Below are 221,822 nucleotides of genomic sequence, written 5' to 3' on the forward strand. Positions count from 1 at the left end.
TGTGTGTGTGTTGTGTGTGTGTGTGTGTGTGTAAATGTGATGTTCTGTTCAGGTACACTTTAACTAATGAAATTCCTGCCGTTGAGTTGATCGTGTTTTTGGAGGATTATGAGCTTGCAGCAGAGTGTTTAATCACTGTTGACAACTGGTGTTCCCTTTAGGTGTGTGTGTGTGTGTGTGTGTGTGTGTGTGTGTGTGTGTGTGTGTGTGTGTGTGTGTGTGTGTGTTTTAGCACAACAGAATGAGAGAGAGAGAGAGAAAGAGGGAGAGAAAAGAAAAGATGTGCTTTGAACCTTCATGTTTTCTGTGAGTTTGCTGTCCAGTGTTGATGCTGTGTTAGGAGGATGCCAGAGAGAAACCAAAAATTCACGTATTAAAGGGGGTCATTTGTGTCCACTATGAGCCTTTTTTAGAATTGTTTTAATTTTCCAGTTTGTATGTGGTATGTTTGGGTCTGTGTTACTGAGTCTGGGGTCCTCCCCAGTTTAGAGAGCTGTAAACTCTTAACAGTGGAGCCTCAGTGCTTTTATGGGAAGACATCTGACCTCAGTTAACTTAACAGAAATACAGGAGAATGTTTTTGTTTAGCAAACAAGCACAAATAGATGTGACTTGGTGTGTACTGATTTGCAGTTGGTCAAGTAGTCAAAGACAGGAACAAGGCTGACTTTTATGGTAGAACACGGAGGATATTTGCCTGGTTCACAGTATGATGGTTCATTTGGTATTACGGCATTCTGACAACCTTGATTTGAGAGAGAAAGAGACAGAGAGAAAGAGCTGAAAGGGTGCAAAGCGAGAGAGAGAGAGAGATAGAGGGGGAGGGAGGGTGCATGGGAAACTTGGATGGGGTGAATAAGCCGTTTGTTTGTCCCTTTGCTGTCCTCCCTGGCCTTGCCTGGTGCTTGGTGCCTGGCATCCAGGGTCATTTTCTTTCATAACAACCGCTGCCATCCTTGCATTAGCATTTTCACTGCTGCGGGGGCAACACTCGGGTGTGTGAGTGTGTGTGCGCCAGCCCCGTTGCTTGTTCCTTACGGATCTGATTATGCAGGGACTTGGGAAGACTGAGAGAGGCGAGCAGGGCCGAGACATCGACCTGACATCGCTGAGATCCACCATGCCGGCCGGCGGCCCCCTCCAGGTCAGTGAACCCGAAAAGACAGAGAAAACTGTGAGGAACGGAGGGAGAGAGACAGAGAGGACAGAAAGAGAAAGAAAGACAACAAAAAAAGAAACAAAAGGAAAGAAAAATGTGAATGGTGACCTGAAAGTATAAATGCATCTTCCTGTCTGCTATTCACTGGCCATTCCTACTACCACCACCTCCCTCTGCCTATCTGCTCCCCTCCTTTCGCCCCCTCCCCTCCTTCCCTTACTCTTTCATGTCCCTTTCCTCTTAGTCCTGGTCTATCTGTGACTCTGAATCGCTGCTCCTGTCTTAGCTTTGCCGCAGAGCTGTGGTATGTCCTGTCTATGTGAGAGCTGAGGATCAGAGGGTTGCTGTGTGGCTCTCCGGGTTCGGGCTGAGTGTCCGAGACCAAGTTACGATCGCAACATCCATCAAATATCAATTAGGGCCAGGGTGCAAAGGATAATAAAGTCCTGTAATGCAGCAGCGGGTCAACAGAGCAGGTCCTCACTAATGCCAAGAATAAAGGCTGAAGGTAGGGTCGGGGACTTGGTGTATTGTTTTTGAGAAAATGCTTCCATAAACAGCATTTCTCCTTTCTCTTGTGTATTTATTCTAAGGAATCGTTTAAGAGTCAAAGTTTTCAGGTTTTTGAGTTGAGTTTTGTTTAGTGTTGTTCAAACCAGTATTGCACCTCTTTCTCTGAATAATCCTCAGGCACACACACACACACACACACACACACACACAAAGGTCCGTTGCGATTCTTCGTCTGTATCTGTGTCAGGGCCAACGGTCCTGCCCCTCAACCAGCAGGGCTATCAGTTACCGGTATATTTAGCTACACAGTCTCCAGTGAACAAAGTGCTGTTACTTAAGGCAAGCGTGTGTGTGTGTGTGTGTGTGTGTGTGTGTGAGTGAGTGAGACAGTGCCAGATGTGGGAGAAAAGGTTCACAGTAACTGAGTAGGCAAGTGTACATAAATGTTAAAACTCCATTCACTTCAGGAACGTTCATACTACGTCATTCCCTTTGTTCAGCTGCTGTTGGTCAAGAAACACACATAGTTAGCAAAATTAGGTCATGTTTTTTTCAGAAACTAACAAATCTAGTTTTGAATCTTTTGAATCTATTGTGTATTTGTCTGCTATGTCAACCTACTTTTTGTCTGTGTTCATCTAAGAAATGCCAAATGACCTTAAATGTGGCTGTAAATCGACTACGAAAAGAAAAGATCACAAAAAAACTTACAGAGACTGGCATAAACTTCACTGAGACAAAAATAAAAGCAACTCACGATCAATAGCAGTGCTTCTCAGTGGGAATCTTGTACAACATTTTTAAGTTCACTTCCTGTCAGCAGGATGACAGCTGCAGCAGTTTTACCTTATGAATTTATGTGGCAGCAAAAATAAGGCTGTTTACCTGCTTAGTAACCACCTCTAAATTTGCCAGTCATGAATGCTGGTTCTGTTCATTCGTTTAACTGAATGTAGTTTACACAGAGAGAGAGATATTTATTCATTACTTTAATGAGTCATACTTGTATATTAGATGGATAGACATTAAACAAAATTAGAATTTATGTATACATAGATATCATATTACATAAATATTGTGCACTAAACAGTACCTCTGTAATGTTGGGGAAAATTTGTCACAAAAATTGATCTGTTGACAGCCTTTAAAGTTGTTAAAGTACTCAGTGATTACTGTAACCACAGAGAGGTGTTACAGAAGCTGCAGCAGAGGCCTGGTGTGTATTTTAGCAGGAATTAACAGGAATTAAAGCTATTAACGAGGACTGCAAATGACGATAAGGACCACCATGACTGCTGGCAGAGCAAGAGGCCCCGCTCCTTTAATCACAGATAGTATAGCACCATTTGGCCACCATCAGCCACTAACTACAGCTGTATACTGATATCGTGTGGCTCAGAATGTAAATGTTTACATTGAGGGATGCCAAGTCCTTGCCACAACTATTCATTTCAGCCGTGGCGTCTTAATCCCACATTGACAGATGTGCAGAGAGAAATGTGTGATTCCACAGAAAACAGGAAATGTGTATGCATCTGCACGTGTGGGGGGTGTTTAAGCAATCATGTGTGTTTATGAACTTCACTCTCAGCATCACACACATCCTGTGTGTCAATGCCAGCTCACTTTAGCGGTTTGTGACTGATGCTATCATCACTATGGTATACCTGTCATGTCTGTGCCATGTTGTTTTAACATACAAGGCTGGTAGCTGCAGTACTCACGGGTTAAACTGCAGCAGGCATCCTGGCGCATAGAGACAGTGGCAGAGTGAACAGAATTATGAAATGGATATCCTCCTTCAGAAAACCAGCTATATAATTAGAAGAGTTTTTCTTGGAATTTATAGCCACTGTTGCTCATTCATACACTTGGTATGATACGACACACTGGCAAATACTGCAGCCGGTCTTTAAGCTTGCTGGCATGCAGTTTCTTCCTGTTGTTGGCAATGGCATCCGTGTTGGCTGGCAAAAAACCCACAAGGCCCACTCAGTACCTGCTCTGGAACTTTCAGTTGTGTATCTTCAGGAGTTGCCCATCTGTCTTGCTGTTTCCAAGGTCAAGAATGAAGTTTTAAAACTCGACTTTTACTCTAGAGTGGAGTTTTTACCTGCTGAGAAAAATCAAGTGAAAAATTCCACAACTTGCACTGGTATTGTTTTCACCCACTGCTGTTTCCAAGATAGATAATAGAATAAATTTTCAACAGCAGCCATGCACTTTTCCCCTTGATTTTTAGACTGAATGATTTATTAAGCTTTATAAAGACATTTGTAATTGAGAACTCATGATGAACAATAGTATGGCTTTGGTATCATCCAACAAACCAGTTAAAACCTTGATATCATGTGGTTAATACTGAGTCAAGACTTAGTATTCATGATGCATCATGATTATCTTTAAATGCTTTGTAAATCACATGTTTTGTCTAAAAGTGATAAAACAAACTTGACATAAATTATCTGCAAAAATTATCCTTTCACGTAATTTTGGAAGATGAGCTGGCTTTTCTTCAATCTGCTGTGGACTTTAAATATAGTTTAATGCTCCTGGATTTATACTGGCTATGCTTGATGCTGACATCTTCTCAACATGCAGACGTAACGCACTCAGCAGAGCTTCAAATCAAGTCCAAATGAAAGCGTGTCATTTGCTGAAATTAGATTTGTGAGGTTTTCAAGCAGTCTGTGTGAAACTGCTATGGTGAATCTATTTCTATGGTGTGAAGACTTTACACCCCTAAGTCAATGTCTATGTATAGAGCAGCAGCAGGGCGTGGAGGCCTGACACAGAGCTCATAGGAATCACACAGCCTTTCTAAGCATGGCATTCATGCTTCAAATACGCTAGTGGTCCAGTTGTGCTTTAAAAGACAAGGACTTCTTATCTGTCTTATTATGTCATATACAACAATGTTGATGGTTCTTCTAACAATGAGTAAAGTAAAATATCCTGGAAAGGGAAGTATAAAAACCATCACCCGGTCATTATTTATTTTGCTTTGCATGTAATATGAAGCACTTCAGCCTATATTGTTCTCCAGCACCGTTGTATTGCCACAAAGGTGACCAGTGTTGACTCAATGGGAAAAAAGGCCTACACACATACACATGTTCAGCTTTTTAAAGGTTACCCGCATCCGGGCAAATAATCATGCTTGACTGCCAACTAGTGGTGGCCACAGGCTAATTCTGCTCCTATGCTGCAGCACTCAGGAGACAAATGATGTACTTGATTATATTATGATAGTTTATTATAGATTATGATCAAACCTGGCCCATATCTGAGAAATGGTGGCGATTGGCCCATCACAATCCAGGAGAGAGGGAGGTCTGTCTGAATGGGAGTGTGCATGATCAGACGTATCTACAAGAGTAAATGAAACATGAGCTCATCTGAGAGTTATATGTTTGACAGGCTAGGCGAAATCAGGTGCAAAAACTTCAGTCCTCCCATTCATTTTTGAGTGAGGGTAGTGTGTTTAGGCTGCCGCAGAAAAGGCTGAAACTGAATCAACTAAACCAGCAGGTTGACTGCATTGTTGTTCAAGCCTTATTAAATTTATCAAATGACACTAGAAATATAGCCTACTATACTTCTTCTACTGGAAGCTTCTCATGTTTTATTACATGCTCTTGTTGACACGTTCGATGTCGAGGAAGGGAGGTGAAATACCCTGCAAACTTGTTGAGGATACTGTCAACCAGGCACTGCAGGCAAAGTTCAGAGACAATGATCAACAGTGATCTCCTAGATGTGTCCTCAGACAAAGACACACAACCCGGTGCAACAGCTGATTTGGTCTGAATGAAGCCTTACTCTTGGTGGTTTCCCAAATATAAAGAAATCCAGCTTTCTGTAGCATTTTAAATCCAGGACTTGTTTGTTTTTGTACACTGTGGTTTTACTACTTTGAGTACTTCTTCCACAACAGTAAAAGACCAAAATGTACAATGTTTTGGTCCATCTCTCAATGTCTTCTGACTTCCCCAGCTATCTATTCCTCCTGCAGATGTGAACAGGCCAGACAGTTTGCTAAAATTTGTTATTTTAAGCAAACATTGCTCAAATGGGAGTAAAGGGTATATTTAATGGGGACTATTTTCATCTGCAGAGTTGTTGTGCAATAGTCCATATTTACCTCAGCAGCACAGTTGTAGGATCATCTCAAAATAGTCTTCCAGCGTCCATGTTCATGGAAATGAAGGGACATGTCATCTGGTGAAAAGATGTGGCTTGCTGGTTTTTTGTTTTTGGACAAGAACGGAGCTCCAAGTTACCAGACACCAGACTTATTCTTTGGCAGATACATGTGCAGATGACTTGATGCAACTTTTCTCTGTATTTTCTGTGTGCAGCCTTTAAATCTGGCTTGGATGCTGGAGTAAAAACTGTTATTGTTGAGTCATTGATGAGGGAGCTCAACAATATGACCCTTCACCCAGAATCAGCTCCACCCACATCCAGGTTTTATGTTGAGCAAATCTGTGTTACAGCTGAATTCCAAATGTTAAAACATTCAAACTGAATGCAAAGTAAAATTGTTATTGCGGATGCATGAAAAGTCAGTGGAATGTTTTGACCTGGACTTATCTTCTCTCTTCTCTTTTTGTGAATGCAGATTTTTAACAGTCTCCTCTTTTGCATCTGTGAGAAGTACTTATAAAGTATTGTTAACCCTTTCAGAGGAGTCTGAGTGACACTTGACTTTGGCAGCTCCGTAATGCACCCAGCGGTGCTGTAAAGAAACATGTTCATGTCTTTGTGGAGGGACGTGAAGCATGGATTGAAAACATGGCAGGTGTGTTTTGGAGACTTCATTTCTTACATGTGAACAAGCCCGAACTGGCCACCAAGTGACTTTGGCAGATGCCAGAAGGGCAGGGTAACTTCAAGGTGGGTCTGACACGTCACTCATATGAACAATAACAATAATCATGCGAATAGGTTAAAGATAGAGATCAAAGTCTCATGCTTCATAATAAGGACAGCAACTGTATTTAACTGAATTAAAGGGTGTTGTTCTTCCTTGTTTACTTTTTAGTGGAACAGCTTCCCTTTTATCCATCTGCCTTAAGGTCTGGTGCTGAATGTCCCTCCGTGACCACCGTCCCTCTCATCCTCCTCACCTCCTTCCCACTTCTCTCACCTCCCAGAATACATTGCTGCCTCTCTTTGACATTACGTGTGTGTGTGTGTGTGTGTATGTGTGTGTATGTAACCCCTTCTTGGCCTCTGCATGGCAAATGGCAAATTCTGAGTGTGGGTGTGAAGTACGAGAGTGTGTGTGTGTGTGTGTGTGTGTGTGTGTGTGTGTGAGATTCCAGGAACCCTGATCCAAGACCCAACCGATCTTCTGCTTTAAATGACTGTTGTGTAATAGGAAATATTTGTTATGCAATATAGAAGTTGCTTTGTGTGTACAAACGATAGTACGTGTGTTTCAAATCGTTCTTTGTATCTGATATCTTGATAACCACATTTGCAATTCGCTCCTGGCATCAGAATGTGTCTCAAGTCTGTCCCAGCTGTCTGGATATCAGATTTAATTTCACCTGTCTTAATGAGCAGGTGCAGTTTCCTCTGTTGTCATGGCGATCAATCTGTTGACAAGAAAAGCTTTGCAGGTATTTTGATGTCATAGCACTTGAGGGACTTCTTGTTTCTACTGGCTTAAAAGCAAGCCTGAGAGATTAGTTTGTACAAACTATCATAACATAACATATCATAACAAACAAAACACAAAGTACACTCACTATCTTGTTCTGAGCTTTTCAACCGTGTGATACGGTTGAAAGCTCAAGAAAAAGCCGGTTAAGTGGACCTTGAGTTGAAAATATTTGTCAAAACTGCAGTAAGAAATGCGCTTCAAGACCTGACATCAAAGGTTGTTATCATTATGCTTTTTCACAAAAATACATTTCATCCAGTACAGTTCATCCAACTCATCCATACAGCAACTGCTCATGTCACAGTTTATGGGATCGTCTTGACTCAACAAAATGCAGCCAGCATTAGTCTACATCACTTATCAAGCAAAAGTCATTAGTTGTAATAACTTGTTTTAAAGACTTAAACATTTTTAGGTAACTGCCACAACAAAAATTCAAATTAACTGAACTCATCTGATCTATCATCCAGTCTTATAGCTTTAGAATAAGTGTGTTCATCTGGCCTGTGCACAGACCTCAATATGTTGTCAGAGTTGTTATACACAGGTGGGGGTGCAGTCAAATGTCAAGGCGTCCACAAAGCATTTTACAAAGTTAAATTCACACCAGAGTTCAGAGCTGTTCACTCACACACACACTGAACACGCTTTCACACCTGGAAGGGCCCTTGCTAATCTCAGTGGTCGATTTCCCAGCTCAGATTTATCCTGCTGGTCCAGGAATCTAATCCTTGACATTTTTTCCTGTTGTGCCAAGTGTGAACAGCACCTGTGTGAGGCAACATCTGCATTCATGCAGATAAATATTAAAACCTGGCCCAAGAAGAAGCATTACAGCCGTGTTTCTGAGAACTGACAACCAGCCATCTGTGTTTTTAAAATGCTCTGCAGTTACAATCTACTTTCAGATTTGAGATAAGATTTTACATTCTACTTTTGAAATTAAAGTTTGTAAAATGTGCATATGGTCCTTTCTGTCTTTCTTTCTTTCTTTCTTTCTCTCCGTCCTCACTCCCTGCTTTGTCATTTCATTTTTCATCTACGTCTCACTCTCGTCCTCACATATTCCTCTTCATCCTCCTCTCTTTTTCTTTCTTACCCCATTCCTCTTTCCGTTTTTATCCTTCCTCTTTGTCCCCCCGTCTAGAGGGGGGTGAGCGTGTGTTTTCTTTTCATTTTGGGGGGGAAATGACAACTGACTCGGTTTGAATCCAAAACAGCTTTACGGGAAAAGTTCTCAATTCACCGCAGTTTGTGAGCGTGTGTGCAGAAATGTGAGGATTTTTGGAAGATTTAAAGAGTGGGTGTGTGCGAAAAGAGCCGAGATCAGTGGCACCAGCGGAAACTATAGATCCCATGATACTGAAGCAATTACATTGTCACACTGCCTCATCTGCTTAAAAATGATTTTTCAGTCAGTAAAAGACTCGTTCTGGACTGGGCAAAATAAATTTCATAAAGACATTATTTGTCAAACAAAATAATGATCATATCTAAAACCTTGTGCTGAATGTTACGCATTAAATAAATCACTAAGCTGCAGCTTTAGGCCAAGAGTGTCGTGTCACACTTTTGTTCCTCATCCACTTGTTCCAAGCATATTTGCCAAGAAAGAACAGGAAACCCCCTCTCTGGGGCTGAGGCTCCCCTGCTGGGAAGCTATAACTCACAACACCATAACTCACACACACACACACACACACAAATCACAAAGCCACACCAGAATTATAAATCCAAGTTCATCTTTTCACAGACTTTCCATTTGTTAGCATTTGTATACACGCCCTCCTCATAAAAACACATGCAACCATTTAATGTTTTTTTTCAGGATTCATAAAAATGTATTTATTTTCAGTGTTGCTTATCAACTGCACATATAAAGCAGCTAACTGCAGTGGTCTGAGGTGCCATACACCTCATTTAAATCTGTATTAAATAGAGGGCTTGTGTTGATCCAGTGCTGTGCTTGGATCAAGGCCAAACACACATCGAGACACAGCCACACACATGTGGCCACACATCTGCACAAAGGCATACACATAAAAAATAGACATGGACATGTACAATGTCAGAAATACACTGATATACAGTGTTTTAGAAACTTTGGCTGGATGGGAAAGTCTGCAGAAAGTCTGTGTAAGTAGGAGTTGAAAGTGATGTCAAGCATCTCATTTAATTCCTAAAGAGAGAGCATATAAGCGTGTTTGCCAAAATGTTGAACTATTCCTTTAAGAGAAGAAATAAATAAAAAGAGAAGGAGAAGAGAGAGGTGACTTGGCATGTAGAAATGAATTAAAAGGTTAATTTGACTACAAACTGACACGCATACACACAGAATCTGACCTCTTGTGTTTGTTGATAAAAAGTGTACCTGTGCAACTGGCTGCTCGCCAATGTGGTGTGTGTGTGTGGAGTATGAGTGTGTGTGTGTGTGTGTGGAGTATGTGTGTGTTTATGCCTATTGATGGGTCGACAGACCTCCTTCTATCTATGTTTTCCTTCCCTCCAGCACGAGTGTTGGGTCATTGGATAAGGCAAAGTGTGGGTGTGGGAAGGATCCTGGATGTTTGTGTTTCTGGTCACCCCTGTATGTGGGTTATTAGTGGGTGTGTGTGCGTGTAAAATGTCAAGGCGTACAGCATGTGTTTGTAAACATGTGAACATGTAAATATGTGACTTGTAAGGCAGCCCGGGTGTTGAGTGTGCAGGGGTCAACACAAGAGTCTCGGTGAGGTAAAAGCCTTTGTGTGCGGTTGTCATCAGTCTGCTTAGGTCATTCATTGACTTCAGTAAACCAAAGTAACTGGGAAATATACAACTGGTTTATATGTGAAAGAAGCATCTTAAAAAATCACCAAAAGCCATCAAGGTATTTACTGTACTCCAAAAGGTATCTTTGGTATGTGATGAGTATTATTTAGGCAAAACATTGTATTAAATAAATATGAAATAAATCAACTGTATGCATGACAGTTTTTTTTCACATTATTTCGTATCATTACATAAATAAAAAGATTCACAAATATGGTCACCTTTTGAAACTTGTATGTGCCTTTAAAAAAAATTAAGATCTTTGGATGTTTGAATTTACAGAAATGTCGTGAGGTCAAGGACATAACAGCATCTCTCCAACCAGTAAGCGCACTGAAATGCTGTAGTTGTGTGAGGTCATTTGTGATTTTAAATGTGCTTCAGGTCAGAAGCGATGGAGGTCAGGAGCGAGTGTGGGAGGTGGGTGAGGTTCTGTCTTACCTCATCCAGGCTCCGACGCTGATGTCCCCGGGTGCCTGCAGTTGCTCATGTGACTATTGTTTATTTCAATGCAATGAGATCACGCTTAAAGCGAAACAAAGGCACTCTGTTATTAATTGTCCTCTGAGTGAAACCATGAAGGCATCGTCCAAGTCTTAAGGGAACAGACGGTCTGTTTTCAGCTAGTGTGAAAATCATAGAGAAGTTACAGGCAAATTGTGCAGAAATTCTGCCGTTACTTGGGAAAATGTATTACTACTTAGCTCACCAAAGTGCCAGACAGGTTTTTGTTTTTAAAGGCGATGAGATAGGAAAAAATAATCAGCATTTGATGCAGTATCTTTGGAAAGAAAATTAGATGACATTAAAATAAATGTTTTTTATGAAGTTGCTAGTTAGTATTCACGCACACCAACTGCAGTGCAGGCAGCTGCTTTGGCTGCATGCTGCTTTCACAAGTTCTAATTTCACATGTTGTACTAAAGTTCACCATGACCGGACACATAAAATCTGTCCCAGCATTTGTCCTGCAAACATAAACATCATGTTTAGGAGCCTCTGAGGACCAATGCTCCATCTGAGTGTTAGTCACCTTTATTGATCCATTGTCTTTATGTTTATGTCTTTTATGGGTGTGAGAGAGTGTGTGGGTGTGTGTGTGAGTGTGTGTGTAGGAGAAAGTGTGTGTTGCTTGTTCAGAAGTATCTCTCCACCTTTTGACCTCCTGAGTGAAAATAAACAGCAATAACTTCGCTTAGACAAACGGTGATTCTCGCAAAGTCACTGACTCACCATTTAAATCAATCATACAATAGAAAATTCAATTTTCAATTTTCATCTATTTTTTCATCAGTGGTGGAAGAGGTTCTTAGACCTTGTACCACAGTGCAGAAATACTCAAGTAAAGTAAAACACATATTATATTTTGTAATATTAGACTAAATTATTGCTGTGAAATTTACTACAGACATTCATGGTCACCAGAGGATGAACTGTCTGATCCCCTGATTTGTCAGGTAAAGTTATGGTTTAGCCCAATACTAATGACTGCAAACTAATTAAACCGACAAGAGTCCCACCAACTTCAGCTGTACTTTGCATCAACCTAAGATGGAGAACGCGATAAACATGCTTGCCAAACATCAACACGAGATACTGATGTGACTCATTAAGCGAAGATCGAGTGCTTTGACTTGTGGTTTCCACTGGATTTCATCTCCAGTTGTCTGCATGTAAGGTGCTAACTGCCTGAGAGTTAAAGGAACTTGGAATTGAACGTCAACAGATTTAAGCTCATTCATTTAAACTGATAGCGAGTGATGTGCATCCACTTTGCGAAGGCAGAAATCAGACGTGGCACTGAACATTCAGAGGCTTGTCTCAGTGGAAAGTTTCCATCATGACGATTAAACACCTTCATGGTGGTGGCACATCACAGTCTTGTGGTTAAATGAAATTACACAAGCGGCTGTTGAAACAGCTTTGATCAGAGAGGTCTCGGAGCCCTGATGATCGTTACCACATTGCCACAGCAACACAAACTCGTGTTGTAACCAGGGAGCTGGACTGTGATGTTTCCTGTTTTCTCCTGTTTCTTTGGGGATGCATGTGAGAAAGACAGAGGAAGTTCTTCACTGTGATTACAGCATACAGGAGCTATAAATTGTACTTTTGGTTATCACCACAGTGGCAGTAGTTTTGTACAGCAAAGAAGATCATCATGGCTTTTATCACTATAGTAAATTAACTTAACCTGTATGTGTGCAAAAGCTGCTGAGCTGCACTACTCAGGCATCAGTGTTGTATTTTGTGACAGTAATATGAGGTAAAAAATGAGCATAAGACATCTTAGTGTTCATGACACTCATAGTACCACACTTAACCTCCTCAGAGTGTGTTCCTGTGTGTGCATTTGACATAGTGCATACATCTTGTCATACATGATGTACTCTTGTCTGTTCACTCACTGATAAAATGACACACAACATGAATTTCCTACATGTCCTGACTGGTCCACATGATTGAGGAAATTACCACTTGTTTTCTTTTCCTCACACACACACACACACCACATTGGCGAGCAGCCAGTTGCACAGGTACACTTTTTATCAACAAACACAACACACAGGAACCTATTACCTATTATCGGTAAAAATACAAAAAGTTGACTTATTAGTGCATCTCCTTAAAGTTAGGGTTGTGTGGTACTCCCATTACTAAATTTAAAATTGACAAACTTGAACCAGAAAATCCCCAAAATCCCCCCTCACAGCTGATGTTTTGTAACCTCTTAAAGAGTTCCTCTGCTTCTCTAGAGTTGATTTTCTTCCCTTTCTATTTTAAGTGTTTTTAGTGCACTTTTCTTTCCCTCTTTTCAATCCCAGGCAGTGTCTCTATCTGTCTGTCTGTCCCTTTAAACGTCCCACGTTTGGGGGACGCATTCGTGGAAGTCAGGAAATGGGAATGCCCGAATACACCCAAACACAGAGGAAGGAAGTGCGTGTTGTGGATGGTGATGAAGGCCTGAGCCATGAAAGCCAGGAAGCGACTGCGAGGAATGTCCTGCGATGTCACACATGGCCGAGGCCTGAAAGCCTGTAGGCTTTGGTTCATGAGAGCTTTGGTTCATCTGTGAAAAAAAAAAAAAAAAAAACTGAAAAAAATACGCTGAAAAGAGAGAGTGGCAATACATGTGTCACTCTTCCATCACAGAAGCTTCGCAGTCCTTTTCGTTACACCTGTTCACATTGGGAAACACAGACACATGCACAGTATTTAGTGTACAGGATACACTCACTCACATCCTGCAGTGCTGTGCCCCTCCCACACTCTTCTTCTCCTGTTTGTTTTGGATACAGGCACTCCAACGTGACTGTAAGTGAAGATCGTATTGTGGCAAACTGACTTTTTGGGTCAATGAATCATCAAGGCACCAAACAGCAAACACAGTAAACACACACTGTGTGATGAAGTTGCTGATCTTGCACAACTCAGCTATATTTAAGTTCATTTATGTTGTCACAGGCCTAACTATCGCTCGCCAATGCATGCACGCACACACACACGCACACACACGTATGCACAGGCATACGCAAAGACATGGAGGATTTTGGATGAAACGTGTTGCTTTCTTGTGAGTGTCAGGAGGATAAACCTGAGATTTCTTCTCCATGCATGTGAGTCATGGGAACTTCACTTTCCAGCTGTTTGCTGGTGCTTTCACACGAACGCCACATTCATGTTTTTTTCATCTTGAGATGAAAATAGACAAGAGAAAGATTATACGAATACGTCCTGCATCAACAGTTGCTGCAACTTTGATGATTCTTCAACGAAATGTTTTCTTTGAGTGTTGCAGACTGTATGGGAAAATGAAATGAAAGAGTCAACATATCTGTCATTACATATTGACAGTTAAGCTGCTTTGCTTAAAAAGCTGGAAGCTGGACTGCATTGCTTCATGTGTAGCTTGGAGCTATTGCTATTGCAGCATTGCTGGCTTTACATGACTTTACATGAAGGAGCAGCTCAGTGACTCCCAGGAGACTGAGCTCAGAGGCACCACTCAAACACAAACCAATTATTACTCAAAGAGGGCAACTCCTTGAACTCACTTTGGTGTCATAAATGTGTCAACTATGCAAAGTTAAAAATAGTCTCTGTTTTGCTCCTGAAATTTCAGTTCTCAGTTAACAGTGGGGGGTCAATAGGGCAGTTGGATGGCGCTCCTCCTACCACTTGAAGGTTCATAACACAAAATGTGTTTGCTTAGAAAGGGATGTTCTCTGGAAGAGGACATCCCTTTCTCTGTTAAATCAAGGCGATAAGGTGAGAATCACGGGATTAAGAGGAAGTTGAAGTTAATAGTAAGTGTTAGTGTTGGTTTCAGTGTTTATCCTCCACCTACTGTCACACTCTTTCCTCTTCCTTCACTTTCCCTTCTCCTCCTTTTTGTCAGCCTCTGCTCTGTCTAACTCCTCTTCTTCTTTTTTCTCCTATAAGCAAGTGACACAGTGAGCCTTTCCAAACGCCTCCATATGTGTGTAATGAGTAAGAGGCATGTTAAGGCAATAAAAACCAGCTGTTTACATATTTCATTTATAAATATAGAAAACGTGCTTATGTGACAATAATATGAGTGGTGTGTCAGTACGCCTATCAGTCATTATAACAGTCACACTGGTCTCCATGGAGCCATGCATGTTTATTATAAAATAAGAGCATAAAACTGGCAAGTAATATATTACAAGATGATCATGACATAATAGTGAGGCATGGTGTGCAAGGTTAAGTTACAATATTAACATCTCACTGGAGAAGATTCTGCTGCACTTTTAATCTTGCTGAGGTGCAGCTGCAGGTTCGTCATGGCAGAATGCAGGGCTGCAGCATTGCCGTGAAGGTCACCGGAGAACTTCAGCTCACAAGAACTGAAGGCTGTGAACTGAGACTATTCAGAGCATTTTGCTTTTCTGTGAACCGTTCAGTTATCCCACAGTGCAAACGTTGTTTCATGGAGAACTGCAACTTCCTTCAAAGGGAAGGTCTGCAAGCAGCTTCCACAGGAGCAAACACCTGCCTGAGCTTGTTGTTGACCTCTGATCTCCCGAAAGATGGTAGAAAGCAAAAAAAGCAATGTAAGAGCTTCACAACAATAATATGAATATCATTAGGTCTGATTAACTTTGCAAAATGACTGACGTGATGTTTTTCAGTAGCAGGTTATTTCCAGTGTTTGTGATGCATACCTACATGCACCTTTTATTGACAGGTTAAATGCCACAGAAAAACACAAGGAATTCCAGCTATTGCTGCTGTCTTGATCCTCACAAAGACTCTTTGACATCAGTCCATCCACTTACCAAACATACCCTCCCTGTCATAAAAACCTCAAGCAAACATTTAACAATGACTAGTATGTTTTTACAACTCTATAAATCATCCCAGAGGTGACCGAGCTCTCTTCACATGCCATTGTGTCGAGTATATGCCTATTTCCTCCACTGATTGCAGGATGTATGATTTGATGCCTTTGTGTGCCTACAGTTGGTGGGTCATGTATCTGACAACATGATGGAAGGAGGCAGAGAGAGAGACAGACTTCTCTGTTAAAGAGTAAAACCCTTTTAGTATAGTCAGAGGTTGTTATATCGCTCAATCGCTGCCTCGATTGGTCAGCTTGTTGGTGTTATTGTGTGACTTTATTATCACATTGTAATTATCTACCTGTACCTTTAAGTCATATAGTCCTCAAAATATGTAAAATTTCAGACCAGGTTTAAAAATGCAATAATTACCCTTTAACTCTGAGTGACTTCATGTGCAGAACAGTTTTTTTCTTTGCAGAATTACTGCACAGTTTTGTTTTTCTTGGACAAATATTACATGGCACACAGCCACAATGTCCAAACACGAAGAAAGGCTTAGAGCACAAGGTCATACATTGAAGATCATCGTGTAAATCTTCTGTCATTATAATTAGACCCACAGGAGGTCTCCGTGACTTTAGTGTGACTGAGCTTTACATGCAGGAGATTTAAATTAGTCATAAAGCAGCGAGGTAACTTTAGTCTTCTCGTACTTGTCATTCCTGCCTGTCAACACACCATCAAAGAAAGCAGCCTCTAAAGCAAGGCTACCTGAAGCCAGGCTACAGATGGCCCACAGTAAAGTTCAGTTTTATCCCCAGGGTGTTTCTCGGGGAAAAAACACTACTAATTAATTTAAAATATATCATAATGTTTATGTTGTTTTATTTGTTGTGAGAATAAAATGCTCTTTAATTTCAATCAATCAAATCCTCATTTCTGTTTATGTTTGTTTTTGCACTATCACCATGACAACAGTGTGGTGTATTTAAGAGCACAGCGTTTGTGCACATATTACTGGCATGTGATACACACCCATACCCACCTGGTACACACATTTCTGACAGACAGACAGACACGCACACACTAGTGGATTTCTGTCTACATCTGGCACACATTTCTTAGCATTCCAAGTTATGCTATAACAGTACGCAACACACGTCAATGCCTTATGCAATAGACTAGAGTGGATGATGTCAGAGGAGAACCAGGTGTTTATGGGCACACACACACGCACACATACACGCACAGCTACTGACCTGCACCACCTGTAGGCACTGTTAGCATCATGTTATGGACAGCTGTTTCCTCAACACAGTTGGACAAATTGCTAGATCTTAATATGAAGCCCAAGTATATACTTTAATCAACTTTCTCTGTGAAAGGAACAACTCGGTTATTGTTTTCATAGCTTTCACCAGGACTTCTGTTGGCTATTATAACATCAAAGTGCAACAGAAAGAAAACACAATCAATCAGACAGACAGCAAGCAAACCAACATCTTTGTCAGATTATCTAAATCAAGTCAAGTCAAATCAGTTTGACTCAGTCAAGTCAGGAAAAACTACCCAAAGAAACTCTTTTAATGTGGAAGAAAATGGAAGAAGTCTCAGCATCAAGATTTCCCTTCACTGGAATTAAGAAGCCGAGCCCAACTCCAGAAAAATAACCCCATACCACATGTGAATTCAATAATAAAGTGCCCCAATACTTTTGTCTATGTGGTGTATCATATATGTAAAGAAAGCCAAAAGCAAGCACATTTAGTTTTTTCTTCCAGTTGCTGTAAGTTTGGTGTAGTTGTGGGTTTGTTTAAAGCGAGTAAACGTCTGACTGGTGAAAACAAATATTACTGCCACAACCACAAAGATAAAACACATGTTCATCAGTTTGCCACGCCATCATTCGTAAAATCTGTCAGCTGTAAGTGCGACTCTGGAGGCTGGAGGGGCTGGAGGGGCCAGCTGGACTCACTGATATGGGAAACGCTGTTCCACCATGTGGCTATGGTCAGGAATGCAGAGTCAACTGATATCAGATCAGATGGTGATGGCAGTCAAAATGCAGACACACACACACTCACATAAACACATAAACACATATGTGCACACAGTCTTGGTCCAAAGCAGCGGTTACTCTGCATCTGTATGTGTCCTGTCAAATCTTAGTTATTTTCTGTGCTTGTGGGTGAAATTGTGAGTCTGTGTGTGGGCTGGTGTCCCCTACCACTGGGGGGGATGAAGGTCTAAGGTCAAAGGTCACTGAGGTTGTATAGGTTGTCAGTTTTCCCACTGCTGCTATTTCTGACGCACACATCATTTTACATATTTATAAATAAACAAAGATTTTGAAAACTCAAGGTTTAAAGGCCATAAAGTGATATCAAGCCCCACAACAAGTGAGGAGAAATACTTCTGCCAGATTACAGTAAAAGTACAAACTTAATGAAGTAATACATGTAAAAAGTAGTCATTATGCTGCAGATTGGCCCCATGTGGATTGCTATCACTCAAGCATAAATGTGTAAAATGTATTTTTTTTATTACTATTATCCAGACATAAATTTGATTCATGCTTCAAAACACAAAAGATGAATTTGAACTGACCCTAATCCATCACAGCTACATGCCTGTCCCTGATCCTCACAACTTAAACCTCATCCTCCAAAACACTAAGGAGACTCTCAGGCAGATGTTTGAAGTCGCAAGGACCAAACAAAACATCCGCACTGTTCAAGGATGTCTTCACTCCTAAGGTGTAATACATAAACACACACACACACACACACACACAGGAATGGATTCTGTCTACATCCTGCCCAGTAATTACTGAGGCGTCCGTTCCTGCTGTGTAACAGCTCGCCCCCCAAAGGATAAAAGGAGGATGACACTTTGATTGTCACAGAGAGGCAGGAAGACAGATGTTTAAAGATAGGGATAATTGCTTCTTTATTCTGATCTGATTGTAATTATGTTCATTTTCACTTTGTATTTGTAGTATTATGTTCACTGTGGTTTTGATATATTTTTTTCAGTGAGCTTTAGAGATAGTGGGGATACAATTGTAGTTTGCAGTAGAGTAGGGAACATAATTATGATTAGGTCTATTTCCTTTGGTTGAAGGAAAGTACTAAAATTTGGGTTTTGGGTAATACACATGAATTCCTGTTTGTTATGTTCCCAACCAATCACTTTCTTCTGTTTAGAATATTTTTTGCAACCCTCTTGAAGCCTTTCTATCCATTTATCAAAGCAGAGTGCTCTAAGTGGAGTCAGAGAAGAAAGCGATGGTTTACGTGATAATAAACAACAGAGGAGAAAGGATCAAAAAGGATGAAGACGTGTGTTAAAGTAGCATATGGGTTCATTCAGCTGTGACTTAAACCACACAGCGGGAAACATGTTTGTTAGAGAGAATCTGAATGATTTTTGTGCATTTGCTCAGTGGTCCAGGAAGTGAGAACACATTTCCAACCAAAACCAACCAAAGATAGCATCATCCTTAGATTATACAGAAATACACAAGCACACACGCACACACACACACACACACACACACACACACACACACACACGCCAGCTTTGCTAATTACCAGCCAGTCAACAGGACGATATTTGCCCATGGGGCAGAGATCAAGGGTCAGCTGTGAACCCACTGCATGTGTGTGAGGGAGACAGAAATGGTGTGTGTGTGCGTGTGTGTGTGTAACAGCCAGCTACTTGTTCCTCTCCATGTCAAAGTTCACCCACTAAGTGTCTTGACTCTAACTCAGTTTGCGTGCAGCTGTGTGCACATGTTGAGTTTTGCTCACTGTTTGTTTGTTTCGGAGCATAATGAGTCTATTCACTGACATGCCCACTGCCTGCCACCTATCATCAGCACGCACACATGCAGACAAACAAATAACCTGAAATGCAGCGTTTCACGTGCAGACCCGTGTCAGCCGAAACCAACAAACACAGTTAATACTAGGAGCTGATGTTTGGCTGATCACATGCATCCTTGCTGATGTTTCTGGCTTTTGATTAGAGTCTCAAAGGCTTTTTAATTGTTAAATTTTAAGTTTTCATTTTAATTTTAAGTCACTCAGAAGAAACAACACTGACATATTATGACCTTATAAAGTTGATGTGGAGAACTTGTCATCATACAGTTGCAGATTTTCACATCCAGCGCACACAGTTGTGTTTCTGGCCATCCAATGGTTGTAAGTCCAATATTAATTTTTCCTTTTAGTTGTGCTTTAACCTCAGCCAACTCCACAGTGTCCACCAGCTGGTTGCTTTTACTTTGTTTCTCTGCAGCTCGGTGCTGGGCAGGATTTTATTGGTTGAAAACACTTGGCTGATGCAATTGGAGGATACTGGTGAGATTTGGCAAAAACAGTTAAACTGTAGGTATAAAACCAAACCACTGAGCTGAAAGAAGCTAAAACTCACCATAAGGACTTGTGTGATAACTTTGGACTTGTCAATGGTCTTGATCAGTTGATTAGTGCAGCAACACAGTCAGCAATGCTGTCCTGCATTGCTCATAACATGACATGCACATGGACACAGCTTTTGTCTTCATCATTACATCTAGCATATATGTCCATTGTTTCCTCTCAATCCCTTAGAGGTGTCTTGTAATTTCACAGAAAGGCGGCAAAAACAGATATGGTGGTGGTATAGCAAATACATGTAAAATGGTGTCTGACATCAGGAAATCTTAAGGGTTAGAACTTAGGTGGTTGATCCATCCTCCCACCGACCAACCACCCTGTTGTTTGTCCCTTAAAAATCCTTTAAAAACAAACATTGTGGATTTGCATGAAATCGTGTGTCGTAGTTACTGAAATGAGAAGCTCCGTGGGAAATTTCTTCTCTCAGGCCTTTTCAGCAAAAACTGAGGCATGAGCTCAAATCATTTGAGCAGTAAGTAGTAACTCAGAGACCATTCTGCTGCCAATGACCCAGCAAGAAAAAACAACTCATCTCTTTGTCACTGTCTCTCTTCCTCCAGTCATGCTGACTCTTCTTCCTTGAGTCGCTATCTGTTTCTCTTCATCTGCTTTTCTGCTCTCGTCCTACTCCCTCACCCTAAATGGCGGTTACATAAAAACCAAACAGAAAGATGATGCCTTTAGGCACAGAAAGCCTTGGAAAAAATGCAGAAGGGGGAAAAAACAGTCAAGCACTAAGACAGACAGGCAGAGCGATGGAGAGACAGACAAACAGTAAAAATAAAATACTTAAAGGAAACCAGAGCTCCCCTCCTAGTTGGGCTTCCCTTCCTATTGGCTACTATGACAACCAATTGGAGTCCAGGGGAGGAGCACTTCCTGTGAGGTCGAGGGGGGCCTCCTATGTGGTCTGGTGTATGTGTGTGTGTGCATGTGTGTTTATGTGCAGTTATCAGTGTAAAAACATGCAGTTTTGTAAGCATGTTTTTGTGTATATTAGTGTCACATGCTCATACCTGTGCATGTGGAACAACATATTCTTGTATGTGCCCCACGCAGGTATGGAGTATGTGTTTTATGTATGCGTGCAGGGCTGCTGTGTTTGCGTGTGGGTTTGTGTACATTTTGTGATATGACCCTGCACCCTGCTCTGTGGATCACTGAATTTCAGGAATGGGAGTTTTACAAGGGCTTTGGATTTCTAGGAACAGTTTGCTCTATAAATACTATAAAAACCAACGGGGAAAAAAAGAGAACTTCTGTGTACAAAAATACCTTTTACTTATTCAGCTAAATACGATGTAGGGAGTTGTGTATAATTAGGAGAAGGATTTGCTCCTGTGGTAATAGCAGAACATTGTTACTGTGTTTGATGGTCGTGTTAGGCAATATCAGTCAGTCCACCATTTTGGATAATCTAAACAACTATTGGGTGGATTGTCGTCAAATTTTGGACTTTCATGGTCGCTGAAGGATGTACCCTCAAGATTTTGGTGGTCCCGTGATGTTGTTGTTTCACATTGAAACGTCTTAGCAACTCTTGGATGCATTGCCATAAAATTGTGGACATTCAGTGATCCCCTGACTTTTCCTCTAGTATCTCTTATCCTCACTAATCCAATGAAATATGTTGGTAACTACGGGATGAATTGGCATCAAATTCTGTACAGAAATTCAGTATTCCCAGACCATTAAACCTACAGACTTATGATCACCAGAGGTTGACATTTTTGGCTTTTAGAGAAATATCTCAGCTAGCGTTAGATGGATTTCCATGACATTTACATCCATACATTAACATCTCCCCCTGGATGAATCTGGTGATCCCATGTGTTTGCGTCTCATTAGTGAGCCAAATTCCAACCATGAGGCTGAGGTAAATTAAGAAAAGGTGGCAGTAATTTACATCTTCAACACTAACCTCACAATGCATACACATTCGTCTTCTTGCAAGTTCTGGATTCTTGTTCGCAAATCATATTTTATCGTATATGAACATGACCGACCTTACGTGGGAACCATACTTTTAACCTTTCAGAAATAAAGAGTGAAAATAACTTTTTATACGCAGTCTTAAAGACCGCAGTAAACTATCAGTCCCCAGAGAGAAACCTTCAAATCAGCAGGAGAATATATGACTGGATAATATCCAGTAAATCCAGAAAATTAAGCCATTAACCCTTAATAACAAAGGCAGCTGTTCAATGAATTGGGAGAAAAAAAATGATGGCTCCTCGTGGACAAGCTAAGGAAAAAAAAAACCAAGAACCATTTTCTCAATCATTAAAAGCAAAAACTGATCCAGGTAGTCAACCACGGACTTTCATGACAGGGCAGCCCTGAGGCCAGCTGGTTGTGATTCACAGCTTCTGAGGGTAAATATGTGTAACCCTGCTGACCTCCTGCAACCACGTCTCCAGGCTGCTGCAGTAAATAAGAAACGATTCCTCCCCTACCTGCCCGTTGAAACAAAGGGTCAGGTAATAATTTATGCACACATTTTGATAAATCAAGATAAGTGCCGATAAAGAGTGATAAAAGTATTTAGTGAGACATCACTCTAAGTGAACACACATGGCCTCCAAAACAGTATTCAAGCCATTCCAATGTTTTGATTGTGGTGTGTGTGTATATGTGTATGTGTGTGTTTTGGCAGCCTGCCCAAAACTGATGTTGATAAAGTGTGACCACATGAGTCTCCAGTGGAGAAAACATGGAAATAGGCCAGTGTGTGTGTATATGTTTTCTCTCACTCTCTCCCAGTCTCTCCGTCTTTTCTACTTCACTTCTTCAAGTCCCTCGCAGTATTTCTCCCTTTTTTCAACCTTTTTTTTTTCATCCAACCCACTTCACACACACACACACACTCACACAGAAAACATACAAAAGGCTATGGCACATGTGTTCATAGTGTTATGACAGCCTTTACAGTTCTAGGAATTGCACCATACTTTCTTGGAGATGAACCCAGACTGGATCAAAATGCACCTTAACACAGGCTTTATGGTGGATCGGATCAAAGATTTCCAGGACAAAAAATCGATCACGTGCACAGTTTTCACGGGGATCACAGCATCAGGATGAAGTAGGTTTAAAATGAAACGCTGGGGTCGGTAAACATTTGGATAAACTGCAAGGTCCAGGTTATCCGAAAATACCGAAAAAACATAGTTTCGCTCTTACGCAGAGGGCCGGTTTGTTTTGGTTTTGGCTTGTGGTAGTCGAAGAGATCCAAAACCTACATCTAAAAATGTCAGCATCAGCATCTGGTTACAGAAATCGTGGCAGCGGTGTGATAAGACATTGACCTCATGTGAACGCCGTCAGTGAAAACTATTTGTTACCAAAGTGCACCTGCCAAATCACGGCCTTCCCCCTCCCACAAAAATGTCATGGTTGAGAGAAGAGGAAGTGGATGTAAACGCACTGGCTGAGCTGCACTGTAGTTTTGTGGTATTGGTTGGTTGTTGCTGTGGGTTGGCTACGTCCAATACTGCAAGAGTTAGCATTGTCAGAGTTAAAAGGAGGAAACCAGGGCACATGATCTCTGGGACACTTGTGTTTCCCTGTGTGCACATACAGCAGCCGACAACATAGTAAAGTGTTGACTGTTAACGGCACAGTACGCTTCAAAAGATCAAGTGTTGACAGGCAAAGAGCAAACCCTTCAAATAAAGATGGCGGCGCTCACGCCTGTACAATGTTTGATGTACACACAGACCTAGAACTGGTCTTAACGCTGTGTGAAGTAGGCATGATTGTGACATGGTTAGTTTTGGAAAGTGATTATGAAAAAAAAACAAAACTGTTGGATCAAGCCCACTAATACTGATCAGTGTGGGCGGGGGGAGTTTCAAATGCTGCTCAATGATTCGACAGCCACCTAATAGGAAGCATACAGACGCCTTTGCACTGCTTTGGCAAGTCACATTTTTAGGTACTGGTGAAATACAGTGTTCATATATAGTCTAAAGCAGCTGGCAGACAGCTGCGAAGGAGAATGAAATCTTGTAAAGAGCAAATGAGACAATCCCAGTGGGAAATAGCCCACTTTAGATATGTTGGAGCCAAAGCCACAAAATTCAATAATACATTTAAGGAAGTGAACAAGGTCCACCAAAGTGTTTCTCCCACAGTAAATGGGGCGTGACACAGTGTTTGCACCAGTACAATGGTATGGTATACAATGGTAACCACACTAAAACTAAAAATACCATTCAAATGCCATCACATTCACAATAACTGCACTCACTTTGTGTGTTTTTTTGCTGCTCTGTCACAGAAGAGTGTTTTGTTTCGCTGTACAGGACACTAATCCTGAAAATCCTCTGAAAATCTTCTTTGATTGTCCCTCCATACAGCATACATACACTCACAGACTCTTTCAGGATGATGCTTTTTTGCAGAGCACCCCAAACCAGAAAGTGTTGAAGTTTGTTTCATTTTTAGACTATTTGCTGTGGTTTCAGAGCAGAAGCAGAACTGCAGTGAGACATCAGGGTATGCGAACCAACACAGCACCAGGCAGCACATGCAGAGAAGCAGCAGAGTGGAGCAGTTACTGTACATGTACAGTGTCAGCGCTCTGTTTACTTTGCTGCAGTAAATCACATTACAGCAGAGTGAGGTCATAAAGCACAATGCGTCCCTCGTGTGTGTGTGTGTGTATGCACACATGATTGACTTCATATATGTGATCTATGTGTTCCTCAAACATGTCTCTGTTGGTGTGCAGCCTAACAAAACACAGGCTGCACTTAGTCACACTGCACTGACGCAGGCTTGCATAGAATGAGCCGTTTGTATCCTGAATACTTTAATCTGTTGTGCAGTTTGCAGTAATCCAGTATGCACGTCTGCAGTTCATGCACTATGGCACAGAAGTAATTAGATCAAGAAATCGGCATGTGTTGTGAGTCGGACATGAAGGCCTTATGTCTCATGCTAAAGGAGATGCATACACACAGTTCATTTAGGACATCTCTGAACTCTTAATCATCTTTAAAAGGTCCATCAGCTGGAAAATGAGCTGCGGTTGAAGCTCTCATTCATCTCATAAATGAACCATGAGAAAAATTCTGGATTTCTTGCTTTTCAAGCGGCCAAAATAAAAGAAAGTCTTATCTCATCCCTCCTGAAATACATTGGAGATGATAAGAGTTAGATTTATCTTTTGATAAATTGTGGAAAACAGTGCCAAATGAAATCAGTATTTTTGTTGACTTGAATTCTCACATTAATCACTCATCTGGGTTGGATTTGGCTGTAAGAATTAACACATAAAACACTGAACACACTTCGTAGTATAAGACAGACTTCTTTGTGTGCCTTGTGGTGGTATTCTTGGTCACTGCTGCCCTCTCCTGGTTCATCTGTCAGCAGAGGAACTTGGAGATGTGCATATTACTGTTTTGAACCTTGAAACATTTTACCATAAGTCCTTTATTTTCTGTCTGTCTGTCCCTCATCTCCGTTTGTCTTTCTCTCTGTTTCTTACATTTTACTCTTTTGCCGCTTTTGTCTTCAGTCTTTCAGAGTGTGGTCTGGGTTCACTATGCAGCTGCAGTGACGGGAAGGTGAAGGGGCATAAATTTTCCCTACGCATTCAGTAAATTAGCACTGAGGATAAAAGCGAAGGCGCAAAGGGCGAGAAAGATCACTTGAAATCTGAGCCGTGGCCTAGAGGTGGGAGAAGCGGCTTGTGATCGGAAGGTCGCCAGTTTGATTCCCCCACCGGACAGGCAGGAAAAATTTAGCTGTGGTGGAGTGATTAATGAGAAAATGTCCCTCCCATTAGCTGGCTGATGTGCCCTTGAGCAAGGCACTTAACCCCCACTTTGCTCCCCAGGTGCCTGACAGTGGCAGCCCACTGCTCCTGTGTGTTTCACTGCATGTAATTTGGGTGGGTGTTGCATGTTTGTTCAACCAAGGATGGGTTAAATGCAGAGGAAAAATTCAATATGTGTATGTAAAATATCTCTGTTCTTCAGGGAGGCTCAACCTCTAACCTGAACATGAATCTGTATGCCACTAAGAAGACGGTAGCTGAGGGCATGCTGGACTTCGCTCTGTTCCTGGCTAACATCACGCACATGAAGACTGTCATCGAACAGGGAGCCGGATACAGGTACATCGTGAGAGTGTGTGTGTGTGGCGAAACATCTTTAACATGTAGCGTAAAAAGATTTACAAAGACTGTTTTAAGACTTCCACTGTTAAAAGTATTAAGTAATCTTAAAATGATTGGAGAGTTTTATCAGGGTTCAATCTCCTGAGTTAAACTTTTTTTCTGTCTCCTCCTCAGGTACTACATTGCTGTCCTGACCCTCATCTCCTTCTCTCTGGCTCTCCAGATAGTGGCTGGAGTCCTGATCATCATCATTGGTGAGCCAACCGCGTCACAGCATCAGCTGACCTCCTGCGGGAGTCCATCCTCCATGTTTTTAACCAGTCATATTAACATATTAATACGCTGACAGACTGATTGGTCATGCAGACAGCACGGGTCGAAGTCTGGTCATTTTCATGTTTATTTTGGCAGAAAATAGTTAAATTGTTTGGGGGTAAAATACCTCAAAGCAGCCAAATATATTCCCTGTGCAACATGAAGGAAAGCTGTAGTTTGTTATTTTTGTTTTGTCGCAATTGTTGGTGTGTGTGTGTGTGTGTGTGCATGCCTGTTGCAGCTCGGCGAAACGTCAACGAAGAGGCCAACCAGAAGCGCCTGGATAGCCTAAACAACACCACAACCATCATCATCTTCCTCATCTTCGTCACCAATATCTTCATCTCCGTCTTCGGGATGGAGCGCACCGGCCTCTTTGCCAGGATGCATTTCTGACTTTCTGATGTAGGGAATTACTCAGATATGTAGATATTTTTGGAAATATTGTCGGAAAGCAGGAAAAGATTTTGACTCTTTCAATATGAAGACACTGTATACACACACACACACACACACACAGAACTTATTCTGACTTATTGTTCTACTTAAACTACTAATCAGTTGTTACTGTACTCTGATTCTTTTATTTGATTTTATACAGTATGAATGGACCAACGAAATGTGTGTGTGTGTGTGTGTGTTTCTCTGTGTGCTTGTACTCTTGTTGTCTGTTTGTGTAATGTATGTGTGTGCGTGCGTGTGTGTGTGTGTGTGTGTGTGTGCAGCTCGAGTTGAGCTGACCCTCCTCTCCTCTTGTCAGCGTGTGTTAAACTTCCTGAACAACGTGACCACTGGAATCTTCTTCCTCACCCTCATCATCAACATCATCAAAGCTGCGTTTGGCACACAGCGCAGCTGCTTACTGCGATGGCTGTTTCAGCGTTTCATTCTGTGAAACACTCTCACACCCTGTATGTGCATTCATACACAAAGCCTGAACATACATGTATGTTTAAAGCTGCTCTGAGTAGAATTTGTATGTGAAACTGGTGAAAACCTGCACATACTCCCACACTGTTGTTCTTGATATGACCACCAGAGGGAGCTAAGGCGCAGGCCCACAAATATGCTCAAATGAATAGCCATGGATTTGGACTGTGTGTCTGTGCTACAGCCTTGCGGGTATCTCAGCACATCAGTCATCCCGCTTGCTTGTCCAGCTTCAGCTTAACAGGCTCAAAATTATTTTGTTTTTATGGCAAAGATGGAAGTGAGCAGTAAAAGCCAACATATCATGAGAGAAATGAACGCAACAAACACTAAGTCCAAATAACATGTTCTCAGGGTCCACCACTGAGCACTTTAACCGGATCAGCTGGGGGTCGTTGCTTGAAGGCGGCATTAAATTACATTTGTTGAGTGAGCTGATTAAATCTCTCATATGGAATTTATTTAATACAAATAAAACAGAAACTCTGTTACCATAAGTCTGGTCAAAACGTCACATAAACCAGACAGAGACTGGAGGGCGAGTGACTGAGCCGTAATGCTGCTTGTGTGGGTGCATTGCTGTGTGTCTGTCGGTTTGTGGCCATTGTGAGTGTGTGTGCATCAGCTGCATGTGTGCATATGGGTGGATGTGTTTGAAATGTTTGAAATTGTGTGTTTGTGTGTCTGTCCCTGTGTGTGTGTATGTTTGTGTGTGTGTGTTGTAGCCCGCAGGGACCTGAACGTGGTGTCCAATCAGAAACGGCTCGATTACCTGAACAACGTCACCACAGGCGTCATCTTCGTCACCACGGTGGTCAACTTCTTCGTCAGCTTCTTCGGATCCAAGAGGACTGGTTTCTTCCGCTGGCTGCTGGCTCGACTCCACTACTGACACACGCTCACATATCAAACACATTCATACAATTCAGCACGCACACACACGCACACTTAAACAGGTTGATTTAAAGTTAAGTTAAAAAATGAGTGTGCAAGTGTACACAAACAAACGATTCGCCTGCAGCTCCTCTGTGCTCAAACGTCACAGCTTATTTATTTATTAAAGGCATGAAAAGTGACTCACACCATAACACAACTAAAATATTCTTTCTTTTCATCAACTGAACGTCTGTAATGCAAATGTGCATTATTTTATTTGTTGAAGTAATGTGTTTGTGTGTTTCAAACTATTTTGTATGTTACATGTGCTTCCCCAGATTTTTATTTTTATTTTTCTTTATTTATTTTAAAAACTTCTTTGGGATAAAAAAAATGATTCTTTGGTTCAACATCAGATTACAGGGCAACATAAATAAGAGACATCCCTTTAATATGTATATTCTCCTCCAGAAAGCTGAATAAATGTAATGATTTAACAGAAAACTGTACTTTGTTTATCGTGTTTTCTGCTGAGGAGTGAATGCATAGTAACAGCATGAACATGAAGTGGGTGAAAGAGTGCGTGTGTGTGTGTGTGTGTGTGTGTGTGTGTGTGTGTCATTGTTATGTGTGTTGTCAGTAAAGTGACACTTGCCCTTTATTTTGTCCATTAACTTTAAGAGGAGTCAAAATGTAGTGGATCCTGGCCAATCTTTCTCAGTGTGTCCAGAACCCGGTGTGGTTTGAACCCTCTTTCTCTCTCCACTGTGTGTGTGCGTGCGTGTGTGTGTGTGTGTGTGTGTGTGTGTGTGCGTGTGTGTGTGACAGGTCGTCGGGACCTGAATAACAGCGCCCTGCAGAGACGTCTGGATTATCTGAACAACGTAACAACCATCATAGTCTTCATCACCACAATCCTCAACTTCTTCATCAGCACCTTTGGCATGCAGAGCACAGGATACTTCCCGTGGCTTATGATGCGCATTCACTGACATGCACACACACACACACACAGTTTTGCCTTATATTACTGGCTCATATCACATATGCATAAAGTGGAGTCTTAACCTTGTCAACCATCTGTTTTAAACTGAGCTGTTGAGCATGTCTTTCGTGTTAAAACTGGTTTATTTTATGAGTGGTTAACTACTAACTACATATCTTTACCGTCATTTACCGTCAAAACAAGTAAAATGGTAAAATACATTGTGAACTGCATGGTCTTTACTTTAGCTCCCCTCATCTTTCACACTTTCGTCAGGTAATGGTGACATCTGGTATAAAAACATCCATCTTTTAACATTAACCTCATCTAACAGCTGCTCATCGAGCAAACAAAACACCAGAGCAACCTGCTCGTCTACTCTGTTGCTTTTTTATTTTTTTTTTAGATTAGTTGTAAAAGTGTGCAGTTGACTCCATGTTGACACGGTGAATAAAGAAAACAAATCTGATAACACAACGCTGTATTATTTCTGTTACTACATTACATGCCTTTGAGCTGCACTTCTCTCCTCCGCCCTTTTGGTTGGGTTCATTTTCCACACTGGAGTGACCACGGGCAGACCCCACCAATCACAAAGTCAGGACTGGGTGGCTCAGTGCTGAAGAAGCAGTCCGGTGGCTTTTACTCCAAAATCAAGTTAAAGCATCAGCAGAGGCCATGAGGTTATCTTTTGTCTGTTTAGTGCAATCAGACATGGAAGCAGAGTGGGGGGGCCCGAGCATGCAGGGCCTTCATGTGACACCAGGAAGGGCTGTGGATTTGGGGAGGGCTCATAGAGAATGTACAGGGTCCATAGTTTGTTTTGCTACGGCCCTGCTTGTTAGTAACTGTTTGATGAGGGAAACCTTATACTGGTGAATACAGTGCTGAGGATTTCCTGCCAGCCTGAACTGTAAAACTGACGATTTGGGCTTTGGACTTTTTTATCGAAAAAGAAGGGGGGATAAAGTGTGAGAGAAATGCACCATGCTGCTAAAGGCAGATTTTTTCCAGTGAAAGGAGGGGAAGAGGGAGGGATCGTGAATCATTTACCGAGAAATGAAACCACACGCCCAGGAGGAAACTTCTCCCGACCCTGACTTTGACTGGACACACAGACATCTCGGCAGGTAAAGTTAAAGTGCTTCAAGTCCTGTTCTTACCTCACTGAAAGAGACGTATTCTGCCTCCCTGTAATTGGAGAAGGGCGGACCACTGAATTCAAATATAAAAGAGTTTTTAAACAGCGAGTATCCAGATGAGAAAAGTGTCACAGCGCTGAACCAGATGGGCCGCTCACAGATTTCATCATCTGTCGCTTAACTTATTCGCTTCCAGCGTGTTTGCTGTTGAGTTCAAATGTTGTTTTTTTCTTTCGGGAAAATAATCGTTGACGAGTACCGATCATAAGTCTGTTTATACACGTTGAACATCTTCATTTTCGGCCAATGTGAAAGCGAAAGTCCTACATTCAAAACCTCATGAGAAAAAGTATAAAATTAAGAACTAATTTGGTCACGTCCAAAGCAAATATTTTCTGAAGTGCCACGCCTTTGCACAACCTTAATGCTGCCTGCATATTCTGTAGGAAACCAAATCCTATACTGGGAAGTGGCAGTCAAAAATGTAAAGAACCAACTTGATTTACACATTTCTATGGTTTGAACTGTAAAATCCTCTCCTCTTGTCTAGACATGGCCTCAGCCAGCAGCCTCCCATGTGAAGAGCAGCTCCAGTGCTCAATCTGTCTGCATATGTTCTCCGAGCCTGTGTCCACTCCATGTGGACACAACTACTGCAAGACTTGCATCACAGAGTACTGGGACAGCAGGGACGTGGCACAGTGTCCACTCTGTAAGAAGAAGTTTCCAAAGAGACCGCAGCTTCAGGTCAACACAGGATTCAGAGATATGGTGGAGCATTTCAGCAGCATGTGGGTGAGGACTGAAGATGACCTCCCCGCCAAACCAGGGGACGTGTCCTGTGATGTCTGTCTTGTGCCAAAGCTCAGGGCACAGAAGACGTGCCTGGGCTGCTTGGTCTCGTACTGCCAGTCTCACCTGGAGCAGCACCAGAGAGTCCCAACTTTCAAGAAGCACCAGCTGATCGACCCTGTGTCAAACTTGGAGGACAGGGTGTGTAAAAAGCATGACAAGATGTTTGAGTACTTCTGTCACATGGATCAGACATGCGTGTGTTTCATGTGCCTGAAAGACGACCATGCAGTGCATGAAACCGTCCCGTTAGAGCATGCGTTCAGAGAGAGGAAGGCCTGGCTGCTCCACGTGATGTCAGAGATAAAAATGACGGAAAACAGTAAGTCCAGGAGTATTAAGGAAATCAAAGATTCAACTGAACAGAGCAAGAAAGACTTCGAGAGAGCGATAGCAGACATAGCTGAAATTTTCACCGCTCTGGTGGTTTTTCTGCAAAGAAGCCAGGCTGAGCTGATTGAGCTGATCCAGGAGAAGCAGAAGGCAGCAGAGAAGCAGGCCGACGAATATGTGACGCAACTGCAGAAAGAAGTCGCTGAGCTGAAGAGGAGAAGTTCTGAAATGAAGCAGCTTTTACAAACAGAGGACCACCTGCGCCTCCTGCAGAGCCCTCCGTCTGTCTACACGGCGGACCTGTTCGACCCTCTGTCCGACTCCGCCCCTGCTTTTGCACGAGATCCCTCTGACATCGGTCGACAGGCTTATGTGGGGATGGTGAAAAAAGCAGTGGCTCAGATGGAAAACACGCTCCGTAATGAGATGGAGATGCTGATGCACGAGGTCAGGTTGTCTGATGGCTGTAAGGCCGCTGCTGATAGACTGATGACAGATGAGTTTATTAAAGAAGTGTGGAACGCTCCTCAGGACAGGCTGATGATGATCCAGCAGTGCGACGCCGTGGATGTGACTATGGACCCCTACACGGCCAATTCCAGGCTCATGGTGTCTGAAGATGGCAAACAACTGAGATATTACAATGGCCGATTGTCGTTAACAGCTTTATTTGGGAGGAGATTTTTATATCACCAGTTTGTCCTTGGGAATGAGGGTTTTTCCTCAGGCAGATTCTACTATGAGGTTCAAATCAGTGGGTGCAAACACTGTGTATTGGGTGTGGTCAAAGAGTCCCTTGACAGGGAGATGCTTGGCGTCCCCACCTCTGAGGATGGAGCCTGGACATTTTTTACAATGAATGACCAATATTTTGGCAGTTTTGTAGACCATCCCCTGAACCTGAGGCAAAGGCCCCAGACAGTTGGTGTATTTGTCGATTATGAGAAGGGGGAGGTCTCCTTCTACGACGTGGATGCCAGGACTCTGATCTACTCCTACAGAGGATGTACCTTTAGCGAAACCACACCTACACTAAAAGCTTTTCTTTTGTCTATGGCTGGCACTCCGTTAAGCAGCAGACCAAAGCTCTACCCTGTTTTTGGTCTCTATGAATCTGACTCTAACGATGTGCTTGTAATCACTCCTGTGGCCACTTAAGGGAATCTTGGCATGTAACTTCTGCCGAAAAGTTTTTTCATTTCAGAATTCAGTTTTGTTTTTAGTATTTGAGCACATGCATTATTGGAACGGATAGCAGCGAACAAGATAAAAGACATTAAAATCATACATGTAATTCTTTGCTTTCTATTTTTCCAGCCAACAAAAAATACAAGTCAGATTTGAACTGAGCAAAGCAGATCACTTACCTGACAGTGACGAGGTTTGTTTCAAATCATGCTGCAATACCAGTATCTCACCAGGAGATGGCACCATTGTTTAACGTCTGGTCTGTTTGTCTGTCAGAGAGCGGACAGAAGCGTCACAGGACTCCAGTTTTATCTAGTTTCAGTTTTATTTTGATAACGTGTCATTTTTAATGCAAAAATTCTCTGCTCCTGGCTTTGCAAATGTGAATGTTGTTTTTTTGTTATGTTTTTTTCTTATGCACACTAAATATCTTTAGATTTTGAAGTGTTGGTTGAACCAAACAAGCAGCTTAAGTTGGTTGATTTGGACATTTTTTTGATGTTTACTGTCATTTTATAGACCAAATAATTAAATGTAAATAATAATAATAATAAATAAAAAACAGATTCATCGATCATGAAACACTGGGCTCCAGATTTGCAGTTGAAAACATCTGTTTTTTTTTTATGCTGAGTATCAATAACCTTCTTCATCAATTTTACTTTCACTTATTTAGCATAAGTTGTGAGCATTTTATGTTATGATCACTTTGTGTGAAGCCCATCAACTCCAGGGTCCACACACTCTTTCTGAGGCAGGCCTTTGTCAGTCTATTTGACATACTTGGGCAAAATCATCCTGACAAATGAGCTTCATAAGCAGGTCTTTGTTCTGCACTTAATTATGCAAATGATATGTCTAAAACTGCTTAATAAAAGTGCATTTATTAAAAAACGGCTTTTCAGATCCTTGTTTTTTCCTGTTTCCTCAGAATACATCGATGCCTTCCACATGGGTGGTGTGTTTAGACTTTCTTCCAATGATAAAATGCATAAAAACCATTAAAGGTTTTCACATTTCATAAGGCAGCACTGGTCTACCAGTCCAGGAGAGTTTCTCTCAAGGGAAACTTTAGCCAACAGACTATTTATATCTCAGCTGTCTGACCGACTGGCGCCCTGGGAACTGGGACACTGTGAGTGTGTGTGTGTGTGTGTCTTTGGACGCTGTCAAGTTGAAGATTTCTTTAGGATGATGTGTAATTGGTTCTGAGAGAGACAGAAAAAGAGACATGGAAGGCCAGGGTGACTCACTATAAAATATGCCACATACTACTCAGACACTGTATGTGGGCCCTTCACTCATCAAACAGACTGACTACAAGCCGCAGCTTCAGCACTTGGCTGCAGAGACAACTTAAGAGCATCACACCGAAAGGGTGGGAGGCCTCTTCTGTAAATGATGTCGAAATGATGACTACAAATCAAATTTACTGTGTGTGTTACACATTTGTGGTTTAAAATGACTCGAGACTATGACATGTCTGTGCTTCAAGAAATATTTTATTGAGCCATATGAATCCATAGAGCTACAATTAATGCACAGAGCTGCGCCCCTTGTTTTAATCTATCTATTAGCTAGCTCTTTTTAATACAGCATTATTGTGGATCAGGAGTACTGGATGACAAAAGATTGACAGTGTGAGGGAAAATAAGATCCTATGGAAAAAAAGAAATCTGTTTCAGATAATACACACATTTTGTGTTAATATTTGTGTCTAGTTCTGGTGGTGGAGATTTATGCCACTTTCAGAGGCAATTATAATACTTTTTCTTGACAATATTTATTTGAGCCACAACAGTAAAGTAAAGCTTATACATTAATCCATTAAAAATAATAATGATAATGGTAATAATAATAATAATGATCTATCAATATAATAGGCCAATACTGCACAACAGTGTATCAGTCACAGGGGCCATTTTTATGCACTGAGTACTTAAGAACATCTTTCCAATATAATATAACTTGACTTAAATAACATTTCAAAATCGATAGGCCTAAGTTAAGTACCTGAATACTTCATCTACCACTGAAAGCCAATAAACAATTTAATCTGCGCTCCCGAATTGCTCATTATCAGTTAGGCCTATTCATGTTTGGCTAACATAGACCTGTACAGGATGTGAAAATAAAATCTGATTTTAATGGTAATTAGATCAGAAAACGAGAAATACTTCAGTCAGTAGCTTTACTTTAATAGTTATGGCTCGTCATCTGGGAGAGACGAGAGGGCGGATGGGGGGGGGGGGGGGGGGGGGGGGGGGGGGGGGTGTACGTCTCGGGGGCACGCGCTCCACCGCTCCAGCGTCTTGACGTCACGGGAGCGCCCGAGCAGTTGGGGAAGCCACCAGTAGTGGAGCTGGCAAAGACGGGAAGGAGGGAAAGATAGACAGAGCAGATAGACAGGAGGCAGATACAAGACGGGGAGGCAGCCTCCGAAAGAGAGCGTTTCACCTCGGCTGACCGTCTGCCACGCCACGAAACCCCGCGCTGAGGTCTGACAGCAGCGGGGTATTGGGAAGAGCATATGTGACCGGCCTCTTATTGAGCTTATTTCACGAGCGAGGGCAGCAACGTAAACACAGCCGCAGTGAGTGTTGGAACTTAGCTGGCAGTCTTGAGTGTGTGTGCGTGTACACATGCATGTTTTATTACACAGGCCTTAGTGTGTGTGTGTGTGTGTGTGTGTATGTTGTAGACGCGTTGACCACTTCACGGCCAACCTGTGTTTGCGGGATAAAAGGAACACCAGCGATAACATAATGAAAATTTGATGGCCGCTTTGACGCGCAGCACTCTCAGGTCAGCAGCTGTGAGACCTACACAGTGGCTCCGTTAAATTTCCGCCTCAGGGGAGCAGTATGGCTAAACGTGTTGAGGCCAGGCTGTCATTAGGATATTTTTTTGTATTGTTTTGCGGGCGACAGACGACAATGCGAGCCCATTCAACAAGGCGCCCTCCCGTCCTCCTCCTCCTCCTCCTCCGTTTTGTTCAGTAAACCAATTGTAGCTGTACAGCCAGAGGCTTTCCCCTGGAATAACAGGCTAATAACACAGTGTCTCGTCTCTGTACTTCTAAATGCGATTATCAATCTGTTCACTGTGTTGAAAACGGGCAGACGTGCTGCTGACAGCCTCGCAGTTTCTCAAAGCCACACAATTGCCATTTCATTCATGTAATATTCTTTTACAGCGTCAATTAAGTGATCTTATTTTGATTTATAGTACTTTATCGCCTGTTGTATCATTCCCCGAAGGACTTAAAGTGTGCCAGTGGTAGTCAATATTAACTTTAATGTCTTGCAGTACTACTCCCATGGGGACTTTTAGTTGTGTTTTGATATTTCTGTCAGTCTCCCTCCGTTTCCTCTGGCCGGTTGTTTGTGTTCTGAGCTCTATCAAGTCAACTTCTCTAAATGATGATGTTGTTAATGCTGCCATAGTTGCACATGACTGTCAACAGCCGTCTTGCCAGCTGACAGACCGCATGCAAAGACACGGAGTCGGCGGTGGGACAAGATAAAGCAACATAAAGCCAAAGATCGGATAACAACTTTGTCTTTGCAAACCAAATCGATGCGAGGAAATCGTACACCCGATAAAGGAGGGGAGGTCAAATCTTCTGCGTGCGTTTTGCAATGCACGGGGGGGGGGGCAAGGGGTGGGTGGACAAAAAGGGACGCCGTAACTTCCTCAGGGTTCCGCCCACAGCTCCATTTCAGTGCACCGCCCCTCCTCCGGGAACGCCAGTCAGGGAACCGAGCCGCTTCCTTCCACTGAGGGTATTGTAAACACGACATTTTTAAATGTCCAGGCTGTGCGCACTTCAGGGCTATTTGGGTCAGCGCTGTTTTAATACTATTGGGCTTGCTTTTAGTGTTCAAATTCTTCTTCTTTTCTTTTTTAATATTGATTTTCCAAATCATAGTTTTAGATCTCTGAACTGTTGGTTCCTGATGAACCTTTTGTGCTCGGCCTGAGAGTCTTCTGACTCCTCTGTCTCCAGGCTCAGCATCAAACGTAAGAACTTTCACCTCAAGGGCTCAGCAATTTTCCAACAACATGAGCCTGACAAAGACAGAAGCTCTTTTAAATCACATCCCAGAACTCACTTTTTTCATAAGACTGTAATCTTTGATGCCTTGTTTGTTATTTATCTACTCAAGTTTTTAGGCTATCACTTATCCAGGGGTAGCATTTATTTCTGTCACCATGGATAGATAGATAGATACACTTCCAGGGTGTGTTTGAGTCACCTTCTCAACTCCCTTCAACTTTATTTAACGTGGCAGTTTGACAGTATGAACACATTCCTCTTTACAGGACGAGCCTCAGGGAGTTCCACTCTCTCTTTCTCTCACATTAACTATCACGCACTCCCGAATTAATTTTGTGCTTCTTTGCCTTTGTGTTAATTGTCAAGTCTCAACAGCACATTTTCCATATTTGCTATGTAGGCAGCAGCAGCCAAGATTAGATAAGCGTGCGGTGTGCGTTTCTGTGTGCACGACAACGGTGTACTTTCAGTGCATCAGTGTGTGTGTGCGCACAAGGATGTGTGCGAGTCACTGTGTGCGTAAGTCTGATTGTATGCACGTTTTTGTTTGCCCAGTCTGCATCTCGGATTAATTTCCTGTGGCACACAATAGACTGGAGCTGATGCTATCGGTACCTTATCAGCGTTGTGCTTTCCAGTTCCATATTATATGTCTTATCGCTGATAGGACTGTTGGCACAGAGTTCAGTTACAAGTAGCACAAGTCACTGTGGTGAGCCAAAATCTGTATCTTCCTCAGACATCTTCTGCCTAATATTCTCTCCCAAGTGTAATTGGGCTGCTCAGTTAATTGAAAAACTCACCAGTTTTTGCTATTCTAACATCCAGTGTGCAGCATTAATTAATTTTTCTCGTTGTGGGAAAAGTGTTCAACACACCATCTGACGAAAGCCAAACTCTCCAAACCTGCAGTCGAAATTGTTCAGTCAGCGCAAAACCATCACTGCAATTTGTCATCAGTATCATGCACTAACGTGATACACATCTTGTGTTTGGGGAACTAAGCCAAACCACTAATGATCAGTTGTTACTCAAAACCAAACTGCATGAGCTGTGCATTGCACAGCAGTGCCAAATGAGCCCTAATATGCCCAAATGCAACATGAAGTTCTTAAGACTTGAAAACCCTCTTAAATTTAAATTCTCTTAACCAGGTTGAGAGCAGGTCCTGGATGACTGCAGTACAGAAACAGGTGAGCGCACACCTTCTGTACAACATCATTGATATGATGAAAATGATGTTAGCCGAAGCAGCCTGTTTAATTCAGTGTGTTACTTGTATTTGAATTGACCAATCCATCGGATGCTACACCACTTTTTGCATTCATCAGGGGTGCAAACAACCAAATTATTAATTCTCCCTATGATTTTTCTAATGTACCTCATGTACTAGCAGAAATTCTGTCTTGCTACATATTGAATCTTATATATGAATATTTCTTTTGGTTCACACTCACAGAAGAACCTTTTTCAACCCCCAACATGAATTTTTCTTCGTAGAAGAGTGTTTACTATGAAGTAATAGAATTACCACACAACACTCTTCCTCTCTTTAAACATATAGTAATCTGATTTTCAGAGAGATAACGTTAGTATCATCATGAAAAAGCACCCGTGAGGGTTAAATAAGCTGAATCTGGTGAACAGCAGGTCATCCTATTAAATCTCCAGACAGATTGGTTGCCATCCCCTTCAGCGGGGTTGTCGAGTTGACTATCAGTGAGAGGTGTAACCCCGGATAGCGCCAGTGAGTCCTTTCCAGCCACATCATTTCACAACGAGCCTGACAGGAACAGAGCGTAATGGAGGATAATAATATTCAGGATGAGTTTAAAGTGTTTTTATGAGCGCGGATCCCAAGGCGAGAGACGAACTTTGTCAAATTCGGCTCCCACACTGAAACACCAGCCGGCTAAGTATAGGTTGAGTGGTGCGCGTGTGTTGCATTGTGCAGTGTGACAGATGGATGTGGGGTTGTCACATAAATAGAACATGCTGAACACCTTCAGGAATGCTGATGGAGAAAGAGGGAGGCAGTGAGAGGAGGTGAAAGCATCAGGGAGACAAGTGAGAGTCAGAGAGGGAAAGGAAGGATTCGAGGACAGGGAAAGAGTGATGAGAAAATAAGGAATAAACAACTTTTAGCATTAGACTCAAACATCATACTCTCGTATAAGGTAACTGAAAACCTTCCCATCACGTCCGCTTGGTTCTGACATGAACTCTTTAGTGACTTTAATTTAAAACCACTATAAACACTGTTTTTATTGATGATGCTGTCTGCTGGATGAGTAACTATCCATCTGTTTGCAAAAGCCTTCATCGTATGTTTCGAGTTGCTTCTTTATTTGCAGCCATGTTGGGAAAATGTATACAAAAATTCAAAGTATGTCCTCTGCTGTGCCTGCACACACTGGTTATCTGCACAAGTACAACTTGGCAGTCAACCATGGAGACTTTTCTTGGTAGCCGAGTGTGATATTCTAGGATTTTATGAGGCCTAAGACAACACTGAGTGTGTTGAGGGAAGTTGATACATGCAGACTGGCTGTGAGTAACAGTACAGGGGTGCAGAGGACGAAACACCGGGCACTGTGTACTGGTGTGTCCTGTGGAGTGTTTTGTGGACGTAACGGGGATGAGGTTATTTTGGTTCTCAGGCTTTTTTTTGTCAATAAATCACTGGGTCCAGATTCTGAAATGGGAATGTTTTGTGGTTTCCATAGTCTTTTACGATGTTAACTGTGTGTGCTTGGATTTCGTCCGGAAATAAAACAACACATTTGAGCCTCGTGAAGATTGATGTGGTCTTTTTTTTTCGATCAAGAAAATAATTTGTATATTAATTGACAGTGAAAGTAAATAATAAGGTCACAACCACCATAACATACTTTACCAGAACATCATGTACACAGTGTCACATCAGATAGCATTGCAAAGCTAGCTTGAACCTGAATTTGACTGAATGAAGAAAGAAAATCTTTACTCAATGTCTGCTTACTAGCTTTATTCAGAGCCTTCAACTGCAGCAGACTCCATCTACTGTTCCCAAAAATGAACTTTAATGAACTCTCGGCGTAGCTGTGTTTAACAGATGTGTCTTAAGGCAGCACCACATTGCTCTGTCACATTGGTGTGAAGGGGCAAGAGGGATTGCTGAGCGCTGTCTCGATCTCAAGATGCCAGCTGCGTCATAGGTGTTATTGCTGTTGGTATATTTGTTTTTCTTGTTTCTTCTTTTCAGAGGTTTTCCTGGAAATTTATTAAAGTGTTTGCCACAGTGGTAGGCTCATGCAGAGCTTGAGGTTATTATTATTTTTATCTATCTGACTCTCAGTGTGCTGTTTGCTGTCCCTCACCTTTAGCCTTCCCAGAGTCTAAAACCACCACAAACAAATTTGTCAGCCTGTGGGACACACGGGTGCTTTATACATGTGACCCTTAGACTTGAACTGTGGCAAACCCAACATGGTGTGTTGTGGTTTCCATGAAGTCCTCAAGCCAGTAAAAATGAAAAGGAAGTGTGTGTTTAACTGTGTGATAGTCTGGTGAGCTGTCCAGGGTTTACAGCACCCTGCCTCTTGACTCACTGCATGCTGGGATAGGATCCAGCTTCCTTTTACCCTAAAAAAGAACAGTGGTTCAGGGCATGTCGAAGGATATCTGTCTTTACTGGTCCTGTGCCTTTTTTCAGACTAAAACAACTACCAGGGGAAAATAACATTACTGCTAAATTGTGATACTTTGATGGCTGCTGCTTTACAGTTGGCAGTGACAGCCTTGTGGTCACAGAGGAGAGCTTGAACATATGAGATGAGAGCAAGGCTCTTAACCCTCCAACCACTCAGTGCTTGACACATATGAGCAGAGGCAGGTCAGGGCTGAAAAACAAAACTCAGGTATGTGTTAAATAAATGCTGAAAAAAAGAGGTTCAGAAAGAAGCTAGACATACCGAACATGTTTTTGCATAAGGAGAACTGGGACATGAGCATATACATTATCTACAGGTCAGCAGGTCCGGAGGGGTGGAAGAGGAAAGCCCTGAGCACACACACACACACACACACTCTATCTCTCTGCCTCTGCAGTCTCATATTGGCCTCAAACGAAGCATTGGGTGTGTGCGTGTTGCTAGTGACATGATTAGTCATGGCCTCTAAACTGATGTGTTTGTTTGTGGATTGACATGCCTCTGTGTCCTCTGTGTGCCTGCATGTACGCAAGTGTGTGTGGGTGTGTGTCTGTGCTAGAGGCAGGGTCCTGGCCTGTTTCTGTCCAGGTGTGTGTTTCTAGCCTGAAGGGAGACAGCAGATGTTTGTGTTTGAGTGTGTGGCTGGAACTGACTGGCTGCCAGTTAACATCTCCCTGTCCAGAGATCTGTGCTCTCTCGCAGAGCATCATTTGGAAAGATATACGTAGTACTGCAGGGCTGTTAAAGACCTGGGACGGGAAGAAAAGTTGGGGTTTGACGGAAATGCCTCACAATTAATCAGACTTGAAATGAAATGTCAAATTGAGTGGTGAGAAATTTGTAGGGGGTAAGATAATTGTAGATGTGTAACAGACTACTTGTTCCGAATCTTCTTTCTCTTTTAAACTAATTCTATGAGTGTATATTTGACTTGTGTTAGAAACATTTGTCTGTTGCTCTCTGTTATCTGAGAACTTATGTCATATTGTGCAATACTCGAAATCAGCACAGATATTTTGTTAGCTGAAGGAGTGTAGGTAAGTAACGAAACAGGTCAGAGCGTAGTATGCAAGTACTACTTTAAGAATTATCATGTGTTGAGAAACACTACAGCAGCTTTCATTCTTGTGTGTGCTGACTGTTTATGAAGTGGTTCAGTTATAGTAAAGTGAAGAATGTGGATCAGTTGGCCAGTGAGTGTGTCTCGTGGTTTATGTATCTGCTGTATCTGCTGACCTGAGGATAACATCGCTGTCTCCAGCAGAACCCCGATGGCCGAGTGATGACCGTTGACCAGCTGGCCATCGATTTTAAATAGCTGCACATGTACCGACATTATCAGACTCAGTAAATGACGAATTACTCAATATACTGACAGCAAAGTTTCAGAATCTGAAACAAAGCTTGTGCTTGTAGTTCGGGGGGGCTGTTGAATTAGAGCAGCCTTTGAAGGATTTCACGTCATCATCCAGTACACGTATATTATGTTCATTTTTTTTGGTAAAAGACAGTAAAATGTTTTGCAGCTTTAATTTGAGTTCACAGAAGAAAATTGCATTTTTTTTTTATTTTTTACACCGTTAATTACACAGTGTATTTGACCTGATTGACTTAATCAGTTTTAATATTCAAGGGATTTATTTTATCCAACACACAAACACAGACAGGCAGTTACCAGCCTTACCAGCATGACAGAATGTTTATTTGAAACGTAGCAGTGCACATGTTTGGCATATCCATATCCATATATTGCTGTAGACCATAAAATGTCTTTCTAGCTTTTATAGGACACACTGACACACTCACAAACACTCGTGCTGTTATTGCACAACAGAATGGATTAATAACAAGATTTAATTGACTGAATAACAAGAACAGATTATTTTTATTTTAGCTCATGTAATTCATCCAGCAGGAAAACAAATTATTCGCCTGTGAATATTAAATCAGCTGATCTAGTGTTTCCCAGTTGCCAGTTTATTATGACTGCAGGACAGTAGCTTTGATACTGTGATCTGGAATAGTGCGTTCTTAAGAAGAAGAAGGTCTGATGGTGGGGGTGGAGAGACAAAGCAACCTGTGTGATCATGTGAACTGACACATTGGATGACGCTTTGGGCCTGTGGTAGAATCTGTGGCTTAAGCCGAAGTCTTTTGACTGTGGACTGACCATATCAGACTCACATGTCTCTCTCACTTACTGTTTATAAATTTACACATCAGTGAGGTGGAGGAAAAATGAGTTTTGATTGGTGGTTATTGGCAAAGAAGTCACATACAGCACAACACCCATGATTTCGATGGGGAGAGAGAGTTGAGAGGGATGGGAGGCCAGTATATCCAATCACGACTGCAACCAGCACGCATTTCTGTTTATAATGTGTGTTTTTGATTGTGTTGGAGTGGTAAATAGTCCTCTCATGAAGGATGGCACTGCTGGTCTGAAAACCCAAAATAAAAAACTGCTCACAAACCAGTCTGTTGTTCAAAAATAGGATAATCAAAACCATAAAGTGGTAAAAAATCCAGAGCGTTATTTCTTTGATCACTAAAACCTTGTCTTTTTTCTCTCTTTTTTCTTAGGTTATCCCATCATCGCTGGCCTTGTGGATTAACTGGCTGCCTTTGTCTAAAGGGAACCCCTGTTTGATTACCGCTTTCTCACAAAGCTCATTGATTACATTGAGCATGTTGGAAAGGCCCTGATCACAGTTATGTCGACACCGTGTCAGGGACTCACACAGGACTACTGTAGAAGAGTGACAGGAATTTAAGTTTTCAGCTGTTGCACTTAGCGTTTCAGATTTTTTTTGTTTCAGCTTACATTATTTGATTTTACTGATCTGAGTTTTTGTGCAATTTTGAGCATGTATTTTTGATTCACTTGATTTATTCATTTGAACTAGACAATCATTCGTCACTGCAGCGTACACACCATATTCTCTTACCATGTACGGTAGCTCCCGTTCCATCTCAAAGCTGGATGTTGTTGGATCCAATGGTAATGGGTCGGTGTCTGGGAGCCCTGGCCGCTCTCCACGCCTCCCTCGCTCCCCACGCCTTGCCCACAGGCGAAACAGCAGCAGCAGTTCCGCTGGTGGACTCACTGGCTCTGGTAAAACCCTGTCCATGGAGAACATTCAGTCTCTAAATGCTGCCTATGCTACTGGCGGTCCCATGTACTTCAGTGACACAGTTGAAGACCCTGTCGGCATCGGTAGCCTGGGGAGTGGGTTGAACCCCTCACTGCCCAAGAGCACCATGACCCTGGGCAGGGCTGGGGCCAGGGTCCCCTATGGTGTCCGGGCGGCCATCATTGGGAGCAGTCCTAATATAAACACTGGAGGAGGCGGTGGAACGGCTGTGCCCAGTGATGCAATCGCATTTGGAGGAGAGATGCAAAACCAGCCTTCACAGGCGGCCACTGTGCCCCACTCCATGAGACAGGTGAGAGTTTACCTTTTGTAAAGGAAGTGAAACCGCATCTTCATCAAATGTCCAGATTCTTGGTTCAAAGACAGATAAGTATGTTCAGTTTTGTTTTTGGTGCATAAAAACACAAAGCCTCAGCGATATTGCATCATCTTTAAGAAAACAGTTCAAATGAAGTTTAGAATAAAGATAAGGAGTGTGTTAATGAAACTGATTTAGGGTGTTGATAAACTCTATCTCACCTTAGAGCAAACACGAAAAGGGGAAAGATGAAATCAGTTGCAATTAGCAAATAAAATGCTGTCATATGAATCCTCCTGTACAGTGTAGGAGGGAGAGGTCGTGGTTCTGTGTAGTCAAGCTAAATTGGTTGTTTAAAGGTTAATATTTCTTGTACTCCTTAAGTCACGCTTAAAATAATAAAATAAGAGCTGTGTGGGTATTGCAGTAAATGTACTAAGATCTGCCCTCCCACTCCCTCTGCACTATTAGTCATAACCCTAAAGCTCATATCTCCATGATGTATGTCTCCTTTCTCTCTCAAACCTCCTTCCTCTGCTACTATCTAATTATCTGTTTAACAAAAAAATCCTTTCTTCATTTTAACTGTCTGAAGCTTTATTCTGTCATATGTCACGTTCTTGTTCTGTTCCCCAAGCTTTACTGACGACACTTGCCAGGCTGTGTAATGTGAAAAATGAAAAATGTCTCAGATTTCGTGTCTCTGTGAACTCTGATGGATGAAGAATACTGGACTTCTAGGTTGGCTCTGCTCAAACTGCAGATTGCAAGTTTATTGATAAACACTGTGGGTTATTATGCCTTTTATGCCAACCCGAAGCTTATTTTTTTAATTGTTTTTATTGGTACGATGACGCTATAACAGTACAGCAACCACACATGATGTGGATTCAGGTGACACTCTGAGTTGACCTAGTTCAGTCTTGTTTGCATCACGTTGGGCGGGGGGCAGAGAAAGCTAAAACTGCAACGCCCAACGTGGGGCTCGAACCCACGACCCTGAGATTAAGAGTCTCATGCTCTACCGACTGAGCTAGCCGGGCTTCTTGGGGGACTAAGGTCACACAAAGGGGCCAATCTTCAGGGCAGCATTGAGTCATGGCGACTGGGTTGGGTTTCTGGGTCAGCTTCCCAGATGCTAAATTTATTGATTATTGTAGGTCACCAATCTGCAGGGATGAAATTTGCAGGTGAAGTTGCTGTGAGGAGAAAGAGTCAGTACTGGCCACTCTGACATCAAAAACCAGGTTTCAGTTAAAGGGACACAACAACCACCACAGCTGTCTTGGTTTCAGGTCACATGGACAGAGCTGACATATTGTAGTCTGTCAGTCTCCATTCATCTAGAGTTCAAGACATGTGAAGGAAAGTGATTTGATGAGTGGTAAGAAGTACCCAAAACTTGTATCGCCCAACGTGGGGCTCGAACCCACGACCCTGAGATTAAGAGTCTCATGCTCTACCGACTGAGCTAGCCGGGCTCTGGATGAGTGCCTTATTCAGTTCAATTTCCAGTTTTTCTCCGACGACTAAGAACATTGTTCACTCCACACCCCACATCAAAAGCTTTCACATACAAACACACAACTTATCTTAAAAAGTGGCTTGTGTAAGATATTTCCTCGGTATAAATCATGTGCTTGCAACTTTGTAGTCTTTATTTCCGTATTTGCACATTTTTATTTTTTTTTTTTATTTTTGTACATTTTATTTTGTCCTTGGCAGTGATCTCTGTAAATAGACAAAATATTTCTGAAATAACATGAACAAAAATGATCAAACTGCTTTCGGCCAAAAAATTTTTACCCTCACACTGTGTTTGTTTGCTTGTGACCAGGTGAGAGACGGTGCAATGTCAGACCTACAGACACAGCTAAGAGAAGTGCTGAGAGAGAACGAACTACTGCGAAGAGAAGTAAGTGATTCACATGTTTTACAGTTTATGGAATCATATTTTTATCCTTATGTTCTTGTTTTTTTTGTCTGTGAATTCTACCGTCCTGAATTTAAACAAATATTATAGCTATAAGGACATGCTGTTCATTGATCAAGGACTTCTAAGGTCCCAGTCAATACAAATAAACCTTTATTATAACAGAGTCACAATGTTTGACTTCTTTTAGCTGGAGGCAAAAGAGTCCAAACTGAGCTCCTCCATGAATTCGATTAAGACGTTTTGGAGTCCAGAGCTGAAGAAAGAGAGAGCGCTGAGGAAGGATGAAGCCACAAAGCTGGCCGTGTGGAAGGAACAGTACCGAGTTGTACAGGAGGAAGCACAGGTAAGGAAATGGTGTCCGTGTGTGTGTGTGTGTGTGTGTGTGACCATGTGTGTCTTTGGATTGTCTTTGCTTGTTGCTCAGGGTCGAGGGATCAGTGCATCAACAACAATATCCTGCTCCAAGACTGAGTCACTTTCATTGTCATCACTGCTAATCCAAGACTTGGAAAGTTAGACAATCCAAGTTAGAAAATTTCCTTTAGCCCAAACCCTGTTTTATTTTTTGCTTTGGATAAGATTTATCCTTTACTAGCTGTGATATGATTGTTCTATTCGGCTTTGTCTAGTGTAAAAATTTGTGGACCGGCACAAAAGGGAGTATGATCTGCTAAATTTGTGAGCTGTTCTGGTGGATTTGTCTCGCTGCTGTAAAAAGAAAGAAGGCCTTGAAGACGGGTAAACAGATGAAGCACGCTGCCTGGCTGGGGGACTCCCAGCTGTCTTTTGGTTCAGAAGCCATCTGGATGAGACGGAGACGCAGCTAGTCTGGCGGGAGGCCGGAGTATTATACAAGAGATGACTTGCACACACACATGCACACACTTGCTGTCACTTGCTGCCGCACGGTGACTCATTTCACACACTGTCATCTTGAAACCGGTGCAGTAGGGGCTCAGCCCTTGCCACATTTATTCTCTGTTTAAATCATATTTACACTTTGGTCATTAGTCAGTGGTTTTATCTCTGCACATGTGTGTGTGTTTTGGAGATCTTCAGGTTGTGAAGTTACATGACCAGATATTAAAGAGTTTACAGCCGGTTTATTTTATGTTTTTTGTGAATATGTGCAGTGTGTGTACAGGTGCTCATGCATCCACAAATCTAAATGTGTGTGTTTGTGTGTACACACTTATTCAAAGCCGTGCCGTGTGAGTCACAAAGGAGCACATGATAAGATGACAAATCTATCATGTGCGTGACCTCCTCACCATGAGAAAAATTCTCAGTTGCCTTCACACTTGTACACACACACTCCCTTTTGGGTATGTGTGTATGCTGTTATAGTGAGTGGATATACATGTAGAGACATGCAAGAATATTTCCTGATCTTTAATGTTAGGAAATATGTGATACACCGTCTCTCGTTCTGTTTCATTCCTTTTCTTTCCTCCAGGCAAATCACACCCTTTTAACCAAAGGCATCCTTTCCACTTCCTGCTCTCATTATCCCGTCACTTTCCTTCACTTCTCCTGCATCCCTTCGCTCCTTTTTTTCCTCCCTCTTCTTACTTATTCAACCTCTCTTCTTCTATTTCTGTCACCACATGGTGAGTCAGCTCTTGCTTTCCTCCCTCCTACCCTCCCTCCCTCCTACCTTCCCTCCTTACTCTCTCTCTCTCTCTCTGTCTTTGCCATCATCTCTGTGTTAGAAATTGAATTAAGTTACCTCCCACTGCCGACTCACACACATGCACACTGTGTCACGCCCCTGCTGAGGAATGCACATCTCATCTCCACCCTCTGTCCTTCATTCCTCCAAACTCTTACTTACACTTACTCACCTCCTCCCTCACGATCGGTCCTCTATCTTCACCTCTCTTCCGCCAGCCTCTGTCTTTATCTATTCCAGTATAACGGACATTCCTAATCTCATGTTTGTGCTTGTCAGACACAGATCTTTGTAACCAAGAGCCAATAAGTGGTGGTATGAGAAACAGTGTCATACTTATAAATATCTTATTGTCTATAGCATATTTTGGTAAATATATGAATATTTTGTTAGGTGCGTTTATTTGATTATTTAAAAATTGATTAGTGATTACAGCCGTTGATTGTTCCTTGATTTTTTCAGTTACTAACTGGCATTAAATATCTGAAGATTTGTTGCTTTAGTGATGTCAAATATCTTTCAGTTCTTGACTCATTGGGCAAAATAGACATAAATAGAAATAGATATTTGAGAATGTCACCTCAGGCTTGGGTAACTTAAGGTTTGTTTGTTTTTTTTAAGTTTTTATCATTGTCTTACATAAATCGGCCAAACAATTAATAGATCCTTCTAAAACCTAATCTAGATATTAGTTGATAATAAGAGTAGACTGTGAGTGTTTCTTACTTTGTTTTGGGAGGTGTTAGCAAAACTATTGCTAACACTTCTTTTGGCACCATATTTTAACAAAACATCATGCAGCTTAGCTGATAAATATGTCCATAATGTTCAGCAGCTGGTTTCTAGCTTTGTTTTTCTGTCATTTGGGGCTGAATAGGTAGTGTACCGTGGATTTATCAGAGCATATTTGTTGAAAATGATGCTAGGAGAGCAATAAGACTGAAAACAGGAACAATGTGCTACAAGATGCTAAAAGGCTCTGTCACCATGAGCAACAGAAGTTAGATCCCTAGCTAATATAAATGTGTTATTCCAGCTTGAAACAGTGTGGTTTTGAAGGCAGTAAAGGCAGTGACAGCGCTGGAGACAAAAACTCTGTGTTTTGTGACAAGAAAGCAAATTCTGCATGTTCATGTCAGCCAGCCTAGTGGGTGTGTGATTCTTGTGACTAGAATATAGCTTCTGCCTTGTTTAAGAGACAAGACGGAACAAGCTTCAGCCTTTCCCACAGCTGTGCTTATTCTTCTTTGCTTTACATTATTGCTTTCAGTCTGCAGAAAAGTGAATTCAAAGCATTTTAATTTCTCACTCAGATCAGATGGGAGCCTCTTTTTGTTGCTTCCCCACTGAGCATTGAATTATTATCCTTCTCCGCCTCTGTATTGCCATTTGCTTTCACTTGTTTTGCTTCCCACGTGCAGCAATTTCCTCTTACCACACGTACCATTCATTGTCACCACACTCTCCATCTCTTTCTCACTGATCTCTTGTTTTCTGTGTCTCACCACTTCACTCCCACTTTCATGCATCCTCTTGTTCGCGGGCCCCCGTCATTCCCCTCCCTCGCCTCGCTCTCCATCTGGGCCTGTGGAGCAGTTTTGCCACAGAACTTGATTCAATAGAACCGACACACCCCGGTCTAATAAATCTATTGATCTGAGCACGGGTGCATGCTGCTGCATTTAGCCTCATATTGTAGTCAGTGTTGTATGTCTCCTTTGTCACTTTCAGTGCACCGCTTTGCTTTGGTTTCTACTGTTTGTGTGAGTAGAGATCATACAGTTTGTTCCACCTCTTTGATCACAGCAGGTAAGTTCAGTGTCACGCAGAAAGAAAGTGAGGCACAGGGAAGAAGGAAAAAGACAAAGGAATGTCTGGAATGCTTAAGGAGTACTTTACTCTTACCTTCCTTCTTTTCTTGGTAATTAATTTCTTTCTTTCTCTCTTAAGCAAAAACTCACCCTCCTTTTAGTCTATTTCTCATCATATCGTTTTTCTCTCCTACCACTGCACTCTTAACGGAGGTCAGTTTCCATTTGATGAATATGCACGGCCAAGCAGAAGGCAAGCAGCAGTTAACGTTCATGACTTCAGCCGTGACATCGGTTTAACTCAGCGTCACTCTTTCCACTCTGGTACCAAACCCATGTACTGTTTTATGTCTGGAACCTTAACAAAAAGATCATAATAAGGTGTAATATGACATGCACAGGAAGGCACGCGCTTCCGTTAATGCGCTTTCATCAAATGAAGTGAAGAATAACCATGAAGTTTTTGCACACAGGCTCTGTTCTAAGTGGTTTATTCATACCAGCCGAACAATAACCACTCTGTCTGTCCGTTTCTGGGGCTGCTAGATCCAATCTATCATCTACTGTACTCCAGGCGAGCTATGTGACGTCAGCAATGGCGTGTGTGTGTGTGTGTGTGTGTGTGTGTGTGTGTGCCTGAGACAGTGTACATGTTAAAAAAAAGTGGGCTGTATATTGGCCAGGTTTTGTCTCACATGTTTCAGGTGGATTTGAGACTGAACACAAGCTGTGTTGGTGTATGTACATAAACACATAGAGTATTTCTTTCTCTGCGTGTGACTGTTTCCTCAGTGCATTTGAAAATCTGGATTTTTTTTTCTTTTTTTTTTTTTTTTTTTTAAGGGAAAGCAGTTGCCAGCTGTGTTTGTGTGTGATAGGGAGAATAGACACAGAGAGAGTACTGTACCAAGAGGGAGTCTGTGTCCTTTGTTGGCAGCCTGTGTCAGAACAATTGAGCTTTTTGTTTGTTTATGCATGTGTGTGTGTGTGGTTACAAATTGCACAGTGATCTGCATGATTGTTATTGTGTGTTTGTGCGTATGTAAAATATTTGCACAGGGTGACAGACATGCATGTGTGCTGCATGTACCATTTCTGTTTTCATTTATCATGTTTGTTTTAGTTTGTGGGCAGGTTTTATGAGACTGCATGGTACTTGGCATTGGCATGATGTCAGAAGTCGAATTTGTGTGTCTGTGTGTGTGTGTGTATCGCAAAAAGTGCAGCAGTCGGTGGTTGTTGTACTTTCTCTGCTGCACTGTTTTCGTTCTCCTCAATTATTTAACTTAATACTCAAGGTGCTGGTTGAGAATAGAAGTGTGTGTTTGTGTCTGCTAGAGGGAGAGAGAGAGCGAGAGGGAAAATGTTTCTCCTCGGTGATAATACACAAATGTCAATGTGAGAAGTTTTCGTTTTGTTAGCAGGATTTATAGACTTGTCTCCTAGAAATTACATTTCAAATCACATTACATTACACAGTAATTATGTGGTGGAGTATTTTTCTTTTTTGAGTGAACTCCTGTCTGTGGTTCAGTTTAGTCAACAAAAGCACTTTGGTAAAGGTTGGGGAAAGATTGTGATTTTGGTTATATGTTAATAAAAAAACCTTATGTCTGCTGAGTTTTTCTGTATAAAAACACACCCTGATAAGTGCCAACACGTAACCATAAAAAAAATCAATAATGATCTTCTAATTGTGAGTGGATAGAGAATAGCCAGACTGCCCTCTTTGTTGAAATGTAAGGATAGTGAGCATTTAACTGATATGTTCAGTATTAATATTCTTTTACTGGCAAGTAATTTGATTGACATGTTTGGTCGACATATTTGCTTTTGTAAAATAGTGGCATTTAAATGGAATTTCTAGGCCTCTACAGACTCATGCCAGTTCAGTAAGATGATATCGTTGTTGGACAATAGATTTTTTTGAAAGCCCCAAAAAACATACATATATATTGGACTATAGAGGTTTTGTTTTTGGTTGAATTAAAGTGTCAAAACCAGCAGCTATTGAGGCCAGAGTGCAGATCTGTGGGTTTGTCAGCTTCTGAGGAGGTTAATCCAAACAGGCAGGTGAACACAGCGCCCGTTACACCTGGGTGCCACTTTGCCTTCAGGTCGACGGCGGGACGACAGATACAGAGAGATGAGACACCGGAGGAGAGGCCGTCTTTTCTCCCTTCTCCCTCCTCCTCTGCTTGTCATCCTTCTGCCTTTTTGTTCTTTCGCTCAGAGCGACAGAGTTGGAGAGAACAGAGAGAAGGAGACACGGTCTGACACATGAGTGTGTTTTCCACTCTGTGGACATGGCAGTAAATCAGGCCTTTGGGTTAATGTGTAAATGGACGGGGCCACCAGGCGTCTGATCTTTTCCATGGAAATGCTTCAGCCATCTGAAACAAGTTAAATAATCACTACCAAAGAGATGTATTCACTTGTTTTATGAGAGCATGCTAAATAAGACCTTAACTATAGTTCTAACTCAAAGAGAAAAGGTAGTGCTAAAACACATCTTGAATCAGTTTTTGTGCTGATTTTATCTGTTCGGCACTTAATGCTCTTACACCTGGATTTGAACTGATCATCTTGCATTTCTAATTTCATTACCACAAGCTGGCACTGAGCTTGTCCTCATGGGCTCAGATTAGTTCGAATCCAATAGAAACGGATGGTGCCAAGTTCTTTTTCCCCCGTGTGAGATTTCCATTTACTGTACAGAAAAAAATGTTGCCAGTGAGAGTTTCTGTGCCAGCTGGATGCAAAAAAAATGCTTTGCCCGACAATTTGTACACCAGCCTAGACCTGAAAGAAAGAGAGAGAGAGTGGAGGTGGACGAAGAGGAATGGATCTCCAAGATGGATTGAGATGTAAAGATGTGTAAAACGTGGACAGGAAGAAGGAGGAAATTAGGGAAGTGGATAAGAAGGATAGATCAAATTAGAACGCTGGGGCCTAGTGCCAGGAGGAGGGAGGAATGGAGGAGAGATGAATAGATGGCACGGACGAATTGAGCAGAAATCAGCAGATTCAGCGTGGAGGAATGGAAAGAGTGGGGGATGTTGATGTGACGGGAGAGAAGCTGGTGAAGAAAAAGAGGTTGGATGGAAAGATAGAAGTGATAGAGTGACTTGAAGAGATGAGTCAGGGATGCAGAGAGGAGAGCGAGGAAATGGAGCAATGCTTATATCCCTTTCTAAAGGCAATTCATCTGAGTCTTAACCACAGCCAGTGTGCAGGTAGTGCAGAATCACAGAGAAATTCACATTTAATCTGAGCTGAACTGTTTTATAGGTGAGTTGACTGCTGGGTTTTCTTGTTAAAAAGAGAAGCTTGGATGTGAATCTCTTGAAAGAGAGTTACAGATGGGGCAGACGAAGGGGAGGGGAAGGATTTATGGAAAGAGAGTCAAAGAGAAAAAGCTTAACACACACACACACACACACGCACACACACTCAGGATTTTGGATTCTGCAAACAGTTTGTGCATTCCTCCGGAGTCACGCTTCTCAACTGCAGATCCACAGTGCTGCGCTCTCTGCTGTCTCTTTGCTGTTCTCTGTTGAAATCAGTCAGATTACCTGGTCAGTAGACAAATAAGCGTGAGTGGGAATCGTTTCCAAAATCACTCTGGTTTCTCCGTGTGTCCACATCGTTGCTTTAGATGTCGGGTAAGGTGACCAGACAGTCAAAGTGCCATACCCTGCTCGCAGTGACTCTGCCCGAGGTTCACCTTCTTCAAAATCTCAAGTGAGGATGCGTTTCTGTCCACCAGACAGAGACACAATGGTTGTTCGGCAAGAGACAGCAAAGCCTGAACCTGAACATGCCTCTGTGAATTTTTCTTTAAATGCTGGCTGTTCTACAGTCAGCAGTGGAGGGGCTGAAGCTGGACTGAGTAGATCCGAGCGTGAATGTGTTTGACTGTGTGAATATGGTGCAGAACAGTCCTGGAGAAGAATGCAGGCTCAGCAGAATATCTTCTTTGCCTTTGATACGTGATTGTACGTTCTTTCAAATAAACCAACCGTCATCTCTGTTTCTGCCTACCTTGTCTTCCCCCTTCTGTTGCCTGCAGACTGCACCTCTCTCCATCCTCTGCTCATCAACCCATGACTCATTATGCCGCTCTTGTGTGTCTGTGCGTGTCCTCATATCAGCATACCGTATGTCATGTGCATGTACACGTGTGTGACATTTACTGGCTTCTCCTTTTAGGGGGTCTAATATACAAACTAAAAGATAAAAATCGATAATTTTCATTGCAATATTATCTCTGAATTGTGTGTTTGAGTGTGTTTTGCACGTGTGTTTTTCACACATGAATGCTCATCGGTAACAGATGGTCCTCAAACCTGTGTGTTTGTTTAGTCAGGATGAAGAGATAGGTGAGAAAGGGAAAAAGAGAGGGATGGGGAGAAAGAGGGAGTTAGGTAAATACAAGGAATGATGGCAGGGGAGGAAAAAGGCAGATGGACAGAGGGAGGGAGGCAGGGGATAGAGAGGAATACACCAAAGAAGAAGGAGAGAATAGAGGAGGAGTCCTCCACAGTCAGGAGTCTTATAAAACTTTTAAGTTAAATGCAGAGAGCAGGAGAATGGCACTCCTTTCTTTTACAAAGACACGCTGTTCGTTTTACAGTGGAAAGAAATGGAGAGATTTGAAACTGAAAGGAGAGAGAGGGCCAGTTATCCCCTCCTTTCCAACGAGGCTGTGATTTTTGTGAGCTTTCTCTCTCACTTTCCCTCTGTGTGTGTGTGTGTGTGTGTGTGTGTGTGTGTGTGTGTGTGTGTGTGTGTGTGTGTGTGTGTGTGTGTGTGGAGGCCTGTGGTCGCCATGTCTTTCCTTATAAGGAGTGGGTTTGAGAAGAGTTATTGAGGAATGAACAGAATTACGGCGCAGTCACTCCCCCTTTTTCTTCTGCTGCTTTTTCCTCCTCTTCCTCACTAAAATCTATATATCAGTCTGTCTGTTTGTCTGACTATCCGCACTGCGTTTATGTTAAATGAATGTGGCAGCTGCAGCGTTTCTTCTCGTCTCTCCTCGCTCTTTAAAGCCACTACTGACCCTGATGTTGCATCACAAAGTGACTGATTAGGGTCAACATTTCTCTCTCTCGCTTTCTCTCTCCCCTCTTGGCTATTTTCTTTCTTTGTTTTCTTTGCTTATTCTTTCCTTCATTTCATCTCTTCCCTTCTCTTTATCCACACTTATCCCTGCCTTCCTCTTTTGTTTTCACGCATACATATTCGATCTGATAGTGTGTTACTAACTCCATCCGCTCACTCCCCTTCCTTTGGAAAATGAGGGATTTTCTTGTTTCCTCTGCTCATTCCTCCTCTGCGTTATGTTCTTCATCCTCCACCTTTATCCTCGCAGGAAGATTGAGAGTGTGTTAATCTGCCTGTTGTCTGATGCCTGAGTGGGCGATGCTTTCAAACTGCTCACGGTCATTACACACACACACACACGCACGCAAACAGCATGACCACTGCCTGTAACATTATGTCTGCATGTGGGCATTATCGTGCACTTGATGTGTTTGTGTTTGTTTGTCCATCCAAGTGTGTGCTTGTCACAGTGTGTGCCTGTTTGCGATGAGAGGGGGAAGCGTGACTCACCCGGCGAGCACGGTATAAGCGAGGGATGAGACGGAGGAGTAATAACGGAGAGATGGTTAATATTGAACGACAGATGAGCAGTGGCCTGAGGGGGGGATGAGGAGCAGATGGAAAAAAATTGTCACCGTGTTCGCAAACGGATTTTCTCTTCTTTTCTCTCGCTTGTGGCCATTCAATTTGAATTTGGAGCTCATTTAAATCCTCCTAGAGATGTGAATTCGTGGCTCAACTCAGTGGACAAAAGTCCCGATGAGCTCATCTTCAGTCCCACTTCTTGCTGCTGAAACTGGTCCTGAACTCAATCATGACACTCTGCTTAATGCAGTGCTGTAATGCAGTGATTCCCAACCAGATAAGCAACCTGCGAGAAGTGTCGTGCACTCAGGTTGCTTGTCGGTAAGGTGTCACTGACAAATGATTGTGAAGCACTGCGGTAATGGACAGCAGGTGGCAGGCCTGTGTGGTTGCAGCTTGTTTGTGAGATTCCGTCAGTTTTGTTGTAATGAAGCAAATCAGAGTTGCGTTGCTTGAAACGTCAGCCGGTTGAAAAAGAATGCAGTAAAGCTAATATTTCATTTTGACCGTGTGGATCATTTCATCTGGTCAGCAGCTGGTTGGAGGAACTCATCACGTCTTCTGTTTGCATCGGCCCTTATTATGTTGTAAATTGCATACAAAAGATCCCTGAGGAAAACAAAAAGGTTGAAGTCTGTTCAACAAACTTAAAATTGACTTCTTCCTGTGGGTTCATTTGTTGCGCTTGTCCTTTTTCCAGGGGAAAACTCTGGTTTTTGGAGTATCCTGGTTGCTGAAGTGCACATAAATACCATCGTTGTGGCTTCTACAGACAGCATTTGTTGACGGACTGTCTCAAGCTCGCACAGCGTGTGTGTGTGTGTGTGTGTGCCTTGTCTGAAATGTAGCAATAGGATTTCCAAATTTTCCTGCAAAGAAAATAAAAGCACCGTTGAATCAAGCTCACAAGTTTTGGATTGTTGAACCTCACTGGCGTCAAGATGATGTCCCATCTTGCACTTGTTTACATCATCTTGATTAATGTATCTGTCCCTCCCTCCCTCAGACATCTGCAGGAAAGATTTGTCATCTTGATTTGTCTTCTCGTTTGTGTATTTGTCACATTTTACACAGTTTGTCTCTCTCACTTGTTAGTTTGTCATTTCAGTGTGAAAATAAACTGAAACCCGCCGTGTAAACATAGTGATGAGTAGTTTGGGAATACATCGGGTAATAATAATGACCTTATTGTTTATATAAGATTTGAATTTCTTTCCAGTTGTTGTTTTATTTGTTGTTGACTTGTTTGCGCGTGCAGGCTGACTCACACTGTGTTTGTGTGTGCGTTTCTGGATGCACGTGCATTCGCGTTTCTGTCTCTGTTTTGAGTTGGCGGCCGACCCTCTCGGTCCCCTGCCGTCAGGAAGTGCTTGACGGGGTCAAAGGTGGAGGAGCCAAAGACGACTCAGCAGAAACTGAGAAGACAAACCACAACTTGTGGTCTGACCTCCTCTTCTCCTCTTTTCATCCCGACTCCTGTTTCTGCTGGACACAATTAACACACTGTTTTCTCTAACTTCTCTCGCCGCCTTCTCCTTATCTCCTTCTCTGTTTTTCTTTCCTTCAGCTTGCTTCCTTTTTATACTTCACTCCCTTTTATTCTTCTGTCTCTCGTGGTCTGGCATTTCTCTGCTCTACATTCCAGCTGTGTGTATGTTGGGGGGGAGTTACTGGCACAAGCACCAGTGTGTGTGTGTGTGTGTGTGTGTGTGTGTGTTTGTGTGTGTGTGTATGCATACTTTATTTGCTTGGCTTCATGCAGATACACCCTGATTTGCGTTTCTGTGAGCAACTCTGTTGAGGCTTTCTGTCAGGGTGTGTGTGTGTGTGTGTGTGCATTCATTTATGCAACTCTGACATACTTCTACATGCTTGATATGAGTGGGTGAGACTGTGTATGTGTGTGTGCATCTTCCTGGTTTACAGTATATAATGATGGCTGCAGGCATGTGCATTCTTTAATACCTAAATAGCACATGAAATACATTATCTCCTATTCATTTAACTGTAATGATGTGTGTGTGTGCGTGTGTGTTTGTCTCTCTGACCATCCACACGTGACATCCATACAGCTGTGTTCTTCTGTGTACGTACTGTTGATATTCATATCTGTGACTGCAGCCAAAAAGTCTCTCTGTTATTGATTAATCCTGTGATTATTGTCACTATAAATCAATTCATTGCTTTTAGGCAAAAGACAATGGCAAACAGGATTTGGAAACAAACTAAATAAGGTGTGAACTTCAGCCTTAAATTTAGAGGCAATCCTGACACATAAAATGAAACTAAAGACATAAAAACAAAATTGAAGCCATAAACATCAGAAGGCAGCAAAATTGGCTTTGAGTTGATTTGTGTTGTGAAATTTTACATTTTTTATTTTTATTTTTTTCTTTACCTTGTTTTTTTAAGAGAAAATGCATCACAAAATGGGGACAAAAGCACATTGCAAGTTTCTAGAGGCCAAGTCGGTGTCTTTGAATTGCTTATTTACTCTCTACAACAGTGAAAAACCCCAAAAGTTTACAATGAGGTGAGAGGAAGAAAAGCTGGAGGAGAAAACTGATAAATATTTTTCATTTGTGTCTTTGAAACATAAAAATAAAATTAAAACAGTTTTCATTTGAAAGGCTGACGAACAAACAGCTTTTGGTCGTTTGGTTTTGGTCAGCGTTTGCATGTCTGACTTGAGGAGCCACACTTGGCAGGGGGACTGAGGGATTAGACCGGAGAGGGAATATGCAAGAGAGCAACGGGATGCTGCTTCTTCAGGGAAGTCCTGTAAATGTCAGCGTTATGTGTGAGTCAGCACACCAACCCACTCGCCCACATGAACACGCACGGTCATACAATAAGGAGAGCGGAGGATAACGTATAAAAATGCGTGTTTTATTGTAATATACTGTACATTTGTCTCAACAGAAATAGAAAAATGTTCAGCTCTGCCCCTGGACTTTCTCTTCTCCTTTCTCTTCCTTGATATCTTAGAAGTTGTTTTTCTTTGCCTGCCCGCTCATCCGTCTCTTTACTTTTCCATTTGGTCTTGTCCTTTCGCTCGTCAGTGCTGATTAATGATCAGCTGCAACTGAGCGATAACATCTCGACCTTTCTTTCTAACCTCATCACTTCTTTTCTCTTTTTCTTTTTTAATCTCACGGTAACTTCTGTTCTCGTTCATGCACTTTCTCCCTCAGCACTTTGCCGCTTGTATTATTATTATTATTGTTCATATTTTTGTCTCTCCATCTGTTTTTTTATACCTGATGACTCATGTTGCAATGACCCGGCTGTTGTTCAGTTATGTGCGACGCATTTTAAAGATGCCAGGGGACATCATAACGACAAGACACACACACGCGTGCGCACACACAAATGGTTAAACTCCTCTGTTGTCTGACTCAGGGCCAGTCATGTCACGTTGTCCTCAGCCGTGACCGTAGTGATACTAACCTGCCAACACACTTTTACAACACGCTGCCTCGCTCAAGATGACACACACACATCGCTCACACTTGCTCGCGCTGCCCCAACATCTGCCTTGATGTATTCTGTGTATCGATCCGAGCACAAATAAATCGAATTCATTGATTTTAAATGAACCACTGTAGTCTAGTGTCATTAATTTGTACAGCTCAGTGTCATGCATTCCCTCTTCGAAGTCCATGTTAGTATCCTCTATGGGTGCATCCACGTTTTCTTTCGCAGTATCGGAACTCAAAGTGTGTGTGAGTCTTGCTGCATGGATCGAAGAAGAATAATTTTACATAAGGAAACACAACAACATGGTTTACTGAACACTGAATAGTGATGCTGCGTTTCAGCCATTAGACGTAAAGCTTTGGGTGCTACAGAGATGCTCTGGCTTTCACATCGCATCATCATACATCAATTTAACACAAACCGGTTTACACACATCGAACTTGAGAGCCTCGAGGGGCCTGGCGTCTGGATTGTTGGGCACTGCCTTCATATGTGCCACAAGTTTGGAAAACCCAAAATCTCAGCTTCCGGTACAACAAAGTCTGTACTGATTAACAACTGCTGGGAATGTTTTATAGTCCTGTTTTGCAATGGAACAGTAAAAATCTTACTTTGTACGTTTTAATCTCCTGAGCAGCTTCATCACAACATCCAGCTCCTGTTAATCTCTCACTAATATAACTCGTTCTCTCTCTCTCTCTCTCTCTCTCTCTTTTTCCAGCATTTTCAGTGCACCATCCAGGCTTTACAAGATGAGGTCAGAATCCAGCGAGATCTCAACCAGCTCTTTCAGTCCGACTACTCAGAGACCGGTCTCTTCGGAAACCAGCCCATCACTCCGCAGGAAATGACGGAGGAGAACTTCCTGCGTCTCCATGGCGAGTACGAGCGACAAGTCAAAGAGCTCTTCCTCCTGAGGAAGACTGTGGAAGAAATGGAGCTGAGGATAGACACACAGAAGCACACGCTAACTGCCAGGTAAAGATAAACAGCTATGTGACATTACGCGATTTCGAGGACGTCTCACTGAGGGTTTTTTTACGATGGCCAACCTATTCTTTTCCAACAGGGATGAATCCATAAAGAAGTTACTGGAAATGTTGCAGAGTAAAGGTCTGTCATCTCGGGCAAACGAGGAAGACCATGAACGAACGAGGCGACTGGCCGATGCTGAAATGACCATCCACCAACTGGAGGGCCTACTGGAACAAAAAGACAAAGAGATGCTCCAGCTCAGAGAGGTCCGTGTGCTTGTGCAAGTGGTGCATGAGAGACAAAGTGCATTCAAGCATTCCCATGTGTGCGGGTGTGTCTTTGTGTGCAGCCAGATGTGAGCGCGTGCAAATCATATCCAAGGACTGTTTCCACTCTCCGCTTGCAATTCACTTTTAATGCGACACAGATACGTCAACACACACACAGAAAAATACACAGGAAGCCGCATTTTATCCTATTATGTCTGCTCTCTGCTGCTTGCTTTGTCTCTTTTCTAAGGTCTCACTCAGTTGTTTTAACTTCATCCAAGTGTTGTTTCATACAACAGCTCCCTCTAGTGGTTAGATGTTAACAGCAACGCATCAAAGATGGATATTTGACTTTTCACTAACAGACTATACAAAATGCCTGCAATGTACTTCAAAATATCTTTTCTGGACACATTTTCATTAGTAACACAAATTATTGATGATGACATGACAGAGGGAATGTATGAAAAAGAAATGCTTATTGATCTGTGATAGATAAAACATACAAATATGCGGCCAATATGAATACACAAATGTGTATTTTAAAGGAGAGATACATATTCTATTTCTGATAATAATATTCATCTTAAACCATTAATTTGTCTTGTCAAGAGCCACCAGGCTGAAAACTGTATCAGTTACACTGAAAACTATACAAATAACTGATCTCAGGTCAGACTTTTATGACCAGCTCCAAAACCACCAGGAGCCACAGCTGTGAGGGAGAAGTAAACACATAAACACACACACACACACACACACAAGAGCAAGTGGTGCATCATTAAATGTATCAGAGGCAGCAAAGGACCGAGTCAGGAAGCAAAATTTTTTATTTTTTTTTTCCTCAGAAAGGATTTAATGGTTCCTGTTACTTCACATTGCATCAGTTTGCTGTACAGACTTTCTGTTTTTTTTTTTTTTTTTTACTGTATTTTGCAACATACTTTGTTAATTGCAAAAAAAAAAAAAACTCAGATTCAGATTCTTCAATATCTGGAAGATAATTTCGATATAGGTTAAAGAAAAAATTACAGTATTAAATAATTTACAAGGGTCTGTTGCACCTTTGTTTCGCAGACTTCCTGTTGCACTGCTGACGCTTATTTTTTGGACATTCTTCATTTCACGAATTAACAGACCAGTGTTTTCAACTCCCTGCACCTAAAAAGAAGGTCTTCACAAATCCCCATATAAAAGTGAGACTGAAAGCAAAGAGAGACTGTAAATATCCAAATCTAAGCTATTAAATTCCTAATTATAAAATGGAATAAATCCCTTGACTTTGAGCCCAGTGAAATTTAAATACCATCAAATCTGTAGCACTGAAATACTTTGTTTTACTGAGACAGTACAGCAACAAGGAAGCTGGTTTCAGTTCTGCTTCATGCAAAGAAGAAGCAGTTTGTCAGTTACAGCAGTTGTTACATGAGCAACACATCAGCTTCAGATGACTAGTTTGGTATGAGAGCTGCAGTATAGTGACTGTCCACCAGAGGGCGATAAAGATGTTTTAGCTTCACTTTTAAGGAGCTCTCATGTTGTTTATTTTTATATACAGTTACTGGTCAAGTCTAGTTAATGTCTGTCATTCGTGTGAATCATCTTATGTAACAATAATTGAATTTTAAAATTATGTATCCTTTTTTTGTAAAATTTAATAATCGTGGCCCTTTCTTTGCTTCCATACTGCAAAATGCTGCATTAGTTCTGATTTTACCAGTAACACTCTTCAGGAAGTGATTGCCAAACAAAAAATAAGGAATATCTGTGTATGTATGTGTGTCTGTGTGTGTGTGTGTGTGTGTGTGTGAGAGAGAGAGAGAGAGAGAGAGAGAGAGAAAGCGTTCATATTAGCGCCTTAAGCTATGGCACCCTGCTCTCCCTTTCATGTACGTGTGTTTTTGTGCTTCCTGTCTCATGCATTAGTTTTCTTTGTTAGCCCCTAAGTGTGTTTCCTCCAAAGGAAAGCAGCGATGCGTACACCGCTAAGTCCTGCCCTCTGCTTTTATTGCCTCCCTCTCTCTCACTCTGTCGTCTCACTGTCCTTTCTGTCTCTTTTTGTGCCTTTACATCAACACTCAGCTTTCTATCTCTCCCCCCCTTTGCTCTTACTTCATTTGACTAGTGACCTGTGACGCGGTAACAGCAGTTGGACAGATAAGATTTTGTTGCGTTGTAGCCCGGTAAATTAGGATTGTTAAAGATTTTTTTTTTTTTTTTGAGAATTTAAGGGAATTCAGAAAAAGAAATCTAGTTTCAATCTGCCAGGTTCTTTCAGAAATTATTTTTTAGTTATTATTTTGTGATTGGATGCTGCTGTTGTAGGAAATGTAAACTGGTTTTGTGTGGTCAAAATTTCAGGAGGACTCAGTTTCTCTGTTTGAACTGAATTATTTGATTTAATTCCATTTTTTTTTTTATATTCTAGTCCACTTCAGATTTTATTTGAACCTAAAGGCATCAGAGCTGGGATCTAATTAATTGAATTAGCATCATTTCAGGCTGCCAGATTTGATCATTCTTTCACATTTGAGACTGAAACGGTGTCAGCTCAGTCGGTGACGTTCCTCACAGTTTGAACGATGTGGGATGGACGGATCGACCCGAGGAGGCTGAAAGCCAGCGCTTCCGCGGGAGGGAAACATCTCCTTACCGCCTCCCCCTCCATCCCCATCTCTCCCTCTTTTCCTGTTTCTCCCTCAATCCCAATTCCACCTCCTTTCCACGTGTCTCCACCCTTCCAACCCTCTCCTCATTTCTCCCCCTCTCGCCATCACCCGCTCTGTTCCTCTCCCTCCTTCCCCGCACCTTCCCCTCCTTCACATCGCCACTCCATGCGTCCTGTCGTCCTCCCCTCCTCCTGTCCCCCCCACTATCCCTCTTTCATCGTCTCCTCCTCAGTCCATCCCACCCTTCAGCGCTCGCCATCCTTCCCTGCTCCCGCTCCACGGCCTACACCTGCCGTCCAGCCATCCCTCCATCCCTTTCCATCAGTTTCTGTCCCCTCCCACCCTTGTGCACGAGCCTCTCCTCCTCATCCGTCGCTCCATCCCTCTGTGTCTCTCTCTCTGTCGTCTGCTGACCATCGTGGTGTCTGTGTCCCTCAGGAGCTGCACAGGAGATACGAAGCAGCTCCAGAATCAACAAAGACCAAGGCCTTGCAGACAGTCATTGAAATGAAGGTAAACACCTGTTGTCAATTATTTCATATCAATATGTGTGTGTGTTTTATATCAAAATCATGACTTTATACCAAGCATGACTTCATTGTATGGAATATGGAATGTATAGAAAGAAAAGCCTTAAAAAGATTTATGTCAACATTGTTTGTTCATGTTAAAAGATTTTTTTAAACTTCTGGATGTTGATATACGAGCCTCAAATATCCAGTATCGATGGGACTTATTTATTTACATGCAGTTTATTTACTATCTGTAAGTGTAATGACAATGACAGTAAAACTGTTGAAGTGTTGTTTTTCAGTATGAAGAGTCATGAAACATAACCTGAAGTTAACACTATGAAGCAGAGACTGAAGCAGAATATTTGCTTTCAAAAACCTCTTCCTGAAAATTATTCTCTTTAGTTTCCAACATAGGCTATTCAATACAGTAGACATATTTGTTTATGTTTAATGTAATGTACAGATTTTATCAGTTAAAGGTCTGATATCATGCACACTGACGAGCTTTGATGTGGAGCTTCAGAAGTTTGTCCACAATCTGTTGCAAACGGTTTCTGTTCATACAACAGTATTTTCTATATCCTGAACAGTTAATATGCACTTCCACCAGTAAAAGTTCATATTAACAGTACTCCTTTTACAGTACTCCTAAATGTTGTTGAAGGGTGGGTAATGTTTACACTACATCTCCAAACCAGCTCATTGGGATGTTGCTTATATGGAAGATCAAGGCTGCAAAGTCTGTCAGTAATTCAGGATTTGCTCAGCCTGCCTACAACATGTCGAGTATGAGCCGTTCCTCAGGCTTTCTTTGAATGAGTTTCCAACTCTGTTTATCTGTCAGGAACACCAAAGGAATATATTTCATTTTTTTGATCATATTAATGGCCCAGGTACAGTAAATCACGCCTGGCCTTTCCTCTTAACATGAGCATGTTGGTCTCCTGCCAGGATGCAAAGATCAGCTCGCTGGAGCGCGGCATGAGAGAGCTGGAGGAGGAGGTCAACATGCTCAAGTCCAATGGGGCTTTGAGCAGCGAGGAGAGAGAGGAGGAGATCAAGCAGATGGAGGTCTACAGATCCCACTCCAAGTTCATGAAGAACAAGGTGACGGATTCACACACACCCACACCCACACACACACCTTATCTGTCCCACCAGTTTTTCCTTTTTGGCGTTTTGAATGCAGGATTACAACACAATGGCTCAAGTAAGCCTTCCCCAGTGGACATGCCTATGGAAAACAATGTTCAGTCTGTTTAATTAGTGCATAAAGAAGCAGATGAGAGGAGTGTATTCCAATTAAAACTGTTTTATGTCATTATTTACCAGAAAATGATGTTATTGTAGCAAAAACATTTTCCACTGTAATGATTTGACACTGATTACATCAAAGCTGCTATTCCTTGACAAACACCCATGCTTGTACATGATGATGGTACTGATGCGGGGGAGGGACGTACAGTAGGTGGCTTTAATTTATTATTTCAGCACGTGAGGTGTTAAAGTAGGCCCGCATGTGGTCAGCGACTGTGACAGCTGATTGGTGGTCATGGTGACGCCCTCCTCTCCTGTCAGGTTGAGCAGCTGAAGGAAGAGCTAACGCACACCCAATCAGAGAAGGAGGAGCTAAGGCAACGAGCCAATGAGCTTCAGCGGGAGGTGTCTGCAGTAAGAGACCCACCTCTGTGCTCCTTCTTTCTTTTCCTGGTTTCTTACTTGAATTTTCTGCCTCCCAGGATGAGTGACGGCTAATGGCTGCTGCTTGAGTAGATTCCCAGTAGAATCCCAGTAATGTGACTGTGTGTTCAGACAGTACTGAGCAACTATAACTCTCAAATGGTGCTCACTTGAACTAACTGACACCTGCTACTGTTTTATGGGAGCAACGTGGTAAATTCATACACTTTATTGAAGTGCATTTTGTCATTCCATCGCTAGTTATTGTCACATTATTTTCTTGCAATTTTACGTGTGTTATTTTGTTTATATTAGCAGGTTAGAAGGTCTTTACTACCTATTCTGTCAGTGATCAGTGGCTGTTGACAGTAATAGTTGTTTCTAGCCATCTGAACTGCACAGTTAGAGACTTCAAACTGAGAATCCAGCTCTGCCGTGCTGCCGTTTGCATATCTCTAACCTGCTTCTCTTTCTTCTTGCATGAGGTTTCTTTCATCTAGTGGCTTGGATCACTGTTTTTTGTGTGTGTATGTGTCAGGTTAAATTCAGTCCCAAAGTTCACTCTTGCTTATACTGCAATGGAGTGCTCTGAAGCAAAGTGGTGGGGAGGGGGGGGCACTACAACAGCCAATAAGATTTCAGCTGGTGCCAGTGCCCTGTGGCCCTGCCCCTGGGTTGGCCTGTGTACAAAATGAAACTCACCTTTTCTTTCTTTCAGTCTTTTTTGGGATAACTGAAAGAATCGAACCTGACACTCTTGTACGGTACAAATAAGTAGTTGGGAAGGACAGTAAATGCTTTAAAAGGTGTGTGATGCTGCACTTACTTAACTGAGGTGTGTGTCTTAAATCCTGTTGACTTTCCATAAGAGAAATTAGAACCGAGAATAAACAGACACAGTACAAGTATAACTCCTCTGAAACCAAGGGCAAATGCTCAGTTAGTAACGCTCACATGCTCACTTGTAGTGGATCTTTAATACATTTTAATACATGTAACCATGTAGTCTTGTTCGGTACACACTCTAACTCTTTCTTCTCTATCGCCCCTCTCTCTCCTCCTTCCACTCGTGTGTGGTACTCAGATGGAACAGGCAAAGCAGGACCTGAGTCGTAAAGACAGTGAGCTGTTGGCTTTCAGGACCAAACTGGAAACTCTGACCAATCAGTTTTCAGATAGTAAACAACATGTGGACGTGCTCAAGGAGTCACTCACTGCCAAGGAACAGAGAGCTGCCATACTACAGACCGAGGTAAGGTTACTTTTCGGAAAGCACTTATTGCTCTATGTAAGGGTAATGGTCCTTATCGTTTTAGAAGTGATCTCTGGTTCATAAATATTCACTTTTACTTCCTTTTAATCGTTTGCGCATGTCTGTGCAGGTGGATGCTCTTCGTCTGCGTCTGGAGGAAAAGGAATCTCTCCTCTCTAAAAAGAGTCAACAGATATCAGAGCTGACAGAGGAGAAAAGTACTCAACACGGAGAGATCACCGACCTCAAAGACATGCTGGACGTCAAGGAGCGCAAAGTTAATGTGCTGCAGAAGAAGGCAAGAAAACGCTGAAAGAAAAAGTGTTGAATGAAAGCACGCACTAATGTGGAACACATGCACATAAGGAGAATTTAAAATCATTGTGATCATTGCTGTTGTGCTGCACTTCCTAAACAGTCACATTAACTGGATCTGTGAATCCTTTTCAGTAGATTAATTTCTCCTTTGAGAATAGCTTCAATAAGTTCAATAAGAAGGAAGAAAAATTACAAAAAGCTAAAAGAGCTTTTATTTAGATGACTTTGTCTGTGGTTGACGCACAGACATGCAACTCACTCTCTCACTGACAACGGCATGATGTTGTCATGTCACATGACAACCACTAGATGGGGCTGTAAGACAGCGTGTAGTTTGGGAGCTGAATTAGACAGACAGAGATGAGCAGGCAGACAGAAGGACGCACAAACAGGAAGGTGCACTGAACAGGCACCCAGAGTTGCAGGTGCTTTCTACATATTTTTGGCTGCTTTTCACTCATGTCTTTGCTGTCTGGCGCACACACACACACACACACCGGGTTTAGATGGATGAAGGGTAAGGAACCTAACAAATTAAAAACCCAGTTTGCTGTCAAACTCTCCCATTAGCAGTCTTTTGTGGATCTCCTGCCATAAAAATCCCATAAAATCTCCTCCCCTTTTTCTCACTCTGTCCTACTGATTGTCACTTGTAGAAGGAAAATTTGGGAGTGTGAACAGATAATTGATGGAGACAATCAAGCAGACAGACATAAAGCAGGACAGGGAGGGGGAGGAGAGAGAGACAGAATGCGTTTGAAATCAGATGCATACTAATGAGCTCTTCCTGTTCAATAAATGATGACCTCTGCCATCTTCTTCAAATAGAATACAGTCCAGTGTCTGAGTGGGAGACAGAGATGCTGCTGACTCTTCATTTATCTAATCTGCACTTATGATGTCCTGGTTTCTTTTTTTTTGTTTCTTCTTTTTTTTAGCATTCGGAAAAACTAAAAACACCTCCTTTTTGTTTCTACTTTGTCCTCATCCTCCTCCTCCTCCTCCTCCTCCTCTGTGTTCTGTCTTTCCCTCCTCATGAGAGTGGCAAAATTTATATTATTACCTGATAATGGAATGATAGCAGACAAATAGAGCCAGAGTAAAATGAAGCCAAACTGCTTTAATTGACATATTCCAATACATGTTGCTGCCATTGTGGATGTTTTGGGGTTTTGTTTTTTTTTCAGTGTCAGAGAAACTACATCTGAACCTTTCTTATCCTCAGGTGTGCATAAACTTATAAACTTCTGTAAAAATACAAATTAAATTATCAGTTAACCTTAATGGTATCAGCCATCAGAAGCTGGTAATTGATTATTGGTTAATGACTGAAAAAAATTCATAGCATGCATATGTTATGTAGGAAGTTACTATGAGTGCCTAGAATTAATTTTAAAGTTATTCTTCTGATCTCCCATCATCCTCATCTCTTTGTTGTTAAATGGATTCTCATGTTATATGTAAGCGACAGTATGACATCGACGACGTGACAGGAGCATCAGTCTTCCTGTTCATTATTATAGTCGATTTTGTGACTAAAACAGGCACGAGTGTGTGTGTGTGTCTGTGAGTGTGTGTGTGTGTGTGTGTGTGTGTACCCAGCATCATGCAGTTGTTCCTGAAAGTGCAGACGGCATCAAAGAGTCTCCCTGCCATTCAGTGTCAAGTGTGTTTGTTCGTGTGTGTGTGTGTGTGTGTGTGTGTGTGTGTGTGTGAGAGGAGGAGGTGTCAGTCAAACTGTCAGGTGAACAGTTGATTAATGAGACGCTGAAAATGTTTTACTTTATGAACACACGCACACACACACTCGATCTCTGTGAGACTGTAAATGTGTCTCACCTGCAGTGGAGTCGGAGGTTACATACCAATCTGAACCCCAACCCCCCCCACCTCCTCTTTTTTTGTGACGGGTTGTCAGTTGCTTGATTTCCTTTCTCTTTGGCAAAGCGAAGGAAGGAGAGACAGAAGGAGAGGTTCACTCTTAACACCACGTTACATAAGCTTTCCGTTTCTCTTGTTTCACCCTTCATTCATTATTTCTGTTCAACCTTTTGTTCCATCCATGTTTTAATGAATACCACAAAGTTGACATAACTCCCTATCTTTGTCTATGATCTCTCTCTCTCTCTCTGTCTCTGTCTCATACACACACATACAGTATATGCATACACACACAGATACGCACACTCATTGTGGGCTCAGGGAACGAGCGAGTCTTTCAGTTATTTCTGCTGATGTTGTGTTTTAACAGAAAATTAATCTGCTACCAAATCACTGTGCGAGGAACCAGGAGGAGGAGGCAGGGAGAAGGGGAGAAAGAGGAAGAGAGTGTGTATTTGGAGGACGTTTTTGAAGGAAGGGAAGTTGAGGGTGAACGTTTGCATTTGACACAGCGGCTCTCAGCCTTTTTCACAGGTTGAAAATCCCCTGATAGAATCCCATTCGGCCGCTGGTGTGAGAAATTGTGTGCTGTATTTGAGACAGTGTCAGCAGAGACGATTCAACTGCTTTGAAATCAGTCTGAGAGGAAACACCACAGTGTAAATAGGGTGTTAAATAAGATTTTATCCTCAATAATCTCAATGCATGACTTGCTGTTTGGTCTGTCTGGTTATTTGCTTACATTAACCGGTTGGAAAATGGCAGTTTCATCCATTAAGGTGTGAGGAAACCTTCATAGCTTATATGTAATAAGCACCAATATCCAATCCAAACAAATAATCAGAAGTTACTGCTTTTAGAATTACACAGAGTCATTTGAATATATGCAGTGTAATTCATTTTATTATGTTGTCAGAAAGTAGAACACTAAATAAATTGCAAAAATTAAATTACCTTCAATTAATGACTTGCCATATCATACACACCACACAATTTGGTATTTAATGTATATCAGTCTGGTTTATAAATGTCTAATTTTTATTCTTTTAATTTGACAGGCTGCTCGATTATATTTGTGACTCTTATTCACATGTATTTTGTTATATTTGTTATAGCTGTGGTTAAATTAAGTGCGATATTATGCTGCTGTTTTATTTGCTGCTTGTAACAGCAGCATCATCCGAGTGTTTGAGAGCTGTTATACTTGCCGACATAACATTGTTCCTCGGTAACTAAGTAAGTTATGCGTCATAATCTGCCTTGTTTATGAGTTTTCTCTGCTTTTCTTTCTGTAGATTGAGAACCTGCAGGATCAGCTGAGGGACAAAGAGAAACAGCTGAGTGGTCTGAAAGACAGAGTCAAGTCTTTACAGACAGACACATCCAACACTGACACAGCACTGGGAACACTGGAGGAGGCTCTGGCTGAAAAGGTACACACACACACACACACACACACACACACACATGATCAACCTCAGGTCACCACCTCCTGAGCAAGGTTAGATTAATAAAACTACTATGAGCAAAACTGCCGACCACCCACATGATGACCAAATGACTCTAGATGAATGGAAATGAACCAATAATCACACTGGCTGTTTGATTATTTAATCATTCACAGCCTGCGCTCATAAAAGGTTAGGAACCATCCAACATGGAGTCGCAGGGCTCATGCTGATGGGAATAGAACCAACAACCACACTGTCACTGCCTGGGTCTAAGCATTCAGGTACTGGAGCCATAAAACAGTCCTGAGCCTGGGGATCGAACCCCCAACCACCTGTTTGCTGATCTGTTATTACTCGACCCTGATTCTGGGAAACAAACCAGCGAACCACTTGAAAGTGTAGGTGAAAATATATTTATGTACCGTGAAGTGCGATTATGTTACCGACCTGATCTCCTCGCGCGCTCACACACACAAACACACGCGGAGGAAACAGGGCCATTAATTGTCCAGTGACTAATATTCAGGGTGTCAGCTAGATGTGTGAGTATTGGCAGGCGGAGGTGGTCCACGTCACTAACTTCACTTAAATGACTTTCACAAGCCTTTTTTCCTCCACTTTCACTGTTTTGGTGACTTTCCTTCTTCTTCTTCTTCTTCTTCTCTGTTTTTCCACGTCTTGCTGTCTATATTTTATTACTCCAGATTGCCAGATTGCTTAGATTTTATGCATAACATCTTGTATGTTTCATGTAGTTTTGTCTTTGCAGAGACTATAAATAACCCTACCTCTGAATGTCTGAATGCAGCCTGTTTCTAATTGAATGCACTTAGTGGCTCCTAACTAATTTTTACCGTCAAAACTTAAATCTGAAGAGTTCCTCTAATGTTAATCTTAATAAACTTAACTCTAAATAGAACTGAAGTAATTTGTTCTTAATTATTTCGTGTTAAAATTAATCATCAATTATTTAGATAAGCCAATATAACAAACATTTAGTGGTTCGGCCTCTCAAATGTAATGTAATGTTGCTACTCCTTTTTGTTAATTGGATAATTTTGGATAGATGGACAGATGTTTGGATGAAACGAGCAAGTTGAAGGTCCCATGGATAATTTTCACTATTTCTGATGTTTCATAGACCGAATTATTAATGAATTAAGGAAATGATCTGTATATTAAGCAATAATCATTAGTTTTCCTTTTCTTTTCCATGAAACAGGTTTTAATGAATAAGAACTGGCCAAAATATCCTTGCGTTCAAGAAAATTTCGTCACCTGAAAACTGAAAACAAATTGTACCTAACAAAGATTGAACTACAGTACAAAAACACACACAGCACAGCCGGTATACACTCCTCAGAGATTCTGTGCTGCTTTTGTGTGTGTGTGTGTGTGTGTGAACTTTTGCCTGAGCTGGTGGCTGTGTTGTTCTATAGCTGGAGAGCATCTACAGTGTTTTAGTGGTTGTGAATATTAAATCTTATGCCAGAACATATTACGTGTCTAAAATCACTGCTGGCTGTTAGATCCTGTCAAAGCTGCCACGTACATAAAGTTTAATGTGTCATTAGTATAGAAACTTGATATTGAGTGACTGTGAATAACTGTTGGACTCTTTCCCTCACTGCTCTTCTAACTTCCATCACTCATTCCTCTCCTCCTCCTTGATTCCCAGGAGCGAATCATCGATCGGCTGAAGGAGCAGCGGGAGAGAGAGGAGAGAGAAAAGGGGGAGGAGATGGAGTCCAGCAAGAAGGAGCTGAAGGAGTTGAGGGAGAAAGTCTCCCAGCTGCAGGCTGACCTGGCTGACCGTGAGGTGGATGATGCACACATGCAAACATGCTCATCCGTATCTATGTTGTAAGGCAGAAAAACACTGTCTCCGTCAAGGAACCGTGATTGATCTATCACAGTGGAACAGATCCTCCCACAGTCCTCGTGCTGAAGGACAACAACGATAAACAGTCACATTTCCTTGACAACAATACGCTTCACAACCAGTGAAAACAGTGATTCAAGCTGGATTCTTTTTGCTTCGTGAGGGAGAGACAGAGGATGACAAAGCATTTTTTAGTGCTGTCTTTGCTTGGACAGCACATTGGGAAAGCTATAATTAACCACTTCAGGAAAACCAAAATCAGCAGGTGTAAGCCTAGTGTTTAGATGTCATTCTTTTTTTCACAATCATAGTCAAAGAAAAGATGATAAATCTGATTCCAGTCAGGTGTGAAGCAAATTTAGCTTCGCAAGTTTAGCTGTTACTAACCCCTAACCCAGACCTGGGCACAAAGGGCCGGTGTGGCTGCGGGTTTCTGCTCCAACCAACCAAGAGCACACAGTTTGACCAATCAACTGTCTGAAGACTGAGATCAGTTGATTAAATGAGTCAAGTCTGGTGTGCTGCTGCTTGGTTGGAAAGAAAACCTGCAGCCACACCGGCCCTTTGTGGAACAGTTTGCCCAGGTCTGCTTAACCCGAAGTCCAGCTGACCGATTGTGTTTAAAACGGCAATGCAGAGCTTTTGTCTCCCCCTTCTGGCAATGGGAGTGATTAAACAAGTGCAGTCCCGTTATATTATTTGAGAAATACCCGGGAAAACGCACAGAGAAAACAAGCATTCCTTTCGACGCAGTTAAACATAGATGTGGGGTTTTGTCTGACGACAGCAATATATGTATTTATATATATGTACCAAAATATAACCAGAGAATGCGGCAAGGTTTCTCTGACCAAAGCCCAGTCAAACATGATGATCCGTAGTCTGGAGTTGGTATTGTCAGCCAAGGGTAAAATTACATGTCTGAGTGTCTATCCTTCTGCTCCTTGGTTTGTGTTTCAATGGCCCTACCGAAAGAAGGAAAGACCAGAAAAGACCGGGAGAGAGAGAGAGACTTCAGGGATGGAGGGACTGAGCTGGAGGAGTGAGAAAGGAGACAGGTCATGGGAAAAGGATTTGAAGAAAGATGGATGGAGTCAGTCTCATAACTGCACAGGAAGGCCTTAAAGATGCATGAAGTTTCCTAGAACTTTATTTATTGTAATATTAGCCATCATCCCAACTGGTAATAATAACGTTGCGCTCACTTAATTTCTGAGATCTGGGAATTGCTGTTGCTAAAAAACATAGTCATAACTTGTAGAAAATTACAAAAACAAGTTCCAAGTTATAATTACACTTAATGCAGGTTAGAAGCACAAGGTACTTAATCCCCAACTACTTGAGTAGAGCTGCTCAGTGTGTAGCAACAGGAAGTTGACTGCCTTCCTTATCACTCTGTCTCCGTTTCAGACCTCAGTGTTGGATCTGAAGGAGAAGGCTTCCTCTCTGGCCTCCTCCACTCTGAAGAAGGACAACAGGCTGAAGAGTCTGGAGATCAGCCTGGAGCAGAAGAGAGAGGAATGTGTCAAACTAGAGAACCAGCTCAAGAAGGTCAGAAGGGATGACTTTTAGTAGAAAATTAGACTTCTAGGCTATGTTTAGTTTGGGCTGAAAACGTGTGAAATGAGGGATTACAGAAGCATGGAAATTAGATGAGGTGCAGGTTATATAAATTGTCCAAGTTTGGCACCCGTCTTGGTATACATTTGCACTAAAAGATTTGGACTAAAAAGATTCTGACAACTATATGTAAGCTTAGTGACTGTCATGAGAGCTGGAAAACATTAACCAGTTATAAACATCAATTATTTGAATCTCAGTCAAAATGAAGGATTTTAAAGATCCTCTTGTCTCTTTCACCCCCTTCCTTGTGTTCCCTCAGCTGTGTTCCAAGAGAAATGATTGGCTGTGTTAGTGCGAGTGTGCGTGTTTGCATATCACATATGCTTTCACACACGGCAGCCCGTAAAATGGTGTGTGTGTGACGGCTCGCTGACAGCCTTACAGCCACAGAGTGGAGAAGAGAGCACCACCACACCCTGAATGTACTGTATATGGTGTGTGTGTGTGTGTGTGTGTGTGCGTGTGCGTGTGTGTGTTTGTTTGAAGGTGTCAGTGGATCTCTGGTGTTTCTCTCATAAGATGTTATTTCTTAGTTTCTGACTGAAAACTTGTCTTTTTGTGTGAACTGATTGACATTGTGTGTGATGTTTTCCTTTCTTATTTCTCTTTCTCTCTCTCTCTCTCTCACACACACACACACGCACACACACACACACACACCTCCCAGATCTTCTTATAATATTGTCAGACACCCAAACATTTCTTCTCCACATAAAGACCTGTAAAAACTGTTGTTCAGTTCCAAAACTAATAGGGTTTATGTATTGTGTGACCAAGGCGTGCACACACACACACTGACACACACACACACACACAAAGTCAGTCTGTCCCAAGAGCAACATTTGCTTCTGGGAAACACACACAGCTGTTCTAACCTCTAAGCTGGTTATATCTTTTTGTTTTTTCTCTTGTTTTCTCTCTTGGAGCATCAGAAAAGAGGAGGACATTGCAACTCTGTTCAATTTGCTTTTTTTCATTTACTCACCTTTTCATGCTTTTCCGTGCTGGTTTTTACATAAATCAGCATAAAAGTGCCCTTTGGATACCAACTCAAACCACACACTTCATCAGTGAGGCAAAGTGAGGCAAGGGAAGGCGCTTTTATTTATAAAGGACCTTTCTTATTCAGAGGAAGATTCAAGGTGCTGCACAGACAATCTAAAACAACAGAATGACTCAATTGAAGGTTTAAACTGCGGTTAAATGAGTAGGACAAAAGAGATAAGACCATATAGACAAGAAATTTAAATATGAGATAAGAAAGAGAGACAGAATAACATGCACAGACTTACTAATAACATCAGTACTGTAACTGAATAACACATTTATAGTGCAGCAAGATTTGAAAGATGTTCAGTGTTTGGTTCATACTCAAATACCTGCAGCACTAATGGCTTTATTTTGTGTTTAGTGCTAATGACCAAATGTTAGCATCTTAACACGTTCTACTATGGTGAACATGGTAAACCCACTAAGTGTTGTTTTTTTTGAAAGCTTAATGATGCACTCTAAACAGAAACAAAGAAGCACTGAATGCTCTGCATGTTTGCGAGAGCTCTTTGTTTGTATTAGCCGTGCTTGGTATTACCAAACTTAATTACATTAAATTTTATCATAACTGATGAGACCACATTATGTTAAAGCATCTCTATTTTAAACAAGTTTCACACCCTACCCTGATGATATCTCTAAAGCAAAGGTCTGGTAAAGAAAAATATACAAATCTTGGATCTGCTCCTAAAAAGACTGGTTAATAAATGTCATTTTATCAACCAAAAGACCAATTAAACTCTTGAACACTTTGTCACAGTCCATCCAACCCGTCCTCAACACACATGTTGTTATTGGCTTCTCTGTCTTAATTTTACCGCTTCCATCAAATGGTGGTCACCTAATTTTGAAAGCTAACGTTAGGTTTATTTATAATAATTAATTTCTGTTCCAGGCTCAGAGCGCGGCGGCAGATTCCCAGGCCAGCGCTGAACTCTCTGAGCGCATCTCCTGCCTGGAGCAGGAAGTGGCCGAGCACAAAGAGGAAGCTCGGAAGGCCCAAACCGAAGTGGAACGACTTCTGGAGATCCTGAGAGAGACGGAGAACGAAAAGAACGACAAGGAGAAGAAGATCATTGAGCTGGAGAGGTGAGAGACGAGGATGAAAAAGAGGCACGGTGATGCAGAGCGATGACGAAATGATGGTGAATTTGAAAAGAAAAATTTAGGATACTGAAATTCTAAAACATTACTGCATCTGCCTTTTTCTACCCCTAACCTAAATGAGAAAAAGAACCAAGACCATCTTTAGGTGTTAGAGAGTGGACTTTACTCTGTTGTCCTTCAGCACTAATCCATAAGCTTTGCCTTTTTTCTCAACCCTTTCCTCTTCCTTCTTTCCTTCCATTTTATTTCTTCTGTCATCTTTACCTCATTCACGTGTGTGTGCATATGCATTCATTTGATTCTTCATCTGTGTGAGTGCGTTCATGATTGTTTGTATGTGTGTGTGCGCGCCCATCACACCCCAGAAACCCCTCATCTGCTTCTCATCTGTGGCGTTCTCAGCAGTCGCAAAAACAGGCCCCTCCCCCCGCTGCCTCTCAGCAGCCAATGGGGGGGCTGGTGTGGGACTACCTGGGCACGTGAGTGGCTGATGGCCCTGTCAGTCAGACAGACAGATGCACGACGAAACTCACTTTGCTTGTCGGTGGACAGGCTATGAGAGCACTACAAGTAACCGGTACCATGTGGAAAAGTGGTGTTAAATGTTTCCTCATAGCTCTGAAAATGAATTTGATGGACGATTTCACCCAAAGTGTCTCAGTTTTTCCCCCGTTTTGAACTGACCCTCAAACCACAGCAGGACCACAAGTTGAGATCCTTGATGAAATACATGTAGCAGATCCATACACTCCTGCTAAATAGGGTAGAGGTTCTTCTATTGAGATTAAAATGGTCCCTGACAGCATCTCACACATGCAGTTATGGAAGACCGAACAATCATTTCAGGCATTTTTGAGTGTGTCCAGCCTCTCAAAAGAAAATATACACAATAAAAGAGATTTCTCATGTTTGCAAGTCTTTTCCACATGGGAAAGAGCTGATTATTTTCACTAATAATCACCATAAAAGAGTTGCAGCATTTGTTTTATATTCACATACTTCTCTAATACGACTTATTTGAAAAAAAAACAAAAACCTAAAGTGCAGGTATCAGCAACACCTGTACTCTTAAACATGTGCACATCCGCAGAAGTTTTTGTCATTTGTTATACTGCAGTCTGACAAGCCAAACCGCTTCCAAAAGTTTGTAAAATGAGGGCACCGTTTGGCACCAGAGTCTCTGCTGTGCAGCCTGAAACTCTTTGAGCCTCTGTTCCTGTCAATGATGCAACTCTTTCATTTAGTGGCTCTGTTTCCACGCTTCACTTTTTGTTTTACTTTCAGCTGAGGATGCCTGACTTTCAGACTTTAACACACTCTTTTTCTTTCATTAGGAGTCTGGACAGTTCACTCTGGGTTGTTGTTTTTTTTCCTTTTTTTGATGCTAATAGGAAATGTTTGTCAGTTTCTAACAACCTTTCTATGTTGTGGCTTGATCTGTCAGTCTCCTGCTTATGTGTTGCAATGTACACTTCATTTACCACATTAAATTAATTTGTCTTTTCTTTCAGTCTATATGTGATGTGTCTGCCAGCATGTCTGTCTGCCTGCCTCCGTGTTTACCTGTCTCTCTGAATATGTGTTTCATTCTTGTCGGTTGTCTGTTGTTCTGCTTGTGTGTCTGTTCATGAGTGTCTACGACGCCTCAGGAGCAAGTTAAATAATAAGGTTAAAAAAAAAAAAAACAGAGGTAGGGCTGGGTTTATATTTTAGTAAGAGTAGTGACAGTAAAGTTAGACAAATCAGAACTGTCTGGGGTTATGAAAACCCGTCTGCCTGTATGCCTTTCAGTGCCCTTTGATTTCTGAACTAATATGCTTTCTGTCTGCGCCTTCTCTCTTTAATCTTTTCCTCCAGTTTATTCCTTGGACATGATCTCTACCCACAACAACTATAAACTCCTCTCTCCCTCTCTCTCTGTTTAGTTGTTTGACTGTAAGACTAATGGTTGCTAATGATTTTAGGGAGATTCAGTGTTTCCTTGCTGTGTCTCCGTCTGGCCAGTAGAAATCCTAGACTATTAATAATTCAGCACCTGCTGACTTCAAACTGATGGGTTTTAACTGCGTGTGTGTGTGTTATTTAGTCATCCAGTAGCCACAGATGCAGATTTACTGCAGTACTAGTTTTGTGGATAACATTGTACTGTAAGTTTATAGCCATTTAAAAATGCAGATGGTTGCGCTCTTAAGCTCTTACATCATATGTATTTAAGAGATGTTTCATTCTCCCTGTGGATTACAATAAAATAAAGGCTTTACTGCAACTGATATTTTAATAACTGAACCTTACAGGCTGCTCTTAGGAAACCAGAGAGGTTTTAAATCTGGGCTTAGTACCGTATGTTTGAGAACAGTATCTTGTTATAGTATAATTAAGATTACAGTAAGTAGGTTTTTATGAGGAAATCTAACACACAGTCATTACTGTGAAGTGAGTGGTTAGTTGAGCTTATATTAGAGAGTGTAAGGACATATAATACTTTTTACATCCCCACATTCAGCGGTTTCATTTAGCTGTTAGATGTATGATGTGGAAATCAATCACTGGCTAACTAAAGGCTGTGGTTAAGTGTTGACATGGTGAAACAGTCATAAAAAGGGCAGAACCGACTGAGAACTCTTAGCTTTGCCACACCCCCTTTATTGTTGCAGCACTTTTTCAAGCTAAAACATAATGCAGCTGACAAGCAGAGCAGGGGCAGACTTACCCAACAAAAAGTCAGATTTATTAAAAGCCTTATTTATGAAGTACTAGGCCTTTGATCTCATAGACATCAGCAGGCTTCTCCTTTTTAGCAGTTGAAATGACAGCTGTCATGGTCAGATTTTGTCAGCTATAATTAGCCATACTTAGCCAGCTAATTAAGCTAAAGCTCCTTAAGATGGCTGAAAACACTTTGTCCAGCTGACTTTTTAATTTTGCTCTAACTTAAAATATGCAGTTCATGGGGGAAAATACTGCTGTAGTACTGTGTAGTACAGTGCTGTAGTACTGTGCTGGCACTACTGTAGTTAACTGGATAATAGCAGCTTATGTTTAATACTTTACATACACATTGGCTCTTGTGTGTTATGGTTCTGAAAAACCTAAAAAGATATGCACCCCAAACCTTTTTCTTTTCTTTTTTTGTCATAAGTTTATGTAAGCACCCTGAACCTTTCAAGTGCATACTCTTTTCTAGTTTGTACAGTTACTAAGGTGTGATTTGACAATCTCTGTTTCGGGAGAGGGTTGAGGAACAAACAGGAACCTGGTATAATCTTTATTTTTCCCCTTTTCCTTTTCACCCGAAAGCGCTGACCCTGAAACACAAAGTGTACTAATACTGACTTCAGGGCTAGCAAACCCTGCTGTGAATTTTAAGACTTAGCCTCGAGCGAACAGGTACGTCAGAGGAGGATACAGTTGCCTGTGGCCAACCCTTAGCTTGGAACCAGGGCTAACCCAGGGCAACGAGTGAGCAGCGGGAACATTACTAATGAAAAGATCAGATGTGGGTTAAACAAGGGTAAAAAATCAACCCTGCCTCTTTCCCCTCTGCTTTAACTCCAGCTGTAATGGGACCAGGTTATTTATTTCAGTAACTAGGATAGTAATTGGAGCAGACTGAGTGACTTCACACTGAGGGGAAATGAAGCTGAAAATCTGCCCTGATGGCCAAAATAAAGGATTTGGACAGAAGAGTGGAAAACAGAGAGAGAAAGAGAGAGAGAGAGAGCGAGAGCGAAGGGGAAAGACAGAGGAAAAAGGAAAGGAAGGTGTGGCGATGGAGGGAGAAAAACAGCAAGACATAAATGAAATAACGGGTGGAGACAGAAAAAGAAAGAAAGAAAAGAACAACATGGTGGGCAGAGGCAAGCAGAAAAGGAAACTGACAGAAAAGAGTGGAAGGGGGGAAATAGAGAGAAAGAGGTTTAGAGAGATGTAGAGTATAAACCTGAGTAATGGGAAATTAGAGAAGTTTATTGCGTGTTATATTGTTCTGTAATGGACAATTTGTCTCTGGCACACCATCATTAGCATGCGTTCCCAGGCATAAGCTCACCCTGGAGTTTAGCGCTCTGCCAGTTCAACCAAACATATGAGGAGTGATTGTACGGAATACTTTTGGGGTGAACCAATTTAGGAAGTGAATTTTCCTCAAATTTCATATCTTAATGGTTCCGTGCCATGTGTCTTTTGGTGGAGGCGTCTCCTCTACAAATCCACGGGCTGCGTGCTTCTCACGTGGCCCTAGTGGGAAGTGAAAGAAGTCATCTACAGTATCAAATCCAAAAGAGAAGAAATGCCATAATTCATAGTGAGCACGCTCCCAGCTCATGCTTTGATTGGCTAATTGCTCACTTTCTATGATTTGTGATTGCAATTTTGTCTGCGTATGCGTGTCCTTATATTGAGGTGAACAGGCGTCTCATCACCTTATTTTACCTGTCTGTCTGACTGTCTGTCTGCCTGCCTACTTGCTTGCATGGTCATGCCTGTCTCCCTGTTAATGCGTCTGCCTGCAGCATCTCGATGGATAATTATGTCTCTTTAGCTGTCTCTCTTCTGTCAGTTCCTCCGTCTCTCATCTCTCACCTCTTTGAATAGTGATCAAACTGGCTAACCTGGCACTCAACTCCTGTCTTCCCTCTCACCTTTCCCTCTCCTTCCCTGTCTCTTTGTCCCTTTCTTTTATCTTTACAATGCAACGCTGTCTCCTGCTCTACCCAGTCTTGCCTCAAGGTTAGTACTGCATGCCTGTTTTTCTTCTCCTTCCATCACTGTCTCTCTCTCTCTCTCTCACATCATGGTCTCCTTCGTTGTCATACCTCTTGTCCTTGCATCAAGACACTCTCTCATCTCCCTCACTCTGTCATAAACTCTGTTTTTAATCATTCTCATCGTGTCTCTCTGTCTTTGAAGGAGACACCTTGACTTTCACTCTGCTCTCCCCCTCTGCCACATCACTGTCTCTTTCAAGCAGAAACATTATTGTTTCTTTCTTACAAGCTCCATTATAGCGTCCTGCCAGTCTTATCAGGATGCTAGCACCAAGTTCACAAACAAGAAAAAAGCAACAAGCAGTGTGTCGCCACCATTAGCTTCAACAGCTGTGAACTTTTGCTCAGAGTTCTTCTAATATTCTGTTGGGTTTCATTGTGGCCTATGGAGAAATCACTGCTGCAGTTCAGACGCTGTTTTAAAAATTCAACCCGAGGGTTTCACAACCTTTTATGGGTCTCTAGACTGTAGAATTAGGTCCTTAAATTCAAATAAACTTTAGCTGACAAGCAGTTTTAAAGGAATAGCTTGACCCTTTGGTAAACATGTTTATTTATAGATTACAGATGACCTTACTGTTGTCGAGAAAGTCTCATCCAAATCCAAAACATTAATAAGTCCCCTCTTCTTCTTCTTCTTCTTCTTTCTGTCAGACTTTAAATATGCCTATCTGCACTCAGGAGGTGACTCTGTAATGAGATTTCAGCATGCAAAACCCAAAGTCTGAATTTGGTCTTTTCTAACAGACATATCAAAGTCGTATTGAAATTTCTCTGACCGACGCATTGTGATCGACCACATAATAACCACTTCTCCCTTCTGTTTCCTGCATAAATCTGGAGCTCTGAGTGTTTTCTGCGCTCTGCTCTGTTGTAAAGGTCTCCCCTGGTGCCAGCTCCTTCTTTGCTCTTTCTTTCTTTTTCAACTTCCAGAGCCATTCTTCCCCCTGCCGTCTTGTCAGCTTTTTCATCGCTGTTGTTCTGGTGTTTTGTGATTCAACTCTAGAGGGGGAAAAAAACAAAAGAAAAAGTTAGCATTGCCTCGCCGTCTGGTAGACGACAGAAGACTTCTTTTTCTTCTTCTGTCCTTTTTTGTGTTTTTTTTTTTTCCTTGTCTTTTTTTTTTTCTGGATGTTTTGATCTTGGGCTGAGGAACTCCTCATCCACTGTCAAATGTCTGACAGCAAGGTTTCTGTAGCTTAAAAAGGAATCGCAGTGCTTCTTGTGTGTTTATGTGTGTGTACGTGTGTGATCCCTTTGAGGTCCCGTATGACTCTCCGCATTGAGGTGGTGCAGGGATTTGTCAGCTAATGGGTAACAACAAGCAGGCGCACACATACACTAAAGCTGTCGTGGACTCGTGCACATTGTTTTTTTGGGTTTTTTTTGTGCCTTCCACACTCAAACACACATGCAAAAAGGACTTTCTCAGCTAATAGGTGACAACACTACAGTAAGGATGACTGCTGAGAGTTATCTAATTAAAATACTTGCGTGCACACACTCAGATGGTGTTTTCAGTGCTGAGGTAAAATGAAAAACATGCTTTTGTTTACGGTTATGTTTTCTGAAAATATACTGATCTACAGAACAGCTTCAAGGCTGCTAACTTGAAATGATTTCTTCTTATCCTATTATAGTTTGCTTTGTAGGATTATTGTATTAAAACATTTTCTTCCTCACAGACACAGATCATTTCTTTCTGCTTTCCATACTGTGCCAAGTATGTTTTTTGGAGCTGTCAAATTACCGAACTTTAGGGTTGAATGACTGCAGCTACATGTGAGCATGTATGTATTTCATGCATACATCAACAGCACACTCTAAGTATTGAGACATAATAATCTTCTTGTGCTGTTGACTCATCCACAATATAATCTAGAGTTCAGATCAAAAGATGGATGTGAGACTAAAGAACAGCGTGTCAGTGTTTAATTCAGGGACTTTGTTGTTCTCCATGTTAAACACAGACACGGCCAAGATCAACTCCAGCTCTCTGTCACATGCTTACACTGTTCGTATTATCCAAACACTTTGCCTTTAGCTGTATGGTTAGTTCTGAAATATGGATATATGCTGGAAATGTGATTTATTTTCATAAGGAGACGTTTCATTCTGTCTGCTGTTGTATCACAGTTTCTTTTTTTTTTTTTTGGACTGCTAGTTTCCAGTAAGCCACACGGTGGAAGTTTGCACAGATACACGTGGGCTGCCTTTCCTCCTTATTTACCACACAAATTTGCTTTTAAGTTCAGGGATTTTCTGCAGTCATTCCACAAATAACAACACAAGTATTTCTTTCCTTATTCCCTCAAAATGTCCCCCTTGTACTCCAAGTCCTCTCTGCACCAACAGTTTGCAAGACTAAGCTGTTATGTTTTTGATCTTTTTTTTTTTGTTTTGTTTTATAGTTTTTATGGGCTTAGTAAACCAAACCAATATTTCCTGTATTTTCAAAGGAAATGCTGAATTCCAAGTGGTTAAAAGGAAATCCTTGATGTTAATGTTGGGTGAACTACGTGCAGTAAACATACATGAGGCCCCCGAGCATTTCTGATCAAATATTTATACAGGACTCCAAATGTAATATTAATATTACCTTAATGTGGCTCCCTGAATATCAGCAGCATGCTAATTAGGGAGGTTAAAAAATGTTTAATTTGAGGTTTACTGAAGTTTATGAGATTGCGTGTTTATGTGTGTGTTGTTGCCAACAGTATTTGCTGCTTTTTCACAACTTTAATGTGTTATGAAAGCTATTCTGTGTTTGTGCATTTGCGTGCCTGTGTGTGTGTTTATATATAGCATGTATGAATGTGTGTGTATGGTCTGTAAATGAGGGTATTTTTGAGGTTTTGCAAAATTTTGTAAGTTCAAAGTGCTGTCAATAGTTATGTCAGCGGGTGTTTACTTAGCATATATTTGCTATATGTGCCACCATGTTTGCATGTGTGTATTTCTGTGCAAATGTCAGAAAATGGACACTTGTTGTTATGTTGCATGCACAACTGTGTGTGTGTGTGTGTGTGTGTGTGCTTCAAATATGTGTGTGTGGTCTGACTGAGAGACTTTAACACAAAGCAGGTTGTGTTTGGAACAGTTGAAAGCACCGACTGTGTTTGTGCGTGCAAGTGTCCCCCGACTATCAGCACAGTTTTGGTAAATTTGTGCCTTCATGTGGATTTAGACCATGTGTAAATGAGTGTAAGATTGTGTGTGTGCAGACGTGGTTTCACTGCACATTTGTATGTGGTGTTTACAGCACTGTGGGTAAAGTGAACTCTTGTGATTCTGCCTCTTCCAGCGGTTTTTGCAAGCAGTTGTTGAAAGGGATTTCAAAGGAGCAGTGAAGGAAGTATTTTACAGATTAAAACAGCTTCAAATGGCACTTTGCCTCCACTGAGCCGAGCCATCAAGTTCATAGAGCAACTTCTCTGCTCCTCAAAGCAACGACTGTAATCAGAGTTTTTAATTAAACATGTTTAGATTCACAGATGCAACTCTTTGAAAACGTGAACTGACGTAAAATATCAGTTGTTGGTCAGCATAGGGTGGAAATGTAAAAATGTACATGCAGAAGTGTAAAGAAAGGACTGGGCTCATCTCATCTCATCTCACAACATCATAGTTTGGTTATAATGTAGTAAAAATATTAATGCGATACCTCAGGTCAGAGGTCAGGATCAGCTTTTGTTTTAATTTATACTCAGCGCTAGAGTAAGAGTACTTACATTGTCTTACATAGTAAAATTGAGCAGGATCTGCATATACATACAGAATACACTCATTTGATGTACTTATGCAGCAAGCATGCCATCTTTTAATTGGAATTTTTTTCTTTTTTACTGTAACTAACCATTGAGATTTTGAAGTCATCACTGTGGGTTTTTTCCACAGTCTTTTGACATTTTATTGACTGAATGATTCATCAGTTAATTGTGAAAATAATCAGCAGATTAACTGATAATGAAAATAATCAAGAGTGGCAGCCCTGCTGTTTAGGATTACACATATTGCACTGGTTGTTTTGAGGAGTCAGAGGAGAAGTAAAGCGGTAAAAGGTGGAAGCGAGAAAAGTGGGAGGGCAAGGAATCAGGGAGAGGAAAGGAGAGGAGAAATGGTCCATGGTCTGGTGAGAATATTTCATCCAAAGGAAAGAGTAACGTTGCATTTGGAGAGGGAGTGAGTATGGAGAAGACGGAGGGGGACTGACATGAAGTACATTTGTCGTTGTGCCTGCAAATAAAATGATTGCTTTTTATGCAAATAATTCTAATGTGACATGCAACAAGGGGGCGTCGGGGGGTGTTGGGGTGGGGGCAGTGGAGGGAAAGAGCTGTGTTGGTTTTGGTGTGCAAGAAAATTCCAACGAGAGGAGGAGGAGGAAGTCGCTGTGGTCTGATGCAACTGCAAGATAGTTACCCATCCAAATCATCTGCTTCCAAAAACTGATACATGAAAACAAGTGAGGTTTGAGCAAAACAAGTGTCGAGCATTATGAAGAGAGGAAAGAGAGGGAGTGCAAGCGGAAGCTGAGTGTTGAGTCAGTAGGAAACATAGCAAACTAAAAGTCTTTTCCACATACACTCACATACGTACAGCAAATGTAGCATGAAGGGGGGAAACCTCAGAGAGCTAACCAGATGGTTAGAGCTTCCTGGATATCCTCCAATAGGAACATTCCTGCCTGTTTATGACCTGTTACACACTCACACAGGGTGTAGAGTGCAAAATTGATCCCAAATATTCAAATTATTCCACATTCAGGGTGCAAACTGAAATCAGGTCCGAACAAAGGAAACAAAAAGCCACGATTATGCATCTGACTCCACGCTCACTTCATCTGCTTTCCTGTTTAGCATTTGAACCCAATTTGGATGTGATAATGAAGCAATGTGTAGTCCTTTTAAAATGCGTACAAAAACAAGTCAAAACCACACGTGTGCACACGCAGCTTAACCCGCTGATTATTATTATAATTATTCTGCGAGCTTTGAACAACCAGGTGCTGCGGAGCAGTTTTGGCCCCGTCATCGCATCTCAAGTTTTCCTTCAGTTTTCCAAATTTCTCTGCACTGTTTGGAATTGGACCCCCTGGACCTTTTAGCAAACACATAGAGGATTTTATGTTACCATCCTCTGCCAATATCATTTCTCAACTTCTCTGGCAGGGATACTGATGTAAAAGCCATTTGGATTACTTGCATCTCTTAAGCTTAGTTTAGTAGACAGCTTACAACTTAGATGGCAGGAAAGATGAAAGAAAGAGGGCGTTAGTGGTTAGACACTATAATGTGTATATCACTTGAGATCTAAACAAATAAACATTACGTTATACTCTTACAGATCCAGACAGAAGATTGCACTTGAAGGAGTAAAGCAACAAAAATAAAACAAATATACTGTGAGAACGCAGCATCGCAAATGCGTGGATTTAAACTAAGAGAAGGTTGTGGTACACAGACTAAGGTCAAAGGTCGTGTGATGATTGGAACCTGTTTAAACCTTAGGAAACAAAGTATGCAGCGTATGGCTTGTAAAAATGATTTCCCAAGAGTGCACAAGCAAGTTTGCTGTGGATTTCCCATCACTGGAGGTCAGCTTTTTTACTGGCAGCTGCAGCAATGCAAGTGAAGAAAATGGATCCATCTCCGAGCCTGTAAAAAGTCATGCTAACAGGAACGTTTGCATAAACATTTGTACAACGAAGGGAGACGTACTGTACACATGTTTCAAAATTGCAAACTCACAAAAGTCTCACAGACTCACACAGAATGAAAAGAATGACTTTATGAGCTCAAGACGTGTTAGTCAGCGATCCAGTTTTGTCTTGCTGGTGTCTTTCTTGGACATGCGCCCATACGTCTATGCTGCCACAGTTGTCCTCTGTGTTTGACTTATCTTTCATCTGTGTCATGATTCAGTAGACATTGTCAGACCTTACTGGCATTAGCATGGGTTAGTCCACATCTGTGTGTGTGTGTGTGTATGAAAGGAATGAAAGGTCCTGATCAAGTCAAGCTGGTGCGATAGCTGATAGGTTTGTGACAGGGCTACATGGCTTACAGACAGCTTAAACAGGGATTAAACTCTCTCTCTCTCTCTCTCTCTCTCTCTCTCTCTCTCTCTCTCTCTCTCTCTCTCTCTCTCTCTCTTCCTCTTTTACTTTTACTCTCTTTCCTTCATTCCCCAGATGATGATTTAGACTCTGTTTCCTGACACCCAGTAATCCCTCCATGAAGCAGAGCTTCCCGCTATGGAGAAATCTCAAATATCATCTAGTCATTAATTCATAGATTTTTATTGAATTCCTTAAAGATCTTTACATTATATTGGCCCAGAGGGATTTTATTATCGCATTGTATTGCACAGCATATTTTGTCTTGCAGTATCATCTTAATGGTAGTAACAGACAGTCCTGCAGTCATGTTTGGTGGGGGACAGCAGTTCAGCTCTATATATTAAAAATCATCTGCACTGCACTGTGACTTGCCAGGAACTGTGAATACAGGCGCAGTTTGCTGTGTGTATGTGCGCATACATAAGGCTTCCATAATGGTTTTTAATATTGGTTAAAAAAAAGAAAAAAAGCTGCTACTTTTTATGGCGTCATAAATTTGCTTAGCTTCTCAGTCTAATCAAATCAGGAAGAAAATGAGGCTGTTTAGTGTCTACCTTAGTGTGTTTTAAAAAGTTTGATGGATGAGGACAACAAAGACCCCTGAATGCAACTTTGGGCGTTCTTTTGTATTGTTAGCAACTGTTTTGGTGTCTAATAAAACAAGAGACTAAACGAATACACACCCATTTTATTTTTATCATTTTCCTCTAAGCTCGTTTAGATAACTGCTTCAAAGGGAGGTTATTGAGACAGTTGAACATTTGAGACTTCTTGTTTTCAGTATGCATGTGAATGTGAATGCTGTTATGCATTCTATCAAACAGCATTCTACAACTAAACGTTTGTTATCCAAACATTAGTGATGCAATAAAAACTAGAGTTCAGTGTGCAATTATCACCTCTTGTAAGTAGACTGCTGCCGTAAGCGCTGCCTTATTCGTGGGCACTTATGCCTACTACTAATAACTACTACTAATACCACACCTGTTAATATCGCAGTTTAAAGAGCAGTGAAAACAAGTAACCTTCTATCGCAAAAATAATAGTGTGTTTTATGAACCTAAAGGAATCTAATAGGAAAAGTCAAAAGTGCAGTTGATCTCTTGATATCTGTGTTCCTGTCATCACTTCACTAATGATATGATCTTAGCGAGCTCTGTAATGAAACACAGAATTACTGCACTGGGAGTTTAGATTTTCAAAACTTTGAACAATATAGCATGACTCATATCTCCAGCGAGTGTTTAGAAATACTGTTTGTAGGTGTTGCAATGACTTTGACGGTGTATTTCGTGTGCATATGTGTGTGCAGACAGATGAAGGACCAGTCAAAGAAGGTGGCCAACCTGAAACACAAAGAGCAGCTGGAGAAGAGCAGGAACGCCCAGCTGATGGAGGATGCCAAGAAGAGAGAGGACAATCTGAACGAAAGCTCCCAGCAGATAAAGGTATGGAGGGAGGAAGAGGAGGAGGAGGAGGGAGACTGGAGAGGATGAGGCAGAAAGTTTCTCTCCTTCTCACTGTCCTACCTTGAATATTGTCTGCTATCACAACAATGCTTCACCATAAAATGACAATTGTGACAGGGAGCAGCCTGAGGCAATGTCAAACACACTCTCGCTGCCTCTCTCTCTCTCACACACACACACACACACAATGCAGCTCTCGTTCAGGGACTGTGTGAGAAGGGGTAACTAGAGGGGATGATTGACAGGGTGAGCATATGGAAGATGGAGAGGAGGAACATGGTTGGATGAGTGAAGGGGAGAAAAGAGGTGAGGATGAGGAGGAGGAGGAGGAGAGGTGATTAGAGGAGACACACGAGACCCACACACTCAACTATGTAGTGAATGCCGTGGGTTTTAAAATGCTTCCTGCGGTGTGTGAGCATCTCCTAATTGTCTGTTGGAGTGTTAAGTGACCAGAAGATTAACAGCCATGAGTGAGTTGGTTTTCTTCACATTTCTTCAGATTTCAGGTTTTTCCTTCACCACCTTTAATTTTATTTTCACCCCAAATTTCCCTTAAACGCTCCCTGACTTCCACGATATAATCGCCCATCCTCCACTTCCAGTAATCTCTCTGATTGGAGGCAGATGAAAATACTCTTATGCTGCATGTGTGCAAATGAGCATAGGCAGCCTCTGGCTATGATTGATCTCTGGTTTAAGGAGTTTGGAAGTTGTCATTTATGTGTATGACTGTGGTTAGCAGATGAGCTGATAGCTATGTGAGTCACTGGGACTTATGAGACCGCAGTGGTTGCAACCATAACTGGTGCGTGTGTCAACTGTAAGCCACCAGGCATAGTTTAACTGACACTGAAGGCTGCAAATGGAATGTGAGCATAATTCAGACCGTAAATGTAATTCAGTACAATAAAAAAAATTTAATCCAATTAAAATCCATCTCAGTCTGCATAGTTAGACACAAAGTAATGTTGGATCTGGAGCGGGATTCAGATTCACAGCACATGTGTTGGAAATGTCCTGGAGGTTTGTTCGCGGCCACTGTAATGTCTCGTCCTCATTCGCCTGACAGAAGGACAAATAACCTTTTCTGGGGAGGCGACTTCATGTATGATTGGGAGAAGCATATGGAGATCAGATTGTCTAATTTGCAAGTCTTTTGCAGCTTATTCCAGTCACTGGAATGAGGAGTGTCCAGGGTTTTCACATGGGACATGTTAAGCAGGATATGACATGGAAACTGATGTGATACACAGTCTGTCAGCCATAATGCATGTTTGATCAACAAAATTTTAATCACCAGTTGATTTTCTGGCTAGTGTATTTATTTTAGATCCCAAGGAAACATTTGATTACCCACAATGAGAAAAAGCTAACATTTACTAGAATTCTGTAAAGAAAAATATGTACGGCTGCATTAAAGAATTATGTTTTGTCTGTGAAATGTCAGAAAATGGTTATCAAAATTCTCAGAGATTGTTTTATCCAACTTGTAGCCCAAAGGTGATCAACCTGCAAGGATACAAAGCAAACAAACCCTGACACAGGAGAAGCTGGAACCCTTGAATATTTGGTATTTTAGCCATGCTAACAGCTCCGGGAATGGATGTCCATCACTTTGGTACAGACTGAAATATTTCACCAGCTATTGGAAAGTAATTTTGTACAGACATTCATGATCCCCAAAGGCCAAAGCCCGCTGACTTATTCCTCAAGTGCTACCACGAGGCGGGCAATTTTCACTTTGAGTGAATTTATTTCCACAGCTTTTGAATGAATAGACACGACGAATCTGACATTCATGTTCCCCTTGTTTTTAATAACATCATCAACAGGTCAAAATTGTAATTAATCCAGTATTTGGGTGGGTTACCAAATACCTGCCATGAAGTAATGAAGTAAAATTCCCATCAGCCTCAGCTGTAGTTTGTGTTAAATGCTAATTAGCATATGTTAGCATGCCAATGCACAAAACTTAAAGATGGCGAACATGCTGAATATAACATAATTATTATTCAGCTCCTGGCCTGACTGTTGAACGTGGGAGAATTAATCAGTACTGCAACAGTTTATGTTCTCTCTATAGGACACCCTGCGTCAGAAGGAGGAGCGCATCGAGGAGCTGGAGGAGGCGCTGCGGGAGAGTGTTCAGATCACGGCGGAGAGGGAGGTGGTACTCGCACAGGAGGAGCAGGCACGCGCACGGTCTGAGAAACAGGTACTGTCTCTCCTGGTAGCAAATACACATAAGTGAGCGGCTGTACTGCATGTCTAAGGAGTATCCTTACCCCCAGCCAATGTGACCAAAACCACTCCTGAAACTCAACCCCTGTCAGTCATCTGTTTAAACAAATGTCCTGACTACTGGAGATTTCCTTCATTTTTATGTCTTTGTGGGACATTTGAACAGACACACACAGACAGACATCTTTAGGGCAACATAAAAACTCTTTATGACATAGCTAAACATTGCTGTGCCAGTAGCGGCTCATGGTAACGGCAACACACATGCACTGTGCCAACTGAGCTCATTCAGGTGTGGCTCTGTGTCTGTGTGTGTTTGCCCAGTTACTCCTCATTTATAGGAGAGGTAAATACATCACTATTTAAAGAACAGCTTATATTTTGTCCGCTTCAGCCGGCAACACGCAAACAGCTTCTTCTTAAATGGAGCGTGAGGCGACCACTCCAGTTTTTAATCTCTTTTATCTTTATTGAGACAGTCTGAAGGCTCATAGCATTGGTAGAATTGAGGCTCAGAAGGGAAGGGCTTAGTGGGTTCGACTTCAGACCAGTGGGAGTGTGCCCTCCCTTGGGTACGTGACTTAACACAGCCATAGAGATGGGTAATGTTCCTCAGAGGCTGGATGGGTTTTGACAAGTGGGGGGAAAAAACAGCGTGGGCTGTGAGGATGAAAACTGCCCTGAGAAAACATGGCCCGCTGTAGCTCTTGGCAAAACGGGTGGACTCCATTGTTATTACTGCCTCCATTGGCTGTCTTCTCTGGCCTTTATTTAGTAGGCTTCGTCTGGACAGATGCATAACGACAGTCATGCAAACACACGCTTTACTACTGACACCCTCATCCATGGTTAGTGTTAGTGTGTCCAATCAGACAGTTGTAGTAGAGGAAAGACAGACCACATTCAAAGACAAGCTGGTGGACATAAGGAAATGATGGAGAAACAGATGAAGGGACACTGTTTTTCATTGACATGAAGAAGTATGAGCTCTGAACAAAGTTATGTGCTTCTTCTTTCAATCTCACAGATCTTCATCTCCAATTCTTGTCAAAATCCTGAAAATATGCTGAATACACTATATAGACAAAAGTGCTGGGACACACATCTTCATTTCTATTCCAGCATGACTGTGCCCCAGTGCACAAAGCGAAGCTCCATAAAGACATGGTTGGATGAGTTTGGTGTGGAAAAGCAGGCCTGCACAGAGTCCTGTCTGTGTGTTTAGCATGCGATGTCATTGAGGTCCCAGTTGGAGTAACGGTCATGTGACCCAATATTTTTGTCTGTATAGTGTACTCATAGAGCAAGGAAACATGTTTAAAATGATGCACACGATAGCTTGAATCTTCCTTTTGATTTAATGAATGTAACCAAAAAGAACAACATGCTCTCATACCTAAATGACAGCATAGGGTGTTTGCCAACGACTCCCAAAACATAGCTGACCGTTCTCAAAACTAGGCTGTGTTATGTTAACTTTGTGAAATGGTCAAAAAATGAAAAAATCTTCCATTCGTGACAGACGTTAAGTAAGCTATGCAACGCAAGTCGCACATGACGTAAATTAAACTTTATTTAGGTTTCATATAACCTACCAGAGCAGGAATAAATACCCAAGAAGCACAAGTTTTAAATTGCTGACAAGCTTTCAGGTCTTTATAGTCTCCTTTTCCACCTCTGCAGGTCTGCTTTGCATAATACATCCGCAGTAACTGAAGAACAACACAAGGATCCTGTGTAAACATTGTGTCATAAACACCGTCATCAGTTTTTAATCCATTATCAGACTAATTTGCCTAATCCTTATATTTCTTCAGATCGGACGGGAATGCAAACAAGAATACGCCAAAGGAAGTTGTAGTTCGTTTAGTTCCCTTTGTTTTATAGTTCGTGGAACAATTCAAAAAGACTGATAGAGTAGTAAACCTTTTGCTTAATGCACAGTTGCAGAGGAGTTCTGTGTTCAAGTAAAGAAAAGATGGAAAAATATCACATCCTACATGTTTATCCTGCTGAAGTTGACTGGGGTTTAATTTGTTTACAGTGACAGTGCCAAACTATCACATTTAATTTGGTGGCTATATGTTGAAATGCTTCAAAATGCTGCATGTGGCAGCTTTAATTAGACACAATTGAGGCCATTTAGACCAGGACTGGGTGCTGGAGAGCGTCCTTGTGTTAAAATGCTTCAGTGAAGGAGGAAGGAGAGGAAACGTCAGCGTGTGGTGAACGAGTGGAGATGGCAGCCAAACACTCGTTGCAGTCCTCACCCAACATCAACAACACTAACTCAGCCTTTCAGCACAAACAAACACGCACATGTGTGTGCGTGGTACTCACAAACAGGACAGTAAGAGACAACACACGTATACATATTCCTCACAGCACATACAAACACGGTGAAAAGAAGTGCTAACTGCTGTTCAAACAGTGAACCGGCGCGGCACAACACTGCATTCAGCTGGAGCCAAATGGACGCGGCTCTGGTTCTCTAACTGGAAACGTGTCCCTATATAAATCGTAAATAAACATTTTTGTGTTCCTGTGTTACAACTGCGTCACTGCAGTTAACTTTTCACATAATGATTTACAAAATGATGACAGAGGGAGAGACATTTTCCTGCCTTAATGAGGACGGCCTGTTCAAAGGCACACGCGTTGCTTATTGTAGCGTTGGCACACACGCACACGCAACATGCAAATACAGCCAAACTAAGCACATTTACACAAATACACACATGCACACTACATATTGGTAGACACACACCTTTAGTATACTGCCATAGATTGACAACATGTGTGTGTGTGTGAGAAAGAGAGAGAGAGTCTCTCCCATGGATCGTTGACCGAGACCACATGAAAATATACTGAACTTTTTCTGCTAGACGTGAGTCATTACTGTATGTGTGATCATTGAAGAAAGGTGTGTGTGTGTGTGTGTGTGTGTGTGTGTGTGTGTGACAGAGGGAGACAGACAGAAAGTCAGACAGACAGAGAAATGAGTCAGCAGTATGACACATTCCATCTGCCTCTTCAGAGACCAAACTAAAGACAGACGTTCTCTTCTCCAGTTTTCGGTCTTTTAGTTTTTGAACTTGCTGCGCCTTCATCTTCCTTTATATCTCTTAAAAGTCCTTAAACACACACATTCACAAGACTGAAGGGGTTGCTGTCCTCCTTCCCCTCCAGCTCCTTCTTTTCCAGCCAGGCCTCGTCACTCCTCACCCCACCCTGCATCCCTCCATCCTTCGATTGCTACACCTCTGATGTGGGCCAGAGGTCTTTCTCTCTTCCTTTCCCTCCTATGTCTTCTTTTCTCTGTCCTTGTTTTACAGTCAGCTGTCCCCTCCTTTACTCCTTTCCTCTCCTTTCCTCTCCTCCTTTACTCCTTATCTTACTCTAGCCCCCTCTACTTCTCTTCTGGTCTTTTCTCTTCTTGTCTTGTCTGAACTGTATTTTAACGCTGCCTGTGTTTCTGACTGGTCAGTATTTCGCGCTCTGCACTTTTTTTTGTCTCTTTACCTCCGTCGTTCACGTGCCTCGCATTTGTTTCTTTTGCTTTCTATGTCTCTACTTTTGCTGTACAGCTTTTCACTGGAGCACTTTTACAGCTTTTCTCTTCTCCTCCTCCTCTCCTCCTCCTCATCACCTTTGTTTGTGCCCTATGTTCCCTCCTTCCCTCTGCCTCCCTGTTCACCTTTGCTCTTTCCCCTTTCCTCCCCTCTTTTATTTCCATCTCATTCTCTCTCTTGCTTCCATTCCTTTCTTCTCCTCCCCCACCTTTCTCTGTTTTTGCTGTCCCATCCCACCTCCTCTGTGTGTCTCCCTCTCTCTCTCTCTCTCTCTCTCTTCCTCTCTTTCTCTTTTTTCTCTTTTTGTATGCAGCTCTCTCACATTCCAATGCATGAGTTCACCACAGTCGGCTTTAGGTGGTCAAAGGTAACAAAAATCATCACAAAATTCATTCACCTGCCTTTTACTGCACATTTTATCATTCATTCATCCATGCCTCACCTTTTTTTTTTTTTTGAGTGGACGTCAGGATGGGAGGATGAACCCAAATCTTCATTTACTGCCTATTATGTCTAACGTGTTAGCAAGTAGACTGACAGTGGTGGAAGAATCATTCACATAGTTTACATAAGTAAAAGTAGAGTGACAACAGTGTGAAATACTCAGTTACAAGTAAAAGTTCTGCCGTTATGGTTCTACTGAAGTAAAAGTAGTTTCAGGTTACTTAGTTATTTTCTGTCACTGTAAGCTTTATCAGCTGCCGTGGAGTATGTACGGAAAGATTTGATCAGACCTTGATTTTTGCTCATTCATTCATGCTGATTTTATAGCTAACATTCTGCACAAAGCATTCAAAAGAGTCTTCTGCCAGCAATCACTTTTCACCAGATAGACTGATTGAAGAAAATATGATCTCCTGTTTGTCTCCACTCCTCCCTCATTCTGCTTTTCCACTACTCATCAGCCCAGTTGACAGGACTCTTATTTTTTGTCTTGGTCCTCACGTCTGTCTGAACTGGAGCTGCTTTTGGATTCATCTCATCATCAGTTTTTTTTTTTTTTAACTCTTTGATTTATGCTGATGCCATCCATTTTTTGGAGGAAAGAAATGTGTCTTTGTGACCCTTAATTCTCTCTCAGTCTTAAGCCTTTTACTTCTGTCTTCTGTCTGATGTTCTTGCTCTCTTTTCTTTCTGTTTAAACTCTTCAGAGATATAGGGAGTATATAATTGGAAAAAGAGAGACTGAGAGGAAGTGTGTGTGTGTGTGTGTGTGTGTGTGTGTGCGCTGCTGTATGTGTGTGGCTAGATGTGTTCCATGTGTGTTATTGTGTGTGTGTGTGTGTGGTGGCAGGCCAGATCGTCATCACACCTTGAGAAATACAGTGGCCTCGACCTTGGGACCTCGCAGACATTAAACTGACAAACTGATCTACACCCAGAGAGGCACGTAGATGAAATATATGTCAGAGAAGAGAAAGAGAAACAACAAAGAGAGAAAAGAAAACACGCAGAAGAGAAATGACACGTTTGATGTTTTGCAATCAAGCGTCTCTTGTAAAAACAGATAAATTATTATATAATATTTCAAAAGCACAGTAGCTGTTAGAAGCACAGAGAGAAAGAGAGGAAGATAACACACACACACACACTTAAAGGCTGATATCAAGAAAGCAAGAGAGACTGAAGAAGTAAAGACACATTCAAAATGTCTTACTGTGTGTGTGTGTGTGTGTGTGTGTCAGGTGGAAGACCTGCTTGTCGCCATGGAGAAGGTGAAACAGGAACTGGAGGTGATGAAAGCCAAGCTGTCATCAACTCAACTCTCACTGGCCGAGAAGGAAGGTCACCTGACCGCCCTGCGGGCCGAGAGGCGGAAGCACCTGGAGGAGGTCCTGGAGATGAAGTGAGAACACAAAAACACACACACGCACACGTTTTATTACTTTTATTTATGTTAACCTGTAAACCAGATGAACATTAACATCAACAGGTGCAAATCTTTCGTTTGTCATGCTTACAAAGTAAGAAATTTAATTTAACGTTGAGATATTTCAGTGTGCGTCAGAGTGGCGGACTCAGACACAGATGTTGCTGTTCACAGAGCCTTGCTAAAAATAAAATTGGAAACATTTTAGCATAGTGTGCCGCTGTTCCAAAACAAATTCTGCATTGTATTGTATACTTTCCTGTATAGTTTCACCTTCACTTACAGTATTTACAGTATAAAGTTTGCAACCAGTTACTCTACTCTAATTTATAAAACTCAGACATGCTCTTCAACACTTTCCCTGAAATTAGCAACTCTTATGATATCACCAGTACTTTGCCAAAGTTGCTTCAGTGTTCCAGGAAGGTGGTCACTGGTCCCACTGACGTGATCTTCACCTGACACCTCATCACCTCTCCCTCTCACCTCTCACTTCCTGCCTTTACCTCTCTCTCCTCTCCTCTTTTATCTCCTCCCTCTTTCTCTCCCCACTTTAAAGCCATAGAAGTAAGTAGTGTGTTAATGCAATAGCCTTGTACCGCTGTCTAGCTCTTCATATGATTGATCACATACACAGACACCCGCACACACTCGTGCGCACGTTATAGGTCAGTGTAAATTTTAATGCAATTTTAATAGATGGGTTTGCATTTTAACTGCAGCTAAGTGGAGTCCAGCAGTCCCGATGATTCCATGTATTTTCTGCTGTTTTACATCCTCGCTGAGACCTTACAATGAGGTCTAATTTAGTGGAACGACGCTTCGGGCTGAAATAGAAGCCAAGGATAATGTCCATGTTAGCATGTCCTGCCTGTTTAAACACGCCGTGGGACTATCTTTTAACGTGGCATCATGGGAAAATGAGAGCATGTGCTGTGATTTAATTTTCCTGCACTCTGTCCTTGTCGTTTTCTACCGACTCTGCCTTTGTTTTTGAGAGTGTGTGTATGTATGTGTGTGTGTGTGTGTGTGTGTGTCCAGCAACATGTCCATTCACAGGCCAGGTGAGCAGGTTATTGGCCATTTTATTGCCAGCGGTAACGACCTGTACGATTATTACAGGCATCAGCGCTTCAGAATGCGTGGCCTTGTTTTGGTATGTGAATTTGCATGTGTGAACGTGCACGTGTGCGAGCACATCATGATTGATTTATTGACTTCTGACGCGTCCAGTGTTGCTTTTTGCAAAGCTGGTAGAAAAGCACAGAGCGCAGGAAGATTTCCACACATGCCTGATTAGGTTGAAGAGTCTCCAGTGGCCAGTTCAGTCGATGCTATCATTTAACTTTGAACAAATTACTTGCATGTGTGTATTTATGAATAGAAACCCATTGTGGTTAAAGCATTTTCTCATTAATCACTCCACCACGCCCAAATTTTTCCTGCCCGTCCAGTGGGGGAATCGAACCGGCGACCCTCTGGTCACAAACCGCTTCTCCAACCTCTAGGCAACGACTGCCAAAATACATTTATATACTAACTACAGCTGGAATATCACCACATGCGGGTACATTAACAGGTAAATAAACACCATTTTCCCCTCAGTTAAAGTAATAAAAGCTCTGCCAGCAAGCAGGCCTTTCAGAAGTTGCTGCTTTTCCCCCTCTGTGCTTATAAATATATATAAATATTAATACTTAATATTTGTTGTTGGCACACTGGTTAGCAGTGGTCAGCAGTTTCCCTGTTACCAACACTTCCACACTTTCCTATTGTTTCCACCTGTGTACTGGTTGTTTTCTGATTAAAAGTAGCTTCAGTTTTCTCACCAAGGACACACTGGAAATTGCTCCTTTAAAGGCTTCCATGAATTTCTTGCAGGGAAAAGAATACTACATTCGTGTGTGATTATTTGGCAATTGACTGAAAAAACCCATACTTTCATACTCTGCCTTTGCATAATACATAATATTTTTCAGGCTGCAGTAGGATATTTTTGGTGTATTTTTGGGTCTGCCCCCCTTAGTGGAAAGTTTAGATGTTTCAGGTAGCTGCTAGCTGTCTTGCTGTGAGTTATGTACATTACGACATTGCACATATTTTTCACCAGACATTAGGGTTTGGTCAGCAAATACGTCATTTGTTTCTGGCTTCCTCCCACATGTAAAACATGAGATGTTTAAGGTGGCTGCGTCCTGTGTGTCCATATATCTTAGTGTAATGCACATGAAACTGTCTCTGCGCTCACAGGCTGCTGTAAGTCTTCGGGGTTTGATGTCTGATTTGTTGCCCAGTTTTACATCGGTGTGAGGTTTAATGTTACTCCCAAGACGTGATATATGATACGGCATGTTGCAGAGGTTTCTGGGACAGACACAGAATATATTAACACACATGCACACACACACACACACACACACACTCAACTCCCATGCAAAAATACATTTATATACTAACTACAGCTGGAATATGACATTCTGTCTTGCTTTCTCACCTTCTCTTGTTTCCTCCCTTTTCCTTTTCTTATTGCTTTATTTAATCACTCACACACACACACACACACACACACACACACATACGCAGTAATTGTGTAAGTGTCCATCTGTCTTTGTGGCACAGCTTTCACCATCATGTTGTATATGTCTCCTTTACTCAAACAGTATGCTAACCTTTAGTCCCTAATGTGTATTGTTGATGTGTGTGTATGTCTCTGTGTGTGTGTGTGAGCAGCAAACATTATGGTATATTTTGCCATATATGAAGAGAGAATCAACATTCAGATGTGTAATATGCACACAAGACAAACATGTAAATACAAACACAGGGACACCCACACCAGTACACACTAACCCAGAGATGGAAAATACACAAACAGAACTGTACACACAGATACACACATCTGCCCTGCAGGGCTCTTGCATGCATCTTTCCCACTGATAAATCATCTGCAGTGACCTTCACCCACTCGTAAAACACCAGCAGACGTATTTTCTTTGTGATATACATTAAATATGCACAGGCTCGTTTTCTTCCCAGCCTCATGTGCTCTTGTGGGCTTGTGTGTTGTCATGTGTTTGCACAGTTTGGAGTATGCAGGTGTGTGTGTGTGTGTGTTGCAGCCAGCTGGAGGAATGTGCTGACAATGTGTGTGTAGCAGCAGGGGAGTCAGGCCTGAAATCCCGATCTGGATGAATTAAAGCGTAATTTACTCTCCACCATTCTGCTTTACTGACACATAACACGCAGACTTGATGAATGTAAGACTCAGATTACAAGAGATTTTGTTTGGCTTTTGGAAGAGGAGACAAATAATTTCCCAAACTTTATATTTTTTCCTCAAGAGGCTTTACAGCCTGCACAGCATGAAACACTGTCAGTCCATAGACCCTCGATTTAGATAAAGTACCAAGAAAGAAAAAAAAGGAAAAAACCTTAATCCACGCTGCACTTAAACAGTTGGAATGTCACGTGGTTTGTTGTAAATTTTAAGTATTTGCAACCGCCTCTCCGCCTTTTCTCTCCCGTGAATTTGCAGCAGCTTTTTCAAGCATCGGTTTTCGTGTCATGTCTTTCGCTTTGCCTGAGAGACTCCGTCCAGGCAAGAAGATGCCTCCCACCGAAAAAAGAATCAACAATTTTTCTCGCTCACCTGTCTGAACATAATGGAAAACACATCCCTTCTCATGGGGTTTATTATGAATATTGCAGCCAATAGTGATTCACTTTGTTGAAACTGTTTCTCAAACAGCCAGACCTATTTGTGAAGTTGTGTCTGAGAGACTCAGGTCAGGGCAAATAAGTCAGTCAAAAGTATTGAGCGTATTTCGAAGAAAATCTGGTTTGTTTAGAAGTTGACAAACTTTACAGCGGTGCTTGTGGCCCAGATAATTTCAAGATTCAAGTACATTTTTTTTAATTTAGTCTTATATATATATATAAATATTATCTCACAAGATTGCAGATCCATGGAAGAACCACTATAAGAAGTTTTTCTTGAACAGAAGACAAAACATTCCAGTTTTATTGGTTCTAAATTGATACCATGAATTCTGTGCTATTTCTAAGCTTCATATCCAAATTAAATTCTTCATGTGTTTTAATTGTTACGACACCCGAAAGTGTGCGTGTGTGAATTAATTTTAAATGAGGTGCAGCAAATATTTCTTAATTTGATATCAATTGAATTAGCATGAATATCACTCACGGTTAGGTTCTGATATCAGAAGTCCAGAATAAGAGGGGACGATGGACAGGAGAGCAGAAGACACAAAACAAGGCGCAGAAAAGTGAGTAAAGAGGTCAGGGCAAGAGTTATAAATCTCTTATTGTCTGGGTGTGGGGGGGCAGTGGGAGGATAATAAAATGAAAGAACAGAGGTAAATGTTTTTATGCTGGAGAGAAAAGGAGGGAAAGCAGAAGAGGAGAAAGACAGCTGTCCAACAACAACTGAGTCGAGCCAAAAAAACTGTGATGTCCCAAAGAAATCATATTTCCTCCATCTCCCTCACTCCTTCCGTTCATCCATCAATCTTTCAGACCACAGTATATATTGACTGTATAACCACATATGTTATGTCCTCCTCCCTCACGTTCACACAAACTCAATTCTCACCGCGTGCACCAAACTCTCGACTAATTTAGTCATTCAGTCATTATTTTTACCAGGCGAGAGTTATGCATGTAAAATTTTCATGAACATCAGAATCAGAATTCATCTGTCACAGCAAATGTTGTGGAACGCGAAGCAGCAAGGCGCTGACTCCTGTTTGTTTGTAAGGTTGTTATGGTGATTTTAACATTAATGATGCTTAGAAAGCCATTTACTACAAAAGAAAACACAAAGACATCACAGCGAAAAGACACAAGGGTGGCGAGGGTGGCACATGCTCATGTTTTTCTCCTTCGCAAATATTTAAGGTTTCTGGCATTGGCAAACAAAGTGAGGCGCATTACTCGTGTTTGCCTTCATGGGGAAATAAAACATATTTTAGTTGTTTTCTCTTTGTGGAGGGAGGCAGAATTCAGTGACAGAAATGCCAAAATCTAGTTTTAGGTTTTAGGGTTTAGGTTTGCGTGGACGGTTTGATTCTGTTTACACACAAACACTGCATTTTGCACCACATGCACAATTAGACCATAAAGACAGTCTGCAGAAACACCAAGTTGCTGTGCTGTCTTCAGCCTCCTGTAGTGAGAGCCATAGCTGATGCCTCAAGGTGAACACCATAAATTCAATTTATTTCTCCCTTGCTACCCTGTTCTTTGTTTAATCTCCCACCCAGCCTCCCTCTAACCCTCAAATCTCTGCCTTCATTCCTGCTGTCCATCCCTCGCATCCCCCTACTTCACCCGTTTTCATCTCTTATCCTTTGCATCCTCCCTGCCTTCCTTTCCTCCTTACCTTTTTCCATCCATCTCTCCATCCCGAGCCCACATCTGTCTGGGAATGTCATTATCGCCTGTTTTTTGTCTGGCAGGCTTTCTTTTTCGCTATCGGTCTGTCTGTGTCGTCGCTGTTGTCACTGCATACTGAAACTAATCAATGGTTTTGTGTGTGTGCGTGCGCATGCATCCCTCTGTTTGTGTGCTCATGCAGATCCTATTTTTAATGGAACGACAGCTCTGCTCCTCACAGCCATAAAGCCAACACTAGCAATCTGACTGAACATACAACACACACACAGACACACACACACACAGTAGTTATCCCATCAGCAATGTTAGAATTACATGCAGCCTTCAGAAATCAGACACACACACACACACACTCACACACTTACACACAGAGTCACTTAGAAAACCAGATGAGACAGCATGACTGCTCAGAAGCTTTCACTCCCAGAGCAATGCTTAGAGATGTACACACACACACACACACACATAAAATACATCCTCCCACACAGATGCATGTACACATGCTTATGGTGTGCTTCTATAAGCCAGAGACAAGCACTTTGATCCTTTCAGACAGCAATGAGATTAATCCACAGTCTGCCACAGCAAGTCTGTGTGTGTGTGTGTGTAAGACAGACGTTTTGAGAGGTTAGTATGGCAACAAGGGGCAGGCGGTTTTGACACTCAAATCAGGGCGCCCCGCTCTCCTTCTCCCTCTTTTCTCTCCATTTGTCTCTCAGCCTTTCTTGCCCTCATCTCTCTGTCTCTGGCCCGTCTTCCTCTTTCCTTTTTGATTCTTTTTCGTCCTTCTTCCCTGTGAGAGACGGAGGGAGAGATTAAATCAGGAAAATAGAAGCAATAAAGATGTAGAGACTGTATTCAAATAACAGGGTTTTCGGAAATTCTCTGAAGCCATGCAAACCAGTGCGCTTGAGCTGAATATACGGCAGAGAAAAAGAGAAAGTCTCGTTTTATTGTGCCGACTCTTCTGTATTGTAGTTTTACGTGTAATCTGTACGTCTAACACAGATCTCTCATACCAGTTCAGTGCACTGAATCGAGCCGAATGAGAAGATGATTTTAAAAAATGTTCAGAAGGAAAACCAAATAAATCAGAACAAAAAGAAACAAGTGGGGGAAAAAGAACAGATAAAGGAAAAAAGGATGCAGCAAAACCTAAACTCGTCTGTTTTCCTCGACTGATTACAGGTTATGCGTGCCAGACCATCAAACAGATCATTAAACGGCAATTAAAGAGGGAGAGGGAGCAATGAAGAGGGAAAACATATCAAAAAGTAGAAAACAAAACATGACTTTTTTTTCAAAGCCTCTGATTGTATGTTACGAGTTCCAAACGATTACATTTCTATTCTGGAAATAATAAAACTGCAGAAGGCAGACATGCAGAGGAGAACAGGTCAGACTAGTGACAGACTTACAACTGATACTCTGAAAAAGAAAGAACGAAAGAGATGCTGAACAAGAAGGACATCAGATGGAGCGAGGAATAGACAGAATTATAACCTGCCGGCTCTGGCATCAACAGCATAATCACAGTTATAAATTACTGCACAACTGCAATGTAAAGACACCATTTCCATTTTAAGACTGTATCCTCCTTAATGGGAAAGTTGGCTCACAGTGAGGCGTTCAAGCCAGCAGATACACACAGTGAAGAATGAAACTCAGCACACAAGCCTACAAGATAAATTAAACGAAAGAATGGATTATACTTTAGCCAAACTAAATGAAGTCAGTCATCAGGCTTTTATTTTGCTATTGAAAATGGCAAAGTTAGTCGCTAAAGGTAATGAAAATAATTCTCATTATATCATCTTTATCTGCAACTAACCGTCACTGTGCTGTGATAGGCTAATGTAAAATTGTGAAATTCATTACTGATGCTGTGCAGCATGTTTGAAAAAAAAAAAAAAAAGATTTTATCAATTTTCCCCTGTGAAGTATCAAATTGCAATAAGACAGAATCAGCAAAGCAGTTTTAAGTCTGGCGATAGGCAGCTTTAAAGCCTGGCTTAAAAAATTGGTTAACTGTCCCATTATCATCAATTCAGAAATTCTACAGTCGATTGTTTGAAATCATTACAAATGTTTTTACAGGCACCTCCAGCTCTGATGGTATCACTGATCCTCTGCCGAGCCCTTTTCGTGATGAAGGTCTCCTCGCACTGCATCACTTAGTCAAAAAACACTTGTAGGCGTGAGGTTCATTTCCATTACATTTGGCTGAAGAGGAGAATTTGGTGTATTGATTAAAGCAATATGTGAGGAGGCACAGCGCAAACGGACTTAAAAAAAAGGTGAATAAATCACGTTGTCTGTGAAGCTTGAGAATTAAACTTCCGCTGAATAATAATAAGGAATTTTTGGCAAAAACCCTCAGGTTTGTGTGGAGCGATGAGGAAACAATAACCTTCGTCAAATTAATACATGAAACAAAGTTAACAGTGATATTTCCTTTATACATTATACATTGTGTTCCATAGTTTTAGGTTTGACTGCCACTCTTTACCTCAATGCACTCATGGAACATTAGTAGACGGAAAGGCAAATTACTACTTTCTTTTTTTTTTTTGTCTTAAAACTTGCATTACATTTGGATGTAAACCAGAAAGGGGCAAAGTGCTATGGACCGTAGCAAATCGGGATAATGTTGCAAGACAGTCTTTTCTCAACAGCATTTCTGGATTTTGTTTTGAGCAATACTGACAGCCTTAACTTGAGTTTGCCGGAGCATCTATAGATCCAGTCGATCGACAGAAACATTTGTCAGTCTCACACTGTCAGATGAAGCAAAAATGTTCTCAACGCTCCTCTGTCATAAACATCTGGGAGTCGCAGGTGTCCATTACTGTGACTGTTTAATGTTACAGGAGCAAGTTTGTGCTGACAGATAGTAAGCAGATGTCTTGGTCTCTGTAGCACAGCGTAGAAATGGATTTATTGTAAAGAAGCACTGTGAAGACAAAGCTGCATCTTTAGTCACACTTCTCAAAGTGTATGTGTGTGTGTGTGTGTGTGTGTGTGTGGTCCCATGGAAAAGAGCTAGCTCCCACCGACCATGGATAATGCATTTTTACACCTTTCTTATTAGTCACAGTGTGTGTTTTTAAATGTGTGTGTGTGAGGGAGAGAGAGAGAGAGAGAGAGAGAGAGCAGAGGGAAATGTGTCAAGAAGAGATCCTCATTCTGTCATGCAGTCGTCCCACCTGCCCTCCTCCCTCTCTCTCCCTCTCTCCCTCTCTCTCTCTCTCCCCCCTCTCTCCCTTCTCACTGCCTTTGTCTCTCTGCCTCCCCTTTCCTCTTCTCACTCCATTCCTCTCCCTCTCTCCCCCTTCACATCTCTTTGATTTGTTTCCCCACCAAATCCTCCAGTTACTTTATTCCCTTCCCTGTCAGTGTTGTTTCTTTCTTTCTCTCTTTCTTTCGTTCTGTGTGTGTGTGTGTGTGTGTGTGTGTGTGTGTGTGTGTGTGTGTATGTGTGTGTATGTGTGCGTGTGTGTCTGTGTGTGTAAGCCTTCGCGCTGTCTTTCTTTAAGCCTCTCTGATGTACAACAGCTCCTTGAGGGGAGCTTTTCTCTCCTTCTCAAAGATACACACACACACACACTTATGCTATGCACCAGATTTAACCTATTTTCTTCTCTTTCTCTCTCTCTCTCTCACACACACACACACACACTTTTTCCAGTTCTCTCTGAGGGTCTCTCATCCCATCTTCTCTCTCTCCATGCTAAATGATTCATATCCACTGTCTCTAACCCACTTCCACTATAGTTTAAGACACAGCTTTCAAAAAAGCGATCTCTCCAAAAATCCTGCTGTTCTCACTGTGTTATTGTACATTATATATTGGGCTACTTTAATGTATGCAGCGTCAGTCGAAGATTAAACAAAGTTTCCACCACATCGGGACCAGGCAGCCGTGCTGACGTTTCCCAGCTTTCATAAACCAGTAAACATCCCAGATCAGTAAACACATTTGGTGTTTTTTGGCATTGAATAAAAGCCTGGAGCACATTCTTAACTGTAATTCCTGATAATCATTTTTATCATTATTCTCCGCTTTCACCATGCCATTACCCCTTTGATGTGTCTGGCTTTTAAGCAGCCCTCGAGAACCATTTTCAAAGTTTCGAATGCACGTAACAGCTGCGGTAGGTGTCGATCATTTTCTCTAATAACTTCTGTTATAATCTAGTGAAGTGAAACTCGGTGTGGGCGCTTTTGCAGGAGAGAGAGAGAGAAAGAGAGAGAGTGGCAGTAAAATGGCTTACTATAAACCAAAGCTTTATTGGCTGTCTTTGCTTTGATGCTGCACACATGGCAGGCCAGCACTAACAAATGTTTCATTAAACCTGCTCTGATGTGTGCATTCATTGCCCTGTGTTTTCTCTTGTAGGGCTGTAAACCAATAAATGTGTGTGTGTTTGTGTTTGTGTGCTAGTGTGTGATGCTGCTGGAGGCAATAGACTCCAAGAACACTTACTTTAAAGGTGTTATCGAGTCTGTTTCAGATACTGTATGCTGTGTATATTTAATGTATAGCTGTGTGTGTGTTAACAGTATGGACAACTTGAAAGAGAGGCCCCTCCAGTCTTTCTCGCTTTGTTTTTTCACTTCTTCTTTACTTTTTTTCAGTATTTTGAGCTGTGAGGCATAGCAGCGGTCCACACCTCAAACATGAGTGGGTGTGGGTGTGTCTGTGTGTGTGCGTGTGTGAGACACAAACAGAGAGCGAGTCAACGTGGAGCAGATGAGAACAGGGGGCCCAGTGCTCACTGGTTATCTCCCTCAGGACAGAAGCTGTCAGCTGGGAGAGAAATACTACTCTGTAGGGCCCCATTCTGGTGACTCAAAAAGTAAACTAGTAGCTTTGCGTGCATGCGTGGGTATGTGTGTGTGTGTGTGTGTGTGTGTGTGTGTGTGTGTGTGTGTGTCTGTGAGACGTGTGTCAACCAAATGCCTGATGAATCAAACTAATTATGGAGCAAAAAGGTGACAGAAAGGAAAAGAAGAGAATGTTTACAGAGTGAAAATGAAGATATCCATCCATGTTTTTTATGCTGCTTTTGTGTGTGTGTGTGTGTGTGTCTGTGTGTGTGTGCCTGTGTGTCGCCTCCAGGCAGCATTAGCTACCAGCTGTGCCCTCCTGTATCTCATGCTCCTCTCATCTCACGTCCTCCTCCCTTCTCTCCTGAAAACCACACCTTTTCTTACAACTGAGTCGTTCAAAATATTCCAGACAACCTTCCTCTTCTTCTTCTTTTCTGCTTTCCACGGTACAGAAGACATGAAATCTGTGGACAGGATTCAGGATTATGAGTTTTTTTGCATGCGCGTCATGATCAAAAGATTCTACCACAAAGATGCTGAAATTTAAGTTTCTTTTTCTTTATTTTGTTTAAAGTATGGACTAGAATCAACGATCACTCCTCCAAATTTTCTACGTCGGTCTTAGACGGTGTACTTAAAGTGCACTTCTTGTGGTTCTAATCCACAGCGTTGTCCTCATAAGTTCGTTGGGTGTTTTGCATGCTTTTAAGTGTCCTCTACCTTCCCCTCAGGCGATCCAGCTGAGGCTGATCTAACCTCTGGTGGCACAACGACTGCAGATGTCCACGTCCCTAATTCTACATAGCTGTTGCTGAAACAAAGAAGTGCAATATATTGATCCCTTTATTTCATGCTGTATTTCAGGTGCTGAAATTCACAAATTTATCTCACTCTCTGCGGGTAAAATCACAGCACCCCATTAGTGCTCTCATTTTGGTGCTGATTTGCAGTTTCTTTGATTCTCATGCATCTCAGACCTGACCTGTCCAGATCTAACGGTGCAGAGCCAGTCGCCATGAGCAGCTGCATAATTCCATTATTAAGGCTAATTTTAGGTGCTGGGCTAAAATAGGATGAAATTTGCTTTGTTTCTTGGTTTTTGTTGTTTAAAGTGAAATGAAACAAACAAACAAGCAAATCAAAGCACACAGCGCTCATGATTAGATTAAATATGATTATCACATTTCTCTAATATCCCTGTCTCCTGCCAAGTGAATCTGCTGATTTTACTCGCCTTAAAGCTCATTCTGCTTTCTGGAATTGGTCAGTGATGGTTTTAGAAAAACCTTCCTCAAAGTCTTGGTAGCACTGAAACATTTTAACAAGTCTAGAATATGGTTCGGTAGAGGGAAACCTCCTCTCACAGAAATGAGGTCGAGCTTGACACGCACGACGTCCTGCAGGGGTTAAAGAGTAAACTCTGGCGTCGTGCAAGCAGCCTCCTGTGTAACCAGAGCAGACAGTGTCACAGAAAACAATGGAGAGCTGCTTTGTTCAGTCGGAAACAGAGAGCAGAGAGAGAGGGGATTATTTCTAAAATAGCTCTGTGTTTGTCTTAGATAGAGACTGGCCAGTGTCACACTGGACTGAATCTACTTTACAAACACACACACGCACACATGGACACACACACTTAACTCTTACACACACGTATTTGCAGGCTAAAGCCTTGCATACACACAGACAACTTGTGAACATTCACCCACACATGGATTACATCCTTATGAGCACACACACACCTACAGAAAGATGTGCTGTCACAAACGCGAGCGTACCACTGTCATTTGAACACACACACACACCCTCACACACACTGTAGATTGCAGTAGAGGGTGACAGCATGAAAGAGATAACGCAGCACTCACAGGAAGCTGCTTTGGTGTGTATGTGTGTGTGTAGAAATATGTGAGTGATCTAAGACCAGGCTTTAGTGTTTCTGATAAAGTGAGGGGCCTTAAGTGGTTTTAGGAAGGAGAAAGCCTCTGTGTGTGTGTGTGTGTGTGTGTGTGTGTGGTGTGTGTATATGTGTTGGGGTTGGGGTCAGGTGCCTGGTGCGTTTGTGTGTATCTGCTTACTGTCTGCCTTGTCGCCACAGCGATGACATCATGGCACACGACCGCCGAACGACGGAAAGAATGTCTCGCGTCTTCTTTACAGACGAGGAGAGAGCGGAGGTGGGGAGGTGCGGGTGACGAGGGAGGGAGGGAGGGAGGGAGGAGGTGAGGAGAGAAAGCGAGAGATGCAGATAGAGAACAGGTGAGACAGAGCCTGAGAGGAAGTGCAAAGAGAATATACTGTAAATGGAAACCTGTTAAATAACCTGTGAAATGTTCATATAAATATAAGGCCATTACCACCTGTATGAAAAACAATAGTTATAACAATATAATAATTCAGTCTGCTCTCAGGTTCTGTAAACTTTTTACAAAGACTGACCTCACAGTGAATTTTGAATGTTTCTGCACCTCATGATGTAGATCCATTGTTCAGTGCCAATTAGAAAGCTCAGTCTCACACACGTATTGTCAGGTAAACAGAAGACTGACCCTGGTCACAGTGCAAAGTAATCTACCAGGAATGTGACCTTGTACATTTTTGACTTCGAATTGCATTGCTAGAGGATGATATCAGCAACAAAAGTTGGTCCTGGTTCAACAATCCTGCATTTTTTCCCCCCCGGAACTTCCTATTTTGGGACCTCATGTGTGTCAGCGCAGTGGTCTCATCGACATAACTGAGGAGGACGCTTTTGTTAGTCTGCATGCAAGCTAATAGTGGACGTCATGGCTGAACTCTCAGAGAAAACAGAATCCTGATGCAAATGTGTCACACCACTGCACACACACACACAGATTGATCTCTGGGATGTGCAGTGCAAAATTACCACAGCATTTAAGACAAAAGATGTTGCCAAAATAAGTAGAGTACGTGAGACCTCTTTAGCAGGCTTTTATTCTTCACTCACTGTTAGTAGACCTTCCTTTATCCTACTGTGCTCTCTGCGTAGCTCCAGAAAGGAAAGACTTGAAAGGAAAGTTACAGATCTAAGGCTGCAGATCCACTGGGAACCTCCTCACCGTGCTGGCTGCGCTGTCTTTGTTACTTTCATTGGTAAGGACACATTGCCAGCTGAGCTGAGAGCATACTATGTCTTTTAAGTGCCCCCTGACAGTAGAATTATCTAAAGATTTGGCAAAAGAGAGCTGCACTTGAAACCGATTTTAATGATCACATAGCAACAGCAGTAGCCACAACCAGCACTTGTTATAAGCACATGTTTAGGTCTGCAAGCCAAGATGACCAAGCAGAGAGTGTTTTAAGTGTGTGTATGTGTGTGTTAGAGAGAGAGAGAGATGAAGGGAGAACCACTGAGTGGCCCACAATGTGACTAGTACATCTGGAATAAATATCATTTTATCACCGGGGTTTATAAGTGCCATGTGCTGGCAGGTAACTCTCAGATATGGCATAAAACTCGACGCTCTGTTAGCTTTAACAAGACTAATGTTCCATTAGCCTTTCTGTGTGTATATGTGTGTGTGTGTGTGTGTGTGTATATATGTGTGTGTGTGTGAGAGAGAAAGAGAGAGATTCAGTATGAACCTTGCACATATTCTTTTTCTTGTTTATTAATTCTGACACTGAATCTTATTTAGATCAAGTCCTTGTGTCTACTGCATATCAAGACAAAATTGAACCCTGATGCATTCAAGAAGCTGGGCTTCCAAAAAATGTGTGGCAGAGGGTGCAGAAAAGCATTTTTCATCGGAAACTTACCAATTTATCACCAAGCAAGAGAAATTCAAAAGTTCAGTGTCATTAATATCTCAAAATGTTGCATTGATATTCACAAGTCTTTGACCAATAATCTGAACAGTCTGACAGGGACCCAGAGAATCAGTCTACCAGCTCCCTTAACCCCCCTGCTCCTGACAGGATTGCAGCAGTCCAGATGCATGATGGGACACTTGTACACTGACAGTGTGGTCAGTGAGGTTGACCAAAGAATCTGTGGGTCCTCGCATAGTCCAAACATGCAATCTGTCTTCATTTAGACACTCTCATCGCTGCATTCCTCACAGAACCAGTGTGTCTCTGTGCGTGTGTGTCTTCCTACATTAAAACAAATGTGTGCAAGAAGCGAGACTCAGAGAGACAGACAAAGGCAGAACATATTTGGTTTTTTTTATATGAAGGTTTGCATCGTTGTGCGTGTTTTGGTGTGTGTGTGTGTGGCCGATTTTTGAGTCCCGTGGGACTGTGGAAAAAGATGTGATTTAGATTCTCTCTGGAAACAGACAGAATTCCGAGAATTCGGAGCCTTGGGTGTCCACAGAGGCAGCTAGGCCAGATCTGTGGCTGATGGCATGGATGGGATGGATGGGATGCGGCTTGTTGCTTCCCAACCACATGGAATTCTATCTATCTGTCAGCCCGACCCAGCATCCCGGCTGGAGGAAGAGATAGAGACAAGAGGGCTGGAAGGGCAGACAGAGACTATAGAGTAATACCTTTCTGGAAACAATGACTGGTCATTCATGTGGTAAATAAAAAATGGTTAAGGGTAGTTTAACACAGTGTGATTAGTTGCTCATTTGTGAAGCTTTGGGGCCAAATCCACGGCGCCATTAGCGGTTTGTTTGGAAGCCATGTGGCCTTGTGAAGTTACAAGCTTCAAGTCACTTTTCTGATACGTCCTCTGCTGAAGTGTCCGTGAATGAGACCAGCCAGCTCTCTACTCTGCAGCTAAATCCAACTGTCTCCGCTAATAGAAGTTTTCTTTATTAAACAGAGACGTTTGTAGTCCCCCCAAACAGGGAAGACAAAGTAAAAGCCTGGTTGAAGATCATTTTAAGTCATTTTTGCCTTTATTGGTTAGTAGATGATATGGAGAGAAATAACGGAGAAAGAGAACGAGAGAACATAAACCATAAAGTTCACACAAATTAGTAGCCGTGCAGATAGTTTTGGTTTCCTTTGTCCAGATTATGAGAAATCCATCTCTGGTTTTTTTTCTGTCTCCACCCAGATTACAAGGGAGGTGGCTGGAATTTTTTTGCGGTGCTCATGAAATTTCAGAAAATTCAGTGGGAACATCTCGTGTCCCTGTTACTCTGCATAATCCACAGAAAATTTCAGCAGATATCAAGAAAAAGATGTTGCTGTTCAATAATGTAAATGTCATTTTTCAGTGCCGGGAGCACCACAAGCATAATTTATATTTCTCCTCATCGTATTGGGGTGGAGGCAGAACACCCAGCTGTCTCAAAAATCCTGGGAAAATAAATCCAAAACAGTGTGTGTGGCGAGATACCACTCAATGGAAAAGGGAAAAAGTGTGTTTTTTTGTCATTTGGGCAAACCAGCCCTTTTTGGTGTCTGATTGAGCAAGAAAAAAGCTAAAACTGTTTTCGCCAGTGTTGTTTACACCAAATAATTTCTGTCTGTGTAGTTCAAATTCAGGCAGTGAATTCTCACTCCAGTAAAAGTCATCAATGTGCGGTATCAGCAAGCATGCCTTTAGTTAAATCACATTAATTACATAAATTTTCAGTATTGGTAACAAAATGCCTGCTTGTTCTGTTTTCAGACAAGAGGCGCTGCTGGCAGCCATAAGTGAGAAAGATGCCAACATCGCCCTGCTGGAGCTCTCCTCCTCCAAGAAGAAGAAAACACAGGAAGAGGTGGCAGCTCTGAAACGGGAGAAGGATAGTCTGGTTCATCAGCTCAAGCAGCAGGTAGGATTACTGTGAACACACATACTTTGACATCCAAGTCGACACCAGGAAAGGTCTTTGGTCAGTCATTTAAATGTTAGGAGCAGAGAGGAGAAAGTGTTGAAAGGAGGGCAAAAGAAAAGGGAGCGCAGGTGAGGTGCCAGTGACGAGGGGAGCAAAGAAAACAGGAGAGGCAGAGAGAAACTGAGTCCAGATGTGACCACAGTTCTCCAACCACGGAGGGTAAATTTAGGATTAACCTACCCCTCCCACACTCACCGCACACACACACAAACACACACACACACACACACACACGAACCCACACAGAGTTCAAATGTTCTACAAATCTCCGGTGACAACACTTTGATATGAGTTTGTATTTACTTACATTTTCTGTCCGCGGATACGCACACAAGCTCACACGTTACTCCGCTGGTACGGATACACCCTCACAGAGTCATACACACACAAACACACACACACATACTGATATGTACACACTCAGCCAGGCCAAAAACAAGGATATAAACATGACCAAATGCCTCTGTGGTTCCACACAGAGGTCTATTCACACACTCACACACAGTAAAGGTTCTCGTGGGTCTAGTGAAATAACCAGCCCCTTAGCGGATGAGCCTACTGGGAGTTTGGTGGATTTCTTCTTCACTGTTCTCATCTCTGTACCTCTCTCCATCTGTCCTGCTTCTTCTCACTTTCTGTCCACCTCTGGCTCTCCTTGATTTTTACATGTTCCCCCGTAGTTTAGCTTTAGCTTAGAGAGCAGCGATACACAATAAGAAGGTCAAAAGCTGCAGCGCTCGATTCGGTCAGTTGACTTCCTGCTGGATCCCCGCACACATGAATGCCACGAAGATAGTTGACTGATAAGGCACTTTCACATTTTAATGGACTTACTGAACCAAATTCTGATACTGCAAAGTTATTTTGTGGTGTTTGTGGTGTTCATAAAAATGTATTTGTTTGTTTACCAGTGTTTTTTCTAATGAATGGGAGCTGTACATCTAATATTAGTAATGTTAGTGTTGCTACCTTTGCTAGTTGACCCAAGAAATACTAGTTTTCTTCACTTAATAATATTATTTTGTAAAAAGCATATTCTAATGACTGATTATTATTTTCTACTGTATTTGCTGTGCTTGAAAATACTGTCAGGCACATTTCTTAAAGATTTTTTAAATAGTTTATATATTGTAGCCAATAAACATTATTTGTTAACTGTTATTTAATGAATTGTTATGAAGTTGTATGATAATGTATATGTCGTCAGGACCATCCCTTATAATAATACAGAAGGAGAAAATGGCCGACACACATCATACATTTGCCAGTTAATGCTGTTTTCAGTACCTTTATGATGTAACAGTCTAAGGGACGGTCTGTTAAGCCACTAACCCACTCACCTGTATACACTTGTTTTATTCTTGCACGCATGAGACCAGAACAGTCACAGGCGCACATCAAGGCAGAGCAAGACATTAAAGAGCTTTGTGTTGACTTTTATGTCTCTAGATTTACAAACTGTGAATTTAAACTGCTCCTCACATAATAATTTTGGAGTCTTCCTCTTCAAAATCGCCCAGATCGATAGGTTGTAACAATTCCCTTGTTGCATAATACTTCCAGTTATTGAATATTGCCAAAAATCCACTTAATGGATCTAATAAGCTCAATAGGATTCAGTTAGATGGATGTTGCACGCTTAAGGGAGACCATGTGCGTGTGAGTGTGTCAAAGAGTGTTAGAATTGGTGTTTAGGAGAAAAAGCAGGCAGTGTCACATGAAGTCATTATAGCATGCATCACCCTCCTCTCTCTTCCTCCCTCATCCCTCCGTCTCTCTCTGTCCTATTTGAAGTCATTTATGACACCTCAGGGTCTCGAAGGTGGTTACTGACAACACAGAGAGTCCACTGTCTGCTGCTGCTGCGTGTGTGTGTGTGTGCCATGTATGCAAGGGTCTCTCTCTCTCTCTGTGGTGTCATAATTTTCAGTCTCTCAATGATGGATCACAGCCGAGACTTCCTGTCTATGTGTGTGTGTGTGTTTGCAGTGTGTTTACAGTGTAACCATCCAGTCGGTTGAGGCTGGTGTCGTATTTTTAGACTGCTCCTTCGGTGCGACATATACGCACACACTTTGCCCCTGATAACCTGCCTGACAGATGGACAAAGTATGAAAATATAAGAGAGTATAAATCAGCGATAAAGTAAATGATTCAGTGAGCTATAAACTCTGGTTGTCATAAGGCCTGTTAAAGGAAGTCAGGTGTAAGCGGAAAGCAGTATTTTTAAAGTTCTGTAAAGTAATAAAATGTGGTTCACGTATGCCTGCGTGGATTATTGACATGCGTGGCGATGTTGTCACAGGCGTGTAGAATTACTGCTTTTATTTCTGTAATCGGAGACATACTAAATATTTCCTGCATTTTCATTTGCAAACGTGGTATCTGAAAGTATAATTTGAGCAAAAATTTGCATTAGACGAAACACTTTACTGTAGTAGTAGTAGTAGTAGTAGTAGTAGTGGTAGTGGTAGTGGTAGTGGTAGTGGTAGTAGTTAATGTAATGTACACTGTGCACCAATGACAAGGGGAACATTAAGTCAGAAGAGACTGGTAAACGGATGGATGTAAGAGGGGAAAGATATCATAGAAGATACATAAAAACACACACGTGTCCCTGAAAGTGTTTCCTGTGTTTGGCCCTTTGACCCCCCCCAGCTGCAGTGAAGGCAGCACGCTGTAGATCAAGATGACCCCAGCTCTCGTCACTCCTCTTCTCCTGCTGTCTTTCTCACAGTCTCCTTCCTCTTCACTTTTATTGTCAATTGTATTTTCTTCAGCAGCACGATGCATGGAGAGACAGAGACTAAAAGCACCACCAACACAGAGAGAGAGAGTGTGTGAAGTTGTGCTGAAGGCTCACTGACAGCATTGAGAATCGAGAGTGACTGTAATATTTTATGAAATGGAACAAGAGAAAGAGGAGGGGGGGAGGTGAGGAATATACCACCATCTGCTCCTGCAAGACACATGTGGTTAACATTTGCAGGTGGTGTGTGTGTGTGCGGCCGTGGCCTTGGCCATTGTTCCACACCTGTGTCGCTATCGCTCAGCTCTAATGCAAGCATTTTTAAGAGCCCGGCTTCCATAGTAAATAAAGGCTTTGGGTAGCTCTGATGGTATCTGGTTAGGTGTTATTTTCTACCTAACCAGCAACAAATTACATTTAAATTATATTGCAGGAACACACACACAGAAAAAACTGTAGATTTTGTGATGGATAAATACAGACAGACTGTTATAATTTGTAATTATCATGGCCTCTCCTGTTACTGTCAAAAGTGAAAAAAAATGTGGCTCTAATCTAATTTATTACTCCACAGAGACTTACCAGTATGAAATAATCCCCCTCAGTGCTCAACTCAGACACTTTTCATTGTCATTTGTAATTTTCCACTTATCAACAACTTTCTCTTCTGGAGGAAGAAGAGGGGGTAATAAAAAAAGAAAGCTAATCTAATATTTTATCACAATGAAATAGTTCTTGTCCGACCATGACTCAGCAACTTTTCATTATTGATAATTGCACAGATATCAACGCAGGTTCACCACTGGAGGGAAAGACGAAACAATAATCTAATCTAATATGCCCCAGAGCCTTACCGCGATGAAATTATTTCCTTCTTAGCATGACTCAGCAATCCCCCGCCCCTCATTTCACACTCCATGTTCATTTCTTTCTCATTCTTTTCATTGTCAGCGGGTTACGGCACAAAGCCGCAGGATGGATAGCTGAAGGGGAGAAGAAGAAGAAGAAGAAGAAGGGAGCAAAGAGGGAGGCACAGGAGTGAAATAGTGGTGTGATGATTAGATAAAGTGAGAAAGAGAGAACTGGCACAGTAACAAGTGAGCTGAGGTCAGCATTCCTGACAATTAGAGGAAAGGGGAAGATGCAAAAAAAAAAGGCCAGTGAGGAAAATGAGAGAGGATGATGGGAAAGGTTAATTTCCTCCTTTCCTCCAGTTTGCTCTCCTCTCCTCTCTGTTCTTACCTCTTTTTTTCCCTCGCTCACCCTCCCCTCTCCTTATCCCCTTTCCTCCTCGCACACCACTTCTTCCTTTTGTCTCTCTGATCCCTCTACCTCCTCCATTTTGTCTTTTCTAATTCGTGGATTTATGGGTTTAGGTTTTTGGCATTTGGCATCTTAGCATTAAATATGGATAGAGGATAGACAACAGAAAAGAGAAGCACATAGACCGATAGTGATAATTAGTCAGTTCAAATATTTAAAGCTAGGTGGACTTTGTAACTGGACATACCTGGCAGATGGGACAGACTCATGGTAGTCTGACACAATAGATCCCACATTTTTTGTACTGTGCTATTTGCTCTCCCTCTTGTTATCGGGATTTTGCTTCATTTCGTTCGACAAAGAGTTTCGTTGGGGAGGCAACAAGCTTGCTGAATGCTTCTTAACTGTCAGTTTGTGAGCTCGTTAGGTTGGTCCCTGAAGGCTCAACACGCTCACACGGTATGTTCAAAATGTCCCATCAGCTGTCACATAACTCTCTGCTGTTTTACTCCAACACAGGAGTTCAACAGCTACAATAACTTTCTCCATCCAGCTCTGTTTCTGCAGCCCACTTATAATGGCTCACTGCTGGTCTATGGCGCATATTTTAGAGTCATTTATTTTGTTGGCTCCAGTTCTGACTCCCAGCCTTTGTTGCATGCATGTAAGGATCAGATATTGAGAAGACTGTTGAGATCAGTGCAATATGGTAAAAGGGCCAAAGGAACAAACAATAAAATTAAAAAGACAAAAGAAACCAATGAAAAAGACAGTGAGGAGATGAAAGGGAACAATGTGGAAATGAGGACACGCCGCAGAGAGGAGGGAGGGAAAAAAGAGGGAGAGAAAATTGGTCACGGATACAGGGGCATGTTAAGGAGCTCAAAAGTCAAGAGGGAGAGAGAGCCAGAGAGAGAGAGAGCAAAGAAAGTAAAAATACTGCATTTACAGATGAAAGAAGGAGACTTAAAATCAATGTAAAAAGATCAGATTATTAAAGGAAAGCAGAAAGAAGGACAGAAGGAGCACAGACTTAATCACAGAGAGTATTGTGAATGAGAGAGCTGAGGGATAAAGACAGGAAGAGGGAAAGGGAGGAACTTTGGGGATTATTTTGATTCAGAAAGCTCATTACAAAGAAAGAAGGGGACAAAGTGTGCTTACAGGAAGGCAGGGAGATTTAGACGTATGTTGAAAAGATCAGAGATCAGACACCCTCTTGACACAGTCAGTCTTTAACTTAACGTGTCTTTCTCTCTTTCAGTCTGTATAACTCAATGTTTATTCTTTTTGCTGAACAGGAACCAGACCAGAACTAGATACAACAGTCGCTTATATTTTTCCCTGGATCCTGACCAAATGAATCAAACTACATGTGTGAAAACGCCCTTAGTAAAATTGCCTCCTGAACCCACGACATCTCATCGTAGGGCCCTGTTCTCTCAACTGAATTCTGGCTTTCAGTTCTTTGGAAGACCAAATCTTATAAAGCGCTACCCTCTTTATCTTGTAAATCCAATCATCTGCCATTCAGTGTGTTCTTAGGCCATGAGAATTAATGCAGCCATCAAATCTGACCCATTTCAGGTTTGCACGTTGCCCGGCTAGCTCAGTCGGTAGAGCATGAGACTCTTAATCTCAGGGTCGTGGGTTCGAGCCCCACGTTGGGCGGTGGTGTTTTGGTCTACTGTGTCCACTCATGAGATTGCTTGGATGTGTTGGCCTTGTAGTGGATGGACAGAAACAAACTAAACTGAAGTGATTTACACCACAAAGCAAGTTCAATGTAGCTTTTAAAAGGTTCCTCAACCCATTAGGCCTGTGATTGTTATAGGGTGATCTTCATTTAACTGACCTCTGACTTTGATCTGCAGTTTGATATGAACATAATCTATATCAAAATTCAGCAAAGGTGAATGATGACTTGCAAATCTTCAGTGCTCAGCATGGTGCCTCAGGTGTTGTGTGAAGGTGATTTTATTTACAGCAGCCCTGCCTCTGCAGTGTTGCAGCAGAAGGAGTACCACCTTTGTGTACTCTGTGTACTCAACCTCGAAAAAATATTCAAGGAGTTGTGTGAAAGCTGAGCCGTGTCAAGCAGAGCTTCTACTGGTATCTGGACGTTACTGCATAATAGAAATAATTTCTAACTTACTTTTTTACATTTGTCAGAGTACTTTCTCTGTATTTTGTACTTTTGCGGTTTGTTGACCAGTACTATGACATAAACAAACATGCAGCAAATACTCTTGCAAGTAAAAATAGCAGAGCAGAGAGTCAATAAATATTTCAAATGGTGGCATTTTAGATGCTTGAGGACGAGAAAGGGACAGACAGAGGCAAATAAACATGTGTGTGTGTGTGTGTGTGTGTGTGTGTGGCTACAGGTGCAGTGGGGACTCCATGTTCTGTTCTTAAGTGGTTTCAAGATGAACTGTTTATTTTCCGTGTTTGTCTTAAATAAATGTGCGTGTTTGTTTTAAAGCAGTCTTTAGAAAACGCGGAAATGAATAATGTGTGTGCACGCCAGGGAAGCTCGCTTCAACTTGACTTATGTACATAGACACGCACACACACACACAAAGGCAGTCTTTCATTTAGCTTTCAAACAAACACATATGAAAGTTGGCATTCGCACATTTCTTTCAGTTTCTGTCAAACACACACACACACAAAACCTCAGTCTGGCCTGCTTAAGCCCCTGTTCCTTGCGGGGCTCAGTGAGAGGCTAAGGGGATTTAGATTGTACAAGACTGACAGATTTAGACTGACTCCCTCCCTCTCTTTCGCTCCCTCACTCCCTCGCTCCTTCCCAGGCCTACTGTACATAGAGCTTCAAGTGCGACTATAACATGTGAAACAGATGGAGGGGAGAGGATGGCAGAGCAAAGGTGGGAGAGATGAGAATGAGGGAGGAAAGAATGGGAGGGAGAACGGAGACGACAAGAGGACAGAAGTCCACACACTGTATGTGTGTTTGAGCATCAAAGTGTTCCTCTAAGCGTGTGTGTGCTTTGTACGCGAAGCGATTTGCAGGCCTTTGTGTGTGCGCACAGACTAATATTTGTCTCAGTCTTTATGGATCTCTCCCCAAGTGGCGAGTTAGCAAGCCTGTTATTTTTCTGCAGCAGTTAACAAGCTGCACAACAGGTGGCATGTCAAGGGGTTTGTGTGTGTGTGTGTGTGTGTGTTTGTACATGCATAAGTGCATACAGGTCGAATTGGTGAAATACATCATACCTTTATTGTTCTCTTAAAATTCAAGCAGAACCAACCTAATATTCATAACTCAACCACACAGGCTGTTGGTAATGATCTGCTTTGATTGTTGTCGTGCCGTCTGTTCTGTCTCTGCGGCTTTCTCTGTCACACATGTGCAAAGTGTGTGTGTGTGTGTTAGTGACAACAGAGCTCATGGCAGTCGTCCAACACTCCCCTCTCTTCTTCCTCTGTGCAAATTAACTCCTGGAGAATTCAAGGCCAGGGTTTTCCTCCTAAAACACATGCACACAACACTGCTTTGTGTTGTTTTCTCAAACATGAAAGTTATTTGATGTTGCTGAATTACATGTAAAATCTTTGTCTTTTTTCTTTTCAGTCTTTGCTGTTAGATACCAAAGAGAACTAATTATCTGTGACTCTGTTTCTCTGTTTGTCTCTCTGTAGACTCAAAACCGGATGAAACTGATGGCGGACAACTATGAGGACGACCACCCGAAGGTCTCCTCTCCAAACTCAGAGCAGCCTAACAATCACAAGCCCTCCCCCGACCAGGTAAGATCTCCAAGGACCAAATATCCTCCCAGCCCAACTAATATCAACACTCTTATGTGGATGAATGCGTGCTCGAAAATAACATTTCCAAATCTTCTTATAGTTTTTATCAACAAGTCTATGTTTACGACTTCCATGTACTGGTATTTATTGTTGTCTCGAGTTATTTAAACGTATTTCAATGGTTTCTTGCTAACATTCTTCTAAGAGGTGAAAACAAATTTTCCAACATTTCTGCTCCTCCTTTGTCTACAATTTTCTGCTTTGACAAAGTAACTTCCTCCTTTCTCCAAACTCACGCTGCGGTTGGACTGAACTAACCAATAGGACGATGAGGAGGGCATTTGGGCCTAGCGAATCGCACGCCTTCTTTCGCTCTCTTTCAGTCCGCCATTTTGTACAGAAGGGTGAGCGTCTTCCTTATCTGGACCCGATTGCGATTGGATGTGCTCGTCGTTCGTCCGCCGTCTTTCTTGCTTTTGTTTTGTCTGTGAGTTTGTGATCTGCTCCTGGTGTTGTGATTCTGTCATTAATTTCGTTAGCATTCACCTTTGAGATTTTTCTTTTCTCTTTCTAGTTTGGGTTATTGCTAGTGATGTCTCATTCTCAAGTCCGTTCATTCGTTCAGTATCTCATCTCGTCCTTTGATTTCAGCTCATTTTCTTCTCTTTCATACTGTTCTATTGTTTTTATTTTCTCTCTTTATTTCTTTCCACCTTCATTAATAGCTTTGACGACTTCTCTGGACACATTTGCCTTCACGTGTCTCATTCTCAATATCTTGTCTATCATCTTCTACATGTACACCATTGTTACTGATCCTCTCGTCTACCAGTGTTTCAGTTTTTCTTACTTATTGGATGCTTCTTGTGCTTTATCTTCTTTCATGACATGGTAATCTCCCAGCTGAATCTGCTCTATGTGCGGGATGTAGTGGATGGTTTAAGAAAGCTGTTGCTTTGCCAAAATGTGAAATCTGAAGCAATTTTTTCCCTTTGACCCTGCCCCTGTGCGTTTTTTTAATTACACGATGGGGGTTTCCAGCATTTGCCGTGACCAGAGTTCATTAATGGCACACTGTGTGACGACCTTCAAGTCAAGCAAGAACAAAAAACACGCTGCTACACGTCAGTTTAAACACATCTGGTGTAAAATGGTCTCTCCTACGAAAATAGACCTTTTCTAATGCAAATCTACATGTTTCAGCAATTTTCCTAAATAACACAACATGTAAACACCTACTGGATGATCTCGTAATCTGGAAGAGTCACTTTTTGGGGAGGCTGGGGATTGGCTTTAAGTTTAGAAACGATGTAATGTTGAAAGTATCTGTAAAGCTTGGCCTCACATGAAATTATAAGTATTGGTTTGGTCTGCTGACAGAACAGCGGAGGCAGCACCACATATGAGTAGCACATGCTGCTTTTAGCGCAGCTCAGTTCCTCCGGTGGGATTTCCCATTGAGATGCTAAAAGCCCAAAGCTTCACTAACGGATCTAAGTTTGACCCTGGTTATTAATTAGCCCCAGCACCTCCCTGCTGAGAGGGAGAGAGAGAGAGAGAGAGGCCGGCCAGCATGCACCCAGCTGACACTCAGTCTACTTTTTTTTCTGTCTTCACGAGTAGACATACACACACACACACACACACACACACACATACAGTATATAGACACTTCCCCTAGGTGTGTATGGTGGGTAATTCGCCATAGCGCATTACATCAGAACAGTGAGTGATTGTGTCTCTTTCAGTGAGGGAATTCTGTACTACGGTTGGAGAATGAAACGCTTCAGAGAGGAGAGCGCTTTAACACACACCCGAGCATTGTTGAGGTGATTTTTATGACATTTTGAATTTTTAATGGTCTTCCTTGGTATTAGATGCATCAGTGATAAAAGACAGAAGAGGTGTAACTGTTTATTTCTATAAAAGAGTTCAGTGTTTTGGTCTGCGTTTGTCAGTATTTTAAAATGACAGTATTTCTTTTTAAACTGTACACTACAGGAATGTTATTTTTTCTTTTGATTAGTACCTTTTTTTTAACCTTGCTGATTTTGAACAAGAACAATTAACAATTCGCTATGAATTTATCCTTTTTTCGGAAAACAGTCCAAAGATCTTTAATTTCTGTAAAACAGGGAACAAAAGCTCTAAGTAATGGCATTTTAGAAGCTAAAACTAGCAAACGTTTCCTGACAACTGATTTATGGATTATCAAAATGTTGTGTATTAATTCAATCAATCGACTGATTGATTATTTGACCGCTTGTTTCGGTTGAGAGGAACACTTGTGCAACTGCAGTCCCACCTAACCTCTTAACCCTGCGGGCCCCCATCTCGTCACTGTGTAGTGCAGCAGCTGAGGTTTTATTTGCGATTATTTACCAGCCAAGTTTTTATTAGTCATTTCCCATCGGCAGCCATGATTTCAACGCCGTCAAAATGTTCTGCGTTGAAATCCCACCTCCGCTGTAGCTCGTCCTGGTCGAGTAAATGTGTTTGTGCTTGTGTAGATGTGTGTGTGTGTGTCTCAGAGGGATTGGTGTGGAAAGAAAAATCCTGATTTCATTGTATAATGTGGCCATAGTAGTTTTTTTAAAAAATGCAGCCAGTGAGTGAGGCTAGCTCAATATCTCTCTTTGGAGTTGTTTCGTAGTCCAGTAAGAGTCTGGTAGGCAGGCATGGGAGGCTAATAAAGAGGCACAAACACACACACACTCTGACACACACAGTGCTGTATAAAATGATATCTCCCCTGGGATTGTTTCATAGTACAGTAAGGCACTGGAAAACACCACAGACTCATTAAACACACACACTGCATGTGTTGATGTTGCAGGTTGTGTAATACAATAAAAAGGCACATTCGTACTGTACACCTTAATAAGATCAGTAAATTCAAAGACTGCAAAGAGCTTGAGAGGTCAGTGTTTTGTTCATATTTCACATTGTTATTACTGGGGTAATTTCAGGCATATTTTGTTTTGTTTCTGTTAGACATTAAAAATTTCTCAAAAAGGAAAAGAAAGCACCGGTGTTATTAATTCTCTCTAAATGTCTTCCTTATATCGCCGTCATTCCTTCCATTCTTTCTGTCTGTTTCTCATTTGTCGTGTATTTGCTCCGCTGCAGGTCTGCAAAGTGTCGACAGTCTTTTTTTTTTCTTCTTCTTCTTTCTTTTTTTTTCCCCCAAGTTTTCTGACAGAATAGTCGAGATTAGAAAGTATGAATGAGCAGCTGCTGCACACATGTTTGAGTGTGTGTGTGTTCTGTTTTTTTTTAAAAGCAGCAAGGCCGAACTTTAAGAGATGTGTTCGCATGTTGTCACAACAGTCTCAGAGGGATAACGTCATGGCTGCGTCGCCACTGTCAGCGCACATCATAACATACAGCAACAGAGGTGGTTTGAGATGCAGAATGTGCAGGAACCCCCGAAGCTGAATTTTAACTCCATCATTTTCTCTTTTCCTTCTCCGTCTCTCCTGTGTGTTTTGGTGGGGGGAGGAGGGGGTCAGTAATGGACTGTAACCTACTGGCAGGTCCTCAGTGGAAAATACTCTAACAGGCGCTATTTACAACTTTGATAACAACCCTGTATGAATATGTGTGTGTGTGTGTTTGTGTCGCAACGTATTTGTGTCTCTGTGCTCCTGCGTGTGGAAAAACGAGTAGCTGTGAGTCAGGAAGGCGGTTTAGCTACTCCTGAACACAACAACTGAGATGGTCTGGAAAAACATGTGTGTGTGTGTGTGTGTCGTGTTTGCAGTAAACAAGGTAAGAAATCAGAATCAGAAGTGACAGTTACTTTGATTTACTGTCAGCTTTCATTGTTGCATCAGTGCTGCTGGAGAAGAGCGTGCTATCAGATTTTTTTTTTTTCCTCTCCACAAAAACCACCCACATCTCGTTCTTTCTTTTGTTTGCCAGGAAGGATGCTCAAACAAATGAAGTTATTGAATAATGAATGTTGGATATATATGTAGAGTTTTTTTATGCCTTAAAAATCTGCCTATCTGCAGTTTGCTGCTTCTCTGCTTTGACAGGATGGCTTTTCATGTTTAGAAAATATGTTGAAGCCTTGCGTTTGGGATTGGTAGATTTCCTGTTTTTTTTTTTCTTTTCTTTTCTTTTTTTGTTAACACTTCAGTCATTTTAAATATAGCAAGTCAGCAAAGAGACAGCGTCAAAGTGGCTTAATTTGGTGAAGTCAATACAGGATGTAAGCAACAGTGGATAATATGAAAGTGAAGAGCTCCACGGTGTAAAGTCCTTTATTTTTTATAAATTTACGTCTTTTCTGTTGCTTCTGTAATTATCCCTGTGCTAAAAGGCCACCAAAGTGAAGAGAGACGCCATCTTTAAAATCTAGTGCAGTTCATTTCATGTGTTCATTGCGTGAGTGTGTTTGTGTGAGGGTGTGTGTGTGTGCCGCCCGCGCTGAGTGATGATGAGCACGGAGCGCAGGGTGTGGACAGATGCTGCTGGGACTGAATACACTTCACCAACACACACATGCACACACTCTTATCAGCCTTCTTAACAAGCTTTCTGTGCACACTCTAATCTGTGTGTGCTTGTGTGTGTCTCGTGGGGGGTCTGTACCCCCAAAAATGTGTGTATGTCTGTTTAGCTCCTCATTCCCACGCTCACACAAACATATTCATCATGGCCACCGAGAAACAAATGTTGCAGATAAATAAAGGAATCATCTGTAACTGTCAGTTTTATCAACACTGCTAACTTTGCAGTCTGGTGGATCGGTTCTGTACAGAGATATGAAGTTGTGTAACAGTGATACAAAGTGATGATCAGTACTGAAAACGAGATTTCCGACAAAAATGAGTAGATTTTTTGTCTCTCTTGTATAAAAGGCCAAATTGTTCTAAGTAGAGAAAGGGGGCGAGGGGTCATGTTTCCAAGTCCTGGATCGAATCAAACCAAACCTCATGATCGAAATAACAAATTTTATGGCACACGCTTTGAAAGATTGTTTTTCTTTTTTTTTTCGATCCCAATTTTGACTAAGCGCTGATTTTCTCATTTCTGCATGTTAATGTACCAACATCCCAACTCTCATCTGTCATCTTCTGGCATTTCCATATCTGTTTTCATCTCTCCTCACCATATTTGTTTGAGTCAACCCAGCTCTCTTTTTAATCTCCATTAACTTGTCTGGTGTTGCATGCAGTTTGGACGATGAGATAAACTGTGCAGTGCTGGACTGGCTATGTGCTGGAAGCAAACATGGGCTGCAGTGTCTGAGATCACTCCCTATTTCTTATATAGCACACAATATTCACTCTCCACCATTTTTAATATAGTGTTAGATTTATCTGAGATCTCAATTTATTGCTCCCTGAAGAGTAAACTATTGAATGGACGTTTTACAAGTGATTTTAGACACAACCAGTCACATGTAACTTTAAAGCTGATGTTTTGCACTGCGGTTTCTTCTCTGAATGAATGTCTATATATGTGCCTGTCCTTTTGTATATTCCCGTTCGACTCTTAAAATCACAGGCAGTATGGACTGACTGAGTTTTGCTGTAACATTTGACGTGCAGTGAAATGAATCCTGCTAATTTTTGTCCCCAATCACTCTCCTCCTCCCTCCCTCAGATTCTCTCTCCTCTCCTGGACCTCAATCAGAATCGCAGCAAACTGAAGCTGTACATCAGTCACCTGACCTCACTGTGTCAGGAGCGAGACCCAATCATATTGCAGGACTTTGCCCCGCCCCCCGCCTATCACCGCTCCGACTCCGCCTCCTGGCATACGCAGCTTCACAGCATGACACAGGAACAGGTGAGACCGTCTGTGTGCATTTGCGTGTGTGCATTTCTGAAAGATGGGGGGGGGGTTATGCGAAGTGAAGACGTTTTCACCCACAACTCTGTGTGTGTGTGTGTGTGTGTTCCTATAACTGTGAGGGTGTGTTTGTAGGAGTAGGGCACACGCTGGTCGACCTGGCAGGTTTTTGGCAATGCCTTTGACATTATTGAAAAGATTTACTCCAGCGGGTCACCTGACGACAAGCTGCTGGCTGCAGAACAGTGTTTTCAGGCGTTTTACTGTACAGGGAGTATACTCTGCTTCAAGCTTTTGGCAGCACGAGGAGGAGGAGGAGGAGGGTTGCTTCATATATGGAACAAGGAGGGGAGATGAAGAGTATATTTATTTAGCATTCGAAAGAGTTGTCGTCTGAGAGTGGGAGGAGAGCAAGGAAAAGGGAAGCGAGTCTAAAGAAGGAAAGGGTTAGGCTTTAGAGAAAGTTCAAGAGGGGCTGGCTAATCTGTTTGCAGGTATTGAATATAGATAATATATGTGACTGTCCTCCTATCTTTCGCTCTCCTCTCTATCTTTGTCTCCATATTGAAAATGTATCAGGCAATGCACGGCCGCTACATGTGGTATAGATTGAAAAGGAGTAACTCGAGACGCACAAAGCAATGTGACAGAGTGTGTGGTTAGGGTACAGCAGGAACCGTCTCCTACAGTCCTTATGAAAGCCTTATTGTATGTCCTAACACTGGGAAATGTCTCTGTTTAGCATGAGTGATTCATATATGACACAGTATGGTGTCACTTTAAAAAACACTTTGAATGTGCTGAAGTTATTTAGCATTTCACGACTGCATGCATTAAAGGCACAGAGAAATGGTCCAGGAGACGTTCATGGACAGATCAGTATTGTATGTATTTGTCATCATCAGCCTGTTTTCGTACAAAAAATGCAGACAGTAATCTGTGGTCCAGCGGTCAGGGTTGCAAGAAAAACTTTCTCTAAATTAAAATCGATTGTGTGGGCTGCCGTGAAAGCTTATCTAACAAGATTGAATGTTTTTGGATGGCTAACTACCCTGTTACTTTATATTTATAAAAACATTAACAAATATATTGAAAACAATTTAACCAAACTTTGCTCATGACCACATCCATGCCAGTTGTGAAACTGGAGGGAAAAATGTCTTAAAAGACCGTTCTAACCAATTTTCCTTCAAATCACTTATACTTCACCTCACCAATCTAATCATTTTCAAGGCACGCTACAGTGTTTCGACTGTTTATTTTACTTCTGCACATTTAGTTCAGGCTCTCGCGAAAGGCAGTCACACGCGTCACAGAAAACACTATGTCTGCCTTTTTGAAGTTTAGTTAGCATTACCTTGTGCTCAGCTAATGCAGCTTATCGATCTGATAACTTTGTGTCGTCCGAAATGAATCGTGTTATGGATATTTGCACAGTACGATCTACGGTTAAGGGCTGCTTATGTTTAGCTCTCTAAGATTAAGAAATCATCATGGTGACGATAAGAAGACAAAGTTGTTGTCCTTACATTCAAAATGGAAAATGAACATGATGAAGAAGTGCTGCTTTCACCTTACAAGAGCAAAGCCCTCCATGTGGCCTTTGATTAAAAAGCAGCAAAAAGCTACACCAAACAAACAGCCTCCGTCATGTTGTAGAACACACACAGTGCACATGGAGATGTGGCAAAGTGAAAGTATTCACATTCTTTTGTAATGCAATGAGTTATTCAGTTACTATTTACTTAAATTTGTATGCAGTAAATGATTGTATTAAAAAATCTAAAACAGTGTTGCTATTGTAACAGATGCTCCTGCAATGCAGTTGGCTCTGTTACAGACACCAACTAATTTCAGTCAATATCTGAAGGAAAATAAATATTTTATAAATATAGTAAGAAGTTATTTTAGAGAATGTTCCTTTAATTAATGTTCCTTTTTAATTAAAGTGCTTTAGAGCAACAAGGGCTCTTGATCCAGTCTGAGATTATGGTTTTGGGGTGAAAACTTAATATCCTCGCATTCTTTTATCCTCTTCATTATGTTCAGTTCCATTTCTGTTCTTCTTCCATTTCTCTCTCAACCTCTTTCTTTCTTCATTCATTTGTTTTTTTTTCCCTTTTCCCAAAGGAGGACCATTCCCCTCTCCTTTATTTTTTCTCTAAAGTGCCTCCATCACCATTGCCTTTTGTGCTCACTTTGCTCCATGTCAGTGTAGGTGTTAGAGCCTGTGAGTTTTTAAAATCCAAGTTATTTTTTCCTCTGTTTTTGGTGACTTGTTTCCCTTAACAACATTGCAGTTTTGAATCTTTTTAGCTCCCCTCCGTCCAAACCCACCCATAGCCGGGCAGTGCCACTTGGCGCCATGTGTCTGCTTTAGACCCCAACCCTGCCTACACACAATCACAGACACACACTGCCTGTCTTTCATTCAGGCCCGCGTTTCTCGTTTTCCTTCATCTTGTGTCACCATCACCCTGGCTGACCCCCTTAATGCACACACACACACTCACACAGACTCCCTCCAGACGACCATGTTCCAGTGTGCCAGCTTCTCCTCTCTGTCTTGTGGTGAGTGTGTGTGTGTGTGTGTGTGTGTTTTACAAGCTTCTTCCTGGCTCTGTTAAAATGCCTGGCACTCTGTAAAGTCATTAGGATCATACTAAAATAGCATGTAAAACACACATGGTCAGACACACAAACACGTACACATGGAAACCTACATATCCCACTCCCACACGTGCATTAACATGAAGGCGCAGCGATCGTGAAAGACCACTCGGAGAGCTGACAGTCAGCTTCTGTTACCGGTTCAAACATGTACTAATATGGCGTCTGGTGTAGCAGGAGCCGACAAAGACGCCAGGCTCGGATGTTAGAGGAAAGGGCGGTGGGTGAAAACAAGTCAGTCTTCAGGGTTTATCAACTGGGCAGCTCCCAATCAAGATAACTGGATGCATTAAGAGCAAGAAACCCTCAAGGAGCTTCAGGAGTAAATTCAGCGAAATCTCTGCTTTCTGTACTGATAAGCTAAACTGATTACACTACTGTAAATAGGTTTGACAGCACTGAAAACCCTGCAGTATTCCAAAATCTCCAAAGGCATCAAAATATATACACATACTCTGTTTTTGAAGCAGCAAAAATAAGGGAGTGACTCAGAGTGCCTTAATTGTAAAAGTTTAATTTCTGAGGCTTTCAAATGAAACTGGCCTTTTTCCTCCACATTTTTCGACTTGTTTCCCAACAGCAGATGTACCAGAACAAAAGGTTTGTTTGGCTATGCAGTATAATCCACAACACAAACAAAAACACCCCATTGTTGCAGCAAAAATAGAAGACAATCATCACAGCACAACAACCGCAGCACCGCAATCAGTCAGCAGTTTTTGAGCAAAATGCATGTTGAATTGTTTAATCCACTGTGTGAAGTGAATCAAAAATCTTTTATTGAGGAATACAACAAATAACATATGTTGTTAAAGCCCTGCCTAATATGTGCTAATTCTTTCCCCTCTGTCTGTATTTTCACTGCGCTGCTGGAGCCTTTACTGCAAATGTTGTTGAAGCATGTTATCTTTGTGAAATAAGGAAGCACAGCACGTTCCTGGATGTGTGAACAGCGTTGTTGGTTTGGCCAACTTAGGGACAACCTAATCCCCGCAAAAGCAGCAGCGCTCAGTGTTTACAGCGAGGAGATAAGGGTGTTGTACTCAGGACAAGGCTTGCGCACAGCCAAATTAGCAACATTAGGGTTCTGTGGCAGAATCTGGTGAAGGCAAACCCTTTGTTAATGCTTTAATCAGTTAGATGGGTAAGACTTTACTTTTACACCATTAAATTAACTGTACATTTCAAACAGTTATCCAGTTAACCTTTGATAGAACATAAGCAAAGATTGTATGTCCAATTCATGACACAGCACATTAGCTCAAAGCATCACTGGGCATAGACTCTTAGAGCCTTGTAAACAACAGGGCAGCTGGAATAAAAAGAGAACCTAACACTCCAACAAGGCCGAGAAGCCTGTCGGTGTTTGCCTGGTGACATTTATGACAAAATGATAAATGCAACATTGTCAGTTAAATTGCAGCTGCTATGAAACTGAGCTAATAGTGGTCGCTGCACCCTGAGTTTGAATGTAACGCTGCCATCCGCTGATCCAAAGCACAGCGGTTCAGTACCCGACCCTTGCAGTCAGCGCATCCAAGTGTTTTTGGACAAGGTGCTGATCCCCACATTGCTCATGAAGGCATCAGTGATGTCCTGAAAGCACCTGATGAGCAGGTGGCAGCTTGCATGGTACTGACTGCTACCAATGATTAAATGGCTGAAGGCTGACTTGCGTTGTAAAGCACTTTGAGTGGTCGGTCAGACTAGAAAAAGCGCTCTATAAATGCAGTACATTTACCATCACTAACAGACTATTTTTCATTGAATTTGACATTTGAACGTCTCACCTCTTTTTTATGTCTTCTGTACTGACATTTGCTTGGACCAACCTCAATGAAAGTACACAACTGATTGAAATTTAGTAGGGCTTTACATGGTATATCTTTGACCAAAAGTAAAACTTCATCATGCACAGCAGGGAACTGTTAGCAGAAGGTAAGCTTTCAAATGATGAATTTGCTGAAGATATTTTTCTGGTCGCCTGTTCGTGTGTATTTGTTTCCATGTCTCTCTTTAACCTCAGCTGAACTACAAAAAGTCGCACTGATTCCAAAAGTGAGGTTTCACTGAAAGAGCTGTTTTCTGTGCCGAGTCATAATAATAACCTTTATGGCTCAATGACGTCTCTAATGAGCACTGAAGAGAACTGGCATCGTATTCCACACACACACACACACACACACACACACGTATATATATACACAAGAAGTGTGAAGCTATAAGAACTGGCGGTTTGTGTGTGCATGCATATGTGTGTGTTTGTGTTTATGTGCTTCACTGTGCATGCATGTGCGTACGAGTGTGTGTGTGTATGTGTGCGACTGCGAGCCTATGCCTGTGCGCTTTTGCATGTGTTTGGTATTGTAAAAGATGTATTAAGTGTTGTTGGCTGAGTCGGACATTATATCGCTGCTCTTACGAATCCAGTATGAATTGTCAGCCATGCTCCAGTATCTGCTAAAAATAAAAATGGCTGCCAGTGAGTGACTGCGAGTTTTTGTGGGCCAACTCAAACTGGAGAAACCTCAGCGAAAACTGAGTCCCCATATTTACAACTCTACAAGTCATTGTAATAAAGGAAAATACCACACAATTACAGACTTCAAATGTCACTTTTGTCACAGTGTAATCTCCAAATAGACGGTTCCTCTGCGAGAATGAGGGGAATACGAGCTTTCTCTTTGGCTCACCGTACATAGAAGTTATATAACAGGTTTCCAGGGCCTGGTGGCCGTTCAGTCTACTGAAGTGAATCAAATGTACTTTATAACAAACTTCCAATATGAGAAAACAACACCAGTGTGCTGCTACTCCAGCCCCAGTGACTTTAAACTGCGCTCTGTGAATCCATGCTGATATCAAAACACTATAAAACTGATTCAACATAATAAAGATCTAAGAGCGATCATTTAACTTTTATGAAGAAGAGAAAACCAGAGCAGACTGCCGTTGTGTGGAGATACAGTAATCCGTCTTACATGTGGCCAATGTTAGATCATCCTGGTCTTTTCCACTGGCAGATTTCACTAAATGTTTGACAAAATTGCACAAAATGTTAAAAAAAAAAATCCTACTTTTGAACTGTTATATAAGTAAAGTTTTCATGGAGTCCTTTAGGTTTCACATGCACATAATCGTTGTTGTTTCAGCTCTGCAGCCTGATGCCCTGTGGCAAAGCGATGCCCTCTTCATGCACTACAAAGGAAGTGTTTGCATTTAAGTCTGTGTGCGACAACCCCTCATGGCTTCAAGGTCACCGATTGGGTGAATTTTGATTGACAGGTGTTACAAAAACAGGAAGGGGCGGGGCTAGAACTTTGCAGCTGATAATATAAAGGCTGACTGTAGTATTAGTGATAAAACAGAAGACAACACACAAGTGTGATTATTATTATTTTGATAGTCGTTGTGCGTTGGTGTGCGTGACAGAAAGTTTCCTAATGATTTAAAAAAACAAAAAACCTGAAGCTGCCGTTAGACCGACGTCAAATCTAAAACAGGAATTAAAACTTGGCTGCTTTGAGACTTCAGCGAGAGTTGGCGCCCTAAAGACGAAACTTGACTTTAAAAAGTATCCATTCTACTGTTGACCTGGTAAAAATCCTTCTAACAACAGAACAGAAGTCAGACAGAGCCATGCAGGCCTCGCGTGCTCACGCCGCAGCTTGAATATTTAATGATTAGGCCGCTGTAATGAAAAAGGCTGTGCCTGATAAGAAAAGCACTACATAAACAGCCTTGCAAGAGCTCGGATTTGACTTGACGTCAACATGTTGAGAAGAAAATGCATTTAGTTTTTTTTTTTTGTTTGTTTGTTTTTTATTTTTGTCTGAGCAAATGAAACCATAAGCCTGGAGTGGATGGAGTGGAGTGAAGGGAAGACAGAGGATGGAGGAGGTGGAGGGCAGAGAGCTGGGGGATTGTGTGGAGCAGAGATTCAGACCCATCCATTTGTGCTGCGTTGTGGTCTAGGGTCTCTCTAGGCTTTCATTAGGCAGCTCTGCTTCCTGCTCCAAGGATGATTGTTTTCTCTCTAAATACGACGCAGAGGACCTCAACGACCATTAGGGACACACACACACAAACACAGCAGACACACACATTGAGAAAAAAAAAGAGACAGTCAGACGCACTCACACACATGTTCGACCCTCAGTGGCCATTTCGCAGCCACACGCACACACACATGCAGGCTTTCGCTGGTCATTACGGGCTAACTGCTGGGTTTTTATGCAGATTTATTGAATCCAGGCTTAATGGCTTTAGCAGTTGACTTTTTTATATATACATACATATATACATGTGTGTGTGTGTATATATATATATATATATATACAGGCATATGTTTTTTTCCTTCCCTGATCGTTCACTCTGTCTCTGGTTATCAGTTTTGATTTCTGTCCTCTTCTCTCTTCCTTTTCTCTGTTCTGTGAGATCTTTTTCTTTTTTAGCCAGTCTTCGCCTTTTCTGTTTCCACTCACTCTTGATCAGTCTGATTCTGACTCACTCCAGTGGTCTTTCAGCTCCCACTTCAACATTTGCCTATATTTTTCCGTCCTCCATCCTTCTGTCTCTTAGTCCTCCATTGTGTGTAAATGGAAGACAAGCTGGTGATAGCAGATGAAGGCCAAAGACTTAAATTAAGAAAAGAAAACATGCAGAAACATGCTTGCTGCTCTCACACTTCTCTCGTGTCTATCTGAAGCTGGTAAATCTTGGTTCACAATGGTTGTCTTTGTCCAACTTCATGTGTTTCTCCTGCCTTATTGCTGCAGACATTTCCTTCGACAAGTTCCTTTTACTGCCACATGGCCGGGCAGGAGGAATTTATATCAGGACTGCCATAAAATCATTGTGACTTTTACAAACACCAAACAAGACTTCAATGAATCGATTTATTTGGGACAAATCTCATGCTTGCACTACACATAAACTTTAGGTTATGAGGTGAGGCTTGCAAAGTCAGCAGGAAGGCAAAGGAATAGAAGATGAGGACGTATTGTTCCTTTTTTCTTACTTCTCCGTTTGAAGATGGCCATTTTTTTATGATCATAACTATTGTTATTATTATTTATTTAAAAATCATATCAAAATGTTATATAAGCAGGTGGCTTATTTATTGCACCACTGATGAGCAAATCTTAATTTTGGGATAGAGATTTAGGCATAGCAGGATGATGTATGGGTTAGGAGGACAATTTGAACCATATAAACTGTACAATCTCCACATTATTAAACACAGTTAAGATGGAAAATGTGATTTGGTTTGAACAAGTTCAGCATAATGCATAAGCAGCCTGTAAGTTCACTTCATGTTGCTGTTTTTCTATCACTTGTGCTCCCAAATTTGAATATTGGCCACGGACTTTGCAGCTTGTTTAACTACTCTCACATGCGAGGGTAAACCTTGTTCAATATGAGTTAAATAGCTCTTGGAGCCTGTTGTATGTTGAGATAAATTGCTTTTCTGCATGTATCTTGGTTTAGGTTAAGCTTAATGGTTAGCATCTATCTTCTTGGATCACCTGCTTGGAGAAGCACCGCAGGATTTCTTTTGTCACGCTTCTGGATTTGCAGCATAATCGGCATTCCAATAAGTAAACCAACCCCAGAAATCTCCTATACAACGTTAACAGTGTGAATCAGTTTGAACTAAATGACTTCCATGTTTTCAGATTGTCCCACTGGGAGGCTACACCTATACACACTCAGTGCTGGAGTCTGCTTATTTCTGCAGCCATTAGTGCTGTGAGTCCAGCCTGGTGCAGTTACTCCTGGAGGACCAGTTTAATGTTTAAGTCTTCGAGGGGGTTGGGGAGAAGGGGGTGGTCGGGGGGGGTTGAACACCAGGGCTCATGAGCAAGGCACAGCTCCCAGATCTGAATGTGTTTAATCGTCTGTCCCCACCTTACTAAGTGCTCCCAGAGGCCGAGCCTGTAAATATGAATATGTTCCTATAGTCCATTTGGCTGATTAAAGATCCCGTTAGAGTAAAACTACCAAGTGATGTCGAAGAGCCCACAACACACGCACACACACACACACACACACACCATACCCTTGTATTTTTTCTTCAGCTGTTAGTGCTAAAGGACTGCAGTATTTTTCCTTCAGGAGCAATTGTAGCTACGAGTCCTCACGCTGTATTCCCACGGCAGCTCGTTAGCCGAGCTGCCTCGACTACAACTGTACCGGACTACGACAGACACACACATTCAGTCACGGCACTCAGGCGCTTTTGGGCTTGGCGCAGTGCAGACAGCCAACTTACAAAAGCAGCCTGCATACAGTGAAAGCCTGTAAGAACCTAATGGTTTAAATAGAGACAGGCAGAGAGACAGGGATTATAATAGTCAATACAGGCCTATTATACTTTATCCCTTTGCTCTTACTCATAATGGTGTTTCTATACTGCTGCTCAGGGCCGCTGTTGAGGAGTCTGGAGCCTCTTTAAACCTTCTGATCGTATCTTTGCTCGTGCAACTTGCTACGCCGATGCTGAGGAATATGAGGTCAAAATTCAGGTCTCTGTGTCCTGACCCTCATCCTCCTCTCCGTCTCCTAGGCCTTTCTGCTGGTTTTCTGTAAGGCTGTCGCGAAAGTTTCCAGAAGCAGCCGATGGTTGGTGGCTGGTGGCTGGTTACATGCTTAAGTTTGGGCAGTCCTGCAATTATGGGGGAACAAAAGCTAATGAACAACTTTTTTTTGTCATGTACCACTGTTGGTAAAGACTGGACAAAATTTCTAGAGTGTTAATTAGATCTGAAACTGAACTTGCATTGTTACAGGTCAATTAGACAGTTACCTTTAACTTTCTATAGTTATTTCTGGCTCTCAAAGGTACTTGTTTCATTAATAGGAAAATAACTTTTCTTCGCTTCTAAGCAAAACAGAAGAACACTTTCAGAACAGCCATGGGCGTAACTCTCAGCTGTGCAGCGCTTCTTTTTATAATAGTTTGTGGAAGTGGGTCAGTGGGCCTCTCCTTAAGAAGGCCTGATCTGCAGAGACATGGGACTGGACCCCATGATTCATAGAACATCATTTCCTTGAAACCAGGTGAATGCAGAGTGGACAGAGACGGAGAGTTCTGATGAAAAACACACCTCCGACCTCTGAATCATCTACAAATGAAAACTTTGTGCGACGTGTGTCTGCACCAGGCGGCTGACCTGCACGAGGATGGACTAATGCACTGCAGTTAGATCATATATTTGTACTCTCTCTCTGTTAATCTCTCTGTCTCTCTCCCTCTGCTGAGTTATGGTTTCTTTAGAAAACATTAGCATTCCTCTGCAAAGAGGTTCAAGCCCTGCAATGTGTGTTAAGGGGTCAATGCGTGTGCGCGCGTGCACACACACACAGACACGCACACACTCATCCTTGTTCTCAAGCTGATAACCTGTGTGTGCATGCGTGTGTTTGTGCACAAAATGAGGCCTCGACTATGTGCATTTGTGTGTGTGTGTGTGTGTGTGTGTGTCTCCAGGCCCCTGATAAGACTGATAATGATCCATCACGATAATGGAGCTTTAATGGCTGCAGTAAAAATCATCTTCAACAAATCCTCTCTCCCCTTCTCTCTCTCTCTCTCTCTCTCTGTCTCACACACACACACACACACACTTCTCACCCTTTACCTCTGTCTATCTCTCGATTTCCCACAATCCTCTCTGTCACTCACTAAATCATAACTTGCACTTGCAACATACATGTTCGCCTCTCACTGTGCGCACACACACACACACACCTGTCATGTCAAACACACAAAACACTGCATCACAACAACTACACAAATGCATCTCCGAAACACGCGCGCACACACACACACACACATGCCCTGACAGTCAGACACACTTAGAGAAGTCATGAATCCTGCGGCACTAACTCTCTGCCCACTTATGTTGTTTCATCTAAATTTCTGTCTGACCGCACACTGTGACTGCATGAGACGTGATCCATGGGAGCTTGTAACCACCACGTCCAAACTTCCACCTCATAACTGGAAACTGTATCATGCATCATTGTTTATATTTAATCTCCTCAGCCCATAAATGAGCTTATAGCGTGAATGTAGCAACAGAGGAGGTTTATTGCTGAGCAACGTGGGGACTTTTTCGTCCGCGGAGGATTGGAGTGCGAGTCTTTTTTAGTTTTGGCCATCGTTCACGTCTGTTATGAGAACTGTGTTCACAGCGTGTTAATTGTAGTGATTTAAGGATGTGGCAGCTTTGTAATAAAGTCCATTAGGGCAAGCAGTCAGCCTGGTTTTAAACATGTCCTCAGTTTACTTCTTACAGAACCGCTTCATGGTCCAACCACTGACTGCACGAGGTCTTTGATTCTATTACCAAATAAGCTGTTTAGATCAGAGGTCAAGGCCTCTAAAGGGGTGCAAGATGAATAATGAAATAAGAAAATATGTAAACAATCTGTTAAATTTTCTGATGATCATTCAAAAAAAAATATTCAAACTAAAATGTTTCAGTCTGTGAGAGACGCGAGGAGACGCTGATTCATTTTAAGGGGTTACAAACCAAAAGCATCGGCAGCCATTCGTTGTCGTGTCTGAAACCTGTCGCACTGCTCGTGTTGTCTGTGCCAGTGAATTCGTTTCAGAAACTTTGTCTTACAGTGTTGCCGTGTTCAGAGATCTCAGCTCTGAATTTGATTCTCGTTAAATACGCCGATTGAGATGAAGCCAGTTAAAATCTGCTGATTCCCTTCTTAAAACTTCATATGCAGACGGTGTTTTAACTTCAGATCGTCACAGTATTTCTCAGATGCTGCTTTTCGAGTGTCTGCCTCTGGTGTAGGTCAAGGCTGTGTGAGTCAGAGAGCAGAAGACTGCAGACACACACTAAACCATTTATCTCCTCTCGGTCGTCTCACATCCTTATCTTTACTGCCATGTTTTTCTGGGGGATTGCAGCTAAAATGCAAAGCCATTAAGTTGAATTACCTGCAAACACACACCCACACACACACACACACACACACGGGAAATATGTCAGTGTATGTGTACGCTTAACACAAACATGAGGATATTGACCAGAAGATGTTATGGATACAGATGATTAAATGTCGCAAATGATTTTAAAAAATGAAGGCGTAGACAGAGCTGATAGATGCTCATCTGTTCAGGTTTGATAGTGCCTACACACAAAGACACACACACACACACACACACATATTTGCACAGTGAAGTGAGGAGTGGTAGGGCCTCACTGCCTCCCTCACTCAGCTTCGTCCTCTCCTGCATCCCCTCACGCTCTCTCATTCTTTTCCATTAAGTTCACTCGCTCCTCAGTCTTTGTCTCTCATTCTTTCCTTCAGTCTTAGAATATAGTGTTTGCAAATATTTATTGTTCGTCAGGCTTCGTGTCAACATGAAGAAGGAGATTTCAAACAATAAGACGTTGAGATGTGAGAAAATGAATTTAATTTGTTGCGTAAAACAAGTTCTTATATTGTGTACATGCTGACCGTAGTGACATTGTCAAAGTATTGCATTCCCATAAAGTTGGAGCATTTTAAAAAAATAATCATCCATGACATCCAGACTTTCCTGAGCTCATAAACACATCCTACATTTCCCAAAATGCAATTTGATAACATCTCTCAGGCGCCGCCTGCCAGGTCCATGTCTTTCAAGCTCAACACACACACAGTCCTTCTGTCACAAACCTGTAATCTTCCATCCCAAATAACAACATAACAATATAATATATGGAGAATAAACTGTATTTATATGCTCATTAATGAGTAGCAGGATTATTACTTACTGCTGTGTTACACTTAAATAAAGCCGCTGTAATATAAAATGTCACTGAGGTTTTTTGGCTTAAAGATGAGAAGAAGAAGTACGAGGTTAAGACTTAACAAGAAAATATTTTGCCAGTGTCTGACCCAGGCCTCACACACACACACACACACATAAGTGTGGGCTTGTGTTACACGACTGTTTGAGCACTGCTCTTATTGATACAGATGTATTGGTCATTAAGTCAGTTGGGTTTGACGTCTCAGCTCGGCTGCAGCCAAAGAAAATAACATCAGCGCTCTCTCACAGAAATGTTCCACTCTGTATGGGCAGAAAGAACTACATTGTGGTGTTTTCAGATTACAGTCTGATCTTCGTGTCTATGTGTGTGTGTGTGTGTGTGTGTGTGTGTGTGTGACCTTAAACATGCTCCTTGATCATCCACGGGGCTGCGAAGAGAGGGTTTGTCTTTCTGCTCGTTCTTGTGTGCTTGACTGATATTTTATTTAAAACTCTTTTCTTACATGCATGTCCCTTCTTTGTCGATCTTCTCTTTTCCCGCTTAAAGAAAGAACACAAAAAATACACTTATTTCGCTTTCTTCCAAAGAGCTGGATGACAAGTTTGATGACACGTTCACTTCTGCTCATTAAAGACAAAGCAGCCGTTAGCTGTAAGTTAGCTGCGCTTAGCATAAAAGCTGAAAATCTGCTCATCAGCACCTCAAAGCTCACTAGTTTACCTGTGTGTCGCATTTGTTTAATGTTTTACGGGGACTTGTGTATGCATTTAAAATAAAACAATAAACAAACTCGGTGGAACATGTCGAACTATTCCTTTACATTTCTTATTACTGTCTGTGCTGTATCACAGGGTGTGATACACTCTATGTATTTCTAAACTCTCTCCACTCCCCTTTCTGTGTCTCTCTGTCTCTAGCTGGAGGCGGAGTTAGCGCTGTGTGAGAGGGAGGGGGCGGAGCTCCAGGAGTACGCCAATCAGGTCCTGCAGCAGATCGCCGACCGATGCCCCGACATTTTGGAACAAGTCGTCAACGCTCTGGAGGACAGCTGCTGACACACACCAAGGAGAACACACAGAAGCCGACAGTCAGAAAGCGAGCAAACATTTCACACTCGGTCACGTACGCAGGAACATCAGACGTGTCCAAAAAGCCCAATGACACACAAACGCAACAGCACTGGACACGAGGACGGAGACGTTCTCTCCACTCGTCTCCTTTCCACAGACGGAAAGGGAGATCTGCAAAAGACAAAAAAAAATTAAAAAGACTGAAAATTATCCTTCCACAGTGTCTTTAGTCATCGCTGAAGGAAATATTCTTCACTTTCAGTTGCTTTGTTGGCATGCAAGTTAATCGGAAATAGTTGATGTTTGTTGAGACGTTAAACACGTATTTTCCTAATGACTCTGAAGCAGAAGGCACCTTCGCTGCACTCGCCATCCGTGTGACGCTTTGCTGCGGCCATCTTGTGTCCTTCCAGGCAATCAGCAGCTGGATTTGCAATCACGGGTTGATGTATTTTATGGAGGGAGAAAAAGATTTTCAAACTGTATTAAAAAGGGTGAGAGCGAGTCGAGGTTGCCAGGTTGCTTCTGATGCCAGACTTACACGCTGTTACCACATTGTTATTTGATTGGTTCAGATACAAAAGTGTGTTTATTTCAGCTGCCTTTGATTCTTTACATCATTTGCTGCTAACTTTTTAACTTTTAGGTTCTTTAGGTTTTTTTTTTTTGTCTGACATCTGATGAAACGTCCCAACTTACAGCCTCTTTCAGCAGTGAGCTCTACATAGTTGTGCAAATTGTATAGAGAGAATTTTAATCAACAGACACAAAGCTTTTGTCAGGGGAACGCGACGCGCTCATCGGTTTTTACTTTCCGTGACTGATGAAAGGCACAATAAATATCGCAATACTCCCTTTATTGAAACGCACCAATGTAGATGTTTTGTGTCTCTTTGTTCAGTTTATGGTGTCCATGCTAAAACTAGCTTGAGTTCCCTCACTTACTCCTTTGTGACAATCCTTTTAGAGTGTGTCTCCCTTCTTGAAGCAAACTTTTGTTTCTGTTTGTTTTCTCCTGGGGAGGGTGGGCAGAATATAAGAAATTGCTCTATATTTTGCCTTTGGTAATATATATAAAACATGAATCTTGTTTAATTGAAAATATCGTCAAGTATCCGTTGCTATGTTGCATAATGTGTCAAAATCTTTTTTCTTTTTCTTTTTCTTTTGTGATTTGTAAGTAACCACAGATTTGTTCCATGAGCAGGAGACTGTTATCGGGAACTGATAATGCACCTACGTGAGGTTCTGTGTCCACCGGGAACATTTTGTCCGAGCCGGTTTCTTGTTCTTGTTGTTTACAGTGGAAATGACACTGATGCATGTTTCCCACAGCGCAGGCAGCCTTAGCATGATTTAAACACTTACAGCACCGAGCGCCAGAGGTTCAAATTGTTTCAACTTCAATCAAAAGCTCCTCTAATGGCTTTTCTTTTTTTGTTTCAGTCTTGTACTGTAGTGAGTGCTGAAGCCACGAGTGGCTTTTGCCCACATGCAACTGTTTAGCGCTGCTCCCTGAAAAGAAATACCTGGTGGACACAAAGCCTAAAGATGAGGGGTGGAAACACTCACATCTGATTTTTACCCCATCATGAGGTTTTCTAAGAAGGCCAGAGAAAGCTTTCATTTTGGGCCTAAGCTGCATATTAAGAAAGCTCCGAGCCACATGGGTGTTAATGAGGAGTTTCCTTCCAAAATGCTTTTCACAGATCGAAAATGCTGAAAAGCTTTAATGACCGAGAAGAGCTTGTGTAACATTTGACAAACAGTTGTTATTTTGGAGTGAGACTCCATCAGATATGAGCTTGTGTTGAAAATCCAGTATTTTGTTGTCCGTTTTATACTGGGTAAATGGGAAATGGTGACGACTGAGACTCACCGTGGCTTTGCTGTGGATTGAAAATCGGAATTAGAGAATAAAATATGGATTTATCATTATTTTACTGTGAAAGGATTCTGTCTGTCATTTCATCTGCCTCAGCAACATCAGATATTTGACTTTGGAAGTGGTTCAAAACCTTTTCGTGACGCCTTGTCACAGGCTGTACAGCTTCTGTGTGCACCAAAGGCTGATTTTTCTTTCTTAAAATGTTTCTTCTGAAGGATTTTTATGGGCCGGAGGTGGTGCAAGTATTTATCATTTCCCAAGATGAAAATAAAGTTAAGGAGAGTCCTAAAAAATAAACACAATTCTTTGGCCAGGACTTGATCTTTTTTCATCTTTGTGCAGATGACTGAGTACAAATGATCAAGTTCTGCAGTGTGGTTTCCTTGCCTTTCTGACCTTCTTTCCCTCCTTTCCTTTGCTCTGTCTATCTCCCTCTTTCACACTGCAGACTAAACTGTGCTTCTTATCTTGTCACTCGGGGTTTATTTTCCTATCCGCCCACAACAGTGACATTATTCCACGCCACAGGCTTCATCCTACAGATTCAGATTAAAAGTGTGGAAAGTTCTGACCTGTTTGGTAACGTATTTAAATAGCTGTGGTGAAAAACGTATTTAGATAGTTAAGTAAAAGTACTAATGCCACACTGTGATAACATTCCACTACAAGTTAAGTCCTGCATTCAAAACCTTTAAAGTATATAAGTATTATCAGATAAATTACAAAATTACTCACAGTACAGTAATTAAATCCAGTGTTTTTGGATTCTTATTACTTTTACTACATTTAAATAAAAACAGCATTTGTCTCTGAAATGTAGTAGAATGGAAATTCTCAAGTAAAGTACGAGTACCTTGATTTGGTACTGAAGTAAAAGTACTTACGTTCTACCACTGCTTAATAGGTACCAAAAGAGACCAGAGAAAGAAATGAGAATTAAAAAAGGTGAGCGTTTGTGCATGTCTGGATGTTATAGACTGACTTGTACTCATCTGCAGCAAATCAACACACAGGAACACATGAGAGGAAGTGGCTGACACACACACACACACACTTTTCATTAATGTTTGCATTTTTGCATATGGCAGCAGCTCAGCACTGTTTAACTCATTGAACTGGAAAATCTGGTTTAACAGACCTACCCAGCCCGACTGACCTTGAACCTCGACCCTGATCTGACCTCTGACTTCCACTTGTGGGGAATTTTCAAAACATCATCAGCTTGTTCAGGTCAGTCTGTTTTTTTGTTTTTTTGAGGGGTTTTTCACACAATGAAACACATCAGACACGCCGAGAAGCGACTCCATGACGGTCTGTGCATGTGGCACATGTGACCTTGTTTACCTCCACATGTGGCAATGCTTTGTCAGCTCTGCTTTCTCCATCTACTGTCCTCATAAAAGCCAGTGGAGGGAGACTGAAGGGATGGGCAGAGCGAGAAAGAGGAGGAGGAGGAGGAGGAAGAGATACGCATGTATGACTTCCTGATTTATGCGATGGAGAAAGAGAGCAAAGGAGGGAGAGACAGGAAAGAGTGGAGGCTCAAACCGCCGAGCACCAGCTTCATGTCTGCTGTAAATGTCTGAATATGCAAATGTATGTATGTATAAAAATTCACTCCACTCACATTTTGTTACGTCCTGGAGAGCCTGACAGTGGACATAGCTCATTTGGAAAGAAAAGGACAAAGTGGAGCAACAAAGAGTTGTGTCTTGATAAGGCGAACCTGAATCTTTTTCTTCCTCCGGATCACAATTGGACTCAGCTGCAGAAAGAAAATCAAATGCATGCTGAAAATCAGTTAACACAAAGCAGATTTTGAGACTGTTTGCACTGGAAAAGTTACAAAATCAAGTGTACTTTAAACTGTCAGCGTTACGCACTAAATCATCCCAGTTTTAAAGCGGACTGTTGATGGACGCTGCTGGAAAACATTACTGTAAAGCAAACTGTGAATGGTAATGAGCCTGAAAAAAGACTGACGACCGCGTCATTTAACAGCTTTAGTTGCTAGATAACCATGAGGAGCATCTAAGATTTGATATTTTACTTCATATCAAAAGTAATAGTTCACACAAGTACAACTGAAACAATTAGTCCATTAATCAGGTAGTCAGCTGAGATTAAATTGTTTCGTGTTGTGTTTCACAGAAAAATATTTCATGGCTCCGACTTCACAAATGTGTCGATTTGCTGCTATTTCTTTGTATTTTTGAACACAATTTTATTGAGCAAGCATTGTGAAGGTGCCACTTTGGGCTCTGGGTAACTGCGGCAGCATTTCACACAGTTGTCTGAATTCTTACAAACGAAACAATAAGTTTATTAACGGAGAAAATGATCAGCACGTTAATCCACGATGAAAAGAATCATTAGATTGCAGCCAACTATGACACTCAAATCCTGCTTTTACATTAACACACGAGTCATGATAATCAAAAATATAAACGGGGGCATTTTGCTCCACTGAGTGCTTTTACTCAGTGGAGCAAAATACTTTTATCTGAGTGTCATTTTCACTGCAGGACTTTAAATGTAAGAGAGTATTAGTACTTTTACGGAGGGAAACAAGCTGAATTCTTCCTCCACCACTGTTATTACTGTTGTGTTTTGGAAATAAAATGATTTTGAAATGTTTTTCCCTTACTGGAAATTTTCTCTCTCTCTCACACACACACACACACACGCCATTCTTTGCAGAGATTGAGTGCTGATAAGATCCTGTTGATATTGGTGGTTCACAACATAAAACCACTGATGTCCTCGAGATAACACTTGAACACGTGCAGCAGTAAAATATGTCTACCCTCAGTCTTTCCACATACGTACTGTGAGTACACAGATATACTGAAGGACTGAGACACATGACAGACCAGGAGGAGAAATGAAAACTGAGTGAGTGGGGAAGGTTTGTGCCGGCTTTGGGTAGATGTGGTTTCAATCATCATGCATCACATCACACACAACCGAAAAGAAAAAGAAGGCAAAGGTGGTTTAGAGACATTGAAAACAGAGAGACAAGAGGAAAGGAGACGAGAGGAGACAAGAAAAGAGGAAAGGAGACGAGAGAAGAGGAGAGGAGAGGAGAGGAGATGAGAGAAGAGGAGAGGAGAGCAGATGAGAGAAGAGGAGAAGAGGAGAGGAGAGGAGACAAGAGAAGAGGAGAGGAGAGGAGACAAGAGGAGATGAGAGGCAGGGCTCAGACCAGAACAAACAGCGTCATTGCATCTCTATTACATGTTTTCAAGCTTAATAATTAATGATTTCAGTTTGTGGTTCGAAAGCATAAATTTGTTGTTTGTTGCCTTTGGATGCTGAATGTTTTTTGCACCCAGATTTAAATGGTTTGTAAAGGAAATGAATCACTGTACTGTAGGAGGGGGGGGGGGGGGGGGTATATGGAGAAAACTGGCAATATGTAAGGGACAGAAGGAGGCAGTGAGAGGTAGGAAAAACTTTTGAGAGGAAATAAAAACAATGTGAGAGGAGCGGAGCTGCTAAAATAAGCTGTTAGCCACTGGCAGCCCAAACACCCACGAAGTGTGAAGACGTTCTCTTTATCTTCTGTCCTTCTTCATCCGGCTGTCCATTCCTGTGACTTCCTGTCTGCCACGGCAAGCGACAGGGACAAATAAGGTTCAGCTTCACAGAGCACTGAGGTGCCAGACTCGAGGAGTGGGTTCTAGGCTCCTGCTGGAGGTGTTGGTTCAAATCCCGCCCCTGATGCTGTTTCGCTGTTGATTGATAAAATCTGTGTATCTACTGCACATGCGGCCATCTACAGTCTGAACGAAAGGATACCAACAACTACTGAAGAAGCTGTCAAATCAGCTGCACAGCTGAGGTTTATTTAATGATGTTTGGCATTAGATTTGTTTGACAAGAGGAACCTCTTAAGAGCTGATAATAAACACAATAAGGAGAGGCACCAAATTCACAAAAGTGATTTCAGCACACAGTGTTAGGGAAGATGGAATAAGCTGAAAAAAGTAGTAGTTTTAACTATTTTATAAAAGAAAAATCAAATATGTGCATGAAATCATAAGCAAAAATGGTAGTGAGTTGACTTCACTGCTACACGTCTTTGTAGTTTATTGCAGTTCAGTAGTTCACTGCACAAAAATGAGGAGGAAAGTAACTTAACTACGTGAGTCACTAACATTTGAGTTGGGCTACTGGCAAACTACTGCAAAATGACATTATTTGCTTAATCATACATTACACAAGCACGGACATGTGACAGGCTCGCTGTCAGGATGGCCGAGCGGTCTAAGGCGCCAGACTCAAGGAGCGACTCCTTCCTGAGCTAAAGGGACTTCTGGTCGCCAGATGGAGGCGTGGGTTCAAATCCCACTCCTGACATGCACCTTTTAGGCGCAGGTTTCATCCACGGAAAGCGTAGTCTACATGTAGATCATACAGACTGAGCAAAGCTCTGGAAACGCGCGACAGGAAAACAACTGACCAGCCCATAGGGAAATCGTCAGTAATTAACTGATGAACTGATTAAGTCGTTTGTTAACAGCAAAAGGTCGCCATCTTCTCATTTGAGTTTAAAAGGACATGTGACATTTACACTCGCCTGCTCTTACAGAATTACACACAGTTCAGGTGCCACTTTTTTAATGATTTTTGAAGCCTTCCAGTTTGTGTACAGTCCAGACTGTGTTCGACTGAGGACGCTTCATCGACTGTCAGGATGGCCGAGCGGTCTAAGGCGCCAGACTCAAGGAGCGACTCCTTCCTGAGCTAAAGGGACTTCTGGTCTCCAGATGGAGGCGTGGGTTCAAATCCCACTCCTGACATGCACCTTTTAGGCGCAGGTTTCATCCACGGAAAGCGTAGTCTACATGTAGATCATACAGACTGAGCAAAGCTCTGGAAACGCGCGACAGGAAAACAACTGACCAGCCCATAGGGAAATCGTCAGTAATTAACTGATGAACTGATTAAGTCGTTTGTTAACAGCAAAAGGTCGCCATCTTCTCATTTGAGTTTAAAAGGAAATGTGACATTTACACTCGCCTGCTCTTACAGAATTACACACAGTTCAGGCGCCACTTTCTTAATGATTTTTGAAGCCTTGCAGTTTCTGTACAGTCCAGACTGTGTTCGACTGAGGACGCGTTATCGACTGTCAGGATGGCCGAGCGGTCTAAGGCGCCAGACTCAAGGAGCGACTCCTTCCTGAGCTAAAGGGACTTCTGGTCTCCAGATGGAGGCGTGGGTTCAAATCCCACTCCTGACATGAGTTTTATCCCCGGCTGTCTGGCAAAGGGTCGAAGGGCACGCCTCTCTGTAGTTGTGTAAAACAACTTGCCCTCCCTGTCAGTCCGTGTCTTTCTGCCTCTCGGCCGGTGGGCAGGCGTGTAGCTCCACAGAGTCGTCACGTACAAAGACAGAAACTTCTGCAGCTCTTTTGTTTCACCCCCCGTCCTCCTCCCCTGCTTTGTCTGTCTCCCTCTCTGTCTCACACTCCTCACTGGTGTTCCTCGACGCGTAAAAACTTTGGAGAGCCCCCTCCGTCCCTCCTCCTCCTCCTCCTCCCCTCACATCCCATCCTCCTCCTCCTCCTCCTCCTCCTCCTCCCCGGGTGCGCAATTAGTTGGAGAGCGTTTGGAAACTTGCGATGGCCGTGAAGAAATCTCACTTTATTTCTGACACCTGTTGCTGAGGACACCGCGCACACAGCCGCCCGCACATAACGAGGAGCGTGTGCACTCTGGTTCCGGACTTTGTTTCTGAGTTTCCACATGACAAGCTGGAACTTTTTTTTTCTTTTTTTAGGAGGAGGGTACTGACAGGTCGACGGATCGCCGGAGGCTGCGTTATACTTCTATACGCTCCCATAAATCGACTTGTTGTGACTCAGAGGAGGACTTTGGTGTGGTGTTTTCTCCGTGAAGGTGACCGAGCAGTGAAAGGAAGTGTCCGAAAAGTGACACCTTGAGTCGCACAGTCACTGCTGTGGGATCTGACTGAAGGGGTTTCCCTTTCAATAAAAGAAATAAGAAACTCCGATCTGCCTGCAGTTTCACAGCCGGGCTGAGACTCACGCTTTTTCGGACTTGGGCGCTTCGGATGGTGGGAGGAGAAACTTTTGTTGGAGAGCTGAGCAACAACTGGATTGAAGCACAGCGGACCAGGTAAGAAATGGGTTCGTTTTAAAAAATAAAGTTTAGAAGTTTTCAAAGAAATGCAAGAATGTCATTATATTTTTAATACTTATTTATATACGAGAGGAATGTAAAAATGTCAGACCTTTGTAGTGGAGGTTCGAGAGATTTGATTTGATTTTGTGGTTGCTTTTATGTGTTTTTGTAATATTTTAGGTCAGTTTTTATCTTTTCCATGTGTGTCCTGGCGGTTGTTGTGAGCTTAATAAGTTTGCAGAGGTTTTAGCCTAACACTTGAGTACTCGTTGCTGTGAGTTACTTTGCGCACACTGAACAGGATACACTGAACATATCTGAAACCCAAAGGAAGAAAAAAAAATTAGAAGTTGGTTTTAAAGTTGGTCCACTGACTTTTTGGACTTTGCTCCATTTGAACTTGTAGACATTTTGTCCCCACAATGTTTCCGTTGTCACAGTCTACTTACAGAATGGGCTCATTTCATGACTTTGGCTCCCATATGACAGTGGAGAAATGCAATGTGTGTGTGTGTGTGTGTGTGTGTGAGAGAGAGAGAGAGAGAGATCTGCCAACCCCATCGGCCTAAATGAAGGCAGCCCTCTCGCTTTGCGGTGGAGACCAGGACTATTTCGGTCGAAATGTTGCACAAATGTTTCTCTCAGTATGGAGAAGTTGCTTTGCCTTCAGCCGGGCCAGACTCTGTGCGGCATCTAAAGTGTGACTGTAACTCCCGGACACAAGTTCACTTATAATTTTGACAAGTTTCATAAACACGGGATTAATAAACTCTGTGACAGTGGAGGAGCAGGAGGATAACAGATGGGAGGCGCTCATACATATTAGTTTATTGGACTGTATAAACGTTCTGCTTTATTGGGCTTGTGAGTGTTTTGTGTTCAGTAGGTGGCTGCTGCAGCTCACAGGTCAACTGTGAAGTCAGACAATATGCCAATAAATGTCCTGAGCAGGGAAAATACACGGGAGTCCTAAGTCATAGGGAGCATTTGGTAGGTTGTAATGCTGAAGTGGTGCATTTTAAACACGTGTGTACAGACATGCACTTATATTTAAAGTATCCGTTCAACTTTAAACGTGTGATAATACGCATGTATGTGTTGTTGTTGTTGTTGTTGATCATGTGTGAGTGATTTAAGTAAAAGTCGGAAAGGTTCAGTGTTTGAGAATAGGGCGTGCACAGATCAGCACTGCTGGGGCTTTCTGGTCGCCTTTCTGGTCCAGTTCACTTCACAAACAACCTTAAAATCCCATGAAGTAGTTAAGCATGAGAAGCGCGTCTGAGATCAACTTTTTTTGTTGTTCAGAACTTCAGAATCGAGAATCAAGTAAGTTTGTTCCACATGCATTTAGCTCAAATGCAGGCACAATTTAGAAATCTGATCGTGTCAAAAGAAAACAAAGAAAACAAAACCCAGTCATGCTTTATTTTTAAAATGTGTCCCTCATGTAATCAAGCAGCGACACAGAGGTTCATATGTGTCTCTCAGTATAGCCAAAAACATTCAGGAAAAGGCAATTCGGCCCGACCTCAGCAGTCATGCATGCTTTAAACTTAATAGAAAACACCAATACAATAAAAGACCACTTGAGTGTGTCACTCCATGCAAAGAAAAGCGAGTTTCGTGTGAAAACATCCGACTGAACAGGTGACGTGCAGAGAGAGCTGAGAGGTCGTCTCTGGCCGCTTTGGCACTTCTCAAGTCTGAAACCCACCTGAGCTGTGGAGCAGACTGACAGCCAGGGTCTGATAAACCCCTGCAACAGGAGAGGAAGTCTCTCTCTGTGTGTGTGTGTGTGTGTGTGTGTGTGGAGGGCAGATAGTGATGTTAGATGTGTAGATGGAGGTGGTGAAAAGTGTTGCTGTCAACAAGTTGGCCATTAGAGAGAGATAATCTCTCTTCCACATCCCTCCCTGTCTGCCAGCTCGACTTCTGTTCTTTCTCTTTCCTCCTGTTGGCGGTTTCAATCACAACATTATTATTATTATTATTTATCTCTACGCCTTGTGAGCTTTTCTCTTTTTCTTTTATGCCGTGTGCTCTTTATTCACTTCCTGTCACCCCCCTCTCCTGTTTCACATTGGCATGTTGGTTTGTTTGCCACAATTTCAGTTCTCGTTGATGTCGTCTCACGCAACTGCCGCTCGACCACATTTTCACTTTAGCATGATTAGATGGTTTTGAGGCTTGTGTCGCTCTTGCAAAACCTCAAGAAAAACAATGTCAAGAATGCTTTTGGCCCATGGCTGCCGAAGCTCGCGTCTCAGAAGTTGTTATAAATGGAGGAATAGATGGTTTTACCCGAAATACGTCAATTTGTTTCTGATGAAGTAGCTTTCTTGGCCAGATTCACGCAGCGCTCAAAGTATTTCTAAACCTCTCTGGGGTCATTAAATCTGTGTGTAGAACATTTTCGTATTGATATTTTTGTCACTCCCCTGTCTGCCTGTGTGCCCTCTAACTGGTGAGAAAGACCTTTTCTTTTACCAAACACTGAAGTGCTGCTTGAGTGTCTCGTCCCTCGGGACTCGGTAATTAGGGAAGAGGAGTTTGTGTGTGTGTGTGTGTGTGTGTGCGTATCTCCACGCCAGATATTTGAGAAGATGGGGCGTCTGAAAACTTCAATGGATCCTCAAGGTCATTCAGGAGTGTATTGTAAAGTGTGAGTGTGTGTCCCGTATGTTCTGACACAATGGATTTGGAAATAAGGGAATACGTTGTGATTTAAGAGCGCTCTGAAAGTGACCGTTAAGCACACGTTTCACCGAGTGAAAAATCAGCATGAAGAAAAGGTTCAAATGGGACACTGAGACGCGGCATTGAGTGTGTGTGAGAGTGTGTTTTTGTGTGTAAATGCATGTGTGCAATTCAAGTGCACACATGCAGTTTTCAAGTGTGTGTGTGTGTGTGTGTGTGTGTGTATGGGCGGGGGAGGCACTGGATGTGTTAGGTGAGTGTGTAACATGTGTGTATCTTAGCCCACTGGGAGGGCTAATGACTGAACACACACACACACACGCACAGACGGTGGTCCCTGTGAAGAGGATGGCCTCTCCGGCTCTCCAGTTGAAGAGCCAGTATTTTAAACGCTGGCCTCTGATTGGTTGACTTGAATCCTGGGAATTTCCTTCCACACCAGTGTGCGACAGCCCCTCCTGTGTGTGTGTGGCAGAGGAACATGCATGTAAACATCTTGCCGAAGGTGTCGCTATTTTTTTAAGATTTTCTGATGTTATATGGAGCTGAAAAAATTACTCTATGGTTAGAAGATTTACCTTCAGTTTTGTTTATTAGCGATTTATTGTTCAAGTCCCTTTTAAAGCAAAAACTAGCTTCCCCAATATGAAGACTTGATTTATATCATCGTAAAGTCAATCTCTTTGGGTTGTGGATGGTTGGGGAGAGAAAATGAGACATCTGAAAACACCACTCTCATCTCAGGGAACTTCTGATGTGTGTTTTTCACAATTTTATTGACCAAAGAACAAATCTATGAGTCAAGAAAATTATGAGCAGGTCAGTTTAAGGTGAAAATTAACTTTATTTTAAATATTACAGCCTGAGTTTCAGTTTAAGTCTATCAACATTAACGATCGGTTAATGATCAGTTATTGTTGCTGTGCTGTAAGTATTGGTATTTATGGATCCCATTCAGAATCCTTTTCATCTCTTGAGGACTGTTGTATTTTGTTAAACTGGCTGACGGACAGAAACCAGAAACAACCTCATACCACACTGACGAAGGCAAGACCGCCAAAAATGTTTGGGGAAAGTAATGCATAGTATAGTGGTGGCAACCTGCTGGTTCTCAGTATGTGATTTTTTCATCTTAACATCGAACACATAAAGAAAAAAATGATGGAGAAAAACTCTCAGTTCTTGTCTTTCTTAATCTTGTTGTGTTTCAGCCACTTGAAAAGACGCTAACACAAGATGACGACTTGACTCGGAGGCAGCAGCCTGCACTTGAGCTGCTCCATTTGTGTGTGTGTGTGTGTGTGTGTGTGTGCTGCGTATGTGTGTGTGTGTGTGCGCGCACCCAAAATGTGACCCTGTGGTATTCGTTACACCGTCTGTGCTTTCTGCCTTCTCGATGTCAGCACGTGCGTGCGTGTGTGTGTTTTAGGTCCTTCTGGGCAGGCGGTTTCGGGGCTACATGGTGATGTCAGCGGGGCGGCAGGGTGGGGTGACGTGGGGTTAGAGTTTGGCAGAGGTCCTGACTCCAGCAGCCCTCAATACGTGTCTGACCGTGAAGTATGCGACTGTCCCGGCTCGTGTGTGTCTGTGCATGTTTGCCAGCATGTCCGCCTGTGTGTGTGTGTGCATGTGTGTGTGCACGCGTTTGGTCAGCAGTAGTGGTCACCAGCTGTATGCTCGCAGTGTCCTACACTAATAGTAAAAGTGGTTTATTGGGCACTTTATAGAGCCGGAAACTGTTTTATAAATCCAGCAGACTGGTATGAGGAGACAGTCTCAGACCGAATGTCCACAAGCATCAGACCAGAGGGAATTGAGCTGAATTACTGCACACTGCTGTGTCAAAGACTTGAGGAAAGACCACTGACTTCATTTACAGAAAATCCAGCCTGATGGTGACAGTAAGAATATGCCTTCAAAAAGCTTAATGGAATAATGACATGCAGAGTTTTACAACTTTAATTTAATATGCAGCTATTTTCATTTATATCGTACTATCAAAAGCACAGAAGGAGCTCCACCTGAACCATATAGAATCAGATTTGAAACATTTTCATTTGTTCATTTTCTGTATTATTACCTAGCTGTGCTGGTGGCCAAGGAAGATCTGAAAGGTCTGGCTGTTTAAATATATTTTATTCTCTAAATACACTTGGCTACCATTTTATTATGTTTGCTTCGATATAACCAATCCAGTCTTAAAGAATAGCTCTCTAATTAAACATAGCACGAAAGTTATGCTGTTGTTGAATCTTTTCTAGATGCTGATTGCTTGTTAAAGTGTAGATTTAGCCAGATTGCCGTTTTGAATGACATGAATGGTGTTTCTGGTCTTATCTATATCAGAGGGTAGACTATGGAGCTTGTTGTATTTAAGTAACTGGAAAGTTCTTGTTAATTCAAATGGTAAACTGAACTACAGGCCACAGTTTCCATTTTGGTGTTGCCTTCCTTCCTCCAAAACTTCTACCGCCCAACGTGGGGCTCGAACCCACGACCCTGAGATTAAGAGTCTCATGCTCTACCGACTGAGCTAGCCGGGCTACGCTTGTGCTTTCTTTGTGTCATGTGGCCTCGCCGAGGTTTTCAATAAGTATAGTTGTTTAAAGTCTTTGTTTGCTGCATAACTGAGAGGGTGCTTCACATTTTTAATGCTTGTCTCCTTCTTCTTTAACACATACGTGTGTTATTGTGGGTATTAAGCTCTAAAGAGGTCTTGAAGCACTGTGATTTTCTACCTTTTTAAGCGACATCACGCAAACAGAACAACACGTCAGAAAGGCAGCGCTGGATGTTGGATATTGGAGATGTAACATGATGTGGAGAGCATCTACTGTACTGACAGTGCATATGTTGACATGAATGGAGCAGCCCATCTTAATGCCAAAATCATTAGCAAAGCAGCTGTTCATATATGAACACCAACACAAAATACAAAAATCCGATTTAACGTGTCCTTAACAACACTAAGGCTTTTATATTCTGCTCTTTCACTTAGCAGAAATCTAATAGAAACATCTCAATCAAATCTGGATCACTGATTATAAGATACATCAGGTCACAGTAGGGCATGCTCCCTCTTGTTTCCTGTTATATGTATAGCATTTAGTAACCTGCTTACATTTGAGTCTGTGAATCTTATAATCTCTTTTGGGTTTCCGTAGAAGTGATCTCAGTGTGCAAGATCACATATGTTTGCTGATAGGAAAGTCTTTATACCAATTTATCTCCAGACAAACACTAATGTCTCAGGTACCTCTGATTTCTGCTTGCTGTTTGCCCCCTTTGAAAATATTGACGCCCAACGTGGGGCTCGAACCCACGACCCTGAGATTAAGAGTCTCATGCTCTACCGACTGAGCTAGCCGGGCATGTCTTATATTGCTTTTGTGCCATGTGACCATCCATGACTTGTCTCACAAATCAAGTATGAGTATTGTCACTGTGAAATGACAGGGTTGACAAAACGTAATGCATGTGTCATACAGTCCACCACACCAAAGGACCAGTTCTCCAAAATGGGACTAGAACTGACAAACCTTCTCAGCTTTCCTGTCAGGAGGAGCGTGAACCCTCACCCTGAGTTTTGGAGTCTTGTCTTGTCAGACTTGACCTGCATTAGCTTGTCTAAAAAGCTCCTCCGCCCAACGTGGGGCTCGAACCCACGACCCTGAGATTAAGAGTCTCATGCTCTACCGACTGAGCTAGCCGGGCTTCTCTTGTGTCATGTTTATGTCATGTGACCATCCAGGACTCGTCTTACAGCTCAGCTGTGGTTGGGTTTGGGCTTCAAATCTTTGACATATCATAAAAGGTGACGGAGAATAACATGTTTTTACAGTTAAGTTGTTCTTGCCACCTTAGATGACCTGACAGGGTTTTGGACATTAACTGTGTGCCCTGGCCTCTCCTGCTGTGCTCCCCTATTGTAAATCATTTCAAACCCGTCCCTGTCGGTGAGTCAAAACACAGCAATGAATGAAGCTGTTCAGATCAGTAGGTTGGTCCTCTGTACACATGGTCTTGTGTGTGTGTGTGTGTGTGTGTGTGTGTGTGTGTGTGCGTGTGTGTGGACTGAGAGGGACAAGTGTGGATGGGGGCGGCGGGGTCCAGTCAAAAGAGAGAGGGAGAGAGTGTGTGAAGGTAATAAAGGAGCAATGGAGACCACTTTTGGTCAGTCAGATGAGAGGAAACGCTGCCTCTTACTGGCCATTGTCTGCTACTGCAACAGATCAAAGAAGAGATGCAGACAGGAGAAACAAAACGAGTAAATTCGCTCTGGGCACTGCTGGGTTTTTGTATCACTTCTTATTTGTGACTCTCTCTTTTACACCTCATAGTTTCTGATCACTTTGCAGTCACTGCCGCTGCCTCTCTGCTTTACAGCACAGTGTGGAGAATTTCATAGAGACCTTTGAAATACGCTGCATGAAAGTCAGATAGAGAAACAGCAAATTATTCTTCCACAATCCCTCAGTTTGATTGTTTGCGAGTCATGCAGCAGTTCTCTGTTGTTCAGCTGTTTTTGAATTCTTGCACTTTTTCTTCTCATCTGTTGTTGTTTCTCCCCCCTCCTCCCCCCCAGCCATCTTTCCTATTTTTTTGTCTGATTCCTCTCTTTCCCCTTTCTTTCTTTTCCTATGTGCTGTGTGTGTGTGTGTGTGTGTGTGTGTTGAAGGGGTGATTATAATATAATGAGATTCTCAGTGCCCAGGTGCTCTTTCTAGATAATTACTGAGTATGTTTTTCTGTAGCCAGTCTCTGAACTGAAGCAATACCAAATCTGTCAGCACACACACGCACACACACACACACACACACACACACACAGAGGAGGGAGAGGGAGAGAGAGAGCATCAAATTAAATCTATTCCCACTATCTGGCTTCTGATTGCAAGCTATAGCCAGCTCTCCCTTCCTCTCTCTTGTTCTTTTTTCAATCATTCCGTTGTCATTCCTCTATTTGTCTCCTTTCTCTCATCTCCACCTTCTCTCTCTTGTCTTTTTCCAATTTCTCTCCTCTGACCATCCTCTCCTTTATCCATCCCTTATCTCGCGTGCGTGTGTGTGTGTGTGTGTGTGCAGAAGATGAATCGACAGAACATTAGTCAGTTTGTCTGGGGAAAGAGAAAAAGAGGTAGAGGCAGACAACATTGATTCGCACACACACATTTTTTTGTTCCTCAAAACACATCCATCACTGATTGGCTGAAATAATTTATTAGCGCTGACTGTGGCTGAGGTTGCCTGTGCACCGGCTTGACACCACCAGAGCACTGCAATGCGTTAGAAGAAGACACGGGCTCTTTGCCAGATTAGCTTTTTGGGTAACGACGAGACTGTTGAAGTTTCACCTCTGCCTGTCCTGTTCTTTTGTGGTTTTATGATGCGGAGCTACTTTATGTCCTCCGCTGAACTCCCACAGAGTGCAGGGACTGCAATTAATCACGTAAATTGTGGACCACAACGATTGCCGCAATCCTAAAATGATGGTAAGCAAGAAAAAAAATATTCACCCTGGTGTAACTCATTACTTTTTGACTGTTCTGTTTAATTTTAGAGATTTTAGATTAAACATTTCACTCTTTTCAGTCTAATGAAGAAACAACACAGTACTTTCCATTTACACTGCTGTCAGCTCGGCCCCCTTTCCCAAATGCACATTGACAGTCCTGGTTCCTGCCCTCTCGTCCGTGGAACTGAATACAACACGCACTCTGAGATTATAAAATCATGAGAACTGCATTCATCAGTGCAAATCAAATGTATATTTTGCAGCCTCCCTCACTACCAACACCCTGCTTTTGGCTGTTGAAAGGGTTAATGTGTTCAATAGCATCACATGAACAAAATCAAGCAAAAAGAGGGAATGAAAAGCTTTTGTGTGTTTTGGTTTTGCAGCGACAGAGTCGTCATAAAACCACACAGTTTACATTCTGGTGCAGACAGTTCTTCAGTGTTTTGAAGAAAGATGGAAAACTGATGAAGAGTTTGGTGATATAAACAATATTTGGTCCACGCTTCAGGCTATGTGACGTCCTTAAACACTTTAATATACTGAACAGATTAGTCGACAGATTGAAGACTTTATGCTGACTTGTTGACATGTAAACGTGTTTTTATTTCACTGACTTCACTTCACTACTACTGACTGACTCCACTAACTTCACAAATGAATCTTTGGCATTGGATGAAGTCCTGGGTTTGCAGAATGACCCAGCACTGATGTTTTCCTCTGGATACTCTGGCTGTTGTAGGTTTTGAGCCATCACTAATGGAGCAAGTCTATGTGAGGTGGATATTCTAATATTTTTGTCTTTAATAACATCAGAGTCTTTTGAGGTTTTTTTGTGTCACAAACAAGCATATTTTCCATAAATCTATTGAATGTCCGTGTGGCTGTGTTTGAACCAATGGATGATGGTGAGCAACAAAACCAGTTTGGATATCTTGATTCACTACCTGACCACTAAGTCAACAGGGCTCTCCAATCCATCAGCAGCTGCTGTCAGACTGTGGCTTTACTGGACAGCTGCTCGGGAGGCTTTCGCACCCTGCTCATCTCCGACTAGAAAGGGGTTAAAAACACTTCTGTAGCGCCATATCTCCCGAATTTCATCCTGCATATTTTAACACTTGCAGCAGCACATATTTCACATCAGCGTCTGCCGCTGCCGCGCTGCCGCGTCGTCTGTCAAATGCGCACGCCGCTTGAATTGAGATCAGAATTGTGCTGTTCATTACATTCAGTAAATGTGCGGGGATCTGTCTTGTTGGCATTGATGCAAGGACCCTCGGTTTACGTGAGACAGTGACAGCAGGAGCCCGTGGACATTAGATCATGACTCTCATCGTAAATAATTACAACTCTTATCAGTTCTGCCACACTGCATTATCTTTTTGTTTGCTTCGTTTGTGTCTGTTTCATTCAAAGCCATTAATTGAGATACATGTGGTGTTTTGTTATTTAATCTTTGCAGTATAATAAAAAAGAAACCATGGCACACAGTGGTGTAGTCAGTGGACCTTGAGTTAAGACTTTGTTAAACTACTTTTTCCAGGGTCAAGAGTGAGCTTTCATGCTCGCTCAAAAGCACATTACATTTATGGAAATTTTTCTCTTTGGCTTGTGGAAGTGAAGCAAGATTTTAACCAACTTAAACTTCTCGCGACATATCTTGTCACATATCTCTTTATCTATCTTTATTTCATTTATTTCAAACCCATGAAACTTTTACATGAGCTTGCAAGACACCATTGATCATAAATCATAACATTATGTATGCATGTAAATAACTACAGAAACATCCTTTATGTGGAAAACCTCAGACAAATTGTGCACAGACAGGAAGGAAAACACGCAGTTTTTATTTTGATTCTCATCTGGCTTGTTTCTCATCTCCCAGACATCCTCCAAGTAACTGGCTGACTCAAATGTTTGATGTCCTTTTGGCCAGGAGGGCTGAAGTTTGAAAACGTGCTGCTGCAGTGACAGTGGACACAGACAGAGGGCGCTACATCACTGAAACTCACCGGAGACGCACACTGACAGGAGACGGGGGGATAGATAAGAGGGCAGAGTGACAGGGAAAGGAGTAGGAGAACAGAAAGAGAAGGAAGGAAAACTGAATGAAAGTTTGAAAGGGAGAGTGAGGGGATATATGAAGACATCTCTCCCACATCCTCTCCTCTCTCCATTTCTCTTGTGAAGACTTTGTGCTTTTTTTGGTTTGCATCACCAAATTAATTTCTCGAGGCGCAGCAATCCTTCTTCCATCCTTCCGTTATGTCCTGTGCTTTCTCTCTCCCTCCATCTGACCATACCCCTCGCTCCGCCAACGCCCCCCCCTCCCTCCCACCGTGCATAGTTGGGTCCAGGCCATTTGCCACCCATCCAGCAGGGCTGCGCCATTAGCGACCAGCAGGGGAATTGTTGTTCTTTGCGTGCAGCCGGATTCAGGTGTGCCGACGCTCTCTCTGCCTGCGTGCTCCTGTTGGCTATGATCATCCCAGGTATAATAATTTGGAAATTTTGGATGCTAATTACAGTTTTATTGCAGTTTAATGTTATCTGTAACATTTCCATAGGAAACATTAAACTGTTGCTGTTTTCACAAGCTGATGATCTCATCTATCCTAATTGAAGCTGAGATGAAAAGTTGATTATTCGATTAGTTGATCAACAGAAAACTAACTGGCAGCTATTTTGTTAATACTTAAATTGGCGGTTTTGAAGAGTCACTGCTGCTTCCAGCTGATCAAATGACAGCTGGATGACTGAATATCATTAGGGTTTGGGTTGTTGGTCGGATGAAACAAGACACTTTAAGAGATCACCTTCTAATAATCATTAGTTTCACACACACACTAGCGAAGCATGACTCAACAAAATTTCTTCTTACTCTGTCGGTCTGTCTTTCAGCTCCCCTCTTCATCACTGGATACACACAAACATGTTCACACACACACGCAACAAAACCCTCCAGCTTTGCTTGCCCACCCTCTGCGGGTGCCATGCCCGGTGAGAGGCAGCATGAGCTGGGCGAGGAGCCCCAGGCAGAGCCGCGCCAACACCCTGGAAGCCTAGAAATAAATATTCAAGGGGGGGAGGAGAAGACGAGAAGTTGACGTGTAGGAAGAAGAGAGAGGGTTAAAAAGAGAAGAGGGTGAGGAGAGGGAAGATGAGCAGAAGCGAGGAACCAAGCGGAGAGAGGATGAAGAGATAAGAGGATGCAAGAGCAAGTGAGATACGCAACAGAGGAGAGGATAAGAGAGAAAGGGGGGGAGACAAAAGGAGATTAGAAAAAGCAAGATAGATCGATAGATAGAGAGATACAGGGCGAGGAGGAAGAAGAAAGACACGGAGCAAGAGGAGAAAGTGTGAGGCAGGGAGAACAAGAGAGAACTGGGCAGACAGCCAGCTCTCCCATGGGAGAGAGAGAGAGAGAGAGAGAGAGGTCAGAGCAGTGGGCACCTCTCTGGAGAGACTGTGTGTGTGTGTGTGTGTGTGTGTGTGTGTGTGTGCGTGAAAGACGACAGCAAGAGATAAAGGAAGGAGGAGAGAGGAATACAGAGGAGGAGGAGGAGGAGGAGGAGGAGAGCAGTGGAGCACAGAGACAGAGAGGAGGACTTGTTTAAGATACGTCCTAAATGCCTGAAATGCGACCTTGGAAATCAACATCCGTGTATTTGTGTCTTTGTACGTGCTTGCGTTTTTTGTTGTTTTTTTTTTCTTTTGCATGGCATGTTCTACGTTTAAAGGACCAGTCTGGCATTTTTTTTTTTTTTTTTACATGACTGTAGCCTTTGATTACCAAATCCTGGCTGAGCTATTTTCTGCCCCAGATTACTGTAACAGTGTGGTAGAATGAAACTGCATAAGAGTTGATATATTAAAGTATAAAAAATTCAAGGTATTTTTAATTTACTGTCACTTTTTATGCAACTTCATACTCCACTAAATCTTCAGCTTTTGTAGTCCGCTACATTTGACAGCTTTAGTGACAAGTTATTTATCAGATTACAGTTTTCTGCCTGTTAAGTTAAAACTACGCACCTCCAGTTTTAGTGATTTTGAATTTTTTTTGATGAACAGAAGGGTTAAATGTTCATTTTAGCGTCTGAGAAAATTCTCCCACTTGTTAAGCTAAATGAACTATTCCAAAACACTCTTGGATTAGCTGGAAAATTCATTGTCACGAGGCTGAAAAGGAGACCAGTTCTCACAAGATGGCAGCGCATGATGCTGATATGGATATGATGCAGTGTGGCGCTCACAGATGAGTTTTATTTACCTTATGGGCTGTAATGGAGCTCTTTGGCACAGAGGAATAAGCTGAAATACTAGTTAGGAGCTTTGAATATATAGAACATCATCAGCACAGTGCTTCAAAGATCAACATTCACGTCACTTCTTAACCAGAAAGTATGTGGGTTGTATGAGGACATCTGTGTGTGTGTGTGTGTGTGTGTGTGTGCGTGCGTGTGAGGTCAGTGCAGATCATGGAGCGCTCTGTGTGTGTGTGTATGTATGCGTGTGTCAATAACAGTATCTGGAGGCCACAGGATTACGTGACCTTGCATGCCACATGTGCGGTGTGCCACACACACACACTCACACACACACACAAATACAAACACAAAGCCCCATGAAATCCTCTGACTCCTAAGGGTCTTTATGAGGCTCTTGCATTGGTCATGGCGAGTGAGGATATGATGAGGAGGAAGAGAGAAAAAGGGAGGAGTTCATCCACAAGGAGACTCTGACAAGGAGAGAAAAAGGCAGGTATGGAGAGAACAACTCTGTCTTCTGCACAATTCATTAATAAGCTGATAATTTTTTGGCCAAATATGATATGGAGTTGGAATTGTTGGAATTCTGTCAAACTGATGATGATTTGGTTTACAAAGAACAGGAATTTGACACCAGAGAGGTTCTTGTGAGCCACATATTGTTTGGTTAAGGCTAATGAAATAACTGGTTGGCTTTGGCTACATATGAAAAAAGTCAAGTTGTCCTATTATTATCGTGGGAGAAGTCTTCCCCATGTGTCCATCATTAAACAGGACATTTTTCTTATCCAAATCAAGCTTCTAAGGGTAGGGGCTGTATGGATTGTGAATCCTCTTGATGCAACATGGAGAAAAATCAAAACCACATTCCTTTCCTAACCTTAATCAAGTGCTCTGACTTGCCTAAACATAATATATATATATATATATAATTACAATGGATTAAATTCTGTAAATCATCAGGTAAATGACATAACCCATAGAACAGAGAGCAAAAAGGATGAGGTGGATTTAAGGAGACCGTTGGGTAAAACTGAGGGTAATGGACATCATTTCAGTTGCTCTGTGTGTGTGTGTGTGTGTGTGTATGTATGTGTGAGTGTATGTGTGTGTGTGTGTGTGTGTGTGTATGTGTGTGTGTGGGTGGGTGGTACAGGGACAGGTGGGAATCTTCCTGTTATTCTTGCTCACATCTCTGTTACCTTTAATCATTCACCCTCCGCCCCTCTCAATCAGCCTTGAGTGTCTTTAGGTCGCCCAAGAAGTGTGTGTGTGTGTGTGTGTGTGAGAGAGAGAGAGAGAGAGAGAGAGATCTGTTTTGAATCTTTATATTTGTCAGCATTTGTGTGTCTGTACTCATGTTTGAGCTTGTGTATGTGTGAGCTCACGTCGGATTCCCTGGCTGTGTGTGTGTGTGTGTGTGTGCGGTGCGTGCATACGTGTGTGTGTGGCACAAGCCCCAGTGAGATCCAGCGAGCATGACGGAGAATGACAGGTTGATTTATGGCGAGGCTATAAGTAGAATGACTAGCGCTAGAGTGTGTGTGTGTGTGTGTGTGTGGGAGGAAAAACACGGCAGAGAGGGACAGAAAGTGGGATAGGAAAGGAAAGATGGTGGAGAGAAGGAGCGATGGATGCAGAGAGACAGAGAGGTGAATGACAGAGCTAAAGAGGCAACATGAGACAAAAGAGGAGAGCAGGAATGAGGAAAGGCAGGACTGATAGAGGGAAGGAATTGATTTGGATTGTGGGAGTGGAATTAAGTTCCCTATTTGCATATGAAGAATGACAGGGAAAAAAGAGAGAGAGAGAATATGACCAATCTGCAAGCTGCTGCTGGCACGAAAAGATGGATAGAGGAATAAGAGTCACAGGCGGAGAGAAAGTTTAGTCCTTGTTTGCAAAGGAGCCACTGTGTGTTGGTTTAATGACAAAGACCGAAGCGTTTTGTGAGCCTCCATGGGAAAATAACATTATCCTGACAATTACATTTACATTTTTAGACATTTAGCTGATGCTCTTATGCTGAATGCAGACACACACAGAGTGCAAATGAGCTTCAGTTCCCCCGATCAGGAGAACGCTGAAGAGCGGCGCTGACGATCTCTGTGACAGTCACAAAGGAGGACGGTGCTGCTGTTTTGTTTTGCTTTTGCATCTTTTGCATTGTGTAGCAGCAGCTGACATGTAACTGTTAATCAGATATTAGTAATCTGGTTCTTCCACCTTGCAGTTAACTTGAACTGTTATTCAGCCCGACTTCTTGACCTTCGTCTTAAGCGGGGCCGATTTAAGGTCCTAACACTGGTTGGTTTTGGTTCAGTCCACCATGCTGAGCGGTTTCTTTCATTTTTGTGCCGTTTCATGTCTTCATTGGATAGCAAATGACATGCAGCAAAGGTCCTCAGCCCTGATGCACACTGGAAATGTTGTAGTTCATGGCCAGTGCCTTAGTCATACAGGCCACCATCTAAGATGAACAGGATGGATGGATGGATGGACTGATGGATGGATGGATGAGTGCAGGCATTTTCTAAGCCAGCGAGGTCTAATGAAGAGGCACTATTGAGCTGCATAGGGGACATGTAGGATCCAGTGTTTTTGGAGCTATGAGTCAGGATCTGATTTTGTTGATTTATTTTTTTATTTCATGTCTCTCTCACATCCCCCCCAAAAAATCAACCAAAGAAAGAAAGCTGAGCGTGAACAGGTTCCGTGTTCAGCGGTACACACTGACCTCTGGAGTGAACCGACAATGAAGCAATAGAATTTCTTACATTTGATTGGTCGATTTGCAAATGTGCTTTATTTTGAAGTGTCAGAGATGAGAACATTCAGTTGCATTGGAGCTTTTGCTTTGAAACAGCAGACATTCAGCATATCGGGCTAATTCAGTCTGCGCTGCGTGCCTGAAATGTAAGTGTTGTCATGAAATTTGTCCAATTTAAAGGGAGACAAGAACAGTTTCAAACACACACACACACACACACTCTCTTGCTCACACACCTGCCAGAACAATTGCTCCCATGACAACCTGGCAGCCAAGAGGGCTTTGAAGCACAGGTCAGTAGTTTTGTGTGTGTGTGTGTGTGTGTGTGTGTTTATGTCCATCTACACATAAGCCAGCAATACCTACTTTGTTTTGCGTTGCTTTGTTCTTTCACGTCTTTTTGTCTCTTTCTCTTCTACTTTGCATAGGAAACTGTTCTCATCTCTCTGCCCTCAGGCAGGAAAAAAAAGCGAGAGAATATCGAAGAAATCAGGAAGAGCAATAACGAGTGTTTTCTAGAGCGAGAGAGAGAGAGAGAGAGAGAGAGAGAGAGAGAGAGAGAAGGGAGGAGTGTGAGAAATATGAGTGAGAGAGGTCGATAGAGATAGAGAGAGAAAAAGAGAGAGAGAGAGTCTTTGATCTCTCTCCTGGTGGGAGCTGGTCTTGGCATGTAGCCAGAAAACCCCACGGCACACACACACACACACACACACACACACACACCAAACCAAACAGACACACACACATATTAAGGTCTAGCTGGCCTGCTCCAGGGCTTTGTTGATTATTTCTGCTGGGAGGATCAAAGACGTCAAATCCCCTCCTCCATCCATCCTCCATCCATCCATCCATCCTTTACCTGTCTGTCTTTTCATCTGTCCATCCATTTGGCTGTCATATAGATAGATAGAGAGATAGATAGATAGAGAGATGGTTAGATAGATAGATCTTGTTAAGTTCAGAGATTTCAGAGTTCAGAGAGATCTTTCATATTCAGGTGTCAGGATGGTTGAATGGTCTAAGGTGCCGCATTCAAGGAGATCTGGAAAAAAAAGGTGAAAATCTTTAGTAAGCATAAAACAAACAGGGCAAGTACTTTCAATACTCACCTACTAAAGAAGTACAGCATAAGATTCTTAATCTCAGGGTTGTGGGTTTGAGCCCCACATTGGGAGAAGGAGCTTTTGGTTTATATTGGGATAGCCTCCATTGTCCCCCATGTTAGAGCTGCTTGCAGCCCTTCAGAGTGCTTCTCTAAAATACGGTGTCTAGCTTCTTGCAGACTGTTCACAGTGAGGAGACTGAATCCTCATTATGATCTGAAATTATATCCTCTCTAAACAAGAGGCACACTGCTCATTGTGAAGAAAATATTTCACTTTTAAAACCTCAGGCTTTTCTCACAAGCCTTATTCATATTTAAAAGGCAAAAGCATCTCAGAAACTACGCACTTGCTAAAGTTTAAAGGCAGAAACATGACAGAACAAGCTAATGCTAAAACTGTTGTCACACATTTTGAATGTTTCCTATAAATGTGGAAAAAAAAAACTGTAGTTTGTTTTAACATGCAAGTTGTTAGGCCCAGATTGAAGTATGCCTTTCAGTTGTGGTGATGGCTGAGTGGTCTAAGGCACCAGGCCCAAGGCTGGACTCCTTCTTTAGCCAAGGGAGTCCTGGTCTCCACTTAGAAGTGTGGGTTCATCTCCTGCTCCAGGCAGAGCTTTCGCCTGCATTTCATCCCTGTAGCCTGATGACAATGCAGATTTCTGTCTCTTTGTTTCTTCAAAATCAAGTTTACGAAGTTTACCTTGAATTTGTACTTGTGGTTCGTGCTGAAAAGATTTTTCTTTACATGAATTCCTGGTCATACGGAGGATTTTCACACATGGTAATATTTTGTTCTCTTTACTGTGACTACTCTGCATTGTGTTGGTTTGACGATTCACTTGAAGTTGTGCAGCTAGTTCAAAAATTGATAACTTCCTGGCTATACAGTATGTCTTGTGTGATATAGATAACCGGATACTTGTCCGGCTTGCTTAGCTGGTAAGATTTTACTTTCAGGTTTCGTCCGCGTACCTCAATGGTCTACTTTAACCAACAACAATCTTCTTTGTCTATAAATTTGCGATCTGTGTCTGATCCGCCCTGTCACTATTCTGAGTGTTCTGCTTCTACTTCTAAATGTGACCCAGCGTTTTACAATGCATTGCCTGGCTCGCTCAGTTGGTAGAGCGTGAAAATTTGAATCTCATGGCCGTGAGTTGGGCGTTGCAAGTTATGGGTACTTCTGTTGACACTTTGAGTCACCTTCCGTTGGACTAGTGGTGGATGAAGAGAGAATATCCTGTCAGTGTCACCTGAAGACGAATAGCCGTTTAAAAAACTCAAGATTTGACTCAGCAAAGGAACTTTGGGCCTCCCAACTGAGGTGTGGACTCAGAGATTTAATCACTGCAGCAGCTTGAGGATCTGTTGTCACTTACCACAATCTTCTTTAATTATAAGCTTATGATCTACGTTTGAGTAAAATGAATGTCAGAATTGATCACTCTGAGTGTTCATGTTCTGTAAATTAATCACAGTCGGAAATCTTACCTGTTGTCATCATGCATGTTGCCCGGCTAGCTCAGTCGGTAGAGCATGAGACTCTTAATCTCAGGGTCGTGGGTTCGAGCCCCACGTTGGGCGGGAGCTTTTAGATGAATAAGGGGGTTGATAGTGTCAATACAGTCTGTGATCTTTATCTTGTTATCTCCTGTCAGCGAACCAGCATAACCCTCAAACAGCAAGAGCTTTGAAAACTTACAAGAAATGGATCAAAAGGAATGCAATGTTACGCGTTTAAAGTATATCAGCCTCTTATTTATTCAGTTTATGCTTGTAACCTTGGTGACTTTGAGATCGATATTCCTCTGAAATGCTGCATCTTTGTCTAACTGTGTTTTGGTGCGTTTGTCTAGTTGAGGACAAATGAAAAGACTTTGTATTTTATAGGAGAAGGTTGTTTTAGGTTTTGGCCTGTATTTGTTGTGACTGTGTTTTGTTTTGTGTGTGTGTATGTGTGTATCCATAGTGGGGAGTTTGCAGCTCTGGATGGGGCACAGAGTGACGTCAACAGCTGCCATCAGCAAGGTCAGGGTGCTGTGTGTGTGTGTGTGTGTGTGTGTGTTTTCGTACGAGAGACAGTCTGGAGACACAGTAACATCTTCAGCTGTTGCTTGAGCTGTAAAAGTCATCACTCACTCAGCGCCCTCTGTCTTTGTCCTATTTTTTTTTGTTTGTTTTTGCCCACCATGTCAAAATCATCTCCCCTACCGAATTCTACACTCTTCATTTCCTTTTATTCCTCTTGAAATTACTGTTCCTGAAGATTTCGGCCTTCGTTTTTCCTCCCGCACCGCTCAGCAGTAATCACACCTCCGAGCAACACGCTGAATCAGCTGCTTATGAATTCTCTCCTTCTGTGTGTCTCTTTGAGCCGAGCAGCCTGGAGGTCTAACCTCCAGTTGAACTCCTGTAGCTTTTTGTGTGAGTGTGTCGGTATCGAGTGTGTGAACCGTCGCCTCCGACCCTCAGTGCATACCTGTCTGAACGTACAGCTCCGCTCCCACCTAATCTATCTATCTATCTATCTATCTATCTATCTATCTATCTATCTATCTTTTGTCTTTTCTCTTTCTGAGGCCTCAATGCCCAAGGCCGGATGTAAGGGTCATTAAAGGAGCTGTGTGTGTGTATGTGTGTGTATGTGTGTGTGTGTGTGTGTGTGTGTGTGTGAAAACGAGGGCATTGGCCACCCCGCACCCTCCCTCCTCATCTAAAAAGGAAATACCAAATTACTGAGGGCCTCTCGGTTTCTGTGTCTCCTTCTCTCTCTCTCTCATCTTATCAGTGTTTCATTACAGTTTTTTTGGCAGTTTTGTTAAAAACAAAGGCAAAAGAGAAATTCTCACTTCTTCACATCGGCGTTATTGTTGTAACATTATTTGTTTTTACCTTGTGTGTGTGTGTCAGCCCATTTTCATACATGCATATACATTCAACTAAGAACATCCAGAATAAAGGTTGTAATAAATATGTAGTTTGCTTTGTTACCCTACATTTTTGTTTTTGGTATACACACATGTTGACATATGGCTGCAGCTTAGAGGCAAATATGTGTAAACATACAGTATTTATAAATAACCTCAACAAATAATAATAATAATGTATTGCATTGTCATTTCTTACAGTTAAATATAAGGTGACAAATTAAAGAGAAAAGCAACATTAATCCATAAGAAATCCATAACATTATGAGGGACAAAGAGATCAAATGGACCACATGTACACATTTATGAAATCATTTTGGAAAAAGTATCCCCGCCTAAGATCTGTAATGTTACATTTATGTTACGTTGAGTGTTTATAGTACATTTTCTCAGTGACATGAGCCGAGCAGCTTCAATGCATCCTTGTGCATCTCGACTAGGGGGGGTGAAAATTTGTCTGATTGAAGTTATTCCTTCATTCGGTGTTTAAATGAGAGTGCTGGAAAGTACTGTGGAAATTGTCGGTCCAAGATCTGGTGACTGTGAACGCCATATTTAAACACCTGGCTGTCACAGGCCTGCTGCTCAGACATCTAATGATACATTCTGCCCTTTGCGATAAGGTTACCTCACTGGATCCCAAAAATAGAAATGTTGCAAGTATCAGTATGCTGTAGTAGGGAATGTTATGGTTTTTGTTCCCACAAGAGTCATGATGAAAGTGTCACAGGAAACTTGCTTGGTCCTGAGCTGGCAAATTCCCAGACTGCTGGCCTCTTGGCAGTGTCAGGCCATTTGTGGGCATCTGTGGCCAGTTTTTATGGTGTGTTCAAGTGCAACTTTTTGTCCCGGAGACAGACTACAGTCTGACTACTTTACTTTGTAGTCTGCGTGCTTTGTGGATTGTCTAGGTTGTAATAATTAGACAAAATACTTATATGCAGTTCTTATTATTAATTGTAGTACTCACTCTACTGCATGTACTGTTGTAAAAGTAGCTTAAAATGAGCATACTAACATCAGCATTACTAATTCTGCCAACATATATGATACATTATAAAGAAAATGTGTAGTTCTTGTTTACAGTAAGGTGCTGCTCTTGTAGTAAATGACAAAGCTTAACAGCAGAGATCAGGCATCACCAAAATTAGACTGAGACAACAGCAGAAATAAATGAGAGGAGGGGGGAAAGAGTGTGTTAAGGGAGAGAATAAAGACTGAAGGCAGGAGAGGCTGATAGAAAGAAGCCAGAAAGAGACAGCAAGCATGCAGAGAAGAAAATAAGCTGTGTGTGTGTGTGCCCGCACGCGCGCTGGAGGTGTGCCAGGGAGCCTGCCAGCCAGCAAGGCTGAGCTGGAGGGCCCCTGCTGGGGGTGGAGGGTTCAGGCGAGCCCCCTGCTTCCACTGGCCTACTGGAGCATGCTGGGAAGGAGTGAGGGGTGAGGGGGAGGGGAGATATGGAAAGAGAGAGAGAGAGAGAGAGAGAGAGAGAGAGACCCCTGAGAGAGAAGAAGGAAGGGAAGACTTGATAGAAGTAAAGAGGTGGAGACAAGCAGACAGACAGCCATGGGCGAAAGAGGAGGAGAAGGAGGTGAAGTTGATGTAGAGAGAGAGAGAGAGAGAGAGAGAGAGAGAGAGAGAGAGAGAGAGAGAGAGAGAGGCAGAGGAGGTTAACCCAGAGCTGGAATGTGAGAGGAATGCAGGGAATGGAGGAGATTTCCTCTGGCTGGAAAGAGAGAAGGACATCTAGAAAGAGAGAGAGAGAGAGTTGGAGGAGGTGGAGTTGAGGAGGTAGGGGGATCCTGGAAGCACTGCGCAACACTATAAAATCGACTTTATTCCCTCCCTCGCTCCTTCGCTCCTTCGCTCCTTCCCTTTAACTCCTCCTCTGTAGACACTCAGCAGATCCAGATGTACCAAGTGACTTTTTCACCAGACACTCAGTTGTGTTTCAGATATGAATATGACTGATCGTTCTCCCCTTCTCTTCTCAAGCCCCTTTTTCCACTTCATTCATCCACACAAATGTAGACCCCCAATGACAAGATGTGGCCTGTTTCTCTCACCAGCACCGTCAGTGTCTTTTTTTTTTGTGCTTATCTGTATTTACATTTACATGTTTTTTATGTCTCATTCTAGCAACAGACTTGAAGGATTTACTTTAATCAAGCTGTTCAACAGTGGAAAGTGTGGCCAGTACGCCATTTCATAAAGTTTGACCAACTTCAAGATATTAAAGATATTGCGTATTTATGCAGGATATGAGGCTACAATGTAAAACTGACTGCATTACTGTGAGCAAGTTAAAGCTGCAGTGTGATCATGTGATCGGGGCAAAGCTTTTTGAGTGAATACCTGCCTGCTGAGACACAGTGTCTGTGTGTGTGTGTGTGCAGGTTGTGATGTTCCATGCTGTGTTCACTTAAAAGACAGACTCTTTAAATATGAATAGCATCGTCACGGAGAGACAGGAGTGTGTGTGTGTGTGTGTGTGTGTGTGTGGTCAATACCAAGGGGGTGTGTTTGTGTGTTGCTTTCCTGTGATATTCTTGTAGCTCTTGCACCTTCTTCAGGATTGTGCGCATACAGCCTTAAATCTCTGCATGCACGTCTCGTCTACACACTCGCTTTGCCTCGTTTACGCCCTCTTTTTTTATTGAATCTCAATTCAGTTACTTGATTGACACACACACGTACAACATGCAAAATGTGCGCTCTTAATATGCTTTCCCTGTTAAAATACCGTGAACTGGTGATCTTACAGTAAAGTAAAATGTAATTCTGGCAAAATAATCCAAGAGTTGTCATCAGGTTATAAGGTCATTGGAGCCTGTGAATGCTGATGAGCCTCTTTTTTTATTTTGTTCTTTTGATCTTTGTTCCTCTTCTTCGTATCTGTTTTCCTTTTTTCTTACATTCTTGTTCTTTTCTGTTCACATGTTGGCATGACTGCTGAGCAGTATTGCCAAAGCTTCTAAACACAGCAGGAAATCTCTGTTTCCTTCTCTACCTCAGTCTCAGGGGGACTGGTGAGACATTCTCTTATTTGTCTTTTTTTTATCAGCATATGTAGCCGCTTGTGTGTTATATGTGGATTTTTTTTATGTGCAGCGCTGGAAAAACAAAAGCCCCCCCCCCCAGCATGTCTCCAATCACTGCCTCCCTCATCCTGACAACAATCCTTTTAGGAGAAAAAAGGAAAATGATGCAGGGATGGAGGGAAGGGAGGAACAAAGGAAAGAAGGAATGGAAGGAGGGAGGGAAGCCTGTGAGGAAAAAGCAGCAGTAAGAGGAGGAGGAGGTGGAGCTGAAATGAGCATCTGAGGAAGAGAAGAAGGAGGAGGAAGGTTTGAGCAGCAGGAGAAAAGGGAAGTCGAGATAATAATGAGAGATGGTGGGGGGGGGGCAGAGAGGTGAGGGGGAGGTGAGAGGTGTCAAGTGTCACATTTACACATGTATGGGAGGAGAGGAGGTGGGTTAGGGAGGGGAGGGTCATAGAGGTAGACTAGCACTATGTGGTGACAGGACAGCGTTACCACAAAAATCAATAGGCCTGTCTGCAGTGTGGCCGTGTGTGTGGCCAGTGAGTCTGAGCTTTAATTGAAGTCCTGTGTCAGACTATGGGTTTGTGGGATGTTGAGTAGATGCATTAACATTAACTTTCACTTCTCTAACACAGAGCTCCCTGTTCTGTCTTCCTATTTGCCTTTTATCCTCTTTCTTTTCAGCTGATGAGGAAGGAGTGAAAGAAAACTTGGTGAATTAAAACATTTGTTCCCAGTGTAACTCAGCCAAGCAGAACTGACCTATAATGTGTGAGAGGTGAGATCCCAGGATGTAACTCGAGTTACTGAAACCAGAAATGACAAATTGAATGCCACCCGAAGTTGGAATTCTAACTTGTCAACTTGGTCGGTCCTCAGAGGACACCGAGTTCGCAAACCAGGATGGCTGCCCAGAGGATCTGCAAATAAAACCTGTGGTTTTGCATGTTTTTAGCGCTTTGGTCTTTTTTGTGTCCAGTTTTAGTAAGCCGTTTACACAATACTGCCTTGCTGCTGCCCTTGGGGCAGTCGTGGATCAGCGGTTAGGGTGTCGGACCCGTAACCGGTGGATCGCTGGTTCGATTCCCCGTCCCGGTGTCCATGGCTGAGGTACCCTTGAGCAAGGTACCTAACCCCCACTGCTCCCCGGGCGCTGCACGCGGTCGCCCACTGCCCCGGGTTTGCTGTGTGTGTGTGCACGTCACTTGGGTGGGTTAAATGCAGAGAACAAATTTCGTTGGAGTGAGTTCCCTCCAATGACAAGATATGTCACTTTCCTTTCCTTTCCTTTCCTTAAGAATACAGTTATGGTCTTGTTAGGCGTGAAATACCACTTAATGTGTTGTTTATCAACTGGCTGCTCGTAACCGGTCGACCTTGCTGTAACAACAATGGATGAATAACGTTACAAACGTGCTGTCCGGTGTTGTGGCAAACAGAGCGCATCCAACTCAGTTTTTAACAGATGTGATGTCACTCCCAGTCCAGAGTTACGACTTACGAGTACAAATCGAATGCAGCAATAGCCCTGAACTAAAACTCAAAATCTTTACTGTAGGGACCTACTGCTGGATTGTCTTTAATCCCTTGTGTCGAAAGACATGTTGTCTGACCACATCTAAGCCCCAAAGTGTTTATACCTGAAACAGGCTTTCATACATATAGGAATAAGGGTACTACTTTTTGGCAGTCCTACAAATGAAAACTTCTCTTTAATTTGGTGAATTGCCACATCAAGCAGCCATGCTTATCAGATTTTCTGTTTTGCAAAGTTAATTGTCACATGAAGCCAGTCCCGATTCTGCCATCAGAGAAAACAGAGAGGAGGGAGTTTAAAGACACTGCTAAACAATCTGCCAAACACTTTATTTGAAGCATACTGAGGCCTTCGGCATTTTCTCATCACCAGATCATCCACTGGCTGACCCCAGAGAACCTGAAGTCCCTTTTATCTGAGGGACTGTGGGGATTAGGCAAATTAGGCTAATGATGGATTGGAAGCGACAACTTTGTTTGAGACGCAATGTGATGCTCTTTGTAATTTGCTGTTGTGCAGCTGTGTGATGTTTGAGTGGATAATGAAGAGTAGACATGCAGAGGTAGAAAGAGTTTAAAATTTCTATGCTTGTCTCCAACTTAGTAATTGTCTAATGGGTGTTTTTTCCCTTCAGGTTAATCTGATTTAGTGCAGAACTGCATTGAATAAATAAGCTTGTCAGTCCATACTTTTAACCCTCTGAACCCCAAAACACTTTCTTTAATCAAAATTGACCAACATGACCTTATTTGTCCCGGTTGCGTGAGGTGGAAACAGGCTTTGTGTTACTTGGTGTTCTGTTCTGCCTGTCTTTACCTGTTTGGATTGACCCATTGCCAACCTTCTGACTGTTGCCAGCCTTAATGCCCCTGAATCTGATGTCTGTAAACTTGCCATTTGACAAAAGCTCATTGTTGCACAGTGATCCCGCAATACTGCCGCAATGAAGACCTGTCATTTCACCGGCTTTGCTTTTTCACACTGAACCAAACAATCCAGGCACAGCGCTGAATCAGTGTGGGATTTCAGATGGCGTGCCAGCCTTGATGAAGCAAAAGAGGCATGAAGTTGAACGCAACATCTTCGGCGTCTAGTGTGGTTCCCAGCTTGTCAGCTCTCCCTTTTCTACACAGATGTTGCCTCGGCTCTGTTACTCCCTGGCCTAATGGAACAAGAACAATTCCAATCCATTCTGCGTTCTTCTGTTTTATACAGAACAGCGAGGTGGAATAATGTAGCAACAGTCCTGTCTTGAACAGGTTGTATGAAAGGGATTAAAGTAAAGTCAGTTTTTTGCTACACCTGCTCCGTCTGCTATCGGATCCGTATTCAGTTATTACGACTGGCTTGTTACAGCCCAGCTCCTCTCCCATCGCCTTTCTTTTCCTCACTTGTCGATCTTGCATTTTCAGCAGTTAAGGAATGAAATATTGATAGATTTCTTTCAGGGAGATACTTCGTTATTGATGTAACCATACACCAAGGACACAAAACATGAAACATAAAATACACGCAAGGACACCGAGAATGAAGACAGGTAAAGGACTTTTCGCAGCCTGTATTCGAAGTCAAGACAAGCTCACGGTCACTTGTGAATGTGCGTGCGGTGTGTTTGTGTGTGTGTGTGTGTGTGTGTGTGTGTGCGTGTGTGTATCTGTGCACATGTGAGGTTGATCAAGCTGGTCTATTTGTCAGAAAAGCTCTAGAGAGACAAAGAAAGAGAAGGAGAAAAGGGATGGCATAAGGGAAGAGTTTTGATTTAACATTCACTCGTAACATACACAGTTCATATAACATTTATGGCGTAGAGAAGAAGACTGAAATATAAATTAGAATAAGAAAGAGAGAGAAGAAGAAAAACAGGCTTTTGCTTCAAAGTGTCTGTTCTGTCTCCCTTCCATCTTTTCTCTTTCTTTCCAATCGCTTAAATTTTTCTGCTTGTTTCCTCCTCCTTCATTCCTCTTCGGCTCCTTCCCTCCCTCATCACCCCCTTTGCCATCCATCTCTCAGCCTCTGTTTCGCTTCGACTCCCCTCCTCTTTTCTCCCTGCTTGTCACACACACACACACACACACACACAAACTAAGGCATGCTGACACTTAAACTAAGTGCACTCACACACACCCTATTCCCTTACTCCCTCCTCTTACCACCCACACAGAAATGAGGACACATACAGGCCACAAAACACACACACACACACAGGATTCCCCCCCACACACAGAGTACTTTCAGCACTTTCTTCTTTACCATACTCAGCAAGATCAGATGTCAACTCAACTGACACAACACACAGAGGCTGTATTTTTCTTTTCAGCACGCTCTGTTTCCTCCTCCGTCTTATAGAATATATGCATTTTTAAAAAGCCTCCTTCACACACAGACAGTGAGAAATGCTGTGTGGTGGGTTAACCTCCACACGCACTGGAGTCATGAGAGGGAAAAATGAAGAGACAGATATTTAGGGGAGTCATGATGGGGGGGGGGGTATAAACAGAAAAAGGGAAAAAAAATGACATAAAGAGGACATAAAGAGACAATGTAGTATTCAAAGACACAGGCATGCTGGTGTAGCATTTAGCTACACGTAGAAGCGAAGAAAATCTATTAGAGCATGCATGCAAGACAAACACACACAGAGTGAAACATGAATAAATGATTTTCATGCACTGACAAAACCACCACGAGCCAAGACGCTCTCACACTCATGCACTCATGCACACGTGTTCACGTGTTGGCAGCAAAACACACACGGACACGCACACACACGCAGTTACAATTAAATGACACGCGTATTTTCATGCAGGCAGCATGCGATGACACGGACACACACGCACGCAGAAACACACGCTCCTCCTGCTCTAACTGACATGAGAGATGTTGCCACATTACACGCACATACACGCTTGTCACATTCACACACACTACATGAACAGTGTGTGCAATACAGACAGACACGCACTTATTTTGTCCACAATTGAATTCGGGCAAAAACTTTTCTCACGACAGATTTCAAGCGTGTAGCACTGACTCTTTCATGGGTGTGCATAGACATAAAAAAAATGCTGAAATTTTGCCAACTTAAAACATTAATTAAATCAGATTTTAAATATTTCTAGTTTATTACAACATTGGCTCTGTATTTGTCAAACAAACCTCCAAGAGAAAAAAAGCAAACCGTAAAATTAGTAACCAAACCACCCAACGTAAATATCTGTCACAGTTTAGAAATTGCCTCCTGATGCAGGCTTTGACCCACTGTACTTACCGTAGTTGAGTAGCACACAGTTTTCCTGTGCAGTGGGTATTATTATCACTTATCACTTTAAACTCTACCTTCATATGAAGTGGTTTAGATAATCTGGCCAAACTGTTGACTTCTTCACAGCCTGTCTGATCACTCAACTGCACAGATCAGCATCGACTTACTTAAACATAAAACGATATAAGCCAAGCTGCAATGAACTGAGTCTCTGCACCATTTTTATTTTTGCTTCTCCATTCTCGTTTAGACTCTTATGCTGTGCTAAAGCATTAGCAGCTGAAGTGTCTTGCTCAAGGGCACAGTGACAGTAGCTGGCGACGTAATGGAGAGCGGTTTTCATTCATTCGTTCGGCAAACTCGCAGTGAAAAACCTCACAACTTTCACCTTTAGGCAACCACTGCCCCTGATATATATTTAAGTGCAGGCTGCCTTCAGCGAGGCACACACACACACTCACAGGGCAGCATGGCCACACACCATGTGTACGAGCCAGATTTGGCTCCGTCCTCATGTCTGCCATACGGTTGATTCCTCCCCGCTGTGCACACCCTGCAGGCCAAACACACAGCACTTTGTGTGTGTGTGTGTGTGTGTGTGTAAGTAGGAGGGAGAGAGCGAGAGAGAGTAAACAGGAGAAGCACGGAAGGAGAAGACAGAAACATATTTTACCAGTTTGCCATGTTTTAGTGAAGAAATTACTTTGTTTGCACTCTTGAGCTGTTAATGAAATTTTTCCTTGTGGAATGAATTGACCAATAAACTCTACATTAGCGCCACATTACTGAACATGGATACATTATATATATATACGTCGGGGGCAACAAATTTATTGTCTTTCTTGGCATGTGATTTAGTTAACATATGTTAATATTGCTGCAGAAAATCAATCAACAGAGGCAATTTTAGGCTAAAACTCTTATCTTTAAAAAAGCATGAGAGGTTGTAAGAAGACTCCATGTGGCAAAAACACGTCTTTTCTTCTTCATTTTGAACTTCCAGCAGACATTTTTTAGCTCCTGGAAAAGTCACACAAAAAGATGATACAAGAAAGGATTTTCCTAAATAATGACTTAAGTCTGTGTCGTCATCGTCCCACGTTGTGCAGCAGAAACCAGCTGCCTCAGTGACTGCTTAATATGAATGCCACTATAGCCAATCATACAACTCAGGTGTTGGTGCTAGCCTATGTTTAATGTATGTCGGGAGGCTTTGTCAGCATAAAATAGTGATTTGATCGATGGACTCCGCTCTGAACTGCAGGACTTTCTTTTGGCCATGTAGCTGATAGCATGTCCAAGCTGGAATCAAGTTTTATATTTGATGTCAAAAAGGACAACTACACTGTGAGTCCGACTTTACCGAAACATGAGAGAAAAGAGTTACAGCTGTACTTTACTCTTTAACAATAACATACAGCACCCATACATACATTTTTTTTGTTTTTTACATATATTCACATCCCTGTGTAGGCAAAAGACATGAGAAAGATAGAGAAAGCAAAATCACAAGATACACAAACATAGGAGAAAGGGAGAAGAAAGGAGGAAGAAAGCAAAGGAGAGAGAATGAGGTTGGATAGACAGCAGTCCCTGTGAACCTGCATAGACAAGCTCAGCCAGGCTGCCTTGGTGAGAGAGAGTGAGAGAAAGCAAGGATGTTTTGACAGCTCGGAGCCATCACAGCAGCAGAAGGCAGGCTGTGTGTGTGTGTGTGTGTGTGTGTGTGTGTGTGTGTGTGTGTGCGTGTGTGTGTGTGCATGCACACAACAGACTAAAGGCAGAGACAGACAGTGACGTTTCTTCTGATTCGGAGACAAAGGCGGAAAGAGGAAGACTAGCACAAAGTCTGGATGAAGGACAAGTTAAAAAAAAGATCTGAGACTATCTGTGTGTGTGTGTGTGTGTGTGTGTGTGTGTGGTGTATATAAATGTGGGCATACATATTGATATGTGTCAGGGTGCCTGTCACCTGATCTTATCGTGCATCATTCTGATCACGACAAGAAAAACGTCCTTAATACTTAGAGCTGTTGTTGAGCAGACATTGTGTCCAAAGTGTTTTAACTGTGGCTTCACCTTTACCATCGTTGTAAACAAAGTTGCATCGTTGTAAACAAAGTGCATGCTAACATACGTTTTTATCTGCCTCGCCCTGCTGCACCTCCATATTGACACTGGTGTAGTCTTCTTCAGCTGCCACTGAACACCTCAGAAGTAGTTGGAGATGAGGGATCTTGCTCAAGGGCACCTTGACTTGACTGTGTATGGTTTTTTTCCCCCCTTTTAAGTGCAGGAGGGGATTCTCATTCACCTCACTTGCACTTTTCCAGTCAGTCTGGGGATTTGCGCCACTGACCCTCCAGTGACAAACCTGCTACTTTTGTACTGATGCCTTTAGGCTGCTCTTGCTGCAGTTTGTCTACGGCCCTTTTTTTTGTTTTGTTTTCAAACACAGAGATTGCGCAATACTGCTGCAACGAAGACCCGTCATCACGCCAGCATGGCTCTGGCTAACTGCCATCCCAGTGTGCGATTTTAGAGAGTATATATGTGTAACCCAGCAGCACGTGTGACTGTGTGTGTCCCGTCTTCTTGCTGTTTCACACCGTTTTACACAGATGTCGACACTAACTTAAAGGTTGAGCAGAATCACCCACCCAAACCAGCCCCACCATTCCTTGTTTCACACAGAAAGGCGAGGCAGAATAACAGCGCAACACTTGCAGAGGCTGTTTAAAAGGAGCTTATAAGTGACATCAAATGAATATAAGTGACATCAAATGTTTGTCTAACTCATGCACACTTTCGGCAGACACAAAGCAGCATTAGCATTCGTTTGGAGTTGGGTTTGTGGCCATCTGCAGAATGTAAGTGCGATATTTACCCTCTTTTGGCTCTGTTTTTGGTCCCCTCCGCCCCCTCAGGGCAATATTGGTGCGTTTAGTTGCTAAATGTTTCACTATATTCAGCAGATACAGTTGCTAACTTTGTTGTGGGCCACAATGAGTCAGTGAAGACACTACCTAGTGCTGCGTTTAAAGACGTGTGATTATTCTTTCATAGGTAACTAGTCATGTGATTCACTGTTAATATAAAAATAGCAATCAGCGTTATTTAAATTTAGCTTAGTGCAAGCTAAATTTCTGCAATATCTAAAATATGCACTGTTACACATGGCACATGGTGAACATAGAAAAATGAAATCAGTTTGTGCAACACACGAGTTTTCTACTGACAGTCTGTCTCGTATGTTCTCATTGTTTCTGCTGCCTGTTTGCCAGACAGCCAATTCACGTGAGCAGATAGGCAGCATGACTGTTTTCTGTGCGTGTATGTGTGTGTGTGTGTCAGAGGTAAGATGGCTGTCATTTTAAGAAGCAATATGGTAGGAGGATTGTGTGAGTGTGTGTGTGTGTGTGTGTGTGTGTGTGTGTTTGTGTGGGTGGGTGCGTATACATTCATGTGTGTTAACAATGTAACCTCATGTCCTCCTGTGTCAAAGCCAGCTAAATCAAGTCAACCATTCTGTGTGTGTGTGTGTGTGTGTGCCAGGCAAGATCAATATGAACTAATCAATAGGAGAAGACAGCTAGAAGGACCTTGGGGACGGCAGATACACACCTGGTGCACACACACACACACGCACGCACACACACACAGCCCCTCTTTGTATTCATCCTCAGTTTCACTCTTTATCTTCTCTCCCTCCACCTCCAACGTCTCTTTCTCCTTGCCTCTTTATATCCGTCTATTTTTAAAATCTTTCTCACACAAAAACACTTATCTTTCACTCTGTTAAGGTGGCAGTCATATATATTTCACTGCCTAATTTCTATCTTTGTCTCTCTCCTTTCTTCTCATTGTGTCCAAATCAGATTTATCTTGCTCGTTAAAAAGGCTACTTCACGCTCATGTGTCCTCTCTGAGACAAAATAAAAATCTGGTCTGACTTTCCGACCATGACTCACACAACTTAGAGACACGCTGCATTCAAGTCGCAAACAAACCTGGTACTGCAGGTTTTTTCTGAGTCCGATCACATCTGTCGAAGCAGCAGTGGAACGACGAGGTCTGTGCCACTCCACAGGGAGGAAAGTTCATCCGCCGGTGCACATCTATGTGCAGCCTCCAGCACTTATGCTGCATTTAATGTGCAGTATATTGCATACTCAAAAAAATGCTTGACATAAATTAAAACACATATGTGGAAGCAAAGAAATTTAATGATTTAAATTTTATTTTGAAAACACTGGTAGGTGTATAGGTTTTTTATGGATCACAGTTAATTCAGATTCAAAAAATTCAACTAACACATCAAATCAAAACATGGTCTTCTTTTGCAAAACCTGAAGTATCTCAACAGCCATTGGATGAATTACTATAGAATTTGGTACACATTTCCTTTATCCCAGTTTTTCATAGCTCCAGCAGTAAAGCAAGACTGATGCAAAGTGTTAGATTTCTGTTAGATATTTTTCAGCCTGTTCCTCCATTTACAGATCTGTCTCCTCAACCCTATACCACTGACTTATTACAGATCTGCACAGTGTAAAAATCTAGCTTTTGCCAAATCCTGAACTGGCAGCCTGGTAATCAGCAGGCACACCACAGCACTGGTGGGTGCTCTGGGTCTGAGGCACTTTCAGTTCAATTCACTCAACATGCAAATTGAAACTGTAATTCATTTACCGGGAGATAAGAGCGCTACTCGGTCTCAATAAAGCCTTTATAGATTGAATATTAAATAAACTTTTTATCAGCGTATTTCTGTGGTTTGAATGTCCACTGCCTGGTTTAATTGGATTGAACAGGAAGTGACCTGACTGTAGGCTCAGTCAAATTCAGTGCAGGTGCTGACAAGTTCAGACCTGTTTAAGCTCTAATTTCTGTAATTCTTTTATGGTTGAATCACTTCATGCTTCCTTCTATTCATCTATATGGCATCACCCTTCCTTTACAATTAATTTTTTTGTAACATGAAAAAAAAGATTTAAGGAACTGTAAATGTTCACCATGAGCATGGTCAGGGTTAAAACAACTTTGTTCTGCTACTATTTTGTTTATTCGTGGGTTCACTTGCGGAGGTGGCAACAGGCTGCAAACAAGGCTTTGTGATTTGGATCATGACCCACCTTAAAGCACGTAAATAGAGCCAAGATAGCTTTCGTACCTTGTTTTCAGTCTTTCCTCCTCCATGAGAGCGTTACTGATTTCCCCATCCATGGATCTCTTTGTTTATTTGCATAGCACTTTTCATACAAGGAAATCCTCATCCACACACGACGCAAGGAACTGAGGAAAAACTGTCATAAGTAAAACACATCTGTGAAAAGACAAATACGTAAAGTTCAAGATTAAGATCTTGAGTTTGCTTTTAAAAATACCAAGTTCTTGTCAACAAAAATGTCAAGAAGTCTTTTAAAAGCTTTGTGGCCCACAAGTTATGACCAATGATGTGTTATAATCAAATGATTATTTCCTTTCAAAATGAAAGATGATGGAAAAATAATTTGTTTTTGAAACACAACACAATCAGTTCTGGATATTTTGTGTTTTGGGTGAAGCCAGTACAACACTGAGGATTTCAACTTCAGCTTTTCATCATGTGCTCCTTCCACCTGCTAATTTTCTTACCTCCTCACTGTTAGGCTCCAAACACTTCTAACATCTACCCCAAAAAAATCCCTGAAAAATCATCCTTGTTAACACGGTGAAATCTCTCTGTTCCAATGCAACGTTTCTTGTCAAACATGTGATAAAACCCCACTCGACTGTTGCTGCAGTTTTCTGTCACACTTGCCCATCTCCCCCATTTGAGAAAAGCACGACAAATTTTAAACAGTGCAAAGAGAAAGAAAAAGTTTTCTCTTCATTGATGCCTGAATGACAAGCTGAACTGACAGGAAGGTGCAGAGAGCCGGCAGAGAGGCACCGACGCAGACGAGTGTCTACGCGCATGCATTATGCACATACGCTTTCAATCACACGTGTGCAGACAGGAAGAGCACATGAGCACACCTCACCTCCCACGCTACCAAAACACTACCTCACCTGACAAATTAGAATGTGTGCGAGCCTGCCAGTTTTTGACATTGCAGGTATCTGTCACATTTCTGTCAGAGCTTCGCGTTGGTTTCACATCGAGACAAAAAAACTCAAAATGAACCCACGTCATTCCTCTCTCTCGCTCTCTCTCTCTCTCTCTCTTTCTCTCGCTGTCCAGTCTCTCCTCTGTCTTTCTCCGCTGGGTATTGTAGAATGAAGCAGGAATATGGAGCAGAAGTCAACATCACATGCTGCATAATTCCCAGCCTCCCATTATAATTGCCGAGGCTTTTATAAAAAATTCAGTAAAGACGTCCATGGTTTGATTGTGAATGAAGCTTGGTCTTATGTTTTCAGATTAAAGATTCAGTGTGGTGGTGCCGATGTGGTAATGGTAGGTGTATAACATTCAACAACAGTGATGATTTGGGGAACGTGTCTCACATTAATAGAGAAAGAAAGAAGAAAAGGTATAATGCTAGCGTTGCTATGATGCAAGCGCATAGAAAATGGATTAATGCATTTGTTGCCTAATGAGCTAAGGGCCCACTGCAGCCAATGACCTGGTAACAGCAGGCCATGTGATAAATTAGATTTAATAAACAGTTAAACACCCAGAGGAGCTAATGAGTGATGAGTTCTATAGTCCACATGTTGAAAGACACACCAAAAGTGCACTGAAACGATAATCGATTAACTGTTTTGTTCATTTAAATGCTTAATATTCACTCATTCCGGATTCTCACATACGATAAGTGTTTCTCTATTTTACATCATTAAATTTTGGATTTCAACTGTTAGTCACACAGCGACAAACTGAAGATGTACTTTTGGGTTTCCTGTCCTGACTTATGATGGTGTTTTAGCCTCGCTGGCTGTGTGGCTCTCGGGGTGGCGATGATGTCTGTTGGTGGGTCCCCTAGTTTGGTCCAAACTGAAAAATCACATTGAATGTTTTAGCAAAAGGGGGATTATCATGAGATTTGGTTTAAGTCCACAGAGGTTGAAGCTTGAACTGACTTTGATCCCGTGACTTTTCCTTCTATTGCCGCATTACCTTTTTGAAAGTGACATATCTCAACAGAAATAGAAAGAACTGCTATCAAATCGTGTACAAATATCCACGTCCCCCTCAGTGTGAGTTGTAATAACTGGCCGACTTGATCATTGTCCCATCATCAGATCAATCTCCAAAAATTTGGCTTATGACTTCTTAGCATTTAGCTCAAAGCAGTTCTGTGCCTGAAGAGCGGCGAGTGTGGCTGTAGGCTCTTTTTCCACAAATTTCTGACCTTAAATTAATAATCAGATGAATTCCTAGTTGGTGCTAATCAATGATAACGTGTTGGTGACAACGACAGGTGAAGAGAGAATCGTGTTACACGTGGATTACTGCCTTCAGTCCTCCAGCCAGGATTGTTCTAGTACAGAACAGGAACTAATTGTAATCCTCCCACGTCTTTTTCAGAGAAAAGTCATCAATAATTAATCACTTAAGGGTTGGGTGATGTCACTGTTCCTCCTTTGCTATAAAGTTAGACTGTCTGAAATGGAAAGAATTATTTTTGACCTTCGCCTAAATTCTTACCTTTGTAGAAAAGCAGCTCATTACTTTCTGAGGAATGTGCAGCAGAGGTGTGTGCGTGCCTCATGTCCAACTGAAAATAATTAGCTGGTCTGTTGGGCAGAGAAGTCTGAGAGGCAGAAGCAGAATTTCTGCTTCAACTTTTAAGATGTGTGTGTGTGTGTGTGTGTCTGTTGTGCCAACCATTGTTGAATTTCAGGCAGATTTCTGTATCTTGGAAGAGTTTGGTTTGGTGTGTGTGTGTGTGTGTGTGTGTGTGTGTGTGGGTGTGTGTGCCCAGACGGTATTTTAACATGGCTAGCCGACTTCTAGCAGCCCACAGTTAAACAGTGACTCACAGATTCCTCTCTCTCTCTCTCTTTCTGTCTCTCTCTCCCGCTCCCTCTCTTTCTCACCACCCTCACTTTTTTCTCGTCTGTTTCTCCCTCAAATCTTTTTTCCTTTCCCTTCACTTTTGCCACTTTCTCTGGTTTTGTCTCTTTTTCTTCCTTCGCCTTACGCCCCCTCTCTTTCCCTCTCTCTCTCCAGGTTGGGTGCTGACTACAGCAGACTTTGGACAGAGGTGTTTTTTCCTCTGCTCCTCCCCTTCCTCTCTTCTGTGACCGTGCCAGCTCTAAACCTACTAAGTTACCATAAGACCATAAGATGTTCCTACTCCCGATTGCTTTAAAACAATATTTTAATGTGTTTTTATTATCTTATTTGGATATCTTTGTGGTTTCACTGAATCTAATCAAACTCATCTCATACAGAAAGAAATGTATAGTGTATCCCCAGTCACATTCCTTAAGCTTAAAGACCCGATCTCTTTAACTGGTCAGTACTGATTGGTTAAGAAAAGCATAAAGGGAACAGTAATAGGGATTTAAATCCTCCTGTTCTGCATAATCAGGAAATACAGCAAACACACACACACATGCCAACACTTACACAGGGAAGGTCGTTTCAACGTTACAAGATGCCCAAATCAAAAGCAAGGCCAAATGTTCTTGACTGGAGCCGCTGATAAAAAGAGAAAAAAAAAAAGTTTCCTGACACACACACACACTTAGGCACACACACTCAGCCCCCTCGAGGGCCCCTGGGACTTCAAAGAGCCGTCTACTGTACCTCAGCGACACCTCAACACCAGGTGCCGCAGAGAGGAGGAAGAAGGGGTGGTGGAGGGTAGAAATGGAAATGGTGAGGAGGGGGGAGAAGGAGAAAAAGGGCAACCTTAGGCATGAAAGGGAGAAAGGCATGAAGCTAGAGATGGGAGGAAGTGGGTGAAGACGACTGCGTTTGAGTCCTGAATGAGAGAAGAAGGAGAAGGTTGAGAGTGGGAAGTGGGCAGCTGGAGATGGAGAGGCAAAAAAGAAAAGAGGAACGCAGGTTCAAAATTAGGAGGGAAGGAGTTGAGATGAGAAAAGAATGAATGCTGAGCAAAAGACAGGACAGAAAAAGGCCAGACAGACAGAGAGACAACCCAGCAGACGAGGAGTTGCAGCCAGAGACAGAGAGATGTGGGGGTGGGCAGTAACACTCTGCTGCTAATACCCCTGCTACTTTGTTGTGAAGAACCCCAGTTCCCCTTTTAATGGTGATCTATTCCTTTAACGATAGCAGTAAAACACACACACACACACTCACACACTCACACTGCTGTTCCTCTCTTACTTACAGGAAATGTGGTTCAGAGAACAATGCGACGAGTCAACTTTTACAACTTACGGGCACCGACGCACACTCACTCGCGCACCAAATTTCAAATGCAGAAGCAGCATTTATGGGAGAAAAGGTTTGTCAGTGACCTATATGGGGCAGAAATGTGGGCTTTTGTCTAATTTTGGCGGCTGTAAGCTTTTGAATTAACTTGTCTAGAAGCTGTCAATCACGCAGACAGGCAGGATATGTGGGTTTAAAGAGAAGAATCACACTGAGGGCAAGATATATTCTTAACATAAAGCCATTTGGTGTGTGCTTTGATCATTTACATTGTAACGAGTGCACACATTTTTGGCTGCCACAATGAAACCTTTTGAGTTACGCAAGAAAAGTAAACTCCCGAAACCTGGCAGTGTTAGTGCCTTGCTCATTCTGTTGGGGAATTCACCTACACAGGGAATTGAGCCATGCGGGCGAAGCTCCACAACAGCTTTCAGTCTCATTCTCAACTTTTTGATTTGTCTCTGGTGAGCCATGCAGATGAATCATGCTCATACGATTTGTTTAAGTTGTTGGACAGCCATTGTGATAAGCATGTGTACTTTTTACACACTTGATCATCTCCGCAACAGACTCCTAAAACACCATATTTGGACTCGATCCCCAAAGCATCTGAGCAGAGTATGTCTTAAAGTAAGAGACATTTTGGGAAATCTGCTTATTCACTGTCTTGTTCTGAATGAGACAAGAAGGTTGATACGACTTTCACATCTGTACAGTTAATATGAAACTACAGTCAGCAGCTAGTTAGCTTAGCTGAGCACAAAGATTGGAGGCATGAGGAACGGCCAGCTCTAAAGCTCACTGATTAACCTAATGTCGCTTTCCGACTAAAAAAATGCATCTCCACTTTTTACGTTTTTGACATTTTACATTGTACAGCATGTCCGCATTCCTCCCTAGAAACTGATGTGTTGGGTATTCATACGACCATCAGTCAAACTGATGTGTGCACGTCAATATCAGATTACTATTTGCCCATGATTTGTCTTGATTTAAATATAAAATGCGAACCAAAAGCTTTTGTTAGCGTAATGTGTTAACTGGAGATGTAGAATAGCCTGCGATCAAGTTTGGTGGGACATAAAAGTGAGACTGGAGGATTGTAAATAGCCGCACGTCATTGGAGCACATAGTTTAAAAAAATGCTCCTGGAAAAAACTAATTTTGGAGAGACTTTTTTTTCACGGGGCAGCGACGATAAGTATTTCTTGTTTGGTTAATCCATAAATTACAAAAAAAGGAAAAATTGTGATCCTGAGCTGGACTACACAACACCGTAAACAACCAGTGGACACTTTGCTCCAACAACCAATTCAGCCTTTATGCTAAGCTAACCATCTCCTGCTACAGACATGAAAGTTGCATCAGTCTTTTCATTAGGAAAACAAAAGAGCCCATTTTGCCAAAATGTTTACTTTAAATCTTAACAGTAATGTTATGTTTGAATCTGAAAACTGCAAATCATTCAGTTGGAATAACCAAAAACTGAACTGCAGCTGCAGGGAAAGTAGTTTTGCAAAACATCATGCTGTAAGTACCACTTTATAGCTTTTGGTGATCTGCAAATTATTTTTGTGCGATGAAGATGTTGGTATCACATGAGTGAGGTATTTATTACAGTTAATTTCATATAATGCAAAGTTAACTTGCAGCGTCCAGAGTGATATATCAGGCTCTATAACTACATAATGCTGAACACTGAGCAGTGAAACTCCAGAGTTTAATTCACACTCAGCTCTCTCTATTCACGATGCAAATTGAGACTGCAACTTATACAATAAGGGGATGAGTTTGCATTCCACACACAGATTGTTCAGGGGAATAGTGTCATCCAAAAAAAAAGAAGTGTTTTCGAATTGGTGCTTCACAGGTGGCCTGCACCACCTCCAAAGACTCACATACTAACAGCAAGTGAAGACAGGGAAGCAAGGTGACCTAAAACATGACAACCCTCCACCCTGCTGACGTGTCCTTGAGCAAAACATCAAATCCACAGTAGCTCCAGCAGTGGGCTCCTGGAGCTCAGCCTGGCCTCTGACCTCCCTGCGGAGGGTGGCAGACAAAAAGAGATTTTCCCTATGGGGATTAATAAAGTATCACATTATCATTTGAATGCAGCTGATTGTACCTCTGTCAGTCTTCATTTCAGCCTGCGGACCTTTCGGTTGAAACGCGTGATATGACCTTGTCACGGTAAGTCTGCTGTATCTGTCGGGAAAGGTCTGCAGACCCAAATGTCAAATGATAAAGGAACAATCAGCAATGTTGTACGCCTCCCACCTCCCTGTTCATTTATCAGCGGTGAGGCTCCAGGTTATGACAATGTCACGCCTCTCTCTCTCTTGAGTTTATTTCTACTTCTTTGGCTTCATGTCTGCAGCATTCAGGATTCAACCAAACTAGCTCACATACAGATTAACCATATTTTGTTTTGGTGTTTTTTTGTAGTGTAACAACAGTACTCTAGGCAACAGTAATCCATAGCACAACTGTTAAGTCTACATCTTATTCTTTCCGTTGTATTCACATGGATTTTCAGATGTTTCTGGGACAAAGCGGCACAAAAATGTCACAGGCAAATCTCTCACATCTCTGTGTGCACTCGTTGCAGTGTTATTGCGCAAGACCAAAGGCCAGCTAAAGCAAACTTAAGAAACAGCAAACACTGACATTCTCTCTCTCTCTCTCTCTCTGTCCTCTTTGTTTCTCTCTCTCTGTCCCTGTGGTCAACAATCCCTCTGCTGGCCTTTATCCCCAAATCCCCATGGACAGAGAGTCAGGGGAGAGGGAATGCTTAAATGCTTTGAATGATGGTGTGGAATGCTAAAAAGTGTGTCTGTGTGTGTGTGAGTTGGGGGGGTGTCTCCTGCCCTAGGATCTGGTATGCGTGACTGAACAAGAGGAGGAGAAAGAGAGGAAAAGGAGGAAAAAAAATCCCTCACCAAAAACTGCCTTCCTAACTTCTAAAGACAGACAATGGCTACTGACTGGTCTGGCAACCTTCTGTGTATGCGTGTCCCTGTATGTGTATGTGTGTGTGTATGTGTGTGTGTGTTGTCACTTCACACACAGAACACGTCCTGATGGAAAGCAGAAAGAGGGAAATCTGCTCTAACCAACTTTTAGATCTCATTACTCCGCACATGCAGCAGCACAGACCCAGCTCTGCCACATGTGAAACAAAACACTGCAAAAATAACCAAAACTAATGGCCAAAACTTTCTATTCAGACCATGAAATCCACCAAACGAAATCCTGGCCCCCTTTTTACGTTTTAAAAACCCTGAGACTTTAAAGTGAAACTCAAACTGCCATACCAGTTGAGCTTGAACATGTTTTTGGTTTTTTTTCATTTCTTTTCTTTTTTTTTTGCTGCATTTGAGGATAAAAAACAGAGGTTGACGATTAAAAACCCAGCAGGGTAGAACAGCTTCCTATAATAAACGCCCTGGTGATAATTAATTACACAGGCACTGCAGCCAAATCAAGACGGCAAGCATCCATTTTGAATATCCTCGTAAATAATAAAACAACACAACAGATTTTTTTTCCCCCAACCCTTTCGAAAAGCAAGACTGGACTGATCAGGGACAATACTCAGAATGAATTGTGTGGGTGGTTATTAGGAACAAATGCATGAAAATAAAAGCCCTTATTGTATTAACTGGATAATATCATTGTAGGAAAAGACCACAGCAGGACTGCTTGTCTTGTGGGGATAAACAATGTCAAATTACCTTGTGTAAACTGATGTTTTTCATAATTCAGACAGCATGGTGACAACAATGAAACGCTCCACCTACACAAAAGTAACACGCCGCTCTTTTTCATTCATTATATAAATATCTTTAATTGTTTTAACCTTGTAAGAATATAAAACAATTTAATTTTGGGATTCTGCATTTTTTTCTTCTTCTTCTTTACAAACACATAATATACAGTACATCTTTTTTATTTTTCAAAACACACACAGCTTTTTCAGCAGGACGCACATCCGTATATTAATTTTCTAGCAGGTCATTGCATTACATTAAAACGCGCGCACACGCACACACACAGGCCTCGGCGTGTGTGTGCGCATGTGTGTTAATGTGTGTGAGACAGAGAGAGAGAGAGAGAGAGAGAGAAACGCATTCTGCTTGTAACCCGAGATGGAGAGAGAGAGAAAGAAAGAAAGAAAAAAAAAACTAATCGATTGCTCCTTATTCTAAGCATGTCTCAAAATGGATTCAGGGTATTTTTATTCAGGGAGAGATAGAGGAAAAAGAGGAGGTGGGGGGAAAAAAAACACATCCCTCCCCTCCTCTCTTCCTCCCTCTCTTTCTCTCTCTCTCTCTGTCTTACCGGTGAGAGCAACATGAATATGAATGCGACCTGTGTTGGCATTAACGTGGGAAAATACAGCCATGAGACAAACCCTGATTCGTTTCGATCAATAAAGGGTAATAAGATATAGAAATCACTTCAATTTGAAGTACGACGCTCTGAACAACATCCAATGACGTGTTTCAACCAGCATCCCTTACAAAAAGCACTGAACATTTCTATAACATACTTACATGGACGCACACTGCGTTTAATTACAGCCTGATCATGCCTTCATATATGTTTATATCGCTTGGCAGGGTTGTTATTACCATATATCTCTGCAATATTATTACATGATGAGTCAGTGTTTCTTCTAAGGGTAAGCTGACAATCTCATCTCCTTTATACGCATCAAAGCTTGAACACAACACGTCTCTAAAAGGGGGTTAAAGAAGGACTTTATCCCTAAGAAAATTAAAATAAACAACAACAACAAAAAAGCTCTTGTACACAAGCGCGTTTATGTCTTTTTCTTCTCTATCTCCATAAAGCGTCGCCCTCTTGAAATCTGAATAGATTTTTACAGCTCGACCCCCCCCCCCCAAACACACACCTTTCTCTCTCTCTTTCTCTCTGTGGGAAATTGTTGCTGTTTATGGGGGTAAATTAACAAAGGTAGTTAGATTGTGTCCTGGTCTCCTTTCTCCAGCTCTGCTCATGGAGGAGGGAGGGAGGGGATGGGGGGAGGGGGCAGACACAGTCCCTTTAGGCACATTTTCTCCCAGTCTCTCATTCTCGCTTTCCTTCTGTTTCTTGAACAGTATACACCCTTTGAAAACAACCACATACGAGGTAGCCAAATGTTTTAGGCGTGATGGCTGTAGCAGAAATTAGTTGTGAATGTCTCAAATCTGGACTCACTGTAAAAAGAAAAAAAAAAGAAAGAAAGAAAAAAAATAATAGTAATAATAAAAAACAAACAAAAAAAAACTCAAGTTACAAAAACCTCACTTTGCTTTAAATGGATGCCACACAGTTTGGATGGATGCAAGTTTCACTTTTAAGAATATTCCAGAAGCGAGTGTCAGCGAATGGAGCCGATTATTCAAATGACACTTTTAGTTTAAAAGGAAATATGCGAAACAATCTAATTTGTTATTCCAGTCCAAAGTCAGAATTTAGGAGGTACTAAAAACTCAGTGTGAGATCAAAACTGTTATCAGGGATTTTTCACAAGCTCCTAACAAAAGTAAGTTATAATTGTTTCCTACCAGGCAGAATATTAAGTCATAACAAAACACTAATTAAAATCCTGCAAGGCCAACAGAAAGAAAAATTAAAAAGAAAAAAACATAACAAAACATTGGAACATAAAATTCTGGTCACATGGGAGAAGCTCACCTTACACATGGGAGGGACACGGGAGGTTTTCTCTCCTTTTTATTTTTAAATAAGAAAAGAAATTTACCCACCCATCTATTCCCCCTCCTCATGCCTCCTCTGTCCCCATCCAAAAACAAAAAGAACGGAAACTAAACGCTTCCAATCACCTCACTTTCTCACTCTCTGTCATCTGCCAGAGTCCCAGGTTCAACACTTTAAGGCAGGGGAGCTGTGTGATCCTCTCCAGTCCCCTCTTGGTGATCTTGGTACATCCATACAGGTCGATGCCCGCCAGCTGGGTCAGGTGGTCAGCTATGAGCTCCAGCCCTTTGTCCGTGATGCGCACACACTGTCCAATGTTCAGGGTTCTCAGCTCGTGCATCTGCCTCACCATCCGGTTTATCCCATCGTCAGAGATGTGACATGAGCACAGGGACAGGGACTTGAGCTGGTACAGCCCCTGGGCAATGTATGCCAGGGTCTGGTCCCCTATCTTATCGCAGAAGGAAACATCGAGCCCGGAGAGCCTTAGGGTGCCCATGGCAAGGTGCATGGTTCCCGTGTCACTGATGTTGTCACAGGAGCGCAGGTTGAGGCTCCACAGGGAGGCCATGTGGGAGAGGTGGATCATCCCTGCATCTGAGATCCCCCCGCAGAAGCTCAGGTTCAGTACCCGGAGCTTGGTCAGCCCCTTAGAAATGTGTTTGAGTGACAGGTCCGTCAGTTTCTGACAGTCCTGGAGAGTCAGGTACTCCAGGTTCAAGCATCCCTCCGCCGCACTGCGGGTCATGCCCGCCAAATGTCCAATCCCCACATCAGAGACATGCCTGCAGGACCTCAGATTGAGGCTCTTGAGCCTGTGGAGGCCCCAGGCTATTAACAGAAGCCCGGTGTTGGTGATGTTGCTGCAGCCACCAAGCTCCAGCACCTCCAGGTTCTTCAGATACTGAGCTATCCTGCCAAGACTGGAATCTGTGATCTGCTTGCACAGACTCAGGTTCAAAACCCTCAGTGATGGGATCTCCTGTACAAATGCATGACCCAGTCCATTATCCGTGAGGTTGTAGCAGCCGGACAGATTGAGGGACTCAATGTTAGGCATTCCCTGGATCACATAGCTCAAGCTGCGGCGCAGGGACAGGATCTGGACCCTCCGGATGCCCCTGGCCTGGAGGCTGGGGAACAGGGAGGGATTGGCCCGGCGGAGGTGCAGCTTGGCCTCCACCCCCCTCCACACTGACTTGTGGTAGGATGCGTCCCTCCAAGCGATACACACTTGGGCTACCCTGCCTTTGTCCCTCACATCCAGATAGCTGAAAATCATGGCCAAAATTTCCGGGAAGAGGCACGAAATGTGCGTCTCCATTGTTTTTCAAACCCCAGGCATATAAGATTTAATACTCCACACCTCCACGGCTGAAAAAAGGAGCCCACTCAAACACCCCCCTTCTCTTGCAATTATGCAAAAGTATCAACAGTCCCGTTATCCACAGGAGTAAAAAAGAAATAGGAGTTGTGAATCTCTCTCTTTTTCTCACATTGAACTGTGCAAAATCGATCCAACTCACTCCAAATCCCACGTGATCCGCTCTGGTTGCGCAGTAGGATTCAAATGCATTGAAAGAAGAAAAAGAAAAAACAAAAAAAGCGTTTATTCCTGCCTCAACCCCTCTCTCCGCCAAAAAAGAGGAGGAGAGGGGGGCGAAAGGAAGAAGGAGGAGGAGAGGAGGAAAAAGCGTCAATCCTTCCCCCTCTCTCTCCCTCTCTCAGACGACGCTTCCTTGTATTATACCTACTAAAAGCCGTCCTCTCTCGGCCGAGCGGGGATCCAGACGGTCGTACATTTCAGAATGAGAAAGTTGAAATAAAACCAACACTCTTAACGCCGCCTTTTAACAAACATTTCCATGATATAAAAGCAGAAAAGATAGAGCCAGGTTGGCTTTGTAGGCAGAGTGAGAGAGAGAGAGGGGCGTCCGGAGCTCAAAGCCTTTGTCTGCTCTTTTCAAACCGACTTGGCAGGGACCCCAGCACTCTCGCTGCACGGGAGGGGTGCGGGAAAGTCATATCGTTAATCTTACGTGTTCAAAACTGATTTAGTAACAAACAACGTTACCAACAGAAATTAAGTGAGTAGTTAACACACAGAAACATGTATGCTAATATTCGGTAAGCACTGCGCTGGGAAATTAATCTGTAATTATATAGAATCACCCCTACCCTCTCCGTGTCAGGCAGTTGGTATGTTCCGCCTCAGCTGGAACGGTGCGAACAGTTTCCCTTGGAAACCAACTTCTTACAATTCAGTTCACTTTGGGCTTTAACCCTTTGAGCGGACCACACAGGAAACACAGGAAAGCCAAGTGGAGAAGCCCTTTTAAGTCCGCTTACTTGGCATGATATTTTTTTTGTTAGTTTTGCTGTTGTTGTGAAAATACTGGTAGAGCGTCTCCAGAACAGAATACAGAGTTCTTTGTGTCTTGACTCTCTCTCTCCATTCACTCTCCTCTTACTTTTATAGCAAATATTTTAAAAAGGCTCATTTGATTTATGTGGGACTATCAATCAGTATTTCAACAGTCGAATATTGAGAGTATTAACTATTTGGCTGGAAACATGAAATAAAACAAAACACAGCTCTTGTAATTTGCTCAATAATTTTATATTTTTAAAAAAACAGCTTACAAACAAATAAGAGAAAATCCCTTTTAATTCCTTTCAACATGCTTTACTGGCTCCATATTTGGATCACTGAGATCACACTTTGCATCATTGTGCGTGCAAATATGTCCACAGTCAGTAGGAGTAAAACTATAACACAATCGCTTTGAAGCTGTTGTCTCGTGGCTGGCTGTGCTCATGTTTTGATACTTGAAGGCTCATTTTGCTCACAGCTGATGGTACTGAGAGTATATGTGTAACAGATAGCAATGCATTATACTACTTTCTAAGTTACTTACCAAGGCATGCAGTTGGACTCTCTCAACCCCATAGAGCAGCCTTGCTCTGTGTGTATGTGCAGACGGGAGAACATATGTCTGTGCATATGTGGTTTTTGCATGTAAACAGTATATTTTCTATATGCTGGCATCTCTCCTTGTCACTCTTTGTAGGCTTCTGTGTGTGTGTGTGTGAGAGAGAGAGGGAGAGAGATAATATGACAGGGGGGCCGTTTGCCAAAGCCAGTGGAGTGTATCCGAGTGGTTGAGAAAGAGTAAAGGAGAAAGAGGGAGGGGTGAGCTGATGAGGAGGCAGAGAGGGAGGGAGAGAGAGAGATGGGAGGAGAGAGGCAACAGCGATCAGGTGAGGATAACAGAGAGGGAGAGGAGCTGCAGAAACAGACGATTTGACATGGAAGAAGGCAGCCGAGCACAACCGACAGGAACTCTCTTTTCTCCCGCTTCTTCCTCTCATCCTCTCTGTTCTCCTTCTCCTGAAGGATGATAGGTTTGGATTTTCAAAGTCTGTCTTAAAACAACAGTCAGATGTCTTTTTGTTTTTTTTTTGTTTTTCTTTTGTTTTGCTTGTCCTAATCCACTTGTTCCCAAACTTTTTCATGCCAGGGACCCTTAAACTGACGCAAATTAGACCCTCCCATCTGATAAGAAGTTTTCTTTTAGATGTTTTATTACAGAAAGGGGTGTTACAGGCGCCCAGGATCAAAATAGTCATATATTGTTATTGTGTTACTTGAGGTTAGAGTTATAGTTAATATAAATTCCTGAAACTCCCTCAAGGACCCCATGTGGTGCCCCACAAAAAAAACGACTGCTTTAATCATTCCTCCTGTTCACATTCAAACAACCTTTCCTAAAATGTTTCCTAGAAGTGATCAAAAACATGTTCCAAAGTTTATCTGAGGCTATTATGAGCTCTCAGCAGTCTGAGTTTGACAAATCAAGTATGTTTCTCTAACTCATATCACAGGACCTCATCCACACTTCTGTTTCTGTACCTTTTCATGAGTAAGATAAATAAGTGCTAACCAAAAGGAGGGAAAATTCCAGATTTATAGTACAAAGACTTAGAGAACACAGAAAGTAGGCGCTCTTATATAATCGATATTCTGCACTAATTAGCACCTGAGGTCCGCTGCTCAGCTGGAGGGCAAAAATATGTATAGCAGTTAATTTAGCGTTTATACTTTCTATTGCACTTATTTATCAAAGGTCTCACAACGTCATAGAAGCTCACAATCAACTTAAGCTATTTTTAGTTTAATTAGAATGTATTAGGGCATATTTATAGGCTTTAAATAGCAGAATTTCAATTTCAGGTGATCATAAAAGCATAAAAGCAACATATTACACTGGTCGAATTAGGGAAAGCATAAACACTGATCTGAATGTTTTAAAACAGCGTTAATGCTGATCTCATAAATGTAAAACATCCAAAATCTGCCTGAACTCTCTGATGACTATTTTGAATGTCCCACTCAGCTTTAAACATACAGTATATTCTGTAGCTTCATCAAGGGCATAAACAAAGCAGTTAACTGCACTGTCCCCTGTGGCTGCCAGCACCTACGTCCTTGGTACTCGGACGCAGAGTCGCAGAGTGTGTCATGCATTTTCAACATGGAGATCCTGACATGAATACCAAACTGTATGATGATACAGCAAACACCTTGAGTTCTAAACAGAGTGGGAGATTAACAGCAGCTTCTAGCTAAATGTGGCTAAATTGTGAGTGTGGCTGGTCAGTTTGTTGAACAAACCCCCCTGGGACAAAAACTAGCTTGGCCATAATCCCTAATGTGATTTGCCTTACCCAAATGTTCCTGAACCTGTGAGCATATGCCGTCACAAAATGTAAGTTTATTAGGATCAAAATGGAAAATAGAACCCGACCGATGCGGCTTTAAAACTACCAGCCGTGCTGTGTTGCGTAGGAGGTTATTAGCGAACCTTTTTAATGCCAAAAGCGTGTGTCTGACTGCGCCATTGACTGTTTTCTATCTGGACAGCAAGACGATATTAAGCAAAAAAAAGGAAAAGAGGAAAGAATGCACAGAAAAAAGGGGAAAGGTGGCTCTGTAAGGCACAGGCTTCCTGTTCAGCAGCAGTAGCTGTGTCCCACTCTCTCTCTCTCTCTCTCTCTCGCTCTCTCTCTCTCTGTGCATGACCTGTCTGTGTGTGTGTATACCTTCTTGCTCAGCATGCATTTTTTTCCTGTTTTTCTGCCTCCCTCTGCCTCATATCACAGCTGTGTGTGTGTGTGTGTGTGTGTGTGTGTCATACCTCTTAGAAAACCCGCTGGGCCCTGGCTCACACTGAGCTAGAGGGAAGAGAGTGAAAGAAGGATGGATGGATGGATGAGGGGAGTGAGAGGGGTGAAATAAAGAGTGGGCCATAGAAGAAGGGAGGAAGAGTATTTTTAGAGTGTCTCAGCAGAGAGATGGAGAGAGAGAGAGAGAGAGAGAGAGAGACCAACATAGGGGACAGCCATGCTGTTTTCTGAATATTAAAATGGGGGTTAGAAAAATGGGCTAGAAGGGAAGAGAGAGGAGAAATGCTGAGACAAAGGTAAGATAGAGAGAGCATGATGTCAGGAGTGAGTTTGTGTTTGTGTGTGTGCATGTGCGTGATCTCCCCAAAGTGGTTTACAACCAACATTTTACCCGTCATGTGACGCCGACGTGTAGGTCTCTTTGTGTTTGCGTTTGTGTTTGTGTGACTTTACATTGTCTTTATTTGATGATTCAGGGGAAGGATCTAACTGGATAATTGCATCTGCACCCGCAGCGATTGCCGGTTGCCAGGGTTACATGGGCGTGTGTCAACACGTCCCCCTGAAAGCTGACACCTTCCTGAAAGAATATTACCATGACTCGGTAGATTCTCTGTCTCTCTCTCTCTCACACTCACATACACACACACACACAGGCATAAAGTATCATGCACACACTAACATATGGAAGGGAAAGCAGACAGTAACAATGCCCTGAGATGCACTAAACCTTTATGTGTGTGTGTGTGTGTGCGCTCATGCCTCACTGTACACTGTAAGTGATGAATCTTTTATGTCCCTTCAGGTGTTTCCTTGCTTCACCTGGGCTTCACCTGTACAGCAGTGAAACATGGTCTTCAAAGCTCCGCTGTCTCCGCTCTCTCTTCCTGCTCTCTCATTAGCCCTTTTCACACAGAGATCTGCTAATACTGCCACATCGAAGGCCTCTCTTTGTTTTTCACGCTGAACCGAACATGGGTGTGATTTTAGGCAGCGCATCAGCCTTTCAGTAGCAAAAGAGGCGTGACGTGTAACGCAACGGTGTTAACATCTAGTTTGACAGGTGCCCCCGCACCTCGTTGTCTCTTTGATTTTTACATCATTTTGGTTGCTCTTCTTCTTCTTCTTTGAGTTAACTGCTAACTGCTGCTAGCTGCTTTTTAAATAGCTCACCGGTTTCGCGTTTTTGCACAGACGTTGATCAGATTCTCTTAGTGCCTTCGCTGCTGGCTCAGGGGCAGAACCACAATGCACTCCTATACTGTCTTCATACCTTTCATACAGTGAGGCACCCTTTCATGCCTCACATCCTCTATGTTAAGATCGAGCTAGGCTTGTTCAGAACTAATTCATGTTGTGCGGCCACATTATTAACTTCTTACTGGAGCTTACAAAGCTAACATATTATCTTTATCACGCCTCTTGTCGTATCTCAAGGAAATTCAATCGAACGCAACTGGACTTAGTTATTTGTCTTTGAAGACTAGTCCCAGCCTAGTCAAGCGAGCATGAGCTGATGAAGCCTCTTGGATGAGAGGTGAAACGTCTTCAAAGACAAATAACTAAGTATAGTTGCGTTCGATTGAATTTCCTTGAGATAACCATGACCTGGATGAATGAGAATATTCACAGGCTTACCTCATGTCGTATTTTATACAACCCTGCTCTGCTGATGTATAAACTGCACCACAAGAGACGCAAGGTTTGCGTAAATTCAAGAGACAGGATCACATGTAGAATGAGAGACTTGACTGACCTGCATATTCATTTCAGTCTGGCCCAATTGACGCTGACAGTCGGCAGATATAATCATAAATTGTGTGGAGCTGAATTATTCTGATCCTTTGCCTTTTGATCCAATCACTGTCTGTTGTTCCCATCAGGATTATTTGAAATCCTCAGCATCACATACTAGTAGAAATTGTGACGAAGCTCTGAAAGGCTGTGAAAGTGGGGAAGAAGGAGGAGGTCCGGGGTCATTGTTTTTAGGCGAAAGGTCAGATGACTTTTTCAGTTACTAGAAGAGGTCAATGTGGATAGATGTGACAATTGCACTGGACATGAAACACATTCCCTCCTGCAGATGAACAGATTTTATTTTCTTTTTTGACCCACAACTGCTGTCATTCTCTAACTGTACCCATGTGGCTATTACTGTAATGATGACAGTAAAGTTTTGATCTTTCCCAAACCTAACCAAGTTGTTCCTTAGTCATCGCCTTTAAATTTTTAACAGTGATTTGTAACCATCTTGGAAAACAAACAGGTGTCAAATCAGAAAACACAAGACATGGACAAACAACATATTTTCTCATTCAGTTTGGAAAGAGTTCTCTCTCCATCATCATCATCGCAGCTCTTTTGTTGCTCATGTGTACCCATCCACCTCCTCATCCAGATTTTCTTCTGCAGACTGCATCAAAAATGAGCAAACAAGGTGTCTTGGATGCATGTCCGTTTTTGTTTCAGTGTGCAGCTTTAGCCTCTGACTTCTTTCCCTTTAGTTTTTCACCTACTGGACTGAAGTGCCCATTAGGATGACAATAAATTAATGAAGAGACAGAATGAGAAGCATGAGAGATAAAGATAAAAGGAAAATATACGTGATGGAGGTTAAAAAGAGAAGGAGGAGAGCAGATGCGCACCCATGGGGAGACAACGGGAGGTCACTGCCAGGAGATGCAAGCCTCCTATTCTCTGTGCATCAGTCTCCCCATCTATCTCCACCTCTGTTTTTTCACCTTTCTCTTTCTTCATTTTTGTTTGCTTTCCCTGTCTCTGACAGCTCGTCTGTGCGCCCGTCTCGCCACAACACTTCACAAGCCGTGTGTATGTGTGTGTGTGTGTGTGTGTATGCGCGTTATGCACTGCCGCCCTGCTCCAGTTTTTGCACCACATGAGCTGCCTAGGTGTGTATGTGTGCATCCTCAACAATGCTTTTCTTTTCTGCCAGCTCTGCAGGCTGACATAGGAGATTTTTCAGCCGCGTGCTCCCCCCTCCCTCAGTAGTCAGCATTTTGGCATTTTCTCAATGCGCTCTGTCATCTGTTGGCATGAATGGGCTGCATATTGTTGTGTGTGTGTGTGTGTAAATGTGCATGTTTATCTGGGTGTTTTTTTCTGTGTTTGGCAGGGAAACCGTGAAGGTGGAAAACAACTCATTCTAAATCCTAGAAATTGCAGTCAGCAGGTTTTTGATGTGGACGTTCACGTGCCGTTAGAAGAGTCTGACAGTTTGAAAGAGACAACGACAGGGAGCCCCGTTTCCATCCTCATATGTTTATGTGCAATTTGAAGTATCATATTAGAAAAGGTTGAGCGAAACATCAGAAAAAACTAAGCATGATGGAAGATGGAAGCGCCTTTTCTGAATAATTTCTGATCAGGTGTTTTCACTCCTCATGGCTAATACTAGCTGATATTAAATAAGTAATCAATAATTAAAACTTGCTCCATTTTTGTCTCCCTTTGATGCCCAAACTGATTTTACTTCTTCTTCATTTACTTAAAATTTGCTTAGATGGAATCTTGGTAAAAGATTTTAGTCCTGTCCCAACACAATATATGGAAGTATAATTCAGACAGTAGTGAAGGAAATATTTAGGTAATTTACCACACTGAAAATATAACATTTTGAATAGCCTCCCCTCATCTAACTGTAATCCATCAGAGCCATAGATCACATTCACCGTTTCAAAGTCTGAGAACCTGAAACTCTGCGAGAACGTTGCCCACGACTAAGACAAGTCTTGAGTCATAATTCCTTTTTGACATTTCTCAGAAAAACCAATGAAATATGGAGAGCGCTGAAAGAAATGCAGAAACAGTAGCAAGTGCAGGGAAAGATGACTCATCGGTGACTTAATGTGCTGTTAAGATAATTTTCCTACTCACCAGCTTCACTCTCACATGTTTACATCCAAATGTAGGTATGTGTGCATTTTATTGATGTCAAATTGGTCAGAAATTCATTCCTTTGAGTTTTCAGTTGTTTATCACTGACACTCAGGGCCAGTAAAGTGCAAAGATCAAAATGTCTATAAATAATGTGCAAAGTATTTCTCAACTGAAAGACAGACAACAAATAAATTGAATATTTATGAGTTTATCTGATTAATCCTGTGATATCTTTAAGGAAACACAGGGTCTGAATAAACATGGCAGTGTGTGTGTGTGCTTGTGATGAGCAGTAAATCAGGCCAGACCACCAACACCACTTCATCCCCTGATGAAAGCTGCTCTGATTTACATCATCGCTGTGTGTGTGTTGTATGTGTGTGTGTCCCTCTTTTAGTATGTATGTGCAGATCCCTTACTTGTATCATTTTGCAGTTTTACAAGGTTTGCGTGTGTGTGTTAATTTCTCCAGGGAAGGGATCAGGACACCAGTGGAGTTTGACCAGCGGAGCTCCAGGGCACCAGGGAGAAATCAGGGCTTCTAGCCCAGCCTCAGTGGCTTCTCCCAGAGCATCCTGATCAGGGATTTGGCCTCTCCCTGGGTTCCAGTCCAGTGCCAAATGAGGCCAGCCAGAGCTCTCTCAGCTGCTTCATTTCCACTGAGATGTCAAACATGAATGGTCAAGGACAATATTATTTGTTTAGACTTCCACTATAGTCTTCAACCAAATTATATGGATCCAAGAACTTTCGATGGGTAGCACCATCCCTCTAACATGCCCCATAGCGTTTCAGGGAAATGGCTCTAACATTACATAGTCAGCATTTCAGAAACTTTCAGAAAGGGATGTTGCGCATGCACCTCGGTTGTATGCAACTGAATTTGAGCAAGTGCACTGTGTAACCTCTGCAATCAAGTAAAAACAGCTTAACAAAATGTTGTGTGATGCACTTGCTCTGCGACTAACTGAGCTCAAGGTAGCTATAGCTACAGCCATAGATAACTGCGATGGTGGAGAATACAGTGAGCAGTCACTGTCAGTCATATTTTTGGAGCAAACTTTGCATTCTGGACGTTTTTTATTAGCATCTTCCTTAATTCTAAATTACATCATGAAAATAACCTAAACACGAGCACATTTATGTTACAGATCTGGTGCTTTTATTAGAATCAATTATACTAGTCATGTATGTCGACATATATAAGGAGTTTCAGTAGTGCTTCACACTTATTATATACAATGCAGAGAGCATAAACAGTAACATGCCAATACGATCAAACCACAAACCATTTACAGTAGTTTTCTCCTTTGGTGAGGGCAAAAGGACACCAGACATACCAAGACAAACTGGTATGAGCAAAGAGTGTGTTCACATCATCACAGTTAAGAGACTAGGAAGTGCGAGAACAGCTAGGTGCACTGCAAGAGAAGGAGAAGGAGGGGAAGACACAAACATGAAAGGCTGATGAATCCAACAGACAGAGAGAAGACGAAGGAAAGAGCTTTGTAGCAGAGCGACAGAACAAAGCGGAGAGATGCAGAGAAACAGATGGCGATACAGAACAGAGAGAAGTGTGAGAGAGGCTGAAAGAAGGAGGGAGAGACGTAGAAAGACTGGGGAGGAGAAATGTAGAGAAGATATATTTAGAGAGAGGGAGAGTTTTAGCCTCCCAGCTAGAGGCATGACTCATCTTCTGCCAGCTGACAGAAGGATGGATGGAGGGAAGAAGGGAGGAGATGGACAGAGTCGGAGCAGTGGAAGAGAGAGATGGAGTGGGTGAAAAGGGGAGAGGGGAGAGCAACTGTGACAAAGACAGGGGACGCAAGAAGAGGAAGGAAGGGGGGAAGTGGAAAAGCAGAAAGAGGATGGCTGTATATGCAGCCATGCAACCACACATAAGCTAAATAAAAAGAAAACAAAAGAGATACATATAAAGCCAAAGGCCTCCCCAAAGGCCCTCTCAGCTGCTTCCAAGTCCCACTGCATTTCCCCCAGGGTGTGTGTGTGTGTGTGTGTGTGTGTGTGAGGACGACATATGCAGTAAATATCCCTGCAGCCAGCTGTATTTGGCAGTTTGTTGCTGCACGTCTGTGTGTATGCATGTATGTATTTCTGGAAAAGGAACAGACAAGAAGAATATGATGTGGAGAGAGAAGCAGATATATAGCAAGCAGAGCAGGTAGTTTCATCATCCCATGAGTTGTCTGTGGTTACGTTTGTACTTTTGAAATCTATGGCTCTTACAAATGTGTCCCTGTGTCTGTGTAGAGCTGGCATATATCCCCGTGTCTACTCTGCCGTGGGTAAGGGCTGATATGAAAATGTGTTTATTGCTCTTGCTGAACAGTATGACACAACTGAGAGTGTACATAAGCCACTCAATGCATTTAAAGAATAAATTTCAGAATAAAAACCATTTTATATCCTTTGTTAAGTATTTAGAATGTGTTTTGGTAGGGTTTGTAGTATGGGAATAATTCTCAATTACGCTATATAGACAGAAGTATCCAGTGGAAGAGTGGAAGCAGCTATAGCTGCAAAGCTGTCTGTGTGTTTAGAATGGCATTAAAGTCCCTGTTGGTGTGATGGTCAGGTAATACTTTTGTCTATATAGTGTATAAGACGTGTAGGGAATTAGTTTAACTCTTGCTGTACTCAAGGACAAGTATGTGGTACTTGTACTTAATTTGAGTATCTCTGTTTCACTTTATACTTCTGCTCCAGATCATTTAACAAAGCAAATATTGTGCTTAAGAACATTTACTTGACAGCTATAATAGCATAGCAATGACGGGGGCCATTTTTCTAAATGATGAGTACTTTTACTTTTGAATCTGTATGGATAGTTTGCTTTTTTTTTGGCTTTTTAACTTGAGGGCGATGGATCTTCAAGTAACAGCCTTTTGCAAAAATTTTAATATTTAAAATTTTGGCACAAACAGCTTCCAGTGGATCAGCTTGGACCTCATCAGCCGACTGCAGCTGGTTTCCCTGCAGGACTGAGCTGGCTGGTTCACTCGCTGTAGTCTGGCACTGTAGGCAATAAAAAGCGAGGCTGCTGTTAATCCAGAGAGGAGCCGCCGACTTTCTCAGGCATTGCTCCCTGTTGCATAGCTATTGCTCATATCCTCAAGGGACAAGTCCTCTCTCGCTCCCTCTATTTCTCTTTCCCTGTCTCTGTGTATCCATTACTTGGACACTCCCTCTCTCTTTCACTCTCTCTGTTTCACCCTCCTACGTCTTTCTTTCTTTCTTTCAGTCTTTCTTTCTTTCAGTCTTTCATCTCACTTGGTCCAAGTTTTGTCTCAGTGCCCTCACCCCTCCCTGCCCTCGTTTACCCCCTTTTCTTTTGATTGTGGAGTGTATTGTGGCTGAACTGCTCCTCCTTGTGTTGAAACAGGCACATTACAAGTTACAATTAAAACCAAGCAGATCCGTGTGGCTGCCCAAGTCCAGTGTTTCTGAATCTCTGGGCCGTGTCCCAGAATAAGCTCTTGGCCTGTTTCTCTTTAGTTCCCAAATGATGAGACTGTCTGTGTGTTTTAATTAGCTGAATCCTCACGAGGAGAAGCCTATTTATTTCCATTTGGCACTCAGATGTCTCAACCAAAATACAGATCATCTGAAAATGTAAAAAACATCAAGAGGATAAATTTCGTGTTAGAATACAAAAAAAAACCCCAAAAACTTTGTCTAATCTTTGACTTTTATAAATTTAAGGGCCACATACATGATAAGAGAGCCAGTATCAGAGTTTCTGCGGTTTACACTAGTGGGCACTTTGGTGTCAAAACATCTAACAACAAGGCTGCTGTTGATTGGACTTTCATTATTATCCTGTCATTATACTGAATATTTCACCTGCTGCAATCCAGGACCTTGACTGGGAGTTTAAACAAGACATAACACTGTGATACAAAAGCCAAGAACTCAAATACATTTTGCAGGTTCATATGCTGAAAGCTGGGAGTGTTTGACCAGTTTTCTTAACAATCAGTGTTGAACACTACGATTCTGTTTTTTAAACTATTGTTTGAGGATAAGAGTAATAATCCTTGAAAATCATTCGAAGTCCTGCTATATGCATAACTTTAGGTGGAAAATTTAAAGTATCAAAGTAAAATACTTGTTCAGCAGGAAGACGGCCCCCGTCTGTAAATGATGTATTATTATTATATATGACTTTATGATATCGTGACTGAAGTTACCAGTCGAGCTGCTGTAACAACTCATAGACATCTGAATTGTGACTGAAGTAAAATTAGCAGTACCTCAGTGTGAAAGTCCAGCATTCTTAGGTGCAGTACTTGAGTAAATAGTTTAGTGAAGTCAATGTCCGTGTTTAACCAGATGGGTGCGCTGTTGCCATACTGGTAACCTCCTCAGCATTTAATGGCTCGGCCGAGGCCGCACAAGGTGAGTCGCCTCCTGGAAAAACAAGAAGACAACATCTAAAGCAGAAATGAAGTACTGAAATTCAGCCTCAGGGTCACTCACTGAGTGGACCAGTTTTACTGTTGTAGCATATTATAATTACTTTTCTGTTTCCCAATATGGAGTCCATCTCATTGTGTCGTTGTTGATTCACTCGCCCAACCTGACTTTGACCCAGTACCCGCCCACAGCAGAATATCAATCAGATGTATATTGAAGGCAGCCAGTTAGATCACTTCGCAGTGTGTGTGAGTGCGGTGGGGAAGTTTAGGGGCCCCGGGAGATGAAAGGTGTGCTGTGGGCCTATTATCATGCAGAGAAGAGGGACATCCGACCCTCCACTTTGAGAAACGCCCACAGTAATGGGTTTGTGAAAAGTACTGCTGAGAATATTACAAATATAATGAAACGTCATGTTAAACTTAACTCAGTCAGGCCTTTAGAGTCACCTTTGTTTGTGGGAAACTGTCCTCGCTGGAACAAAACAAATCTTCCTATATATATTTTTATTTTTCATTCTGTTTAGCTTTTACACACTCAAAATATGGATCAATGAAGGGCGAATGGACTTAGTAATTAGACATTTGTATGAGCACAATGACACATTAAATATATGATGTCAGATATTTAGGAGCCACCCAGAACAAATTATAGCGACGGAAGCTGTGCGTAATTTCTTGGTACTTTGTGATTTTCTTTTCTTCCTTATTTACCCAATAAAGGTTGTAAATTAAATCTGATAACGTTATAGAGTTATATTGATGGGTGTTTTTAAAAACCTCAAGGACAGATTTCTCCAGATTTTGGAGGTCCACGCTAATCTCCTCCCGCGCCCACCTTTGCTTGTGGACGCGCTCTTTTGAGAAGCACCGAGTCAGATCAAAGAGGCTGTTCCTCTGCAGGTTCACCGCCCACCAACACAGCCACAGTTTGTCTTTGACCGGGATATGAATTGAGTAGACCTCTCTCTCTCTCTCTGTGTGTGTGTGTGTGTGTGTGTGCTCATGCGTAAATGTGTGTGTGTGTGCCTGCCTGAGGCGGAGGTTTGTAGTGTGTTACCTTTTATTTTCGCAGACCAAAGAAAAGGGGATTAGACGGTTTTGGAGCACTCACCTTTTATTCAAACAAATTATTCACTTGAACCGATGAAAGGAATTTGACGCGTTTTGTGAGGTCGATTCAGGTTTTGCAAAACGTTCAACCCCCATCGGTCGTCCTTTTTTTTAACTCTCAGTGTCTCTTTACTCCCTCTTTATTGAGTACACAGTATAAATGGCCCGGTCTTGATGATACTTTATTCTTCTGTATTTTAAACACACACCGTCTTGTCCATATTTTACTCACCTCAGTGACTGTATGCATAAACGTACGTATGTTACGCAAATCTGACGTGTAGGCTTTGAAGTTTAAACTGAGGACGGTTTACTCATCACTGACAGAAGTGGTGGAGAAGGCCTTGTTTAGAGTCAGGAGTGACAAACACAGAGAACTGATTTATTTCACCCACTTGATTTCCATCTAAAACCTTCGCAACGCGACATCACAGGTGCTTCAAGTCTTGGCTCAGCGTTGAATGTTGGCTGCGTTCAGTACGCATTTGGGGAGCTCAGTCTGTGGCCAGGGAGAGAGAGAGAGAGGGGGAGAGGGGAGGGCAGGGTGGATACTGAGGTGAAGTGGGGGGTGAGAAGAGGAGGAGTGGAGAGTGGAGAGGGAGGGAGAGAGTAAGAGAGGGAGAGAGAGATGTTGAGTGGCTGTGAGGGGAACAGGAATGGAAAGGAACAGTCGTTTTGCTGCTCAATTAAAGTTTTAATCTCCCGGTTAATCTTTGCTCGAGACGGGATCACACTTTTCACACCGCAGCTTTGCTTTATTCGTGTCTTGGTTGCGTGTTTACGCACGTTGAGTAAAACCAAACCGATTCCAGGCAATTTTACTTTGAACTGGAGATTTTAAACCAGAAGTCCGGATTCACCTCTGGCAGCCTCTGACCTTTTTGGGGAAAATGTTGCCGTAATTTCAGATGAACTATCGGCACTCATCCGCAGTGAAACTACTTGGGGAACCAACCCTGCCTTTTACTGATGAAGTGATTTTTTTCCACTGCTTATTTTTAATGGCAGTTTTGTTTCTGTAGTTGTAAGTACCAGAGACTGGTAGGACGCGAGAGGACAGGGTCAAAGACAAGTGGAAAGTAAACTAAGAAAACTGGGGCGAAACACACACAGTTGGACTCACAGTATCGCCCGCGCGGGACCGAAAGAGCCAACAGGACCTGGGCAGGACGTTTCTTTATTTTCTGCCCATGTCTCAACAGCGGAGCACTTTGCCCAGCAGCGGCTATCTGGCGTTGACGCGGCGGACCATGGACAACAGGCCTGTCCGGAGAAGGCGAACCGGCGCCGTGCGACATCTGCTGCTGGCAGCCGCCTTCCTCGCCTGCAGCTCCCAGCTGCTGGTGGTGAATGCCAACTCTTGGTGGTGAGTAACTGAGTGACCGCCGGTGGTGCAATGATTTTCTTTAAAATCGAATGAAACAGTTGATTTTTTTTTAAAGGAAAAAACAAAAAAAAAACTTTTGAAGTTCTATATGTTACCGCTCATCGTTAACTGATCGATCGAAGGTTTTTACTAAAGTTTACTTTCTCATCATATCCTCCATATCTTTCGCCTTGAATGCTATTGATAAGATGGCAAATGGAAAAAATGTGAACTTTGTGTTGCCTCCTGCGTGTGTGTGTGTTTTGGGGGGTGATGTTCCAGTCGTGTGGTAGAGCCCTAACAGTGAATGGAACAAATGTGAAGGCTCTGTCACAATATTTACCCTGGCTGAGCCCCAAATGGCACTGCGTGGCCTGCTGCTGCGCCTGTAGGGTCGTCAATTAGCCACACTTGTTCTTGACTTACAAGACCAACTATGCAACAATGCTACTGAGCTCCTTTTGTGTGTAATGTGGTGGAGGGTGTGTGCGGGTTAGTGCATGCCTCTGTCAGTTTATGCTGAATTTAGTATTTGAGTTTTTAGGGTAATTAAATTTATGGGGTAGTTATTTCCCCTTTTAGCTGCATGCTCGCAGCCATCCAAAATGCAATGTAAAGACAACAACTCTGTTGCCTAAATCATGCCATAATTCCATAAATACCCTTATTAAAATGCACATGATAGCTTGATAACTCAGCTCTGATGTTGCTGTAGCTCTTTGAATAGAAACCATTTTCTGATTTCCCTTTGTTTGCAGAACCTTTGAGGCCATGACAGAGAACATCTCTGTCATATTTTCTGTGTCTGGGCGAGTGTTGTAAAATTTTATTAAAAGCTTAGAATGTATGATTGAGGTACGAGTTTTTGGAGGCGAACACAAAAGAACAAGGCCCAGGAAACAAGAGGAGAGTGGCTGCAGTGATGAACACCAGAAGAGTCTATTTATCTACACTTTATAGGCCACTTGTACTAATAAACTTGTGTCTGAACTTTGTCCTCCACAGCACGGATCTCCCCCAAAAGACAGAGTCGTAGGACACAGAATTACTGCCACTTCTCTTTGAACAGATAGAGTTTACTGGTTTGAATTCAGACCTAATATGGCTTCTGTCTCTCAGGTCACTAGCTCTGACCCCAATCCAGCGGCCAGAGATGTACATCATCGGAGCTCAGCCTCTCTGCAGTCAGCTGTCCGGTCTGTCTCAGGTAAGTTCCCTTCATGCTTACTTTTAGACAGTTTTGTTTAGGTTCTGCGGGAATAGGGTCTTATTTTGGGCTGCCACACATCGGCATCAACATAACAGGGCAACACATGAACTTCCTGCCGGTTCGTCTTCTGCACCCTGATTCTGAGGAGATGATCTAATAAGGGAGAGAATTTCCCCTCTGGGATTGTTAAAGTATTAAACCATTAACACGCTAATCTCTGCTAATCTGCCCTGCGCTGCTGCTGTGCGATCTGCAGGGCCAGAGGAAGCTGTGCCAGCTGTACCAGGACCACATGATCTACATCGGAGACGGGGCCAAGACAGGCATCAAGGAGTGCCAGTACCAGTTCCGGCAGAGGAGGTGGAACTGCAGCACCGTGGACAACTCATCTGTGTTCGGACGCGTCATGCAGATCGGTGAGTTTAGATTTTGATGAGAAATCAGGAACAGCATGAGAGAAAGAAGTTGTTACCGTCTTAAATGACCTGTAAATCAGTTTGTGAGTGATGGAAGTTTCAAAGCTTTATTGTTTTGTCTTTTTTTTTGCCATCTGGTTCTATGTGTGATTGTGTTTTGTTTAGTTGCTGTTAATTTCGTTTGGCGGGCCGCATTTATTATCCAAAGTAGAAACAAATGTCAAAAGAGCAGGAAATGTCTCTGACGATAGCTATAGACTTTGTGTTAGTGACCATTTTGAAGTATAAAATGAGTACAAATAAGTAAGCAGTGACTGAGAAAGCTCCAGGCAGCATCAGCTGCTTTGTTCTGAAAAGTATTCGGTCATGTTCTTTCGTGCTTTTTTAGTAGACGGTGGCTATAATGTACCATTTGGACATTAACACAAGTGTTTGGAGAGGTCATGCAGATCAGTGTGCTGAATGTTTCACAGAACAGGAGGGGTTATTTGAGGTCAGTGAAATAACATGCTGAAATAATAAAACACTGTACTTCATATCAGTATTTAGACAGGAGTATCACTCAAACAGTAGCCTAAAAGCAGTGTATGGCAGCGGGTTGGTAGAAACACTGCTGGTTCAAGGATCAGACAAGAACAACTGACAAGGACATGATGTTGTTACACTCAGCAGTGAGTAAAATTAAATGGCATTTTTAAAATTTAGAATTTATCATAATATTCCTGTTACAGACCATCGGAGCACTGTTGTCTGTTTATTTATTTATTTTTAAACTACTCTTCCTGAAGGGTACTTTTAACTAATTTCCTGGTTTTGACCCACATTATTACGGAAAAAAACAATGACCCGTAGCCTGTTTTTTGTAAATGAAAAATTGCTTAGAAACTTTTCCGCTCAAAATATTAAATGCGCTCGTTTTTCTTCACGCATGCGCCTTGAGGCGGGCACCTTTGTCATTCGGAAAACTAGACAACGAAGAGCAAAGAAAAGCCTGTCGTCTGTATGCAGTAGTTTTAGTAAATATGCACCAGTAGCTCAGATCCTGGATCAGTATCATGCGCGTCTAATTCCCCAGCGGGCGATGTGGGAAACCTCTCATCAACAAGTAAGTGTCAAATCCGCTGCGGGCAGTCAGACGAGGTGTTTGCAGCTCTTTCTCCGTCTCCTTCCCTCTCTGCCAGTGTCTCTCTCTATTGACAGTCAGTCTCCAGGTTTATACGGAGGTGTTACTCGGTCCATTGTCTCCGCGGCTCCTCTTTTGAAATGCGCTGATGAGCTGACACCGAGCCGGCAGATCCGGACCTGCTATTTGAAGTGTGGGGCTCCGCGGTCTCATAAACCACTCGGCTTCTCTCCGTCGCTTTAACCTGCTGCATAATGTGGACGAGCATCCTGACTTGGAGACACTGGGATCCTTAAAACCTTGAATGAAGAGCTCACACGCCTCAGCTCTGCATGCATACCTGCCTGTCTGGCTGGTCGGTGTTGATTACATACTTCGGGCATCCCATAATACATTACAGAGCGTTACTATGGGATACAGATAACGCAGAAAGACACAACTTCAAATTAACTTTAGCGTTAGTAGATTTAGAAAGACAATCAAATATCCTGCACACATACAAAATTTAACTAAGTGCATTTAGGCCAATCAATGTACTTGTATTTTTTTTTTTTTATTTATTTATTTTTTTTACTTTGGAGATGATTTCCTGTCTGGTGATAATAGTAAAGAAAAACAGTACAAGTACTGATGTAGTAGTAAAAGAACAGTAATACTTTTGATATTGGAAGAAATTATACTTATGGAGTATTTTCAGTTTGATACTGATACTTTTACTGAATACTTCTCCTACCATGGTCCGACTATAGAGGAGATGTACCAGAACAGCCCAAGTATAAGAAGATAAGAATAACATCACAACTGATTGCGACTGACACGCTGTAACATGCGTAAAGAAACACGATTAAATAGAATAAATAAACCAAAAGTAACAGCATTTATTCATGTATTCGATTTTATTAGTCCTTAGCCTTAACTTTCAGTATATTCAAATTCACCGAGTTAGACCTCACACTGGTAACAAGGAGTATTAAATCATTTGAAATGTAATAATGGACAACAGTATGACGATAATGTCTTTCTAAAGTCAGTATTTAAAATCAGCGACATTCTGTAGGAACATTACAGGAGTATCATGTGTAGGACCAATAAACCCGTCGCTGAGTTTCGAGTAGGGACATTCAAAGGAGAGATTTTACCTGATAAAACGCTGACTTTGACTCTAATGAAACCTCACTGTGGTCTTTGTAAACGGAGCGTCAGCCTGAGATTCCTCTGCTGTTCACATGTAAATGTTCATCTTCAGGGCCCTTAACCTCCTACCTGTCAGGTGATTGTCGTCTTCGCCCTCTTCTAAATGTTTTTTTGGGGTTTTTTTGCGTACTAATGCAGAGAATACACACGCAGGACGCCGTGTTGTGTATTCCACATGGCGTCAGTCTAGAACCTGAGCAGAAATCATTAAGATGGTCTCATCGCATCAGCGCAGCTACAGAGAAGTGGTCAAGACTCTGAGTGCAGATGTCTTCCTTCTGTTTATTTGAAACCGATTTAGGACAAGGGCGCGAGTTTATTCATTCATTTAACGGTGGAGACGTGGAAGCAGAGAGTCACAGTGTCAGCCTTCAATTTTCCTGGATGATTTCGTGCCCGCTGGCAAACAATCTGCGCAGAGAAATCAGGGTTTAGAAGGGACCCGGTCTAAACACAGATGGTGTCACTACTCTGTAGCCATTACATATAGCAAAAAAGCTTGTCTATTGCCAATTTAAATAAAAGATCTGAACACGTCTTCCACCACTGCTCGTGCAGATATGAAATTTAAATTATATATTAAATTTATTATAGGAACTAATAATAATCAGACAGGTCCATAGGAAACTTTTGACAGCGAAAGAGCAGGAATACGGTCTCTGGAAAGTCCTGTAGAGTATCACAGATTCAGTTCACCGCCGCAAAACACAGGCACAAAATTCTAGATACCACTAGAGGTGAGTGAGAAAACATGTTTATTTGTATGTGTGAAGTCACACTTTAAGTTTAGGACTGAGTAGGCACAACTAGATCGAGTATATCCAAAGGCCAGCTACAGGGGGAAACTGATGAAATGCTGCACATGTATTGAGGATGACTGAGCTGGTATTTGAAGTTGCTGAGTTTAACCAGGTACTGAGTTACAGCCTAAATTCACGTCTATTGTCTATTGTTAGGTCAAGTGGGTGTGGGGCTGTTTGCTGTATGTGTGTGTGTGTGTGTGTGTGTGTGTGTTAGGAGGGGGTTTAACCTGAGCCGTTACCTATGTTTCCTGTCACTGAACACACCCCATAACCTCTAAATAAAAATCATGACAAAACATGGCTTAATGTGTGTGTGTGGAAGTGTTTGAAACATCAGTGGAAATCCTTGTTTAATTTCAACTAGTGTCAGACTTTAAATGCTAATAATCTGTTTTCTCTCTCCGTCAGGCTCCAGGGAAACAGCCTTCACGTACGCCATCAGTGCGGCTGGCGTGGTGAACGCCATCAGCAGGGCGTGCCGCGAAGGTGAGCTCTCCACCTGCGGCTGCAGCCGGGCAGCTCGACCCCGCGACTTGCCGCGCGATTGGCTGTGGGGCGGATGCGGCGACAACGTGCACTACGGCTACCGATTTGCTCGGGAGTTTGTGGACGCCAGGGAGAGAGAGAAGAATTACCCACGTGGTTCTACTGAGCACGCCCGGACACTGATGAACCTACAGAATAATGAAGCAGGGAGACAGGTATGGGATATAAAACACTTTTTTTTTTTTTTTTTGAAAGATTCAACAATAAGTTTAAATTTACATGTGCGGAAGTGAAACTTTATAATCCTACACTATCTGTGCATGTGTGTAAGGAATGTGCGTGCGAGTCGAGGTGGCCCCTCATTGCCTGGCCTGGCCGTAGTTGTGACTGTGTATGTGGAAGTTATTTATTGGGAGAGTCCAAATGGTATAATTGCTAACGCCCTTGGAGTCTGGCTGGGTCACCAGGTCAGTGCGCATTCCAGTGCAGTAACACAAGGTCTGACACACATAAAAATGCAGCAACACAATGGTCAATAACACGCCTGAATGTGTGATGAAGTGAAAAGCAAAACTTGCAGATGTTGTACAAGAAAGTGAGAAAGAGGCTGGTGATTAGTTTCTGGGCCTCGCCGGTTGTCATACAGCAACAATTAGAAGTTCCAAACTTGACGTTGGAGCTTATGTTGTTTGCAAACGCTTTCAGGAGGGGAGAGCATTACAAGAAATGCATTTAAAGAAACCTTTCACCTTCCACTGAGCTGCGCACACACATGCGCAAACACGCACGCAGACACACGCACACGTACACAGCTCCTCGTAAAAGGTCCATTTGCCTTTTCTGGTACACATTGGGTCAGGAGAATGTGTTTATCTTCAGTTAGAGGAGCTTTGTTTAAGCTGTTTGCGAGACAGAGACACTGTGTGTGTGTGTGTTTGTGTATGTGTGTGTGTGTGCTCCATTTGATTTGTGTGAGAGACAGTGAGCCTGGTTTTGTGCGAGTGTATCAGGGGTCAAAGGTGAGGGTCTGGAGAGGTTGTGTTTCTGCTGAGGGTCCCACTGGGGCTATAGGAGAGTGTATGAGAGAGACGGAGCTACTGCTACAGCCTCGTATTAACACACACACACACACACACACACAGCTCCTCTGCCTTTCTATAATATACACACACCTTTGAATGACTTTTCCTCCTCTCTCCTGTTTGATCCCTGGTTTTCATTGTTGTCTGTCCATCGAAACGGAAGAGAGGAGAAGAGAGAGATGAAAAGGAGGAGAGGAAGGCAGCTTCTGTCCTCCTCTTCATCCCTTCTTCTCTCCTTTTTTTTTCTCTCTTTCAGTCTTTCATGGACACGCCGGTTTGTCCTAAGCAGGATTTGTCTTGCTTGGTTGAACAAGGCAAACCACAGGGCTTTTGTGGAGGTGACAGGGGCGTGCCGCTTGCTGTGTGTGTTTCTGTGTGTGTGTGATTGTGTGTGTGTGTGAGAGTGTGTGTGTGTGTGTGCGTGCGCCCTCAGCTTCATTTGATTTGTGTGCAAGGCAGACAACATGGTCGTCTGTGTGTACAAGTGTCTGGAGACAGAGACGCAGGGTGTGGGATGGACCTCCGTCACACTCCCCCGACTCTCAAAAGACCCCCACCACCACCACCTCACACACACACACACACACACACATACACGTACACACACACACACACACACATAGCCACCTTAAGGTCCACTGTCTCCATTTCACACAAATCAAATGAGGCAGGGCTTGTCACAGAGAGGCCAAAACAGCTACACGTACATTCCTGGTCTAAAGACAATAACAGGCCACTTTTATGCGGTGAACTAAACTTTCAGATTCATCTGTCAACCTGTGGATTGTTGCTTGTTGCAATAATAATCAGACTTGATCGTTTTTGTGTTGAAACCAGAATATGTCATAAGAAAAGAAAAGAAAGATGTTTTGATCCAAGTTTTAACCCTCAGCTGTAGGTGAAATATTTTCAGCAGCTTAAACCTTACATGGTTGCAAACACACACACGCACGTATTTTGAATTCTGAATCAAGAACATGTCAAAGCTGCCATGTAAGTTTCAGACAATGAGCTTATTAGAAGAGTTATACATGTACAGTTATGTGTCATACAGCACTTCACAGCACTCTGTCTAATCTTTATCTGCAATGCAGTCAGCTGCAGAAATTTGCCTCAAAGGACTTAACAATCTGCACAGCATATGAACCCACAATTCAGATAAGGAAAAACTGGGAAAAATTTAGGAAACTTCAGGGAGAGGAACCGGGCAGGGACATAGATGTTGCTTAAACAGAGTAGACAGAAAATACACTATTAAAATGACAACACAGACAAACAGGACGCCAGCATTAGGTAGAATATGGATCCTCGTCTTAGCTTTCTTTGCTCCTCATTCATTGCTTATCTGCCCATTCTAGTACTAACTCTAAACACACACACACACACACACACACACACTCACACTCGGCTCCTAACCCCTAACCCTGTCTGAGCAGAACTTATTGTGCCTGACACAGAGACCGTATCTCCACCACGGATGACTGACTGTGTGTGTGTGTGTGTGTGTGTGTGTGTGTGTTTTCATCAGGTCCAGTGTCATTATGCCCAGCAGGCACGACCCACCAAATAGCTCAGTATGGTGCTGGACACACACAGACAAACATGCAGTGTATGCATGGTTTGATTTGACAGCATGAGGTTATTGGCAGCTCGTAGTAATAATAATAATAATAATGATAATAATGATGAGCTGTTTCTATAGCACCATTCAAAGAATGTGAATGAATATAAGTGTGCCAAACAACAACAGCTGTATTAGTGAAAAAAAGAAAAATGAGGTACAGAAAACAGTATTAAAATAAAAGACTAAACAGAGAGAAAAGCTTCAATAAAAGTTAACTGAAATAGATCTGTTTCATGCTGTTGCTCTTAAACTCCCACTGACTTTGCCTTCCCAATTTCCTTCAGAATGTTAATGTACTGTGGGGTCTTAAATAAATAAGGAGTTGTGTCTCTTATTTCCTCATTATCATGGTTGTGAACCCTAATAACCCCCACAGTGAAGACTCTGAAACGCGAAGGCTCGTAAAACAACTTGGAGTCGTAAAGGACAAGGATTTCCTTCCTACCTCAACTCTCACTGTGAAAAAACTGAGAAAGATGAGGAGAAATATTCCCCTTTAGAGCATTTTCAGGAAGTTTTTCATTTTCCATTTTAATTCTAACTTTTTCAAAATGTGAGAAACCATCAGGAAACGGATTCTTCAAAACAAAACGTCATTGTGTGTGCGTGTGTGTGTGTGTGTCCCAGCTCTCTGTCTGAGGGGGGTCACAGGGGTCGAGTCACAGGATTGGAGGGCGCCGAGTGCTATGCCTGCTGGGTAGTAAAGTAGAGGACAGGGGGAGCAGGAGGTGGGAGGTGGGAGGTTGAGGGTCGGGGGTGTTTGGGATGCAGGGGTTAACAGAGGTGAGGAGGTAATTGGGATCAGGCAATTCGAGGAGACAGAGTGGTGGGTTTCATTTGAGTGAGGGGAAAATTAGGAATAGTTGAATCAGCAAGTACAGCCTGTTGAGGTCACTGGCATGATTAGCGACACAGTACATGGTATAATTCATGAGTGTGTATGTGTGTTAAAGAGGGGTGTGTTGTATGACTTGTTTGTTGATTTGTTGAATGCCGCTCAACTGAGGTGGTTAAGCTGAGTGAAGGGCTCCATCTAAAGCTCAATGCTGCTCTGACCATAAATCTTGTGTTTCCTGTTCCGCTTTCCCCCCCCCCCCCATTTTGTAGACACACACATATAAAAATGCTTCATAATGTTGCATGAAGATAATTGGGCTTAGATATTTATTATATTTGGAGACACAGTATGTGTGTGAGTGTTGCGGCGGGATTTTGCAGGATCTTGAATGGGAATTTAGCGAGTGCACTTGTTTAAAATGATTTGAATGTGACAAATCTTGGGCTCAGCATCATTAAAATCAGGTAATAAATGGCAGATGATCAACCCTATGACCTCTCTATTACAGGATGACTCCAGAGAAAGCTACTGACTTTATAGCTACACTAATAATATGTCATCGTGCAGTTTTCTCACATGTATCATTTCAAATTACAGCTTTCAATGGAGGAACTGTGTGGGAAACTTGATTTTACAATAGGGCCACATTTCCTCTGCCTCCTATTCTCAGTCAGCTGTTTGTTTTAGTTTGGTGGAGTAGTATTGACAGCCGTTGTCAGAGAATGGCACATATGGAGCAAAAATCTTTCCTTTGTTTTTCTTTGCTTCGCATTTTTCCCTTTTGGATATCCATTTTACCGCACATTTTAACAAGAGCGGGGTTTGCGCAGTGACAGAAAACCGGAGACAGGAATCTTACTGGATTTATTGCTGTATAAAGATAATTTTGGAGAAAGGTCCCTCAGGAGGTGTAGCAGTACATGTATAAGTGCACTTCTGGCACATGTGGATGCACGTGGTGTCTCTCCTTTCTGCCATTCATTTTTCCCTTCCATTTAATTTGGCGTCAAGAGCCTTAAAGAATTGACTGTAACAGATAAAAATGCTCGCTAATGCTTTTATTAATGTGTTTTAAATCAATTAAACTACACTAAATCACACGAATCCCACGAGCCAAAAACTTGGCAGTTACTGCTATAGTTCATATAAGTTCATGAATTAAGTAAAATCAGAATTAGCTTTCACTTATAGCTCTCTTGTTCTAGCTGTCCACTCGGTTGTCTTTGCTTTGGTTTGTTTTTAACTTTATTTCGCACTGACCGTGTTTTTACATGCTGTTTTATCTTACTAGGGCATAGTAATTATTTTTATTGTAAAACCAATGTCAACAAGTCTGTCTTGACCGATATACTGTGTTGGCTTTGTAGGGCAGCATTATCTAGAATTATTTAAATTTCAGTGTTGTTTAAGTGTTAACCTCTTCATCTGGCTTTACTTTAATTTCCTTGTGCATTGTGTTAAGAATTTTCTTTTATTCTGCATTATTAGCGAAGAAGTTGATTTGAAGGAGTGATTACACATATTAACCACTAGATGGTAGCAGCGTAGCAGCAAACATAGCAGAGGCACAATATAGAAGCTTCAGACTGTGAAAACCAAGAGTTTACTGCTGGTCCAGAAGTCAGATTCAATCTACAGGATCATTTCTGCAAGGAATTTATTTTTACATCCAGCCCTCAAATTCATATTTTCTGCTTTCTGTTTTCCTACACTATTTTTACTTTATCAACAATCATTTGGTTTTCAAGAAAGTCAAGATTGAAGCAAAAAATGTGGCTTTTTTGTTCTTAATTTAGCCAAGGTTTTTTCCTAAACCTAAAAGTAGAAACACTGACCGGTCATTATTCTTATGTTGTGTTTAATGAAACATTAATGTGGCTAAGTGCTTAGAGTGGAAATTTATACTGTCTGTTCTCCCTGAGTCAACAAGACAGTTTAGTTTAAGGAAACCACCCGCATCTATCTAACATATCTATCTTTTTCCCTTCACCAGGCGGTCTATAACCTTGCAAATGTTGCATGTAAGTGTCACGGCGTCTCCGGTTCCTGCAGTCTGAAGACCTGTTGGCTGCAGCTGGCCGACTTCAGGCGTGTTGGGGAGTTCCTGAAAGAGAAATACGACAGTGCAGCTGCCATGCGCATTGGACGAAAGGTATTGAACTGACACCAAAGTGCCATGAACAAGACACTGAACAGAATTTCCTTAAAGAAAATCCTAAATCTGACACTCTGCACTTATTCCCTACCAGGGCAAGCTGGAACTGATGGACAAGCGTTTCAACACCCCGACCCCAGAGGATCTGGTCTACATCGACCCCAGCCCTGACTACTGCCTCCGCAACGAGACCACGGGCTCTCTGGGTACGCAGGGCCGCCTCTGCAACAAAACATCGGAGGGCATGGACGGCTGCGAGCTCATGTGCTGCGGGCGAGGATACGACCAGTTCAAGACCTACAAGCACGAGCGCTGCCACTGCAAGTTCCACTGGTGCTGCTACGTCAAATGCAAACGCTGCACGACACTCGTGGACCAGTTTGTGTGTAAATAGCACAGGAAGGGGATGAGACAGGAGTAGAGGGAGAGAAGTAAAGACGTGATGGAGGGTGAAGGAGACTGAAATGAGAACTTTCAGGGTTTTGTTCAGGATAAGTTAAGACACACAGGTTCAATTTTCCTTCTTTCCTCTTGTTTATAAACCTCCTGTTTTTTTCACGCCAAGCTGCACAGCGTCTGTGTGGCCACTTTTGAGCACAGTTATGTAGAGATAGATAGGGAGGAGGAGGCTGGAGGAAACAAGGAGGAAGGTGATTTCTTTTTGCGCTCTTTGGACAACAGTTTTTCAACAGAGATTCTTGTTTCTGCATCATCACTTTCTGCTGTCCTGTATGATATCCTGAGCACAATCCTGAGGAAAAGGAGGGATGGAAATTGGGAAGGACTAACAAAGGGGATGAAGAAAGAAGGACATCAGGGACAAATGGACCTAGAAAGTGGAACAACTGGATACCGAAAAGGGGGACACATGCAACTAGTGTGATAACAAAGATAAGAGAGATGAAATAAATATATAATTAAATAATAAATAAACATACAACTCTTTTAAGAGGCGCAGACAAACTGAAGGCACAGTTTTTGGACCCATAAAGCTCAGTCCTTTTGGAGTTTGAAGCCATCTCAGTGTTGAATGGTGTCACTGTGTCTCTTTTAAAGAACTTTTGACCTTTAACCCTGCAAGAGTACTTCTAGTATACATTAGTTGTGCTGACGCAGCACAAACACTCTTGCAATGCATGCATCAGAGCACCAGAAATGTACAAAAGTCCAGACTGAAAATCGACAAATGAAAGCGAGCCGAAGAGGAATCACTTATTGGGTGGTGTGAAAAAGAAAGTGGGTATAGAGAAAAAAAAAAGGGAAAAAGTTCAATAAACTTTGGATGGTTATTTTGAAACAAAATTCAGGAGACAGTGTCACGTGCTACACAGCTGATTGGGAAATTTTAGCACGGGTATTTCCAGCTGTAGATTTCTGTTTCAAAAATAAATGCATCACAAAGAACAGTAAAAACACTTAGTCTTCAAGTCAAAAAGGACTGATGACTTTCAGGTCACACACTATCCATTTCCCTCAGTGCAGCTACTGCTGTTAGAGCAGATATCCAGCACCTGTGAGCTGACAAGCGTGTCTGTGCAGGTTAATGAGGCTTGCCGGTTGCGGCCATCTTGACACCGCAGCCATTTGAACAAGCAGCTCCAGCGCCGTGACCTTCATCTGACAGTGAAGTGAGCAAAACCTCCATTAGTGAGATTAATGTGCTGTATCTGCCTTAATGAACCTGCACTAAGAGACACGTTCACTGAGAGTGGGCCTCTTCGTCTCGTGCAACTTGTTAAGTCAACAAAAGGCCCTGCGGCGCCCTGTGTGGAGCTTTGGCTGTTTTGCCACCAGTTTAACATTTTCTAATAGTTATACCATGAATTTTGAGTTTACATTATTGTAAGCGTATAATCCAATTGATGGACACGAACACGAAGAGGACAAAATGGACATGCTGTGGAAAAATTGAATGCATGAGTGTTGAAAAACAGAGAGGACTGCAATTTATTATGTGCTACTTTAAAAAAGAAGTAGATCAGAAAAAAGTATATTTTAATATTGATTTTCATTCTCTGTTTTCTATGTTTTATACGTGAGTATTATTGTGTATCCTTTTGATAAACTAGTCCGACAATGAGGCGTTGTTCTGTTTTTGAGTCCGCTGCAGTTCTTTCGGAAAAAGTCTGATCTCGGCCGACACTTGCACTCTGTCCCTTTGACATCTACAGACGAGAGGCTGTTTTGGAAAATGATGCTGTGATTGCGAAATAGGGAAGAAATGCAGCACAAGAAACTGACTTAGAGTAGTGCCATTCACAACTTTAATACCAAAATTATAAATGGAACAACATCCACAAGAAGGTGCCAAGAAGAACCAACTGAAGAGATTAATATAGCAAGTCATTCTATACTGAAACACTGGCTGAATGTCTGGCAGTTTTTATTTCTCTAATTTTTTTAGCAAGTAATTTGTACAATACAATGTACAATATTTTTGTTTGAAGAAAATCTTTGAAGGAATAAGTCTTTTGTGCTGTGAAAGTAGCGAGTCGGTTTTACAGTCGACAGTTGGACGTCGTCTCACGCCATAAAATTAGAAAACATTGCCAGACATACACGCTAAATTCAGCAGTGAAATCTGTCATAATAAACTTGTTATTTTAATCATGAAAATGGGAAGCTAAGACTTTCCTTTCAGTCAGCACAAGCGTGTGTGTCTTTAGTTAGTGTGACAAGGCCTCTGAACAGATATATCATCTGATACTAACACTATCCAGTGAACGCTACGATCATCATTTACAGATATTTATATGGATGCATTGAGATATTTAAGGTGGCTAAAATTCATTCTGAAAGAATCTTCAGGTAAACATGTTTTAGTATTGATTGAGGTTCATACAATAAAGTCAAAAATAAGATTTTTTTTTCACCTTTTACTAATTTTGAATTGAGTTTCTCATGCTTTAACACGATTATCATTAGCACAGTGTGCTCAATTCCAAAATACAGTACATACTTTATTATTGTTATTATTATTGTTATTATTCAAGTCAACATTAACTCCCAGCCACTGAATCTAGCATCCATCTTTTACATTTACATTTTTTAACAGACAATCCTCAAGCCCATTATTTGTGAATAGTAAATGCGGTTTTATTAATTCATAAAGCTAAACAGTGTTTACATATGTTGGCCAATCATATTAGTATTACAGTACCGACATGAGCAGAATGCTGCCATGCATCGCATTTTGCTTATATATCCAGTATGTGTATTGTTTTCTCACTTAAAAAAAGTAAAATATTATATATGTTTGTAACGTTGTTTGTGATTTTTCACAGTTGATTTATTTTGATTTCTTACATTGTCATTCATTCATTATTTCACCTTCATCTTCTCACGCCTCCTTGAGACTTTTGTCCATTCCTTGACTCCTCATCTGCTCCACTGATGCCAGGCTGCTTTTAACTCTCCGCATCATCTAACCCAGTCTCTCTTGTGGTTACTTTATGGTACGAGCAGCGCGAGCTCTTCTCTGTAACTCTATAAAATGCTCCAGCAGCTAAACATCTCTAACAACTTTTAGCACTTAAATGCCATGACCCAGCAAGTCTGAACCTGTGACCTGACTAACAATCCCATTACTTTCAGATGCTCACAGCTAATTCCTTTAAAACACTGACCAGAGCAGCACGACCGACCTACAGTACTGTCTGTGTGTAATCCTCCTCACTGATAACTGGACTCATAGTGTGTGTTTAATGTTCACATCACAGACAGATTTGCTGCTGTTGCTGACTAGTATTCATGTAATAATTCTACACTGATGGTTCATGATTGTGTCTGAGAGTGTCCTGAAATGTGTGAGTGCGCGTGTGCATATGCTCATGTGTGTATTAGCCCAGTGAAAGTGTAACGCGGCGGTTTCTCTAATCCTTCTCACCTGACAGCCATCTGCTGCTGCGATGCTGCTAATCGGATTGTATCCACCTCATACAAACAACAAGATACCCATCTTTGGTTTCCTTTTCCTGCTCTCATGAGAATGATTCACGTTGTGTTTTTTCTTATCATTACAAAGCCAGTTTTAAGTCTGTTCTTTTGCACTTTATTGTACAGTTCCCACAGAGGTGTGGATGTAGTGCTGTAGCAGAAAAGTTGGATCAGGTTGATTTTTACTGACTTCAGCCTTAAGTCCATCTTGAATGTTTTTTGCATCATTCTAACAAATTCCAATTTAAGCTAACACTCCTTCAGGAAAGTTTGTGACTGGATAACATTCCTTTCTAAAATTAGCCAGTTTGAGCCATAGTCTCTCAGGGGGAACATGTTGCTAAGAAAAATTCTGATAAACTTATTTTGTTTCAGCCACCACTATCAAAATCCAGTGTGACTTCTGTCTCCTCGGATGTTTGGCGAACTGGAGCTGTCCTGCAGCTTAGACTTTATTATAAACATTTCCCTTATCTTCTGCTACAGCTTTGGAGCAACTGGGCTCTTTAATAAAAAAGAGTGTCTGCCGGTTGGAACATCACTACAATCCTGAGTCCTGATCTCACCCTCTGGTTCTTTACTGCAGGGCCTTTCAGTGTTTGACTGCCAACTGTTTAATTATAATGCCAAACCTGCTTAGTGGCATGAATTATTCTTCTGTATGAAGGCTAAAACAATTTATCCTCACATATTTCACATTTCTACGCTGTTTGTGGCATTGAGCAGTGAGAAAACTCTTCTACAACCTGTTCTTTTGGCATGTTGGAGCAGGAGAGGAGGAGTTGAAAGCTCTTCTGCTCCCCCTGTGTCCGGTGGGGGAAAACCAACGAAGGCTGGCAAACAAATGTCAGCATATAAAATGAAGGAAAGATCGTCAGTAATACAGAACATGCTGTTCTCCATAAGAAGTCTTAACATGTGAAAGGATGTCAGCGGGAAACGGCACATACCACATTCACAATGCTGTCTCGCAGAGGCAAAAAAGCTTCTTTTGATTATTTTAGTAGCTGTAGCTGTACATGATGCCAGAAGCAAACTCTACAATGGGATCTTGCATGCTGTGTGTGTGTGTGTGTGTGTGTGTGTGTGTGTGCAGATTAGCCAGCAGCTGTTGTAGTTAAGACATCCGTAGGCGAACTCTGATCTGGATTAGCTCAAGTGAAGAAGACACAACCTCATTCTCTCTCTCTCTCTCTCTCTCTCTCTCTCACACACACACACACACACACACATATACACAGTATCTATGTAAATATTCTTATTCTGTTGCTGTCGCCTGTTGTCTTTCTACTTCTGAAGTACACAGACACACTCAGAGCTTAAAGACCAAGTCAAACACTGACTGTCAGCCACTTATCTGCAAGCTCGTTTATCCATAAGCTTTGGCTCGAGCAGGATGGACCAATCAGGACCACTAAATAAGAATATTTGATTTTCTAATTATTCATTCTAATTAATGTCTTTTAAACCCAGGAACAAATAATTCTTATTTTTCACACAAATCTGCAGACAGAATCTCACTGAATGTGCTGTTTGTTGTATGCATGGTAGCATCAATCTGTTGTTAATGGCTTCAGTTCAAGTTTATGCAGTATGTGGATGTCACTCAGACAAAATGCAAATCTGGTTTGCTTGCTCATGGTGTTCAGGTTGCTTTTCATTGCAAAAACACTTGAAACTGCAAAATGTTGAGCATCAGCAGCTGCAAATGAAATCCATCAATGGAGCTAACATGAAACCACTTTAAAAAATTCAGGGCTGCACCCATGAAAAGTTTATTAAAATTAAGAGCGACACCGGAAAGTAAATGCAAGAAGTCACTCCAGGCCTCATGAAAAATGTGACAGACTTCAGCGGGGTCGTCGCTGAATACCACTGAATGAACGCAATTTAAACTTCACCGGTTTTGAACAATATATCATATGCATGGACTGCATTATTAACGTTTTCCAACTTACGCTTAATTAACAATACGATTCACCATTTATGAGGTGCTCTTCCTCTTAAGCTTGCTTAACTGGATGCTAAATAGAGCAGCGATAAAATTTTCCATGACTTGTGAACGAGAGAATGAGGTGTGGTGGGTGTAAAACTGTTCTCATCATTGTGCTCTTTTCCTCCATCACACCCTCTTTGTGTGTGTGTGTGTGTGTGTGTGTGTGTGTGTGTGCGCGCATTTGTGTTAGATCACACGTGGGATCATGGGTGCTACATTCAGGCTTGTTGTGCCATGGATGTCATTACTCCAGCTCTGTCTACAGAGGGCTTTATTTGTTTCATGTATTTGGTGCATGTGATTACATATTCCAGGTCCAGGTTGCATTTACATTTTGATAACAATCATGCAATTTCTCTGATAAT

The 221,822-nt window shown here is 42.2% G+C and overlaps 5 protein-coding genes and 10 non-coding genes across 27 annotated transcripts; 9 read left to right on the top strand and 6 right to left on the bottom strand.

The window, feature by feature from the left end:
- The first annotated feature begins 895 nt into the window (after nucleotides 1-895).
- On the top strand, nucleotides 896-40,789 carry LOC124053946 (ninjurin-2-like). 7 transcript variants are annotated; one of them, XM_046379546.1, is made up of 5 exons: nucleotides 896-1,144; nucleotides 25,902-26,038; nucleotides 26,216-26,295; nucleotides 27,082-27,267; nucleotides 28,012-28,148. In XM_046379546.1, exons 1-4 carry the CDS (start codon nucleotides 1,049-1,051, stop codon nucleotides 27,249-27,251), a joined length of 483 nt encoding a protein of 160 aa, XP_046235502.1. In that variant the 5' UTR covers nucleotides 896-1,048; the 3' UTR covers nucleotides 27,252-27,267; nucleotides 28,012-28,148. The 7 variants fall into 7 exon arrangements, with proteins under 7 accessions (XP_046235502.1, XP_046235501.1, XP_046235504.1 ...); XM_046379548.1 differs by lacking the exons at nucleotides 27,082-27,267; nucleotides 28,012-28,148 and adding exons at nucleotides 28,991-29,176; nucleotides 40,770-40,789 and having other exon boundaries at nucleotides 898-1,144; XM_046379551.1 differs by lacking the exon at nucleotides 27,082-27,267 and adding an exon at nucleotides 26,598-26,761 and having other exon boundaries at nucleotides 904-1,144; nucleotides 28,012-28,133.
- LOC124053945 (E3 ubiquitin-protein ligase TRIM41-like) lies at nucleotides 30,095-33,559 on the top strand. Its single transcript, XM_046379544.1, has 2 exons — nucleotides 30,095-30,277; nucleotides 30,840-33,559. The coding sequence occupies exon 2, from the start codon at nucleotides 30,842-30,844 to the stop codon at nucleotides 32,630-32,632; it is 1,791 nt and encodes a 596-aa protein (XP_046235500.1). The 5' UTR covers nucleotides 30,095-30,277; nucleotides 30,840-30,841; the 3' UTR covers nucleotides 32,633-33,559.
- Nucleotides 34,988-140,510, top strand: LOC124053943 (ELKS/Rab6-interacting/CAST family member 1-like). Of its 6 annotated transcripts, none has more exons than XR_006842271.1 (23): nucleotides 34,988-35,255; nucleotides 42,998-43,861; nucleotides 45,705-45,782; nucleotides 45,991-46,146; nucleotides 59,182-59,438; nucleotides 59,530-59,701; nucleotides 62,812-62,886; nucleotides 63,840-63,995; nucleotides 64,467-64,559; nucleotides 65,653-65,820; nucleotides 65,951-66,118; nucleotides 69,315-69,452; nucleotides 71,149-71,289; nucleotides 72,763-72,903; nucleotides 74,921-75,114; nucleotides 79,849-79,860; nucleotides 87,332-87,467; nucleotides 89,575-89,706; nucleotides 94,990-95,150; nucleotides 111,013-111,160; nucleotides 118,902-119,009; nucleotides 119,337-119,416; nucleotides 124,629-124,764. XR_006842271.1 is itself a non-coding variant. In XM_046379540.1 (23 exons), exons 2-23 carry the CDS (start codon nucleotides 43,364-43,366, stop codon nucleotides 138,328-138,330), a joined length of 3,456 nt encoding a protein of 1,151 aa, XP_046235496.1. In that variant the 5' UTR covers nucleotides 34,988-35,255; nucleotides 42,998-43,363; the 3' UTR covers nucleotides 138,331-140,510. The 6 variants fall into 6 exon arrangements, 4 of the variants coding, with proteins under 4 accessions (XP_046235496.1, XP_046235497.1, XP_046235498.1 ...); XM_046379540.1 differs by lacking the exon at nucleotides 119,337-119,416 and adding an exon at nucleotides 138,193-140,510 and having other exon boundaries at nucleotides 124,629-124,814; XR_006842272.1 differs by lacking the exon at nucleotides 64,467-64,559.
- On the bottom strand, nucleotides 44,838-44,910 carry trnak-cuu. Its single transcript has one exon. It is a non-coding gene; the product is annotated as a tRNA-Lys (tRNA).
- On the bottom strand, nucleotides 45,276-45,348 carry trnak-cuu. Its single transcript has one exon. It is a non-coding gene; the product is annotated as a tRNA-Lys (tRNA).
- On the top strand, nucleotides 116,834-116,906 carry trnak-cuu. Its single transcript has one exon. It is a non-coding gene; the product is annotated as a tRNA-Lys (tRNA).
- Nucleotides 140,511-144,483: 3,973 nt separating the features above from the next.
- On the top strand, nucleotides 144,484-144,595 carry trnal-caa. Its single transcript has 2 exons — nucleotides 144,484-144,521; nucleotides 144,550-144,595. It is a non-coding gene; the product is annotated as a tRNA-Leu (tRNA).
- A 331-nt stretch (nucleotides 144,596-144,926) lies between these two features.
- trnal-caa lies at nucleotides 144,927-145,038 on the top strand. The gene is made up of 2 exons: nucleotides 144,927-144,964; nucleotides 144,993-145,038. It is a non-coding gene; the product is annotated as a tRNA-Leu (tRNA).
- On the top strand, nucleotides 144,934-217,605 carry wnt5b (wingless-type MMTV integration site family, member 5b). Of its 2 annotated transcripts, XM_046378649.1 has the most exons (8): nucleotides 144,934-146,379; nucleotides 164,722-164,780; nucleotides 204,431-204,594; nucleotides 205,714-205,801; nucleotides 206,061-206,220; nucleotides 209,749-210,041; nucleotides 215,364-215,522; nucleotides 215,620-217,605. In XM_046378649.1, the coding sequence occupies exons 2-8, from the start codon at nucleotides 164,742-164,744 to the stop codon at nucleotides 215,917-215,919; spliced, it is 1,203 nt and encodes a 400-aa protein (XP_046234605.1). In that variant the 5' UTR covers nucleotides 144,934-146,379; nucleotides 164,722-164,741; the 3' UTR covers nucleotides 215,920-217,605. The 2 variants fall into 2 exon arrangements, with proteins under 2 accessions (XP_046234605.1, XP_046234606.1); XM_046378650.1 differs by lacking the exon at nucleotides 164,722-164,780.
- Nucleotides 145,370-145,481, top strand: trnal-caa. The gene is made up of 2 exons: nucleotides 145,370-145,407; nucleotides 145,436-145,481. It is a non-coding gene; the product is annotated as a tRNA-Leu (tRNA).
- On the bottom strand, nucleotides 151,553-151,625 carry trnak-cuu. Its single transcript has one exon. It is a non-coding gene; the product is annotated as a tRNA-Lys (tRNA).
- Nucleotides 152,381-152,453, bottom strand: trnak-cuu. The gene has a single exon. It is a non-coding gene; the product is annotated as a tRNA-Lys (tRNA).
- On the bottom strand, nucleotides 152,724-152,796 carry trnak-cuu. The gene has a single exon. It is a non-coding gene; the product is annotated as a tRNA-Lys (tRNA).
- trnak-cuu lies at nucleotides 164,264-164,336 on the top strand. The gene has a single exon. It is a non-coding gene; the product is annotated as a tRNA-Lys (tRNA).
- On the bottom strand, nucleotides 186,198-190,569 carry fbxl14b (F-box and leucine-rich repeat protein 14b). Its single transcript, XM_046378651.1, has one exon. The coding sequence runs from the start codon at nucleotides 189,917-189,919 to the stop codon at nucleotides 188,717-188,719; it is 1,203 nt and encodes a 400-aa protein (XP_046234607.1). The 5' UTR covers nucleotides 189,920-190,569; the 3' UTR covers nucleotides 186,198-188,716.
- Nucleotides 217,606-221,822: the final 4,217 nt, after the last annotated feature.

The sequence above is a fragment of the Scatophagus argus genome, chromosome 22 (genome assembly GCF_020382885.2).
Source record: "Scatophagus argus isolate fScaArg1 chromosome 22, fScaArg1.pri, whole genome shotgun sequence".
Classification (NCBI taxonomy): Eukaryota; Metazoa; Chordata; class Actinopteri; family Scatophagidae; genus Scatophagus; species Scatophagus argus.

What these genes read in the sequence shown, in the direction of transcription:
- LOC124053946 (XM_046379545.1), top strand. Translation starts at nt 1,049, where the DNA reads ATGCAGGGACTTGGGAAGACTGAGAGAGGCGAGCAGGGCCGAGACATC. An exon ending in CGGCCGGCGGCCCCCTCCAG is followed by an intron (nt 1,145 to 25,901) that starts GTCAGTGAACCC and finishes TCTGTTCTTCAG; the next exon opens with GGAGGCTCAACCTCTAACCT. An exon ending in AGTCCTGATCATCATCATTG is followed by an intron (nt 26,296 to 27,081) that starts GTGAGCCAACCG and finishes GTGTGTGTGCAG; the next exon opens with CTCGAGTTGAGCTGACCCTC.
- LOC124053945 (XM_046379544.1), top strand. Translation starts at nt 30,842, where the DNA reads ATGGCCTCAGCCAGCAGCCTCCCATGTGAAGAGCAGCTCCAGTGCTCA.
- LOC124053943 (XM_046379540.1), top strand. Translation starts at nt 43,364, where the DNA reads ATGTACGGTAGCTCCCGTTCCATCTCAAAGCTGGATGTTGTTGGATCC. An exon ending in ACGAACTACTGCGAAGAGAA is followed by an intron (nt 45,783 to 45,990) that starts GTAAGTGATTCA and finishes GACTTCTTTTAG; the next exon opens with CTGGAGGCAAAAGAGTCCAA. An exon ending in TTCAGCGGGAGGTGTCTGCA is followed by an intron (nt 64,560 to 65,652) that starts GTAAGAGACCCA and finishes TGTGGTACTCAG; the next exon opens with ATGGAACAGGCAAAGCAGGA.
- wnt5b (XM_046378649.1), top strand. Translation starts at nt 164,742, where the DNA reads ATGGGGCACAGAGTGACGTCAACAGCTGCCATCAGCAAG. An exon ending in GTGAATGCCAACTCTTGGTG is followed by an intron (nt 204,595 to 205,713) that starts GTGAGTAACTGA and finishes TCTGTCTCTCAG; the next exon opens with GTCACTAGCTCTGACCCCAA. An exon ending in ATAATGAAGCAGGGAGACAG is followed by an intron (nt 210,042 to 215,363) that starts GTATGGGATATA and finishes TCCCTTCACCAG; the next exon opens with GCGGTCTATAACCTTGCAAA.
- fbxl14b (XM_046378651.1), bottom strand. Translation starts at nt 189,919, where the DNA reads ATGGAGACGCACATTTCGTGCCTCTTCCCGGAAATTTTGGCCATGATT.